The sequence below is a fragment of the Patella vulgata genome, chromosome 2 (genome assembly GCF_932274485.2).
Source record: "Patella vulgata chromosome 2, xgPatVulg1.2, whole genome shotgun sequence".
Lineage (NCBI taxonomy): Eukaryota > Metazoa > Mollusca > Gastropoda > Patellidae > Patella > Patella vulgata.
This window is the reverse complement of record NC_065880.2, coordinates 90349475-90626229: the sequence shown is the minus strand read 5'-3', so window position 1 is coordinate 90626229 and position 276755 is coordinate 90349475. Positions and strand designations below refer to the sequence as shown.

Sequence of the window (276755 nt, the reverse complement as noted above, 5' to 3'; positions counted from 1 at the left end):
CAGATATTTAGTAATTATTCTTGTATTACAGACCGTTTAATTGTAATTGTGTGTTACACATGGGTGCCATTCAAAAGGATATGAAATAATCTTAGGGGCCCCGCGATTCTAGTCAGGCCAAAGGCACCGCTCTGATTAAGGTGGGCTTTGCGTGGGAGGAAACATGCGACAAAAATTTCGACCAATATTACTTGAAGAGATTCAACTTTCACAATATCATAAGGCATTCCAAACACTTCACATAAGAATCAATGCCTTGAAACACAAATTATGCAAGAGCTAAATCTGCCTATTGCAGGAGTTTCTTTAGGCCTGAAACGTTATCTAAATTATTAATTAGACATTAATTAACTTATCCAGACCATAATCAACTCGCTAGCCGTAGATATTTACTGGATTTGAATACGTTTTGTGATGTATTATTTAATGTAATAATGGATAATCAAGGCTTTGTTTATTATCGTACCAACGGTAGTAATGGCGATCGAGGCTACCCTAAAATTGAATTGCTAATATCTCGGTTCAGAGTAAGCAATTTGACTGAAATTTCAGCATATTCTGTTTTCATTACCTATTTTTAATTTGATTAACGTCCTACTGTTGTGCTCCGAACTGGGCTAATCAAGACGGGCATACGCCATACAGTGTGCTATGAGGTAAATACGACCTACTCTTGTATCGAATTCCAACTGTCAAGGGATCTTTTACGTTCACCCCAATATATACACGAGACCTAGGTTTTCCGTCCCATCGAATGACTAAACAGCTGTCCTTGTCAAGCCCTCCGTCCTGCACCACTGACAAGGGGAAACCACACCGGAAAATGCCGATGAACCTTCTCGGCCAACAAACATCCAATCTGTTGTTATAAGCTGTAATCGAAATGGGACGTTGGCGAAATGGGAGGGTACCGGAGCGAACCCGCGACCTCAAGGTTGGTTACAGTGGCTCCCCATTGAAAATAAAATGCTAATACTAATGTTATTTCCTTGATGAATAACCTTAATTTACCCTTCAAAGTCCCCCTCCCCTTTGTTTGTGGACGTGTGTAATGAGTTTGATAATGACTGATTATGTATTTACCACCTGGCCACGGTGATAGATTTATCAATAGGTCAAACTACACCTGGATATTGTAACCTTTGACCTCCCTCATTAACCAACATTAATGTAACGATGGATGGCGATAATCGACTGGGCTAATGAGTCTACGGTCGGTAACTCTCAAATCAAGTATGTTTGGAATCTTGGCTCAAGGAAACTTTTAATTTTATTACAGGCATTACGTATCACGTGATGCACCGTTAACCTGTCTGACCTTTGTGTGAATGTCTGTCTGTCGGTCGTGCCAGTACACGTTCATGGTGTTCATGTCTGTTTTAATCACCCGCCAACTACGTGTTATTGATTCTTGCAGATGTTTTTTTCTTAATTAAAACAGGGAATTTTTTTTTTATCACGTGTCATTTTGAATTATCAGTACGAACTTCAAGGCAAATCAGTGAAACAAGACACAGAGAGAGAAAACCCGATGTCAGCCTTTTCTGAATTGATTCCCCGGTTTTAGATAGTAAAGAGCCACTCAAAGCCTTTAAGAATCAGTTGTCAACCAATCAACCGTGACCGACCGTAGCAACCGATTTGCTACAACAGAAGAAAAACAATAGGAGGCGTTAATCACAAAAGCAGTGGTCGTTTGTTCAAACGTAAGAAACTTGAAATAAAATAAAAAAGAAAAGCGGGTAGCTTCTGTAAATTTCAAGTCGAACGAATGAGGTTGTATGGCCTAATGGTTAGCGCGTGCGCTTTCAATCATAATGTCTGTTATTGAGTCAACTGGCGTGGTTTCAATTCCCCGGTTGTACGTGATGCAAGGAGTAGGGTGTTCTGTGCAGCCTCGCCTCCCACTGCTAAAGACCCCTACGCGCACGCGAATTATTGTAATAAAATTCCGAAATGACCTGTTTTGTGTCATACGACAGTGGAAAACTAGCATTACACGCAGAGAGAGAGAGAGAGAGAGGCGAGAGAGAGAGAGAGGGGGGTGGATTTAATGTCCACTCGACACAATCTAGGACATTTCGGGACTAACATATGTTTCAATTTTTTTTTCAATAATAAGCTTGCGCGTAGGGATCTTTAGCAGTGGGAGGAAACCGGAGGACCCGGAAAAAACCCACGAGGTTGAGGTTGGACAGGCGACCCAACTCCTTGTCACGTACAACCGGGAAATCAAAACCACGCCAGTTGACTCAATGACAGACCTTATGATACAACGCGCACGCACTAACCATTTGACCATCCAACCCCCTTCGATTTCTGAAACACAACCCCATTAAACTAAAACTTTTTCATTCTCATGTAGCTACACCTAGTGACAGATGTCGTGCAAAAGGAAGGGTTTACTTGACTTACTGTTTCTAGAATATCTAATACCACTTCTCATTCGAGGAGTTCACGCAGCTATAACGAGCAACGGGTGTCGTACACAAGGGAGAGTATGCTTAGTGTTCCTGGAACACCTGATATACAACATCTAAGGAGTTGGCATACCTATAACTAGCAACGGGGGTCGTACACAGGGCAGGGTGTATTTAGTATTCCTGAAACACCCGATACAACATTTGAGGAGTTCACATACGAAAGTAATTAATGAAATTTCCTTCCCTCCCTCGATTGTTCCTGGAGTTTTACGTCTACTTCCACAAAGGGTGATATTGTAGACAAGTATTTCCTAAGCAACTTGCCAGAGGAAGCCACAAAATAGGCTTGATCCAGCTTTTTTGTGGTAAGACACAACGAGTTTGTAGGGAAGCACCCAAGCTGAATTTCATCCGAAGGAGAAGCTCTGGGTTCCTCTTTCTGGATCATCTCCCTGGATCACCAGATCTTTTTGTAGTGTCCCTTTAAAAATCTAGCCTATGTCCTTGACGACACGAGACGTGCTAGAATGATTATATGATGGTTGTTATGGTTCAAAGATTAAATAACCATCTTCCGCTAATTTGTCGTCTGCCACAGAAAATGGCGGTTGATGAAGTGCCACAATTGATAGCCTTGACGCTCGTTGTTAAGAGCTAAATCGCTATACTTTGGCACGTAGAAATGGACACAAATGGGTCGCAACGCATATAATAATGTAACGAAATGAAATGAAATGGGGTTTAACGTCCTACTGTTCTGCTCCGAACTGGGCTAATGTAGATAGGCATACGCCACACAGTGTGCGATGAGGGAAACTTTGCCCGGACAGCGGCACTACGGCCTACTCTTCTATCGAATTCCAACTGTCAAGGGATCTTTTATGTGCACGCCAATGTGTACACGGGACCTCGGTTTATTGTCCCATCCGAACGACTAGACAGCTGTCCTTATCAGGTCCTCCGTCCTGCATCACTGACAAGGGGCAATCACGCCGGAAAATCTGGATGAACTTTCTCGGCCAATGCAGGGATGGAACACCCGACCTCCAGGCTAGCGAGCCAGTGTCTTACCCACTTAGCCACCGTGCCCCCTCCCGCCCACCATATAATAATGTAATATGAATGTATATAAACTGATTTATGTCACTCAATCTGATTAAAATACAGATGGATATTTCGTTTCGTTTTTAATACAATGTACTTTGAATGAACTACACTACATGAAGATCTGACCGGTTGTAGCGATAGGTTGCGTCAGAGGTTATACGGGCGGCTTTTGACCCTATGACGCCAGAAATTTGATTAGCCAATCAACATTGATGTTACTAGTGGATTACCCACAGTTCCGTGCAAAACACGCCTAAAGCTCGCCGTAAAACAGACCGTTTCATTGGCTAATTTCCTGTTGGGTATGTTTAGCCCCGTTCATCGAGTCGCTTCATTATAAATGGCACTACTCGAAAGCATTCTGGCACTCGATTCGTGTGCCAATTTTAAAATTTGCATTGTGTTTTAAATATTGGATATCAGAAGCGCATCCTTTCACGGTAAGATAACAACATCAATGTTGATTTAAATTGACCAATAAGCCGCGTTTGCAATGTCGGAGTCATTGGGTTAACGACTTGTCTCCCATTAATGTGTTGCAGCTCACTGATGTACAGAATAGTAGCTGGAAGTTTGAATTTGATGTCAGTACAATAACTCATAAACGTGCCGGGTGTGTTAATTAAATAAGACCTATTTCTTCTGAAAGTTGGGAAGATGAGACTGGTTGGAGAGGTGCGGAGGAGATCAGAGTGGTTGGCGAGGTGATCAGACTGTTAGGGGAAGAGATCGGAACGTTTGGCTAGGAGACCAGACTTGTTGGGAAGGTGGGGAGATGATCAGATTGGGAAGGTCAGATCGGCTTGGGGGAGTTGGTAGTGGGGGGGGGGGGATCAACCCGGAATGGGGCATCAGGCCAGTTAGGATACCCATTTCCATATGGACATCCTATCTATCGGGAATTACCGAATAATTCTAACCCTGACCATTGGGATTTCCTACCTCACAACATAGAAGTTAGGTTCCATTGATTGGAGTTTGTAATTCAAACGGGAAGTTCACGATATTATTTACAAAATGGGACTTTAAAAATGTCTCCTTTCATGGATGACATCCGTGTTTAGATTAAATTTATTTGCCTGCCAGGTAACCACTAAATATAGTCTAGACTTGTTCATTCTAAAATAGTTCTCTAAAAACTGATTCCCGTTCACAAAACACACCAAATTTAAATAAAATATTGTTAATTGTCTAGCCACAGTGAACGATCTGACCATCTCCATCGCTAATTCCCTTTTTACCTTGAAGCAAGTCACTCGACAAACAAACACTAACTTATCAACTGCCCCAATTAACACAGCTAACAACATCTCTCCACCATCATCTTTGCATTCTGATATGACAAATTGAATTAGACTCGATCGATCCAGCCTCTAGGCGTCGAGTAACCAGACAGCAATGCAGCGTGTAATGATAACAAAGAATTAGGTCTGGATAACTATTATAAAAACGGTTTGAGGCGACCGTAAACAAGTTGGCTTACATACACGTACACGAGGTCAACATGCTTCCATTAAATCAAAAGGCACAAACTGAGACCGTTATATGGGGATCAAGGTCGTACGTGGGTCCGAATGTTCTTTAGAAATGGTTCCACTGCTGATGTTTCCAGTAGTGGACCGTCCTAAGGCCTACCTTTCAGCAAGTTTTGTAGTCATTTGACTACAAAAAATGTTACTGGCCTATAACTCCCTTAATTTCCTATTACACTGACCCCAAACTGTACTGTACATAGCTTAACATTTAATAAAACGATTCCCATTGAAATAAAGGTGTGAAACCTTAATGCATAATTATATGATTTGATTAAACCCAAGTGCTATTCGAAATTTCTGTTCATTTTAAAATGGCCACCGAACCAGATTCACGTGATTTTAGGTCACTCGAAAATACAGAAAAACTGTTCGGTAAGATTAGATTAAAATTTCAGTGTTCCACCCATCACTATTTGTAACATAATTATTTATTTCCATGCAAACTGTGTTGATATGTGTTGAAAATTTTGTAATTAAACCTAATTTTATTTCCGCAAAGCCTAGAATAGTGAATCATTTGTAGCTGTTAATAAGAATTATCACGTCTACAAATATTGCAGCTAAAGGTTCCTGAGACCAGGTGCGAGAAATATTGTAACAGTGAGAATCGCTTGCAAGAGGTTCCGAGATCTTGCCTCACAAAACACTCCCAGTGTATATCTATATACTGTAATGACTAAAGACTGGAACTATCCTTGTGGGGTTTTCCGGGTCCTCCGGTTTCCCCCCACTGCTAAAAACCTCTACGCGCAAGCGAGTAATTGAAATAGAATTGAACCATATGTTAGTCCCGAAATGACCTAGTTTGTGTCTAGTGGACGTTAACACCCCCCTCCCTCTCGCTCTCTCTCTCTCAATTAAAGACCCTTAAACAACATGCGAACATTAGTTTTTTTAGGTGCTCCCGAGCCTACCATCCCGGCAGACTCATTGTTAGTCCAACTTTGACGAAGATGTGTCAACGGGGTTATTTCGGCCTTGCGTTGATTGCAAATGCTGTGACAAAGTATTCCATAACGTGTATCATAATTAAGACTATATTTTGTACATGTAAAATATTTATTAAGGTGAAAAGTAATCGAATCCATTGAACTCGTACATGTTTATTGATCTACGATATAGGATATACTGTCCGCTAGCTATATACACGTAATTACAGAGTTAAAGTCTATATTTAAACATACATTATGGAAGATAAGATAAAAGAGAGAGAGAGAGAGAGAGAGAGAGAGAGAGAGAGAGAGAAAGAGAGAGAAAGAGAGAGTTTAACGTCCACTCGACACAAACTAGGTCATTTCGGGACTAACATATGATTTAATTTTATTTCAATAATTCGCTTGCGCGTAGGGGTCTTTAGCAGTGGGAGGAAACCCGAGGACCCGGAGAAAACCCACGAGGTTGGACAGGCGACCCTACTCCTTGTCACGTACAACCGGGGATTCGAAACCATACCAGTTGACTCAATGACAGACTTTATGATAAAGCGTGCACACGCTAACCATTCAGCCATCCAACCCCCCAGATTAGATAAAGAGTTGGCAGTTCTCACTATATTAGTTAAAAACTAGATAATGTAAAGGGAATTTGCTAAAAATGTCAGTCAAATTGATCCACTCTGAACCGAGAATTTAGCAATTGAATACTGTTGCTAGCCTTGATCATCATTACTAGAGTCGATTATCCATTTCATGATTTAATCATGAATGAAAGTTGAGCAGCAAATGGGATCCTAATCCAGTAAATATCTCGGTCTAGCGATGCCATCTAGAGTTGATTATGGTCTGGATAAATTAATTAATGTCTAATTAATAATTTAGATAACATTTCAGGCCTAAAGAAAGACCTGCAATAGTCAGACTTAGCTCTCGCATAATGCATGGTTAATTAATTCCATATCTAGTGACAATGCTCTCTATTAAATAAAATTCGCACGGTCAGCTATACGAAGGTATATAAGACCCTGTGTTTGCTATGAGACTTGGTTAGAGAGATACTTGGTTGGAGAGCAAGGGCGGGTGGAGACGAATGACGAGAAGAGACTCGGAGCGTATGGACTCGCCCGAGTACAGTCGCTGCCTTGGCAGAGAGGCGAAATGGTTGATTTAATATAGTGATGCGCCGTGTAGATGTTATTATTTATGTTCCTGTTCCCGATGTTAATAATTGATATATTGTATTTAAAAATCGGTAGGACGTTAAACCCCATTTAAGAAACTGATATTTTGTTATCACTAAAAGTGTTACAATGGATGGTGGGTAAGTGGGTAAGGCGCTGGCTCGCTAGCCTGGAGGTCGGATGTTCGATCCCTGCATTGGCCGAGAAAGTTCATCCAGATTTTCCGGTGTGGTTTCCCCTTGTCAGTGCTGCAGGACAAATACAGCTGTCTAGTCGTTCGGATAGAACGGAAAACCGAGGTCCCGTGTACACATTGGCAGTTGGAATTCGGGCAAAATTTCCCTCATAGCACACTGTATGGCGTATGCCCGTCTTCATTAGCCCAGGTTAGGAGCAGAACAGTAGGACGTTAAACCCCATTTCATTTCATTTCATTACAATGGATCTGGAGCCGCGGTACTTAATAATCGCGACTAAGTCACGATTCACCAGTTTTAAATAAATTACCACGGCTAATGGTAAACCAGGAACTGCATGGAGGACAGGAATGGTTTCATACCAACCCGTTTTGTTTGTAAAGTATACTTAAGGAAAATCCGCGAGAAATTGTTCTGTTTTACGATTTGTTCTGATGTGAAAATAGGGATGTTTGTAGCGAATTAGCAACTTTTACATCACACTGCGTCAAAATTCAATAAACAATACGTTGCCATGGAAATAATAACAAATTACAGGTGAAATGAGTTATCGCATGTATAAGCACATATTGTTTAAACATACATTATGCAAGAGCTAAATCTACCTATTGCAAGTCTTTCTTAAGGCATGAAATGTTATCTAAATTATTAATTTGACATATGTTAACATGGCAAGATCACAATTAACTTTCGATGCCATCTTCTGTGTACGATTTTCATTAGATATGAATTCGATCTGCTGTTCAACGTCCACTTATGATGAGAGAGAGGGAAATTTTGCCCAGGCAGTGGCATCATGCTATGGCGGAGAGAGAGAGAGAGAGAGAGGGAGAGAGAGAGGTAAATGGGGTTTAATGTCCCCTCGACACAAACCAGGTCATTTTGGGACTAACATATGGTTTAATTTTATTTCAATGATTTGCTTGTGCGTAGGAGTCTTTAACAGTGGGAGGAAACCGGAGGACCCGGAGAAACTCCAAGAGGTTGGACAGGCAGCCTGACTATCCTATTCGTTGCCAGGCACATCTGGGGAATTGAAACCACGTCAGTTGACTTAATGACATCCCCCCCCCCACACACACACCCTAGGTTTAGACAGACAGGTGCAGGAATTGTTGAGTAGAACATATCCATATTGAAAATGGTTTCTTTCTCTGTCAGATGAAAAATGGAGTTAAATGTCCACTACACGCATACTAGTTCATTTCGGGAATAACATATTGTTTAATTTTATTTCAATAATTCGCTTGCGAGTTAGGGTCTTAACGTCCTCGTGTGGACGTTAAAATCTCTCTCTCTCTCTCTCTCTCTCTCTCTCTCCCTCGCTCTCTCTCTCTCCCTCTCTATCTCTCTCTCTCCCTCTCTATCTCTCTCTATCTCCCTCTCTCTCTATCTCTCTCTCTCCCTCTCTATCTCTCTCTCTCTCTCTATCTCTCTCTATCTCCCTCTCTCTCTATCTCTCTCTCTCCCTCTCTATCTCTCTCTCTCTCCCTCTCTATCTATCTCTCTCTCTCTCTCTCTCTATCTCTCTCTCTCCCTCTCTCTCTCTCTCTCTTTCCCTCTCTATCTCTCTCTCCCTCTCTATCTCTCTCTCTCTACCTCTATAACTCTCTCTCTCTCTCTCTCTCTCTCTCTCCCTCTCTATCTATCTATCTCTCTCTCTCTCTCTCTCTCTCTCTCTCTCTCTCTCTCTCTCTCTCTCTCTCTCTCTATCTCTCTCTCTCTCTATCTCTCTCTCCCTCTCTATCTCTCCCTCTCTCATTTACACATGTACGCATAGGTAAATAAACATATAATATTATATTACATATACGTTCAATTCATTAAAACCACATCTCACTAGCTCTCTGTCCCACTCCCCTTCATATTGGAAGAAAAGTGCAACAATTTGCGCACTGATAACGAGGACAATTATGCCCTGACCTCTTCGTTTCCACCTGCATACTCTTCACCGGACTCGTCTTAATCAAACACGGCCTTAACCTTATTCAGTTCTTGTACGTTTGTCTCAGACTGTATCAACGTTGGTCATGATTTATTCTGGATGTTAGAGATGTCAATCTAATGAGCTGAGACGGGATTATCCTGACGTTTATCCTACTTCTGACAATTCCTCGTCACGAGTGAAGTGGGGAAAATCCTTGTCCGATATAGTCTAGGAGCAGGACAATCCTGATATTGTTATTGTAGTTCTGACTACAATATTCCTTTTACAATAACAGATAGATTTACAGACAAAATGACTTCAATATTATCTTAAAGTCACTGAACCCCCTGCAAACTCTAAAAGGAGAGAGAGAGAGAGAAATGAGGTTTAACGTCCACTCGACACAAATTAGGTCATTTCGGGACTAACATATGGTTTAATTTTTTTATTTCAATAATTCGCTTGTGCGTAGGTGTCTTTTAGCAGTGGAAGGAAACCGGAGCACCCGGAGAAAACCCACGAGGTTGGACAGGCGACCCAACTCCTTGTCACGTACAACCGGGGAATCGAAACTCCGCCAGTTGACTCAATGACATACCGTATGATACAGCGCGCGCGTGCTAACCATTGGGTCATCAAACCCCCAAACTCTAAAAGGAAGATCAGTCCAGAATGGTTCAATTCCGTTCAGTAATTACAAAAGTATGACGAATTGGGCAATATATTAGCAACATTCGAGCAGTGGATAATTTGAGTTTATTTTAGCGTGGAGTAAGCCGTAGATAATTTGAGTTTATTTTAGCGTGAAGTAAGCCGTGGATAATTTGAGTTTATTTTAGCGTGAAGTAAGCCGTGGATAATTTGAGTTTATTTTAGCGTGAAGTAAGCAGTGGATAATTTGAGTTTATTTTAGCGTTGAGTAAGCCGTGGATAATTTGAGTTTATTTTAGCTTGGCGTAAGTCGTGGATAATTTGAGTTTACTTTAGCGTGGCGTAAGCCGTGGATAATTTGAGTTTATTTTAGCGTGGAGTAAGTCGTGGATAATTTGAGTTTATTTTAGCGTGGAGTAAGTCGTGGATAATTTGAGTTTATTTTAGCGTGGAGTAAGCCGTAGATAATTTGAGTTTATTTTAGCGTGAAGTATGCCGTGGATAATTTGAGTTTATTTTAACGTGGAGTATGTCGTGGATTATTTCATATTTTCTGATAAATTGCAAATGATGCACAGAGTCTTTAAAACCAAAATTAAAGATGCATTATGTAAGAGTTAAGGATGCATTATTCAAGAGCTAAATCTGCATTTAGCAGGTCTTTCGTTTAGCTTTAAATTTTACATAAACTATTTATTCAACTATAAACTATAATCAACTTTCTAGACCATCGGATGATGGAGATTTAAATGGATTAAAGAACGGTCGCCATTTAAAGATTTAATTTAAAAGTGGAGAATCGTAGCTAAGTCTGAAATAACAAGTAGCGTTATGATAATTAACAATCTATGTCACATCTTGTCAAAACCTCGCTCAGAATAATGTAATTTGAATGAAATTTTCAATATATTCATTTTGTATTATCTATTTTTGAACGACCAGCTTTTTATCTAAATCTTACAAAATGCATCTTTAGGAACAAACTTCAAATATCGAATTTATCGGGGAGGACGGAGTCACGGTGGGTTCTGGTGAGGAGGGTTGGGTACGCTTCCGGTGTTGGCCGGGAATGTTCCATTGATTAGTCTCGGTCACCCAGAACCTCCTAGTCTTCAACATACAGAATATTTTTCTGGATGATAGAGACTATCCATTGAGTCGCTTCACTGATTTTCTACGTTAACCCCAATTACGTACGTAATTTACTTCAAATTCTTGAATCCCAAAATAATACGAGCAATGATTTTACTGGGTAAAATGGTAGACCACAAAATTCAATTTGAGACACACAATTCAATTTCTTCTGAAGAAACGAGATTTTCACCGGTCTCCATCAGCCGATTCCGCCATTATTGTTTAAATCATTTTTATTTATCTTCTGTTAATTTTTTTCCCACTTATTTCTATAGGGACGAAATGTCACGCGCTGATACAATTGAAGTCATCTATGATTAGTTCCCGCCAATTATCATAACTTCCGAACAGAAATATCCGTCTCTGACGTCACGTCATTGACAAAGACTTCATCTTGTGACGTAAAGAGCAAAAACAGGCGAGGGTTATATTGTCGATAGCCTCATACATCAGGTTACATTTTGATATAGTAATAATTGAAGTTAAATGATGATGCCATTGTGACTGGATGATGGAGGGTGATAAAAGGTGATGTATTTCTTGATTATAGAATCGATTTTATAAATCCTGTTCTCTTTTTCTACCTTAGTGTGTCGTCTGCTATTTCCATAAACAACTTCTGATACCAGTCTGGTAGATTGGCGGGATTTATTTTACAGGTTGGCTAATATGATGGCGGGAATTTTATTGCAGGGCTCAAGAAAATTGGCGGGAATTTATTGCCTGTCAATAACAGTTAGAGCGGACGTACAGAATTATCCGTCTGCCTCAATCTAGCCAAACAAGACAAGAGAATATAAGTTTATTGTTCGGGCAGGTTTTAGGCCAAACGTCATTTTTAATATTTGATTAGAAATGATGCCAGACAATTGATTTATCTAAGAGCACATTATCAGGCTTTCTCGGAGATCTGCAATCACAGTCGGTACTGCTTGTAGGTTGGGGTTAACGTCACCTTCCATAAGGTAATATTGTAGACAAGACATTTCCACTATCAACTGAACAGAACAACACCATCTACCAATTAGATGCTTGGAGCGGGTCTTATTGCAGGCTGGTCGGTTGGGAGGGGATCCGGTCGACCAGAGAGAATAGGTCAGTAGGGGAGGAAATCCGGTCGACCAGAGAGGTGATCAGGCCAAATGACGGAGGAACAGACCGAGTGAGGGCAGATCGGGCCGGTAAGGAAGGAGATCTGGTCGGTAGAGGACAGGAGATCAAATCGGTTGTGAGGAGATCAGCTCGGTAAGGGGGAAGATTAGGTCTGTAAGGGAGGAAATCAGGTCGGTAGGGGAGGAGATCTGGCCGGTAAGGGAGCTGATCAGCCAGATCAGGTCGGTAGGGGTGGAGGATATCTGGCCGGTAAGGGAGGAGATTGGTAAGGGAGGGGGTAGGCTCGATAAGGCAGGAAATCAGGTCGTAAGGGAGGTCATTCCATAGGGACAATTAATTTTGTGGGAATTCCGGATTAAGGTTGTGGTTCTAACTCACCCTGAACATAAACTCTCACGTGGAGACTCACCTACGTATAGACTTGAATAATAATTATATTATATGACTCAATGAAAAACAAATTCACGACTTTGATGCACGATTATCCAGTCACATAACTTGGAATTTAAAAACATCAATGCAGAGGCTATGTAGTAAATAAAACGAAATGAATTGGGCTAATGAACAGGGTCGGTTGCAAGAAAAATGCCGGGCCCAGTTCTGGATTAGGGTAAAGGTTAGGACCTGCAGATTTTGTCAAAGTCGCGACATGTAAACAGGGCTAGCGCTAACCCTAACCCTAACCCTAGACAAACCCTAACCCACAATACACACATGACATCATATGTGCACGACCGTCTCCAATTTAGTGTTCTCCGTGGAGGCCGTCGAAAGTCTAAAAAAAAATGAAACAAAATATAGATCTGTATTTTAATCTAATGAAGTCGTGAAAAAATAATTATTATCGAAAAAATGTCAAAAGATGATCAGAAAAAACATAGTTTTAGCTTAATACAGTCTGATTAAAATATGGATCTATATTTCGTTTCGTTTTGTTTTTTTATACTTTCGATGGCCTACACTTTTCTTTGAATGGCATTTAGTAATTGGAACATAATCAAAAACACACTTTTATGGATAACAATTGCTATGGTTTATATCGCTGCGACGTGTCAACAAGGTTTCACAAGTCGTTATCAAGCATATTCACAAATAGATAAAAAAAAATGAGAAAGATATGAATATATATATATACAAACATCAGTGCGAACTATCCAATGGAATGCAAGGAGAGTGAGCATGAGTAGATTATGGTTTCGATATACAGTAGAATCTGCATTAAACAGCCACCCAAGGGAATTTTCACAACTGATGTTTGTATATATATATATTCATATCTTTCTCATTTTATTTATCTATTTGTGTATATATAACGACTTGTGAAACCTTGTTGAAACGTCGCAGTGATATAAACCATAGTAATTGTTATCCATAAAAGTGTGTTTTTGGTGGCCAACACTACATGAAGATCTGGCCGGTTGTAGCGATAGGTCGCGTCAGAGGTCACGCGAGGGGCTTTTCACCCTATGACGTCAGATATTTGATTAACCAATCAGCATTAATGTTACTAGTGTACTTCCCACAGTTCCGTTCAAAACCCGCCTAAAGTTCGCCGCAAAAGACTAATTCCTCACACCATTCAGAACACATCGATGATAACAACTCTTCCAGATCCTAGTGTAGTAAAGACAAGTAAAACGTAATTTTGAACTATAAAAAGCGAAACGAAATATGATCTGTGTTTTAATCAGATAGAGCTTAATCGGTATGATTAATTTTATTCCTAATTTCATACATATTCTCTTAACATGACGTCATAAATTCCATACGGGTGTGAATTTGGCGCCTTTTGATAAATAAACGTTAATCTTATGTAAAAGATTTTCTCTTTATGCGAGTAAATGAATTAGTTAAAACAATAAATTATACTATTATATATATACATACAGTCTTTGACGTGTATGGGGTTTGGTGATATACAAGCGGTGGTTATAGAATTATTGTTTTTCTTGCACCAATATAGTATCATACTTCCGGTCTAACCTACAGGTGGCATCACGTGCTTTATGGACCATAAATCTACTGAAATAGAACGAGACAACGTTGTTTAATTAAAGCTACTGCATGCCTTTTGAGAGACTTTAAATCTATTATGCTAGGTCCCCACTATCACGATTCGTGCTGCGATTGAAATCGTTGTTTTAATCGTGGAATAATCGTGGTGATTCTTTCAGATCTTATCATATATTAAAGTCAGTCGTAGCAATTGTGTTGATAGTATCGAGGGATAACCCTATCATATCGCACGACAGTGCAAACCTAGCATTACAGAGAGAGGGGGAGAGGGGGGTGTAACGTCCACTCGACACAAACAAGCTCATTTGCTTGTGCGTAGGGGTCTTTAGCAGTGGGAGGAAATAGGGGGATCTGGCAAATTCCCACGAGGTTGGACAGCTAGACGACCCTACTCCTTGTCACGTACAAACAGAGAATCGAAACCACACCCCCTTACTTCTTCTAAAATTATGCTTATAATATATAGACGGAAAGATCGAAGAATATTTTCGAAAATAGATTAGTACTACTCATAGATTTAATCTCCGATTTTCTGAACAGTCATATTCTGAAAAGCTGGCCCCGAGTTCACAAAGTATTCTCAGACTTAAGTTAAGAATTTACTCAAAATTGTTTGTCTTATTTTAACTAAAATATAGCCCTTTATAAAACGTTTGTTGTTTTAATGTATCAAATACATCAATAAGAAACTATGTGCAAATTTTTGTGTTTCTGGATCAAAGATATTTCTCATAAACAGTGATTGAAAGTTGGGTAAATTCTTAACTTAAATCTGACAATGCTTTGTGAACTCGGGTCCTGACTAAATTTTAAACTAAGATTTTTATAAACTTTGATTAGCCTAATCATTGAGTTAATCATTGTTCGAGAAAACCATAAAATGTGATATTCTGAAACGGTGACTAAGTTACCCCAAATATTAGTCATCTCAGGTGGGTGGGGGGAGGCGTTGAAGGAAGGATTAAGTGCATGGATATGCCATCATTGTGCATTCAGTTATGCAGTTATGAAATGAGGTTTAACGTCCATCTTATCTGCACCTATCGCCTCCTCTTATATCGAATTCAAACTGCCAGGTGATCTTTTACGTGCATTCCAAAATATACACGGGACCTCGGTTTTTCGTCCCATCCGAACGACTAGACAATTGTCCTTGTCAGGCGCTCCGTCCTGCATCACTGACAAGGGGAAACCACACCGGAAAATCTGGATGAACTTTCTCGGCCAATGCAGGGATCAAATACCCGACCTCCAGGCTAGCGAGCCAGCGTCTTACCCACTTAGCCACGTGATCCCCCTAAAGACAAGTAAAGCGAAATTTTGAACTATAAAAGCGAAACGAAATAAGATCTGTGATTTAATCAGATTGTTATTCACACACACTCTTCGCATACTCAACTTACACTGTCTGTCTATAATCTATACTAATATTTGTGACTGTCGTTTGTCTGTCTGTTTGTCTGTCTGTCTGTCTGTTCGGGGTTTGCGGCTAAACTAGGTCTCCCCCGATTCTGAAATTTGGGGTATAGGGGTAGCTCGGACCGGGAAGTAACATGGGCCAGGTGGCGTTAGTCTACCACTTCCGGTGTCGGGGTTATGACCCCCGAGCGAAGCCGGGCATTCTTCTAGTTATATATATTTTCGATTTACGCCCCCCCCCCCCGCCCCCACAACAAAGTGCAACACATTTTCGAGGCGCAAAGGATGCATGTTCCTTCAGCAACGACCTAGAATTTACAAACATGATATGATGTGCGGAAAAAAGCCCGCGGCCATTCTTTGTTGGTGATTGACGCCCCGTCTCCACCCCCACCCCCATACAAAAAACTCTGGCTACGGACCTGTTCACAATGGTGGATACATGATTTTTCAAAAGGGGTGGGGTGGGTTCAGCCAAACCAAAGTCTCGTCGAGCGTATCGAGGATAGCATATTTGGTGCCACTTTCGAGCGATTATGTAGTGAAAAAAAAACAAAAGGCAAAGTCGACTAGGAATGACATTCGTTGTATTAAAAGAGTTTGTTACATTCTTTGTTGCGGTTTCATATGTTCACACAATATTTCCAGCAAAGAGATGTAAGGTGAAAAACAGCCAAGTTCAAAGCGGAGCGATTGTATTTTAGGTCTTTGAAGCTTGATAATTAAAAATATACTGTTCACGTTTTTATGTAATAAACGATATTATATTTAATATATCTCATGAAACTTTATGTAATTGTCACTCAGTTGTATGTATAAAAATTTCAAAAGCAGTATTTAAACGGCCAATTAAATTCCATCGAAATATGAAATAGACACAATTTATGTTTATATAATGACATGCCAAGTGGGGCGATGCGAACAACTTTATTAAAGATGATAATTACATTTTCATCTTTCAGGTGACCGGCCTACGTCTGGAGTCTTATTTAAAATAGCTAAGTCTCTAACTCAATATCATCCAAAATCTTCAACATTGAAAACACGATTTATTTGTCAAATTAAATCAGCATTTATGTTGTGATTTTACTAGGAAAAGATGGGCTTTTGATATCCAATATTTAAAACAAAATAAACATTTTACCATTGGTACAAGAATCGTGTACCATAATGCGCTTCAGCCCCAGTTGTATCAAGAGATTCGAGGGACGAGGCTAGACACGTTGCACCAAATCAAACGGCGTATGTAGACTGGAATAACCAGACGCTAGAAATTTACACTCGCTTGAGACTGCTGGCTTATTTCGCCGAACATAACTGATTTGAAATTGGAGTAAAAACGGAAACGATTGAATGTAAATCAGTTTATATACATTCATATTACCTTATTATATGCGTTGCGACCCACTTTTGTCAATTTCTAGGTCCCAAATGTTAGCGATTTAGCTCCTTTAAAGGGCCAATCTGGATAATAGTTTGGAGAATAAAACTGCTTAATTTTGTGTTAAAATCCCCTAAAATCCCCTATACGTGTTATCAAACAACTTAAACCCGTCATCCCTCATCTGGAAATGGAGACATGAAATGAAATGAAATGAAATGGGGTTTAACGTCCTACTGTTCTGCTCCTATACTGGGCTAATGAAGACGGGAATACGCCATACAGTGTGCTATGAGGAAAATGTTACCGGGGCAACGGCACTATCGCCTACACTTATATCGAATTCCAACTGCCAAGGGATCTTTTACGTGCATTCCAATGTATACACGGGACCTCGGTTTTTCGTCTCATCCGAATGACTAGACAGCTGTCGGTGTCTGGATAAAACCAGACTTTTATATCGTGTAGCTGCAATGTACCTTTCGTTATCAAGTACAGCACGTGGGGTATGCACTGTATAGATCTTTAAAGGAACGGCGGTAGATTATCAGGTAACCCAACGAAAAAAATTAAATCGAAATCTTAAAAGAGTTACGTATCCGTTAAAACGACTCAATATTTCGAACTGAAATTTTGAGACACGGTAAATACACCATTCCGCTATATTTTGGCGCTTAAATTTCATACGTTCAGTTTTGTTTGTGAGACTGTTAAAATCGGGGATGTTCCCTTTAAATATAAATATTGCAAGTTTACACAAAATTGACAAATAATGATAAATTACACCTTCGCGCCTTCGCGCTTGTGTGAAATGACAGATAACAACTACATGAATTCACTGTTCCAATACTAAAAATTTCGTACTTTGTGAAACTAGTTCGTTTGTCGGAAATGTGACAGATAACAACTACTGAAATTCACTGTCCCAATACTAAAAATGTCTACAATACCAAAAATTTCATAGTCTAATTTATTTGGATGTCTTTTTACACGGACCCTCTTTTTCTCCCTGCTTACACCCTACTGATCCCTTTGAACCCCAGTTGGGAAACACGGTTCTCAAACACAATGTCATGATTTTGTAATCTACTTCCTGTAACTGGTCCCTTTTGTCAATGATAAACAAAAACTCTTTTATCAATGATTATATGAAATCAGTGATTTAAATGTTTGATTTACAATCAAATTTCAAAACTTAATTTTATTCGTTGACAAAGAGAAATTCTAGTCTAAGATTAGCTAATCTGACGTTTGAGAATGCCAAACTTAGTCAAATGCTAATCTCTATTTAGCTAGTCAGGGATTAGACCTAATCACAGATTATTTTAGACACTGTTTGAAAATATGGGCCTAAAAGTCCATCTTTCCTATTAATGATTCCTTCAACATATTATGTCTGAAAACAGGGGGGGGGGGATAACCCAAAAGTTAGCATGTGCGCACTGTATCATAAGGTCTGTCATTGAATCAACTGTCGTGGTTTCGAATCCCCGATCGCGAGGTGACAAGGAGTAGAGTTGCCTGTCCAGCCTCATGGGTTTTCTCCGGGTCTTTCGGTTTCCTCTCACTGCTAACGACCCCTACGCGCAAGATAATTATTGAAATAAAATAACCATGTGTTAGTCTCGAAATGACCTAGTTTGTGTCGAGTGGACGTTAAACACCATCTTAAATCGAATGAAATGAAATTGGGTTTAACGTCCTACTGTTCTGCTCCTACTGATGGGCTACAACGCCAAACATTGTGCTATGAGGAAAAATTTTGCTCGGGCAGCGGCACTATATGGCCTACTCTTATATCGAATTCCAACTGTTAGGGGATTTTTTACGTACACACCAATGTATACACGGGACCTCAGTTTTTCGTCCCATCCAAACGACTAGACAACTGTCGCACAATTTCTTAACTGTTTTGAACAAAGGACACACACACCCATACATACAGACATGCTTTCTTATGGGGGAGGGTTGGATGGCCGAAACGTTAGCTCGTGCGCGCTGTATCATAAGGTCTGTCATTGATTCAACGGGCGTGGTTTCGATTCCCCGGTTGTACGTGACAAGGAGTAGGGTCGTCTGTCCAACCTCGTGGGTTTTCTCCAGGTCCTCCGGTTTCCTACCACTGCTAAAGACCTCTACCCACAAGCGTATTATGGAAATTAAATTAAACCATGTTAGTCCCGAAATAACCTAGTTTGTGTCGAAGGGACGTTAAACCCCATTTATCTCACTCTTTTTATTAACAATTGATTTTTTGATGAAATTTTTTCTGACTTGCACATGATGCATTTTGGAGGCTTTTGTGTATGTGAATAATTAATTTTATTTTATTTGTATTTTATATAGGTATTTCTACATCTCCGGTCAAAAGGCAAAACCTAGTAACTCACTTTTTTCTTATTTTGAGAAAACATACGAAAACGTAATGAATGAATATTAAACCCCAGCTCATTCATTGATTTGACTATTGAGTTATTAGGTTTTGCTGTGGTATACTAGTCAAATGAAGGAAGTTGCTAGGTTGTGTCATGGGTGTAACTGCTTACAAAATCAAAAGATTGGAATATCTAGTACAACAACAGGAAGCACATACCCTAGTAACTACAAATTTGGTCCTAACTCAATTTTGATAAAAAAAAAAGTGAGTTACTAGGTTTTGCCTTTTGACGGGAGACATGGCTCCAGCTATCCAGTTTGTCTCTCATATATATGGACACAGCGCACCAAATATTTCTACGCCGTCACAAAGGCCAAGGCTATTTTTAGTCTTTCTCCCCCTTTCTCTTTTTTCCCCTTTTGCATGGCGATCTTTGTTGACTTTTAGGTGTAGAATTGCAGAAAAGGGTTTGAATATACATTTTCTGCCAGGTTGTGGTGAATGTTTGATTTTAAGACCGAGGGATACAAGAGTTAAGAGGTTGGTTAGGTTTAAATGTAGGGCGGAAAATTGGATGTTTAGTTTTCTTTACTTCTTGCTTGTTTATCACAAGTTTTTCATGATCAACCGTATACGTGCTTTTGGGCAAGATGTTGTCACATGTTGCTCCATCTGTGGTAGAAAGCTTTCTACCCAACGAAAATGTAGGAAAAAGTTAGCTCCAGTCTAAGAGACGAGAATTAACATTAAAGTCAATGGGAAAATCATGTGGCCATATACCAAGTAAATCGTTAGTTAATGAGAGTTGAGCTTGTAATATTGTGTGATAGCTGTTTTTAACCAGACGGTTTTAAGTGATTCAACAGTAGGGGGGTAATTATTTGTTAATAGGTAGAAGATTTATATATCATCTTCTAGCCATTCCTTTCTTCTCCCCTTGCTAGTGATATATCATTTTCTAGCCATTCCTTTCTTCTCCTCTTACTGGTGAGATTTACATATCATCTTCTAGCCATTCCTTTCTTCTCCCCTTACTGGTGAGATTTACATATCATCTTCCAGCCATTCCTTTCTTCTCCCCTTACTAGTGATAAACCATCTTCTATCCATTCCTTTATTCTCCTCTTACTGGTGAGATTTACATATCATCTTCTAGCCATTCCTTTCTTCTCCCCTTACTGGTGAGATTTACATATCATCTTCTAGCCATTCCTTTCTTCTCCCCTTACTAGTGATAAACCATCTTCTATCCATTCCTTTATTCTCCATGCAGATTGTTGTGATGGGAATTTTGCCCGGAGATTTGGCAATAACGCAAGACGTTGAACCCCATTTCATAACATCCTTAATAACGCGATCATCATTTATTATTGATAAATTCTTTATTTTAAAAGCGCGGTAACAAATGCAAAATAAATAGCACAATTAATTCTGAAGTAAAACAAACGGGTTATTATGATTTTTTTTTTAAATATAAAAGAATCAGATGGCTCAGTCAGCATGGAAGGAAAAGCCGTGGTTCACCTTTGTACTCTTAAAGAGCCATTAATTAATTGGCAAGTTCTTTATTTTAAAAGAACTGTACCAAATTCAAAATAAATAGCTTTATTAATTCCCTTGTGAACCAAACTAGTTATTATTGGGTGTTATACAATTTGTCTTGATAAACATCTCATCTTTTGTTTTGTGGAACATGCTAACAGCAATCCGATTAACACAGATCCTATTTCGTTTCGTTTTTTATAGTTCAAAATTTCGTTTTACTTATCTTCACTACACTAGGATCTGGAAGAGTTTTTATATTTGGTTGAAGTGAGGAATTAGCCAATGAAACGGTCTGTTACGGCGACTTCTTGGCGTGCCATGCACGGAACTGTCGGTAAACCACTAGAAAAGTCAACGCTGATCAATGACTGACGTCATAGGGTCAAAAGCCGGTCATCTGACCCCTGCATTCTGAACATCAGAGACACGCTACCTGGATAAAAAAAGCCAGCTACCATTTAATTTTCGTACGTTAGTTACGTACGATGACCCCGGATGCCTCCTTCCACTTCATGTAGTATAGGCCATCGAAAGTATAAAAAAAAGAAACGAAATACAGATCTGTATTATAATCCGATTGTAGCTAAGAGTCGATAGCCACTGTGACGACTATGTTCAACATTGGTTGACCAATATGGTATGGTTTTAACGTTCAGGGCGGCAGAGTACAAATGCCCCCCCCCCTCCCGCGGACCCCTTTTGTAGCCCCGCCACTTTTATCGTTGGGTGCGTTCCATATACGACAGAACTGACTGATGCAGTCATGGTTACCAGACGATTACGATGTTAATGTGATTATATATAAAGATGTTCTCCCTGATAATTAAAATGTGGACAAGAATGTTAATATGATTTGATTTTGTTGGATGTGATGAAGATCTAGTCAATATTAAACAATTAAAGTAGATATATTACTATCTATTCATTTCCACGGTAATCTATCTCATGTTTAATAAACTCGTCGGGTTAAATGGGACGGGAGAGAGGGAGAGGGGGACAATTAACCTGGGACAGTTTGGAATTGAGACGTTCAGATAGCTAACAAACCTTTACTTTATTTGTCTATTTAGCTCAGGGGGATCACGTGGCTAAGTGGGTAAGACACTGGCTCGCTTGCCTGGAGGTCGGGTTTGCGATCCCTGCATTGGCCGAGAAAGTTCATCCAGATTTTACAGCGTGGTTCCCCCTTGTCAGTGATGCAGGACGGAGTGGCTGACAAGGATAGCTGTCTAGTTGTTCGGATGGGACGAAAAACCGAGGTCCCGTGTACACATTGGCGTGCACGTAAAAGATCCCTTGACAGTTGGAATTCGATATAAGAGTAGGCGATAGAGTAGGCGATAGTGCCGCTGTCCGGACAAAATATACCTCCTAGCACACTGTATGGCGTATGCCCGTCTTCATTAGCCCAGTTCGGAGCAGAACAGTAGGACGTTAAACCCTATTTCATTTCATTTCATTTTTTAGCTCAGTGAGTAAGGCACTGGTTCGCTAACCCGGAGGGGGGGGTGTCTTGTGATCGCTCAAGTGTGGGTGCCCTTGTCGGTGGTGCATGTCACGGGGCCTCAAAATTGCCCTCATCACACGCTGCATGGCGTTATATATACTCTTCAAAAAGAAAGATGGGGATATTGAAATGCAGGTTGTGATATGATAAATAGTCATGGACACTTGACATGCTTTGAGAGTATGTTCACAGATGAAGAACTTATCGACCCAACAGAACCACTGAGCTGCACATGCGACATGCAATAGAGCCATACACGTGGGAGGAGTTCATTGTCAAATTTGACACTTCAAGGAAGGGTTGATGAAAACTGGCGCTTGCTGGTTTATCCTATCGGTTCTTGCATACGATTTACTGTTTAGCGTATCTTTGCTTTAGTGTGTTACGTTTAATTTGATCGGGAGACGTGATCGTCGACGTCAACGTCAACCGACAACACTGCAAGAATTGGCCGTGGCACTGCAAGAGGAGTGGGTCAGGTTGCCCCAAATCGTGATTGGACGCTTGATGAGGAGGATGCCACGACGAATTGCTGAATGTCTGAGGATTGGTGGAGCAATTACTCATTATTAAGACAAAAATCAAAAACGTCCATTTTCACTTTTGTCAGTGTATCTCTTTGCGAGTGAATTGGGGCCATCAGATAAGCCGCCCATATGAACTGTTTATGTTCATGTGTAGGCAGTTGACCTGTTATTAACATACACTGGTTACCCCTAATAAAAATAATAGTGCATTCCCCCAGTTTTGTATTGTTTCTGAATATCCCCTACTGTTTTTGAAGAGTATATATATACTTATATGCCCGTCTTCGTAAACCCTTTTGGAGCAGAACAGTATTATGGAAAACCCCATTTCATAGCATTTTCAATCGCAACACCCCGTCCTTGTAACGCACGGTAGACCTCGTCACTGTGAATATCACTCCCTGTTTTCAAGCATTGAAAACGTTGAGAGAATACTCTTAGAAACGTCGCACAAATAAATCAGTAATTGTTCTTCCATAAGTATGGACAAGGAGTAGGGTCGCCTGTCCAACCTGGGTTTTCTCCGGGTCCTCCGGTTTCCTCCCACTGCTAAAGACCCCTATGCGCAAGCGAATTATTGAAATAAAGTTAAACCATATGTTAGTACCGAAATGACCTAGTTTGTGTCGAGTGGAGGTTAAACCCCATCCCCGCCGCCTCTCTCTCTCTCTCTCTTTCTCTCTCTCTCTCTCTCTCTCCATAAGTATGTGTTATTGTTTATTGGTCTATCCAGTTACTAAATGCCTCTAAAAGATTATCACTGATTTAGGTGCACACGAAACTTGGGCTGCGGGTCTACAATTAGCCCTGCTTGAAAGTAGATAGTTCTCTGTGTGTGGAATGCGCTAGGTATTCGTGTTTTAAGTAGTATGACAGGGTAAAGACAACTCTGAAGATAGTAGTAATATTTAACGTGTATATAACAAGCTATATAAACAAACAATAGATGCTATATTCATTAACAAAATCTCTCTCATTCTTTTATAACACAACAGCTGTTCAATCTTCTGAAACTCGATAATCAAGTCTCTAACGTCATGTTCTTTAGATACAAAACACAGAGCGAGAGAGAGAGAGAGAGAGAGAGAGAGAGAAAGAGATGGAGAGAGAGACGGGGTATCCACGGCTCTTTCTCAGTCCACCATGTTGTATTTAATCTACTTGCAAAATTGTGAAGGTTTTGATCTCTTATCTTGTAATCAAAATCAGTAAGCGGCCAAGACAAAACATACACAGAGCAAAACCGGACACGAAGCCAAACCGGACACAGAGCCAAACCAGACACGAAGCCAAACGGGACACAGAGCCAAACCAGACACGAAGCCAAACCGGACACAGAGCCAAACCAGACACGAAGCCAAACCGGACACAGAGCCAAACCAGACACAGAGCCAAACCAGACACAGAGCCAAACCGGACACAGAGCCAAACCAGACACGAAGCCAAACCGGACACAGAGCCAAACCAGACACGAAGCCAAACCGGACACAGAGCCAAACCAGACACAGAGCCAAACCAGACACGAAGCCAAACCGGATAGTCCAATCTGATTAAAACCCAGATCTATATTTCGTTTCGTTTTTTTTATACTTTCGATGGCCTTTACTACATAAAAATCTGACCAGTTGTAGTGGGAGGTCACGTCAGGGGTCATACGCACGGCTTTTGGCCCTATGACGTCAGACATTGATTAATCAATCGCACTTAACGTTCCTAGGCGTTTACGTTCCCTGCACAGCAAGCCAAGAACTCACCGTAACAGACTGTTTCATTGGCTAATTCCTCACATCAACTCGGACGCCTGTTATATAACAACTCTTCCAGATCCTAGTGTTGTAAAGACAAGTAAAATGAAATTTTGAACTATGAAAAACGAAACGAAATAGGATCTGTGTATTAACCAGATTTGGGTAGGTCTACAGCGTTAAATTCCAAGTATGAGCTGCCTTAACCCCCAGTACGGAGTCGACCCCCGGGTACACCCGCCCCCTCCAGGTACAGCAGAGCCTGATACAGAGTCCAACTCCGGATACAGGGGCAACCCTCAATGCGAACCATCCGGATGCCAGCAAAACCGGCTACGAGCCAAACCGTGACATCAATAAGAAAACGACACATGACCGTCGCTAATTTACGAGTTGGGCTGGACTGTTCTCATATGAGCTTGTCGATCATTGCTGCGTCGCCAAGAGAAGGCCATTTCGAAGAACATTTACGTAAAGCCCAAGATGTGTTAATTATAATTCTACACGCAATGATTAAAGGAAGGAAAGGAGAAACCGGATCTTGTTGAAAGATTCAATTATCACTACATTTCTTGAATTAGTATTTTAATAATGAACATTAACGCCTGTTGCTTACTGTAATAAATTTATAATTGGTGAAAATTATAGGTTGACAGTTGATTAACGAGATTTCCAGGTGTCTGTCTTGTGTTACCCAAGTAAATGTCAAGCGTCATAAAGGTGTGATCACATACAAGTTCTATAGTATAGACCCAATCTGCACCATCTACCTCAGTGGTTCTCAGCCTTTTTTTGCCAACGGCACATATTGGAACATATGAAAAAATAGAGGCACACCTGGCTAAATATATACATGAAAAATATTTGAATTTTGCAATATAAAAACATGGCAAGTCATAGACGGCAAACAAACGTAGATACATACTAGTCATAGACACATATAATGGCTCAAATTAAATAAAGAAAAACACAGCTATGAACTTATCAGAAGACACCAGTGAATACTCAATTGGAATAATGTGGTATTACGCATTATCTTAGAGTGCCGTTCAAAATCTCGCGGCACACTGAGGAAGATCTCGCGGCACACTGGTTGAGACAATCTGTTTCACAGAGAATTACGAGTCTAGCGATATATCTCTGTCAAAGATGACTGTCTTAACACGTGCTGTCACAGCACGCGGCGTCAATCATTGGCTGAATGGCGCGTGCATTGTTTACATAAGACGTTACTGCTTCGGAGAAAATGCTGCATTTTTGTCATTTTAATACCCATTTACACTAAATAGGAAATAATTTTTACCTACAAATACGTCAAACGCCTTTATTTATTTTTCCAATACATAAAAAAATGTTTTAGAATTTAATTTGTCGCAGGAAAAAAGTTAATATTTCTGGCTCATTAAGCCGCATCGATGTCATCCTTATCAGTGATTGTAGCGGCCTAGCAAATATTCACTGCGGATCAGTGTCTGGTTGAGAATCACTGATCTACTTCATACTTCGAGAATAGATCTCTGCCCTAAATGGCCGCCATATCCAAAAATGAGTATACTGTTTTGTAATGCGGTTTCACATCTGGAAACAGAATAAAATTAAATACTTCTCAAAATTCTAGAAGTATATTTAGTGTTTTCGACTAAAATCGTCGATTTAGGCCATAAAATGTCGGTCAACTAATTTAGAGTCTGTTGTCAAACAGAGCTAACTGTAGACAGACAGCCTAAGTTTAGTATGGTATGGTATGGACCTGGAACCGAGAGTTACGTTATCGCCGCCATATTGGATTTGTGACGTCATGTCAAAGACTGGAGTCCAAGCAACAAGTGGGCATAGAGGCCTACCAAGTTTAAGACCTTTTTTAGAAGAGCGTTGCACCCAAGATGAATAGCGCATCACGAGGTACTTCTTCATAAAATTAAATAGGGTTTAACGTCCTACTTTTCTGCGTGCACGTAAACAAAACCTTGATTGGCCTTGACAGTTATATAAATTCATTGCTGTCGGGGGAAAATTTCCCTCATATTAGGCCTACATTGTATGCCCGCCCTGAAATTAGCCATGCAGGTGCAAAAAAGTAGTAGGCTACGTTAAACCCCATTTCATTCAATCATTCCATTACAAATTAAAAGCTGTTGCCAGGAAACGAGTTGCCTTTACATCATATATTAGCAGGTGGTTATTAAAGATACTAAACGTTGTTTTGTTTTTACGTAATACTTGAATAAATAGCCTACATCATTCTATAGCCTTTTCGTCTGTTTGGAATTTGACCATAAACAGCGGGGTACGGATCTTGAAGGGAAACCGAGTAAGTCCCAGATAATTAGAATCCCGTCAATAAGACTGATAGAGTTTGTAATGAAATAAAACAAAGCTATTTCTTGGAATGACGCTTAATAATATACTAAATATACAGATTTGACTCTTCCAATATTAAATCAAATTGCCAAAAGTCGTCCATGACATTACACTCAACCAATGACGTAATACGTTAAAATTAATGACGTAGTTCGTTCATGCTTCTTATGATATATGTTGAAATACATACGGTCTCAGACTAACAATTATTTGCCCATTGACTTCAATGTTAAATGGCTGTAACATCACAGGCTGTAGATTTTTCTCAACATTCCGTTGGTTCCAATCTTTATAGGCACAATGGGGACAACATTTGGCAATCTCCTCATCATAATTTTGTAGGGGGTTGACCATTTAGATTTTTTGCTACACGGATTTGAAGTTGACTGGGGTGAAAATCTCACTTCCGACACAATGACTGCTCTGCAGAAAGACACTTTATACCCCCTATCCCTCCGCTGTAATATCATCAGTATTACCCAAAACTGCTATGAAATTGCAAATTTGATCCCTTTTCTCCAATTCTAGACCAAAAAGTCAACCCAAAAATGCAGGAAGAAGGGAGAAAAAAATTAAGGGAAAAATTGTCTGTTTATAACTCGCACTAAATAAAGGGAAATAATTACTAGTCTTAGTCCATACCATATATTGCATACAGAATCTGATAGCCACGAGTAGTTTCGAATTTCATATTGATTGTCTCTTTTTACCACCACACGCAAACACAAGTGTTGGGGTTTAAAGTTTCGTCGCCACGTTTTACTTCCGATGGGGGGGGGGGGGTGCTTGATAGATCATATGGTCTTTTGTTGAGTCAAGTGGCGTGGTTTCGATTCCATGGTCGTACGTGACAGGAAGTAGGGTGGCCTGTCCAATCTCGTGGGTTTTCTCCGGGTACTCCCACAGCTAAAGATCCCTACGGCTACGCGCAAGGGAATAGTGGAAATAAAATTTAACAATATGGTAGTCCTGAAATGACCTAGTTTGTGTCGTGTGGTCATTTAACCCCATTTCCCCCTCTTTCTTTTACTACCGGTTTTTTGGGATTGGCATAAATATGGTGAATTTCATTTGTAAAGTTACGTGCGCATTTCGATTTTGAAGGTGGGGTGGGGGTAGGTGACGTCTCCGTCTACCCTTCTGTAAATTCCGGATATCAACTGTGTAACTCGGATATTCGTCCCATATACATTGTCACCTCCACAGGACCCGCCCTCCATCACTAGTCATATACATTGTCACCTCCACAGGACCCGCCCTCCATCACTAGTCATATACATTGTCACCTCCACAGGACCCGCCCTCCAACACTAGTCATATACATTGTCACCTCCACAGGACCCGCCCTCCAACACTAGTCATATCTAGAGGATTCACTAAAATATTGCGATAAAGCGAAAACTTTTGTACATACTTATATAAACTTCAAAGGAACAATAAAAAATTCATACATAATTGCCCATTTCACTTTTAAAATTTGATATTCATGGGCCTCATAGACAGTTAAGGGCCCTTGGGGGGGGGGGCGGGCACTGGCTGGATCCCGTCTTGTGAGGCCTGCACCTCCACAGTGGGCCCCGGACTTAGAAAATGAGATGGTTCTTCTCGGTTGACGTCGGGTGCACTATCGATCGGATTACAACACAGATCCTATTTCGTTTCGTTTTTATATTTCAAAATTTCGTTTTACTTGTCTTTACTACACTACGATCTGGAAGAGTTGTTATATAACAGAACAGGCGTTCTGGATGACGTTGTTGATTAGCCAATGTAACGGTCTGTTATGGCGAGTTCTTGGCATGCACGGAACTTTGGGTAAACCACTAGAAACGCCACGCCGATTGATTAATCAAATGTCTGACGTCATAGTGTCAAAAGTTGCTCGTATGGCCCCTGACGCGACCCCCATTTCAACTGGCCAGATCTTCATGTAGTAGAGGCCATCGAAAGTACAAAAAAAACGAAACGAAATATAGATCTGTATTTTCATCAGATTGGGTACACTGTCAGATTACGGTTCAGAAAGGTAGTGTTAATTTGGGTTGTTGTAAATATCGAAATATCAGTGCTGGAATTTGGCTACAGAAATCCACAATAACACCCGATATATAAGACCTGGGAAATGGAAACAAAACTTTAGGGTCGGCATTTATGATTCAGATTCATAAAATTATTTGAAAGCAAATTTGGATATTAATAAAAAGTTGTTTTTTTTTCTTTTACTTTCATGGAATCAGCACAGTTGATCGCGGACTTGAAAATAGAGTGCTTATCTATAGTCCTCGGCCTTTCTTCATTATCCCAGTCGGTGCAAAAAAGTAGGGCGTTATACCCCAAGTCATTTCATTTATAGTCCTCCGACCTTTCGTCAAGGACGGACTGATGTTTGTAGCTTATGTTCAAATTTATTTATCTTGTCAATTTATCAAAAACGACTTAAAAATACATTATGTAAGATTTAGATAAAAGGCTGACCGTTCTTGCTATAATAGTTCCAAAATAGATAATGCAAAATGAATACTACTGAAAATTTTATTCAAGTTACTTTATTTTGAGCCAAGTAATCACTGTTTGTAGTTTTGACAAGATGTGTGTATTATCGTAACTACGATACTGGTATATTCGAGTTTTAGCCTCGCTTCTCCATTTTTAAATGAAATCATTAAATGGCCAAACCGTTCTAATCTACTTAAAATCTCGTGCATCCGGTGGCATCTAGTTGTTTATGGTCTTGTCATGTTAATTAATGTATAATTAATAATTTATATAACATTTCAGGCCTATTCCGGAGTAAACCCACGATGTTGAGAAGGCGCACCTATCTCCAAGCCACATACGCTCACATCAGGAATCGAAACCATAGCCGCAAGCCAGAGGTGACCTGCCAGCTAGAGGTCTAAGAGCGGCACTATAGACCACTTGGCCATCCCAAGGCCTTTGCAACAATCATGAGTTAGTTGTATTTTACGTCCACTTCCACCGAGGTGATATCGCAGACAAGCAATTAACAATCGTTTGTGTGTGAGTTAGTTGTATTTTCTTTCTTTCTTGCTAGTGTTTAACGTCCGCTTCCACCGAAGGTGATATCGCAGACAAGTTGTCTTTTTTTTATTTTCATGATCTTAGCGCACGCGCAGGGGTCTTTCGTGTGGGAGGAAACCGGAGTACCCGGAGTAAACCCACGAGGTTGAGAAGGCGCCCCTATCTCACATACGCTCACACCAGGGATCGAAACCACAGCCGCAAGCCAGAGGTGACCGGCCAGCTAGAGGTCGAAGCGTGACACTCTAGACCACTAGGCCATCCCAACCCCCCAGTTGTATTTTACCTCCCTAACCCTATTTATATCTCGTGAGCTAGACGAACTCTGCAGGTGGCCTTAATATTTAGACGTGACGTGGCTCCCCGTCCATTAATTAACATATAACAGTAAAAGATGGCTGCTGATGGCCCCATGCCAGCGTCTAATCTATTACTATGGTAACAGATGAAGTAATTACTGGCCACGTGGTATACCATCAATAGTTTATATCACCATTATGGCGATTGGCTGGAGGGGTTTTAGATGTATCACACTTTTAACATCATTCCGTATTTATCACTAACTATTTTTTAAAATAGGGGAGTTGGGTGGCCGAATGGTTAGCGTGTGCGTGCTGTATCATAAGGTCTGTCATTGAATCAACGTGGTTTCTCCTTGTCAGTGATGCAGGAGGGAGGGTCTGACAAGGACAGCTGTTTAGTCGTTCGGATGGGACGAAAAACCGAGGTCCCATGTACACATTGGCGTGCACGTAAAAGATCCCTTGGCAGTTGGAATTCGATATAAGACTAGGCCATAGTGCCGCTGCCCGGGCAAAAAATTCCCTCATAGCACACTGTATGGCGTATCCCCGTCTTCATTAGCCCAGGTTAGGAGCAGTTCGAATTTTGTTTCCATGGAAACGCTTTTAATAATCAACAATAATTTGCTTTTCAAAACTTTTCATATAGGACCATGCCCGACGCACCGATGAGACCTTTACACATGACCATTTCCAGAACTTACGAAACAGATTTTCCCGTCTTGTTTCCACATGTCAGTCGTGCAGAAAAGTAGGACGTTAAACCCAAATTCATTTCATTTCCATTAGGGGATGCGACGTGAGTTAGGAAGTCGTTAGAACCGATAATTGATGAGAGAGAGAGAGAGAGAGAGAGAGAGAGAGAGAGAGAAAGAGAGAGAGAGAGAGAAAAATGGGGTTTAACGTCTACTCGACACAAACTAGGTCATTTCGGGACTAACATATGGTTTAATTTTATTTCAATAAATCGCTTGCGAGTAGGGGTCTTTAGCAGTGTGAGGAAACCGAATGACCTGGGGAAAACCCACGAGGTTGGACAGGCGACCCTACTCCTTGTCACGTACAACCGGAGATTCGAAACCACGCCAGATGACTCAATGACAGGCTTTATGCCTTTATGATACAGCACGCACGTGCTAACCATTCGGCCATTCAACCCCCCGATAATTGATGAACAAAGAGAGCTGTTCAATAATTGTTGATGTACAATGTACTAATGTCCACTAATAAAGCAGTATGGCGCGTGCTCCTCCGCCGCCTTATTATAATAGACCACATGGAGTGATCATCAAGACCGTGTCTCATCTACGACTTTAACATTAGTTGTTTATCGCAATGAAATGGGGTTTAACGTCCTACTGTTCGCCACCGACTCGGCTAATAAAGACGGATGGATGCCATGCAGTATGCTACGAGGGATATTTTAGCCCGATCTATACTTCTGTTTCGAATTTCAGCTGAATAAGTCCTTTTTGCTTTAAAAATGTGCCCAACCCACATCGGCCGTTCTATTCGCCATCTCTGTCGGCATCATAGGGGAGAAGCGGTTGAAAGATACATTATGGCCGGAGATTCGATAATAGTTAAAAACTAGAAAATGTAAAGGCAATTTGCTGAAAATTTCATTCAAATTGATCCCCTATGAACAGAGAACTAAGCGATTGAAATTTCCGCCTAGACTCGATCATCATTACTAAAGTCAGTACGGTAAACAACATTGTCTCGATTATCCATTTAATCGTTAAGTCGTGAAGGAAAATTATGCAGTAAATCGGCTCATAATTCACTAAAGATCGTAGGCTAGCGATGCCATCTAGAGTTGATTATGGTCTAGATAGGTTAATTAATGTCTAATTAATAATTTAGATTTAGCTCTTGCATAATGTATGTTTAAAGGTGAAGCGCCAGCCTCCGACCCGAAAGTAAAAATCAGAAACATTAGACACCGTTCCTTGCCAGACCATTCGTCCTGCACGACTGACAAAGGAAAACCACATCCGGAAATACCGAGAATCTTTCTCTTCTCGGGTTAAAACTCGGATCTAACACTCGAAGACCAATAGACGGAAACAACGCTGTCCGGGCAGAATTCCCCTCACAGCTCTCTGCTAGGCGTTATATTACGCCCGAGAGCCACGGTGGCTCAGTGAGTAGGACGTTGATTCGCTAACCTGGAGGTCTCGTGCTCGATCCCTGCGTTGGCCGAGAATATTCATCGGGATTTTCCGGCTTTGTTAGCTCTTGTCAATGGTGCAGGACGGGGGGACTGACAAGGGACAACGTATAGCCATTCAGATGGGATGAAAAACCGAGGCCCCATGTACACATTGGTTTGCATGTAAAAGATCCCTTGACAGTTGGAATTCGATACAAGAGTAGGCCATAGTGCCGCTGCTCGGACAAAATTCCCCCCGTGGCACACTGTATGTCGTATGCCCGTCTTCATTAGCCCAGTCGGAGCAGAAAAGTAGGGCGTTAAACCCCATTTAAACATTATATTGTTCCCGCCTTTTTGAGTCCGGTTGGTGCCGTAAAAAAAAGACGTTAAATCCACTTGTTTTTGTTTTTCGCTAGATTTTGACAACGAAAAGCATCGGTTCCACCGTTTATCTATTCCCAATCTGATCAAAATACAGATCTATATTTCGTTTCGTTTTTTTATACTTTCGATGGCCTAAACTACATGAAGATCTGACAAATTGTACTCGAAGGTCGTGTCAGGGGTCGTACGCACGGCTTTTGACCCTATGACGTCAAACAATGATTTAATCAATCGGCGTTGACGTTTCTAGTGGTGTACCCACAGTTCCGTGCATGGCATGCCAAGAACTCGCCGTAACGGACCGTTTCATTGGCTTATCCTTCACTTCAACCAAAACACCGGTAATATAACAACTCTTCTAGATCCAAGTGTTGTAAAGACAAATAAAACGAAATTTTGAACTATAAAAAACGAAACGAAATAGGATCTGTGTTTTAATCAGGTTGAACTATTCCTAAACGTAATGTTCCAAAGTTTTTTTGTTTTTTTGTTGTTTTTTTTTTGTGGGGAGAGGGGGGGGGCACCCCTTTCGCTCTGAGGCCTATCAGGACTGTGTTGTTATCTTAACATGAAAAGATGGGCTTCTGATATCCAATATTTATTTAAAACAAAATGAAAACCTTAAAATTGGCACATGAATCGCGCGCCAGAATGCTTTCGAGTGCCATTTGTAAAGAATCGACTCGATAAACGAGGCTAAACATACCCCTCAGAAGTGAATACTACCAGTGTAGACTGAAATAACCAGACCCCTTTCGCTCTGAGGCCTATCAGGACTGTGTTGTTATCTTACCATGAAAAGATGGGCTTCTGATATCCAATATTTATTTAAAACAAAATGAAAACCTTAAAATTGGCACATGAATCGCGCGCCAGAATGCTTTCGAGTGCCATTTGTAAAGAATCGACTCGATAAACGAGGCTAAACATACCCCTCAGAAGTGAATACTACCAGTGTAGACTGAAATAACCAGACGTCAAAGACTGATTCCATTTGGACTCGTCTTTGCCGTACATAACTGATTTGAAATTACAGTAAAAACAGAAAGGATTGAATGTAAATCAGTTTATATACATTCATATTACATTATTATATGCGTTGCGATCCAATGTCCATTTCTAAGTGCCAAGGCATAGAGATTTAGCTCGAAATTTCATTATTGTAGGGGCCCTTCTAAACGAACGGCCCCGGCAACTGAGTCCCTTAATTTGTCTAGGTTGTGTTTGGGAATCTCTAATTATCTGGGTTTTCTTTCCTGTGGGGGAATTGCGTTTCTCCCTGTCACTACCGATGGACGCCTTGACGCAAAGCCCTGACTGACAGGGAAATCGGTTAGAAATCTGGCAGACGACATCTGAAGCTTATTTGTTGATGTAAACCCTGTTTAATGAATCCGTTTATTACGAGCAACATTTCAATAAATTATAGATCGCCAAATCAACTTATTACAAAATCATCTTAGCACAATAATACCATTGCGCCATCTGGGCTCGATGCTGTCTGCTAAAAATCAATCACGTGATCATTACCATGGGAAAACGCGCGTCAAAACGTGACGGTATTCCCTGACGGCAGACTGGCAGACGATTAGGAAAAGATTTAATCCACTAACTCTCATCGTCTGCTTGGATTTTTTGTTTAGCTTAATAATGATCAGTAGATAATATTGCGCGTGCTTTTAGTGCAGGAAAAGTAGTTGAGCACCGGATTATTAGTAAGGTTTCTCGCGCTGTGAACGCGCTGATCTGATGACGTATTGATTAGTTACTAGAACGAGTTTTATATCCATTCATGTGAGAAGGTGCGCGTGGAGACTATGTATCTGAGTTTTATTCAGGTAGAAAATTACACCAGATGCTTTTTATACGTCTGTTACATCGTGTCTGACAAAAATCTGTATTAAACTACCTGACTTTTATAATGGTCCGTTTGGCCCATTCACTCGACCGTTAGAGTTATTTGATACGGAGAGCAGCATGCCATGCATGTATACTGTGGTGTGTGATGGGCGTATGGCGCGTGCAGAGTTCTATCTACACGTCTGTTGATAGCGCGTTCTGAAGTTCCAATCAGTATAACAGTGTTCGGATGGCAGCGTGAACGGTATGCCAGTATCCCTTAGTACAAGCTACGGAGGTGGAGTTGTGTTTCTTCGATATAGAATTTTTGTTTAAATTCTTCATGTGGAGTATTATTTAGTTTGGGAGTGAAACGCCTGTTTGCAAATCGTGGATATTATTATAAGATGTGTGCGATTTTAATGTCCGTCAAAGGAGGAAGAGTTCAGTAAAAATGGATTATTTTAAAATGTGTATTTTATAAAACAAAACATATCTCTTAATCAGAACATGGCCGAGGAATCGAGCGGGGGGAAAAATTCCTCCATGGTCGGCGAATCGACCTCGGATAATCAAAATGGAAACGAAGGGCCGAACCCTTCTACATCTCCGACAGAATCGAACGAAAAGAAACCCGCGTCCTTGGATGATGCAGAGAAAGGGAAGGTAAAACTAGCATTGGAAGATAAAACGGAAGAACAGACAGATGACGATGAGGAAGAAGAATTACTGTTCCCGGGATTTATGGCCAAAACGTTCTTTTTTATGAAACAATCTCATCCAGTCCGATTACAATTCCTTCGATTGATAACATGGTCATATCCTTTTATAAAAAAAAAATCACAAAAAAAAAATCCACAAATATTAAAATATCTAGTTTTAGTGTTACCTTGTTTTAGTATATAATTGAATTTCAGATTTTAATTGATTACAGGTAAGTCATCATGATTATTTATATATTTAATTTAATATCACGTACTTAATACACATATCATGCACGCCATTTAAAAATTTAAAATATCTTTTATGTGTAGTTACAGAAACATATATTACCCGGTATTTGACGGCAATTATGAGCCTAAATCAAGGCCACTTAATTTATAATATTGATGGTATATAAAATAATATTATTCCCTTTTCGGTATTTTAAACACGTCATCTTACAGCCGATCCGTTAAATTTGTGACATGCACACCATTTTGAAACAATGAGATTGATATCGAAATAATATTACAGTTACGTCATTCTTATTCTAATCACGTGACTTATGATGTTAATTGTGTTGTATATTGATGAATTCCCGAGCAGGTGATAGGGAGCTTGTTTGTTTTGTTTTTTATTAGAGATGTTTACTTCCCTTCTTGAATTTTGTTTATTATAACAGCGGTTATTCTAGATATATTTTTTTTTTGTTATATTTCAAGATATATTTTTTCTTTGAATTTGTTTTTAAAAAATGATTAACTAGGAACTAAATCCCTAAATTCTTTGGGACCTAGAAATTGACACAAAAGGGTCGCAACGCCTATAATAAAGTAATATGGATGTATATAAACTGATTTACTTTCAATCGTTTCTGACTTTACTGTAATTTCTAATCAGTTATGTTCTGCATTGACGAGTCCGAATTGAATCAGTCTTTGGCGCCTGGTTATTCTAGTCTACACTGGTAGTATTCTCTTCTGTGGGGTATGTTTAGCCTTGTTCATCGAGTCGCTTCATTTCAAATGGCACTCGAAAGCATTTTGGCATGAGATTTGTATACCAATGGTAAAATGTTTATTTTGTTTTAAATATTGGATATCAGAAGCCCATCTTTTCACTGTTAGATAACATCATCAATATTGATTTACATTGACCAATAAGTCGTGTTTCCAATGTCGGAGACTTTGGATGACATTGAGTTAAAGATTTGCGTGTTTTAAAGATACATTATGTAAGATTTAGATAAAGAGCTGACCATTCTTGCTATAATTGCTCAAAAAAAGAAAGATAATGCAAAATGAAAATATTTAAATTTTCATTCAAATTACTTCATTCTGAGCCACATTATCACTGTTTGTAGTTTTGACAAGATGTGTGCATTGTGGTAATCAGGGCACCTGTATATTCAAGATTTAGCCTCGCTTTCCCATTTTTAAATGGCGAACCGTTCTAATCTGGTTAAAATCTCGAGTATCCAATGCCATCTAGAGTTGATTATGGTCTTGTTTTGTTGATAAATATCTAATTCATAGTTTATATAACATTTCAAGCCTAAAGAAAGACCTGCAATAGGGAGATTTAGGTCTTGGGTAATGTATGTTTAACGTTCAGTTATTTCAAAAAAGTAAGATATAGTCAATTATTTAGTACATTGTTACATGCTTACATAATAAATGGATAGAAATATTCACTAATTGCTGTTGCTAAATCTAAAGGTCTCATTTTCATTTTTTTAAAACAAAGAATAAAAAAGTCACTTATATAGTATATATGTATTTATCTAGTAACAGGATAGAAATATTCGCTTATTGCTAAATGTTAGAGAATTAATATGTGAAGGTAATTAGATTTAAAAAAATATAGATAACATATCAGTGATGTAGTACATTATTATGTGCTTTCATGTACAGTACATATGTGCTTACCATAATAAATATAAAAATATTCACTAATTGCTAAATGTTTGGAAAATATTTGAAGGTTTTAGGACTAAAAGATACATTATGGAAGATTTAGATAAAGAGCTGGCAGTTCTCACTATAAATAATAGTTAAAAACTAGATAATATAAAGGGAATATGTTGAAAATTTCAGTCAAATTGCTCCACTCTGAATAAAGATATTAGTGTTTTAATTTTAGGCCTAGCCTCGATCATCATTACTAAAGTTGGTTTGATAAAAAACATAGTCTTGATTATCCATTTTTGGATTAAATCATCAAAGAGTGTTGTGCATCAAATCAGATTTAAATCTGGAGAAAATCTGATGCATAAGATGGCATAGAGGGTTGATTATGATCTTTACATGGTAATAAATGTCTAATTAATAGTTTATATCACATTTCAGGCCTAAAGAAAGACCTGCAATAGGAAGATTTAGCTCTTGCATAATGTATGTCTAAATGTTAAGACTTAGGCAATTTTGAAAATAAAACCCAATAATATATGCGATTATGCACATGTAAGAAACGGTCTGTTACATATTCACTCGTTGTTAAACGTACTGAAAATATTAGTAATTTTGAAACGGATGTTGCTAAGATAATAAATGGTTCATTACATATTTATTACATTATAAAATGTTCAGAAAATATTATTAATTTTACAAAAAGAAAAAAAAAATAGTGCTATACATTGTCATTTTATGTGGTTATTATATCACATATGATTCATACACACACACACCTTGTGAAATGAGATTCCAAGCAATACAAAATACTATTACACAATGGTGCTAACTGTATTTCTGTAAATGTAATCATAACACATCGCGCAAACTATTTCTGTCTTGAGCAGTCAATACTCCCTGATTAATTTCATTTTACGCGTATAAAAACCCAGGAGGGCAAAAAAAGAGATATAAATTTGAAATACGGAGACATATCAAGTTGTAAAGTACACAACTATTTCTTGGTTTCGTTCATGCAACGTTTCAATAATTTACAGACATATCTTTGTCAAGTCAGAGTATTGAAACGTTGCATGAACGAAACCAAGAAGACATGAAATAGGCAGATTTAGCTCTTGCATAACATATCTTTAACATTATGTTTTGATTGTTAAACTGTTTTTACTCATGGATGTGCTATAAATGTATGGTTGTTATTCATTATTGATCATTGCTTGATAAAGATACCTGTAAGATTATTGAAACGTTGTATATAATAAACCCAAAAAAGTAAATCCATAATGTTGTGTTTTTTTATATATACCTTTATTTCAAGATACAAGTTATATTGACATCAATCTAGGGTTATTTTTTTTTTTTTTAAATCAAAGGATAAACTTTATATTGTTTTGGAAAGATAGAAACAAATGTCATTTTAATTTTTGAAAAACTAATTAACAGGTGGATATTACCTGTTATTACCTGAAAGGAGAGCTGGAATAAGACACCATTATTTACCTGTTTGGACAATTAACAACATAATTAACATGACATAATTATATGTAATACAAGTTATTGACTGTATTACTAAATACAACTTCAACAAATTATTAATGGCGATTGGATTGATATAATTTTGTGAAGGTCTATTGCACATAGTTTATTATTCAGACAAGCTATATTTAAAGCTGTATTGCACAGTTGGTTATCTAACTATGGTATATTTAAAGCTGTATTGCATAGTTAATTATATAACTGTGGTATATTTAAAAGGTGTATTGCATAGTTAATTATATAACTGTGGTTTATTAAAAGGTGTATTGCATAGTTAATTATATAACTATATTTAAAAGGTGTATTGCATAGTTAATTATATAACTATATTTAAAAGGTGTATTGCATAGTTAATTATATAACTATATTTAAAAGATGTATTGCAGAGTTGATTATCCAACTATGGTATATTTAAAGTGTATTGCATAGTTAATTATATAACTGTGGTATATTTAATGGTGTATTGCACAGTTGATTATATAACTGTGGTATATTTAATGGTGTATTGTACAGTTAATTATCTAACTGTTGTATATTTAAAAGGTGTATTGCACAGTTGATTGGTATATTTAAAAGATGTATTGCACATAGTTGATTATCCAACTATGGTATATTTAAAGATGTATTGCATAGTTGATTATCTAACTGTGGTTTATTTAAAGGTGTATTGCACAGTGATTATCTAACTATGGTATATTTAAAAGGTGTATTGCACAGTTAATTATCTTACTATGGTATATTTAATGGTGTATTGCACTGTTGATTATCTAACTATGGTATATTTAAAAGCTGTATTGCATTGTTAATTATGGAAGGATGATATATTTTATTGAAAGTGTAGGTTATGAGTACAAATATCTAATTAGGTATTTATTTTAAAATTATAGTTTTAGTTAAAGATATGAATATAAAGCGTAAATGTAAGGGTACATATCCTCTACTTGATAAATCTGTGCCAGTGCCATGTTGGATTCTTGTACTGTCCATAAATGAGGCCGGTCTGATACATTATTAATATTTAATGTATCATAATACAAAAATCAATTCCAAAGGATGCTAAATGCAGAGATTCATCTTTCACAATATGGGAGAGAGAGATAGAGAGAGAGAGAGAGAGAGAGAGAGATAGAGAGAGACAGACAGACAGACAGACAGACAGACAGAGATATGATGAAACTGGAGGATCTTGAGAAAACCCACCAGGTTGAACAGACGACCCTACTCCTTGTCACGTACAACCAGGGAATTGAAACCACGCCAGTTGAATCAATGACAGACCTTATGATGCAATGCACACACGCTAACCATTCAGCCATTCAACCCCACAAATATTGTAAAGCATTCAGAATCTCTAAAACAATGGTCTATGCCTTGAATGAATCCATATGATAATGACGATTGCAAAGAATTAAGCTATTTTTGGACAAATATTACTTGAAGAGATTCAACTTTTACAAACACGTTCACATGAGAATCAATGTCTTTAAACATACATTATACAAGAGCTAAATCTGTCTATTGCAGGTCTTTCTTTAGGCCAGAAATGTTATCTAAATTATTAATTAGACATTAATTAACTTATTCAGACCATAATCAACTCTCGATGCCATCGCTAGCCTGCGATATTTACTGGATTAGGATCCGATTTGCTGCTCAACTTTCATTCATGATTTAATCATGAAATGGATAACTGAGACTATGTTTTTTTATTGTACCGACTTTAGTAATGATGATCGAGGCTAGGTCGAAAATGCAATCACTAAAATCTTGGTTCAGAGTGGATCAATTTGACTGAAATTTTCAGCAAATTGCCTTTACATTATCTAGTTTTTAACTATTATAGTGAGAACTGCCAGCTCTTTATCTAATCTCCCATAATGTATCTTTGAATATATCCACCAACAATGTATCTTTAATGTATCTATAGAATAATAATAATAATTGCATAGAAGTATATAACGATGGAATATATTGTAATATCTCATGTATTATTGATATTATTAATAATATGGTAGTTATTGATTGATTGATATAGAGAGGTCTAGACTATTTATAGCGAAAATATTAACTCCATGCAAATCAAAATACTTTGTTGTCATAATTTAATCATGTTTTCCTATTCGGTTTTCATTGTCATGAATCTGTTTCTGTTTGTTAAAGGCTGGCCCCCAGATCTATTGAGTTAATTTCATATTTGTTGTTTAGTTGTTGCAATATCTGTCTGGTAAATCTGGTTTATCTTATCTGCAGGATTGTCTTTTCGGTTTTGTTTTGCATGAAGTGCGGTTCTCTTACAGTTACTATTTAAATAAATACTTAAGCTCAATCTTTTAAAATACAGATTTATATTTTGTTTCATTTTTTTTATACTTTCCATGGCCTTTACTACATAAAGATCTGACCAGTTGTAGTGGAAGGTCGTGTCAGAGGTCATACAAGCCACTTTTGACCCATCACGTCAAACATTTGATTAACCAATCGGCGTTGATTATTTATCTCTATATATAGTCTTGTGGGGGTTGGGTGGCCGAAAGATTAATGCATGCGCGTTAAATCACAAGGTCTGTCATTGAGTCAAGTGGTGTGCATGGTTTCGATTCCCCCCTTGTACGTTACAAGGTGTGAGGTTGCCTGTCCAATCTCATGGGTTTTATCTGGGTCCTCCAGTTTCATCCCACTGCCAAGGACCCCTGCACGCAAGCAAATTATTGAAATAAGATTAAAACATGAGTTAGTCCCGAAATGAACTAGTTTGTGACGAGTGGAAGTTAAACCCCATCTCTCTCTCTCTCTCTCTCTCTCTGGACAGTAGAAACCAAGTAATCATGATTGTGAAAGTAAATTTAAATATCGTAGGAACTGAATGAAAAAAAATTGTCTTGTGAATCCTGCCTAGTAATGGTGGTAATGAAATCGGAAGTAGCAAGATATCTTATACGAAACTGATAACTGTCAAGTGAATCTGCCTAGTTATAATGACGGTTGTGGAAGTAGTTGATGTATAACAGCACATGTTTACAATCTTGTAGGGTATAATTTGTTATTTACATCTTGATGATAAATCTGGCTCTAATTATTATAAATAATAACATCAACTTCTTGTATCTATAGATCAAGATGATGTCATATACATACTGTTATATATTCACTGGTATCAGGTTCTTTCTAGGGTTGTGTGTGCAGGGTTTAGAGTTTCTTTCTATGGTTGTGTGTGCAGGGTGTGGGGTTCTTTTTAGGGTTGTGCATGCAGGGTTATAGGGTTTCTTTCTATGGTTGTGTGTGCAGGGATCATTCTATAGATGGTTGTGTGTGCAGGGTTGAGGTTTCTTTCTATGGTTGTGTGTGCAGGGATTGTTCTATGGTTGTGGGTGCAGGGTTGAGGTTTCTTTCTATGGTTGTGTGTGCAGGGTTGAGGTTTCGTTCTATGATTGTATGTGCAGGGTTGAGTTGTTGTGTTATTGCTGTGTGTGCAGGGTTGAGGTGCAGAGTTGAAGGAGTTCCACTTATTTCAAAGGTCTACTTGCTCTCTTTAAAGAAGCCCGCATCTTTTGATAGGTGGTTCAGCACGACCACCATTTCACCATTTTCTATGACACATCCACAGATAAAACTGACTATAGCAGATGACACATCCACAGATAAAACTGACTATAATATAGAAAGGCACAACAAGTCCATTTTAATTTCATAATCAGTGGCTGGCTTTATCAGATTATCAGATGGCTGGCGATATAGATATAATCACACATGTAATGCACATGCGGAAATACATGTACACATACACACATGGACAGCTGATCGTTAATTTCATCTTAATTATAGCTGACAGCAGTTTATTTCAGTTAGAAAAACTAAAAGGGTATGTACTAGGTAAATTGGGTTGAAATTGTTGATAGGCTGGAAGAGAGAAAGGGCGTTGAAAGTCTTTAGAACATTTGTTTCTCGACATATTGGTTATTTGTTTATAGTCCATTGATAATATACACTATAGCAGGCCGTACATCTGTACCCATCAGCCATTATAACTCTTATCTATTCAAACTCAGGTAAATACATATTGGCTTAATTACATTGTGGGTTCGTGTTGATGTTTGGTAGAAAACGGTTGTCATGTCAGACCATCCTGTTACCTTCCATAGTAAACTGGTAGTATAGCACTTGCAGTTATGATTGTCTACATGCATAGGATAGTAATGGAGTTTAGCATTTTGGGACTAACATATGGTTATATTTACCGTGTGCGCGTTGAATCATAAGGTCTGGAATTGAGTCAACTGGCGTGGTTTCGATTTCCCGGTTGTTCTTGACAAAGAGTAGAGTCGCCTGTCAAACCTCATGGGTTTTCTCCGGGTCCTCCGGTTTCCTCACACTGCTAAAGTCCCCTACGCTCAAGCGAATTATTGAAATAAAATTGAACCAGATGTTAGTCCCGAAATGGACTAGTTTATGTTGAGTGGAGGTTAAACCCCTCTCTCTCTCTCTCTCTGGTAGCACCTAAATCGCAATACATATTATATATTGTGATAGCAGCACTAGCAGACAGGGCCTGTCACAGGTGCCATATATCCAGACATGGCTACACGCTACCGAATATTAGAATATTTTTATTGCAAGGTTATTAAGTATAAGTGTACGGGAGCGTTCTGTTCATTAATTAGACATATTGACTTAATTAGGTTATTTTTAGAGAAAGATTTCAACAAGCCCATGCTGAGATCTCAAGTGAATATAACATGTAAAAGATGCTGATATTTCTTAATAACGAATTAAAAACACATCCTCTCAATAATTTCTTTCATGATTTATGTTTCCTCGTTAAAGAGACTCTTCAAAAAGGTGCATGCTTGCTTGTAGGCAATAGATGTGCTAATGCTAAAGAAGAGATTATTCTTTAATTGAAATCAAATGAAATGGGGTTTAATGTCCTACTGTTCTGCTCCGAACTGGGCTAATGAAGACGGGCATACGCCATACAGTGTGCTATGAGGGAAATTTTGCCCGGACAGCGGCACAACGGCCTACTCTTATATCGAATTCCAACTGTCAAGGGATTTTTTACGTGAATGCCAATGTGTACATGGCACCTCAGTTTTTCGTCCCATCCGAACAACTTAGACCGATGTCCTTGTTAGCCCCTCCATCTGGCATCACTGACAAGGGGTAACCACGCCGGAAAATCTGGATTAACTTGCCCAATGCAGGGATCAAACACCCAACCTCCAGGCTAGCGAGAAAGCGTCTTACCCACATAGCCACTGTGATCCCCAACTTTTTCTTGTCTTTAATCATTCGTCTACCTGATTTGTGTGGCTAATCTTGTGGATTTTTGCAATTTTTTACCTGTCCTTTCCAACTCTAAATGAAATATTACTTTTTGTAGATATGAATTGAAATGGGGTTTAACATCCTACTTTTCCGCTCCAACTGGGAGGGTCGTGAGAAAGAAGCTGGCTCGTTAACCAGAAGGTCTCGAGTTTGCACCAGGTGTTGGCCGAGAAAGTCCCCCATGGCAGAGGTGAAGAACAGAGGCCCTGGAAGGGAAAAACATATTGTCATTCGAACAGGACAAAAAACTTAGGTCCCGTGTACACATTGGCGTGTTCATAAAAGAATCATTAACAAATGAAATTTGAAACAAGAGTAGACCATAGTGCCGCTGTCCTGGCAAATTTCCCTTATACCACACTGTATTGCGTATGCCTGTCTTCATTAGTCTAGTAGGATTTATTAATGTAGAAACTAAAAAAAAACTTCCAGCGAGGAAATGTTTAAACCGAAGAGACTAATAAATTGATAAAAAAAAATGTTCAGATCGAAAGAACTGTCAACGTAAATAACCAGATGAAAGTTGGACGATGATGGGAGAACTGTAGACTTCAGCTCATTAATTATTGACTAAGTAATTAAGGCCATAAGGTGATATCAGCGTAGATATCTTTCCTTTTCTAATCATTTCCATGGTAATCTGTTAATAAATATTTCACATAGAGGTCACATGAAAGGTCCAGCCAGTACGAGAATGTTAAAATTGAAATTGACATAACCAAACGAAACATCTTAAAAATCTTCTGTTCTGGGTAAATAAGTATGCGAAATAGTGAAATGACTAAAAAAAAAAAATGTGTGAAAACTGTAAAAATAACAAGTTTTTGACATTTTACTTAATATGCCGTTCAGACGCGTAAGTTGAACTATGTCGTCAGATCGCAAAGGTGGGGCAAATAAATAAGATACTAGTTTAAATGTAGGTGTCTGAATTACTTATGTCGGAAGTGTGTGTGTGTGTGGGGGGGGGGGGCTATGGTTTTATGCGTGCGATGTCTATCATAAGGTATGACATTGAGTCATCTTGTTTGCTACCACTGCTAAAGATCTCTCTATGTGCTAGCGAATTCTGGAAATAAAAGCTGTTTGTCTTGATCATGACTTGAATCTCACTTTGATGTACTTCTGTTCAGCGAGACCGAGACCTACATGTAAAAAGATTGGATCCCAAAATACTTATATCAGAAACAGTTTAGGAGACTGGAGGACCCTTAGAAAACCCAAGAGGTTAGACAGGCGACCCTACCCCCTGTCACGTACAACCGGGGAATCGAAACCACGTCAGTTGACTCAATGACAGATCTTATAATACAACGTGCACACTCTAACCATTCGGCATACTGTTTCTATACTGACTTTCTCTTTAACATTATAATCGAGTGTTATTGCGTTGTTTTCATGAGTATCTTGAGAAGATATCAAATTCTACTAAACTAAATGTAGATATATTATTACCAGTGTTTTGTTAAATGCCAACTTTTTGTTTTCTTAATTACTTTTTTTTTTTTCTGGCTTGATGAAACTGTTTAACGTGTCGATCAATAAGATATGGGTTGAACTTAATATGGGTATGACTCAACACTGACTTGAATTATATGTGTATTATGCAAGAATTAGATAAGAGTTCTCCGTTCTTGGGGTTTGTTGGATGGCCGAATGATTAGCGTGTGCGCGCTGTATCATAAAGCCCATCATTGAGTCAACTGATGTGGTTTCGAATCCCTGGTTGTATGTGACAAGGAGTAGGGTCGCCTGTCCAACCCCATGGGTTTTCTCGGGGTCCTCTGGTTTCCTCCCACTGTTAAAGACCCCTACGCGCATGCGAATTATTGAAATAAAATTAAACCATATGTTAGTCCCAAAATGACCTAGTTTGTGTCGAGTGGACGCTAAACCCTCTCTCTCTCTCTCTCTCTCTCTCTCTCTCTCTCTCTCTCTGTTCTTGCTATAATAGTTCAAAAGGAATATATTGATAATATTTCAATGAAATTACTTTATACTGAGTGATTGAAGTTTTGAGAAGATAGCCCCGATACGAGTACCATTGCTACGATAATAAACAGAGTCTTGATTATCCATTTTATTGTTAAATTATGATATGGCGTGACTGTTGTTATCCATTAAATATCTCTCTTGAGTCCAACATGCGACCTGACTTGAAATATATGGAGCTACTCGATACTTGACTCGGTAGTCCTCGCGACTCGCGACTTGTACGAACCTAACCTATAATATGCCGTGAATTGCTGACTCATTCATTTGATGAACTGGCGACTTGAATAGGACTCAGGGTTTGTGAAGACATGAGACTGGACGTGCGACAACTTGGGACTTGACTCAGGCTTGTGGTTCTTCAACTTGTTCCCAAGTCTGACCTTCTCAAAGACTTAGGTATAGGGTCCAGTCCTCGGACATTTTTTTAAATTGAAGAAACAGATGAAACAATCTTCTTATTCTGATTATGTAAGGCTGAGCTCGCACAACAAAGTTAACAATGATAATTTCAAATTTCAAAATAATTTAAATTTGAATTTAACTCTTTGATTGGATGCACCTCTGGAATGGATGCCCCTCCACCCCTCTCCCTCTGAATGTCACTGTCTCCAACCATCCTGCAGGTACCACATATACATGTAGAACACCATATATGGAGATCCAACCTTGTGGGTTTTCCTTCCAAGCAATTGACTAAAATCAAATTGAACCATATGTTAGTCCAGAAAGGACCTAGTTTCTGTCGCGTCGACATTAAAAGCCATTTCTCGCTCTCAATCTTCATTCTCGTAATCTTAAACAATGTAATTGCAGACTACCCCCAATTGAATCAGGTGCTTTATATATATATATTGGTTTAAATTTCGCTGCTAGATTTTGTGTTGATGTGAAAAAACATACAGAAACTCTTATGTTATTAAATTACACAAATATTGTAGACTACAAATCTAATTATCATGGATTTTTTTGCCGTCTTGAGTTGAATGATTCATAATGGATGGAGTTTTATAAGAATTTCTTACGTGCTAAAACAGTGCAGTCGTGGTGGTTGCGTGCTAGAAACTTCTATCGGCAAATATCAAATGATTTATTCTGTTTCAATGCTATTGTATTTGTGATTAATCATATTGTACGAGAATATGTTCAAGGAAGTTTCAGAACAAACATATTTCATGGGTATACAGGTCACAATTCTATGAAATACAATAATAATACTGCGCTTATTACTGAGCGACGACGTTTCAACTAGGCTTCTCTTGTCATTATCAAACTCAGTAATAAGCAGTAATTGTATTCCATAGAAATGTCACCTGTATACTCCAGTTCAATTACTAAATGCCATTGAAACAACATATTTCATGAGTTAAGTGAATTTTTAATGACTTATACGAGTTCTATATTGGTCTGATTATTAAGAACAAATTAATGTTGCTAAGTAACGCTTTACAAAATGCAGAAAATAAACAACATAATAATACAAAAATACAATCACACACGACCACAACATGTTTAAAAATTACTCATTTATTGTTGCTAAGTAACGCTTTATAAAATTCAGAAAATAAACAACATAATAATAATAAAATACAATCACACACGACCACAACATGTTTAAAAATTACTCATTTATTGTTGCTAAGTAACGCTTTATAAAATTCAGAAAATAAACAACATAATAATAATAAAATACAATCACACACGACCACAACATGTTTAAAAATTACTCATTTATTGTTGCTAAGTAACGCTTTATAAAATTCAGAAAATAAACAACATAATAATAATAAAATACGATCACACACGACCACAACATGTTTAAAAATTACTCATTTGACTAATCTGATTATAACACAGATCCTATTTCGTTTCGTTTTTTATAGTTCAAAATTTCGTTTTACTTGTCTTTACTACACTAGGACCTGGAAGAGTTGTTATCATTGCCATGTTCTGAATGATGTGAGCTATATATAGCCAATGAAACGGTCTGTTACAGCGAATTTTAAAATTAGGTGTGTTTTGCACGGAACTGTGGGTAATCCACAATAAGTAACATCAATGCTGATTTGTTAATCAAATGTCTGACGTCGTAGAGTCAAAACCCGCTCGTATGACCTTTGACGCGACCTATTGCTACAACTGGTCAGATCTTCATGTAGTGCAGGCCATCGAAAGTATAAAAAAACGAAACGAAATATAGATCTGTATTTTAATCAGATTGTTATTTGAATAGATTTGTTTGTTTGTGGATTTGTTGTAGGAAACTAAATGGTTAAAATTTTTAATTTTAAAATTACTTCAAAATAACCATTATCTAAATTATTAATTCAACATTAATTAACTTATCCAGACCATAATCAACTTTCAATGTCATCGCTAGCCTTCGATATTTACTGGATTGTAATCTGATTATAATCATTTATGATTAAACCAAAAAATGGATAATCGAGACTATGTTTTTTTTTTATCGTACCAACTTTAGTAATGATGGTCGAGGCTAGGCCCAAAATTCAATTGTAAAATTCTCGGTTCAGCAAATTGCCTTTACATTATCTAGTTTTTAACTATTATAGTGAGAACTGCCAGCTCTTTATCTAATCTCCCATAATGTATCTTTAATTAATATCTCGGTTCAGACTGAAAGTTTCAGCATATTCCCTTTACATTATCTAGTTTTTAACTATTACAGTGAGAACTGCCAGTTCTTTGTTTAATCTTCAATAATGTATCTTTAATATGCTCTATCACTATTTCAAAATATAACTTGTGCCCGGCGTGAAAGACCTCTCCCCTCTCAGGATCCCCTAAATTGTGGACCATTCACGGGGCTAGGCTGATGGGCCTCCAGCCCCCCCCCCCCAGTCGTTCCTGCTTGTATACATAGAATATGAACTGTGTGAGATAAAGAGAAATGGGTTTAACATCCACTCGACACAAACTAGGTCATTTCGGGACTAACATATGGTTTAATTTTATTTCAATAATTCGCTTGAGCATAGGTGTCTTTAGCAGTGGGAGGAAACCGGAGGACCCGGAGAAAACCCACGAGGTTGGACAGGCGACCCTACTCCTTGTCACGTACAACTGGGGATTCGAAACCACGGCAGTTGATGAAATGTGTAAGATCACGTGCTTGTGACAACTTCTGACAAATACCACAACACTAATCCTGTCTATTAAATGGCAGTGTTAGTGATTTTGTTGTCCATTTTGATTTTTTTTTGACAAGATTTACAAGACGTCAAATTATTTAGCATTTATAACCTGATAATATAGTCACCATGTAACTTGTTATATTAAAAATTCATAAGATATCCAGCTGTTTCAAGGAGTACAGTAAAGCTCTTAAATATTCGTCTGAGAAGAAAAGTCAATCTATAATCTGGACTGTGATGCGCTGTGAAGGAAAGTCAATATGTGACCGAGCTGTGATAGCAAAATGAATCGGATGTTTCAAGTCTTTTACAATATGAACAAAAATGGTAAAATAAGCTAAAAATATCTTATAACACGAAAGGTAAAAGTTAAAAATTTGACAAATAAAGCCAACTAATTTTTTTAAACATACATTATGCAAGAGTTTAATCTGTCTATTGCAGGTATTTCTTCAGGAAAATGAAATGGAATGGGGTTTAACGTCCTACTGTTTTGTTCCGAATTGGGCTTATGAAGACGGGCATACGCCATACATGTACAGTGTGCTATGAGGGAAATTTTGCCCGGACAGCAGCACTACGGCCTACTCTTGTATCGAATTCCCACTGTCAATGGATCTTTTACGTGCACACCAATGTGTACACGGGACCTCGGTTTTTCGGCCCATCCGAACGACTAAACAGCTGTTCTTGTCAGCCCCTCCAGCCTGCATCACTTGCAAGGGAGAAACACACCGAAAAATCTGGATGAACTTTCTCGGCCAATGGAGGGATCGATCACCCGACTTCCAGGCTAGCGAGCCAGCGCCTTACCCACTTAGCCACCGTGATCCCCTATTTCTTTAAGCCTGAAGTTTTATATAATTAGACATTTATTAACCATAATCAACTCTCGATGCCATCTTATGTGAAGGATTTTCATAGGATTTGAATCCGATTTGCTGCTCAACGCTCATTGATGATTTAATCCAAAGATGGATAATTGAGACTATGTTTTTTTATTGTATCGACGTTAGTATTGATGATTGAGGCTAGGCCTGAAATTCAAGCACTAAATATCTTGGTTCAGAGTGGAGCAATTTGACTGAAATTTTCAGCATATTCCTTTACATTATCTAGTTTTTAACTATTATAGAGAGAACTGCCACCTCTTTATCTAATCTTCCATAATGCCCCTATAATATTTTTGTTGCTATTTGGTCTAATTTTGCCGTCGCAGGTCACATATGTCGGAGAAATAACACATCACTTCACACCTAATAACAGAGACTACCAAACATTTTAGAAACATCAATCTGATAGAGAGAAAGGAAATGCCGTTTAACCATCCTAGTTTTCGACCAGCCAGGCTAATAAACAGGTATACGCTTCATCATCAAATTGCAACTCTTAAAAGTAGGCCACTTGCAATGAGTACACAAGACCTTGGTTCTTTCAATTCGTCTTACATGTATCAGAATGATTGTCCAATTTACAACTGTTTAAATTTCTCAATCACTGAACATTAGAAAACAAACAACCCAATTGATTAATGATGTATAATAAGTAATTTTTGAACAGTGGTCAGGAAATTAAATACTTGTTATATAAATTGAACACTTATTATCAAAATAAATCAGTCAGCTTTAAACTGGTCACAAGTACAAATTAAATGATGTATGGTGATTTTAAACAGCTTTTACAAATTTTTAAAGAAAGATTTGATATTAAAGAATGTGAAAGAAATTAGTGCTAGATACACAAGATTAAATGATACCCAGGTTACAGATACAGTTGTCTCTATATCAATTGATTTGTGTGTGTGTGAGAGAGAGAGAGAGAGAGAGAGAGAGAGAGAGAGAAATGGGGTTTAACGTCCACTTGACACAAACTAGGTCATTTCGGGACTAACATATGGTTTAATTTTATTTACATAATTCGCTTGCGCGTAGGGGTCTTTAGCAGTGGGAGGAAACCGGAGGACACGGAGAAAACCCACGAGGTTGGACAGGCGACCCTACTCCTTGCCACGTACAACCGGGGATTTGAAACCACGCCAGTCGACTCAATGACAGACTTTATGATACAGCGCGCGCACGCTAACCATTCAACCATCCAACCCCCCGAGAGAGAAGAGAGAGAGAGACTCTCTGTTCTGTATTAAAGATGCCTTTTGACGTACAAACTGTGTGATTCGATGATATATTTTGACCAAAATAAATTCAAACTAATTTATCTTTCAAAAGTCTTTTTCAAATTCCTTCTCAGGGAGAGAGAGAGGGAGGGAGGAAGGGTTTAACGTCCACTCAACACAAACTAGGTCATTTTGGTGCTAAAACATCGTTTAATTTTATTTCAATAATTCTCTTGCATGTAGAGGTCTTTAGGAGTGGGAGGAAACCGGAGGTCCTGGAGAAAACCCACGAGGTTGGACAGGTTACCCTACTCCTTGTCACGTACAACCAGGGTTTCAAAACCACACTACCTGACTCAATGACAGACCTCGGGATTCGGCCATAAAAGAACCCTTGGTACCTGGAATTAAAAGAAGGGTATCACTAGGGGGAAGCACCACTACCAGGGCAAAATTCTCCTCCTAAATATGCACACATAGCTGATGAATTAAAAGAATTAAAAAATCAACACATTAATCCCAAAATAACCAAAATATCGTGTTGCTGAGACATTAAAGACCATATCGTATTGTGTATGTCGTTTATATGATAAAATTGCCAGGGGAAATCTCTGGTGGTCATTGTGGACAAATCAATAACAGAAGCTCGATGGAAACTTTTTAAGAATTTACGGTAAAATAGTTTGATGAATAGGCCTTATTGATTAGTTGACTGACAAGTCGTAGACTGCGAATACAACCAATGATTAAAGTTGTTTCAATAGCCTATTATTCCACCATACATGACCTTATTAAGAAGCCATGCGACTCTCTAGTGTTGCTCATTAAATTCTCCTATTTTTCTGTCGTCATCCAATATTTATTTAGTTGCATAAAAACATTTACCTTCCTTGTCTTTTACGATGTGACGTTTCCAGTGTCGTGTTCCATCATAATTATAAATGGTGGAGATTTTAAAACATGCTATCTCTTTGTAGAGGAGAAATTGATTTTTTTTTATACACATTATTTCTTTTTTTAAACTGACAGCTTTGTCAAATTACATAATAAGGTCGATCATTGAGTCAAGGGGGTTTAATTCCCCGCTTGTATGTGATAATGAGTAGGGTCACCTGTCCAACCTCATGGGTTTTCTCCTGGTCCTCCAGTTTCCTCCCAGTGCTAAAGACCCCTACACGTAAGCGAATTATTGAAATAAAATTGAACCATGTGTTAGTCCCGAAATGATCTAATTTGTGTCGAGTGGACATTAAACCCCCTCTCTCTCTCTCTCTCTCTCTCTCTCTCATTAATACATTTTGAGAAGGAATTTGAAACAGACTTTTGAAAGATAAATTAGTTTGAATATATTTTGGTCAAAATATATCATCAAATCACACAGTTTGTACGTCAAAAGGCATCTTTAATACAGAACAGAGAGTTACGCTTTCTTTTAATCAACGCGTAATTATGGGATTTTATCCTTTAGTCATTCGTCAGCGTGATTCGTGATGCAGCTCAAACTAATTACAAATCATAACAAACACGGCCATTTTAAAACTCGTAGCAAATCATGAAGAACATCATTAGACAGAAAGGTACGCCATGGACACACTCAGCAGGACGTTGTCATATTAATTAGTGTTATTGACTAATTGACAGAATCTAATTAGGGAATTGTTTTTCACGGCCAGATTTATTTTGTTTCATTAATCTTGTAAACATGCTACAGGTAACGGAGTAAATAAAATAAAATTTGGGATTAACACTTAATTAAATGACCCAAAGGTTTGACGTCATAATGTAATAAAAACCCACGTCATAATGGTCAATAGTGTTGAAATATTTATATACATTTTTAAGTCATATCATTAAAAAATAAACATAGATAGACCGTTCATGTAAATCGATGAAATAATCTAAATTTAATGCCATTTTCATAAATATGAATTTTATACCAAAAATTAATTTATACATGGCATACACGTTAAAGATCCCTGGGCAGTTGGATTTCGATATAAGAGTAGGCCATAATGCCACTGCCGGGGCAAAATTTCCCTCATAAATATAAAAATTAATTTAGACAGTTCATGCAAAATTCATGTATATAATAGTTATTTTATTTTTTTGTTCGGCTGTTGTATCAATATGTAATGGAGTCACGTTGGCTAAGTGGGTAAGACACTGGCTCGCTAGTCTGGAGGTTGGGTGTTTGATCCCTACATTGGCTGAGAAAGTTCATCCAGATTTTCTGCTGTGGTTTCACCTTGTCGGTGCAGGACGGAGGGCCTGACAAGGACAACAATCTAGTCATTTGGATGGAACGAAAAACCGAGGTCCCGTGTATACATTGGCATGCACGTAAACTATCCCATGGCAGTTGAATTTCGATATAAGAATAGGCCATACTGCCGCTGCCTGGGCAAAATCTCCCTCATAGCTCACTGTATGGCGTATGCCGGTCTTCATTAGCCCAGTCGGAGCAGAACAGTAGGACGTTAAACCCCATTTCATTTCTCTCTCTATATATATACATGTACATGTAGGAATAAACCAGGTATATAGTATATAGCATATATACAAGTCATGCAGTATATAGAGAGGGTGTAACACCTATAATATACTTATAACATACACAGCTGTAATAACCACAGATGTTGAAAGTAAAAAAAAATACCCTCGAAGAATTCCTGTAATTTTTCTCAGTGCTCCTGCTAGATAACGTTAATAAGCCTATCCTATATATACCGGTATATATATATATACATCAGAGTGGTTTAAAGGGAAGGATATATAGTTTTATTCCACGCTATATCAATTTCTATAAAATCTGGATCAACATCTATTCACCATCTGTTAGTCTCAAAATGGTCGAGTTGTACATACCTCTACATCTAGGTACAATAATAATAATAATTTATTTTTATATAGTGTTCTACACATTCGTTTCAGAAACACTTTAAAGGGCCAATCCCGATAATATTTTGGAGAATAAAACTGCTAAATTTTGTGTTAAAATCCCTTAAAACCCTCTACCTTAGGGCGGAGCAACTAACTCAACATATGTGATACGTTTTCAAACAACTTAAACCCGTCAGTCTTTATCTGGAAATGGATACCGGTGTCTCAAACTGTATTATACGATGTCTGGATAAAACCAGACTTTTATTTTATAAAAATAATGTGTCGGTGAAATTTACCTTTCGTTATCAAGTACAGCACATGGGTCATTCATTGTAGAGACCTCTAAAGGAATGGGGGTCAATTGTCAGGTCACGCAACGAAAAAGTTGACCTGAAATCTTAAAAGGGTTATGTGTCCGGATAAGCAATTTTGACGTTCACATCCAAATGAATCAATATTTTGAGCTAAAATTTTGAGACAAGGTAAATACACCATTCCTCTATATTTTGGCGCTTAAATTTCATACGTAATCAGACTTTTATTTTTTAGACTCTGTTCAAATCGGGATAGTCCCTTTAAGTGATAGAAATAATCACAATTAAAGATACCAATATAAAGGATAAAAAAAATAAAATGAAATAAGTTAAAAGATTAAATAGAAATGATGGAAAATAAAATAAGATATAAGTTAAAACATTAAATAAAAATGATAAAAAAATAAAGTAAGATACAAGTTAAAACATGAAAGCCCTACAGTTGTTTTAAGGTACAAAGTAAAAATTTTAGAGTAAAAGTTGCCAGCTGAATAAATAGGTTTTAAGACCAAGCTTATCAGTATAATAGTTAGCTTTACTTAAAGGAGCTAAATCACTAATATTTGGGACGGATATTGACAGAAATGGATCACAATGCATATAATAATGTAATATGTATGTACGACATGTATTTCCAACAATGACGTATCATCAATATTACTTACTAAAAACAATGGTAGCTGTAGCATGTGCCCCTAATTCACGTTTGCCTTTTTATCCTGTCCAATTGTATATAAACTGATATACATTCAATCGTTTCCGTTTTTACTCTAATTTCTAATCAGTTATGTTCGGCGAAATACGCCAGACGTTTCAATCAAATGACAATCTCTAGAGTCTGGTTATTCTAGTCTACATCAATAGTATTTATTGCGTGTGCTCTCAAGATAAGAATATGACGTCACCATTTGACATGGCTTGTGGAATATATCAAATCCCTTGTTACAAACGGTGCTGAAACGCAATCGTGTACCAATTGGAAAATGTTTATTTTATCTTAAAAATATTGGATATCAGAAGCCCATCTTTTCCCAGTAAGATCGCAAGGTCAATGTTGATTCAAATTGACAAATGATGTGTTTTTTCAATATGAAAGACTTTGGATAATATTGAGTTAGAGACTTATCCACTTTAAGAAGGGGGTTGGATAGCTGAATGGCATATTGCACTGCTTTACATCCAAATGTTCATGGTTTCAGTTCCCTGCTTGTCCAACCCCTATGCACAAGTGAATTATTGTGTTGGAGTGGACGTAAGCCTCTCTCTCTCTCCCCCTCTCTCTCTCTCTCTCTCTCTCTCTCTCTCTGTACTTAAAGCTGCATTGTAAGGAATAATGATGGAATGGCCATCACTACAGGTAATTACCTACGTTGCTACTTTGTCTCGTATTCCCTCAATTTTCTTTTGTGTTAAAGAATTAAATCACGTGTAATTGTTATTCGCGAAATGATGATGGATCTGATCAGGTTACCATTTTCTTAGTTCACTTCAAGATGCGGACAAAGAAACCTACAAAAAAGTTAAGAGAGGGATGGGTTGGTGTAGTATCTAGGAAAACTGAAGGGGGCGGGGGTGTACTACTTAGGAAAATTGAAGGGGGTGGGGGTGTAGTACCGAGGAAAGTGACGGAAGGTGTAGTACCTACAAAAAGTGAAGGAAGGGTGTAGTACCGAGGAAAGTGACGGAGGGTGTAGTACCTAGGAAAAGTGAAGGGGGCGGGGATGTAGTACCTGGGAAAAGTGGGACTGGGTTGCTGTTAAAAATTGCTGTTGTGATTTTGAGGCGTGTTGATGTTGAAGAATAGGCCGTAGCACCACTGCCTGGTCAAAATTTCCCTCATCGTTTTCATTAACTCCTTTGGTGCAGAAAAGTAGGACATTAAATCCCATTTCATTTAATTTTATTTCAATTTTCAAAGAATTTATAACAAATGATAAAGTCATATACTAGGTTTTAATTGACATTTAACAAACATCATTTCTATTAACAATAAAACACTAAATTAGATGGGTTACAAATGTTGTTTATTCAGCTTGAGTTGAATATATATAATACTACAGGTAATATCTAGTATTAAATATCCTACTCACCTGTATACAGGTAATGGTTAAGGTATAACGATTCAGGTAAACCCACGGCTATCTCTCTACAAACATCTGTACATTTTAAAGATACATTATATGTAAGATTTAGATAAAGAGCTGACCATTCTTGCTGTAATAGCTCATAAATAGATAATGTAAAATGAAAATGAAAATGAAAATATTGACAATTGCATTCAAATTACTTCATTCTGAGCCATGTTCGCACTAATTGGAGTTTTGACAAGATGTGTGCATAGTGGTAACCAGGGTACTGGTATATTCAAAACTTAGCCTCTCTTTCCCACTTTTAAATGGCGAAACGTTTTAATCTAGTTAAAATCTCAAGTAATCGATGCCGTCGAGAGTTGATTATGGTCTTGTTTTGTTAATTAATGTCTAATTAATAGTTTATATAACATTTCAGGCCTAAAGAAAGACCTGCACAATAGGCAGATTTAGCTCTGGCATAATGTCTGTTTAAATGCTTCTTTTAAACTTTAGGTTATTCACCCTGAAATGTTTGCACTGTAATCCAGGTATCATTTATTCTTGTGTATTTAACACTAATTTCTTTCACATTCATTCAATATCAAATCTTTGTTGAAAAATTCCTAAAAATCATTTAAAATCACCAAAAGTCATCTAATTTGTACTTGTGTCCAGTTCGAGGCTGACCATTCAATTTTGATAATGTGTCTAATTTACAAACATTTAATTTCTTGATCACTGTTAGAAAATAAACAACCCAATCGATTATTGATGTATAATGATTAATTTTTGAACAGTGGTCAGGAAATTGAATACTTGTAAATTGGACACTCATTATCAAAATTAATCAGTCAGCTTTAAACTGGACATAAGTACAAATTAGATGATTTGGGGTGATTTTAAATTCACTGTAAAGTATGCTTGTCTTCAGTAGCCCAGTTGATGCAAAAAACAGAATGTTTAACCCTATTTTATTTCAACGGAGAGTGTCGTCTTCATTAGCTCAGTTATAATGAGAATCAGGATATTAATTAAACCCCATTAATTAAATATAGGCTCGTTAAAAGTATTCGAATATCATAATGTTAATAATTTTTCAAGGCTTTTGGAGTTTCATAAAATCAGTTTCATATCTAGGGAGAAGTGTTGTCTTCATTAACCCAATTGTAGCAGAAAACCAGGATGTAAATTAAAACCCATTAATTAAATATAGGCTCGTTAAAGTATTCGAATATCATAATTTGAATAATATTTCAAGGCTATTGGAGTTTCATAAAATTCAGTTTCATCTCTAGGGAGAGGTGCTGATTAGATGATATTGCTTTAGAATGAAATCATGTGATCACGAATGATTATAGATATCGAACAATGATTCGAGGAATTTATACAATTAAATATTTATACTCTTTCAACATGTCTTTCTATTGTGTATAAACTTACGCTTGTTGATGCATGTAGTGACATTGTAATCGTAAAACTACTGATATTGTATGTAAACCCTTAGACTCCTCCATGCGTCGGTGAACGATTCACAGCCTGTGTACTCAGTTCTTGTAACAGTAGTTATCCTTACCTGCAGCATCTGGATATAATTGGCTCGAAAATGACCACTCGGTTTCACTACATCATCGGTATAAGATGGCAGCTCAGTGAATAAGTACCTATAACCCGGTGAGGTCCCTTGTTCGATCCTGGTGATGGCCGAGATTTTCTGGTGTGTATCTTTAAAATATGTAAATTTATTTCGGAATAACCTGTCCACACTCTTGACAGTATTTTCAAGCAGATGACTATTTTGACAATACCGATATATTATATTCTCAAACTTTTGTATTCAATAAAAAAATAAAGAGTAAAATCTTTTAGATAGAATTCGATAATGCTTCCCTTTTCTCATTCGTGGCTAATTTATATTTTTCGTGAGGAAAGATTTTTTCGACAACGCTAACGATTTCTTGATGTTAAAATAATTGAGGCAACCTGCAAAGTAGAAATAAAAATTACACATAATGAGAGTTTTTTAAATTCAGTTATAAGTTTGAATTGTCAGGGGGGTGTTTTCCGATTGGATTATTGGAATAAAATGCTAGAAATGGTGGCAAGCCGGTGAATATTTTTTTGTTTTTTTTCTAGGAATTATTTGGTTTAAAGGTTTTGTTTTATCAGCGAATATGAATTCACTAGCAAAGAAACCCAGCATTGTATGGATGACTGTCTTGTTTGTTTTGATTTTCGAACATAGTTTCCTCGTCAGTGGTGCAGGAAAGGGGGGCCTGACAAGGACAGCTGTCTAGTTGTTCGGATGGGACGAAAAACCGAGGTCCAGTGTATAGCACACTGTATGGCATATGCCCGTCTTCATTAGCCCAGTTGGAGCAGAACAATAGGATGTTAAACCCCATTTTATTACATTTGTTTTGATTTTGCGTAAAAAATTTGCCCGAAAAATTAGAAGAGTTTTTCTGAAGGTAGTGGGTCGTTCTAGAAATATATGGTGTGTTTTAGATTGTTGACTCTTTCTAGTAACCAGTAACATGTGATGTATACAAGGCAGGGTATGCTTACTCTTTCTAGAACATCTGATATCACTTCTACATGGGAGTAGTAACATGTGATGTACACAAGGCAGGGTATGCTGATATCACTTCTACATGGGAGTACATGTAGTAACATGTGATGTACACGAGGCAGGGTATGCTTACTGTTCAACCTCGTGGGTTTTCTCCAAGTCCTCCAGTTTCCTCCCACGGCTAAAGACCCCTACGCGCAAGCGAATTATTAAAATAAAATTGAACCATGTGTTAGTCCGGAAATGACCTAGTTTGTGTCGAGTGGACGTTAAACCCCTTTTCTCTCTCTCTCTGATCTATAAGGGAATACCAACAATTTTTTTTTGTACACCTTTCATCTTATATAATTAATTACAAATTCTTAATTCTGTCACTCGCATAAGTCTTATGACAGAAGAAAAAACAAATAAATACAGCGAATATTCGTGAAGAATTTGGGAGGTCCATATGTTATAATGAATACTTTGTACCATTAATACAGAAAACAAACTGGTTGAAGAGCAATTTGCATGACTAACTGTTCGTCTGTATTGGGCCAACGTTGTCGTAATTAGTCGGAGATTTATGTATTGAGTCAGGAGAATAACAAACTGAGTAATTACATCAGAAGAAAACTCGACTTGATTTCTGTCTTTAAAGACTCACTAATCGGCATCTGGATGATTTAGACGATATAATCCTCGGCTAAAATCTCCTGAGGTTGGTTATTTAACTCCACTGGACATAGACTAGGTCACTTTGGGACTAACATATGGTTCAATTTTATTTCAATAAGTAGCTTGCACATAGGGATCATTAGCAGTGGGAGGAAACCAAAGGGCTCTGACCCCAATAGGACGTTAAACCTAAACCTAATCAACTAGGACTTTAAACACAGTCCTGACCCCAGTAGGATGTTAAACCCAGCCCTGGCCCCATTAGGACATAAAACCCAACCCTAACCCAGTAGGATGTTAAACCCAGATCTGACACCAGTAGGATGTTAAACACAGCCCTGACCCCAGTAGGACGTTAAATCCAGCCCTGACCCGAGTAGGATGTTAAACCCAGCCCTGACCCGAGTAAGGCGTTAACCCCAGCCTTGTCCTCAGTAGGACATAAAACCCAGCCCTAACCCAGTAGGATGTTAAATCAACCCCAGTAGGACGTTAAATCCAGCAGTAGGACAATACCCAGCCCTGACCCCAGCAGACTGTTAAACCCAGCCCTGACCCAGTAGAATATTAAACCTAGCCCTAATCCCAATCCCATCCCAGATGGTGTAGAAAGGTAGGACAACTTTGTTTCGTTTCATTCTATGTCGTGTTGTCATGACCCATGATTATTTAGTACATGTAGATATTCAAACAATGAAATCAAATTAAATAAACATAGAGGTAACTTCTGTTGTGTTGAATTTCTTTTGAAACAATCGATGGCGTGCGTGTGTTTGTTTTAGTTTACGAGAAACGTGAATTAATGTAGAAGAAACGTTTGAAAATGAACTCTGAGACCACACCCTTAGTGACTCAACTGTTTTGTAGGTAATAAATAATGCTGTATGATTGATTAAAAATATCCACTTGTGTTTCATATCACTTGTGACTGATCATATAAAAAGGGATTTATAGAGGCGGGAGGGAGAGAGAGGGTTTAACATCCATGTCACACAAATTAGGTGATTTCGGGACTAACAATTAAGATATTAAACCCCATTTCTTAGTCACGATTCATGGTCTATAAAACAATGAGATGAATTGGATACCATATTAGTAATGCATGGTTTTTATTATTATGGGATGGGATGAATACGTGAAGAATATGACAACTAAGGAAATTGTAGCCGCACCTTTCGTAGAAATTTCCTATAGCTGTGTCTGCTGCGATAATGAAAGATAATTTGCTAGTAGTCATCATCATCATGATCAGATAACTTTAACTATTTCAATACGAACATGTTTAGGAATGTCGTTATCAATAATTACGCTGAATTTGGCATAAAAGAAATGGTAATCCAGATATGAACGAAAGGTCTTGAGTTCTTATAATTTTTTATTCGATAAAATAATTCATGAAGTTGATAATATCTTTTTTGTACTGCTTTAATGCTTGGATGTTTTTCTTTAGGTCTAACAGTAATATAATATATTAGTAAAATCCCAGTTTCTGTGTTTTGTCAAAGTGACCTCTGGTTACTGCAAATATAGGTCAAAATGACCGGGGGGAGGGGGGGGTGAGAGACCCCCCACCCCCTTTGACCTTAAAAGATGCATTCTTTCAGGAACCTGGCAAACAACCTCCTGCAAAAATTATTGGATCCGCCACTGATATACTTAGTACTACCACCATACTTTAAAATAAAACATTTGAGCAAATCATTTTCTGTTAAAGGGGCATTATGAAAGATTATTAGATAAAGAGCTGGCAGTTCATTTCTGGATTAAATCATCAATGAGCATTGAGCAGCAAATCGGATTCAAATCCAGTGAAAATCTGATACATAAGATGGCATCGAGACTTAATTTAGGTCTTTTCATGTTAATAAATGACTAATTAAAAATTTAGATAACATTTCAGGCCTAAAGAAAGACCTGCAATAGGCAGATTTAGCTCTTGTATATTGTATGTTTAAATTAATGGTGAAGGGATTCCTTTGTGCCTGGATACGGGAAATAAACTGTTTCAACCAGCAGTTGCACCTTGCATGATGAAAGCCACTCACAAAGCTGAGGTGAAAATTAGAGATATGTAAACTACTCCCCTTATATTACAACTAAAATACCACAAATTACTGGAGTAATGAGAACCGATAAAAAATCTGAAGGTTGTTAGATAATGGCTATGTTGTAGATACAGACTTTATCAGAAAATGCACATGCATGGGTGTACAGGTACGTCACGAACACTGAACATGCTCTTTCAATTGGGTTTGTTATCTGGTGTAACGAAGGTTAATCGTGTCGTTGTATAAAAACAGTTAAATGTTGTGGATAAGATACACTAGAAACTTGAAACCTACACATATTTCTTTCTTTATGTTATTATGACATTCTTGTAGGGTTAAATGAGTATTCTCAGGCCTCATGAGAAAGCGGGGGGGGGGGGGGGGGCACCACCCCCAGGGCCCATAAGAGTCTATGGGGCCCATGAATATCAAAGTTCAAATTGAAATGGGCAATTATTTAAAATGGATTTTTTATTGTTCCTTTGTTGGGTTAAATGAATATTCCCAGGTCTCACGAGAAGGGGGTGGGGGTGGGGTGGAGGGGTGCAGTCTGTTGGCCGCACCAGTTCACATAAGAGTCTATGGGGCCCATTCATATCAAAGTTCAAAATTGAAATGACCAAATATGTATGAACTATTTATGAATTTTTTATTTGTAAGTATGTACAAAAGTTTTCGCTTTATTGCAATCTGCTAGTGAAATCATCTAGATATGACTAGTGTTCGAAAGGATAATGAGTAGGGTCGCCTGTCCAACCTCGTGGGTTTTCCCCGGGTTTGTTCGGTTTCCTCCCACTGCTAAAGACCCCTACGCGCAAGCGAAATATTGAAATAAAATTGAACCATATGTTAGTCCCGAAATGATCTAGTTTGTGTTGAGTGGACGTAAAACCCCATTTCTCAGTCTCCCTCCTATTTCTGGACCATAAGGATAATAAATCAGTTTGTCATAAACAAATACCTCGTGGATTTTCTCTGGGTCCTCTGGTTTCCTCCCACTGCTAACGACACATACACATAAACAAATTGTTAAAATAAAATTAAACCATATGTTATTCCCGAAATGACCTAGTCTTAAACCCTATTTGTCTCTCTCTCACTCTATGGACAATATGGATAATAAATATGTTTGTTTAAAACAAATACCAGGACCCTGTAGAATAAAGTCAGTTATTTGAGAAGATAATGAACTTACTGCAGTTGGACAAAGATGGAATAAGATAAATTTGACATGGAGGAAACCTGAAACATTACATGTAATTACAGAGTATAATATGTAGACCGTCTTGAATTAAATAAAATAAATTGAAGTAGAGTTCTGCACTGAACAGTCTTTAATCAAGACGTCAGACGCTGTACAGCGTGTGTTCGGATGGGACAAACAACTGAGGTTCTGTCATATCATAGCACACTGTATGACATACGCCCATCTTTATTAGCCCAGTTGGAGCAGAACAGTAGGACTTTAAACCCCATTTTGTTTTATTTCAGAAAATTTGTCCACTGAAAGCCCGGTTTCTAGGTTCCCTTTTTCGAATTTAAACTATTAAAGGGTTCTTTTACCAACATGTACACTGTACACAGGACAAAAGATTCCTCATTCTGCTCACAGCACACTGAGCGGTGTTGGATGGCCGAATGGTTAGTGCGTTCACGTTGTATCATAAGGTCTTTCATTGAAATAAAATTGAACCATATGTTAGTCCCAAAATGACCTTTTTTGTGACAAGTGGAATTCAAACCCTCTCTCTCTCTATCTCTCTCTCTGTCTCTCTCTCTCTCACATAGCACACTCTCTCCCCCAAAGCATGGGAGGTTGGACGGCTGAATGGTTAGCACATGTGCGCTGTATCATAAAGCCTGTCATTGAGTCAGCTGGCGTGGTTTCGAATCCCTGGTTGTACGTGACAAGGAGTTAGGGTCGCCTGTCTAACCTCGTGGGTTTTCTCTGGGTCCTCCGGTTTCCTCCCACTGCTAAAGACCCCTACGCGCAAGTGAATTATTGAAATAAAATTAAACCATATGTTAGTCCAGAAATGACCTAGTTTGTGTTGAGTGGACTTTAAACCCCATCTCTCTCTCTCTCCCATAGCATAATGGTCGACTGGCGTGGTTTCGAATCCCCGGTTGTACGTGACATGGAGTTAGGGTCGCCTGTCCAACCTCGTGGGTTTTCTCCGGGTCCTCCGGTTTCCTCCCACTGCTAAAGACCCCTACACGCAAGCGAATTATTGAAATAAAATTAAACCATATGTTAGTCCAGAAATGACCTAGTTTGTGTTGAGTGGACTTTAAACCCCATTTCTCTCTCTCTCTCTCTCCCTCATGCCATTGAGTGTTGCTGGACAGAGGCAGTTTCTACATACTTTTCATCGAATTCCAACTGGCAAAGAGAGAGAGAGAGAGACAGAGAGAGGGTTTAAGTGGTCGTACTCCTTGTCAGGTACAACCACGCCAGTTGACTCAATGACAGACCTTATGATGCAACGCGCATGCACTAACCATTAAAATTGAACCATATGTTTGTCCCGAAATGACCTAGTTTGTGTTGAGTGGACTTTAAACCCCATTTCTCTCTCTCTCTCTCTCTCTCTCTCTCTCTTTCTCCGCCATAGCATAATGCCACTGCCTGGGCACAATTTCCCGCATAGCACACTGTATGACGTTTATCCGTCTTCATTAGCCCAGTTGGTACAGACAAGAAGGATGTTAAACCACATTTTATTTGACGGTGGAGGTGTAATCGCTGCTATCCAAGACATATTAACATTAGGAGCGTATATTCATGTCTATAAATATACAATACAGAAGAAAATAGATTTTGTAAAGACATTGTTATTTTTAGAAACGGGGACTGTTTATGGAGAAACTGTCAGATAGATGCAAATTCCACCTGTACTCAAAATAAAATGAAAACAGATTTAATTTGAAGGAGCATGCAGTTATTTTTGAAATGAAAATAAATGGTGTTTAATATCCTAGTTTTCTGGGTTAATGTTGATGAGGCATTTTCCATCCGGTGTGCTATATGCTGGGCTAATGTTGATGGATATTTTCCATCCGGTGTGCTATATTCAGGGCTAATGTTGATGGGTATTTTCCGTACGGTGTGCTATATTCTGGGCTAATGTTGATGGGTATTTTCCGTACGGTGTGCTATATTCCGGGCTAATGTTGATGGGTATTTTCCGTACGGTGTGCTATATTCCGGGCTAATGTTGATGGGCATTTTCCATCCGGTGTGCTATATTCTGGGCTAATGTTGATGGATATTTTCCATCCGGTGTGCTATATTCTGGGCTAATGTTGATGGGTATTTTCCATCCAGTGTGCTATATTCTGCACTGATTGTAACACCTGTACTGGTTATTCGAGTCTTAGCCTTGCTTCCCCATTTTTAGATTAAATCATTAAATGGCTGAACTGTTCTAATCTACTTAATTACATGTATGTAAGATTTAGAAAAAGATCTGGTCACTCTTGCGATAATAGTTCAAAAAATCGATAATGCAAAATTAATATATTTCACAACATTTCCACGAAATATACAGTCGCATGGACCTTTAATTCATAGCAAGAAATAGAATTTATTTTTTTTGTCATTTCAAACATTTTTTAGACTTCCTGATTTAATTATGCAATTAATTTGATATTAAACAAAACATTCCTAGATATAAACTCGTAAAAAAAACGGTTATTTTTTATTTTTAGATTTTAATTTAAATGTCTAGATATAGCACCAACTAGTTATATATAGACGATATATCTGATCCAGGATAACTGCACAGAAAATAACAGACTGAACAATTAAAGAGAGAGAGAGAGAGAGAGAGAGAGATGGGTTTAACGTCCATTCGACACAAACTAGGTCATTTTGGGACTAACATTTGGTTTAATTTTATTTCAATAATTTGCTTGCACGTAGGGGTCTTTAGCAGTGGGAGGAAACTGGAGGGCCCGGAGAAAACACACAAGGTTGGACAGGCGACCCTACTCCTTGTCACGTATAACCATGGAATCGAAACCATGCCAGTTGACTCAATGACAGACCTTATGATACAACGTACACACGCTAACCATTCGGTCATCCAACCTCCTCAATTTGTAATAAGAATCTAGCCGTTGTCCTGTCCAGTGAGATGTATATTGGATATCAAATTAATTACCGTCATGGTGGGTTGTTTTTTTTACTGTCATGTTTGATTATCAGCGTGTGAAATGTGATGAGGTTTTCGTGACACCATGTCATTCTCTCGTTGATCCCTTCAAATCATCACGACAAACGACAGACGGCTCGAGTTGCAGGAAGCTTGAGTAATCAGAAACATTGAGGACCGTTACTGCATGACAGCCGAACACGATATTCTCTAAAACTACATTAATTGGTCATTCCCGACAGAGTTGGCCTAAGTTGTTCGTTAGTGAGATTTGAGGTGTCGTTTAATTGGTCGATGTGTGGCTGCAGATACATAATTTGGTTTAGCTACGAGCTACATACTAATATTATTTACACGTTAAATAGGTTTATATTAATTAATGGAAATAAAATTGGCACAGATTTTATTTTATTAACAGTTTTATGATTTAATTACCATTGGGTTACCATGGTATATTTAAACACAAGAATTACATCTCATTAAAATAGTCTAAATGGATCGTAAGACGCTGGCTCGCTAGCCTGGAGGTCGGGTGTTCGATCCCTGCATTGGCCGAAAAAATTCATCATCTTACATCAAATTTCAACTGCCAAGGGATCTTTTATGTGCATGCCAATGTATACATGGGACCTCAGTTTTTCGTCCCATCCGAACGACTAGACAGCTGTCCTTGTCAGGCCCTCCGTCCTGCACCACTAACAAAGGGAAACCATGCTGGAAAATCTGGATGAACTTTCTCGGCCAACGCAGGGATGGAAAATTCTGATGTTTCTCAGCCTATCTATAACATTAGGCCTATCATTACATAAATGACGTCATTACTATTGTGTATATAAAGGCGACACACGATTTATTAATTGTATTTTTTGAAAAAGGGTCATATCACCAGAAACGTTATGAAGAATAAACTACTTCTTATTGCAACTGGGGGGTTGGATGGCCAAATGGTTAGCGCTATATCATAAGGTCTGTCATTGAGTCAACTTGCAGGGTTTCGATTCCCCGGTTGTACGTGACAAGGAGTAGGGTCGCCTGTCCAACCTTGTGGGTTTTCTCCAGGTCCTCCGGTTTCCTCCCACTGCTAAAGACCTCTACGCGCAAGAGAATTATTTAAATAAAATTGAAGCATGTGTTAGTCCTGAAATGACCTGGTTTGTGTTGAGTGGACGTTAAACCTCCTCTCTCTCTCTATCTCTCTCTCTCTCTCTCTCTCTCTTATTGCAACTTAAAATCTGTTTGTACTACTGTTGAGCAGGGATTTTTATATTTTCATTACATAAATACTAAAGTAAGATTAACTTTTAATAAGTTGCTTGCGAAAAGGGGTCTTTAGCAGTGGGAGAAAACTGTAGAAAATAAACAAGGTAATCCCACTCCTTGTCACATACAAATAGTAGGATTTATAATATTACTGTATCATGGCTATGTATATAATTACAATATATAATCCGTGATCGTGATGGAGTTAGGTAAGAAAACAGCCAGGTAAATGATACAGGTATATTATGTATAGACTCGTGGGATAAATCCACTTTCTTTCATCCGGCCTGTTTACAAGATTACTGTTTGTTTACGTAGGGAGTCAGCTTTGTTTAACTCTTCACTCCATCTTTCTGTATAAACCTCCGTAATTAGCCAATCAAATTCCTCGATTCCAGGTTTATCTGGAGAAAACAGCCCACCACATGGCCCATAAAAATTCCGTTCTGTGTCAGTTTGGCGTGTTGTCATGGTTATTTAAGAAATTTAGCCCAAGGCGTAAGCATACCTGTATCTTGAAACGGAAATTAAAAAACGTAACTTTTACAGAATCAAAAGATGTAATTATCAGTCTCATCAAGAATTATTCAATAGATGTTTTTATGGTATTTAAAGCTGAGTAGTGGCTGTGTGTGTGAGAGAGAGAGAGAGAGAAAGAGAGAGAGAGAGAGAGAGTTAAGTCCACTCAACACAAACTAGGTCATTTCCGGACTAACATTTGTTAGTGCCATTTGTAATTAACAAAGACAACACAATACGGAAGTAATTAGTAATGGCTGATTCCCAAACGAGAAAATAATAATTTAAAAAACATATAGGAAGAAGGGGGGTTGGATGGCTGAACGGTTAGCGTGCGCGCGCTGTATCATAAAGTCTGTCATTGAGTCGACTGGCGTGGTTTCGAATCCCCGGTTGTACGTGACAAGGAGTAGGGTCGCCTGTCCAACCTCGTGGGTTTTCTCCGGGTCCTCCGGTTTCCTCCCACTGCTAAAGACCCCTATGCCCAAGCGAATTATTGAAATAAAATTAAACCATATGTTAGTCCCGAAATGACCTAGTTTGTGTCGAGTGGATGTTAAACCCCATTTCTCTCTCTCTCTGTAGGAAGAAAGTTCATTGGGTTTTTCCGAGGTGATTTCCCCCCTTATCAGTGTCTGTCAGAGAGTCTGTCCAACCTTGTGAGTTTTCTCTGGGCCTCCGGTTACCTCTCACTACTAAAGACCCCCATGCGCAAGCAAATTATTGAAATAAAAATGAACCATATGTTAGTCCCGAAATGACCTGGTTTGTGTTGAGTGGACATTAAACTCCATCTCTCTCTCTCTCTCTCTCTCATTAGCCCAGTTGGTTTAGAAAAGTAGGATATTAAACTCCATTTCATTTCATTTTTTTAAATTTACCTTGCCTTCGGTCTCAATATATTCTTGTACTGGTAGAAAGATTATCTGTCAATCTGTATTGATAAATATCTCAATCAAAGTTCATTTACTTCAGTTTTTGTTTTGTTCTATTTCTAAATAAAAAACACCAAGCAATATATGGCATCGAAAAACAGGATCGATCAATTTTCATTGGGAAAATTTCATATATATATAGATAAAAAAAACATGAAGTAGACTATTAAAATCACGTCTGGATGACAAAAGCCAATCAATTTTCATGAAAGTATCAACTACTGGATGATAGAGACTGATATTATGTTCGGCTGTCAATAGAGGGACATTAACTAACGGGATAATAAAATTACATGGATCATAGCAGCCATCTTGTACATCACCTTAGTAACCATCAAATGTCGGTAAAACCTGAAAAAATCTGACGTAGCTACTAAAACCAATAAAACGGCATCAAAGTGTTTCAAGCCGTCTGCTTTATTTTCTGTTTACGTCTGGACTCGGGTAATTTTAACAAGATTCTGAGATTAGTTGCGGAGTTAAATGACATGATATCACATGTTTGATTATCACCGTTATAGACTTGGATCATACGAATGAATACCAGATTAATTTATAAAAAATACAAATCAATTCTGTTTTTTTTTTGTATTATTGGATTCATATCGATGCAGTTGTGGATCCACCCTCACATGATTTCACATGTTTGATTATCACCGTTATAGACTTGGATCATATGAATGAATACCAGATTAATTTATTGGATTCATATCGATGCAGTTGTGGATCCACCCTCACATGATTTCTCTAAGGAGGGTCTTATTTACCTTCCAGATTCCTAATTTTAACTACCAAATTTCTAATGTTAACTCCTAAATTTCTAATTTAACTCCTAAATTTCTAATTTAACTCCTAAATTTCTAATTTAACTTCTAAATTTCTAATTCTAAATTTCTAATTTAACTCTTAAATTTCTAATTTATCTCTTAAATTTCTAATTTATCTCTTAAATTTCTAATTTAACTCTTAAATTTCTAATTTAACTCACAATTTTTTTAATTTAACTCACAAGCTTCTGATTTAACCCTTTCAATGCTAGACGTAAATCCACTGCCTGTGCTAGACCCTTTTTTGAGGAAAAAAGGGAGGTTGGAACTGAATGCCAAGCAGTACTTATGGAAGCTTTTATGAAAAATCTTTTTGTCTGTTGGGATTTTGATAAAGATATATAAAATGAACAAAAATATCAATAGCAGTCATGAGCAATGCCACGCACGAACACGCGCATCACGTCTCCCGCTGCCATGACCACGTGCGGATTGCAATACCTTGTTTTTACTTTCACTTTCACTTTCATCCCCAAGTCCCATATCATTATCAATATAGTCAGTCAATAGATCTACACGTTCGGGACTCAGGAATTGCCTACGTCTTTTACGATCCAGCAGGCCAGCATTATTATCAACATCAGAATTATTGTCAGAATCTACTGCAGACACAGGGCTATCGTGTTCACATTGGGCTTGTTCGTCATGCACGGGAGACATAGCTAGCCATGGGCGGAACGTCGCGCAACAAATCACACACTTCATAATACCAATCACTGTCCTGACTACTATCATTATCAAGTAACTGGAAACGAATTATGTGTATCACCCGCCTCGAAATTGTCCACGTGTTGGTCAGCAAGACGTCATTCACGACTTCGTCGAGAGTGCATCGTCTACGTTGTCACTATGCACTCCGCCATTTTACGGTTTGCCGCTTTGAAACACGTGGAAATATGTTCTAGTGTATAGAAAATACAATAGATGGCACTTGCAGTTACGGTACTAATTTTATCGAGGGCTTTACTAAGTACACGGTAATACCGGGTACGCGCATTTTACCGACATTTTATAATACCCGGTACTACCGGGTATAAGCAGTGAAAGGGTTAATAAGTCACAAATTTTTGATTTTCTTCTAAATTTATAACATGATTCCTAAATTTCTAATTTGACACAGTAAATACAATTGTACCATATGTTAGTCCTGAAAGGACATAGTTTGTGCCTACTCTCACCTCGAAATTTCTAATCTGACTGCCAAATTTCTAATCTGAATACCAAATTTCTATTTCTAATCTAACCTCCAAATGCCAAATTTCTTATTCTAATCTAACCTTCAAATTTCTAATCTGGCTGCCAAATCTCTAATTCTAATCTGAAAACAAAATTTTTAATTAACTTCCCAGATTCTATATTATCACCATTTCGTGAACAATGATTACAAGAGATTTATTAAAAGTAATAATTTGTAATATATGCTTGAATTATACACTGGATATTTGACTTTCATAATGCAAGTGAACTATTTTTAGAATTAAAAAGCATCCCTTTTGAAATATGTGCTATGCCTCTGACACTCTCCCTAGGCCCCAACCTCTTGCTATGTCCCAGATTACTATGGCTAAAGTTAACGTTGATTTGTATTTTCTGCTTGGTGTAATAGAAAACATGATTAGATTCTATGAGAAAATAATTACGATCGAGCAAATCCTACTCTTTAATTGGTCTAGATGTCTAACGGAAAATTACACAATTCGTCGGGTAATTATTATTGATGACCTCTTTTGGTAACAAATCCTTAACATTAGCCAAAAGGGATGAAGTCGTTAGAAATTAATTATGATCCAATCGTCAATTTTTTTCTTTAAATCTCGGATTCGCCAGGTACAGACTAATGAGGTTTTCCGGTCTAATTACTGCCATTTTCCTTTGATCTCTTAAATTAAAAACATGGACTATGTATCGAGATTAAAATATATAGGATGTTGTGGAGATCTGATGTGCTGGCGTTATTAATGGTAAGTCACCTGTCTAACCCTGTGGGTTTCCTCTTGGTCCCCTGGATTTCGCCCAGTGCTGAAGACATAAGGATGCATCATTTGTTAGTAACTAAATAATGAAAATAACAATATTTATATATTAAACATACATTATGCAAGAGCTAAATCTGCCTATTTCAGGTCTTTCTTTAGGTCTTAAATGTTATATAAATTATTAATTAGACATTTATTAGCTTATCCAGGTCTTTCTTTAGGCTTGGTTATCTAAATTATTAATTAAACATTAATTAACTTACCAAGACCATAATCAACACTTATATATAATCCTGTGATATTTACGGGATTTGAATATGTTTCGTGCTGGATGAAATAACTGTAGAAATGGATAATCAAGACTTTGTTTATTATCGTAATAATGGTAGTAATGACAATCAAGGCTAGCCTAAAATTGAATCACTAATATCTAGCTTCAGAGTGGAGCAATTTGACTGAAATTTTCAGCATATTCTCTTTGCATTAACTATTTTTTAACTATTATAGCGAGAACTGTCAGCTCTTTATCTAATCTTACCTAATGCCCCTTTAAGTGTCACTCATTTTATATCTAATCTGGGTTATGTCAGATTCTAAAGTCAGGCCAAAAACTTGTCCAAAAATCGTAGAAACGTTTATATTTAAAGTCTGTTACTGGTAAAGCCAGACTATCTACAACTCGTTACGATTATCAAGTCTTCTTTATCAAAGACAAAGAAAAATTACAGGAGAACTAATCATTGATTTCAGAAACTAAATTAGACTGTTATTTAGTGTTATGTAATGATCTAAAAATGCCGAGGGCAAAGATACGAAGCTGTCGGTGATATAACAAGACAATCACCGCAAATGATTGCGAATCTCGGTTTATTCCATTTCTTCGGGACAAAACTTTCACAGAACAAAAGTGGTTCAGTAAATGTCACAGTGAATTTGTATCTGACTATATTTTTGTAGCTTCATCCACAAAACAAATAGAATCGTAAAGGTCATACCAATTTCTTCCGTTATTCTCCAGGCTCTCCATAAATAAATAGACACTATCGCAAGGCTTGTTAAAATTAATATTATTTTGTTTTCAATTGCAAAACATAAAAATTTAAAAATGAAATAGGGGTTTAACATCCTACTGTTCTGCTCCGACTGCCATACAGGGTGCTATGAGGGAAATTTGCCTGGACAGAGGCGCTATGGCCTATTCTTATATCGAATTCCAACTGCCAAGGGAATGTTATCATCAATAAAATGACAGCGAATTATTAGTACTTCTTTGAGTGGCATTTCGTAAGTAAAAAGTAACAGAGTGAAAACTATTTACGGAATGATAATTACTGGTTTATGAGCATTGATTGTTCTGACGATAATACTCTCGTCTTTATCGAGCAAATTACTAGTAACCTGGGTATCATTTAATCTTGTGTATCTAGCACTTATTTCTTACACGCTCATTTAATTTCAAATCTTTGCTTAAAAACTTGAAAAAATCATTTAAATTTACAAAAAATCATCTAATTTGTACTTGTGTCCAGTTTAAAGCTGACTGATTAATTTTGATAATGAGTGTCTAATTTACAAGTATTTAATTTCCTGACCACTGTTCAAAAATTAATCATTATACATCAATAATCAATTGGGTTGTTTATTTTTTTAACAGTGATCAAGAAATTAAACACTTGTAAATTGGACACTCATTATCAATATTGAATGGTCAGCTTTTAAACTGGACACAAGTACAAATTAGATGATTTTTGGTGATTTTAAACGATATTTACGAGTTTTTAAGCAAAGATTTGATATTGAATGAACGTGAAAGAAATTAGAGCTAAAAATACTGGACACAAGTACAAATTAGATAATTTTTGGTGATTTTAAATGATTTTTACGAGTTTTTAAGCAAAGATTTGATATTGAATGAACGTGAAAGAAATTAGAGCTAAAAATACTGGACACAAGTACAAATTAGATAATTTTTGGTGATTTTAAACGATTTTTACGAGTTTTTAAACAAAGATTTGATATTGAATGAGCGTCAAAGAAACTAGTGCTAGATACACAAGATTAAATGATATCCGGGGTACAGTGGATACTAGTCCTATATAAAAATAACAGTTAAAAATATTAATTTACATTGGATGTAATTCTATTTTTTTCTCCATTAACGTCCTCTCGTACGAAAATATCATCTGAGAGAAGTGAGTAAATAATGATTTGGCGATTAATTGGGACTCATCTTGGTAGCCATTGCCACATACAACACGGACCATTCATCATCTCTAACTCTTTATTTGTCCAAATCTGACATTCGGCTTATTTCCTATGAATAGATGAGTAATATTGATGGAAAGTCGACTTATAGGGAATTAGAACAAATCGTGACCGCGGCTTAGAAGGAGTTTCGGTCCGTGACGCCATGACAGGTATCGCGACGCTGCTTAGCGATGAAATAATTTATTTGTAGAAGAATTTGGGTCCCTGAGATTTATGGGTTGGTTGACGTCATATTGATTGCGAGAAACAAGACGACTGTTTATTTTAGTATTACGCGAATAGCGACGGCAGATCAACTCCACGTGGTTAAACGGTTTTCCGTTTCTGACTACTGTCATGATTTGATCGTAAGGATTGATGAGGGGGGATTTTAAAGAGTGTGTCTGTCTGGTGATAAGATATTCAGCCAGTCAGTGAAGTGAGAGAGAGAGAGAGAGAGAGAGAGAGAGAGAGGTCGCCTGTCCAACCTTGTGGGTTTCCTCTGGGTCCTCCGGTTTCCTCTCACTGCTAAAGACCTCTATGCACAAGCAAATTATTGAAATAAAATTGCAGCATATGTTAGTCCCGAAATGACCTAGTTTGTGTCGAGTGGACATTAAACCCCATTTCTCTCTCTCTCTTTCTCTTTTTTCATTTCTGCTCAATGTAGAAAAAGTAAGGTGTTTAACCCTAATGTTTTTTTTTTATTGGTCATTAGATTTAAGGCCTTCACAACTGATAAACTACGTAGATTGATAATTTTATACTTCATATATCTGATGATTTATTTTGTAATTCTTTAGATCATAAGGTCTGTCATTGATTAAAGTGGCATGGTTCTGATCCTATGCTTGTAGGGCTGCCTGCCTGCCTGCCTGATGTGTTTTTCTCTCGATCGTCGGGTTTCCTCCCACAGCTAAAGACCCCTACGTTCCAGTGAATGATTTAAATAAACTTGTTAGTCCCGAAATGACCTAGTTTGTGTCATGTGGACATTTTACCCATCCCTCTCTCCCTCTCTCTCTTCCAGTTGGAATTCGATGAAAAGTGTAGAAACTGCCTCTGTCCAGCAACACTCAATGGCATGAGCAGGTCCTCTATGCATCTTCAGTTATCTACTCTTGATTAGCCAAGCAGAATTGGCTTTAATTATAAGATATATTGTTTGATGTCTACTTCATATGTTTTTATGCATATTCGCTTGGCCGATCAATATTATCAGAAACCTCAAAAGCCGACTTTACGCTATCTAGGAATTTATTTTACTTGCGAATTAAAAGAACACACACCAACTATTGACCTTTTTGCGCTAAGGTTGGAGTATCGGTCTGCCGTTTGAAAAGTGTCCTAGATATTTTGTTTCAATCAGTCGGCAGCTCTGGGTTGGACTATCGAAGTTTTGATTTTCCGTTTATAGATTATTTCATGTGAGGAGAGAAAATACGAAAATAAGCCGAATCAGTCAAGTGAATTAAAGTTGTAAATTTGATCAGTTTAAACAAATTAATAAAAAAAACAAGAGAGAGGGAAATGGGGTTTAACGTACACTCGACACAAATTAGTTCATTTTGGGACTAACATATGGTTCTTTTTTATTTCAATAATTTGCTTGTGCGTAGGGGTCTTTAGCAGTGGGAGGAAGTCGGAGGACCTAGAGAAAACCCACAAGGCTGGACAGGTGATCCTACTCCTTGTCACGTACAACTGGGGAATCGAAACCACTACAGTTGACTCAGTGACAGACCTTATGATACAACACGCACATGTTAACCATTCGACCATCCAACCCACCCTAATAAAAACAAGATTTGGACAAAAATGACAGTGAATGTAGGATGAAGGCTGATTGGTATCATGTCGTGATGTCACCCTTCATAACAAGACAGCCTGACAACCTGACATCACGACAACCCGACATCAGGACATTTTAACCTGTCGTAATTAAAAATGTAATGACGCGTAAAAATGAATTTTCTCAGCCAACGCAGGGATCGAACACAGGACTTCCAGGTTTACGAGCCAATGTCTTACTCACTGAGCCACAGTGGATCCCCTCACAATTACCTAATATAGTCTTTACACTATGTGTGTTAAATGTGGAAACATCATGAAATTAAAGGATAGTAAGAATGTTTAATGTCTTATTTTGTTGTTTAAAGATACATTATGTAAGATTTAGATAAAGAGCTAGCCATTCTTGCTATAATAGTTCGAAAATAGATAATGTAAAATGAATAATTTGAACATTTCATTCAAATTACTCTATTGCGAGCGAAGATATTAGCCTTGAAGGCTTGACAAGATGTGTGCAATAATTTCACCTACTGTCTCGCTTCTCCATTTTTAGCATAAATCAAAATATGGCTGAACCATTCTAATCTATTTAATATTGGAGAAATCCGATGCCATCGAGAGTTGATTATGGCCTGGATAAGTTAATTAATGTCTAATTAATAATTTAGATAACATTTCAGGCCTAAAGAAAGACCTGAAATAGACAGATTTAGCTCTTGCATATTGTATGTTTAAACTAATATGGCCGTGTTTAACAATGATTACATCTTATATTGCTGTTTAAACAAATACGGCCATGTTTTAAAACATGTTATAGAAGTTTATTTTGGCAGATCGTACACTCCATTAATACTCGGGTTTGTTTTATGTCATTAAAGTTGATTGTTGTTATTTTGTGAATCATGGCTGCACGCCGCCTTCAGTACTGTAATCTTAGAATGTTGAAATGTTCGTCAGATTTCCACAACCGAGGAATGAGGGTTTGTTGGTTCCATGAGAAAATGTTGTGGTTAACTCTTATTAGAACAACCGATTGATTAGTTTTAATACCACTTGTGTTTAATATCCGAGAGAGAGAGAGATTGTTATTTTGTGAACCTGGCCTTCAGAGCTGTAATCTCAGAATGTTGAAATGTTGGCCAGATTTCCACAACCCAGGAATAAGGGGTTTGTTAGTTGCACTAATATACCACTTTCGTTCACTCTCTTCTCTCACACACTCTCTCTCTCTCTCTCTCTCTCTCTCTTATAAGTTTTGTATATTTTTGGGGCGAGGTAAAATTAACCAAAAAACCTCCATTTTGTTTCCTGTGTTTATTTGCTGTTTTATGCTATATTAAAATCGAGCAGGAAGCCATTAGTTTGTTATTTATCGTTATTTGAAATCCTCTTCCTCAATTTGTTATTAATTGTTATTTGAAATCTTTTTCCTCAGTTTGTTTGTTTATTTCATTTTAAAACCTTTTTTTTACAGTTATTTGCTTATTTCATTGTAAAAGCGGTTGTCTGTTCCCGCTTCCTAAGTTTGTTTGTTTCTTGTTTTTGCGTGAGTAGGCTTGTGATGACTGGAGACTGTTTGTACAGGTAACGTTATCGTAACGTGTATTATTATAGTCTGTGATTTACTCCTAGTTTGTTATTCCGTTACCTGAATTCTCAACACTGTTTGTTCATGATTTACCTGACCCACACCTGGGTTCCTTCTACCTGCTGACCTTTTGACGGGCGGCTGTCAAGGTCACAAGTAACATACATAACACCACAACATCAAGCCAGGTATGCGACGGAGAGGAATTACTTAAATATTATTTTTCATGGCTGAGACGCTGATCAAGATAATATTTTTATAACATTTTAGATTTCTAGATATTAAAATAATCAGCTAATTTTAGTAACGGTACATGAATTATTCAGATAAAGAACGGAAGTTGTCTGTTGTGAGTTATTACGGCTGTTATAAAATGAAATGAAATGGGGTTTAATGCCCAACTGTTCCCCCTTGACTGGGCTAATGAAGATGGACGGCTGTTATGAAATCGCATCTGTCGGATTAAATATCTTGAGACAATTTTTTTATTCTGTTTTATTACTGATGATATTTTCAACAGTGATTTTTCCCCTTACAAGGAACATTGTATCTGAGTCTAGTTTTTCGGATGGTATGGAAAAACCGAGGTCCTCCCACATACTGGTATATTTAGTGCATCAAGTAGAGATATCAGAAGTGCTTCCAATCTGGTTAAAATACAGATCTATATTTCGTTTCGTTTTTTTTATACTTTCGATGGCCTACACTACATGAACATCTGACAAGTTATAGCGATAGGTCACGTCAGGGGTCAAAAGACTGACTTATGACCTTATGATGTCAGACATTTGATTAACCAATCAGCATTGATGTTACTAGTGGATTACCCACAGTTCTGTGCAAAACACGTCTAAAGCTCGCCGTGACAGACCGTTTCATTGGCTTATCCCTAACACCATTCAGAACACAGTTAAATAACAACTCTTCCAGATCCAAGTGTAGTAAAGACAAGTAAAACAAAATTTTGATCTATAAAAACGAAACGAAATAGGATCTGTGTTTTAATCAGATTGAAATGGTTCTAGAGACAGGGGGGTTCGATGGCTGAATGGTTAGCGTGAGCGCGCTGTATCATAAAGTCTGTCATTGAGTCGACTGGCGTGGTTTCGAATCCCCGGTTGTACGTGGCAAGGAGTATGGTCGCTTGTCCAACCTCGTGGGTTTTCTCCGGGTCCTCCAGTTTCCTCCCACTGCTAAAGACTCCTACGCGCAAGCGAATTATGTAAATAAAATTAAACCATATGTTAGTCCCGAAATGACCTAGTTTGTGTCGAGTGGACATTAAACCCCATTTCTCTCTCTCTCTCTCTCTTCTAGAAACAGTAAACATATCAGTATACACCTTGAGAATTTGGATCAGACCCTGAGTTCACAAAGCATTCTCAGACTTAAGTTAAGAATTTACTCAAAATTGTTCGCCTTGTTTTAACTAAAATATAGCCCTTTATAAAACTTTTGTTGTTTTAATGTATCAAATACATCAATAAGAAACTATGTGCAATTTTTTGTGTTTTTTGTATCAAAGATATTTCTCATAAACAGTGATTGAAAGTTGAGTAAATTCTTAACTTAAGTCTGAGAATGCTTTGTGCATGAACTCATAGCCAGGTGTTCTAGAGAGAGTAATACACCTTGAGAAGTGGTATCGGATGTTCTAGAGAGAGTATACACCTTGAGAAGTGGAATTAAGTGTTCAACAGAGAGAGTAATATACCTTGAGAAGTTGTATCAGATGTTTTAGAGAGAGAGTAATACACCCAGAATAAACTCTGTGAAATGACCAGAGCAGACGACAATGATGAAGTAGATAAAAGAGTATATAGTAAAAGACAGTTTAAAAATATATGTAATATATAATCCTAAAACATTACGGAGAGACACATTTCCTTATATATAGAGAGACAAAAATAAATCTTAAGACTGATGTGGGTAAAAGTAGAGAATGTAACCTTAGCGATTGGAAGTTTGACCGAGTGCGTAAAAATAGCCTAACGATTGTCGGCTTAACAACTTGACGAATTATATATCAGTGATCCTGTAAGATAATTCCGGATCAGACGTTAATGGTGCTGCCCTGCTGGGAAATAACACTATCCTGTCATTTTTTTTAAAAGCAAAAGATGAAAGTGTCATGTCTGGTCTGGTTTTGTGCTACTTATTTTCTTCATAACAAAAAGATAAATAGTTTAATTTTTTGTTGGAATATAAAATTTCTTGTTTGTTTGCTAGAGTTTAACGCAGTGATTCTCAACCTAAGTGTGTGCGAAATTTTGAATGGCACACTAATAATAATAATAATAATAATAATAATATCTTTATTAGGGTAAGAAATTAGGCCAGGCCTTTTTACAATTCTGCCCTTGAAACATAAGAAAACAATATAAGAACAACAAAAAGAAAATGTGAAAAACTATGTGATCCTAATTGAGTATTGACTGGTGTCTACTGATAATTTCATATAGCTGTGTTTTTCTTGACTTAGTTTGAGTCATTCTATGTGTCTATGACTAGTCTTTGTCTTCGGTTGTATACCAGGTGACTTGCAATGTTTTTATTTTGCAAAATTCAAAAAAGATTCTTATATATTTAGCCAGGTGTACCACTGTTTTTTCATGTATTCTAAGGTGTGCCATTAGTAAAAAAAGTTGAGAACCACTGGTTTAATGTCTCTTTTCAAAATGGTGATATCGCAGCCGATATAAAATTCTGAAGTTGGGCCTTGAATGTCGGCTTCCAAAATGGTGATATGGCAAATGTTTCCAATTTTAAATTTTGCCTGGTTTTTTTAATGGTTAGAGTTTAACACCTCTTTCCAAACTGGTGATATCGCAGATGATACAAAGTTTTGAAGTTTTGCGTCTGCTTCTAAAATGGTGAAAATGCTGGCAATATTAGATTATGAAATTATGTCCGTTTTTTGTTAAACCAAATTTAAAATACATGTACCATTTTTGCTCATTTTTTTTAGATTTTTTTAAACAATAAATAATTAATAATGATAATAATAATGTATATTTATAATCCATCCATTTACACATGATCAAAGCACAACATTTAAGTAGTCTCTCATCAATTAACAGTCTCATCTTTCAAAATTCTCAACAACCATTTTGTAGAAATTAGCTGACTGGTTTATATTCATTGATAATTAGCTGAAGTATGACGTAACGAGCTGTTTGAAATTAGCGGTTATACAGATCATAGCGTAACAGAATCTTCCCTCACCTGCCAAACATGTCCGTGGAACGTTGCCAGGGTTACACAGATTAATGCTAATGAGGAATAATGAATGAGTTTTCTGGCACCTCCGTTTTACCAAAAACTATAAAAACGCTGATTTAACGATTCTTAAACTTTTTTAATTTAGGTTCAAAATAACGTTTTATTTTTTTAACTGATATTCCATAAAGTTGCTTGATTCCCATGATTGCATTGATCTTAAGCACTGTAGTGGTCATTCAAGTTTTAGCCTCGCTTTTAGATTTTTAAATTAAATCATTAAATGGCCGAAACATTTTAATCTACTTGGTAGATGCATCCGATGGCATCAAGAGTTGATTATGGTCTGGATAAGTTAATAAATGTCTAATTAATAATTTAGATAACATTTCAGGCCTAAAGAAAGACCTGCAATAGGCAGATTTAGCTCTTGCATAATGTATGTTTAATAATTTATATAACATTACCTCTTTTAAAAACTTGAAAATTTAATTGGTTTGACTGTACAACAAAAAAAGATACTTAATAAATTGTTAAAACTTGAATCGTCATATCTTATGATTGTGAATTATCGGGGTTATATATGGACGAATAGATATGATGACGAGTGATGTAACAGGTTGTCTATTGTACTCTGTATGAACCAAGAATCGTGATTATATCTTTCCAATAAAGGATGATGATGTCATTAAGTCAACAATAGACCGATAATGAGAGAGTTATAGCCACATAATCGCTTTTCATTTTCATTCGTTCCATGCTTTTAATATTCATAACTTGTGTATATTATACTGGTCTGTGCAGAACACTAGGGCCTTAAACCCCATATGAAAACATATGCAAATATGCAAGAGAGAGAGAGAGAGAGATAGAGAGAGAGAGAGAGAGAGAGGGAGGGAGGGAGGGAGAGAGAGAGAGAGAGAGAGAGAGAGAGAGAGAGAGAGAGAAAGAGAGAGAGAGAGAGTTTAACTTCCACTCAACTTAAACTCAGTCATTTAGAGATAGAGAGAGAGAGAGAGAGAGAGGGTTTAAAGTCCAACAAATTTAAAGATCATCGGTTATTCACTGATCGACCACCGACCGTGGCCCCCCTTCTCACTGAACAACATATATAAACATCATCCACCGTGGCCCCCCTTCTCACTAACCAATAAATCTAAACATGATCGACCATGGTCCCCTTTCTCACTGAACAACAAATCTAAACATCATCCACCGTGGCCCCCCTTCTCACTAAACAACAAATCTAAACATCATCCATTATTCACCGATCCACCGTGGCTCCCCTTCTCACTAAACAACAAATCTAAACACGATCGACCGTGGCCCCGCTTCTAATCATCATCCATTGATTCATAATGACAACTAAAACAATTTTATAATTTGTTAATTTCGTTTTTGTTTTTTACAGTCTAGATCTAATTTAGCTAACCACAAACAAATTTCTTAATGTAAATAGATTTGTTATTTTTTTGCCTGTTTATTTTATCCACAGTGTTTTATCGAGAAGCAAGCCAAGTATATATTTTAGTTGAAATGGATATTCGTGATTCTCAGTTTCGTTTTTTTTAAAGAATGGCAACACGCAAACCATAATTTAACTTGATTTGTACAGTGTATGTTATATTGCGGGTTAGACATGTTCAAAAATAGAATTTACGACTCGTATTTGCAGTCTTCAAATTGCCAGTTTATAAAAAATTAAGTCATATTCAAAATAGATCAACTATCAAAAACTCTGGCAAATTTTATTTCTGAAATATGAGAAACTCAGGATTTGACATTCCTACCCTTTTAGAATCAGGAATTGTTCTTGTTCTTGCGACAATGCTCTTAAAAAAAAGACTTTGCCAATTTGAGTATTATGGGCACAAATCTTAATGTGCTTGTTCTTTGAAATGAAATGGGGTTTAACGTCCTACTGTTCTGCTCCAACTGGGCTAATCAAGACGGGCATACGCCATACAGGTGCTATGAGGGAAATTTTGCCAGGGCAGTGGCACTATGAACTATCTTATATTGAATTCCAACTGCCAAGGGATCTTTTACGTGCACGCCAATGTATATACAGGACTTCGGTTTTTTTTGTCCAATCCAAAGGACTAGACAGCTGTCCTTGTCATGCCCTCAGTCAGGCACCACTGATGAAGTTTCTTGGCTAATTGCACATTGATTGATGGTATTCGTGGATTTTGGCGTCTGATTGTACGAAAAATCAGGTTTTTAGCTTGTGGACCCTCTAGAGTTCACAAGTTTTATTTGATTTTAAAAACTGTTCAAATTTATTACCGTTACACGCTAATGACAGTGAAAAACAGACCAAATAGCTGCCAATGTAGACATTTAGTGTAAAAGTATGTAATGCCAAGATCGTGAGCCTGCTAGAGGTCACAATATTTTTCTGATTTTGATGAAACTGAAAATATATCCCAAAGATCTTGGTTCTTTCAATATTTGCACATATAAGACCGTAACTTCCTCAATTATGGCCCCGGATTGTACGAAAAATCATGTTTTTAGCTTGTTCATAGTCTGTCTCTTGCAAATTGTGGGCGTGTCTTGCATGGCAACCACTTGTTGAACTTATTGTCAACACAATAATGGACTGGTTATCGAGGAAGTAGCTTGCTATGGCAGCGTCTGAATTCAGACATCTGTATATCATTCAAATGTTATAGTTTTTGCATGATCGTCATACAACCAAACGGGGGGGGGGCGGGGTTGGATGGCCGAATAGTTAGCATGTGCGTGTTGTATCATAAGGCCTGTCATTGAGTCAACTGACGTGGTTTCGATTCCCTGGTTGTACGTGACAAGGAGTAGGGTCGCCTGTCCAACCCCGTAAGTTTTCTCCAGGTCCTCCGGTTTCCTCCCACTGCTAAAGACCCCTACGCGCAAGCGAATTATTGAAATAAAATAAAACCATATGTTAGTCCCGAAATGACCTAATTTGTGTCGAGTGGATGTTAAACCCCATTTCTCTCTCTCTCTCTCTCTCTCTCTCTCTTTCTCTCTCTCTCTCATACAACCAATCAATATTTGTTTTGAAATCTTTTTGAGATTATATTTGATCTCAATAACAGTAACGGACAGGTAAGGCAGGTGCAAGACTATATGTAACTAATTACATATCTCTACAAATTCTACCATTTATATCAAGAAAAACAAATTTAGCTATAAATGCAGTATTTTTTTGTGGCATATTTCTGATCATGAAAATGCTATTTATGTACATGTAGCAGTCGGAGCTAGCAGGTGCTTTGGGGTTTTGAATTATTTAGGTTTATGCTATTCTAGTTTAGTTTTTAGCCGTGGATTTTTCTGTTTAACCCCCTAGTTGTTGGACACACTGAAACCGCCCTTAGAACCGCTTGGTTCTTCAATAACTAATAAGTCTGGAATGGTTCTTCAATCTTTTAATTACTGGATCTTATATCTTACAAATGACAATTCAATACATACGATGTACACTTCCAGCAGAGGGGATGACCGACGTAGCTGCTACTGAGTCGGTTGACCTAATGACTTGCCTATTGATGTACATTAGCCTTGTTATATTCTAACTATAAATGGATAAGCTCAAGTATTGACATCAAAACATATACTATATTAGAGACATAAACATAAATAAACTTTAAGGGATTAATTAATGAATTAGCTTCTACCCTGATTGATAACTCAATATCATCAAAAATCTTCGACATTGAAAACACAAATTATTTGTCAATTCATGATCAAATCAACATTGGTCTTGTGATCTTACAGGGAAAAGATGGGCTTCTGATATCCAATATTCAAGACAAAATAAACATTTTGTCTTTGGTACACGAATCGTGTACCATAATGCGTTTCAGTGCCATTTGGAACAAGGGACTCAAAGAACGAGGCTAGACATATTCCACAAGTCATGTCAAATGGTGACGCTATATTCTTATCTGGAGAGCATGCGCAATAAATACCATCGATTTAGACTGGAATAACCAGATGCTAAAGATTGTCTTCAATTGAGACTTCTGGCATATTTCGCCGAACATAACTGATTAGAAATTACAGTAAAAACAGAAAGGATTGAATGTAAATCAGTTTTTATACATTCATATTACATTATTATATGCGTTGTGACCCATTTGTGTCAATTTCTAGATCCAAAATATTAGCGATTTAGCTCTTTTAAATAGTGTTTAAGTTTCGTCTCACTTTTCTGCACCAACTGGAACAGCGGTGGTTGAACTGGTAATAAGAAGCGTAAAAATTTATATTTGCTCTAGATATCGATGGCGGAGACGGACAGGTGGTATTTTATCAATCTGATATAAAACACAGATCCTATTTCGTTTCGTTTTTTTATAGTTAAAAATTTCGTTTTACTTGTCTTTACTACACTAGGATCTGGAAGAGTTGTTATTTAACAGGCGTTCTAGTTGATGTGAGGACTTAATGAAAACATGACAATGCACTGACTTTTTCTATTTTTTTTCGTTTTCATGAAATGAAATGAAATAGGGTTTAACATCCTACTTTCCTGCTCCAATTGGGCTAATGAAGACGAGCATAATACACCATACAGTGTGCTATGAGGGAGGTTTTGTCCGGGCAGCGGCGCTACTGCCTACTCTTATATCGAATTCCAATTGTTAAGGGTTCTTTTACGTGCACGCCAATGTGTACACGGGACCTCGGTTTAATGTCCCATTCAAAAAACTATACATTTTCCATTATCAGGCCATCCGTCCTTTACAACTGACAAACAGGTTTTACTCACAAAAAACAATGTCAACATCCAACATCGAAAAATATGTTCTGGATAATAATCTATCGATTTATCAAGATCAGTATGTTTTTTAAAACACAGGGTTTGATACGTTTGATACATATGTGGCAAGTGTCTGTCTATACCCATTTCAGCTCTTTATTTTTCTTCATAAACCAAGTTAACAGTTATACATTTCTTAGTCCAGTGTATAAATTCTCTCTCTCTCTCTTTCTCTCTCTCTCTCTCTCCCTGAGACTGCTTATATACCCCTACACCAAGGCGAATTATTGAAATAAAATTGAACCATGTGTTAGTCCCAAAATGATCTAGTTTGTGTCAAGTGAACGTAAAACCCCATCTCTCGCTCTCTCTCTCTTTCTCAGACTGGTATATACCCCTACACCAAGGCGAATTATTGAAATAAAATTGAACCATGTGTTAGTCCCGAAATGATCTAGTTTGTGTGGAGTTGACATAAAACCCCATCTCTCTCTCTCTCTCTCTCTCTCTCTCTCTCTCTCTCTCTTTCTCTCAGACTGGTATATACCCCTACACCAAGGCGAATTATTGAAATAAAATTGAACCATGTGTTAGTCCCGAAATGATCTAGTTTGTGTCAAGTGAACATAAAACCCCATCTCTCTCTCTCTCTCTCTCTCTCTCTCTCTCTCTCTCTCTCTCAGACTGGTATATACCCCTACACCAAGGCGAATTATTTAAATAAAATTGAACCATGTGTTAGTCCCGAAATGATCTAGTTTGTGTTGAGTGGATGTAAAACCCCATCTCTCTCTCTCTCTCCCTCTCTCTCTCTCACTCTCTCTCAGACTGCTTATAAACCCCTACACCCAGGCGAATTATTGATTTAAAATTAAACCATGTGTTAGTCCCGAAATGATCTAGTTTGTGTTGAGTGGATGTAAAACCCCATCTCTCTCTCTCTCTCTCTCTCTCTCTCTCTCTCTCTCTCTCTGTGCATCTTATCTCTATAGATCCACATCATTATGGTTTTTGCTCTACAAATCCACAGAGAGATGAGAGAAGAGAGAGATAGCAACAGGTGCTATATTTTCTGTTTGTTTACTTCTATCGCTCTAGAAACACTGCCACTTTCCCAACACCTTTATCTTACACAGGTAGGCTTCTATGAAACAAGTCAGGTAAAAACCATTCTCAACATTCCTGCCATTCTTGCCATATTTCTGCTGTGGATGAAAGTGTGTTAGTGAGAGTCTGACCCGTGTTTCATTCCTCTCTACTTTGGTTCTCCGTAGCGGTTAAAGTGTAAAAAAATCTTGATTCAGATTGATCTGATCGGGTTACCGTTGTTTTGCCGGAAGGAGGTTAGATTATTGTAATATTTATTTAGCTTATACTTATGCGTGTTAAAATGCCGTCCTTTTTCTTACGATTTGTGAAGTGTAGCACACATTTAGGGATAAATAGGTGCCCCCCCCCCCAATATTTCGACACAGCCCAATATTAAATAAACTATAAACATACTTGTGGAAAACAGCTACTGATATATAATAGCATGAAATGTTGAGAGAATACTCTTCGAAACGTCGCCTAAATAAATCACTAGCTGTTTTCCATAAGTATGTGTTATAGTTGATTTATCTGCCTAGCTACTAAATGCCACTTATGCAAGAACTAAATCTGCCTATTGCAGGCCTTTCTTTAGGCCTGAAATGGTATATAAACTATTTATTAACATGACAAGACCATAATCAAGTCTCGATGGCATCCTATACTCAAGATTTTAACTAGATTAAAACGGTTCACCATTTAATATTTCAATGATTGGCTTGCATATGTAGGAGAAGACCCACAAGATTGGACAAGCGACCCTACTCCTTGTCACATACAAGCGGGGAATAGAAACCACGCCAGTTGACTCAATGACATACCTTATGATCTGAAGCCAACGCTTTAAACCTTTCGCCCACCCAACCCTCCAATATTTAACGGAATGTGAAGTCACATGATTTGATGTAGAAGGTTGTAATTTTATCCATGAACGTCAACAAGTACTTTATTATCCTGTAATATCCTGTCAGAACATAACGCAGTCCGCACTGCACAATCAATAAAATATAAAATTATTTTTGACATCTAATCTCGCAAGTCGTTATTACAACTTTTCATGTTCAAATTCACAATTTATTATACTTTCTTTTAAAACCAACCAACATCAATAATTATTCAAAGGTTCAGTGTTCCATCTAGATCTTGCCCCAGGAAGTACTGTAGGATTTTCCCACGTGTTTTCCCCTTGTCGGTGGTGTAGGCTGGAAGGTGTGGCAAGTGACAGCTGTCTAGTTGTTCGGATGGGACGAAAAACCGAGGTGCCATGTACACATTGACGTGCATGTAAAAGATCCCTTGATAGTTGGAATTCGAAATAAGAGTAGGCCATAGTGCCGCTGTCCGGGCAAAATTTCCCTCATAGCACACTGCATCGCGTATGCCTGTCTTCATCACTCCGGAATAAGCAGAAAAATATGATGTTAACTAACATTAGCAAATGTATCACTTTATTGTTGGAGAAATAAAAGCTATTGCCCAAAAAAAGAGAATCGCTTACATTTCTGGGTAAATATAAAATTTTCCACAATTTGATCCATGCTAGCCTGGATGGTGTGTTCCTTGCTAGATGATATGGTGTATTCCATGCTAGCCTGGATGGTGTATTCCATGCTAGCCTGGATGCTGTAATCCATGCTAGCCTAGGTGGTGTATTCCATGCTAGCCCAGTTGGTGTATTTCATGCTAGACTGGATGCTGTATTCCATGCGAGATGAGATGGTGTATTCCATGCTAGTCCGGATGGTGTATTCCGTGCTAGACCGGATGGTGTATTCCATGCTAGCCTGGATGCTGTATTCCATGCTAGCCTGGAGGATGTATTCCATGCTAGACTGGATGGAGTATTCCATGCTACCCTGGATGGTGTATTCCATGCTAGACGGATGATTTATTCCACGCTAGCCCGGATGGTTTATTCCACGCTAGCCCGGATGGTGGATTCACCACTAGCCCAGTTGTTGTATTCCATGCTAGCCTGGATAGTGTAGAAAAAATATGATATCAAACAACATTTGAATTAATATACATATATTTTATGATGGATGGTGACTTGGAGAGAAGGTGAACAGAGGTCATGTGATTGATAGCGTGAGATTTTCATTATTATTCACATATTCATTGACAGCCAAAAATATATTTTAGAGGCCATACATGTATTTTTATTACAGAACATCATAATCAGTTTCTGTCTTCATTAGCCCAGAGGGGGGTTGGATGGCTGAATGGTTAGCATGTGTGCGTTGTATCATAAGGTCTGTAATTGAGTCAACTCGGTTGTAAGTAAAAAGGAGTAGGGTCGCCAGTCCAACATCATGAGTTTTTGCCGGGTCCCCAGTTTTCACCCACTTTTAAAGATCCCTATGCGTAAGCGAATTATTGAAATTAAAGTGAAGCATATGTTAGTCCCGAAATGACATACTTTGTATCAAGGGGCCACATTTCGTGGAAAATTATCTAATAAATTTTTACTCCAATAATTTTAGTTTTCGTAGATTAAGATGACACCGGTTCTAATTTTTGATTACCTGTCAATCATTTTTTCCTGCTCATTAATTGGTTCTTTTCAAAAAATCTGTCAGATCAAAATCTTTTAAGTTCAAAATTTTTTAAGTTCAAACTTCAAAATTTTAAACGAAAAGCCTGAGGTCCTGGGAATCATTTTTCTCTGCTTACAGATTATTTACTGATTTCTGTGTAAGATTTTGAAATTCAAGCCAAGTACTACACCAGCGTGGCAAGTAAGTTGTTTATATTTTCATCTCGGATCTCAGATATAATCTATTACATATTCGATCTCACCGTGATTGCATCATATATCTCACAAGGTGTCTAGAGTTAATAGAAAAAATAGGAGTAATCCACCCTGCACGCATCTCCACCAACTATTGCGCAGATTTTTTTCACATATTTTGCTTGAAATGAGACGACAAATTGTGGCACTCCCTGAATCTCTACCTATTTATCTAGTAGTGAAAGTAATCCAGTTGATGGTTGGCTCCTCGGCTTACTTCTGGTTCTAATTTACGCGATCTTTCTGATCTTTATCAGTGTGTTTGTATCTGAGGTGAGTTTTGATATTACTTCAATAGATGCTCCCCCACTAGGTAGGAATCCTGAGATACATTGTAAACATCGTGTATGTAAAGAGGTAATGAACATAAATGATATTTTTTATACAAAACACACGACTAATAAACGTACACAGGAAACTATCAATAAATACAAACATTATTGTGGTTCTTTAACATTTCTATAGTGTAATGGAGGATTGGGTGGCCTACACGTACATAGGCCTCGGTAATTTGAAATTAGTTTTTTTAGGAACACCAATTATAATCATATCTAGAGGATTGGCTGGCCTACTATTAGTACATAGACCTAAAAAATTTGAATTTTGTTTTTTGGGGACACCAATTTGACATTAGTTTTTTGAAAACACCAATTTGACATTTGTTTTTTTTAGGTACATGTAACAACATTTATAATTATTGCTATAGGTTTAACAGAGGATTGGTTGGCCTACTATTGGTACATAGACATCAACAATTTGAATTCCTTATTTTTGGGAACACCAATTTGACATTTGTTTTTTGTTTTTGTAACACCAGTTAGAATTATTTCTACAGGGTAAACAAAGGATTTGGTGGCCTATTCGTACATAGGCCTCAACAATTTGAATTTCTTTTTTTGAGGGAACACCAATTTGACATTTGGTTTTTTGGTAACAACAGTTAGAATTATTTCTATAGGGTAATGGAGGATTGGGTGGCTTACTACATACAGACCATACAACAGTTGAATTTTGTTTCTTTGTGAACACCAATTAGAATTGTACTTTTTATTTATTTGCGAAAACAAATAATCCAAAAAACAAGAAGTGTTTGATTGTTCTTCTTAAAGGTTTTTAGTTCCAAATTTTCAAGTTTGAAATTTTAAATAAAATCTAATGTGAAGGCCCCTACTTCTTCCGTCAAAAGGCAAGGCAACACTTAGTAACTCACATTTTTTGTATTTTGAGAAAGCAAAGGAAAACCTAATGAATGAATATTAAACCCCAGCTTATCCATTGATTTAACTATTGAGTTACTAGGTTTTTCTGTGGCATACTATAGGCAAATGAAGGAAGTTGCTATAGGTTGTGTCATTGGTGTAACTGCTTACAAAATCAAAAGATTGGAATATCTAGTACAACAACAGGAAGCCAGACCCTAGTAACTACAAATTTGGTCCTAACTCAATTGATTTAACTATTGAGTTACTAGGTTTTTCTGTGGCATACTATAGGCAAATGAAGGAAGTTGCTAGGTTGTGTCATGGGTGTAACTGCTTACAAAATCAAAAGATTGGAATATCTAGTACAACAACAGGAAGCCAAACCCTAGTAACTACAAATTTGGTCCTAACTCAATTTTGATAAAAAAAAAAAAGAGTGAGTTACTAGGTTTTGACTTTTGACGGGAGATTTCCTGCAATAAGTTTTTACATTTCTTCTACGATGAATCCTGATCGAAGGCTGTAAGTAGAAACGAACCCCAACCAGATGTAAGATCTGGTGTTTCTATACATCAGGTTTCAGTCTCACAACAAACGATTACATTTTGATATACCCTGACCTCTTGACCTAGCACTTAGGATTAAAGACTCACCATCCTGTAACAGAACATGAAAAGCATGTGTAGGATGTCCATGATATTTGGTATAGGTATGCAGGTGTGTCGAGATATTTCCGTGTAGTTGGAACTATTGTACATAATGTATTACAACATACCTGCAGAACTGCCAAGAAAAGTTGGTTTAGTCATCGGATGAGGTTCCGAGTTCTCCACATTCAAGATCCCTTTGCTGCTTGGGCAAAATTCTCCTGACAAATAAAGTTGGTTTAGTCATCGGATGAGGTTCCGAGTTCTCCACATTCAAGATCCCTTAGCAGTAGGAACTGCTGCCAGGACAAAATTCTCCTGCCAAGAAAAGTTGGTTTAGTCATTGGATGAGGTTCCGAGTTCTCCACATTCAAGATCCCTTAGCAGTAGGAACTGCTGCCTGGACAAAATTCTCTTGCCAAGAAAAGTTGATTTTGTCATCAGACGAGGTACCAAGTTCGAATCTCCACATTATATTTTGAATTAGCTGTAGGAACTGCTGCCTGGACAAGATTCTCCTCCTCACATTGTATCATGTTGACAAGAGTTAAATTAGATATTTTATGTTGCCAGAGTCAAATTTTAAAGAACTGCCATACAAGCAAATTAATGTAATATATGCTCTCTCTCTCTCTCTCTCTCTCTCTCTCTCACAGAATGATATAATAAAGTCTAATGACATCAGTGAACCATTTTTTGCAACCAAACTCCTTTTAGCCCAAAATTTTCTGTTTGAAATTTGTATATAAAGGAAGAATTTAATGTAAGTATATTGGCCAGAGACATATCTCAAGCATACTGAGTTACATTTCGACCTTCGACATGACTGGAACAGAAGTACAAGAGTAAGGTGTACCCGCAATCTCTATAGAATGGTTTTAATCTACTAGTCGTTTGAAGTTGAAATTGAGATAGCATTCACAAATGTACATTTACTGAAGAAAATTGAACATCTGCAATTTCCTTTTTACCTTTTTATACGTAGGTGTGAGTGATTTACTCTTTTGTTTAATGATTGCAGGTAAACATGGAAACGGGTACAAATTTGTTTGTAATGTTATGGTGGGGTGGTCCAACCCACAAACTTAACCATCCTCAATCGTTCATCTTTGTCATTAAACAAAGGTGTACTAATGGATTTCTGTATTCATATTGACATTTTAGTCGGAGTCAGAAACCATTGATTAAAACTAAAGCATACGCGGGGCCCACAACAGCGCTCATTACAGCCATTTCATCAAACGGTAACATCTACAATAGATATCCCTCAATACCATTCAACTAACAGATCTTCCAGGTGTTGGAAGTATTTGATGGCGCCATCTGGTTGTCATTGACGACTATGGTATGTGATTACAGCATTCTTTATGTGGTTAGATTCTGTAGAGATTTTTTTTTTATGAAAGAAAGAGTCAGATGGTACCAAAGGATCTCAACCTTCAACATAAAATATTTGTTTAATTGACATCAGTTGTAATGAAGGGGGGGGGGGGTTGGATGGCTGAATGGTTAGCGTGCGCGCGCTGTATCATAAACTCTGTCATTGAGTCGACTGGCGTGGTTTCGAATCCCCGGTTGTACGTGACAAGGAGTAGGGTCGCCTTTCCAACCTTGTGGGTTTTCTCCGGGTCCTCCGGTTTCCTCCCCCTGCTAAAGTACCCTATGCGCAAGCGAATTATGGAAATAAAATTGAACCTTGTGTTAGTCCCGATATGACCTAGTTTGTGGCGAGTGGACGTTAAACCCCATTTCTCTCTCTCTCTCTGTAATGAAGGGTAGGCCTCAAGGCTCCTGATTCACTCATATTTGCCTGTCTTGACTGACTGACGGACTGACTGATATTGACTAGTTGCCATGGAAATAGAATTTGAAAGCAGTATAAATAGATATAATCACATGCCATGAAATAGAATATCAAAACACAATAAATACTATAGAATTTCAAAACACAATATCACAATAAATTACATGCCATAGAAATAGAATTCCAAAACACAATAAATACATATAGTTACTGCCATAGAAATAGAATTGTAAAACACAATAACACAATAAATTACATGCCATAGAAATAGAATTCCAAAACACAATAAATACATATAATTACTGCCATAGAAATAGAATTGTAAAACACAATAACACAATAAATTACATGCCATAGAAATAGAATTCCAAAACACAATAAATACATATAATTACTGCCATAGAAATAGAATTGTAAAACACAATAACACAATAAATTACATACCATAGAAATAGATTTCCAAAGAACATAACTGTAAAACACTATAAATACTGTCCAATTTATAATTGGTGTGTGCAAAAACCAAAATTGGGATATTGCTAAAAATTGTTGTATTCTTTGGAAAAATTATATCTTGCTATGTCAAAAATTAAATGGCTAGCAAAGTAAATAAATTATTTCAAGTAAATAATTGAATTTCTGTTTTAATGATAAGACCTAAAAATAGATTTGTCATTCGAGAATTTCTATGTTATCAACTGGTCTTAATGTATTGTATTGTAAGCACTTTAGAGGCAGCTGTGTTTTATGTGCTCTGTGTAGTTAAATAATGTTCTCTGTTTTTTTGTGTATGTCTTTTTTATGGATTTAATGTATTGTGATTGTTGTAAGTTTTGTTTATGTCTTTTTTATGGATTAATGTGTTGTGATTGTTGTAATTTTATATTAGTCTTACTGTTGTAAAGTGCCCGAGAGCAGCTCACCGAGTTGAATTGTGGGCGCTATATAAATTATTTATTATTATTATTAATGAACATGCAAAAATGCTCCCCCCCCCCGGCCTTCAACATAGGCTATAGTATTCCACTCCATGAAGTAATAAGGTATTACTCAATTGAACTTGAGATAGAAAATGAATACAGTATTCTCTTGACGTGACATCAAACTCCATATGATATTCTGTTTCTCATCCATCCAATTTATTCTCAACAACGTACACAAATATTGATTCCAAATCGAGATATTTTTGTTAATTAGTGAAGGTTGATAATGTTCAGCGAGAATCATAGATTACACGGCATACCTAAAAACGTCTGTGATGATTTGATAAAACATGCCGCTTTTCCAGTGACATTTAGACGATGTCGTCATTAGCTGACGACAGTCAAACCACGAGAGTCATTCCATGCATTCATAACAAAAATATCTGAAAGATTTTGAAATCAATTTTCATTTTCTTCTTCTGTCAGACAACTTTTTTTGAATTGCAAAGAAAAAGAAAAATGCAAGGTTTTTGTTTCGAAATACCAGCTTTAACTAGGAAGTTTGAAATTTATAAAAAAATAAAAACAGTTAATTTGTTTTAATTTATATAAATATTTAACACCTCGTTGGCTCGGATGTCCATTAATCATTTTTCTTATGTTAATTCTTATGGGACGCATTTAGAGTCTTTGAACTAGGTCATTTCGGGACTAACATGTGGTACAAATTTATTTCTATAATTCGCTTGTGCATAGGGGTCTTTAGCAGTGGGAGGAAACCGGAGGACCTGGAGAAAACCCACAAGGTTGGACAGGCGACCCTACTCCTTGCATGTGCGCACGTGCTAACCTTTTGGCCATCCAACCCGAAATGTTAGTCCCGAAATGACCTTGTTTGTGTCGAGTGGATGTTAAACCCCATAGCTCTCTCTCTCTCCCTCGCTCTCTCTCTCCTCACTCTCTCGCTCTCCATATATTGACATATGCTACTGGTCTAATTAACAATAGGATTTATCAATAGTAACCCATAATATCCAATATCCAATGGACCTCAATAAATTATTCTACAGGGAAGAACGTGAATGCCAGGGGACAATTACTAGTTTAAAGATTAATTATTGGTTAATTAATGATCGTCACAACAATATTGCTAGCCAATCACAGCGCTCTTTACAAATGATCACTTGATTTAACTGGAGTGATGTTTGATACGATAGCAAAGTGAAACAGTTGCACATGATTTCACTGGCTGATCCCTTGGGTATCAGCCAATCAATATGTAGCGTTTGGATTTGAATTGAGGAGATGAATCTTTATACGACCACGTTTGCCCGCTGACAACGAAGCGTAAAACTATTTGCTACCAGATTGATTTATTGTTGAATCAGTTTGAATTAGTGAGAAACGCTCCAATTCCCCGAGGAGAGCCAACTTGAAAAATGAAAGCAAGCATGAATGTAAAAATGTGAGTACGGAAAACCCACTGAATACGATTTTTGACGTAATTGAGGAAATTATTGCCTCGTCTATATAAATGAAAAGCCAGGTTTAATGTTTCTCATGCACGATAGATATTACTTTATTAACTTTTATGTAAGTTTGCTTCCTGTCTGTCTTGTTAAATGGCCATTTTCACTGCCCGAATTATTGGAAAAGCATACTTAAAATGGCCTGCCTTCTTTGATTAGAGAAAAATAAAATATTGAAATGCATTAGGGTTAAACACCTTACTTTTTCTACATTGAGCCGGAATGAAAAAAGAGAGAGAGAGAGAGAGAGAGAGAGAGAGAGAGAGAGAGAGATGGGGTTTAACGTCCACTCGACACAAACTAGATCATTTCGGGAATAACATATGGTTCAATTTTATTTCAATAATTCGCTTGCGTGTAAGGTATTTTAGCAGTGGGAGGAAACTGGAGGACCCGGAGAAAACCCACGAGGTTGGACTGGCGAGCCTACTCTTTGTCACGTACAACCAGGGAATCGAAACCACGCCAGTTGACTCAATTACAGACTTATTATTCAATGTACATGTGCTAACCATTCGGCCATCCAACACCCACGGAACTTTAACAGGATCGAACCAGGGATCACCTGGTTCATGAGCTAGCACTATACTCGGGGAGCCACCGTGATTCCCAGAAGAGATAATCTAAGGTCTTGTATATCATATTTAGTCTTCCATTTGTTAGAATATTGCCGTCCGCCACCCGTCCCATTCCCTCCTAGATTTGCCAGCTTTTATTGTGACAGATATTGTTTTTCATGATAATGATATACATATAGCAGAAAGTGAATTGTGCGCGTAACGATGTCAGTTTTGTCGATAACGGGATTGAGAAATTAACGAATGGAACAGTTATGTTACCAGTTGTCCTTTTAAAACCATGGTGATGAACTAATGTTGAAATTTATTCACAGTTTGCATGGTTATTTGTCAGATTCAAGTGTCAGTATTTTGAATTGACATAAATGGACACAGATGTCAACACTTTTTTCAGCATAGCAACATGTCTGTGCATAGCAACATGTCTGTGCATAGCAACAGTCTGTGCATAGCAACAGTCTATGCATACTGACATGCTTCTGCCTAGCTACATGCCCCTGGCATATTTTTCCTGCCTAGCTACATGCCCCTGGTGTTTGTGTTGAAACATAATTCAAGCACAGGGGCGGATCCAGGAATTTTGGAGGGGGTTTGCCAGGTTCCTTGAGACAATGTATCCCTCCCACCCCTCAGCTTGAAATTTTTTGAGAAATACATGGTCTTTATCGTCATTTTGGCCATGCACATTAAGCTTTTTAATCAGAGAAATCCAACATCCTGTTCGGCATCAATTTTTATTATGAATTAACATGATAACATTGTGAATCAATTTTATTGATGCAAAGCATTAATTGTGATATCACTCATGTCTGTATCATTATCTCGCGCTTTGAGTGCCCATCCCTTCGCACCATCTGACGATAAAGGATAAAGCACAATTATGACACTTTTCTCATAAAAAGGGTTGTTTTACAAAAGATTTTATGTAGCTGATCAGGGGGAGGGCCAACCCCCCTTCTGGATCCACCCCTGAAGCAGTATTTTTCAAAAAGTATTCATCAGAATTTAACAAAATGTTGGACCATTATGGCTAGCAACTACACGTATATTTATTATTTATTTTTAACTTCCCTCCCCCTCTGGGAGATTTCTTTCAGTAAATAAATGGTTTTAAGACTCAGAATTAGACACTCTGTCATCTGATGCCACCTGCAGACGTCATCTTATATCATTCAAACGTCCTTCATGACGTTCAAATTTAATAAAAAGAAAGAAAAATATCAGTTCCAACTTGTTCTAGCCTTTGAAAAATGGTTCTTTGCCGTTTAGATTTTTTACATAAAATGTCAAATGTTGGCAAGGAATGACATGAGATAAAAATAGTCACTTATCCAAGTTGATATATACATGATGCTCGGATAAAAACATCTGTTAAAAAATCAGAAAATTATTCAAGACTTTTGTTTGTTTTGTCACATTAACCAGAAAACAAATATTCACGAGAATGTCACTGGCATTTACCAGCCAAGGATCCTATTCAACGCAATATATGAAATATTGGAGAGGGAAATGGGGTTTTAATGTCCACTCGACACAAAGTAGGTCATTTTGGGACTAACACATGGTTCAATTGTATTTCAATAATTTGCTTGCACATAGGGGTCTTTAGCAGTGGTTAGCACGTGCGCTGTGACAAGGAGTAGGTCGTCTTTCCAACCTCATGGGTTTTCTCCAGGTTCTCCTACTGCTAAGGACCCCTACGCGCAAGCTAATCAGTTAAATGAAATAGAACAATATGTTAGCCCCCAAATTACCTAATTTTTGTCGAGTGGACATAAAATCCCATCTCTCTCTCTCCTCCCCCCACCCTCTGGTATGTGTGTCTATCCCAATCCTGGTTTGTGAGTCCCTCCGCCACTGGTGTGTGTCCTTCTCTCCTCCCTCCACTGGTGTGTGTCCTTCTCTCCTCCCTCCACTGGTGTGTGTCCTTCTCTCCCCCCTCCACTGGTGTGTGTCCTTCTCTCCCCCCTCCACTGGTGTGTGTCCCTCTCTCCCCCTCGCCTGGTGTGTGTCCTTCTCTCCCTCCTCCACTGGTGTGTGTCCTCTCCCCTCCACTGGTGTGTGTCCTCTCCCCTCCACTGGTGTGTGTCCTTCCTTCCCCCTCCTCCACTGGTGTGTGTCCTTCTCTCCCCCTCCTCCACTGGTGTGTGTCCCCCTCCCCCCTCCTCCACTGGTGTGTGTCCCCCTCCCCCCTCCTCCACTGGTGTGTGTCCTTCTCTCCCCCTCCTCCACTGGTGTGTGTCCCCCTCCCCCCTCCTCCACTGGTGTGTGTCCCCCCTCCTCCACTGGTGTGTGTTCCCCTCCCCCCTCCTCCACTGGTGTGTGTCCTTCTCTCCCCCCTCCACTGGTGTGTGTCCTTCTCTCCCCCCCCCACTGGTGTGTGTCCTTCTCCCTCCACTGGTGTGTGTCCCCCTCCCCCCTCCACTGGTGTGTGTCCTTCTCTCTCCCCCCCCACTGGTGTGTGTCCTTCTCCCTCCACTGATGTGTGTCCTTCTCTCCTCCTCCACTGGTGTGTGTTCCCCTCCCCCCTCCTCCACTGGTGTGTGTTCCCCTCCCCCCTCCTCCACTGGTGTGTGTCCCCCTCCCCCCTCCTCCACTGGTGGGTGTCCCCCTCCCCCCTCCTCCACTGGTGTGTGTCCTTCTCTCCCCCCTCCTCCACTGGTGTGTGTTCCCCTCCCCCCGCCTCCACTGGTGTGTGTCCCCCTCCCCCCTCCTCCACTGGTGTGTGTCCTTCTCTCCCCCCTCCTCCACTGGTGTGTGTTCCCCTCCCCCCTCCTCCACTGGTGTGTGTCCTTCTCTCCCCTCCTCCACTGGTGTGTGTCCCCCTCCCCCCTCCTCCACTGGTGTGTGTCCTTCTCTCCCCCCTCCTCCACTGGTGTGTGTTCCCCTCCCCCCTCCTCCACTGGTGTGTGTCCCCCTCCCCCTCCTCCACTGGTGTGTTCCCCTCTCCCCTCCTCCACTGGTGTGTCCTCTCCCCCCCCTCCACTGGTGTGTGTCCCCCTCCCCCTTTCCTCCACTGGTGTGTGTCCCCCTCCCCCCTCCTGCACTGGTGTGTGTCCTTCTCTCCCCCTCCACTGGTGTGTGTCCTTCTCTCCCCCCTCCACTGGTGTGTGTCCTTCTCTCCCTCCTCCACTGGTGTGTGTCCTTCTCTCCCCCCACCTCCACTGGTGTGTGTCCTCTCCCCCCCCCTCCACTGGTGTGTGTCCCCCTCCCCCTTTCCTCCACTGGTGTGTGTCCCCCTCCTCCACTGGTGTGTCCCCCTCCCCCCCCTCCACTGGTGTGTGTCCCCCTCTCCCCCCTCCACTGGTGTGTGTCCTTCTCTCCCCCCTCCACTGGTGTGTGTCCTTCTCTCCCCCCTCCACTGGTGTGTGTCCTTCTCTCCCCCCCTCCACTGGTGTGTGTCCTCTCCCCCCTCCACTGGTGTGTGTCCTTCTCTCCCCCCTCCACTGGTGTGTGTCCTTCTCTCCCCCCCTCCACTGGTGTGTGTCCCCCTCCCCCCGCCTCCACTGGTGTGTGTCCTCTCCCCCCGCCTCCACTGGTGTGTGTCCTCTCCCCCCTCCACTGGTGTGTGTCCTTCTCTCCCCCCTCCACTGGTGTGTGTCCTTCTCTCCCCCCCTCCACTGGTGTGTGTCCCCCTCCCCCCGCCTCCACTGGTGTGTGTCCTCTCCCCCCGCCTCCACTGGTGTGTGTCCTCTCCCCCCTCCACTGGTGTGTGTCCTTCTCTCCCCCCCTCCACTGGTGTGTGTCCTTCTCTCCCCCCGCCTCCACTGGTGTGTGTCCTCTCCCCCTCCACTGGTGTGTGTCCTTCTCTCCCCCCCTCCACTGGTGTGTGTCCCCCTCCCCCCGCCTCCACTGGTGTGTGTCCTCTCCCCCCTCCACTGGTGTGTGTCCTTCTCTTCCCCCCTCCTCCACTGGTGTGTGTCCCCCTCCCCCCCTCCACTGGTGTGTGTCCTTCTCTCCCCCTCCACTGGTGTGTGTCCTTCTCTCCCCCCTCCACTGGTGTGTGTCCTTCTCTCCCCCCCTCCACTGGTGTGTGTCCCCCTCCCCCCGCCTCCACTGGTGTGTGTCCTCTCCCCCCTCCACTGGTGTGTGTCCTTCTCTTCCCCCCTCCTCCACTGGTGTGTGTCCCCCTCCCCCCCTCCACTGGTGTGTGTCCTTCTCTCCCCCTCCACTGGTGTGTGTCCCTCTCTCCCCCCTCCACTGGTGTGTGTCCTTCTCTCCCCCCTCCACTGGTGTGTGTCCTTCTCTCCCCTCCACTGGTGTGTGTCCTTCTCTCTCCCCCCTCCACTGGTGTGTGTCCTTCTCTCCCCCTCCTCCACTGGTGTGTGTCCTTCTCTCCCCCCCTCCACTGGTGTGTGTCCTTCTCTCCCCCCTCCACTGGTGTGTGTCCTTCTCTCTCCCCCCTCCACTGGTGTGTGTCCTTCTCTCTCCCCCCTCCACTGGTGTGTGTCCTTCTCTCCCCCCTCCACTGGTGTGTGTCCTTCTCTCCCCTCCACTGGTGTGTGTCCTTCTTTCCCCCCTCCTCCACTGGTGTGTGTCCTTCTCCCCCTTCCTCCACTGGTGTGTGTCCCCCTCCACTGGTGTGTGTCCTTCTCTCCCCCCTCCACTGGTGTGTGTCCTTCTCTCCCCTCCACTGGTGTGTGTCCCTCTCCCCCCCTCCACTGGTGTGTGTGTCTCCCTCTCCATCTCTCTACCTCGCTCTCTCTCTCCCATTTTATTTCATTTACTTGGTAACTGTAGAATATTTCCGGGATTATCCACAGTTGACCGTAGATATGATGAATGGACATTATTCTAGTTTGTTTCTGCAGGAAAAGGTTAATATCTCATTCTTCGTTCGTTGACCCAATTTCTTGCTTGCGGGCATCGCTAGTACTTCATCTCTTTCGGCCAAATGGCTTTGTTGGCGGTCATATTTTTATATTTGGATACAGAAATCATATAGCAAATGAAATAAAGATAATTTAATGAACTGGGACAAAATCATATTATGATCAACTGTGGTCCCCAAGGGTAAAAGAAGCGTGCATTATGGGACTAATAACTAAAATTTAAAGCAGATAATCTTTTCGAGACATTTAGTAACTGGATAGAATAATAAACTTTAACACATACTTATGGAAAACATCTATTAATATATTTAGTAACTGGATAGAATAATAACACAAATCTCAGATATTTAACCCCATCAAATGTTTATTTTACTATTCGAATATTACAAGTCATTTATTCGATTCAAAGAAAATTAATAACCTTTTTTAGTGGACCTTTTTTATGCATCGTTAGGTGATTTGGACGTTTGAAATGGTTTTTATTATAATTTTTTGTTTGGGTGGGGGGGGGGACACCGGAAGGGGATACATTTAGACTATCTTACATATTATTAGTGAGCTTCTACCTAACGGGACGTGTTTTTACGGATGGGACAAAAATTGGTCTCAGACTTCCTGTATTTATCATCTATCAAAAAGGGGGGAATTGACTTACAAACATTCATTATTATAGCCAGTCGCAATTTCTAGTAGACTTGATCAATTAGACCTTTTTTTTGTGTCTGGTGAACATTTTCTTCGCTCCAGGTTAACCAGTCAATTCTGATCAGTTGTTGATTAAGTTTCTGTCTCAAAAAAGAATCGTATCGTATCGCTGAAAAATGAAATATATGTGATTTACTTTAGGAAAGTTGATGAGATTGTTGACAGAGAACAAATATTATTGATACTACGAGGGAAAACTAATGCATGAGATATTCGACTATTCGTTATTATTCGTGGCAGGAATCGGCTTGGATCCGTACCGCGTAATCAATACACCAGACGGTCTTTAGATCTCTACGTTAATAATAACGCCTTGACCGTCATCCTTCTTCTAACAGACGACACAATTCTCAAACAAATCATATTGATAATCATCATAACTCATTCATATATTCTTGTCTGTATCCTTATTCCATCAGGGGGGGGGTTGGGGGGGGGGTGGCCGAATGGTTAGCGTGCTCGCGCTGTATCATAAGGCCTGTCATTGAGTCAACTGGCGTGGTTTCGAATCCCCAGTTGTAAGTGACAAGGACTAGGGTTGCCTGTCCAACCTCGTGGGTTTTCTCCGGGTCCTCCGGTTTCCTCCCACTGCTAAAGACCCCTACGCGCAAGCGAATTATTGAAATAAAATTAAACCATATGTTGGTCCCGAAATGACCTAGTTTGTGTCGAATGGACGTTAAACCCCATTTCTGTCTCTCTCTCCTTTAATGGTGCCATTTGTATTTGTATTTGTGTTTGATTGTGCTCTGTATTTTGCATTTGGTATATAGGAAACTATTGATGTGCTCTGTATTTTGCATTTGGTATATAGGAAACTAATGATAATAAAAATTAACTTATAGAGAGAGAGAGAGAGAGAGAGAGAGAGAGCTTAACATCCACACGACTCAAACCAGATCATTTCAGGACTAACATATGATACAATTTTATTTCAATAATTCGCTTGCGCGTATGGGTCTTTAGCAGTAGGGGGAATCCAGAGGGCCCAGGAGAAAACCCATGAGGTTGGACAGGCAACATGGGTAACAAAGCTAGACTCGAATAGATTTTAAAATATCTTCATAATAACATGTTTATTACAAAAAATTAAATGGTGCGATTTTTAATGTGTATTTGGTGCAATTTTTCTTGTGTATTTGGTGCAATTTTTTCTTGTGTATTTGGTGCAATTTTTCTTGTGTATTTGGTGCAATTTTTTCTTGTGTATTTGGTGCAATTTTTATTGTGTATTTGGTGCCGTATTAAATGACGTTATAGAGGTAAATTCGGTTTCCTCCCCCTGCAACACTGGGTAACGAAGCTGGTAAATAAATACCAGTTGATATTTAATATACGTGACAGGTATACGTACCTGATTACTTATATTACATTTAAAATCCGTCTGCTGAATAAACTAGAATGATTAAACACCGTCTGCTTGTAGTCAGACATTTGCGCATTTACCAAACACAACCCAGGGACGAAAACCTAGGATGTTTTGCACCTCCATATGCAGGTGCGTGCATATTTGATTGCATTTGAGTCGATGTTTAGTAGGTTTAAACGCCCGGTTCTGGCGGGCAGATGGCACTGTATATCCTGTGTTTTGATTATAATTCACGAAACCATTATAAACTTACTGTGTTATTCTTATTACCGGTATCTAGCCATAAGCAAATATATATTTATATAAATATAATCCGCCATATTTTAAACCTACAACATGCCTGTATGTATACCTAGTAAGATACTTTATGGCTGTGCATGAAAATAATGATTTTAATTGTTCCTGACAATATCCAGGAATGTTGCTCTCTTGGCAAAATTCTCTCCCTCACACATGTAACCATGTGGTGTTCAGTTGACAGTTGATAAAAGAGTAGGTAAAAACGCTGCTGTCCTGACAAAATTCTCCTGCTTACATTTGCATAAATGACCATAGAAACAAAAATAATCATATGTTAGTCTCAGATCATCAAAGTATTGGATACACATTCACTCAATCACTCTCTCTCTCTCTCTCTCTGAGTATAAGTAAGCTAAGGTCATTCTCTTCCAGAAACCTCTCCACCTCTCTCTGACTATAAGTGGATCGACTCAGTTGCTCTCACTATCTCTCTCCGAGTATAAGTAAGCTCAAATTATTCTATTCTGGTAACCTCCCTCTCTCACCCCCTCCCTCCCTCTCTGTCTCTCTGAATCCATCTCTCTCTCTCTCCGAATTCATCTATCTCTCCCTCCCCCTCTTTCTCTCTCCCCCTCTCTCCCCCTCTCTCTCCCTGTCTCTCCCCCCTCTCTCTCTCTCCCCCTCTCTCCCCCTCTCTCTCCCTGTCTCTCCCCCTCTCTCTCTCTCCCCTCTCTCCCCCTCTCTCTCTCTCCCTCCTCTCTCTCTCTCTCTCTCTCTCTCTGAGTATAAATGGACTCTATGCTGTAAACACCTACCTGTGTTTATCCAATGCAGTATGGTTACAAGATGAAGTTTTAAAATATTACACCTGGTGAATATACCTGTTTATTTCTGATAATCATCAACAATCTGCCATGTTTTCTCTTCCTGTATGTTATTTATAAATCTGATATTTTGATAAAAATGTGAATATATATTTGTAGACAAAAAGTTAAACATCTCACCTGTCGATTAGGTAGATATCTCACCTTTCTAATATAGGTAGATATAAGTTATACATTTAGTTTATTAAAATGCACTTAATAACCTCACCATTAATTAATCTTAGCAATGGTAGCTCAGTTACCATGGTGCTGACTCACTAACACTAGTCATCACTACATTAGACGCACATTTTTTTTTTCAATTTTTTCGGGAAGGGGTGCGGGTAAAAGTCACGTGCACGAAATGTTGAGTGGTTTAACATGTAGGCTTTAAATCATAAGGTCTGTCATTTTAATCCAGACACTTGTAAGTGACACAGAGTAGGGTTGCTTGCTCAACCTCAGGAGATTTCTTCAGGACCTCTGGTTTCCTCGCACATCCCATGCTAGGCCCGAAATGGCCTAGTTTGTGTGGTGTGGTCATTAAACTCTCTCTCTCTCTCTCCCCCCCTCTGTCTCTCTCTCCCCTCCCCCTCTCTCTCTCTCTCCCTCCCCTCTCTCTCTCCCCCTCCCCTCTCTCTCTCTCTCTCACTCCCCCTCTCTCTCTCCCCCTCTCTCTCCCCCTCCCCTCTCTCTCCCTCTCTCCCTTCTCTCTCTCTCTCTCTCTCTGTAAATAATAAAATAAGAATATGCCAACTTTCTAGCCCAATGGAATCATTCCTCTATAGATAATGACTGAGTTTGGAAGAAGATGTAATTTTCCCAAACAATGGATTCATCATTACTAGATATTTAGCCGTCTGTATTTTAGATATTTCCATTAAAAGAAAAATCTCCCATGGTTCACTTTATTAACGTCTGCTTGTTCAAATTGTTATTTAGCATTACCCACGAGATGTAAATCGTGTCACAAGTCAGACATTTTCTTTCACCCTATCATCCTATTATTGCGATTTGAATATATGTAGTGTATGAGTTCGTAGCTATCATTACTAAAATTATGTCAGTATGTCGTGGTAACGGTTTCTGATCGTCGTTTTAAGGGAGTTGGCGTCCTTAGAAAACTCAATCTGATTAAAACACAGATCCTATTTCATTTCGTTTCGTTTTACTTATTTTTACTACACTAGGATCTGGAAGAGTTGTTATATAACACACGTTCTGGATGATGTCATTTTTTACTAAACTAGGATGTGGAAGAGTTGTTATACAACCAACCCACGTTCTGGTTGATGTGAGGGATTAGCCAATGAAACGGTCTGATGATTAGGCCAGGTTTTTACTACACTAGGATCTGGAAGAGTTGTTATATAACCCATCCAGGTTCTGGTTGATGTGAGGGATTAGCCAATGAAACGGTCTCTTGCAGCAAGTCTTGGCATGAGGTACAGGGAACTGTGGGTAACCCACTAGAAACATCAAAGCTGATTCGTTTATTAAATGTCGGACGTCTAAGGGTCAAAAGCCGCTGTATGACCTCTGACACGACCTTCCTCTGCAACCGGTTAGATTTTTATGTAGTAGAGGCCATCGAAAGTATAAAAAAATGAAATGATATACATAGGTCTGTATTTTAATCAGATTGTTGAAAACTACAATATTGTGAACGTTGAATTTGGTTCGGAGCGAAGGTGGCTAATCTGGAGGTCGGGTGTTCGATCCCTGCTTTGAAGTAAGAAAGTTCTACCAGATTTTCCGGCATGGTTCCCCTTGTCACTGGTACAGAACCGAGGACTTGGCAAGGGACAACGTATAGTCGTAAGGATGGCATGCACGTAAAAGATCCCTTGGCAGTTGGAATTTTATAGTGCCGCTCACCGGGCAAAATTTCCCTCATTGTACACTGTATGGCATATGCCCATCTTCATTAGCCAGGTCAGGAGCAGAACAGTAGGACGTTAAACCCCATTTCATTTCAGAAATGGTTCAGTTTGGTTCATTATTTCAAGAAGCTAAATCTATATGCTTTGGCACCTAGAAATGTACACAAATGGGTCGCAACGCATACAATAATGTAATATGAATGTATATAAACTGATATACATTCAATCGTTTGTGTTTTTACTCTAATTTCTAATCAGTTATGTTCAGCGAAATTTGTCATCCAACCCCCCAAATGTAAACGGCACACATAGACAACTTTCTTAGTGAAATCATCTAAAATAAGTCTGTGTCATTTCAGTGAATATAAACACATATTGATTCACACCATTTCAATGGCTAGGTTTATAACAAAATCTCTCTCCCACCACTAAAAACCCTACATGCAAGCGAATTATTGAAATAAAATTGAACCATATGTTAGTCCTGAAATGACCTGGTTTGTTTTGATTGGACATTAAACTCTCTCTCTCTCTCTCTCTCTCTCTCTCTCCTGTAAAAGAATATAAACAGATGTAACAGCTCCATTCCATCTCCACCAATCCGACTCTCTCTTTTTTCGATAACAGTTATTGCTACAATCAAAATAATCATTTTGCTACTTCTGTACATGAGTTCCGCACATCCTATTAGGTCACCTAATTAGCAGTCAGCAGTCCTACAAAATTAAAAACTATTTATTACTATCTACGGAATACACCACACACTTTTTTTTTGTCATAGATAAATTGACGACGATGACTTGATGAGTTGGAATGCCTTTGCTGAAGTCAATAAAATGCAAATGAGATGAATCCATTGAAAGATCACTGTCTCAGTTTTTATTACCATCTGCTGGAATGCTGTGTAGGTGTGATTCATCTTCATCTAAATATCCGAATCAGATTGGACAGCCGCTGTGGCTCGGTGAATAAGGCATTTGCTCGCTAACTTTAAGGTCACATGTTCAATCCAAATCTGGTTAAAACACAGATCCTATTTCGTTTCGTTTTTATAGTTCAAAATTTTGTTTTACTTGTCTTTACTACACTTGGATCTGGAAGCGTTGTTATTTAACTCGTGTTCTGCTTGAAATGAGGGGTCAGCCAATCAAATGGTCTGTCGAATCGAGCATTTGACTTTTTTGGCGCGGAACTGTGGGTAATCCACTAGTAACATCAATACTGATTGGTTAATCAAATGTCTGACGTCATAGGGTCATAAGTCGGTCTTTTGACCCCTGACGTGACCTATGGCTATAACCTGTCAGATCGTCATGTAGTGTAGGCCATCGAAAGTATAAAAAAACGAAATATAAATCTGTATTTTAATCAGATTGGTTCAATCCTAGGTTCCTGGTGTTGGTTGAGAAAGTTTGACGGGATTATCTAGCTTGTTCAAGTGGCATAGTTTTGATTCCCCACTTCTACGTGACAAGGAGTAGGGTCGTCTGTCCAACCTCGTGGGATTTCTCTGGGTCCTCCGGTTTCCTCCCACTACTAAAGGCCCCTACGCGCAAGCAAATTAATGAAATAAAATTGAACCATATGTTAGTCCCAAATTGACCTATATAACATATACCCGTTTTCATTAACCATATTGTCTGCGATATCACCTCGGTGGAAGCGGACGTTAAATAAAGCCATTTTGGTACATAATTATATCGGACATTAAACCTCATCTCATTCAGTTATTCTGCCTTCAAAATGTATTAAAGTTAAAGATCATATTGATATTAGGACAGCATTTTTTTTCGTGGACTTCCCGCCCACCCGAGAGTGTGCAGGTGTCGACTAGAAGAATAATTTATTAGAAGGAGAGTAATTTGTCCCCTATAAATAATAAATATATAATTATCAACGCTACATTACGCGTTATAGTACCAATATGATAATATTAATACCACACACTAAACTAACTCTATTTGTAAAGCTCATGGGGAATCGAAAGGTACGTTTGGTTAAGATTAATATTTATGGGCAATATGACTTTCTTGCGCTGTCTGATTAGGTGTGGGTTATAGGTGCTACGACATGTTCATGTTGCGAACCTTCTACACTATTACCCTTCCTGACAGTAATCAAGTATCGGCCAGCGAATTAATGACGATACATGTGTTACATTGATGTTCCCCGTGTTAACGCTAACGCAAAGTTTTTTATTTTGCGTCTTTTATTTATAAGAGGTGAGCGAAATCCCACAAGACTCTTAAATTTCTTCGCTCACATACCTCATGTCGCGTTCAGCGGCCATTGTCTATATCTCCCTATTGATTTTTTGTGTTAAAATTCCACAGATGAAGAATACACGAAGTTAAAATGAGCTCCCGAAGGACGTTGTCAAAATCTTTTTCAGAACATTCATTCCAATGCCAACACATGGTGCTAATAGGGATGTTTTAACTTTGATAGGCCCTATTGAAGAATGGCAGCTGATGTATTGATGGTGGCGTGAGGTTATAATATGGTCAAGATAATGAAATGCGTTCATCTAACATGTCGTGTTGCTGCAAATATCATTGAAAATGAAATAAAATGGGGTTTAACGTCCTATTGTTCTGCTCCGACTGGGCTAATGAATTTTTGCCCGGACAGCGGGGCTATGGCCTACTCTTATATGGAATTCCAACTGCCATGGGATCTTTTACGTGCACGTCAATGTGTATACAGGACCTTGGTTTTTTGTACTATCCGAACGACTAGACAGCTGTCCTTGTCAGGCCCTTCATCCTGCACCTCCAGGCCAGCGAGCTAGCGTCTGGTTGTACGTGATAAGGAGTAGGGTCGCCTGTCCAACCTCGTGGGTTTTCTCTGGGTCCTTCAGTTTCCTCTCACTGCTAACGACCCCTACGCGCAAGATAATTGTTGAAATAAAATAACCATGTGTTAGTCTCGAAATGACCTAGTTTGTGTCGAGTGAACGTTAAACTCTCTCTCTCTCTCTCTCTCTCTCTCTCTTTCTCTCTCTTATTTCATTTCATTTCTTAAATACATATTATTCCTGAAATGACCTGGTTTGTTTGGTGTGGAGTTATATCCCCCCCCCTCTCTCTCGCTCTCTCTCTCGCTCTCTCTCTCTCTCTCTCTCTCTCTCTCTCCAGTTCTGGAATAATCCTTGATTAATGTTATGTAACTTTATTATGTGGTGTAGTTGGGAAGACAAATAATAAACACTGCATTTTACAAGCTAACATCATTAGCACACGAAAAGACTTCTGGGTAATTTATTGGCAGAAAACTAACATTTTTAACGATCGGTGAAATAACCCCAAATGAGAGTCATCTAAATGATTTGCTGTTATCAATGAAAAAAAAAATAACGCAGGAAAAAACAAATAGCATTCATGAATTGACGACTTGTGGTAATGAAGGAATTCCTGACTTTGGTTTCACGCTAGCTACAAAATGATGTTTCATTCATCATGGTTGTTTGATCTCCTTTTAGATAAATTTTCTCTTAAAACAGAAAGTACCATGGTATGTCAATTTCCCCACGATTTTTAAATGCGTGACTTCGTTTAAACCAACGTCTAATTTGTTTATTGAACGAAAGAAGCGCGTTTTGTAGAAATTGGCTTTTGTATGTAATCTTTAAAAGAACACGATATTACAAGAAATATAGCCACTTGTAAGGTTTGTTAAATGCGTTTCTGTTTATATAAGAACCCCTTTGTGTAATATGTATTTAAGAAATGAAATGAAATATGGTTTAATGCCCTACTTTTCTCCTCCTTACGGGTTGGATAGCCGAATGGGGTTAGCATGTGTGCGTTGTTTCATAAGGTCTGTCATTGAGTCAACTGGCATGGTTTTGATTCCCTGGGTGTACGTGGCAAGGAGTAGGGGCGCCTGTCCAATCTCGTGGGTTTTCTCCAGGTCCTCTGGTTTCTTCCCACTGTTAAAGACCCCTACGCGCAAGTGAATTATTGAAATAAAATTGAACCATGTGTTAGTCCCGAAATGACCTATTTTGTGTTGAGTGGATGTTAAACCCCACCTCTCTCTCTCTCTCTCTCTGGCAGAGTATTGTTATATGTTTACTTTACAATCCATGTTTTGTGCACAAGATGGCAATGGATAATGGTTGATAGAATCTTCGCTGGTAAAATTGAACGTTAAAAAATACCCCAGGAAGTATATATATCGAAGAAGATGTTAATTATTTATGACAGCGTTGGTAATTTACTCTTGAAATCAACAAATCGTGAAGTGGTCTACTTCAACTTTATTAGAGCGCATGGATCAAAGTCTCGCAGAGAAAGAGCTCACCTTATTTTGGATAATTGTAGGATAACTTTTGGCTTTGAAGTCCTTCATCTTAATTGGGTGTCTAAATTTATCTTTATGAGATATTTTGAGTCTTTAATTCACAGCTTCTGAAACATTTAGAATTTGTTTTTATGGCATGTAGATAAATTTATGAATGAATGAATGAATAATAGGCTGATATTTTTAGGGCCTAGTTTTTTAAATGATAAGATTAAAGGTTTATGGGTATTTTCTTGTAGACTCTGTTACCCAGGCTAGCAATAGATATATCTAGTTTTTGTCATAAATTAGAAAGCACCCATAAAAAGATTTTGCGCAGCACGTATTTACACTGGCTTGTTTAAAAATATTTGTTGAAGATGCCAAATGTTGCACAATTTTGAATTCATCAGATCTTTGTAAATATTGAATGGAATTGAACCTGAACCCCTAACCCTAACCCTAACCCTGACAAGGACATCTGTCTAGTCATTCGGATGGGATGTATACATTGGCATGCACATAAAAGATCTCTTGGCAGTTAGAATTCGATATAAGAGTAGGCCATAGTACTGCTGCCAGGGCAAAATTTCCCTCATAGCACACTGTATGGCGTATGCCCGTCTTCATTAGCCCAGTTCGGAGCAGATTTAAGGGAGATGCTGCCCGTGCAAAATTAGATTTTATATAATCTATCTGATTACATATTAGCCGTGAGAAATTTGATATTTTCCGTAAAATTTAAATGCGGCACTGCTACTTTAATGGCCTAGATGTTGTTGTGTAAATAGATTGTTTATAATGTATATTAGATATAAAACAGGTGCTTGGAGGTTGTTATAGCGATGTAAATAATTAAAGCAACATGGATTATATTTACCTATAAATTATGATAAAATGTGGTGGGGGAGGCAGTGATTTTACACAAGAGATGGAGAGACAGGGTTTAACATCCACACCAAACCAACTAGGTCATTTCGGGACTAACAAATGGTTCAATAAATCGCTTGCACATATGGGTCCTTTGCAGTCTGGGGACCCAGAGAAAACCCATGAGTTGAACAGTAGACCCTATTCCTTGCCATGTTCAAGCGACGAATCGAAATCATGCCAGTAGACCCTATCTACTCCTTGTCACTTCAATGCCAGTTGACTCAATGATAGAGGATGGTTCGATGGCCGAGTAGTTAGCGTGTGCGCATTTTATCATAAGGTTTGTCATTGAGTCACCTGGCGTAGTTTTGATTCCCTGGTTGTAGGTGACGAGGAATAGGGTTACCTGTCCAACCTCGTGGTTTTCTCTAGGTCCTCCCATTTCCTCCGACTGCTAAAGAATTATTGAAATAAAATTGAACCATAAGTTAGTCCCAAAATGACTGAGTTTGTGTAGAGTGAACGTTAACCCTCCCTCTCTCTCTCTCTCTCTCTCTCTCTCTTTTTATGTGCACTCATTAAACCATTTGACCCCACCCCCACACCCCCACCCCAAGCCCAGTAATTTACCGAGATAAAAATGATAAAAATAATTAAACCATCATGGATTCTATTTTCTACTAATGCCTGTTAATCCTAAAGTTTGTATTGAATGTATTTACATGGTTCACCGAGTACAGAAGTTTAGTGATGTACCTATGTAAGATTTTAATTACTTCGCAGGTGAGTTATCACCTGGTAGGCCTACATGTAAATATTGACAACCCCAATTTCCTGTCGCTCATTTTCAAAACGGCCTGAAACTACTGCTCAGTAGATCGCTTAAATCAGAAAACAGTGTATTACTGTCTTGTCTTCAGAGTTTCTCTTTAGTTGTGACTGGACAAATGATCTTGTGTATTTATCACTAATTTCTTTCACATGCATTCAATATCAAATCTTTGTTTAAACACTCGTAAAAATCATTTAAAATCACCAAAAATCATCTAATTTGTACTTGTGTCCAGTTTTATAAAGCTGACCATTCAATTTTGATAATGAATGTCCAATTTACAAGCATTTAATTTCTCAATCACTGTTAAAAAATAAACAACCCAATTGATTATTGAAGTATAATGATTAATTCTTGAACACTGGTCAGGAAATTAAATACTTGGAAATTGAACACTCAATTTTAAAATTAATCGGTCAGCTTTAAACTGGACACAAGTACAAATTAATTGATTTTGGGTGATTTTAAATTCTTTTTATACAAGGATTTGATATTAAACGAATGTGAAAGAAATTGATAGAGCTAAATACACAAGATTAAATGATACCTGGGTTACAGTGTTATTGACCTTATAGCTTTTTGGGGGGGTTGGATGGCTGAATGGTTAGCATGCGCGCGCTGTATCATAAAGTCTGTCATTGAGTCAACTGGCGTGGTTTCGAATCCCCGGTTGTACGTGATAAGGAGTAGGGTCGCCTGTCCAACCTCGTGGGTTTTCTCCAGGTCCTCCGGTTTCCTCTGACTGCTAAAGATCCCTACGCGCAAGCGAATTATGGAAATAAAATTGAACCATATGTTAGTCCCGAAATGACCTACTTTGTGTTGAATGGCCGTTAAACCCCATTTCTCTCTCTCTCTCTCACTAAGCACTAGCACTTTATACCCCCAACCCCCTGCAGTTAGTAAACTGTAAAATGGGAGTTCATTATATTTCTGAAATGGTGCCGGTTATGGGATGCAGGCAATTTGTGGACCTCTGCAGACACAGACCTCTCCTTTTACAAATATTAGATGCATATAGAATCAAGTTTGATTATCATTTTGTCAAATTGCCATAATTAAAATGTCGTCTGTCTGTTCAATGTTTGTGGTGCCCATAGCGAACTTATCTCCGTGGTTACGTTAATTAACAGCAAGTCATGGTTAAGCTGGCCAATAAACTCGAATATGTAATACGATATGGATGACCGTCTGCAGATACTTTCACCAACACTAATCCCATCAATTTTTTCTTCGTCAATTTTCATTTCCCGTGGCATATCTAATATCAACGCATTTGCTAAATTGATTCTCAAATTTCCGTTCTAAAGTTCGGATGAAATGGCTTATGCCGTGGGTTCTGAGGGGCTTAGAATTGCATTTGTAATTAAATAGGCTTCCTCTATCAGTAGAAAAAACTCCAGTTCTCTCAGAAGCAAGTTTTAATGGATACGTACTGAAATGCATGTCTAAAAAATTTGTATTATTTGAAATCTTTTTGGATCCATTTACTTTAGTATTTGTTGTTATATTGCTTGCCATGTCGGTGAGTTGGGTGGTCTAGTGGTTTAACGCGTGCCTGTGAAATCAGGTCTGTTACTGAGTCAAGTGGCGTGGTTTCGATTGCCAGTTTGTACGTGACAAGAGCCTGTGCAACCTCGTGGGTTTTCTCTGCGTGTAGGAGTCTTTAGCAGTGGGAGGAAACCGGAGGACTTGGAGAAAACTCACTAGGTTGGACAGGCGACCCTACTCCTGGTCACGTACAACCGGGGAATCATAACCACGCTAGTTGACTCAATGACAGGCCTTATGATACAGCGCGCATACGCTAACCTTTCGGCCATCCAACCCCCAAGGAGCAGAATGGAAATGCTCAATGAAAATAAAATGAAATGGGGTTTAACGTCCTATTGTTCCACACCAGAGCATTATGCACTGAAAATGATATAGGGTTGAGATATACATCTTGTTGTCTGCGGGGGATCACGTGGCTAAGTGGGTAAGACGCTAGTTCGCTAGCCTGGAGGTCGGGTGTTCGATCCCTGCATTGGCCGAGAAAGTTCATCTCGATTTTCCGGCGTGGTTTCCCTTTGTCAGTGATGCAGGACGGAGGGGCTGACAAGGAAAGCTGTCTAGTCGTTCGGATGGGACGAAAAACCGAGGTCCCGTGTACACATTGGTGTGCACGTAAAAGATCCCTTGGCAGTTGGAATTCGATATAAGAGTAGGCCGTAGTGCCGCTGTCCGGGCAAAATTTCCCTCATAGCACACTGTATGGCGTATGCCCGTCTGCATTAGCCCAGGTTAGGAGCAGAACAGTAGGACGTTAAACCCCATTTCATTTCATTTGTTGTCTGCGATATCACCTCGGTGGAAGCGGACATAAAATAACTCACAGGCAGATATAGAAACTTTTAATATTGTATTTATTGTATGTATGGAAGAAAGAGAGAGAGAGAGAGAGAGAGAGAGAGTTAGACCACCCCTATATGTAGGTTCAAATGTTTGAAATACTACTACCATATTTTGCAGGGTCGTAACTAGCTCTGAGCAATGAGATGAGCGTGAAGTCTTCCTAGGGGTGCTGTAAAATTGACGGATAATGAATATCTATTGTTTTTATGGTGACAATTTATTTACGGCGGGGGGGTGGGGTGATATTTTGTGACAGGCAAATTAATTGAAAAGAGGGAAAACAATAACCTGTAAAATGCTAGAAAGGGGAGATTATCTTTGTGGAGTTAAATCTTCGCTACACAACTGACCATGGTTATATCAACATCATAATGATAACATTAATCTCTCATCTAGCAAATATAACTTTCGGCTTTTGCAGAATTACAATAAAAGTGACTATTTCTGTTACAAGTTAATCCTGCGTCTGCTGCGGTCCGTGTGACCCATGAATGGTACCACTGTCGTCTGCTGTGATTGTTATCAAGCAGTAATCATGAGATCTCGTTGAATAGCTCTTTTCTTCGTACTTCTATAGATATTGGACAACGCTTCATTAAAACACTCTTCGCTTCCTTCATTTGTAGAGAGCTCTGTTGCCTAGTAACAAGCAATGATGTAATATTACTTTCTAATTCCATTCCATAACAGTAAAAACTTGCAAGAAGAACGAAAACCTATAAATCATGATTCCCCAATAATCAACCATTTTATCTGCGTGTTTATTTTGTCTTTGTTTTTTTTTATTTGCCATTTGGTTGTTTTCAAAATGGTTCAGCAAATTTAAAGTATTCCGCACAAGAAAGCCTGGCAAGGGACAACATATAGTTGTTGGGATGGGATGGAAAACCAAGGTCCTGTGTACACTTTTAGGTGCATGTAAAAGATCATTTGGCAGTTGGAATTCGATATAAGAGTAGGCGATAGTGCCGCTGCCTGGGCAAAATTTCCCTCATAGCACACTGTATGGCGTATGCCCGTTTTTTTTAACCCAGTCAGAGCAGAACAAGCTGATTGATTAATTTTGATAATGAATGTCCAATTACAAGTATTTAATTTCCTGACTGCTGTTAAAAATTAATCATTATACATCAATTATCATTTGGGTGTTTATTTTTTATCAGTGATCGAGAAATTAGAGGCTTTTAGATTGGACACTCATTATCAAAATTGAATGGTCAGCTTTAAACTGGACACATGTACAAATTAGATGATTTTGGGTGATTTTAAATGATTTTTATGAATTTTTAAACAAAGATTTGATATTAAACGATCGTGAAAGAAATTAGTGCTAAATACACAAGATTAAATGATACCCAGGTTACAGTGAATAAAACACCACCCGAAGTACATGGGGGTTGGATGGCCGAATGGGTTGCATGTGCGCGCTGTATCATAAGGTCTGTCATTGAGTCAAATGGCGTGGTTTCGATTCCCCGGTTGTACGTGATAAGGAGTAGGGTCACCGGTCCAACCTCGTGAGTTTTCTCCGGGTAGTCCAGTTTCATCCCACATCTAAAGACCCATATGCTCAAGCAAATTATTGAAATAAAATTGAACCATATGTTAGTCCCGAAATGACCTAGTTTGTGTCGAATATATATTGCATTGATGAGGGTCCTTGGCTGGTAAATGCCAGTGAATTTTCTCGGTCAACACGTCGATAGACTGAAGATGTGAATAACCGAAGAATGTATTTAGACAAACTGATGTGACTAACGTTAAAATTGATTATTTTTTTATCTTTACCAACTTTATTACTTGTCATTTATCAATTCTAACAGTTTAGCTATTCAAGTGGGAGAATTAAATTAAAGGAGCTAAATCGCTAATATTTGGGACCTAGAAATTGACCCAAATCAGTTATGTCCAGCGAAATACGGCATGAGTCTCAACAGAATATCAATTTCTAGCGTCTGGTTATTCCAATCTATTGCGCATTCTCTCCAGATAAGATATGGCGTTACCATTTGACATGAAGTGTGGAATATGTCTAGCCTCATTCCTTCTGGTCACTTGTTATTTTGTCTTAAATTTTGGATATCAGAAGCCTACCTTTTCCCGGTAAGATCACAACACCAATGTTGATTTAAATTGACAAATAATTGGTGTTTTTAATGTCGAAGACTCTGGATGATATTGAGTTAGAGACTTGCCTACTTTAACACCATCCTTTTAACAGTTTGAGACGATGAAATGAAATGGGGGTTTAACGTCCTACTGTTCTACTCCGACTAGGCTAATAAAGACGGACATATGACATATATTGTGCTATGAGGGGAATTTTGCCTGGGCAGCTACACTATGCCTAGCCTTATATCGAATTCCAACTGCCAAGGTATCTCTTATGTATATATCGGTTTTTAGTCCAATCGAACGACTAGACAGCTGTCCTTGTCAGGCCCTCTTGCACCACTGATAAGGGGGGAAATCAGGTCAGAAAAACCCAATGAACTTTCTTCCTACATGTTTTTTTAAATTATTATTTTCTCGTTTGGGAATCAGCCATTACTAATTACTTCCGTATTGTGTTATCTTTGTTAAGTACAAATAACACTAACAAATGTTAGTCCGGAAATGACCTAGTTTGTGTCCAGCGGACTTTAACACCATCTCTCTCTCTCTCCCTCCTCTATCTCTCTCCCTCACCATTAAGAGTGGTCAGAAAAACCATCGTAGCACACTGCATGGCGTATGCCCAATTTCATTATCCCAAATGATGCAAATAAGAAGAAAGTCAAACTCCATTTCACTTCATTTCGCGATAAATGCCATTTTTCTATCTTGCCTTATATAGGCCACAATGGTTTTTAGATCCATCTGTAAAAGGAAGCACGATCACCAGTGCTCCTGTATATTTGCGTAACCGATAATGACCAAGATTTTTGCTTGTGTCTAATGTAACGAAACACTTCAACTCATTTCATTCACCAACTCAGAGAATTAGAGAAATGATTGCTTCAGATTTTAATGAATTCTTTCTGTTGTTTTTTTTACCATATCCATCATATCTTAAGATTTGTTTGTTTTTTTTAACATTAGAAATCGATCAATGAACCTCAGAACATCAATGAACTTTCTTCCGTTTGTCATAGTTACGTGTTTGGTTTTTAGTTTATTCCGCACGTTGTGTTTTTTTTCTTGTAGCTGATTAAATCCTATCTCGTATTAACCAGTGTTCAAGTGTCGTATTATTTCTGAGTTAAATTTCAGCTTGGATTGTTTTTGATATTAAAACAACGACTAAGTTTATTGATTGTTGAGCTTTTGGTTGATATGATAAAACGCATACATAAACGGGTGGAAATTTGTTATACAACGATATGAAGAATAATTTGATGTATTGATTTAAATTTATATCTGTGTGAAATAGCTTTATTTAACGTCCCCTTCCACCGAGGTGATATCGCAGTTAACGGTATTCTTTTATATCGTCCCTGAGCATTACCCCAGTTTTCAGGGCGGATGAGGGAGAGGGGATGTGGTGTGTAGAAGTTTGGATTGGACCCCCCAAAAAATGAAATCATGTCTGCAAATTAAGAATGAATACATTTATAGTTAATATTTTTTTATAGAGTCACTGATCAGCATGTAATGAAAAGAGTACCCTAGTTTTCAGGGTGGGAGGAGGAGGAGGGGGGATTTGGTGTAGTTGTTTGGATTAAACCAAAAAGATAAACAAATAAATCAAGTCTACAAAAATAAAAATGAATACACAGCAGATTTACTTCTATTTTCAATTCCACATAACTTTGTTAATACTGAACGGAATTGAACCATATGTTAATTGATATTCAACTTTCACAATAGTTTGCAAGCGATTCAAAATCTCTCGAATGGTAATTAGAGGCTTATTAAAGAAGGGGGGTTGGATGGCCAAATGGTTAGCACGTGGATGATGTATCATAAGGTCTGTCATTGAGTCAACTGGGGTGGTTTCGAATCCCTGGTTGTATGTGACAAGGAGTAGGGTCGCCTGTCAAACGGCATGGGTTTTTTCCGGGTCCTCCGGTTTTCTCCCACTGTTAAAGGCCCCTACTTGCAAGCGAATTATTGAAATAAAATTGAATCTTATATGAGTCCCGAAATGACCTATTTTGTGTCAAGTGGACGTTAAACCCCATTTATCTCTCTCTCTCTTTTTGGCAAAGAAAAATGAAATACAATGAAGACAAATTTGATTTTATTTGAAAGTTATGGTGGTGCTATAAAAGTGAGAATAGATTTTTGGTGAATAAAAAAGTAAAAAAAAATCGTAGAAAAGAAAAGAAATGAGATTGTTGACACGGGAGTCTGTAGTAGAACTCTATTTTATTGCTGGTTTGGCTGACGAAAGTTTGTTTACCCCTGCGTCAATACATGGATTTTCTGATCTCTCTTAATGTCCAGCTCTCCGACCAAATCCAATAAGTATAATGGACTGTTCGGGTTGCGTGAACTACGAGCAATCTATTAAACAGCCCGTCTGTGTATTACTAACAATACCGCTACGAGTTTCCCGGCTTTTACTGACATACTTCGGACACTTTACGTCCAACTCTCGTAATTACTATCAATTATAAACTACTTTTATCGCAAATTACACATATTCAACTTGTCTTTATGGAAAATGGACAGACATTGATAAAATTGAAAATACATTAAGGTACAAATTGGGCTATATCAAATCACAAATGAAATGAGGTTTAACGTTTCACTGTTCTGCTCCTAACCTGGGCTAATGAAGACAGACAGACTCCATACAGTGCATGTGCTATTAGGGAAATTTTGCCTGGACAGCAGCACTACGGCCTACACTTATATCTAATTCCAACTGTCAAGGGATCTTTTACGCGCACGGCTATATGTGTACACGGAACCTTGGTTTTTCGTCCCATTCGAACGACTAGACACCTGTTCTTGTCAGGCCCTCCGTCTTGCATAACTGACAAGGGAGAACCACGCCTGAAAATCTGGATGAACTTTTCTCAGCCAGTGCAGGAATCAAACACCCGCCCTCCAGACTAGCGAGCCAGCGTCTTACTCACTTAGCCACCATGATCCCTTATATCAAATCACATGAGATTGTTAATTAATACAAAGGTATTTACGAACCTAGTGAATTTATATAACTGTCGTAGATAAACTCTTTATTACATACTTACTAAAACATAAATATGTTATATATATCTTTTAATAATAATAACTACACGTCCTTGAGAGATTTATCTTCCCAGCGGCGGATCCAGAGTAGGGATTGGGAGGTCAACCACACTCTGCTCAACTATACATTAAAAAAAATCTTGTATGCGATAAGGGTAAGGTCGTGTGCTTTATCCTTTATCATCAAAGCACAAGATAATGATGTAAACATATATGATATCACAATTAATGCTTTGCATCAATGAAATTAAATCACAATATGATCGTAATAATTCATTATAAAAATTGACATTAAACGGGTGTTGGATTTCTCTCTTTAAAAAGCTCAATGTATCTATATGCCTACGTAATTTAAAGAGAGAGAGAGAGAGAGAAATGGGGTTTAACGTCCACTCGACACAACTAGGTCATTTCGGGACTAACATATGGTTTAATTTTATTTCAATAATTCGCTTGCGCATAGGGGTCTTTAGCAGTGGGAGGAAACCGGAGGACCCGGAGAAAACCCACGAGGTTGGACAGGCGACCCTACTCCTTGTCACGTACAACCAGGGATTCGAAGTAATTTAGAGACAATGATGGCATCATGCATTGTTAACAGGAACAAGGCAAAAACCCCTCCTGCAAAAATTCCTGGATCCGCTCCTGCTTTTAATAATGATAATAATAATATTGTCACTGACAATGAGAGGTTTAATTTTTAATAATAAAAATATAGTTATTAACATTGATAAAATCTCATTTAGAGGTTTATCCAATAAAAACAAGCAAATTAATTAAAAAAAAATCAACACATGAATGAACTTGTTAATTTAAAAAGATATGATAAATTTTATGAGAATTACGATTTGAAACCAGGTTATTTGATGTCAGAGATGTAAAAGTTAATGTATCGAAGAAATAAAATAAAATGGGGTTTAACATCCTACTGTTCTGCTCCGAACTGGGCTAATGAAGACGGGACTAACATATGGTTCAATTTTATTTCAATAATGAGCTTGCACGTAGGAGGAAAACAGAGGACTCAGACAACCGGGAAATCAAAACCATGCCAGTTGACTCAATGACAGATCTTATGATACAATGCGCACATGCTAACCATTCGCCGCCTCCCCCCCAACTTTGTTAAGAATCAATTATAAATGTGTATGATTTTGTCTTCAGTATTTTCAATGAAAACTGCCTTATTCCTCAAACCCTCTCTCCCCACGACGATTCTCGTCGGGTGTTTATTGCGTTTTAGAAATAGCTCATCAATTCTCCCCTATTATTGTATTTGAAGGGGTCTGTTAATCATCCGTTTGACCGTAAATGGCCGTTAATTAAGGGGTGGAGATCCCAGATAATCAGTAAGGTTAATTTTCATGTCCATTGTGATCACTTTCATTAAATCTTCAATTGATCACTGCTGGGATTTACGAGTCAACAAACCGCAGATCTCTAAATAACTGTTAATTTAAACCATGTTTCCGTCAATGCTTTGTTTCTCGTTTTGTTAGGATCCGTTAAATAGACGAGAAGGTGTACAGACCTAAATACCGCAAATATTGCACACAGTTATGTGTGGTTTAATGGTCGAGGGCGAGACATTAAGTATTATATTGAAACATCACGAGGGACATAGGTCCTGAGTTGCTGTTTCAATATATTACGCAGTGTCTTAAGCGTGAGACCATTAAACAACTTAAAATACAGACACTCGCATGTGCTTTGCGATGAAATATGTCACAGGAGTGTAGGAGAAACTAAAATCTATGATAAGTTGTTTTATTTCTTTAAGACTGGGGCCCGAATTCACAAAGTATTCTCAGACTTAAGTTAAGAATTTTCTCAACTTTCAATCACTGTTTATGAGAAATGTCTTTGTTCCAGAAATAGTTTCTTATTGATGTATTTGATACATTCAAACAACAAAAGTTTTATAAAGGGCTATATTTTAGTTAAAATATGGCACACAATTTTGAGTAAATTCTGAAGTCTGAAAATGTTTTATTTCTTTATAAGACCAGAGTCTATTATAAGACCAGAGTCTATTATAAACATCTTGGAGCATGCCACCGTTAATTTTCTTCTTCATTGCGATATCTTGCTTTAATTCCTCAATTCATCACTGCCAGAAATTAGACCTGGGAGTCTAGCTGTAAAGCGAGTGGAGGGGTTAACGTGTCTGAACAGGGGATAAGAAACATTCTTTACGATCAGGTAACTTAAATCTTGATCAACCAGTTTCAAATGTTTCTCGATGATAATGGATCTGTCTTATCGGTCAAACTACTTTATTTCTCTCCGCAAAAAATCAGTCTTCCGTTTTGCAGTATTCACTCTGTTAAGTTGGCGCCACCGTTATCAACGGTACCTCGGAGATTTCCAGACCAGTTTCAAATTCTCGAAGACATTCCAATCTCTGGTGTATATTTTATTGTATCAGATACCTCTCGAGGTACATGTCACGATTCTTCTTCTAAAGGTCGACAGGAGAAAAAAACAACTAGCAGGCGCCATTCCTTCACCTGATTGCACCTAATTGGAACATTTGGACTGATGGCCACACCCGCAGTGATTTACACAAAACGCATGGACATTTATTGTTGATAGCATTCAGAGGAAATAGACGAATAAACTGTTTAGAATATTCTGTCTGTCTGACTGGATGATCATGATTGTTGTGTAGTTTTGTTGTGTAGTTTTGTCAATGTATTTATGTCTGGATGAGCTTTCTAAAAACATCATTATTGTAGAATACTATCAATATGCATTCTCGTATTTATCCATCTGTGGAATCGCAAGCATTAGGGAAATGAAGCAACGTAACCGATGGTTACCAGAATGCACAATATGTTGAACAAATTGTGTTCTGTTATATTGCTGGTCTGTGCAACACATACAGGCAGAATAAGGAGGTCTAATTATACTTCTACTTTCAACTTTTAGAGAGGTTTAATACTTATGAGAGAGAGAGAAGGGAGGGGAGAGAGAGAGATGGGGTTTAACATCCACTCAACACAAATTAGGTCATTTCGGGACTAACACATGGTTCAATTTTATTTCAATAATTCGCTTGTGCGTAGGTGTCTTTAGCAGTGGGAGGAAACCAGTGGACCTGGAGATAACCCACGAGGTTGGACAGGCAACCCTTAATACTTATGACTTGGGGCGTAATATAAGGTTGATGATGACATGACATATATATGACATATAAAAATATTTCAAAAGTACATTCTTATGACTTGATGTGTAGGCTATAGTGACGCTGCCCGGGCAGAATTTCCTTCATAGCACACTGTATGGCATATGTCCGTCTTCATTAGCCCAGCAAAGTAGAGCAGTTGGACGTTAAACCCAATTTCATTTCTTATGACTTGATGAAGTAGTGTAAAAATATGAAATGACGAGTGAAAATGGGTTGGGATATCGCAGCATTTTTAAAGACAAAGTAATGTAAAGTTGAGTCAAGTGGCGTGGTTTCGATTCCTCGATTGTATTTGACAAGGAGTAGGATCATCTGTCCAAGCTTGTGGGGGTTTTCCAGGTCCTCCCATTTCCTACCACTGCTAAAGACCCCTACGCACAAGCGAATTATTGAAATACAATTGAACCATATGTTAGTCCAGAAATAACCTAGTTTGTGTCAAGTGGACATTAAACCCCATTTGGCTCTCTATCTGGAGCAGAGCAGTCAAGTATGTTGATGGATTTTGAAATTTGTTTTTTTCCTAAAGAAGAAACAAAATCCAAATGGATGCGTAGCGTGACCTTATATTGTTGTGGTTTGCCTAGTTACCCAGTTTTGCTTCTACCTTATTTTTAAACAAAATTTAAATAGATGACTTGGCCTTGACAGGTAGTTACCTGTTTTCGATAAATTTTGAAATAGAAATAAATTAATGCAACAAACAAGAAACGATATTGTCAAATTATTTCATATATATACCAGCTTAGCTTTCCACCCAAAATTCTTATATCCAGTTTTATTTCAAAAGGTAAACACTTTTTCTTATCTCACCGTGAAGATAAACGTGTTAAAATAGCAAAGAGCAGACGCCAGTGTTTATAAAATATATTAACATCTTGGTAAATTATATTTATTGAAAGGTCAGTTTTTGTGATGAAAACATGGTTTTTCTGTGAAATAATAATCTTCTCTTTCACGTTTTGTAGAAATCTGTTTTTCTCGTGAAAGAAATCATCTTCTATTTAATAATCAGTTTGTTTTAGAGATATCGCCAGGATTTAAACACAGCTCTTTTAGTTCAGATTTATTGAGGTTAATTCCTGTCAAAATTTATATCATGGGGGGCGCCAAACAAATTTACCGTTTTTTTGTCTAGTCATTCAGATGGGATGAAAAGTCAAGATTCTGTGTAGATATTATAAATTAGTATGTACGTAATTGAACTCTTGGCAGTAGTTATTAGTTGAAAAGTAGGCAGAAACACCACTGTCTGGGCCAAATGTCCGTCATCGCATTCTGCATGTCTGTGTTCATTAGCCATGTTGGTGTAGCGAAGTAGAAAGCTATATCATGAAAGGGAAATGAAATGAAATGGGGTTTAACGTCCTACTGTTTTGCTCCGATTAGGCTTATAAACGAACATACGCCATACAGTGTGCTATGAGGGAAATTGTGCCCAGGCAGTAGCACTATGGCCTATTCTTCTATCGCATTCCAACTGCCAAGGGATCTTTTATGTGCACACCAATGTAAACACAGGAGCTCAGATTTTTGTCCCATTCGAACGACATCACAGCTGTCCTTGTCAGACACCCCGCCCTTGTCAGGCACCCCGTCCTGCACCACTGACAAGGGAAGGGGAAACTTAAGTTTAGAATTTGCACAAATTGTTCGCCTTATTTAAAACTTTTGTAGTTTTAATGTATCAAATACATCAATAAGAAACGATGTGTAAAGTTTTTGTGATTCTGGATCAAAAATATTTCTCATAAACAGTGATTGAATGTTGAGTAGATTCTAAACTTAAAGCTGAGAATATTTTCAGAAAAAACTCAAACCTCACCAACAGCTTATACCAAGAGGAAAATTATCAAGATCCTGTACAACCAAAATATCAAATTTGTTTGGTTTAACATATATTTGCGTATATTTTTCAAAGATTTATTTTTTTTTACCTGTGTGTTTTTGTTATAAGCTGACAGAATAATAAAATAAATCGGGGTGGAGGGTAATTGATCTGTGTCAGTTGTTAGAATTACATCACGCAACGAATGATCGATGATTACTCTTCCAGAAAAACAAAAGAAAAAACAATCAAAATTAGTAGAGAGAGAGAGAAATGGGGTTTAACGTCCACTCGGCACAAACTAGGTCATTTCGGGACTAACATATGGTTTAATTTTATTTACATAATTCGCTTGCGCGTAGGGGTCTTTAGCAGTGGGAGGAAACCGGAGGACTCGGAGGAAACCCACGAGGTTGGACAGGCGACCCTACTCCTTGCCACGTACAACCGGGGATTTGAAACCACGGCAGTCGACTCAACGACAGACTTTATGATACAGCGCGCGCACGCTAACCATTCAGCCATCCACTCCCCCTCCCCCCCAAAATTAGTAACTAAATATATAATGTTGATAAATAGTATAATAAAACAGGGTTCAACTTCCTACTGCGCTAATGTAACTTCCTAACTTGAAATGAAATGAAATGGGGTTTAACATCCTACTGTTTTGCTCGGAACTGGGCTAATGAAGACGGGCATACGCCATACAGCAGTGTGCTATGAAGGAAATTTTACTCAGACAACGGCACTAGGGCCAATTCTTATTTCAAGTTTTTTGATGCAGGATGGGGGGCCTGACAAGGACAGCTGTCTAGTCATTCGGATGATACAAAAAACCGAGGTCCTGTATACACATTGGCATGCACGTAAAAGATCCCTTGACAGGTCGTAGTGCCGGGCAAAACTTGCCTCATAGCACACTGTATGGCGTATGCCCGTCTTCATTAGCCCAGTTCGGAGCAGGACGTTAAACCGTATTTCATTTCATTTCCAGTTTTTCGGCCCATCATTCCTTGCCAGGCTCTCCATCCTACACCACTGACAAGGGGGGAACCATAGGTATATCAGGTACACCACTGACAAGGGGGGAACCATAAGTATATCAGGTACACCACTGACAAGGGAGGAACCATAAGTATATCAGGTACACCACTGACAAGGGGGGAACCATAAGTATATCAGGTACACCACTGACAAGGGAGGAACCATAAGTATATCAGGTACACCACTGACAAGGGAGGAACCATAGGTATATCAGGTACACCACTGACAAGGGAGGAACCATAGGTATATCAGGTACACCACTGACAAGGGAGGAACCATAGGTATATCAGGTACACCACTGACAAGGGAGGAACCATAGGTATATCAGGTACACCACTGACAAGGGAGGAACCATAGGTATAACAGGTACACCAATGATCCAAGGGGGAACCATCAGGTATATCAGGTACACCACTGACATTGGGGAACCATAGGTATAACAGGTACACCACTGACAAGGGGGGAACCATAGGTATATCAGGTACAAAGTTGATAATAATAGGTAATATTTCTATCAATGGACACAGGATATTTGGTTTGAGGGAGCAGGGGGGACTTGAGGGTCCTCCTCTCCGACTGACAAATTTCTTCTGCAACATCACTCCAACCAACTAAAAGGTCAAATTTGCATGTTTCATATAGAAACATGATAATAATTGGATGATTTCAGAGGTGGGGGTGTGGCAGGGTCTGGCGGGTTGGGGGGGGGGGGGTCTAGAACCCCACTTGTGAAAGCCACTCTTGATGCAGGTATCCAGGTACAATAAGAACCAATGTATCTTTTCTGACATGTAATGTTAAACAAATAACGAGGGTACAACATGGCACATCAGGTCACAGAGATTGTGAAATTCTTGGCATAAAAAGATATACAACATTTCTCTTGGGATGTGAACAAATAATTTAATATGGTTACCAAATGAGGAATTGTACGCATGCTGTGTACCTGAACAATTGAAGAGTCCAGGGGAAGAACGATTAAAGTCATAGTTTTGTCTTTTCTAATAAAACGCAAAACAGACTTTTGGACCAGAATGCTTGATGCGAATAGAACGAGTGGGTTTAATTACAACTTCAAAATGATACGAATCATAATTACCAGTACAACAATTGACTTCCATGTTTCAGCCAAATTAAGGTCAAATAAAGGGTACGATGGACGTATTTGTGCGGAAGGCCATTTCAGAAGGGTATTGATTCGATGTGACTCCGATTGTTTCTACCTGAAATTTATTGTTGCACAGAAAGCTTATACAATTTGCTACCAGATGACGCCATTAACTGGGGTTTGTTGAAAAAAGTGACTTAGATTGTTCTTCCCCTGGGCTCTTCAACTATTATCAACATTGTATATGATATACCTGTACATGATATATTACCTGAATATGATACACCTGAATATGATACACGATACACCTGAATATGATATACCTGAATATCAGGTGGTTTCTATTAGAAAATTCATACAGGTCACAATTCTATGGAATACAATTACTGCTTATTACTGAGCGACATTTCAACTAGGCTTCTCTAGTCATTATCAAACAATGATAAAATATAATAACAAGACTATGTATACATGTACACAACAATACTTAGTTAAACATACATTATGCAAGAGCTAAATCTGCCTATTGCAGGTCTTTCTTTAGGACTGAAATGTTTTCTAAATTATTAATTAGACATTATTACCTTATCCAGACCATAATCAACTCTCGATGTCATCGGAATTCTCCTATATTAAATATATTTGAACAGTTCAGCCATATTTTGATTTAAGCTAAAAATGGAGGAGCGAGTCCTAGCTTCGAACAACCAGTACGCAATAGAGTAATTTGAATGAAATTTTCAAATTATTCATTTTACATTATCTATTTTCGAACTATTATAGCAAGAATGGCTAACTTTTTATCTAAATCTTACATAATGTATCTTTAATGCTGACCAACCAGAGATACTCCTTACTGGCATCCCTGCATCCAGTTCAATTACTAAATGCCATTAAAACAATTTAGAAAATTCATATTGTTTTTATCCTTTAGCTGACCCATCCTCCAATCTACTGGATCAACCTGTCAATTCCGAGGGTTGGGTGCCGGACAGGATTTAGATCGTAAGGTCTGTCATTGTGTTAAAAGTGTTGGTGTTTTCGATCTCAGACTTGTTCGTGTCGTGGAGTAGAGTTGCCTGTCTAACCTTGTGGGTTTCTCTGGATCCTTTAGTTTCCGTCCACTACTAAATACACCTCCCCCATGACCGACCGATATTCCACCTCCCCGATGACCCATCTCCATTCCATCTCCCCCATGACCCACCTTCATTCCATCTCCCCCATGACCCATCTCCATTCCATCTCCCTGGTGACCCATCTTCATTCCATCTCCACCATGACCCACCTCCATTACATCTCCCCCATGACCCACCTCCATTCCATCTCCACCATGACCCACCTCCATTCCATCTCCACCATGACCCACCTCTATTCCATCTCAACCATGACCCATCTCTATTCCATCTCCCCCATGACCCACCTTCATTCCATGACCCACCTCCATTCCATCTCCACCATGACCCACCTTCATTACATCTCCACCATGACCCACCTTCATTCCATCTCAACCATGACCCACCTCTATTCCATCTCCCCCATGACCCACCTTCATTCCATGACCCACCTCCATTCCATCGCCCACGATTAAATATATGTAAGAGTTAAATTGAGCAGCCCAACATTAACTGATATGCCAATGTTACGTTAATGTTGTTTTTTCATGTCTGTAAATGTGGATTTATTAGTATTAAGAATGTTCACATTAAAAACCACCAACGTGCTTGTTATAGCCTCCGTTAAAAGATTCTGTATTCAAATCAATTTCCATTACATAAAAAGAAAATCTTTATCAAATACAGTGCTTAAAGATGCATGATCCAAGAGCTAAATCTGCCTAATGTAGATCTTTTGTTTGGCCTCAGCAAATATTATATAAATTATTAATTAGACGTTTATTTACATGTCGGCCCCATCATCAACTATCTAAAACTTCCAATGGCTTTGATTTTCAACAGATTTAAATACGATTGGCAATTGATGATTTAATTTAAAAATGGATAATCAAGACTGTGTTTATTATCATACAAGGGTAGCAGTGACAATTGAGACTACAGAGCCACGATGGCTAAATGGGAAAGACGCTGGCTCGCTAGCCTGGAGGTCGGGTGTTCGATCCCTGCATTGGCCGAGAAAGTTCACTGGATTTTCCGACGGGGGTTTCCCCTTGTCAGTGGTGCAGAATGGAGGGCCTGACAAGGACAGCTGTCTAGTCGTTCGGATGAGACTAAAAACCGAGGTCCCGTGTATACATTGGAATGCACGTAAAAGATCCTTTGGCAGTTGGAATTCGATATAACAGTAGGTGATAGTGCCGCTGCCTGGGCAAAATTTCCCTCATAGCACACTGTATGGGGTATGCCCATCTTCATTAGCCCAGTATAGGAGCAGAACAGTAGGACATTAAACCCCATTTCATTTCATTTCATCGAGACGACACTGTTCTGCAAACAATGATAACTCCGCTCAGAGTGAAGCAATTTGACTGAAATTTTCAAAATATTCCCTTTTCATTATCTATGTTTTAACTAGTATAGCGAGAATTGTCAGCTCTTTATCTGAATCTTCCATAATGCATCTGTAATGGAGAAAAATTTGATTCACTTTTCACTTGAGAAAGGATAATTTGTCAAAGCAGTAAGAAAGAATTGTCTTCATAATGGATTCTGTCTACAGTTGTGTAAATTATCACAGAGATTGATGGATGACAAGTGATATAAACTAGAAATATTGTGGCTATTAACTAGTGTGTGGAGAGAGATATATCTAGTGACATGTTGAAGGGGGAAGCAGTTGGAAGAGAGAGAGAGAGAGAGAGAGAGAGAGAGAGAGAGAGTGTGTTAACAAGTTTACTAAGGTTCACTCATCAGAGAGAGAGAGAGTGAGAGAGTGTGTTAACAAGTTTACTAAGGTCCACTCACCAGAGAGAGAGTGAGAGAGGGTGTTAACAAGTTTAGTAAGGTTCACTCACCAGAGAGAGTGAGAGTGTGAGAGAGTGTTAACAAGTTTAGTAAGGTCCACTCACCAGAGAGAGAGAGTGAGAGAAGGTGTTAACAAGTTTAGTAAGGTTCACTCACCAGAGAGAGAGAGAGTGTGAGAGAGTGTTAACAAGTTTAGTAAGGTCCACTCACCAGAGAGAGAGTGAGAGAGGGTGTTAAAAAGTTTAGTATGGTCCACTCACCAGAGAGAGAGTGAGAAAGGGTGTTAAAAAGTTTAGTATGGTCCACTCACCAGAGAGAGTGAGAGAGAATGTTAACAAGTTTACTAAGGTCCACTCACCAGAGAGAGTGAGAGAGGGTGTTAAAAAGTTTAGTATGGTCCACTCACCAGAGAGAGAGTGAGAGAGGGTGTTAAAAAGTTTAGTAAGGTCAACTCACCAGAGAGAGTGAGAGAGGGTGTTAAAAAGTTTAGTATGGTCCACTCACCAGAGAGAGAGTGAGAGAGGGTGTTAAAAAGTTTAGTATGGTCCACTCACCAGAGAGAGTGAGAGAGAATGTTAACAAGTTTACTAAGGTCCACTCACCAGAGAGAGTGAGAGAGGGTGTTAAAAAGTTTAGTATGGTCCACTCACCAGAGAGAGAGTGAGAGAGGGTGTTAAAAAGTTTAGTATGGTCCACTCACCAGAGAGAGTGAGAGAGAATGTTAACAAGTTTACTAAGGTCCACTCACCAGAGAGAGTGAGAGAGAGTGTTAAAAAGTTTACTAAGGTCCACTCACCAGAGAGAGAGAGAGAGAGAGTGTTAACAAGTTTAGTAAGGTCAACTCACCAGAGAGAGAGAGCGAGAGAGAGTGTTAAAAAGTTTAGTAAGGTCCGCTCACCAGAGAGAGAGAGTGTGTGAGAGAGTGTTAACAAGTTTAGTAAGGTCCACTCACCAGAGAGAGAGTGTTAACAAGTTTAGTAAGGTCCACTCACCAGAGAGAGAAAGAGTGTGAGAGAGTGTTAAAATGTTTAGTAAGGTCCACTCATCAGTGAGAGAGAGTGAGAGAGAGTGTTAAAAAGTTTACTAAGGTCCATTTACCAGAGAGAGAAAGATAGAGAGTTAAGTAATTTCCATTCACCAGAGAAAGGCAGTGTGAGAGAGATGAACACACACTAGATCATTTCGGGACTGACATAATTTGCTTATGTGTATGAAGCAGTGCTAAATACCTCTACGAGCAAGCAAATTATTGAAATAAAATTGAACGGTATGTTAGTCCCGAAATGACCTAGTTTGTGCTGAGTGGACGTTAAACCCCCCCTCTCTCTCTCTCTCTCTCTCTCTCTCTCTCTCTTTCACAATTATCAAGGATGGAAAGTTTCTGAATTGTGGACAACATGTAGTATAATATGATGGTTGTTATTGATTATCATGCGTGTACATACACCATGCGGTCGCCACAAAGAAAATTGATGTTTTCAACAGATTCCTTGTTTTACTTTCAGGTTGCTAGGCGCCTAAGTGCTCCTAATTACTACTGAATGCATCATTCCTTGGTTTTCGAAATTTTTCATAAAGTAGGGATGAGATGAACATGATTTTCTAAAAACACCAGAAATTGGCCGTGATTTATTGTTGTGTAATATGATATAATAACAAAAAAAGTGCCTTCGTGAAATTAAAAAAAACTGCTCTGGTCAGTGAAGCTTTTATGTAAAATGATTTTCTGCAATAGAATTGCATGGGGTTGGATTGCTGAATGGTTAGCCTGCGCCTGGTGTATCATAAAGTCTGCCATTCAAATCTCCGGTTGTACGTGACAAGGAGTAGGGTCGCCTGTCCAACCTCGTGGGTTTTCTCCGGGTCCTCCGGTTTCCTCCCACTGCTAAAGACCCCTACCTAATTAAACCATATGTTAGTCCCGAAATGACCTAGTTTGTGTCGAGTGGACGTTAAACCCCATTTCTCTCTCTCTCTCTGCAATACAATTGCATGGAGTTGGGTGGTCAAAGTGTCTAACACATGCTCTTCAGATCATAAGGTCTGTCATTGAGTAGAGTTGTGTGGTTTTGATTCCCTGCTTTTATGTGACAAGGAATAGGGTCACCTGTCCAACATCGTGGGTTTTCTCCTGGTCCTCAGGTTTCCTCCCACTGCTACAGATCCCTACGCACAAGAAAATTATATGTTAGTCCCGAATTGACCTGGTCTCTCTCTCTCTCTCTCTCTCTCTCTCTCTCTCAAAATATCTCCACTAAAATAAGGTGGTGCTAAATTGTATTGACCGTATAGTGTTTACAGTGGATGCCAAATGTTGACAAATTTTAAATTCAGAATTAGATATTTATACATACTGAATAGAAATGAAATGAAATGGGGTTTAACGTCCTACTGTTCTGCTCCGACTGGGCTAATAAAGACAGACATACGCCATAATGTGCTTTGATGAGTTAAATTTTGCCCAGGCATGGCACTATTGCCTATTCTTATATCAAATTCCAACTGTCAAGGGATCTTTTACATGCACATCAATGTATACACAGGACGTTGGTTTTTCATTTCATCCGAATGAATGGACAGCTCTGCTTGTCAAGCCTGTCTGCCCTGCATCACTGACAGGGTGAAACCATGGCGGAAAAAAAATACTGAATGGAATTGAACCATTTTCTAATTGATATTCAACTTTCAAAATATCGTAGCTTCCCTCAAATAACTCCCAGAGACTTTCACAATATCGTAGTTTGCCAGGGATTAAACATCCCTCAAGTAACTCCCAGAGACCTTCACAATATCGTAGCTTACAAGGGATAAACAAACTCTCAAAAGACAATCACAGACTTTCCTTGATTATCACACCCTAAGGGAAATATGGGCCATTATACGACCCACGCACATCTATAGATCTTGTTCGTTAATTATTCATAATTATTTTACTTTTCTAATTACTGTCATTTTTATATATTAATTCATCTGACACTAATGCCGATGTTTGATCTTTGACCTCTTAATGACCTTGTCACTAAATCTAGCGATGTAATTACGCAGTGTTTATTCATCAAGGATTTTGCGGAGATGTCCTGGAGATGGAGTTCTGATGGAGTTCTTACGTTACAATAAATCTTTGCTGACAGATCCTCGTCTTTCACGATTTCTTACACTGTGATGCGTCGTCTTTGATCGAGATTAAATAAATGTAGGAATAGTTTTAACAATTACCAATGATTGATCTTACTGGCGACTAAATGGTGGTCATATACCAGGAGGAAGAGGACATCTTGTTGACCATATTGAGAGAGAGAGAGAGAGAGAGAGAGAGAGATGAATGGGGTTTGAGGTCCACACTGCACATAATAGGTCATTTCGGGACTAACATGGTTCAATTTTATTTCAATAAGTCGCTTGCATGTAGAGGTCTTTAGCAGTGGGAGGAAACCAGAGAACTCTACTCCTTGTCACGTACAAGCGGGGAATCGAAACCACGCCAGTTGACAGACCTTTTGATACAATGCATACGCATTAACCATTTGGCGGTACAACCTTTGAAAGGGATTCCTGTAGGGCTAAATGACGCACTGGGTATTTAAATGTAGGTTGTCTTGTTAGATAAGAGATGTCTTATGTTGAACAGAAACGGGAAGTAAAAACTGTATATGGATTATAGATTGCTAATCATTAGTTAATTAAAAAGTTCTTTTGATGATGCACATAACAGAATTCTTGGGCGGGTCCAGGAATTTGATCAAATGGGGGACCAGGGAGGTGACAACCTTCACTTTGGCTTGAAGTCTGAGGAATTACACAAAAGTTTTATAAAATCTCTCTCTCTCTCTCTCTCTCTCTCTCGCTCGCGCTCTCTCTCTCTCTCGCTCGCGCTCTCTCTCTCTCACAAAGGTGATATCAGAAATCAAATTGATTGAAACTGGCAGACGTCTGTACTTCGGAAGCTGTGCTGTTTCCCTGGTAATTTTGCTCACTACATGTAAAAGAAGTTCTTTAAATGACATTTTCAATAAAACGAAAACGGCAGAACCTCGCCACTTCATTTCAACTTTTGACAGTTGCAACAGAAAACTTCAACTTCATTAGAGTTCAATTCGACTTTAAACTCCAATTTACGAATAATCATAAAAAAAATAATCTAAGAAATTTTTTTTTCCGCGTTGACCTAATTGCTGCAGGTTCCACTTGGCTATAAATTTCCGCTGGTTAATGTCTATCAAACTGTAGAAACCATTTCGTATAAATATTTCAAGAATTTCTCCGGAAGAAAATCAATGACATGGCTTCTTCATTTAGTTGACTTACTAAATAGAAACATTTTGTTAATACGTGTAAAATTTCTAAGCGTGACATCGAGGTTAATAACGTATATTTATTATTCATTAAGCAATCATCTTTATTATTGATCTCGTTCGGGTCTTCATCCGTGCTTCGGGGAAACGAAGTCGTTCAACAGGATGACATACAGTTGTAACATTGATTTGAACCTTTAGCCAAGCGTCTATATATGGCATTTTAAATTACATTCAAGTGATTTGATTGGTTGTTGGTGAATAACGAACCAATTTGATTGGTTGTTAGAGAATAACGAGAGATAATTATAGATAGTATGACGTAAACTACAATGTTTTGTTTTATTCCGTGGACAATTTTTTACCTGGGGGTTGTGAAGGTGTTTATTATACTTGTAGACTACATTGTCCAGACAAATTACTTACAGGCTACACAACAACGGTTTGTGTATAGACTGTGTTATCCAGTTTAATGATTTGATGACTAGAACAGCCAGTCATTTAAAACAGCTTGTAGTTTACAATATTTTTATAACACAATGCCATTACAGGATTTTTTTGTTTTTGTTTTGGGGGGAGGGGGGTGTGTGGATGGCCAAATGGTTAGCGCAAGCGCGTTGTATCATAAGGTCTGGCATGGTTTCGGTTCCCTGGTTGTAGCTGACAAGGAGTAGGGTCGCCTGTCTAACCCTGTGGTTTTCTCCAGGTCCTCCGGTTTCCTCCCACTGCTAAAGACCCTTATGTGCAAGGGAATAATTGAAATAAAATTTAACCATATATTAGTCCCGAAATGACCTAGTTTGTGTTGAGTGGATGTTAAAACCAGATTTCACTCTCTCTTTCTCTTTAGTTTTATATTTTTCTTTAATGTTGTCAATTTTTGATTTACAATTGAAAACAATTAGGGTGGAAATGGAAGTTGGGGGGCGGGGGGACAAGAGAAGGGGAGCACATCATAGGTGTACCATGGTACAATTTAACCAGTGGACTGGATTTTAGCGATTACATAATAAGGCGCTATCTTTTGACGACATCCTGTCTGCAGAAAGGATGCCAAAGGTCAACAAATGGTCAGTTGAACCACATTTGGACTGCTATTTCTTTTATGTCCAGTAGAAGTTAAACCCCATTTCATTTTATTTTTGCAAAAGATTCAAAATAATGATCAAAGTCTTTAATGAAGTTTATACCTGACGTTTTGACAAGGATATCTGTCGAGTCCTTCGGATGGGACGAAAAACCCGAGGTCCTGTGTACACATGTCTAGTCCTTCTGATGGGATGGAAAACCGGGGTCCCGTGTACACATATCTGTTACAGGTTCCTGACAATGCCTGAGACAGGTGTCTGAGAATGTCTGCGACTGGTTCCTGACAATTTCTGTGACCGGTGCTTTATTTCCAGACTTGTGACTAGAGATTTTTGATGGTAATTCCATTTCTAGTTAATAAAGTACCAATGTTTTTAGTTGATGTCTACTGTTACAGGAATAATAATACTTGCTGACAGCTCCTTCCCTTGTTGATTTCGCTGGGTCGTCACGCTGGACACTAAAATAGAAATTCTATATTTATCGCCTCTTTCTTTTATTAACAACAACTGTTTCATGAAAATTGACTGAAACACATCAAGTCTATTCTGGAGTTTTTTAGTTCTAAATATGGAAACTTGTAAATTATTTTGATCGCACTTGATAGAGAAATCGAGCATTTATGTGATACCGAGACCTAAATTACGAATACTTGCAATTGTGTCAGATTAATTTGTGGTGAATGAAATCTTAATGACATTTTCTCTCCTGCCTCCATACTCCGCGATATTTTATTACGTAAATTACACGTAGTGAAATCAATAAGCCATGCTTAATGTTTTCAGAATTTAGTCAGGTAAATTGGCGGCAATCAAAGAATAATCAGGTAGAGGATATTGCCATGAAAATAAATTTCACATTTAAGTTTTTTTCGCGAATGTAATTGTTCGAAATTTATTTATTTTTCTCCTAGCGTAAATAATAAAGATGGGGTTTTAAGAGTGATTACACTGCAGGGTCGCAATTTCCGTCTTTTCTCTGGACTAAACTTAATAAAGTTTCTGTTTAGAACCTCATATTTACAAATTTACCCAAACGTGAAAGTGGAAAGAGTTGCATGCTAGATGATGTCATGATCTTAGGTCTGTCACTGTCAGTGAGTGACAGGTTAGGATTAAAACAACCAGCAGAAACGCTCTCTCCTTACAGAGAGAGAAAGAGTGTGCTGGGTGTGAGAGAGAGAGAGAGCAGGAGTGTGAGTGAAGGGAGAGAGAGTGTGCTGGGTGTGAGAGAGAGAGAGAGCAGGAGTGTGAGTGAAGGGAGAGAGAGAGTGTGCTGGGTGTGAGAGAGAGAGAGAGCAGGAGTGTGAGTGAAGGGAGAGAGAGAGTGTGCTGGGTGTGAGAGAGAGAGCAGGAGTGTGAGTGAAGGGAGAGAGAGTGTGTGTGCTGGGTGTGAGAGAGAGAGAGAGAGAGCAGGAGTGTGAGTGAAGGGAGAGAGTGTGTGTGCTGGGTGTGAGAGAGAGAGAGAGAGCAGGAGTGTGAGTGAAGGGAGAGAGAGTGTGTGTGCTGGGTGTGAGAGAGAGAGAGAGAGCAAGAGTGTGAGTGAAGGGAGAGAGAGTGTGTGTGCTGGGTGTGAGAGAGAGAGCAGGAGTGTGAGTGAAGGGAGAGAGAGTGTGTGTGCTGGGTGTGAGAGAGAGAGTGTGTGCTGGGTGTGAGAGAGAGAGAGTGTGTGTGCTGGGTGTGAGAGAGAGAGCAGAGGGAATGTGAGTGAAGGGAGAGAGAGTGTGTGTGCTGGGTGTGAGAGAGAGAGAGAGCAGGAATGTGAGTGAAGGGAGAGAGAGTGTGTGCTGGGTGTGAGAGAGAGAGAGAGAGAGCAGGAGTGTGAGTGAAGGGAGAGAGTGTGAGTGTCACTGTTTCAAAATGACTGACAAAAGAAAATGAAAAAGAAAAAACACAATTGCTCATTAAAAATACATAAAACCTCATTTACAGAAAAGAACATGAATTTTATATTAATGGTAATGATATGAATTTCTTTCATTTTATTTTCTCCCATTCTTTTGAGAAAAAAAAAGAGGGTTTGGGTGGCCGAATGGTTTGCGCTTGATCATACGGTCTGTCATTGAGTCAAGTGGCATGGCTTCAACAAGGAGTACCATCACCTGTCCGACCTTGTGCATTTTCTATGAGTCTTCTGGTTGACTCCCATTGCTAAATAAAAAGCATGCAAGCAAATTATTGAAATAAAATTGAACCATATGTTAGTCCTGAAACGACTTAGTTTGTGTCGTGTGGACGTTAACCCCCCCCCACCGCCTCTCTATCTGTCTCTCTCTCCTCTCTCTCTCCCATTTCCCTCTTTCATTTCTAAACTAGAGGAGATTTGAAATAGTATTATGATGTGCCAATTTCCTAGACCAAACCTAAAAAAGGACATTTCTTGAAAGATTTGAACTGTGATATGGAAGTCGCTTATTGCTGCAGACGTCACAAGGGTATATTTATTACACAATTTAAAAGGCTGTCAGTAGATTATCGCGTAAATATTACGTCATATCGCGCTATTTCCGTTCTCTGTCATTTGCCGATAATTAAATTAAGATTGATTTTACGATTTCATTTCCAGTGATAAGAACTCGATAAAGTTGTTGCTTGTTATTCGAGCCCGGGAGAAGGTCACTGGGTTTTTACTGCTTGAAAATAAAGAACGGACACAATGTAATGAGAATATCAATATTTCAGATAACTAGTCGACAGAAATAGATACACTTGTAGCACACCGATTAGCAATCAGCTTATATATAGAGAAAATACATGAAATGTTATGCCTGTTGATCTGGAGAGAGAGAGAGAGAGAGAGTTTAAGGTCCACTCCACACAAACTAGGTCATTTCAGGACTAACATATGGTTCAATTTTATTTCAATAATTCGCTTGTGCATAGCGGTCTTTAGCAGTGGGAGGAAACCAGAGGACCCGGAGAAAACCCACAAGGTTGGACAGGCACATACAACCAGGGAATCGAAACCACGCTAGTTGACTCAATGACAGACCTTATGATACCACCATTCGGCCATCAAACCCCACCAGTACAAAAAGAGCAAGAATGTGTGAATTGAACTCTGTGGACTAGTTTGTGAAGATTCAACTATATGTAGTAAAAAAATGGATTTTATGTTTTATTATATATATTCAATACCTATTGTAATGTACATCGATTGACGATGAATTTTTATCTTTTTGTTTTTATCTTTAAATCAATGTTTTTCAAGAGTTGTCAGATGAGTGGGGTGGTGTTATCATGAGTAAGCAGAATGAAATAAATTGACGAGTCCAGGGGAAGAACGATCTAAGTCACATTTTTGTCTTTTCGCATAAAAACGCAAAACAGACTTTTGGACGAGAATGTATGACGCGAACAGAACAACATCAAAATGATGTTTAATACGAATCATAATTACCAGTACAACTGATTTTAACTTTTCAGGCAAATTAAGGTTAAATAAAGGGTACGATGGACTTGTATTTGTCTGGGAGGCCATTTCAGAAGGACCTTGGTTCAATGGATTGTTCCTTGTTCCACAGAAAGCTTATACAATTTGCTACCAGATGGTGCCAGTAACTGGGGTTCGTTGAAAAAGTGACTTAGATCGTTATGTGTTCTACTTTTCTACATAAACAAGGCTAATGAAGACACGAGGGACCCTTATTTCTACATAAACATGGCTAATGAAGACACTAGGGACCCTCATTTCTACATAAACAAGGCTAATGAAGACTACGAGGGACCCTTATTTCTACATAAATAAGGTTAATGAAGACACAAGGGACCCTCATTTCTACTTAAAATACAGATGTGACGTCATCCTTTGATGTTGGCGTACCACTATTTCCAATAATGTCTGGGCAACTTGCCAATCGTACATTATCTATACTAGATGAAATATTGGACTCGCGTGACGTATTTCATTGAAAAGCACGTGTGGGATAGTGTTTGTATTTTAAGTTGTTTAATGGTCTCGAGCTAAAGACATTGCGTAATATATTGAAACAACACTCGGCTAACGCCTTGTGCAGTATCAATATACTACTTAATGTCATGCTCTCGACCATTAAACCATACATAGACAAGACTAACGGAGACATAGACTACAAGGGAATCTTGTGTTTTGATTTACAACTGTCAAGGGTAGTTTTAAGCACACTGGAAAAAGTGTCTACTTGTAAAAAGAACCCTTGACAATTGGTTTTCGATGATGCCGCCTGGGCAAATTGCCATATTAGCACACTTTTGTACTCTCTTCCTAAAATGGTGCTAAGTGGGTAAAACACTGGATCGCTAGCCTGGAGGTTGCGTGTTCAATCCCTGCATTGGCTGAGAAGGGGCATTAACATTTTCCAACATGGTTTCCCCTTGTCAGTGGTGCACGCTCTGATGTGATTTGATATAGGGGATCATTGTGGCTAAGTGGGTAAGATGCTGGCTCGCTAGTCTGGAGGTTGGGTGTTTGATGTCTGCATTGACTGAGACAGTTCATCCAGATTTTCCGGCATGGTTCAGGACAGCTGTCTATAGTCGTTCGGATGGGACGAAAAACCAAGGACCCGTGTACACATTGGCATCCACGTAAAAGGACTCTTGACAGTTGGAATTCGAGAAAGCCATAGGGCCGCTGCCAAGGCAAAATTTCCCCCATAACATACTGTATGGCGTATGCCCGTCTTCATTAGCCCAGTCGAAGCAGAACAGTAGGACATTAAACCCTATTTCATTTTATTTCTTTAAACACACAGATTACATAATTAGATACATATACATATCTTCTGTAACCCATCCCATAATTATCAATAGGTCCTAGGGGTCATCAACTGACCTTTATTTGACATTTTATAACGAGAATGTTAACGAGATAGAAAGATAAACAGAGTTACCTACCTTTCATATCTTTAAATAAATCGTGGTCTTTTTTTCACCAGGTGAAGAACTGGTACATAAAAGTAAATAATTCAGATAAAATAAGCCAGGTTTGAAAGAGTTGTTAAAGGGCAAAGAAAGAATTAAAACCGTTCGACTTTCAGGGAACGTAGCTCCTCGATGTGTGTTCTCTAAGTATCAGAAATGAATACAGGTTTTTGGAATGGATCTTCAAAACTTTATTTCAGGAGCACATAATTAATAGCAACAATTTAACAACTTATAATTTCCTATATATCAGACCTCCAACTAGTATATAGGTTCCCTTAGCTGGTCTCTCCAACTAATGAATCATCTTACATACATTTGTCTATTTATACAAATTAATTACTTAGAAAGTGTTGACATAAAAATATAATTATTGAAGGATTAAGGCTCAAAGCATTTAAAACAATAGTTAGAAGAAACTTAACAGATCAACCACTTTAGTTGCCAGCTTGTCATAGAGAGAGAGAGAGAGAAATGGGGTTTAACGTCCACTCGACACAAACTAGGTCATTTCGGGACTAACATATGGCTTAATTTTATTTACATAATTCGCTTGCGCGTAGGGGTCTTTAGCAGTGTGAGGAAACCGGAGGCCCCAGAGAAAACCCACGAGGTTGGACAGGCGACCCTACTCCTTGCCATGTACAACCGAGGATTCGAAACCATGCCACGACAGACTTTATGATACAGCGTGCGCACGCTAACCATTCAGCCATCCAACCCCCCGCAAGCTTGTCATAATTTGACTGACAGGTTAATTGCTATCTGCCTCTAATGACTAACCAAGCATTAATGAATATTAAAATATAGATTTGAAATTTAAAACAGAATTTAAAAAATAATTATAAAATAACATATGACCTAGACATTGGTCATAGAATACTAGGATTTAACATCTAGATTTTGCTATACTAGTTCCAAAATAGATAATGCAAAATGAATATACTGAAAATTTCATTAAAATTACTTTATTCTGAGTGACTTATAACTGTTTGTAGTTTTGACAATTAGTATGCATTGATTGTTTATTATTGTAACCATGGTACTAGTATATTCAAGACTTAAACTAACTTCTCCATTTTTGAATTAAATCATTTAATTGGCGAACTGTTCTAATCTTCTTCAAATTGAAGCCATCTGATGACTTAGAGAGTTGATTATGGTCTTGTTATGTTAATTAATGTCTAATTTATAATTTATATAACATTTGAGGCCTAAAGAAAAACCTGCCATTGGCTGAATTAGCTCTTGAATAATGCATGTTTATCCATATTTTGATTTAAGCTAAAAATGGAGGAGCGAGACTTAGCTTCAAACAACCAGTACGGTGGTTGAAAAATGAAAATATTGCACACATCTTGTCAAACCTTCAAAGGCTAATATCTTCAATCGCAATAGAGTAATTTGAATAAAATTTTCAAATTATTCATTTTACATTATCTATTTTTGGACCATTATATCAAGAATGGTTAGCTCTTTATCTAAATCTTAATGTATCTTTAATTCATAGATGCAAACGAGGTACATATATAAAGATAAACACGAGACAGACCACACATGTTTGTTACCTGCTTTGTCATTGGTTAATTTGTCTTGTTTTCATCCTCTAATATAAATTGTTATGTTATGCAATAGGCAGGTTGATGCCTGAGGTCACGGTATACAGATCTTGAAAGGGTCTTGTGAAGCTGTTTTTGCAAGAAGTAATATTTGTTATAAAACAATATTTTTATTGGCAGGGCGTTTGTAGCGTTTAATCGGTGGAGTGTTTATAGAGATATCAGGAACGATGTTGAATATATATCCTTCTATTGACATTGTTTAACGTAATTTATACAAATGCTGCATTGAATAATTATAAAGATATTAAAGTAGCTAAGTCTCTAACTCAATATCATCAAAAATCTTCGACATTGAAAACACGATTTATTTGTGGCTTTAAATCAACATTGATGTTGTGATCTTACCGGGAAAAGATGGCCTTTTGATATCCAATATTTAAGACAAAATAAACATTTTACAATTGGTACACGAATCGTGTACTATAATGCGTTTCAGCGCTATTTGTAATAAGGGACTCGAAAAACGAGACTAGGCATATTCCACCAGTCATGTCAAACGATGACGCTATATTCTTATCTGGAAAGCATGCCCAATAAATACTATCGGCGTAGGTTATATCGGGACTAACATATGGTTCAATTTTATTTCATTAATTCACACAGAATTTCCCCTTGTAGCACACTGCATGCATGATGTGTGTTCGTAATCATTAGTACAGTAGGTGTGGAAAAAAATAGGACGATATCCATTTCATTTCATTTAATTGATATGTCATGTTTTGGCGACACAAAGCCACAGAGATGCTGCTGCTGCACCGCTGCTCCCAGGCCGAATTTCCCTCATAGCACACTTCTTGGTATATGCCCGTCTTCATTTCACCTTCTTGATGCAGAAAACTATAGGGCATTAAAACCTATTGGTATATGCCCGTCTTCATTACACCTTCTTGATGCAGAAAACTATAGGGCATTAAAACCTATTTCATTTAATCGATATGTCGCTTTTCCGACAACACGATGCCAGAGAAACACCACTGTCCAAGCAGAATTATCATCATAGCACACTTCATGTCCGTCGTCTTTAACCCACTTTTTACTGAAAAATGAAAGTTCAATCTCATTTCATTTAATTGATATGTCGGGTTTTGCCAAGACATCATGGGTCTGGTATTTACTGATGCGTAAAATAAAAATTAGAAGTGGGAGGGGCTGTCACTTTCTGATATGTTAAATTAATTTGACATGACATGCAGGTAAAGATTTACTGTAGACAGACAGTCCGTTTACGCTGAAAATAGAAACACCAAGTCTATTAAAGTATTCCGTATGTACGAAACAAGTGGATATTGCCTTCCGTTAATTTCTTTACAACAGCCCACTTCAAAACTAATATTGGCACATTTCTCATCCATAAATCACATTTGTTTCAAAGCCGATTCTCTCCAAATCCCCTGACTCAACCATGAGCTTAATTTAATTTTGATTTTATTGCATTTGGATCTGTGCACATTGTCGCCGTCTAGATCAGAAAATGGTTGTTTTTTTTATCGTGTCAGAAGCCCATGAGAATTAATATAAATGTTATATATGTTATGTTATATCAGATGATAAAAATGATGGGTATACATGTTACAACAATCTCTTTAGGGTTATAGTATAAAGTTCCTAACAGGTGCCCCTTAATCTCATTGGTTGTCAAGATGATTGGCACAAGGTGACAGTTATAGTAAGTGAAATGGACAAGATAGATTAACTAATCTGTTTCTAACAATAAAATACTTGCTCCACAAACTAGTAAACTGATTGTTAGTAGTGCCTTGCTTTTCTCAACATTGCGAACAAAATAATTGTAATGTGTAAACTTTAATACGAACGAGAAACTCGCGTGTTTAATATGGATGACTTTTCGCCAAATGCAATTCTCTCAATTCTGTTTTCTAACATAAATAATGAAATGAAATGGGGTTTAACGTCCTACTGTTCTGCTCCGACCTGGGCTATTGAAGACGGGCATACGCCATACAGTGTGCCCAGACACCGGCACTACGGCCTACTCTTATATCGAATTCCAACTGTCAAGGGATCTTTCACGTGCACGTCAATGTGTACACAGGACCTCCGTTTTTCATCCCATCCAAATGACTAGACAGCTGTCCATGCCAGGCCCTCCGTTCTGCATCACTGACAAGGCGTCTTACCCACTTAGCCACCATGACCCCCTAACATACATAAGGTATTTATTTGTTCTGCTAAAATCAGTGACAGACTGTATGATACAGCGCGTATGTGATAACCTAATCGGCCATCCACCCCCCCCCCCACCACACAAAACAATATTTTAATTTGTCATCTAGTCAAACATGACACTCCTTCAAAACGATACAATAGTAGATGGTGATCAATAAGATTAGCCTATATACTGCTAATCATGTAAGTACATTTCGGGCTCTGGGGCCTTATTCACGAAATTTTAAATAAGATAAAATCAAAATTTTAGTTATTTGAATGGATAATACTAGATTGATTTTAGTGCTTAGCCAATAAAAACTGAACTATTTACTAAAATTTGGATTTTATCTTTAGTTAAGATTTCGTGAATCAGGGCCCTAAGCCCCCCCCCCCCCCCCCCCCCCCCGCCACCAATAGTATATTTCAGTTAAATTTTCGAGCTTCCCCTATGTTATTGGCCCTTTGAAACCACCACAGGTCACTCACCCTTCAGACTGACAATGTTGGTAATACCTATTTCAATGCCGATGTAGCATTAATATAGTGTTATTGTGCCCTTGTATACACACAGAAAGCAGGTAAAGCCACAACACCTGTTTTAAATGAGAACAATTTTCATTAATCAATGGTTTATTTACATACCGAAGTAAAATAAATAGTATTTAATTAAGTCAAGCCGTATGTTAATTAAGACCATATGTTTACAGGGTATTATTATAATTACCAGTATTGATTTATATTAATAATAACAACATTCTTGTTATCCTAATATACTACGTGTGGTGGAGATACTTAAATTATACAAGATTTCTATCTCTGCTAAAATAAATAACAGTTTTTACTTATTAGTGAATTAGAACGAAGCAATTATATAATGTCTACTCAAAAAACAATTTTGGAATGTGGTTTATCTCGTCGTCAACACAGTACTTTTGGTTATTTCTTGAGACGAACATATAGTAATGTCCAAAAGAAAGTATACACTGTGCATTTTGTGCTGCATCAACCAAAGTCGTTTTTCCATGGAATACGGTATTTGGGTAGAATGTCAATTTGTTTCACATTTTTATTTTGCTTAGAAATGTTGAGTTTGGACGCAAAAGACAAACTCAGTAATGCTTTATCAAATGTTTTTAATCTAAACAAAACTTAGTCATACCTTTAGTGTGTATACTTTCTTTTGGACATCAGTATAGTATTCTTTTATTTCTGTGGTTAGATGAAGATCAGAGCTGATGAAATGGAACTTGGTTGAATGTCACTTCAAGATTACAGTTTTTAGTTGTAAATGAAGTGGAATGGCGGTTAATTAAATCCGTTGAAAATCAAGAGCATCTGATGATGTAGAGAGTTGATTATGGTCTTGTTTAAACATGCATTATGCAAGAGCAAAATCTGCTTATTACAAGTCTTTCTTTAGGCCTGAAATGTTATCTAAATTATCAATTAGACATTAATTAACTTATCCAGACCATAATAAACTCTCGGTGTCAAGGCTAGCCTTCGATGTTGGCTGGATTAGATTCCTATATGCCGCTAACGGCCATTGATAATTAAATAAAAAAAAGTGGATAATCGAGACTATGCTGTTTATATTAATGATTTTAGTAATGATGACCGAGAATATGCAAAAAAGTAACCCGCTTCTTTCTCGGCTCATAGTGGATCAATTAGACTGAAATTTTCAGCAAATTACCTTTACACTATCTAGTTTTTAACTATTATAGCGAGAACTGCCATCTCTTTATCTTATCTCCCATAATGTATCTTTAATAAATGTCTAATAATTAATATAACATTTAAAGCCTAAAGAAAGATCTGCAATAGGCAGATTTAGCTCTTGAATAATGCCTCTTTCTAACTTAAGTCTGTGAAAAAGGGGCCTGGAACAGATCACATGATCATCGAAAAAAAAAATAACCATGTGTTAGTCTTAAAATAACAAATGTATTGCGTTGACCAGATGTTAAACTCTATTTTTCTGTTCTGTTCTTCCCGAGAATTTGTGAGTTTGTTTTTAATTAAGTAAGTCAACTTCCTGTAACAACCAGTTCATTTATTTGATTAGATTATCAAGTCTTGTGGTTTATTAGAGTATTGCTTGTATTGATTTGGTTGGAGTAGACTAGGTCATTATGTTATTTGGTACATTAATGAATGTTACCCTAGAGAGTCGGACATTACGGCTAAGTAATAACACTAAAAGTATATTAATAAATTTCTGGATGGCCATTACGTTTCAACATGTGGCTGACAAAGAGAAATGTGGTTTAACGTACCCCCGACACAGAATAGGTTATTTCGGAACAAACATGGTTCAGTATTATTTTAATAAAAGGGGTCTTTATATTAGCAGTGAGAGGGGTTGGATGGTCAAATGGTTAGCCCATGCGCGTTATTTTATAAGGTCTGTCATTGAGTCAACCTGCGTGGTTTCGATTCTCTGGTTGTACGTGACAAGGAGTAGGGTCGCCTGTCCAACCTTGTGGGTTTTCTCTGGTCCTCCGGTTTTCTCCCCCTACGAGCAAGCAAATTATTGAAATAAAATTGAGCCATATGTTAGTCCCGAAATGACCTAGTTTGTGTTAAGTGGACCTTAAACCCCATCTCTCTCTCTCTCTCTCTCTCTCTCTCTCTCTCATATTAGCAGTGGGAGGAAACCGGAGGACGCGGAGAATTCCCATGATGTAGTGTAGTACAGACGACCCTATAAGCTGGGAATCGAAAACATTTCAGGGAATCGAAAACGATGTCACTTGACTCAGTCACATATCTTATGATTAAACCGCTCTCTCTCTCTCTCTCTCTCTCTCATATAAGCAGTGGGAGGAAACCGGGTGACCCATAGAAAACCCATGATGTAGTGTAGGACAGACGACGCTATAAACTGGGAATCGAAAACAATTCAGGGAATTGAAAGTCACGTCCCTTGACTCAGTGACATATTTTATGATTTAACATGACCCTACAAGTTGCAAATGAAAACCGTGCCTCTTGACTTTAAACATGGCTGACTGTTAGAGTAATATCGGCTGGAAGTGTGTTCGTTCGTCACTGACTAAATGTCATCTTATCATCGTAACCACAAAGCCGCAAATTGAACATGTGCGTTCTCGATAGCATCGATTTTTGAAAACTATGTCAGACATTTCAGGTAATCATGACAGTTTCTATGTATTGATTTTAAAATACCATGGGAACGTAAAAAAAATTCACAAAGCAAGATGCATTAAGTTGTAGCTGACTAAATGTCAGTCGCTAATGAAGCAGTTTGGACTATTGTGTCAGACATGTTGGAAATGAAATGTAATGGGGTTTAATGTGCTACTGTTATGCCCTGAACTGGGCTAATGAAGACGGGCATACGCCATACAGTGTGCTATGAGAAAAATTTTGCCTGGGCAAGCGGCGTTACGGCCTACTCTTATATCGAATTCCAACTGCCAAGAGTTCTTTTACATGCATTCCAATGTATACACGGACATTGGTTTTTGGTCCCATCTTAACGACTAGACAGCTGTCTTTGTCAGGCATTCTTTCTGCACCACTGACAAGGGGAACCACCGCGGAAAATTCTGATTAAGAGATGTTTGACAGATATCTATGAAAACAATCGTGTACCCGTTGTGATTGTAACATGCATAATGGTGTATCTTGCGTTTTGATTGGTTAAGTAGACACTGTCGATTGGACAATAACACCCCTCTGTTTTAGTAATTTCTTTTAAAATGCTAAACTAGTATGTTACAAGTTGATAAACACTTTCAGTTTCGGATTTAGACATGTCCTGAGATAATTAGGATCCAAGACGTGTTATGTCGCGGGTTCTAATGTAAAATTATTGCATATATAACACCCCTCTAAATGCCAAACAGAAAGTGTTTATCTCCTAAATGGTACCGCTTTTAACAGAAGATATCAATGAAAACACTGACAAAAGTATGTATATACCCTTTATGAATTGGTGGGGTTGGATGGCCGAATGGTTAGCACGTGCGTGCTGTATCATAAAGCCTGTCATTGAGTCAACTGGCATGGTTTCGAATCTCCGGTTGTATGTGACAAGGAGTAGGGTCGCCTGTCCAACCTCGTGGGTTTTCTCCGGGTCCTCCGGTTTCCTCCCACTGCTAAAGACCCCTACGCGCAACGAACTATTGAAATAAAAATTTTAAAAAAAACATATGTTAGTCCCGAAATGACCTAGTTTGTGTCGAGTGGACGTTAAACTCCATTTCTCTCTCTCTCTTTATGAATTAGACCCCATCCCACTCTCTCTCTCTCTCTCTCCCTCTCTCCCTCTCTCTCTCTCTCGCTCTCTCTCTCTCAAAACCATTTGACCAACCAGCCCTGCTCACCAAAGACCGAATATGTTTTTTCTTTCCCAAAACAATGGATACCACTTGACAAAGTTTACGTGGGTATTGATTTTATTCTAGCGAATATCAACAAACTATTAGTTATAATCTGGTAGTTAGGTATCATTCTCGTCATGTAGAAATTCTCTGATTTTGAGTCTTCTGATGTCTGGAGGTGTAAATTTACCATATTTAGTATTTCAATATTGCATGGCTTGTTAATTGTTATAGACTGAATATCAATATCCATAGCCTATTATTAAATGTAATATACTTAACAACATACCATCTACAGAGATGAGATATTTTTAGACATATTAATTCTTTTAAAGAGCCTACAGCTCGAAAAAAAAAAAGAAGAAAGATGTTTAAGGTCCTACTTTCTGCGATTGGGCATGCAGTGTGCTATGAGAGCAACCGTTTTATTTGTCTGGATATGTGTGCGAAGTGGAAAAGGGGGGTTGGATGGCCGAATGGTTAGGGCGTGTGGTAAGGTCTGTCATTAAGTCAACTGGTGTGGTTTTAAGTCTGCAATTGTACGTGACAAGGAGTAGGTTTTCTCCAGGTCCTCTGGTTTCCTCCCACTGCTAAAGACCCCTACACACAAGTTAATGTTTGAAATAAAATTGAACCATATGTTAATTCCGAAATGAGCTAGTTTGTGTCGAGTGCACATTAAACCCCATTTCTCTCTCCCTATCTCTCTCTCTCCCTCTCTCTCCATTTCTTCCCTCTCAACATGCCCTGTCCTTTTCTCTCTCATCCCTCTCCCAATCTCTCTCTCAGGTCATCTCTTCCTCAAGATATCTCCATCTTTCTCTCTCTCGCTCTCTCTGGTTTGGGTTAATGTGGTGAATTCTAGAAGCCTCCCACATCACATTTCCGCAGACCGGCAATCATCTAAATCCAGATAAACCCAAAATTCATTTCATTTCAATCTCATAAAACCCTATGACATTTCATTCCATTTTATAACCCCTTAATAACCCCGCCCTTAATCTAACGAAACAGCGGGAGTCACAGTTAGTTCTATCAACAATATTACTTCCACTGGTTTGTATTTACTCCTCGGTCTGGCTCCGAGCCAAACCTGCTGTAATGAATGTCAGAGCATGATAAAGTACAAGAGGTTTTTTTTTTTTGTTATTTTTGCGGGGTTTTGTTTTTTATTTGCTGATCCATCTGTCAGATTCATGATGAAAAATATTTCTGGTATGACGTTAAAAAAATATACGAAGTAGATTGATTGTGGGAATTAGCTAATTACGTACTTTAGGTATTTTCTTTTTTTATGAATGAAACGCCGGCAGTTGTGTCGCTATAGGTTTTAAGAATGAAATATCTCCGTGCTTTTTTTTCTGCAGCTCGCGTTGGCTGCCGATGTATGAATAATAAGTTTTATCTGGATGGTAGAACATGCTATGCGTAACATCTGAAATCATATACAGAATTTCTAGTTTGTGGAAGATATGCCAAAAAACTATATGTAGGTAATAATATTGTTGTTGTTATGGAAATGCCAATCAAACAGAAAAGAGAAGCTCAGGGACTCACTAAGTAGGCGTAAAAGTTCCTCAGGATGTTGCAGTCAGTGTCCCCTTTGTCAGTGGTGCAGACCAAGAATCTTGTAAGAAAAAGCACCTGGCTGACAGTTGTAACTTAAAATGAGAAAAGGCTGTAGCTGTCCGGGAAACTGAAATGAAATGGGGTTTAACGTCCTACTGTTCTGCTCCGACTGGACTAATGAAGACGGGCATACATCATCAGTGTGCTATGAGGGAAATTTTGCCAGGACAGTGGCACTACGGCCTACTCTTATATCAAATTCAAACTGCCAAGGGATCTTTTACGTGCACGCCAATGTGTAAACTGGATCTCAGGTTGTTTTTTTATCCCTTCCGAACAACTATACATTATTTCTTGCCAGGCCCTCGGTCCAACACCACTAAGAAGGAGAAACCACGCTGGAAAATCCTGATAAACTTTCATGACAACGCATGGATCGAACACAGAACCTCACTGTGATGTCCGGGAAAATTTACCTCACATGTATGTCTTCATTAGTCCGGTTTGTACAGTCGGCCAACGCAGAGATCGAACATGGGACCTCCAGGTTAGCGAGCCAATGTCTTGTGCTGTGAGGGAAAATTTACCTCATATGTACGTCAGAATAAAGAGATGATAAACTCAATATCAATTCGTTTTATTTCATTTCCTCTTAGAAGATGATTTTTCATATTTCTTCATTATTTTTCATATTTCTTCGAGATACCATTTCAGCCAGAAAGATTCCATTCCCCAAAAATATATTTTGTCTGAAAGTTGTTTTATTTGTGTTATTACCAGGTTAGTAGCCTACAGAAAAGTGAAGACATGATGAGTTAGTTGTATTTTACGTCCGCTTCCACCGAGGTGATATCGCAGACAAGAAAGTGAAGACAAAGCCCCATTTCATTTTATTTAATTTCCTTCTAGAATAACGTTTTGATAGTCTTTCTTCGAGATCGCTTACTATCAGCACTGCATCTTGCAGCTAGAAAGTATTTATTCCAAAAACAACTAAAAATAAATCTGAAAGTTGTTAAAAGATTTCTGTTGATTTTATTATACCTGCAATTAATACCTGTAGTTGTTAACGACAGGTAAATAACATGTAAATGACAGGTTTAGATATTTACCATGACTAGTAGATTAGTTCATCAGGGGAGAGCAGACAAGTTGGCTGTCAACATTTATCTCTCAACAGCATCTTCAGTGAGATTGAAATGTTTGTTTTAAATTGAGGTGGTTGGTGGCCGAATGGTTAACGCTTGTGCATTGTTTCATAAGGTCTGTCATTGAGTCAATTGGTGTGGTTTTGATTCCTCGGTTGTACGTGACAAGGAATAGAGTCGTCCGTCCAACCCCGTGTGTTTTCTCCGAGTCCTCCGGTTTCCTCCCACTGCTAAAGACCCCTACGCACAAGCGAATTATTGAAATAAAAAAAATTGAACCATGTTAGTCCCGAAATGACCCAGTTTGTGTGGTGGACCATATACCAAATCTCTCTCTCTCTCTCTCTCTCTCACCAGGAATGGCGCCTTGTCATCCGGATTGGATGAATAAACAAAGTCACATGTACACATTCGTGTGAACCTAAAAAAATCCTTGACAGTTGGAATTTGCTACAAAGTAAACAGAAATGACGCTTTCTGGTCTAAACTTTCATCATAGCATACACTGTATGGTACATGACAGTCTTCATTAGCCGACTTGTTGCAGAAAAGTAGGACGTTAAAAAACATTTCTTTTAATCATGTTACAATAAACCTAAAACCCCTTCAGTAACATATTCTGGTCTAAACTTCCATCGTAGCATACACTGCATTGTGTATGACCGTCTTCATTAGCCGACTTGTAGCAGAAAAGTAGGAAGTTAAACTCCATTTCTTTTAGTCATGTTACAACAACAAACCTAAAACCCTTCGTTGATAACATATTGTTATCAATCTATTTAAAAACTACTGCCGTGTTTCAAGTGATTTTATGCATTAATCATGTGTACTTTCCCAAAATAAATTCATTTGATCTCAAAATCTGTCAAACTATACCATCAAGAGATATCAGAACGGGGGAAAAAAAATCTGCAGCAGCAATTATTAGAACTGTTCTGTAATAAAAGGTTGACAACCGCCCCGCAGGTGGAAAATGGTGATTCTGTAATCAGCACGTATATCCCAGAAATCAATTTTAGACACTGGAGAAATCAATGGTTGAAACGGGTTGCGAGGTGGATAACACGAAGTACTCGATATGGCTCTGTGTATTTATCTCACAGAATCAGTAATGCCATCTCATGCACGGAGATTTTCTGTAAATAAAAACCATAAACAATATTGTTAAAAGGGGAATGGTGATGAAATATGATACAAGTTGTGGATGGACTGCTTTCATCTTCCATTATCAAATGAGAGAGAGAGAGAGAGAGAGTCGGGGTTTAAAGTCTACTTGACACAGACTAGGTCATTTCGGGACTAACATATGGATTAATTTGAATAATGCGTGTAGGGATATTTAGCAGTGGGAGTAAACCGGAGGACTCGAAGAAAACCCATGAGGTTGGACAGGCAGGCCTACTCCTTGTCACATACAACCAACAAATCGAAATCACACTAGTTGACTGTTACACAGCTTATGATACAACACAAACACGCTCACCATTCGGACCCCCCCCCCCTCAAATGGAGTTTACTTTTCTCTACCCTGCAGTGCGCTATGAGGGGGAATTTGACATTGAAAAAGGGGTTTAACATGTAACGTCCCATTTTCAGCACCAACAAAGCTAAAGCCACAGATTGACTAACATTTGTTTGCGTCTAACAAAACACAAAACGAAGAATGTTCAAAAGAGATCAATGTTACATGATTGACCCAAACATCGCGTGGTCACAAAGTGTCCATTTCTGTACCATGTGATCGTTGGTGAAATAATGATTGGATGTTTGTATAAAATGTTTCGCTCTTTGTTGCAATTCTACGCACAGTGGTATGCCAAGGAATCTTTAACATGCGCACATAGTACCATGGATTTTTGCCTACTATTCTTAAAATTCCAACTGCAAAGGAATCTTTAACGTGCGCACATAGTACCATGAATTTTTGTCTAATATTTGTCTGGAATGTTAAGGGTTCGATTTTTGGCATGACTAAAAAAGAAACTAGGGAGTTTTGAAGCCATGTCCCTACTTGTTAGGGGTAACCCCTGCAGGACGGACAATTAATATCATGCCTAGTCCTTCGGTTGGTACAAACAGACCAGATTTATCTATGTACGTAAAAAAGAAACTGACTGTTGTAATTCAATGAAGAGTATGCAAATTTCTCCTCTCTTGTGGCCACTGAAAAAAAAACACCACCTTATTTTAGTGTCACAATAACCAAAGGATGATGTTGTCCAGAACTTTAACGCCATTTCTTTCTCATATTGCTATATGTTACTTCAAATAACTATGTTTTTTTAGTGCTTCACGGCTTCCTGTAGCCATCATTTGTTTGAAAAGAGAAGTTTTGAGGTTTATATTGTTTGAAGAGAGAAGTTTTGTGGTTTTGTTTTAAATGTAGGAAAAAAAACACAGTTTAATTCTCATATGTTGTTTCAATGGCATTAAATAATTGAACTGGAATATACAGGTCACAATTCTATGGAATACAATTACTGCTTATTACTAAGAGACGTTTCAACTAGGTTGCTCTGGTTGATCCGCATTAACCAAGTAGTTTTTATACATGTTTATATTGTCTTGTTATATTTTAATATTTTATCATTGCTTGATAATGACTAGAGAAGCTTAGTACATCCGTAAATTATTTATAAAAAAATTAAATATCACAGTTAGTTAGATAATATACACAGAAATTGTTTTAATTACATTTAGACTAGACTAAAGCCTAGTAGAAACATCGCTCAGTAATAAGCATTAATTATATGTGACCTGTATATTCTCATATTTTATAGATGTTTTAGATGAAAGATTATTTTAATTGCATTTAGACTATAGGTTTGATAATGACTAGAAAAGCCTAGTGGAAACGACGCTCAGTTACAAGCAATAATTGTATTACATAGAATTGTGATCTGTATATTCTCATATTATATAGATGTTTTAGATGAATAATTATTCCAACGTCTTGCAGCATTACGTGGAATCGGGCAATCAATAAGGACAGTCCGTCTTGTTTGATTTTAGAATATTAAAAAGGGTTTTATTGGTAGAAGATCGTAGGTTTTGAATAAAGCTTCATCCGTTATTTCATGGTAACAGATGGTGATGGAATAAAGGGGATAGATGCCGATGTTGACAAATTTTCAATTCCTCGTATATTTTTATGGGAGTATGCAAGGGATCCCTTAATCTTGCAATCTGATTAAAATACAGATCTATATTTTGTTTTTGTTTTTTTATACTTTCGACAATTAGAAAAAAATAATAAAGAAGTTATTAGTTCCTTAGTCTGAGCATGGGGTGGGGTGGATGGCCAAATAGATAGCATGCACATGTTCTATCATAAGGTCTTTCATTAAGTCAAGTCGCATGGTTTCGATTCCCAGGTTGGACGTGACAAGGCGTGGTGTTGTCTCTCCAATCTAGTGGGTTTTCTCCGGGTCCACTGGTTTCCTTCCACTGCGAAAGATCCCTATGTGCAAGCAGATTACTGAAAAAAAAATTGAACCATATGTTTGTGTCGAGTAGATGTTAAATTCTCCCTCTCTCTCTCTCTCTGTCTGTCTGTCTGTCTCTCTCTCTCTCCGTGAAACGATTACCATGAATAAACAAAGGTTATTGATTGGCTGAGACTAGGTCACATGAGGTGAACTCTATCATCATGTCTGTCATCTACTTTCCATAGTTTGAATTCACCGAGTTCCTTCCTAATGATTCTACGAGAAATAATCACATGTCTTATTTCTGTTAATACAGAAAACAATTGTCGGAGTTTTTTTTTTTACCTCTTACAGAGAAGAACACATAGATTTAGATTCCGCGCTTCTGTCAGCACAAAGACCGTTTATCAATTATCGCCCAAGGGCGTTTAACGAAAACCATTATTAAAACGCTACATAACAAGAAAAAAAAACAAGCCAGTCTTTTAACAAGAATTCTTATATTGATGCTATCAGTTTTTATCAGTTATCTAGAGCGTCTGGATGATGTTGATTCTTCCTATTGTATAATAACTCAATGAATTTGGACTGGTTGATCTCACCTTGTGATGAAAGGAAAGAAAAGGGAATGAAGCGCAACGTCTTGTCAACACAGAGCCTGAGTCATTTTGAGACTAAGATGCGGTAATTTTATATAAAAAGGATGAGAGAGAGAAATGTGGTTTAACGTCCATTCGACACAAACTAGGTCATTTCGGGACTAACATATGGTCTTTAGCATTGGGAGGAAACCGGAGGACCCGGAGAAAACCTACGAGGTTGGACAGGCGACCCTACTCCTTGTCACGTACAACCGGGAATTCGAAACCACGCCAGTCGACTCAATGACAGACTTTATGATACAGCGCGCGCACGCTAACCATTCAGCCACCCAACGCCCCATATAAGGATGAAGGTTAATGTCTCATTAGTTATTTTGAGACTAAAATGTGGTTATTTTATATACGGATGAAGGTTAATCATTTTGAAACTAACATATAGTTAATTTTTTCTTTGGTCACATTTTTTATCAAAATTTCTGATTGTTGCTTTGGCTGAAATTTTGAATAATCGGGCTGTCAACAGTGATTTGTTTCACATTATCTGGAATCGATTATTAAATTTCATCATCTACTTCACCCATCTTATTCCCAATCTCAAATTTACAGGGGGGTTGGATGGTTGAATGGTTAGCATGTGCGCACTGTATCATATGGTCTGTCATGGAGTTAACTGGCATGGTTTCGATTCCCCGGTTGTACGTGACAAGGAGTAGGGTCACCTGTCCAACCTCATGGGTTTTCTCTGGGTCCTCCGGTTTTCTTACACTGTTAAAGACCTCTACACGCAAACGAATTATTGAAATAAAATTGAACCATATATTAGTCCCGAAATGATCTAGTTTGTGTCACGTATATATACGTTAAACCCCATCTCTCTCTCTCTCTCTCTCTCTCTCAAATTTACAGGTTGTATAGAAACAGACGATAAATAATTATTTTATCCTGTAAATAAGCGGCGGAGGCTAGGGCAGTAGGGTCCAATCCCCCCGCCCACACACACACACACACCCACACACACACACAGAAGTTCTTGAAGATCAAAGGTTCAAATCATGTGGCTATGTATTATTATGTGTATGACTTCGGACAGATGTGAACTAAAGTTCAATTTATGAAAATAAATCAGAGTACCAATCACGTCTGGTCTAGCTCAGTGTTTCTTATAAAAATATCTTCATGTCACATGTCTGGTTGGCGGCAAACAATATCTGATCATTACTAAAACAACTATACTGTTGCCACGATAAGAATTGACGCACGTCTACCACGCTAAGTTATCTTCCCTTGATAGGTCTGCGTTAAATGTCAGATCAATTATCACAGGGGATTTATCTTACTGGTTATCAAAGACTCTTGCCATCAAAATAATCACCGTAATAATCATAGAATATAATCGTAAAAATAGAGATCGGAGATAAGGGGTTTTGTCGTTTGGTTGAGAGAAGCTAGCAGACGTTAGGAACATATTGAAGATACATCATCATGTGATAGACAAAGATATGAAGGTTAAAGTACCAATATTTTTATCAATTTAGAGAGAGAGAGAGAGAGAGATGGGGTTTAGGTCCACTCGACACAAACTAGGTCATTTTGGAACTAACGCATGGTTCAATTTTATTTCAATAATTCGCTTGCGTGTAGGGGTCTTTAGCAGTGTGAGGAAACCGGAGGACCCGGAGAAAACCCACAAGGTTGGACATGCGACCCTACCCCTTGTCACGTACAACCAGGGATTCGAAAGAATATCAATTTATAAGATATATTATTATCTTACAAATCTTATAAACCTCCAGTGGGGGGGGGGGGCGAATGGTTAGCATGTGCACATTGTATCTTAAGGTCTGTCATTGAGTCTATAGGTGTGGTGTCGATTCCCCACTTGTAAGTGACAAGGAGTACAACCTCATGTTGTTTTTTTTAGATAAATAACTCATAACTCATGGTCTATTTTAATGTATTTTGTTGCATATATGTTTCTATGTTTCAGCTTATGATGTATGGGACTAAATGAGGCTGAATGATTAAGACAATTACTCATAACTCATGGCCTTTTTTAATGTATTTTGTTGTGTATATGTTTCTATGTTTCAGCCTGGTGTATAGGACTATGAGGCTGAATGATTGAGACTAATAACTCATAATTCAAGGCCTATTTTAATGGCTTTTATTGTGAATATACATATATTGAATGTTTCTATGTTTCAGCCTATGATGTATAGGACTTTATGAGGCTGAATGATTGAGACTAATAACTAATGGCCTATTTTAATGTATTTTATTATATTATTTTATAATATGATATATGGGACTATGAGGCTGAATGATTGAGACTAATAACTAATGGCCTATTTTAATGTATTTTATTATATTATTTTATAACTATATGGGACTATGAGTCTGAATGATTGAGACTCATAATTCAGGGCCTATATTTTAATGTATTTTATAATATGAATATAATGTAATATATGTTTATATATACAAAAACTGTGCATTATTTACCTTAACTCACTTTATACATGGTTTGAACGAGCGAGTATGATGGTCATCTTATTAAACTGTATAACCCTGGGAATGTATCAACCATGTAATGACCAGGTCTGCTCCACCAACAGATGTCGTGTTCTCGAAGCCTTCGACCATTTCATATTTGCTTTTTTTGCCGTTGAGATGGTGATCAAAATGATGGCGATGGGTATATTTGGAAAGGACGCTTATCTCGGAGATTCCTGGAATAAATTAGATTGTTTTATAGTGATAGCAGGGTAAGCGGACAATTTATTTTATTCGTATTTGATTCGTTCTCGTTCTGTGAGCTGTTCCAGAAGACATGAGGGTAAAATAATCACCAATTCTCCCTTGAAGGTTAAACCATTAACACTGGGGCTGTCTGACACCGAGGGGGGTGGGGGTAGATGGCCGAATGGTTAGCACGTGCGCACTTTATCATAAAGCCTGTCATTGAGTCAACTGGCGTGGTTTCGAATCCCCAGTTGTACGTGACAAGGAGTAGGGTCACCTGTCCAACCTCGTGGGTTTTCTCCGGGTCCTCCGGTTTCCTCCCACTGCTAAAGACCCCTACGTGCAAGCGAATTATTGAAATAAAATTAAACCATATGTTAGTCCCGAAATGACCTAGTTTGTGTTGAGTGGACGTATAACCCCATTTCTCTCTCTCTCTCTCTCTCTGTCTGACACCGCCTGCAACATGAGGGTAAGAAAATCTCGGATTCTGCCTTGAAGGTTAACCATTTAGCACTTGGGCTGCTTGAATAGCCTATGTGGTGCTGGCAAGAATTGGCATATATACAACCCTCAATGAAAAGTTGTTTACATATTTCGGTTCGTGTGAGGCAGTCTTTAGAGTGATAGTTTTGGGTGGTTTTTTGAACATGCAGGTATAAAATATATTACTTTTCTTCAAGGAACCGGGGTTAGGGTTATTGTTGGACAATCAAATAATAATTGATATTTAAATAAACAGCACTTAATGATATTAATGATTAACTGGCAGATTTGAAAAGGGCACCAAATTTTCTGAAAGCAAATTACCCCAGGCATCATAATGGAGAGAAATTTTTGAATAGAATCCATAATTAGAACAGTCAAATTAAATCACAGATCCTATTTCGTTTCGTTTTTTATAGTTCAAAAGGATCTGGAAGAGTTGTTATCTAACAGGCGTTCTAGTTGATGTGAGGGATTAGCCAATGAAATGGTCTGTTATGGCGAGTTCTTGGCGTGCTCTGCACGGAACTGTGGGTAAACCACTAGAAACGTCAATGCTAATTGATTAATCAATGTCTGACGTCAAAGGGTCAAAAGCCACTTGTATGACCCATAACACAACCTCCCACTACAACTGATCAGATCTTCATGTAGTGTAGGCCGTCAAAAGTAAAAATAAAAACGAAACGAATAAAGATCTGTATTTTAATCTGACTGTGATTAGAACTTCATGTCAGATATTGTTGAATGGTGCCGTTACTAATCCGGGGACCAAACTAGAACCTGTTACTTAATCTTCCTCTCAAACGGAGAATTTTATAATCTGCTGGATTGATCTAGGGACTGTTCTAACGAGTTAAGCCTGAATAAAGTTAGGGACCATTGAACATCAACTCCTTCTGGGACAGTTCAGATTTGTAGAAATGTTATATAAAAGTTTTATAAAAGATGTTTGAAGGTCTACTAAGAATTTACCAAGAGAAACGAAATTAAAATATTAGGTAGTGTAGTTTTTTGCGTTAGATTGAAATAGTTGTCATGACAACTGCTTAACTTTTGTTGCTTATTTACTTTTATTTTCCTGTTTCTGTGTAATAGTTTTATTAAACGCTATAATGTGTATGTCTTTTAGTTTCCGTTTGATTTAACTCCTAGATATTTATCATAGTGTTTTGTTTCATGTTTGTATCACAAAATTTTAATTTAGTGTCTTGGTTTTGATTTTTATATTGATTTTCACAAGCTTCAGATCAGCATCATTAGTGAAATAACATTTTTTAGATCTAGTAGGCTAACTATAAAATTAGTGGTTTTATAGTTTAAAAATATTTCAATCTGATTAAAATACAAATCTATATTTCGTTTCGTTTAAAATACAAATCTATATTTCGTTTCATTTTTTTATACTTTCGATGGCCTCTACTACATAAAGGTCTGACCAGTTGTAGTGGGAGGTTGCGTTAGGGGTTATACGAGTGCATTTGGACCCTATGACATCAGACTTTTGATTAAACAATCAGGGTTGATGTTTCTAGTGGAATACCCATAGTTCCGTGCATCGCACACCAAGAACTCTTGCAACAGATCATTTCATTAGCTAATCCCTCACATCAACCAGAACGCGGGCTATATAAGAACTCTTTCAGATCCTAGTGTACTAAAGACAAGTAAAACGAAATTTTGAACTATGAAAAAAGAAACAAAAATGTATCTGTGTTTTGTTTGCGATATCACCTCGGTGGAATTGGCCGTAAAATACAACAAACTCACACGGAACTGTTTCTTTTAATCAGATTGATAATATTTAATGTCTCTGTTTGTTTTTTACATTTTTCGGAAAAGGTCAAATTTTCCCTGACTTAATTAATCCCTGATTTAATGAATCCCCAACAAAATGAACTGGAATTATAATTCTTAAACATTTGATTAGGAAACCCAAATGAGAATATAAACACTAAGTAATCTTCTAGCTTGGATTTAATCAGATTATAAAGTCATCCATCTAACAGATTCCAGCGAAACTCGTAGGAGGCTTTTGATGACTACATCCTATATCGTCGGGGGGGTGGGGGGTCACCTTGGCTAAGTGGGTAAGACGCTGGCACGCTAGCCTGGAGGTTGGGTGTTCCATCCCTGCATTGACCGAGAAAGTTCACCGAGATTCCCCCTTGTCAGTGATGCAGGAAGGAGGGCCTGACAAGGACAGCTGTCTAGTCGTTCAGATGGGACGAAAAACCAAGGTCCCGTGTACACATTGGCGTGCGCGTAAAAGATCTCTTGGCAGTTGGAATTTGATATAAGAGTAGGCCGTAGCGCCGCTGCCCTGGTAAAATTCCCCTCATAGCACACTGTATTGCACATGCCCGTCTTCATTAGTCCAGGTTAGGAGCAGAACAATAGGACATTAAACCCTATTTCATTTCATTTCATTTTAAAAAGTTAATTGTATTTAGGACACTGTAATGTTTGATGAAAGATATATGACACAATATCAGCCTAGGGTCGACTGCATTACACCTGTTAGTACAGAGAGTAAGACATTGACCCCCGCCCCCTATCCCCCCCCCCCCCATTTCATTTCTTACGCAATATTTCTTACAAAATAATTGACGTCTGCTCAAATATGAAACACAACATAAAAATATCGTAATAATAACTGTTATTTTAATTTTTGTACGATTATGCCATAGGCCGAAAAAAATTTAGTTTCTATGTTTTGTTACGTCAAACCATGTTGGGTTTTTTTTGCTGTAAATGTAGGGCCCTTGTTCTGATTAGATTCAGATGTCAATGACGTTTCGTTCTTTTTTTATTTTTTGTTGCGCAACGTTTTGTCGTCTGTCATATTTTTGTAATCTTATTGACTAATCAAATTGTGTGTATAATTGGTGTAGAGGTCGTAGTTTTATGGTGCATTATGGGAATGTTTAAATCCAATTGCGTAATAAGATTAGATCTGATTGGTTGATATTCAAAGAAATAAAACGAAATGAAATGAAATGAAATGGAGTTTAACGTCCTACTGTTCTGCTCCTAACCTGGGCTAATGAAGACGGGCATACGCCATACAGTGTGCTATGAGGGAAATTTTGCCCGGACAGCGGCACTACGGCCTACTCTTATATCGAATTCCAACTGCCAAGGGATCTTTTACGTGCATGCCAATGTGTACACAGGACCTCGGTTTTTCGTACCATCCGAACGACTAGACAGCTTTCCTTGTCAGCCCCTCCGTCCTGCATCACTGACAAGGGAGAACCACGCCGGAAAATCTGGATGAACTTTCTCGGCCAATGCAGGGATCGAACACCCGACCTCCAGGCTAGCGAGCCAGCGTCTTACCCACTTAGCCACGTGATCCCCAAGAAATAAAACAGGGTTTAACATCATACTTATCGGCACCAATCTGGATAACGAAGACTTTCGTACACCATGCTATGTGCTGTAAGTAACATTTTGCCCAAACAGTGGATCAGCAGTCTACTCTTATCCCGATTTTCAACTGTCGGGGGATCTTAAAAATGCTGCCAATGAAAAGTTTGACGTTAATCCCCATTTCATTTCATTTCATTCCATTTTTTTTTGGAAAAATATTTATATATGTTTTAACTTGAATCTGAAAAAATGTCTCTGAAAGGAAGTAGAACAATCGTTTGATTGTAAAAATTTGATTGGAATTAGTTGACCCTAGCTGTTTTAGTTGACCCCCTACAAGATAAATGACCGTTTTATTTAAATTTCTGTATTAATTGTATGTATGTATAATGTCTAGTACAATGATTCTGTTTGTATGATAGGAGGCTCATCACCTATAGCTCGTTTTTATATCCAGTATATTTAACTAGGGGGTTGGGGGGGATGGGGGACGAAGGGAATGGGGATTGATATACATGGATCCCAACTAACCTGTTAAGACTTGGTACCTATAAGGCAAGGGGGTGGGTTGAAGTGTGGGAAGGGGCCGGAATACATGGTTCCCGCTACGACGTTCGCCTATAAGGCAGGAGGGTGGGTTGAGGTGGGGGAAGGAGCCGGAATACATGGTCCCCGCTACGAGGCTCACCTATAAGGCAGTAGGGTGGGTAGGGGAAGGGGCCGGTATACATGGATCCTACTAGGACGTTCACCTGTAAGGCAGGGGAGTGGTGGTTGGGTGGCCACTCGACAGAAACTAGGTCATTTCGGGACTAACATATGGTTCAATTTTATTTCCTTAATTCGCTTGCGCGTAGGTGTCTTTAGCAGTGGAAGGAAACCGGAGGCCCCAGAGAAAACCCATGAGGTTGGAGTGGTGGGGTGGGGGTAGGGGTCGGTATACATGGAATCCAACAGTTTGACTATGATTTATATTAACCCTTTATCACATGGTACCTGTAAATATTGACTGCCGCCCCAGTTCCTGGAAATTCTTTACAGAATATTCATGTGTTTAGAACTTTGCTTTTCTCTCTAGACTGCCTCAAACCACCGGAGTCACAAACTGACTGATTTTAGTTCATATTTGATGTCTCCTTCCACGGTAGTGATATCGCACAGACAAGACTCACAGAAATTGTTTACGGTCCTTGAACAGCTGTTCGTTAACCTGGAGGCTGCGCGTTCAACCATGGTGTTTGCCCAGAAAGTTCTTCAGGATTATCTGGCATGGTTCCCCCTTGTCAGTCGTGCAGGACGGAGGGCTTGACAAGGACAGCTGTCTAGTTGTTGGGATGGGACGGAAAACTGAGGTCCGGTTTACACATTGGCGTGCACGAAAAAGATTCCTTGGCAGTTGGAATTTGATGTGTAAGAGTAGGCTGTAGCGTCGCTGCCCATGCAAAATTCCCCTCATAGCACACCCGTCTTCATTAGCCCAGTCGGAGCAGACTACTAGGACATTAAACCCCATTTCATTTCATTTCAAACAGCTGTTGAGGTGACCACAGGGTCGGTTTGCTTTGCTACAGTCTACTTTTATTTAAAATTCCAACTGTCAAGCATTCTTTTACATGCGTGCCAATGAGTACACAGGAACTCAGATTTTCCTCCCAACAAAACGACTATACCACTGATGAACTTTCTCTGCCAAAACCAGGATCAAGCAAGGGATCTCTAGGTTAACGAGTCAACGTCTTATGCACTGAGCCACTGTTGGTTCCAGGTGTATTATAGTGAAACCCTTGTATAGTAAAGTAGATCTAAATACAGTGTAATTTGTCGACCTTAAACTCTTGTCCGATTGAGCATATTCCTGATTGGACGTTTTCGAATGTTTGGAGAATAGCGTAGGACATGTCCGGAATATACGGGCGAAATCCCAACACTGCCTTAAAGCTCTTTCCCTACTCTATATAGTTTTGTTTCTGTTTTTCATGTTCTGTGGAATCGTTTTAAAATATTCCATTGCTTAATTTTGTATTTCTTGTAGATTTTTCTCTAATTTTGTCACTGTTTTTTTAGTTTATTTTCGTTGTTGCTTATTTATGTGTTGTGTACAAACATGTAATATTTGTCTATTTTCAAAAAAAAAACTTTTTGTTTAATTTTATATTATGTAAGTTTATACACCACACACCTTCGAACTAAACAAGAACTAGGCAATTCGTTATTTTGAGAAAAAAAATATTTGTCAATATTTTTATTTTCTGAAATGAATTCAAAGTAATTTTGTATGAAGTGTATTTTGTATACGTGATTTGTTTTGCTGGTTATTCATATTTCCTATCAACGTTTTGTCACTGTATTATACAATCCATATGTTAGAAATAAGATGGTGAAGGCTGTAACCTCTGTTTACAAGCTTACTAAAAACAGGATTCAAGTTCACAAAATATTTTCAGACTTCAGTTAAGAATTTAATCAAAATTGTTTGTCTTATTTTAACTAAAATATAGCCCTTTATAAAACTTTGGTTGTTTTAATGTATCAAATACATCAATAAGAAACTTTGTGTTTCTGGATCAAAGATATTTCTCATAAACAGTGATTGAAAGTTGAGTAAATTCTTAATTAAGTCTGAGAATGTTTTGTGAACTCCAGGACCAGTTCCTTAGATGGATTAAAGAGCATCTGTCATACATTCATTTTGGCATCACCAACATGCAAAGAAGGCATAACAACTGTCTGGAGATCACTCAATATTGTCTCCCTCTCACTCTTCCTAGCTCATTGTCTGTCTCCCGCTCCCTCTCTGTCTCAACCTCTGTCTTTATCTCTGCTTTTCTTTTGCTGTCACCCCCCTCTCTCTCTCTCTCAGCTTGTCTGTCTGCCTGTCTCTCACTCTGTCTGCCTGTTTCTCACTCTCTCGCTGTCTGTCTCTCACTCTGTCTGCCTGTTTCTCACTCTCTCGCTGTCTGTCTCTCACTCTGTCTGCCTGTTTCTCACTCTCTCGCTGTCTGTCTGTCTCTGTCTGCCTGTTTCTCACTCTCTCACTGTCTGTCTGTCTCTGTCTATCTTGCTCTATCTTTGTCTCTCCCTCTCTCTCCCTCTGTCTGCCTGTCTCTGTCTACCAGTCTCTCCCTCTCTCTCCCTCTATCTCTCTCTATCTCTCCCTGTCTGTCGCTTCCTCTCTCCCCACCCCATCACTTGCTGTCTGTCTCTTCCTCTCTGTCTCTCCCTCCCCCACCTCTGCCCCCTGTCTCTATTTCTTCCCCCTATCTCATTGACTGTCTCCCCCCCTCTCTCTTTAGCTGTTTCTCTGTCAGGTTCAAATTTTAATCTAGAAGAATATGGGCTTGTGACTAGAAGGTGTTAGGTTAGATTGCTGATCTTTGACTAATGTTCGTAAATGCTTGTAAACAAGAGAATTACGTCCGAGTTTGTCACTGTCTTATTGTAATAAACATTGTCAATGATGGTGAAACATGATGTGTAGCTCTTTATAATCGTGTTTTGACCGTTGTTCAGTTCTTGTGTTTAAACATCAAGCTCAGAGAAATGTCATCGTTTTGTAATGCCCTCGTATTTACGTCCCTAAAACTGTACAAGATTTTCAGAGTTTGTCATAATATATTACAGAATGCTTAGGCATTTTCGTGGTATCGGTTTTTTATATATAAATGAATAAACACTCGGGTCTCAATTTTAGAAAGGAAAGCTTTTGAGATGACCTAGTGCCCTTGAAGAAACCAGAAGTAAAATATTTGATGTGTTTTCAAGAACAAGAAATGAAATTGCTGTGGCCTAACTATCCTTCTGCGGAAGATGGTTAAAAGCATCTTATTTCAAATCAAGCATGCATGGATATCAAATATTGTTAATTCCATGTTAAAATTGTTCAATTAATGACCATCTGTAGGAATGTGGTCTCCCGAACATTTGAAATAACAGTCTCTAAAAATGATGCAAGTAGATAGACTGCTATGTTTGTTTGGTCACTGCAGACTCTCTTGTCACATGAAATTCTTACCTTTTAAGCGATGAAGAGGGGTTGGATGGCTGAATGGTTAGCATGTGCGCGCTGTACCATAAAGTCTGTCATTGAGTCAACTGACGTGGTTTCGAATCCCCAGTTGTATGTGACAAGGAGTATGGTCGCCTGTCCTACCTCGTGGGTTTTCTCCGGGTCCTCCGGTTTCCTCCCACTGCTAAAGACCCCTATGTGCAAGCGAATTATTGAAATAAAATTAAACCATATGTTAGTCCCGAAATGACCAAGTTTGTGTAGAGTGGACGTTAAACCCCATTTCTCTCTCTCTCTCTTTAAGCGATGAATTACTTCATACACTGTAACAATCTTGTATATCTAGTACTTATTTCTTTCACATTCATTTAAAAATCTGTAAAAATCACCCAAAATCATCTAATTTGTATTTGTGTCCAGTTTAAAGCTGAGTGATTAATTTTGATAATGAGTGTCCAATTTGCACGTATTTAATTCCCTGACCACCCTTCTAAAATTAATCATTAAGAGTGATCAAAGAAATGAAATGCTTGTAAATTGGACACTCATTATCATAATTGAATCAGTCCGCTTTAAACTGGACACAAGTACAAATTAGATGATTTTTGGTGATTTTAAAAGATTTTTACAAATTTTTCAACACAGATTTGATAGTAAACAAATGTGAAAGAAATTAATACTAGATATACAAGATTACATAATACCCTGGTTACAGTGTATGAAGTAATTCATTGCTTAATATGCAAGGATTCCATTTGACAAGATAGACTGCAGATAGCTATAGTCCTCAAATAGTTCGACTGTGGCTAAGTGGGTAAGACGCTCACTAGGCTGGAGGTTGGATGTTCGATCCCTGCATTGGCCGAGAAATTTCAACAAGATTTTTCTGGCGTGGTTCCCCCTTGTCAGTGATGCAGGAAAGAGGGCTTGACAAGGACAGCTGTCTAGTCATTCGGATGGAACAAAAAACCAAGGTCCTGTGTACACATTGGCGTGCACGTAAAAGATCACTTTACAGCTGGAATTTGATATACGAGTAGGCTGTAGTGCCGCTGTCCGGGCAAAATTTCCTTCATGGCATACTGTATGGCATATGCCCATCTTCATTAGCCCAGTTCGGAGCAGAAGAGTAGGACGTTAAAACACATTTCATTTCAAATAGTTTGAAGCCGAAGTGAGAGGGTCGTCTTAAACCGAGAACCATAATGGTTTAGTGACGAAGATGGTGGCTCACGAACCAGATGGTCCTTAGTTTGATTAAGGTGGTGACCATAAAAGTGCCTCGTGAATTTCCATTATGGTTTCCCTTTTTAGCAGTGCAGGATAGGATGAAAAACCAATGATCTATATGGTGGGTGGGAGGCCGATTGTTTAACGCGTGCGTGTTGCATCATAAGGTCTGTCAGTGAGTGGTTTTGATTCCCTGCTTGTACGTGACAAGGAATAGGGTCACCTGTTCAACTTCATGGGTTTTCTCGGGCCCTCCGGTTTCCTCCCACTGCTAAAAAAACCCTACGTGCAAGCAAATTATTGAAATAAAATTGAACCATATGTTAGTCCCAAAATGACCTAGTTTGTGTCGAGTGGACGTTAAACCCCATTTCTCTCTCTCTCCTCATTTCCTTTCCGCTTGAACCCGAAATTCAGTAAATTTTGAATAGTTTATTTGTTAGTGGCTGATGACATTTTTCGAGCTTTGTTTTTGTTTTGTGTTAAAATGTCATTTATATTCAGTTCGGCTTTGGGAACGAAAATACAAATTTGAAATAAGATTTTTAATTTGAGCCTGTCGGGATTGATGCAAGAGCATTTATTAATTACTTAACAGCGCTTAATTAACAACACTTACGACTGAATATTAATTTAGTGTTCGATTGATATTTTTCTGTTGCAAAGACATGATCTACTAACATTAGAATTGCGTAAAAAAATTTAGCCCGCTTAATTAATAATTAAATCAGTAGTTGAATGGTTTTGTTTCACGAAACGTTTTTTTTGACAAATTTGAAATAACTCTTTTAATTTTAATACATATTTTCTAGAAGTTTTTTTTGTTTTATTTAATTTGTTAGTTTTAAAGTTGATTTTTTATTTTCATTTTTTCCCTCCCCGTTTATCTAGAATTGCGGAATACATACTATACAAGTAAGATTCAACCTGCCTAATTCTTGTGGTTCAGAATTCACAAGTGTTCTATCAACACGGCTCACGAAAAACACACCATAAACCATGCGGGAATTTTCCACAAAAAAAACCTCAACCAATTCAAATAATTAGTCGCAAATTATACGTTTTTTTAAATGAATAATTTTGGCTTTATTTATAATTGAATTTCGTAATTACATTTACTGAACGGTTCTGAAAATTATCGGAAAATGGACTTTTATTGAGGAAAATTCACCCCTGGAGTTTTCTTGCATGTTATGCTAGCACAAGTTTCTGCATGCTGTGTTTCTATGGCAACTGTTACTAATGTAAATTTCTGTTCAAATGATCGTTTTAACAATAGACGTCAACCATGAAATGATTATAGAAATATTCGTAATAGATAGAATTATGATTTTCTTTTCATAACCATGGTAACAGTCTGTATTATTTTTTATTTATTTTATAATAATTTTATAATTCCCATATACATATATTATAGTTTCATTAACATGTAGAATAATTTAGGTTTTGAAACCCAATATTTTTATAACTGATTATCATCATTATTATTAATTAATTAATTAATTAATGTATCAATATTAATTCTTGTTAAACGAGAAAGATTTGATATTAACGATGCTCATTATGCCTACAGTACATCTTCTTTTCAAGTATCTTTAAGCTTCTATTTGATTTTTCAAATAAATTCTGTGAGTTATATGATTTTAATTTACTTCATTTTTTTACTAATAAACAATTTTTGGGCTTCTGGATTGTTTGCTTGCATGATGGTGTGTATATGTTATTGACTATATTTATATATATAGATGTCCGTATGGTGAAAGTGCTGTATTGCATGTCTTTTTTGCTGTTTTTTCTGGAGTGATTGTCATTGAATTATTTGATTCTTATAATTGATATACTGTAACTAGTAGAGGAGTAGGTGGTGGACTGCCTTGGATGACAGTTTTCATCTACTGCAACTGCTCCCCTGAGCTATATCTTTGATAGTATCCCCAGTGACATCATTCCGTTAAATCAACTGTTGTCAGTGGAGTTGAACAGATGAAACCACTGGGGATACTGAGCATGGCCCTGAGCACATTTTTCAAAAATACCGGTGCCTTTTCAACAATTGCATAACATGTTATAGTTCTCCTGTGTGATCAAATTTAAAAACGTGTTTGTTTTATTGCCATGAAAGAACTTTCTCGACTCATTTAAAAAAAATGATATAAAAATGTATAGAGAAGGGCTGGCGTTTGTGTCATGTTAATCGGTCATAGGGTAGGGGATTGGAAGGCCCAATGGTTAGCATGCGAGCGCTGTATCATTAGGTCAACTGGTCTGGTTTTAATTCCCCGGTTGTACATGACAAGGAGTAGTGTCGCCTATCCAACCTTGCGGGTTTTCTCTGTGTTCTCCAGTTTCCTCCCACTGCTAAAGACCCCTACGTGTAAGCGAATTGTTGAAATAAAATTGAACCATGTGTTAGTCCCGAAATGACCTAGTTTGTGTCGAGTGGACGTTACAGTCATAGTCCAGCTAAAGTTAAACATACATTATGCAAGAGATAAATCTGCCTATTGCAGGTCTTTCTTTAGGACTGAAATGTTATATAAACTATTAATTAGATATTAATTAACAGGACAGGACCGTGATAAACTCTTGATGCCATCTTATGCGTCAGATTTTCACTGGATTTGAATCCGATCTGCTGTCCAACACTCATTGATGATTGAATCTAAAAATGGATAATTGAGACTATGTTGTTTTATCATATCGACTTTAGTAATGATGATTGAGGCTAGGCCTAGAATTTCAATTGTTAATATCTTGGTTCAGAGTGGAGCAATTTGACTGAAATTTTCTGCATATTCCCTTTACATTATCTAGTTTTTAACTATTAAAATGAGAACCGCCAGCTCTTTATCTAACTTTCCATAATGCCATTTTAAGTTTGTCAAGTTATAAAAAAAACTTTTTTCAGTCAGTGGGGGTGAGGGTAGCGTCTGCTGTGATGTAGGATATTGTCATCACTTTATAAAAAAATAAAATATTTCATCTATGAATGAGGAAGGATATTTTTCAACTTTGGTGTGAGGAAGCAAATTTTCTCACTTAGTCAGGGGTGCAAGGAGTTCTAACTTGCAGGGGGATCACGGGGCTAAGTGGGTAAGACGCTGGCTCGCTAGCCTGGAAGGCGGGTGTTCGATCCCTGTATTGGCCGAGAAAGTTCATCCAGATTTTCCGGCATGGTTTCCCCTTGTCAGTGATGCAGGACGGATGGCCTGACAAGGACAGCTGTGTAGTCGTTCGGATGGGACGAAAAACCGAGGTCCTGTGTACACATTGGCGTGCACGTAAAAAGATCCCTTGTCAGTTGGACTTTGATATAAGAGTAGGCCTTAGTGCCGCTGCCCGGGCAAAATTTCCCTCATAGCACACTGTATGGCATATGTCCGTCTTCATTAGCCCAGGTTAGGAGCAGAACAGTAGGATGTTAAACCCCATTTCATTTCATTTCTAACTTGCAGGTCTGGAAATAAAATATCAGACACCATGATGGTACCCAATTGCCAAAATTTTAGCCTTAGGTTTTAAAATCTCTGTGGGCAAAACATAGGTTGGTTGGAGCATCATGCATTTCATCCAGCTGCCATTTTGAAAAACTGATTGATTTGCATTTCTTTGTAAAACTGTCTAAAGTTTTATAGCTTTAGGGGGGGTTGGATGGCTGAATGGTTAGCGTGCGCGCGCTGTGTCATAAAGTCTATCATTGAGTCGACTGGCGTGGTTTCGAATCCCCGGTTGTATGTGACAAGGAGTAGGGTTAGGGTTGCCTGTCCAACCTCGTGGGTTTTCACCGGGTCCAACCTGGTGGGTTTCTCCGGGTCCTCCGGTTTTCTCCCACTGCTAAAGCGTATTATTGAAATAAAATTAAACCATATGTTAGTCCCGAAATGACCTAGTTTGTGTTGAGTGGACGTTAAACCCCATCTCTCTCTCTCTCTCTCTCTCTCTCTCGTTATAGCTTTAGTTTTAAAATCCTTTGTCGTTTGGCTGAATCGTTTTGAAAAACTGACTATTGCGTGCTACTAGAATGGTTCTGGTTCACATACTAAGATAAATTTAGGAAAACTATTTTAAGTACGGTAACTTTAATATGAAGAACAGACTACACTCACATGGCAAGATGACCCAAAAACAGAACCAAAATTTGTTCATGGATTTATGCGAATGTGAATTATTTAGAAGGTAATTTGATTATTCCGGGGAAATTGCTTGCACTAAAAATACCTGTCTGCGTTGAAGTAGTCAGAAAAGGGGAAAAAATAGTTCTTCCCTCTGATCACGGCCAAGTAGTTGATTATGGAATTAAGTTGATGGATTATTAGCAGACGTGAAAAAGAATGAAAATTATATTTCTTCTCGATTTAATTAACGAGTAATTCATCTTGACTGGACAAAATTAGAAAAATGTAGTAGAATTTGGATTTAATGTACAACGAACACGTTTCCGTAAAGTTCCATGACCAGACTTGCTTAATGTTGGTTTCATTGATTTTCGGCGGTCAACAAAAGAAGCTTATTGATTGGTCGTTTCTATACCACAGACACTACGCAATGGGAGGCAATCTACTTTGATAAGAAGCGTGGACCATTTTCCATTTCAACCCTCTAGACATTCTGCAATTTATCTCTTTACAAATTACAGAACGTTTTTTTTTTTTACAGGAATCAAAATATAAATTAGAATTTTCCAAAGATTGAATTTTAAAGTCAAAATACCAGATAACATCAGTATGGGGGGTGATAATATTAATATTGGGGTCTTTCAGTGGTGCCCAGGACCAACTCCTTGCTAGTATGACCCCGAATACTGAAGTATAGGGCCAACTCCTTGACACCCTGAAGACTCAATTTTAGGAGTCAACTTCTTGATAGTATGACCTCGAAGACTCAAGTGTAGGGGCCAACTTCTTGATAGTATAACCCCGACCAAAATCTCAAGTATAGGGGCCAACTCCTTGATAGTATGGCCCCCGAAGTCCCAACTATAGGGGCCATCTCCTTGAGTGTATCACCCTGAAGTCTCAAGTATAGGGCCAAATAGTATGACCTCGAAGACTCAAGTGTAGGAGCCAACTCCTTGATAGTATGACCCGGACCGAAGTCTCAAGTATAGGGGCCAACTCCTTGATAGTATGACCTCGAAGACTCAAGGATAGGACCAACTCCTTCATAGTATGACACCGAAGCCTCAAGTATAGAGTCAACTCCTTGATAGTTTGCCCCAAAGACTCAAGTATAGGTGCCAACTCCTTGATGACCCCCGAAGTCCCAACTAGAGGGACCATCTCCTTGATAGTATCATCCTGAAGTCTCAAGTATAGGGCCAACTCTTTGATAACATGACCCTGAAGAATCAAGTATAGGGGCCAACTCCTTGATAGTATGACCCCAAAGACCCCAAAGAATAAAATAAACCCCATTTCGCTCCTCGCTCTCTTGCTAAAGTCACCTACGAAACCCCATCTCTCTCTCTCTCCTCTCACTCTCTATCTCTCTCTTTGTTAAGGATGTCTATGTAAAAATCAATATTATTAGGTTTTCTACAGGCCAATGACAATGATTGAATATGAAAGATGAGCAAACTATATTTTCATTTCTAAAATTTCTCATCAATTTGTTTTTAATTTAGCCAAATGCTGTGCAAATAAAAAAAGCTTTGATAGTGGTACAAAAAATCCAGTGAAGCATGGGTATCTGTTCTTGCAAATTCACAGTTACCTCTTGTCTGACTGGGATAATGCTATATTCCCACTATCACTTGTGGTTTCAATCGTGGAGTATGCTATGTTCCCACTATCACTTGTGGTTTCAATCGTGGAGTATGCTATGTTCCCACTATCACTTGTGGTTTCAATCGTGGAGTAATCGTGATCATCCTATCAGGTCTTATTATATATTGAGGTCAGTTGTAGCAATCGCGTTGATCATATCGAAACGGATCCGAGCGTATATACACCTAGTAGATCGTGGACTCAATAAGGACAATCCCATCGTAACGCATCGCACGACAGTTGGACACAAGCATTACGTAAAGAACAAACAACTTTTATACACAGCCATACCCTGATTATTGAACATGCAACTGTGTGCTGGTCACAGAGATTGAACTATCTGATCACTGTACTGTTTCCCTCCCCCTGCTGTGACCTTGACACGATGAATTCGATATGAAACAGACAGGTTAACTGATGTTTACATGTGGTTAATTAAAGCCGGCATCATGGTTAGGTCTGGAAAATATCATTTAATATAATACGACATCTCTGATCATACCCTTAGGTCGTAATTCAACAACAAAAACAGGTTTATTCTAAATCGATACAAGAGACGATTAAAGACAGAGGATAAGCTGGGTTTAATGTTCACTTAACACAAACTAGGTCAATACGGGACTAACATATGGTATAAGTTTACTTTGTAGGTGACTTTAGCAAGAGAGAGAAAGAAAGAAATGGGGTTGAACACAAACTAGGTCATTTTGTGATTAACATGGTTCAATTTTATTTTAATAATTCGCTTGCACATAGGGGTGGCTGAATGTTTTGCACGTGGTATCATAAGGTCTGTCATTGGGTCAACTGGTGTGGTTTCGATTCCCCAGGTATACGTGACAAGGATTAGGGTCTTCTGTCCACCCTTGAGGGGTTTTCTCCGGGTCCTCTGTTTTTCCTCCCACCGCTAAAGACCCATACGCGCGACTGAATTATTAAAATAATTGAACCAGATGTTAGTCCTGAAATGACCTAGTTTGTGTCGAGTGGAATTAAACCCCATTTCTGCCTCCCCCTCTCTCTCTCTCTCTCTCTCTCTCTCTCTCTCTCTCTCCAATAAGGTTTCTCTAAAGGAAAAAAAAGAAAAAAAAAACTTCAATAAATAAACAATGATTAATTAAATCAAGACACATGTAACATCACAATCCTGTTGTCCATACCCAGGAAATTGTTTTTGAAAGAAAAAACCAAAACAACAATCAATAATCAATATTGATTGATATAATGAGATCATCAGATGATGATAAACAAATTAATCTTTTTGATAAGCAAATCAATGTTATTGATAAACTATTGTCATTCTCTGGAAAACGGACTCGTATACTTGTCGGTCAACTTGAAAGAATGAACGATGAAGCCTCTCATTTTAAAACAGAGTACAAAACATATCGCATTAGTTTCAATGCCCATTTATATCACCATTCTTAAAGATACATTATGGGAGATTAGATAATGAGTTGGCAGTTCTCGCTATAATAGTTAAAAACTAGATAATGTAAAGGCAATTTGCTGAAAATGTCAGTCAAATTGATCCACTATGAACCGAGAAATAAGCGACCGAAAGTTCCACATAGCCTCGGTCATCATTACTATAAAGTCGGTACGACAAAAATCATAGTCTCGATTATCCATTTAATCGTTAAATCAAGAAGGAAAGTTATGCAGCAAATCGGATCATAATCCAACAATTATCGCAGGCTAGCAATGACATTGAGAGTTGATTATGGTCTGGATAAGTTAATTAATGTCTAATTAATAGTTTATATAACATTTCAATCCTAAAGAAAGACCTGCAATAGGCAGATTTAGCTCTTGCATAATGTATGTTTAAGTGGTGGCAGCAATAAGTAATTAGAAAATTAATTTATGTCGTTTTCATTTGAGGCTACCCATATCGAAGCTCTGTAAGCCAATTTTCCCATTTTCTGATTGATGCTAAGATAACATTTATTTCTATTGGTTGCATGTCTTCAAATTGCGTATTTCACAGGGCATTTCCGTCAAATCCAGGTGCAGCCACTGTTCCTTCAGTTCGCATTAGTTCATTACACGAGAGTATTTCTAGTCTTTTGTAAGAAAAATAGTTATCCTTGTAAGACCATTGTGGAATAACTACCCCTTTGGGAAAGTTCAGCGTGCAATTTTAGCTACCCTTGGAAAGATTAGCATGCAATAACGACCCTTGGAAAGTTCAGTGTGCAAAAAGTACCTATGGAAAGATCAGTATGCAAAAAGTACCCTTGGAAAGACCAGTGTGCATTAAGTACCCCTTGGAAAGACCAGTGTACCCTTGGAAAAAGTCAGTGTGCAATAACTACCCTTGGAAAGTTCAGTGTGCAATTAGTACCCTTGGCAAGATCAGTGTGCAAGTTGTACCCTTGGCAAGATCAGCGTGCAATTAGTACCCTTGGAAAGTTCAGTGTGCAATAACTACCCTTTCAAAAATTTAAGCGTGCAATAACTACCCTGATTTGAAAAGACCAGTGTGCAATAAATACGCCCATGGGAAATATCACTCTGCAATAACTACCCTATGGACTGATCAGTGTGCAATAACTACCCCCTTAGAAAAGATCAGTACCCCCTTGGAAAGATCAGTACCCTCTTGGAAAAGATCAGTGTTGCAATAACTACCCCTTGGAAAAGATCAGTGTTGCAATAACTACCCCTTGGAAAAGATCAGTGTGCAATAACTACTGACTTGGAAAAGATAGTGTGCAATAACTACCCCTTTAGAAAAGATCAGTGCGCAATAACTACCCCGATTCGAAAAGAACAGTGTGCAATAACTATCCCGTTGGGAATGATCAGTGCGCAATAACTACCCCGATTCGAAAAGATCGGTGTGCAATAACTATCCTATTGGGAATGATCGGCGTGCAATAACTACCCCCTTGGGAATGATCAGTAACTGATTGTATTTAACAAGATAACAGAATATTACATACTGTATAGATTTAAATAAATAATTGATTGTATTAAACAAGATATTATAGATATAAATAAATAATTGATTGTATTAAACAAGATATTATAGATATAAATAAATAATTGATTGTATTAAACAAGATATTATAGATATAAATAAGTAATTGATTGTATTAAACATATAAATATGTAATTGATTTAATTAGTTGATAAATAATGTTAATAGATAACAGCTCTGTCTGGTATTATTGAGCTACACCCCCACAGCCACAGTGGCTAAGTGGATAAGACATTGGTTCGCTAGTCTGGAGGTCGCGTGTTCGATCCCTGCATTGACCAATAAAGTTCATCAGGATTTTTTGGTGTGGTTTCCTCTTGTCGGTGGTGAAGGACGGAGGGCCTGACAAGGACAGCTGTCTAGTTGTTTGGATGGGAAGAAAAACAAAGGCAGTTGGAATTCGATAGAAGACTAGGCCATATAGTGCCGCTGCCTGGGCAAAATTTCCCTCATGGCACACTGTATGGCGTATACCTGTCTTCATTAGCCCAGTCGGAGCAGAACAGTAGGATGGTAAACCCCATTTCATTTCACGTCGGTCCTTGTTCCTCACTCTTTTAAGTGAAATGATATTGGACCAATGTTGGGATTTCAAAATTTTTCTTGTTGGACATTTTTACTGAAAATAAAGGGCCATAACTCTCATAGTTATTTAAGTAAGCCGCATCAGACCACAATTAAATATGGAATATGTATGTATTCTATAATTTCCTGGTTCTGGTTATCAATGCATAGATAAAACGGGGTTTGTGGTATTTGATGCTGCAGAAAATTTTGTATTTTTTCTTAATGCTGCTTTATTTCAGAGTGTTACACAGAATTCTACACATAGTAAAAACAAAAATGGCTATGCATGATGCATGATTTTATTCTTTTGGTTGGAATGAATTAGCTTTTGCATGTGCTTTGCATGACGACATTGAAGTACCATAATTGATGATAAATAATGTAAAATTTATTTGTTGATAACGGGCTTGTTATTGTTTTTATTACAGAGCAGTCGAATATGGAATTGATACAGAAAATCTTAGCATATCAGCCATTCGAACTATCAGAGTTTTGCGACCTCTCAGAGCCATTAATCGAATTCCAAGTAAGTATCACTGTAACCTGCTGGGTATCATTTAATCTTGTGTCTAGTTTAAAGCTGACTGTTTAATTTTGATAAAGCGTGTCCAATTTACAAGCATTTAATTTGTACTTGTGTCCAGTTTAAAGCTGACCATTCAATTAATTCAAGCATTTAATTTCCTGACCACTGTTCAAAAATAAACTATTATGCGTCAATAATCGATTGGGTTGTTTGTTTTTGAACAGTGATCGATTGGGTTGTTTGTTTTTGAACAGTGATCGAGAAATTAAATGCTTGTAAATTGGACATTCCTTATCAAAATTGAATGGTCAGCTTTAGACTGGACACAAGTACAAATTAGATCAATTTTGTTGATTTTAAAAGATTTTTATTAATTTTTCAACACAGACTTGATATTAAATGAATGTGAAAGAAATTAGAACTAAATACACAAGATTAAATGGTATCTGGGTTACAGTGTATAGTGTTTAGTTTTAGGTTTTTCATGAGAGAGAGAGAGAGAAATGGGGTTTAACGGCCACTCGACACAAACTAGGTCATTTCGGGGCTAACATATGGTTTAATTTTATTTCAATAATTCGCTTGCGCGTAGGGGTCTTTAGCAGTGGGAGGAAACCGGAGGACCCGGAGAAAACCCACAAGGTTGGACAGGCGACCCTACTCCTTGTCACGTACAACCGGGGATTCGAAACCACGCCAGTTGATGCAATGACAGACTTAATGATACAGCGCGCACGTGCTAACCATTCAGCCATCCAACCCCCCAGGTTTTTCATGAAGTTGTGGGGAGCCACAGTGGTTAAGTGGATAAGATGCTGGCTCACTAGCCTGGAGGTCACGTTAATCAGGATTTTCCAACATGATTTCCCCTTGGTGCAGAATGGATGGGACAAAAAACAGAGGTCCTGTGTATACATTGGCATGCATTTAAAATATCCCCTGGCAGTTGGAATTCAATATAAGAGTAGACCATAGTGCAGCTGCCTGGGTAAAATTTCTTTCGTGGCATGCTGCAATCGTATGCCTGTCTCCATTAGCCCAGTTGGAGCAGAACAGTAGGATGTTAAACCCCAGTAGGAGAGGGTTTCAATCCTGGTATATATTGCTCAGGATTGTCTAAGGTAGTTACTGTTTGTGATTGGTGCAGGATTGAAGGCTTAGCTTGGAAAAGGAATAGTCATGAGATGAAATGAAATGAAATGGGGTTTAAAGTCCTACTGTTCTGCTTTGACCTAGGCTAATGAAGACGGCCATACACCATACAGTGTGATATGAGGGAAATTTTACCCGGACAGCGGCGATACACAGCGGCGATAATCTTATTTAGAATTCCAATGGGGAGCCACGGTGGCTAGGTGGTTAAGACGCTGGCTCACTAGCCTGGAGGTCAGGTGTTCGATCCCTGCATTGGCCGAGAAATTTCATCCTGATTTTCCGACGTCGTTTCTCCTTGTCAGTGGTGCAGAACGGAGGGCCTGACAGCTGTCTAGTCCTTCGGATGAGATGAAAAAACCGAGGTCCCGTGTATACATGAGAATGCACGTAAAAGATCCCTTGGCAGTTGAAATTCGATATAAGAGTAGGCGAAAGTGCCGCTGCCCGGGCAAAATTTCCCTCATAGCACACTGTATGGCGTATGCCCGTCTTCATTAGCCCAGTATAGGTGCAGAACAGTAGGATGTTAAACCCCATTTCATTTCATTTCATTTTGAATTCCAATGTGTCCCATCCAAACGACTATACGTTGTCCCTTTCCAGACCCTCCATCCTGCACCACTGACAAGGGAGAGCCATGTCGGAAAATCCTGATGAGCTTTCTCGGCCAACGCAGGAATTTAACATGGGAATTCCAGGTTATCGAATCAACATCCTACCCACTGAGCCACCATGACTCCCAAAAGGTAGCACATTAAACCCCATTTCTTACTTAATATAGCTACTCTTCATTTGCTTATAGGGGAGTTGGATGGCCGAATGGTTAGCACGCGCGCGCTGTATCCTACGGTCAGTCATTTCGATTCCCCAGTTGTACTTGGCAAGGAGTAGGGTCGCCTGTCCAACCTCGTGGGTTTTCTCCGGGTCCTCCGGTTTCCTCCCACTGCTAAAGACCCCTACGCGCAACCGAATTATTGAAATAAAATTGAACCATGTGTTAGTCCCTAAATGACCTAGTCTGTGTCGAGTGGATGTTAAACCCCATTTCTCTCTCTCTCTCTCTCTCATTTGCTTATATGGATGGATGGATGCCTGTATAATAGGGCCCCTGAAATATTTTGACCAAGGGCTCCACAAAATCATCATCTGGCCGATTATGCCTGTACCCTAATGTTGCTAATCTCAATAAATATATTAAATGTTCCAAGATTCATCTTCATGTTCTTCACAAAATTATCTGTACCACTGAAATCAATATTTCCAGAGTTTTGAAATGTATTAAAATATTGTTTAGATTAATGTATTAAAATATTGTTATATTTTATATTCCAGGTATGCGTATATTAGTTATGTTATTATTAGATACACTACCTATGTTAGGAAACGTGCTTCTTCTGTGTTTTTTTGTGTTTTTTATATTTGGGATAATTGGAGTACAGTTATGGGCTGGTGTATTACGGAACAGGTGCTTTATAGATATCAGTGATAATATATCTTATATGTAAGTAATTTATTTATAAATATATTCACCAGTATTTCAAATATAACACGATGTTATATGTAAGTAATTTATTTATTTATAAAAAAAATCACCGATATTTCAATATAACGCAATGTTATGTGTAAGTACCGGTAGTTTACAGGGGCGGATCCAGGAATTTTTGCAGGAGGGGGTTTGCCAGGTTCCTGAGACAATGTACCCCCCCCCTCCCACATGGTCTCTATCATCATTTTGGCGTATATACATACACATTGAGATTTTTAAACAGAGAAATTCAACACCTCGTTTGACTTCAATTTTTATTATGAATTAATACAATGACATTGTGATTCAATTTCATGGATGCAAAGCATTAATTGTGATATCACATAATGTCTATATCATTATCTCGTGCTTTGAGTGCCCATCCTGTCCCACATCTGACGATAAAGGATAAAGCACACGACCGAGAAACTTTTTTCATAAAAAGTGTTGATTTACAATTTTTTTTATGTAGCTGAGCAGGGGGGGGGGGGGGGCGGGGTTGACCAGATCCGCCCCTGGATTATTTATTGATAAAAAAACAAACACTGATATTTCAATTTAACACGATGTTATGTGTAAGTAATTTATTTTTTTTTTTTAAATTTATTATTATTATTATTATTTATTATTTAAAAAAAATAAACACTGGTATTTCAATAGAAATAACACGATGTTATGTGTAAGTAATTTATTTTTTTTTTTTTTTAAAATTTATTATTATTATTATTTATTATTTAAAAAAAATAAACACCGGTATTTCAAAATAATACGATGTCATGTTTAAGTAGTTTATTTATTTATAAAAATATTCACCGGTATTTTGATATAACACAATATGTTATAAAAATAAACGCCAATATTTCAATATAACTCAATGTTATGTGTTAGTAGTTTGTTTATTTATAAAAAAAAATCACCGGTATTTCAATATTACAAGATGTTACGTATATAAGATAAGATGAGGTTTTATTGTCTCGCAACGCCCAGTTCAGGCTGCTCTCCCATTTCAGATGGCATACAGTTCATACACATGACATATTAGTGTATAAAATAATATATATAAATATAAGTTCATGAAACATAAAATATTACGGGGCTTCACTATTACATTGATGTCCTGTATACAAGTTGGCGTGCACGTTAAAGAACCATTGGCAGTGCACGAAAACGCCACTATCAAGCTCAATACTATCCATAATATTTAAAATTAAAAACACAAATTAAAATTCAATATGCGATTTAGTAATGTTACTGTACAACGCCAAAATTGTTTCAGAAGAAGGGTCCCGTTTTAAAGGAGCTAAATCTCTAACTCAATATTTTCCATAAATATTCGAAATTAAAAACATGAATTAGAATACAATATTGGTCCATGTCAATCAATATTGATGTTGTTGTGTTCATGTGAAAATATCCAATATTTATTACACATTGAACTTTTTGAAATATGTTCATGACGTTGTCATGTACTCTATGATTTAAGTTTTATGGCCGTCATACTGATTTGATTTGTAAATACAACATGTCTCTCTCAGCTATTATTCTAGATATATTTAATTGACGTGTATACTATCTCCCTGATTATGTCTACTACATCGTTAACACTGTTCATCACGTGCATTTTGCATACTGATAGTCCATTAGCCAATCATGCTATTTTACCGAGATTTCGTCTAATAGTTTGAATGCGGTCATGGTGGGTGTGGCGCCAGGCAGGGTAAGCTTATTCTTCTGGACACCGGTTACTACTGTTTGTCGTGTATTTTGTACACAGTGAACAGTCCATTTGCTGATTACACTATTTTGCCTATACCGTTTTTTTTTTAGGACTTTGAATTTTGTCTAATGGTTTGGATTGTTCGTACTTGGTTTTATTTTATTTTTATTACAATATTTATTGAAATCTTTGTTTTAAGAATCTGTTATTTTTGTTGTTTTCAGGGGTGAATTACCGACATACTTCCAGCCAATTAAAGGGGATTATATTTGTAGTAAAGACAGTGAATCAGGAATACGAACTTGTAAAGATTTACCGTTATTTATTTATGAGGGAAGAATGTGTAATGATACCGCTCAACCATTTAGTAATAATACGCCAACTCCCTATTCTTGTGTGAATTGGAACCAATATTATACAAAGTGTGATGCTGGGGATCGGAATCCCTTCCTTGGTGCGATTTCTTTTGATAATATAGGATTTGCGTGGGTAGCCATTTTTCAAGTAAGTTCATTTATTCATTTTATATATAGTTCCAGTTTTAGGGGGTGGGTAGGGGGGAAGAGAGAGAGACAATTCAAAAAAGTAATTGAATGTCACTAGATAAGAGAAAACGAGAAAAGGAGAAATAGTCCGTACATTCCCTTGTTTTTATTCATTCTATACATAAAACAAAACATGGTAATGTACAGACTTTTTCTATTTTTTTTGTTTTATCTTATCTTGTGACATTCAATTATTTTTTTGGAATTGTCAGACATCCTCCCATAGTCTTATCTTCGAAGGAATTATTAGTGAGCAGAAATTTGCCCAGATATCTGTTATCACTCATCACTTCAGTCAGTTATATAGAATGATAACTTGTGTTTTCCTTTTGTGTTCATCACTTTTGTTTCTTGAAAGCTTCACAATGCATCTATCGTAGCAATGATCTCTGTGTTAAAATGATATTTGGAACGTGTTACACCAGTTCTATCACATATGTGATAATGACTGACACCACATTGATATGGTTATGAGCACATTTTACAAATGTCACACCTTTTCGACACTTTTGAAATAAATCCCAACTACAGTATTTTGGGTAGGGGAGAGAGTAGGTGTATGTGTGTATCAGTTGAGCTTGAAAGGATTATTTGGATAAGCAGACTAGGTTATTCTAGTGTGGGGTTTTCTGGCGAAGTTTTTCCTTGTCAGTGGTGCAGGACGGAGGGCCTGACAAGGACAGCTGTCTGGTCGTTCGGATGGGTCCTGTATACATTGGAATGCACGTAAAAGATCCCTTGGCAGTTTGAATTTGATATAAGAGTAGGCTATAGTGCCGCTGCCTGGGAAAAATTTCCCTCATAAGCACACTGTATGACGTAAGCCCATCTTCATTAGCCCAGTCGGAGTAGAAAAGTAGGATGTTAAACCCGATTTGTGTATCGAACATGTGACCTCTAGGCTAGCGAGTCAAGCATTTTACTCAATTAGCCACCATGGCTCCCCCCAAGGGTGATAAATTGTGGGTTAACCCAGGCCCGTAGCCAGCTCGCTAGCTTCGGAGGGTCAGTGAAGTTTTTAGGGGGGGCACACCCGGCACAGTCTACGGTAGGTATTTTAATTAGAGCTATGGTCGGCAAATTTTTTTTTTTGGGGGGGGGGGCACATTGTCCCCCCTTGCTCCCCTCTGGCTATGGGCCAGGGTTAACCTGTTCGTATTATATTTGTAGTTTTATATTGCAGATTAACCTGTTCGTATTATAATATTTAGTATTTTTTATATTTTAGGTAATCAGTTTAGAAAGTTGGGTAAATATAATGTATTATGTACAAGATGCTCATTCTTTCTGGGATTGGGCGTATTTTGTAGCACTTATAGTCGTAAGTTCTTTTACTATTATTTTACATTCTAATGGCCATATTGCCCAAATAGTGTTTATAATGCCTAGATAGTAGATATATTTTCCAGATAGTGGTTATATTGCCCAGATAGTAGCCATATTCCCCAGACAATAGCCATATTGCCCAGATAGTAGCCATATTCTCCAGACAGTCACCATATTCCCCAGGTTCATTTTAATTCAGCCTCTGTTGATCTGTTTCTATTTGAATTTGAAACCAGTCCGTAATTCTCCACTGATGTTTAATCTCAGATTAAAAACTATTGCAAACTCAGGAAAATAGGCATATTTAGTTATGGAAGCTAATGAAAAAAATATCTAATTAATCATACCTTTTATTTTCAGATCGGCTCATTTTTTATGATAAATCTGTGTTTAGTTGTTATAGCAACACAGTTTTCTGAAACAAAAAAACGAGAAACGGAGAGAATGTTACAAGAGAGGAAAAGATATCAGTCGACCAGTACGATCGCCAGTAATTCAGAACCAGGCGGGTGTTACACAGAAATTTTAAAACTTCTTGTTCATATATTCAGGAAAGCAAAACGCAAATTCTTGAGTCGATATTGCCAAAGTCAAGCCAAAAGACAGCGAAAAATCAATCCAGAAAAAGCGATATCCCTGCGTCGTAAGCGCCATCGCAAAAAAGGTATACCAACAGTTTATCTCAATCAACATACAAATTATCACCATCATCATTTAAACATAGTGACGCCAGATCTATGTATTCACCGCGCTGACGGAAGTCCCATGGCACCACGAGCCAGCCCAGAAGTCTCAGATGTTGATCCTCTCTCATCACCAAGACGACCTAATTTCTTGATGCTGCCTAGCAACAACAATAGCTTAAACCCTTCCTCAGAATCTTTGAACACGTGTGGAGGCGGGGGACTTGATGTAATGACTCCGACATTCTACAAATCACGACAACACTCGCCCAATCACCTTTCTCCTCACATGGGGTTAAGTCGCACTCCTTCGATTAACAGTCGAACCAGCGTTAAGAATTTAGTTTCGTTGCCGGAAGTTTTAGCTGCACAAGGTGCTAAGAATGCTGCACTGGCTGCCTCTAATTTATTACTGAATGCCGATACACAGCCCTCAAAACTGCAATCCCTAGCTGATAAAGGTAAGTTATTTCCCTTGCCTCAATTACCTCCCTTGCTTGAGTTACCTCCCTTTTAAACCCAAATTCCTTTTATTCAGGTTAGCTTGACTACCACACCAAAATTTAAAGTTGTTAGAATTTAAAATCTGACTTTCAAAATGAAAGCCTATGAACGTTATTTGAAGGGTTTTTAATCTCTCATTATAATAGGGGATTTGATGGTCAAATGGTTAGCGCGTGTGCGTTTTATCACAAGGTCTGTCATTGAGTCAACTGGCGTGGTTTCGATTCCCTAGTTGTACTTGATAAGGAGTAGGGTCACCTGTCCAACCTCGTGGGTTTTCTCCGGGTCCTCTGGTTTCCTCCCACAGTGAAAGACCCCTACGCGCAAGCAAATTATTGAAATAATTTGAACCACATGTTAGTCCCGAAATGGCCTAGTTTGTGTCGAATGGACGTTAAACCCCATTTCTCTCTCTTTAAAGCAGATTAAGATTCAATATTTTAAAAACTCTGATTTTCAAGCTGACCTGGATAAACTTTCCCCCCGTGTCCCTTGTAATTTTGACCCTTTGCTCTGCTTTCTGTAGAAAACAAACAACTGAAGTCATTTAACATGTAAGTGGATATTGAAAATTTTATGAGAGGGGAAAAATTACCTAATGGGTATGGCCAGAATTAAAGGAACATACATTAATTTTTAAGTCCCGCGGATGCAGCCACTGGACTATCTAACATATATTTATCGTCCACTTACTTGTAATAAATGACTTCAATTTCCCTGTCACAAACCTTGATAAAGAAAACGTGAGCTCAGTAAATAAACGAAGGCCTAATGTTTCTAGAAAAACATCAGGTTCCTTTAAATACCTAGAACATGCGGCTTCTGAAATCCAAGTTCAAACTGTCTCTTTACTAGGGGGTGAGTGTCCTGTTCAACGAAGGGTTTGTTTAGTCTTTCTAGAACATCTGATGCCACTTATGTGGTAGGTGAATCGCCCTCGATCACCCACTAGGGGCCGGGTATCATTCAGATTTGATGAAAAAAGGAAAGAAACTGAGCTTACCATCTATAATCTAAAACACATATACAGTTAATAGATTGCCATGCAGAAAGTGTTAAATACCATCAAGATTCATCAAATAACGCCCAGTTTGTGCTACCGTTTAGTTTAAGAAACACCATTTAGTTTTGACATCGGTCATCTAGTTTAGTTTTGATATTGGTCATCCAGTTTATGATCATTTAGTTTCATAAACTAGACAACCGATGTCAAACTAAACGGTAGCACAAACTGAGCGGTTTTTGATGAATCTTGATGGTATTTAACACTTTCTGCATGGCAATCTATTAACTGAATATGTGTATTAGATTATAGATGGTAAGCTCAGTTTCTTTCCTTTTTTCATCAAATCTGAATGATACCCGGTCCCTAGTGACCGTTTTCACCAGTTATATCTTACCAGTTCTATAGCTGTTTATCAAGGTTTATGATCAAAAGACCACCTTGTAACACTTCATAACACAGTGAAGGCATTTTTATTTCTTAATTCTTTTTTTTTGTAACAACATTCCTTAAATTCCTGTTTTTAAATTAATAAAAACTCCTGTGTAGTGTTTCCAATGAAGCCTAAAAAAATCGGATAATTTTTATTTTTGACAATATGGTGATTAGCTCAGTGGAATCGTGGCAACACGGAACAACTAATTAATGATTTAACTGTGTTCTGAACTGTTCTTTATTTACAAAGAGGTCCTTAAAGGGAAATAATCCACTTATTTCTATATTTTACTGATAGATAGATAATGATGATGGCTGCTCGGATGAACTTTTAAAAACATTTTATGTGCCTTAATGGAGGGGGTCGGGGGTTGGTTGGTGGATTGATTAGCGCATGCGCCTTGCATCATAAGGTCTGTCATACCATCAAGTGGCACTGATTTTCTGCTTGTGGGTTTTCTATGAGTCCCCTGGTTTAATCCCACAGCTATAGACTGTGGGTTTTCTCCGGTTTCCTCCCACTGCTACAGCTCCTTACGCACAAGCGAATAATTGAAATAAAGTTGAACCATATGTTAGTCCTGAAATGACCTAGTTTGTGTCTAGTAGATGCTAAACCCCATTTCTCTCTCTCTCTCTCTCTCTCTCTCTCTCTCCACAGCAGCAGCGGCCCCTATAACCTTCTCTATATCCAATTGTGACGAGAACTACCAGTTAAATACACAACGAGATCTGTGTTCTTCGTCTTATCTAGACAGACTATAACAATACCCGCTTTAATGGGGGACACCTAAAATATTTCTGAATGTTACTCTGAGTATCTGTCATCATTATCTAGACAGACTATAACATTACATGCTTTAATTGGGGACACCTAAAATATTAATCCAAATATCCATCATCATTATCTAGCGTTCATTAGAATATAGAAACGGAGGAGCCATTGCCTTTAAATAATTAAAAAGGCTTTTTCTTCAATAATAAGGGCCTATTTCTCCACTCCTTAGAAGTATGTGTAGCATAAGCAAATTATAGCAGAATACTTTAGGAATTAGAAGAAAGTACAATGCATATTACCAAATAAATTCTTATTGTCAAAATTAAATTTCGGATAATTTAACGAAAAACGTCCAAGTTTCAATTCTTGATTTTGATTTATCTCAATAAATGAAGTGAAATAGTATTGAAATGAATATGAGTTAATTTATGACATTGGTTTTATTTTTTTGATAAATAGCTAATTTAAAAGGATATTGAATTGATAAACTGTTAATTTTAAAGGATATTGAATTTTGTTATCGATAATTTTAAAGGAAATTGAACTCATTAATTGAATCAATAAATGGGTAATTTTAAACAAATATGAATTTATTACATAGAATATGTCAGAGATATATTTAGATTGTCGTACTATATATATATATATAGATGCTTTTTATTTGTATATTATTCACCTCTATTAGTTGGCACTCAGCATGTACATTTATAATTAGGGCTGGTTAATCACTGCTTGCAGTAGATGCTTACACTGAGTCACATCACCATATTATAGCTCATCACAGTTTTTAAAGTTGTCTCCCCTTTGAAATGTGTTTTAAACTGACTGACAGCATTGAGAAAACGGGGGTGGAGTTTGGCTGATAAACATGATTAAGTAATATTTACCCATTCAGTTTCTTTTTTTTAATTCTCTACTTTGCCAAGAGAGTATTGACTTATAAATTGCGTATAAATGGGGGATAACTCTTGGGTGGGGGGGAGCAGGATTTGCTTACCAACAATCTAAGAAAACTTGCCAAAAGTTACATGAAATGAAACATACTTTTCGATATTCCTTTGAGAATTCTATTAATATAATTTTCTTGCTGTATTTGTAAATCTAGGTGGAGACTACTCATGAACAAGAGGAGATAATCTATTTACGGTCACCATATCATGGATGATCAATGTAATTTCACTGAATGGGAGAGTGGAGTAACGGGGGGAAAAAACGTAGACATTCTGGTGCCCTTTATAGCCCCTTAGACCATCCTAAATTCATTGTGAAAGGGTCATTTTCCGTTCAAATAGCCAAAGTTTTAGTAATTGATTCGTTGATAATTGGAATAGTTATATTAAGGATTTTAGGGGGGCAGGTAGAAACCTCTTGATCCATCCTTTCGAAATCCTTTGATCTGGTAAAGATAAACGAAATTGCAAGTGAAGAATTATTTGAATCATTTGTTTTGCATTCCAAGGGAGACAACTACAAAAAAACTGTTATGCTTTGTAGAATTTAAATGAAACACCCTGTGCAGTTAAAGCGCCAAATGAATTGCTACTAAGATGTTGCCATGGAAATTTCAGTCCTAGTTAATCAAGGAGTTATTTAATCAAACGAAATCCGATTTTTTTGCTTCCATATGCTACTACACTTCATCATTCTTCTCCATCATTTTCGTCATTTTCTTTCTTCTGTTTTGTCATTCCTAATTAATATGTCAACCATTTGTTAAATCGTTTGTGTTTGTGTGTTGTTTTTTTTTTCTAAATGTGACTTTAATTTTTAAGTAACAGTCACTTTAAGTCAATAAATTTATAACAGAAATTCAATCTAATTAAAAGACAGATCCTATTTCGTTTCGTTTTTATAGTTCAAAATTTCATTTTACTGGTCTTTACTACACTAGGATCTGGAAGAGTTGTTATCATTGACGTTTTTCTGAATGGTGTGGGGAATTAGCCAATGAAATGGTCTGTTACGGCGAGATTTAGGCGTTTTTTTGCACGGAACTGTGGGTAATCCATTAGTAACATCAATGCTGATTGGTTAATCAAATATCTAATGTCATAGGGTCAAAAGTTGCTCGTATGACCTCTGACGCGACCTATCCCTACAACCGGTCAGATCTTCATGTAGTGTAGGCCATAGAAAGTATAAAAAAACGGAACGAAATATAGATCTGTACTTTAATCAGATTGAACATAAATTATAAAATTTGGATGAAGATTAATGGTTTCTTCTTGTCATTTGATCCCAGATTTGTTTCCTTACGAGCAAATGGGGTTAGGTGGCTAAATGGTTAATGCATGCACATTGCATCATAAAGTCTGTCATTGAGTCAAGTGGCGTGGTTTTGATTCCTCGCTGGTATGTGGCAAGGAGTAGGGTTGCCTGTTCAACATTGTGGGTTTTCTCTGGGTTCTTTCGTTTCTTGCCACTGCTAAAGACGGTAAGCGAAGTATTTCAGTAAAATTGAACCATATGTTAGTCCCGAAATGACATAGTGTGTGCCGAGTGGTCATTAAACTCTCTCTCTCTTTCTTTCTCTCTCTCTCTCTCTCTGTAATATTTTCTAGAACAACTGATACCACTCATAGTGGGGAGAGAGAAACTAAGTCATTTCGAGACTAAGATATGGTTCAATTTTATTTCAATAATTTGTTTGTGCATAGGGTGTTAAGCAGTGGTAGGAAATGGGAGGACCTGGAGAATACCTACAAGGTTGGAGGTTGGACAGACGACCCTAATCCTTGTCACGTACAAGTGTGGGATTGAAAACCTGTCACTTGACTTAATAACGTACCTTATGATCACTAGACCCCTGCTTTCATTATAGATGATATCTGGTGATAGGCTTGAAGAGACTGTTGTATGTGACTGTTTTCATTCTGTTAATCGTTTGTCTGTTAACATCTTTTCATTTTCCCGGGCTGCATTTAACATCGGTCGTAACTAATCTAGCCATGGACCCCTTTTATTGTATTCATTTAATCATATTTCACCAATGTATATATCATTCATATCTGATACATGAACATCAGTCAATCATCATGTAGAGTTACCTACTCTTGGTTACTACATCAGGCATCTATCGTGTTCTAATTAACAGGGCTTTCATTTCAGAATTTTGCCTGGTGGTCAATTTGTGACCAACAAGATATCTTTGCCAAAGAATATGATAAATTTAGCTAAGTGGCTAAGTGGGTAGGACGCTGGCTCGCGAGTCTGGAGGTCGCTTGTTCGATCCCTCTATTGGCCGAGAAAGTTCATCAGGTTATTCCCCTTCTAAGTGTTGCAGGACAGATGGACTGACAACGACAGCTGTCTAGTCGTTTGGATGGGACGAAAAAACAAAGTTCCATGTATACATTGGCGTGCACATAAAAGATCCCTTGGCAGTTGGAATTTTATATAAGAATAAGAGTAGGCCGTAGTGCCGCTGCCCAGGCAAAATTTCACTCATAGCACACTTCAGAGCAGAACAGTAGGACGTTTTTGTGTTTTATGGGAAATTTCTCTGAAATTTTGACTGACAGGTAAATTGACTGACAGGTAAGTTCTCCAGCTGGTCAATTTCACTGTCAGTCAGGCAGTCAAGACCAGCAAATATTACTGGAACGAGAGCCCTGGTTTCTACTAAAAGCACCAAACATTAAGCCTAGCTCACAAACTGCCGTATGTGCTACAACGGGCAGTCTTAAGGAGGGGGGGTTCTTGCGGCTGGTCGGCGGCCTACTAAACCCTTGTTAAAACAAGTACGGTGGTTAGTGAACTAGGCTTCAGAAAGATAAAAAGAAAAATTTATTTGAATCCCGAATCATTATTCATAGAAATCTAAGCTAGAATATTTTAAAGATGAAAGCTTTTCATTGGCTATGAGATGTAATAATGGCTCTTGACCAATGAAAAATTTGCATCATGAAAATAGTTAAATTTTAGATGTTCATGAATAACAGGTACTTTTTAGTAGAATCGAAAAAAAAAATGTCTTTCGAATCTTTGTAGTTCATATTCATCATCTCATTTGGCATAATCACGACCCTTGACCCCGCATAGTGAATCTTGTTACTTCAGGTTTGTTTGCAGATACGCTATTGGTCGATCATATTGTGGCGGAAAATAAACGGGTTTCCATGACGCATCAGTTGTCCCGCACTCACAGCGATTGCGAGACCACTAATAGTCATTCGGAATGTGAATATACTGATAGTGATAAAGATTACGATTCCGATTCCGACTATGACTGGAAAGAGGAGAAAAAGAAGAAAAAACATTGTCTTTGTGGTAATGGTAATTATTTTCTTCTCCCTGTTTAGTTTCCGTTGTTTCTAACATGGGAGTTTTTGTTCTCTTCGTGGGTAAATTTTTATTTTATCTTTTTCTTGTTTTTTTTAAAAAGAAATTTGTTTCAAAGTAAAAATATAAAGAAGTTATTGTGGATGTAAAAAAAAAAAAAAAAAAAATTAGGAAAAGAGAATGTCTTAATTACAAATCACCAAAGTAACTTTTAATTTTATGAAAGGGTTTTTGAATAACTTTCTAGCTTTTAATTGGTAATGCTCATGAATTTGCTGGGAGGTAGAATTCAGGGAATGGAAGCTTCTGTATAATCATTAGAATTGGGTAGGGGTGGGGTTTTTGGGTGTCGGCATGTCTCAGTTTAAAAATAAGACTGAGAACATCAAACTTTGAAACAATTTTCCTTTAAGTAGTTTCAGTGACATGTTTATTGTTAAACGTGGGTTGTGGAGTTTTTGATGGGATTAAATCTGTTCACAATAAACAATGACACATGTCACCGAAAAATGTTGTTGTATAATATATTGTAAAGACATCTGCGTGCCCGTAAAAGAACCCTTGATGATTGTCATTTCTGCAGTACACTTTCAGTTGAAATGATGCTGAGTGCGCTTGCAGTAAAACATTGAATTTCTGCAGTACACTTTCAGTTGAAATGAAGCTGAGAGCGCTTGCAGTAAAACAGTGAATTACTGCTAGTAAAACGGTGAATAACTGCAAGCGCACACTTTCAGTTTTATGTTAGCAAGGCTGATTCTCAACTGAACTTGACCAAACCTTAGATTAACAGCAGAGTTGCTGAAATGCTTTTTCTAATCAGCTATTAACTATCAATGTTGTTATAATATTGTTACCACAAACTAGTTGACTTTAGGGATTAATCTTTAAATCAGAATTCTCGTTTCAAATCATTACTCTAGCCTATCTGCTAAAACAATCAAATCTATATATTTTATTTCTTTTACAAAAACTATGAAATATCTGCTCTTATTACAAAAAAAAGTATCAAAATTCTGCTCTTTTACAAAAAAGTATGAAAATTTTTCACTTTTACAAAAATGTATGAAAATTCTTCACTTTTGTAAAAAAAAGTATGAAAATTCTTGACTTTTACAAAAAAGTATGAAAATTCTTCACTTTTACAAAAAAAGTATCAAAATTCTTCATTTTTACAAAGAAAGTATCAAAATTCTTAAGAAATAGCCTACGTTATAGTTTTTTTTTACAAATTCATTTATCATACTTGAGCAAAATTCCTTGGTTTGAGATTATGGGCAAAATTTCCAGCTTAAGTATACGAAAAACTCCTGGCAAACTTCCCTTTAAAGGCATTTGATATAACAGAACGAGAACTCTGTTTTATTTGTTGAACTGTTAAATGTTCCTTAGAATTGTAACTTAACATCATAATTTTGTCAACTAAATAGTTACTATAGAAACTTTTCCCCATGTAACAATAAGGCCGTATACTAGAGGTCACTATAATGTTTTGTTCAGCATTGGCGATGACTGGATTCAGAGACCAAGGCTGCTGACATATATTAGAAATTTTCATGAAAATACTGAAAAAAGACAAATCTACGATATAGAAAAATGGTAGGCACCACAGGATTTAAGCCTGAATACGTGACAAGGAGTAGGGTCGCCTGTCCAATCTCATGGGTTTTCTCCGGGTCCTCCGGTTTCCTCCCACTGCTAAAGACCCCTACGCGCAAGCGAATTATTGAAATAAAATTTTTAAAAAACATATGTTAGTCCCGAAATGACCTAGTTTGTGTCGAGTGAGCGTTAAACCCCATTTCTCTCTCTCTCTTGTTGCAACAAGATGAGAGTTACTTCCCTTTGCAACCTTTCTTTTTATTTCACAATTTGTTAATACAAAAAGCACAGTCATCAAGGGCAGATAATATCAATATGTGTCTCCCCCATGGTTGAACCTTGAACCCAGGGATTAGTGGAGTGGACTGGAATCAGACCACTGGGAATGCCGAGAATGGTTAGAAAGATGTTGACAATTCCCATAAATTATACCATTTTATTCAACATAAATATTATCCTTGAGTGGCATTTAGTGACTGAGCACATTAAAAAACACAACACAATTTATATGGAATACAATCACTGGTTTATACACATATAGCACTTGATAACAATAAGAGATATAACGATACAAGAATACTTGTTGACACGTCATGCTATATGTGTATAAACCAGTGATTGTATTTCATATAAATTGTGTTGTGTTTTTTAACATATACATTTATTGATTTCTCTATTTAATTGATCTTGAATGATATTTGCCTCAGCTGATCATCATTTTCCCCCCATTATTTCAGTGAAACTACAGTGGATACAGGATAAAACGAAACAGTTTGTTGAGAGTCAGGTGTTTCAACGTGGTATATTGATCTGTATATTATTAAATACACTCAGTATGGGAATTGAATATCATGATCAGGTAGCTAGATATACTAACAAATAATTATAACATCAAATATTTTACAAATATTCAAATATTTTACAAATATTCAAATATTTTACAAATATTCAAATATTTTACAAATATTCAAATATTTTACAAATATTCAAATATTTTACAAATATTCAAATATTTTACAAATATTCAAATGCTGTATAATTTGCAAATATTCATGAATATTTAAATGATGTATAATTTGCATATGTTCATGAATATTCAAATGTTGTATAATTTGCATATATTCATGAATATTCAAATGATGTATGATTTGCAAATATTCATGAATATTTAAATGATGTATAATTTGCAAATATTCATGAATATTTAAATGGTGTATAATTTGCATATTTTCATGAATATTCAAATAATGCATAATTCTGTAAATATTCAAATACACGATTATTCAAATAATATATCATTTGCATATATTTTATTAAAATATGTAATGAATATATTCAAATATGCTATGAATATGTTCAAATATGTTATGAAATATTCAAATATTTTACAAATATTCAAATGCTGTATAATTTGCAAATATTCATGAATATTTAAATGATGTATAATTTGCATATGTTCATGAATATTCAAATGATGTATAATTTGCATATATTCATGAATATTCAAATGATGTATAATTTGCAAATATTCATGAATATTTAAATGATGTATAATTTGCAAATATTCATGAATATTTAAATGGTGTATAATTTGCATATTTTCATGAATATTCAAATAATGCATAATTCTGTAAATATTCAAATACACGATTATTCAAATAATATATCATTTGCATATATTTTATTAAAATATGTAATGAATATATTCAAATATGCTATGAATATGTTCAAATATGTTATGAATATATTTAAATATGCTATGAATATATTCAAATATGCTATGAATATATTCAAATATGCTTTGAATATATTCAAATATGCTTTGAATATATTCAAATAAGTTATGGATATTTAAATATGTTATGAATAGTTCAATGATGTATAATTTTCATACAATTTATGAAATTGTTATGAATTTTCTAATATGTTATGAATATTCAAATGATATATAATTTTTAATAAATTTTATGAAAATATTTTTTTTTTTCGACAGCCTCAAGGATTGACGGAAGCTCTAGAATATAGCAACATTGTCTTCTGTTTTCTTTTTGCTCTTGAAATGACGCTCAAGGCTACGGCTTATGGATTATTTGGTTATATTAGTGATGGATTTAATGTCTTTGATGGATTTATTGTTATTCTCAGGTAAACAAATAGACTTTCTGGATTATCTCCCCTGTATCACATGTTTGTGCATATAAAGGTGGTAGGGAGGGGAAGGGGGCTTGACTTCTCTCAATCCCTCGAATCATTCAAGTGGAAAACTGAATGCACAAACTGAATTAGTAATATCTCAACCAACCATAATAGGTGAAACATATTCTCGGTGTTTTAATATTGTCACGATTCTAATACAAAAACTACATATATTATCAGGACTGACAGAGCTGTGACAAGACTGAATTATGTGTCACTTAATTGCAGTTCTGGCAGTTAGGAACTTTGCAAATTGAAGAGAGAGAGAAAGAGAGAGAGAAATGGGGTTTAACGTCACTCAACACAAACTAGGTCATTTTCGGGACTAACATATGGTTTAATTTTATTTTAATAATTCGCTTGCGCGTAGGGGTCTTTGGCAGTGGGAGGAAACCGGAGGACCCGGAGAAAACCCACGAGGTCGGACCCTACTCCTTGTCACGTACAACAGGGGAATCGAAACCACGCCAGTTGACTCAATGACAAACCGTATTATACAGCGTGCGCGTGCTAACCATTCGGCCATCCAACCCCCCAAACGAAGCCAATTGCAAATTGAAGGGAAGATACTTGATTAAAAGTTCCTGAATTGATCTCTCTCAACAGACACAATCACTCAAAGGAAAAAGATGATTTTTGGTTAGAAAGCCGACTAAATCATACCAGCTGAAACATATTCTTTATGGTTAATTACATTTAATTCTACTCACACTCCCTCTTAGCACACTGTATGGCGTATGCCCGTCTTCATTAGCCCTGTCGGAAATGAAATGAAATGGGGTTTAACGTCCTACTGTTTTGCTCTGAACTGGGCAATTAAATGCAGATGGGCATACACCATACAGTGTGCTATTAGGGAAATTTTGCCCGGACAGCGGCACTACGGCCTACTCTTATATATCAAATTCCAACGAAGCAGAACAGTAAGATGTTAAACCCTGTTTAATTTCATTTCATGTCAGCTTATCTCTACTCATTTTTTGTTTGTTTTGTTTTTCAGTATAATAGAACTTGCTCAGGGTGGAGCCAGTGGTTTATCAGTGTTACGTACATTCCGATTGTTGCGAATTATAAAACTTGTTCGTTTCATGCCAGCGCTGAGACGTCAGTTAATCGTCATGCTTCGTACCATGGATAATGTTGCAACATTTTTTGGTCTTCTCATATTATTTATGTTTATCTTCAGGTAAGAATTCAATTTTTATAATTTTGATTATACAAAGATTTTGATATACTCAATAATATTTACTCAATTATACAAAGATTTGAATATGCTTAATACTACAAAGATTTAAATATATTTCATTATACAAAGATTATAATATGCTCAATAATACAAAGATTTTAATTATACTTGATTATACAAAGATATGAATATGCTCGATTATACAAAGATTTGAATATGCTCGATAACACAAAGATTTGAATATGCTCGATTATACAAATATTTTTATATTCTTGATGTTGGTCCTCCTCTGAGAGTAGTTAGGGTGTCAGTGGTGGTTTGTGATGCCTATAACGTTCAGTTCATTAGTAAAAACCTCACTGAAGCAATCGACCAAAAGCTCAAATTTTGTATGATGTTATTTAAGGGGGCCCGGTCCCTAAGGTCCCCAATTGGATCCTGTACCAATACTTGATAATACTAAGATTCTTAAAAATTCTCAATAATACAATTCTCAATAATTGTCAGTTTATTTCTTGTTTTAACCTTGAATGATAAGTATGATATTAAATACTGAAATTTAAGCTATTATTTCCATTTTATGATTGAGAGATAATATTCTTTGCTCCAGTTTATGATTTTGATATAATAATTTTTTATATAATAATGTTTTATATAATAATTTATGATGAACAATTTATTTATGATGAACAATTATTGATATTAATATAATGATTGATGATATTAATATAACGATTGATGATATTAATATAACGATTGATTATATTGATATAACGATTGGTGATATTAATATAACGATTGATGATATTGATATAATGATTAAGGATATTAATATAACGAGTGGTGATTTTAATATAATGATTGATGATATTAATATAACGATTGATGATATTAATATAACAATTGATGATATTAATATAACGATTGATGATATTAATATAACGATTGATTATATTGATATAATGATTGATTATATTGATATAATGATTGATGATATTGATATAACGATTGATGATATTAATATAACGATTGATGATATTGATATAACGATTGGTGATATTGATATAATGATTGATTATATTGATATAACAATTATTGATATTAATATAACTATTGATGATATTGATATAATGATTTATTACATAACAATTTATATTACATGTATAATGATTTATGATATTATTCCCAAATTAATGACAGGGCATGCCCCTAAAATACCAAGCTAATTGATACAGGGCATGTCCCTAAAATATCAAGTTTCATTGATACAGGGCATGCCCCTAAAATACCAAGTTAATTGATACCAGGGCATGCCCCCAAAATACCAAGCTAATTGATACAGGGGAATTCCTTACTCTCTTCATCAAAAACGGCCCCTTTTTCATTGGGCCCCCTTCCACAACCTACTGATAAAAACTTATAAATACTCATCATCTAATAATTATTCTATTTCCTGTTAACAGCATTCTGGGAATGAACCTGTTCGGATGCAAATTTTGTAAGATGGTCAAAGGGGTCCAAAAATGTGATCGTAAAAATTTTGACTCTTTACTTTGGGCCTTGATCACAGTCTTTCAGGTATTAAACATGAAGAAGGACCTCCGCATATACCCATATATATATATATATATATATATATATCTATAATGAACCTTTGTCGTTTGATAGTTAGATGACGTGTTAACCCCTCGTTTATTCCTAACCTTTAGCTATTGTAAACCTGTTATCACTGTGTGATATAGATAATAATCCCTGTAGTTATTAATAGTGTGATACTAACTAGTTCATATAATCACATCTAATAATCACATATCACATCCAGAATCACATATATAAAATAATTTGCTGTGACCACTTATGGTAATCTAGTACAATAATCACATCCAATAATCACATTTGGTAATAATCACATCCAATAATCACATTTGGTAATAATCACATTTGGTAATAATCAAATCCAATAATCACATTTCGTAATCACATCCAATAATCACATATCATATCCAGTAATCACATAATGTATAATCATGCGATGTGATCACATTATTTACGATCACATTGCAATTTCATATCCCATTTAGTAATCACACATTATTTTGACATCAAATAATCACAGAATATTCATAATCACGTCACATACAATATTGTGATCACAATTTCTATCTATGATAACATGGGATGTTCATGTGATACTGTTTATGCAAGACAGCAATGACTTAAACATTACATTTCATAATTTATGTTCTTAGCAGGAGGGTTGGATGGCCGAATGGTTAGCGTGTGCACGTTGCATCATAAAGTCTGTCATTGAGTCAACTGGTGTGGTTTTGATTCCCCGGTTGTACATGACAAGGAGTAGGGTCGCCTGTCCAACCTAGTGTGTTTTTCTCCGAGTCCTCTGGTTTCATCCCACTGCTAAAGACCTCTACAAATGAATTATTGAAATAAAATTGAACCATATGTAAGTCCCAAAAAGACCTAGTTTGTGTCAAAGGGATGTTAAACCCCATTTCTCTCTCTCTCATTCGCTCATATACCGACATGCTCCTAGTTTGGGTCGAGTGGACGTTAAACCCCATCTCTCTCTCTCTCTCTCTCTTTCTTTCTTTCTCTCACATTCTTAGAAAAAACCAACAAAATATACACTGCAAATATGAATTCCCCAACATTTCAAAACTTTGAGCTTATTTAAAAATGAGAAATTCATAATATCACTTAAGTCATTGTTTGTTTCATTTTACTTGATCGTTAGCAAATCGACAGCATATACATTTCAAACATAAATTCCTCCAATATTCTAAATATTGGGTTCATTAATATCATCAATTCATTGTTTTTCTCTTTTGTTAACCTTTCAAAATATGCCTTAAAGGGACAATAACACTCTTGCTGGCTTGAAAGCTCCAGAAAATAAATAATATCTCTATCTAAGTACTAGATGTTTAAGTGTCCTACCTGTTGTGTAAATTATCCATTACATCCTATTTTACTTGTCCAGAGGGTTCGAAAATATTTTTAAATCGAAGTTTCATTTGAAAAGGTTTACGTTATACGTTTCAAACCATTATGTTGAATTTTTCAAAATCTTTAAATAAGGTATGTTAAGATGAAATTTGTATCATCAATTAATTGAAATATTGTAAAATAGTATAATTTGTTGACCAGAATAAAGATTGGGACATATTATTCAGTTACAACAAGAGTGGTATTGAGCCTTAATCAAGAAAAATAGATCAGTTGTTCTCTTCTGTGGTCTTTAGTGTAGTGTCTCCTTGTATGGGGGCGGGGCAGATGAACAATAATTTATTTGGAATATCTTCATTGGGGATTCAAAGGGTTGTATGGGGATGGGGCGTAGATAACCAATAATTTATTTGGAATATCTTCATTGGGGATTCAAAGGGTTGTATGGGGATGGGGCGTAGATAACCAATAATTTATTTGGAATATCTTCGGTGGGGATTCAAAGGGTTGTATTTGGCATATTATTCTAAATTTACTTTTTTAGAAAATCTTTCTTATGAAACATGCTTTTCTTGCGATGTCATAGATCTTGTTGAAAATGCTGTACATAGGTCGTTCTTAAAAATAATATTAATATTAAGAGCGAAAATATCCCATTTCCTTGAAAATCAAAACTTCACATGCAAACCCGAATATAGTAATAGCAGCAAATATTCAATAATATACCCAAATTAAAGATAGGGCATTTCGGGCATGCCCCTAAAATACCGCGCTATTTGATACAGGGTATGCCCCAAAAATACCCTGCTAAATTTTACAGGGAATTCTTCACTCTTTTCATCAAAAACGGCCCCTTTTCCATAAGATGGAAGAACACATTCTGATTGATATTGTATAAAGGATATTTGTAGCTTATTAATTCTCAAGGTGGGGTTGGGTGGACAAATGATTCACGTGTGGGCGTTGCATCATAAGATCTGTCATTGGCATGGTTTTGATTCCTACTTGTATGTGACAAGGAGTAGGGTCATCTGTCAAACCTCTTGAGTACTCTGGTTTCCTCACAGTGCTAAAGACCCCTATGAAAAAGCAAATAAATGAAATAAGATTGAAACATATGTTAGTCCCGTTATGACCTAGCTTGTGTCGAGTGGATGTTAAACTCTCTCTGTCTCTCTCTATCTCTCTGTCGTTCTCTCTCTCTCCTTTGATTTGAATGGAAATTTATGACAAGGGGGTCCCTACAATCATATTGACCAAGGGGTGGGTATAATCAAAGTGACCAAGGGGTCCCTACATTCAAATTGACCAAGGGGAGACAACTGATTGATTTCTCTTTCTGTAATATATTGTAGTCAAACTGTAGTCTATTAGCTAAGTTTTATTTCTGTTTTGTTTATTCCTCTCGATAATTGTTGCCGCATGCAGTATCTTAGGGATGAGCTTGTTTGGAGGAAGGTTTTGTGAGCAACCAGACGGAACCCCATGTTCGTGTGAAGACTTGAAAAATTCTTCCATCATTTGCATTTGCGATCGTGCAAATTTTGATTCATTGTTGTGGTCTCTAGTCACGGTTTTCCAGGTAACAAAATATATTCTCCTTGGGAATGAATTTATTCGATTCTTCATAACTGGATGATACGTACTGCAATGTTTCATAGTTTTTTTTGGTGTCTTGGTGTTTGGATTAAAAGTACATGTATACAATCAACAGTGAAAGCGAACTACACATGTTGCACCCGACACGCATGTCCAAATAACGGTCCGTGTTAAATAATAAAACAAAAGTAAAGTGTTATACAAACATTCTATAGGCCTATCAGTTGTAGCCCACACGCATGTCCAAATATTGGTCCGCATTAAATAATAAAACAAAAGTAAAGTGTTATATAAACATTCTATGGGCCTATCAATTTGATTAAACTATGCTTGTAGAACCCGACACGTCCAAATATCGATCCTCATTAAATAACACACAGGTAATGTTTCATACAAACAGCTGATTAATCAGATTCTGTCGGCCTATCGACTTAATTAAACTATGCTTAGTAGAACCCCACGTCTAAATATCGGTCCGCTATGTAAGGACTCATACAAACTGTTGATAAATCAGATTGCTATTTATCTGTAGGCCTGATTAAAGTAGTCAAATCATTAATTTTGTAACGACTGGTATATAAGATTGGAATATAGGCCGTTGTTGGAATTTGGCGGACAGACTTTTAAAAAATTAAATCAACTGATATTTATAATTATGATCAATTCTGTGAAATTAAAAAAAAAAATATGACATCACTTTTCTAAAGAAAATTGTAGTCTCTGTTGTCATGTGTACATGTACTTAACAAATTGTTTCCTATTTGTATGTTTACCAATAAGTGGATTATCTCCCTTGTTTTCCAATAAATGGGTTATCTCCCCTTTTTTATAACTAATAATGATAAAAAAAAAAATTAAGGACAGCTTTTAGATGTTTTGTTAAATGTGATACCAAATTGTCGATGTTTTTTTTTAAAAAACGAGTATATATATCAATGTGAATTAGTTACATAAAGGGAGATAATTTAGTTATTGTGATTGTTCTACCCTTGTTGATATTGTAAGCATTTAACCAATAAATGTTCTAAATAAAATTTCCATTACTCTTATGGATGGCATTAATTAATCTTTTTTATTGGTCAACTTTTTTTAAGTAAATTTAAATTTCTTTTTTTAATGGTTGAATATAAACTGAAGATAAGATTGACTTCCATAAAGAATTAATAATATCTAAGTTTTTCAGAATTTATTTTTTTAATTGAATTGTGTTTATTTGTTTTCTTGATATTTGCGTGAACTTTTTTTTTTATGATTATAAATTTTTATTTTACTTCACCTAAATATTTTTTAGGATTCTGCTTGAAGTCTAATTTTATTTTCCCTTCTTTACACCCTGCTATTTTTGGTTGATTTTTTTTTGTTTTTAACAATTTTTATCATACCAAAATTTACTTAATTAATTGTTTTACTTTTGAATGCTATAATTGTTTTCAAAATTGATCAATATTTTTTTTTTTATTATAAGTTTTTATGTTTTAAGTTATTAGTTTAAAGCAAATTAATGCAATCACAAATTTTATTGGTGTCAGGAAGCACATGTTTTTTTATTTAAATGACGATGTTTTATTTTCAAGCAATTAAAGCAATTTAATTCTTTGAATTGTAATAAGAAAAAAAATATATAATTGATATTATTTATTCAGAATTTTTATTTATTCAAAATCATTTGAATTCTATAAATATAAAATTTATCTTAATTCCTTTTATTACATAAATATATTTTTATACCAGTAATCAGTTTAATTTTTCAAATCAAAGAAAACAACAGAATTTATTTTCTTTAAAGATGCATTATGTAAGATTTAGATAAAGAGCTGGTCGTTCTTGCTATAATGGTTCAAATATAGATAATGTAAAATGAATATATTGAAAATTTCATTCAAATTACTTTATTCTGAGGGAAGTTTTGGGTGTTGGAAGATTTAGGGCAGATTGTTTATAATCTTAGCAACGTTACTTGTTAATCGAAACTCAGCTTCGCTTCTCCATTTTTTGATTTAATCATAAAATGGCGATTGTATTTCAATCTGTTTAAATCTTCATCGTCTGCTGATCTAGAGAGTTGATTATAGGCTTGTCATGTGAATAAATGTCTAAATAATAACTTATATAACATTTGAAGCCAAAATAAAATCTGCAATAGACTGACATAGCTCTTACATAATGCATTTTTAAACGCAAAAAGTAAATTTGTACATGTAGTTCTGTAGGCTTCATGAATTCCACAAATAAATAAACAGTGTTACTAGGTATTCTGAAAAATTTAGATAATTTCTATTTTTATTGTAGGTATTAACACAAGAAGATTGGAATACCGTTTTATATAATGGCATGTCAAAAACTTCACCATGGGCTTCGCTGTATTTTATCGCATTAATGACGTTTGGAAATTACGTACTCTTCAACTTACTGGTGGCCATTTTAGTTGAAGGATTTGCCACAGACGTAAGTTCGTTGTTTCTGTTTTAAACTTGTATAGAAGGGTTTGGGTGCCCGAATGGTCTAGTGCATGCACTTAAGATCATAGGGCCTGTCGTTGAGTCAGGTGGTGTGGTTTCGTTTCCCTGCTTGTACATGACAAGGAATAGGGTGGCCTGTCCGACTGCCATGGGTTTTCACCGGGTCTTCCGGTTTCCTCCCACAGCTAAAGACCCCTGTGTGCAAGCAGATTATTGAAATAAAATTGAACCATGTGTTAGTCCCAAAATGACCTAGTTTGTGTTGATTAGATGTTAAACCCTCTCTCTCTCTCTCTCTCTCTCTCTCTCTCTCTCTCTTTTGAACTATAAAACAAAACGAAACAAAATAGGATCTGTGTTTTAATTAGATTGGTTCATAGCATGTTGGTTATTTTTGATACAAGGTCACAATTCTATTATGGCGAGTTCATTCTTCATCGCATGCTCATTATTTTTCTAGGATGAGGAGAAAAAGAAAGAAAAAGCAAAGGAAAAGGAGGAATTAGAGAAGGAAGAGAAAGAAAAACAAAGATTAGCCGAGAATAATAATATAGATGATCTACAAAAATTAAATTCTAGTGATCTCGATGTTAAAAATAATCAAGAAAAGGGTATGTAAAACGTCATTTAAATTTAACCTTATTATTATGCAGGGCCTGGTCACAAAGGGCGAGGGGGAGTTGTGGTGGCTCTGTGAGTAAGAGGTTGGGTCACTAACCTAGAGGTACCGTGTTCGATCCCTGTGTTGGCTGGGAAAGTTAATCGGGATTCTCTTGTCAGTTGTGTAGAGAACCTGGAAATAAACACCTGGGAAGGGACAACGTATCGTCGTTCAGATGGGATGAAAAACTGATGTCCCATATGTATACATTGGCATGCACGTAAAAGATCCCCTGGCAGTTTGAATTCCATAAAAGAGTAGGCCATATCGCCACTTTCTGGGCACAATTTTCCTCATAGCACAATGTATATCGTATGCCCGTCTTCATTAGCCTAGTCAGAGCAGAACAGTAGGCCTAGATTGAGCACGATTATCGGATCCAAAGGACTAACTGTGACATGGTTGATGTCCTCACCCTATAAAAATGAAAGGAAATGGGAGTTTAACATCACTGTGACTCCAAATAATAAGAGACACCGTGTGCTGGTCACCATTGAATTATTTTAGTCTCAAAATGGCCGATGTGTTTTGGTTAACGAGATGTTAAACCCATTCCTTGGAACCTTTCGAATGCTTGTAATTTTGAGAATTATTTTCTGTTTCAGAAAAGAAAATGTTAGCTCTTCCTCCTTCTGTAGCTGTTACCAAAGAAGAAAATACAGGTCAAGTTGTCGCGGTAACGGTTGCCGAGGGTCCTCTTAATCCACCAATCATCACTCATACAGCAGCTACACCCATGGCAACACCACAAGGATCACCCAATGAAAGTGCAGTAAAAGATATCAATAATAAATTAGCTGTAAGCGTTAATAGAACAATAAAACGCAGCTCGCTATCTGTAGATTCTGATAGATCTCCGGTATGGCTTTTATTAACCTTTAGATTATAGTTCCTTTTTATTTTATTCAACGCAATTAATAATCTTACACTTGCCCTTATTTTATTCATCGCAATTAATAATGCCATACTGGCCCTTATTTTATTTATCGCAATTAATAATGTTACACTGGCCCTTTATTTTATTTAACCCAATTAATAATGTTGCACTGGACCTTTAATTTATTTAACCTATTTAATAATGCCACAGTGGCCCTTTATTTGATTTAACCTAATTAACACTGGCCCTTTATTTTATTTAACCCAATTAATAATGTTACACTGGCCCTTTATTTTATTTAACCCAATTAATAATGTTGCACTGGACCTTTAATTTATTTAACCTATTTAATAATGCCACAGTGGCCCTTTATTTGATTTTACCTAATTAACAGGGGCCCTTTATTTTATTTAACCCAATTAATGATGTTACACTGGCCCTTATTTTATTTAACCCAACTGATAATGTCACACTCACACTGGCCCTTTATATTTTTTAACCCAATTAATAATGTCACACTGGCCCTTTATTTGATTTAACCCAATTGATAATGCCACGCTGGCTACTTTATTTTATTCATCGCAAATAATAATGTTACACTGGCCCTTTTTTTTCATTTAACCCAATTAATAATGTTACGCTTGCCCTTTACTTGATTTAACCCAATTAATAGTGTTACACTGGCCCTTTATTTATTTAACCCAATTAATAATGTTTCGCTTTATTTATTTTATTTATCGTAATTGATAATGTTACACCGGTTCCCTTTATTTTATTTAACCCAATAAATACTTTCTGAGGGGATATTTGGAACCTTTAGTTCTTGGTTATCTTGGTTCAAGATTGCAACATTTGGTTCATGGTACCTTTTATATTTGTTCTTGTTTTCTTTAGGTTATTTCACACAATAATTAATGATGTCATTCGATTTGAAGATGGCAAATTTGATTCCTTTCTCTTATTTATCACAATTAATAAGGTCAAACTTTCCCATTTGAAGATGGCAAACTTTTAATTATTAGTTCCAGAGACGTTATCAAACAGTTTTTACTAATCATCCTATTTACTAATAGTTGAGGTGATCTGAGAGAGAGAAATGGGGTTTAACATCCACTCGACTCAAACTAGGTCATTTCCGGACTAACATATGGTTCAATTCTTTATTTCAATAATTTGCTTGTGTGTAGGGGTCTTTAGCAGTGGGAGGAAATCGGAGGACCCAGAGAAAACCCATGAGGTTGGACAGACGACCTTACTCCTTATCATGTACGACCTGGGAATCGAAACCACACCAGTTGTTGACTTAATGATAGGCCTTATGATAAAACATGCACATGCTAACCATTCGGCCATACCTATTCAAACCATTTGCTTCCTGTTTCTTAGTTAACTACAAGGAGTAGGGTCATCTGTCCAACGCCGTGGGTTTTCTCTGGGTCCTCCAGTTTACTCTCACTGCTAAAGACCCCTACGTGCTTGCGAATTAATGAAATAAAATTGAACCATATGTTAGTCCTGAAATGATCTAGTTTGTGTTGAGTGGACATTAAACCCCATCTCTCTCTCTCTTTCTTAGTTAACTAGACTCAAGTGATAATTGATTGGTTTGGCCTTCGGATCATTTGCTGATAAAATATTGATTAGTAGAAGCTGTTTGTTTAATCGCACCTGGTGTTAGTCTGACAGCCATGTTGTCATGGAATGATATTTATTCTACAACTGCATCTTGTTTGAAACCTAGATATATCACATATTTTACTTTCAGTATTTAAATAGATGTTCTTTAGCACTAAAATTACCCCATAGATAGATATTGCTGCCACATGACTCTTTCTAGAACCAGGGTCCTGTTTCTTGAAATCTTAACTAAAGATAAAATTCAATTTTAGTAGATACGTCAATTTTGATTGGCTAAGCACTAAAATCAAGCTGATATTATCCAATCAAATTACTAAAATTTGGATTTTATCTTAGTTAAAGTTTCGTGAAACAGGCCCCTGTACTAATAGTTACAAGATGTGTAACATCTCAATCAGATTAAAACACAGATCTGATTTCGTTTCGTTTTTTATAGTTCAAAATTTCGTTTTACTTGTCTTTACTACACTAGGATCTGGAGGAGTGTTTTGCACGGAACTGTGGGTAATCCACTATAACATCAATGCTGATTGATTAATCAAAAGTCGCTCGTATGACCTCTGACTCGACCTATCGCTACAACTGGTCAGATCTTTATGTAGTGTAGGCCATCGAAAGTATAAAAAAAACAAAACGAAATATAGATCTGTATTTTAAGTTAGGGGAGTTAGATGGCCGAATGGTTAACACATGCGCTTTGTATCATAAGGTCTGTCATTGAGTCAACTGCCTTGGTTTCGGTTCCACGCTTGTACGTGACAAGGAGTAGGGTCACCTGTCAAACCTCATGGGTTTTCACGGCGAGATCAAAGCATGACATCACATCTGTATTTTAACGTCGTCTAATTACAGCTATTGAATTAATAGCTCATCATGATTTATGTCATATTTTTAACCTCTGTGTTTCTTTTTTTTCGTAGACAAGCCTTAGTTTTCGGGGCTCTCCAAGGCCTTCACCAAGGCTGCGTCGTACGTCCAGTCGAGGGAGTCAGCGTGGTAGTAGTTGGCGTTTGAAGAGTCGAAAACGTGATGGTGATAAAACAAGCCTCGTTGTCGATAGCCAATCAGATTCATATGATGATGTAGATGATGATGTATTTTTAACTAGTCCCAATTCCCAGTCCCCTACTTACAGCGCTGGTACGCCAAGAACCCCCAATAACCATAGGTAAGTAATTTTACCTTTATTCTCACCTCCCAGGTAGTTTCACATGGGTTCCATTCACTCAGATTCCGATATGCCCCCTTCCCAGGTAGTTTTACAGTGTTTCCATTCGCTTGGATACTGACAGAAAACACAAAATGAATTCCAAATTTGAAACTCTGACATCACTACTGTAATTTCTCAGGTTTGAGTCCTGGTGCGGGCCAAGAAGAAGCATGAAGATTTCTGAAACCCGACTCTCACTTTTCAGGGGTCAGCGTCTGGAGGGCTAACAAGGAAAGTGCCTTGTCATTAGGATGGGACAGAAAAACAAGGTCTAGTCATTTATGTAATAAAGATCCCTTGGCAGAAAGGTGGAAATACCACTGTCTCAGCGAAATTCTCCCCCTGCACACGTAATCATTGACATGTAAAAATGGCTGAGGAAATTATGCTGAGGTGACGTTTCCATGGCTGACTCATTTACGTCACGAAGTTTAAGGCCTTGTAGGCCTATCTTATAATTGTAAATTTTGGGATATTAAACTTTTTTCAAGTTTAAGTTCGCTAGACTGACATTTTATGTCTTGTAGGCCTATATGATGGTTGAATCGTTTTACGCGTACGCTTTAGAGCATAAGGTCTGAAATGGATTCAAGTGGTGTGGTTTCAATTCTAATAACCATTATTACATGCAAGCGAATTATTGAAATAAAACTTTACCAGAGAATATGTAGCCATATTGTGCATATAATTCATAATAATAATAATGTATGAATTCATGCTTCTGTTTTTGCTGTTAATTCACAACTATTTTTGATTTGTGTCTTTTTGTATGCATGAACAGATTTTTAAATTTTTTCTTCTGTTTAAATGTACAAAGTTTTATATCGCGATCTTTCAGCTATGAATGTATGTGAGTTAGTTGTATTTTACGTCCGCTTCCAACGAGAGTGATATCGTATACCAGCCGCTATGAATTCTCATTATCTCTTTTATACGGTTTTATAGTAAATTTTTCATCTTTTTTCTCTACGCAGTTTTTCTGTTACGTATGTCTTCAGGTATTATGATTTAACCAATTAAATTGCATGTAACATGATTGATGATTGGTTGATATTAGTTTGGGTTGATGTGTGTAGCTGTCTCATTGGTCAGGACTTTCACTTTATAATGTTGCCAATCAGTCAGTTTAAAACGTGCAAGCTATTTTAACTGCAAAATATGAAAATTTTGAATTTTATCCCATCACATTAAAGCTATAAATTTAACCGTATTTGTTGTATTCTAAAGCTCACTGGAAAAGATTCATAAATTTTTTAAATAATGCAAGGAATTATATCAACTTATCCTTTCCTTAAGTGTAACACTATCCCGAATGTCAATGTTACCTGCCACAAGTAAATTTCAACCGGTAGATTCCATCAATAAACAAGCTGTGACATCATTTTAGTTCTGCTGCCCATAGAAATATAGGCTAGAATATGAGCTTTTTTATTGGTGGAAAGTTATGACTACTCACGGAGAACCGCGGAAATTGCAAACGTTCAAATTTACCTGTGGCAGGTAACATTGACAATCGGGAAGGTGTTATATTTATGGAAAGGATATGTTGACATAATTACTTGAAGTATACGAAAAAAATTATGAAGCTTTTCCGGTGACCTTTAAGGATAATTTTATGACATGTAAAATGATTGACAGCCTGTCAATTTCACAGTCAGTCAGGTCAAGATTGGTAAATATAAGTGAAATGAGAGCTCTATTGGTGATATATGTATGTTTGTGTGTAGTGGTTGATATTGGTTTTGGGCTGATATCAGTGTTGTTGACATTTGTATTAGTGTGTATTAGGGAAGTATCCAAGTGTGATTTTGTGTATTTGTCATGTATCCATATGTTGTTTTTGTGTATTAGTGAAGTATCCAAATAAATGTTGTTTATTGTGTATTAGTGAAGTATCCAAATGTTGTTTTGTGTGTGGTTAGCGCGTGTGCATTGTATCATAAGTTTGTGTTGAGTGGCTGTTAAACCTCATTTCTCTCTCTCTCTGTTTAAGTAAGACAAAGAGATTGATATTTTTAAAATTCCTTTATTCCAATTTTATTGAATATCATAGGTCATAACAGGATATAGTTCATAATCAAAACAATCTTTAAAGTTACAATTTCATATTTTCTAAGAAAGTCAAAACATAATTATTTCTATGTCTTTTGCTTAATAGGTTGTCAACTCACTATTATACGATCATAGGTGTCATTCTCACACTTAAAACTCATGGATACCATCTATTTAAGGCTTTATTTTAATAAATTTTAAAAATATAACTAAAAAATATGAAATTGCAACTTTAACTGTAAATGTTGTGTGTCCTTGTTATGTGATTTGTAAATTTTGTGTTGTAAAACTGATAATAGTTTCCCAAAGTCCATTCTCGCTATCCCCAGTGGTATCATTGAACCTACGCTCTGCTGATAAAAACTTACTTCATGTTCCTACAGTAAAAACTAAAACTGGTGAACAGGCTTTTGTTTACGCCTCCGCTATACTATGTTGCTGTTTTTAAAAAAAATCTTAAAACCAAACTTTTTAAACGTGCTTTTAAACTATGAACATGTCGACTTTTTAATGTTTTAGAACTATTTGTTTTACATTGTATTTATTTTAATTATGAAGAGCGCCGCGGAGCAGCTGTTAGCTGGAGCACTCAGTGCTATACAAATTGATTATTATTATTATTGTTATTATTCTGTTCTACTCCACTATACCCTGGGTTCATCCATGTGGTATTCACATATTCAAATTATCTACCCTTGATCGTAGCTTGATCTACGAACCAATCAAAAAACAGTTTACAAACCAATCTCAGTTTTTATGCCAGTTCTTATGTATTTAAAGATATTTTGATTGGTCAATAAAAATAGCACAATCATCAAGGGCAGATAATTTGAATATGTGTCTGCCCATGGATGAACCCAGGGTATAGTGGAGTAGAACGGAATGAGACCACTGGGGATACGGAGGATGTCCAATCTCATGTAGAAAAAATGATAGCGGTCTTCACAAATATAAATTTAAGGGTGTTAAACTTTGTCAACTAAATGTGAAAGGAGCTAAAGGGTTAACTGGGAGAGTCAATATTTCATGTTTCTCGACAATTTAATCCAACTTTTTCCAAAAAATAAAATACAACCTTATCATTTTTTGTTTTCACATTTATATTTATTTTCATATTTCCAATAAAAACAGTTTATTCTTATTTACTCATTTCAAAAGATTAATTTTTACATTTTTTGTCTTTCACCAACATCACATTTTTAAGTTTACCTCTAAGTGCAAGCGAATTATCGAAATAAAATTGAACCATGTGTTAGTCCGGAAATGACCAAGTATGTGTCGAGTGGATGTTAAACCCCATTTCTCTCTCCCTCTCTCTTATTAAGAACACTGTTTGTCTGGATTGCAAATTCTTGTGGTTTACGTTATCCAACTATTACTTTAAAACTAATTAAATACTGACTTCTAAGTAGGTTTAAAGATACATTATTCAAAAGCGAAATCTGCCTATTACAGGTCTTTCTTTAGGCCTTAAATGTTATATTAATTAATAATTAGACATTTATTAACAAAATAAGACCATAATCAACTCTTGATGTCATTGGATGGCTCCGATTTTAAGTAGATTAGAATGGTTCGTCCATTGAATGACTTAATTTAAAAATGGAGAAATGAGGCTAAGTCTCGAATATACCAGTACCGTGGTTACGATAATTTAAGAACAGTAGTTCAAATTGTTATATTCTGACTAAAGTCATAAAAAAAAAATATATTTAGATTATTTAGAACCCATCTTAAATAAATGTTGATGATCGGTGAATTTAGGAAATTGCCATACGATGATGTAATCTAGGTATAAACACAAACGGTCACTTGTCTTTATGTTTGCGTCACTTTGTCATCGTTGATGAGCGACTAAAGTGCTGCTTCATGGACCAGGATGTCCTTGTTTCTATACCAGTGTTGGACGAGAAATTTACTCTGGGATTTTCCACCGTGGTTCCCCCTTGTCAGTGAGGTAGGATAGAGATCCTGGCAAGGAAAGATGTCTAAATGTTCGGATGGGACAAAAAAAATGTGGCCCCATTAAAGATTCCTTGACAGTTTGGAATTGAAATAGGCTTTAACCCCCGCTTTCCAGACAAATTATATCTCATAGAAAAGTAAGCCTTTAATCTCCATTTCTTTTGATTTCATTTTATTAACATGATTATAATTTTATTATTTCAGTCGAGATTGTAACGGTCATCCCCCTTTGAATAATCAACGAACTTTAAGTCCCCAAAACTCCATAAAAGGAAATGCACCACAAACACTCACGCCAAAAAATTCCATCAAGTCAAATCACAGCTGGAGTCGCAATAATTCGGTGACGAGTAACCGAAGTGGGTGCAACTCCTTTGAACTTAGTCGTCAAAATTCTTTCACAAGTCATCGAACTTTAACCTCTGTAGGAAGCGGAGCATCAAAAGAAGAATTCAAACCAAATAATTTAAATGATCCACCCAGTGGTTCCGAGAGTCCAGCTGATGAGCCTGATCCTGATGCCATGGATGAAACAGTAAGTTTTCCTTCCTGTCTTTTGGGGGGGTTGGATGGCCGAATGGTTAGCGCGTTGTATCATTAGGTCTGTCATTGAGTCAATTGGTGTGGTATCTATTCTTCGGTTGTACGTGACAAGGAGTCAGGTCGCCTGCCCAACCTCATGGGTTTTCTCTGGGTCCGCCGGTTTCAGCCCACTGCTAAAAGACCTCTACACGCAAGCGAATTATTGAAATAAAATTGAACCATGTGTTAGTCCCGAAATGACCTAGTTTGTGTTGAGTGGATGTTAAACCCCATTTCTCTCTCTCTCTCTTCCTGTCTTGGGTGGTCGATGGGTATAGTGGTCTAATGCATGTGCTTTAGATCATTAGGTCTGTTATTAATTCAAGTAGCATAGTTTCAATCCTTAGCCTGTACCTGACAAGGAGTGGGTTTCCTCCCACTGATAAACGAGCCCTACACGCAAATAAATTATTTTAAATAAAATTTACCATATGTTAGTCCCAAAATAACATATTTTGTATTGAGCAGACATTAAGCTATACTGCTGTGTATGTCCGATTGAGAGTTACAGAATTTACATTTTCTTGATTACATGGTAAAAAAGACGGTATAATTTATCTATTTTCATGGTGAAACTTTCATTCGTAACCACAGTAATTTTAGCGTTAGGGTTAGGGATGGGGTAACCCTAATAGAGATTACCCAGTCATGGTTAGGGTTGGGATAATGCTTATAAAGATTAGCCTATGGTTAGGGTAATCCTAAATACTGTATTTATGAGGTTACTGTATTTATGAGGCAGTCCTAAATTTATATTTTGCAGTATTGATTATTTTTGTTTTGCTTGTTTAGGACTGGAACTGTTCTTGGTGTCCAGAACCAACCGGTTGTTTTAAAACTCGTCATGAATATTCACTTTATCTAATGTCACATAATCACAGGTGAGTCATTTAAATAATTGTCTGTACAGTCTCTGTCTAACCTTGGGACTTTTCCCAAGGTCCTTCAGTTTCCCCCCCCCCCCCACCCCCCACCCCCCCAACTACTAAAGAACCCTTTACATAATAGAATTATTGATATAATTTGCATCAAGTGGATGTTAAACCCCATTTCTCATTTTGATATTCACTGTAGCTGTTGTCCTTTAGGAGGGGTATTACAGAACATCTGGTGTCCCATATGAGGGGTATTTCAGAACATGTGATGTCACATAGGAGGGGTATTCCAGAACACCCGATGTCCCATAGAAGGGGTATTCCAGAAACACCTGATATCCCATAGGAGGGGTATTCCAGAACGCCTGATATCCCGTCTCATTCAGCAAACAGAGCTAATCAAAGCTGTTTTATCTTCTGTAAAAAATACAAATGTGACGTCATCATTTAATGTTAGCGTATAATTATTTCAATAGTTCACTCATTTTGCCAATCCGACATTATTCATACAAGATGGCGGTCATAGAAATGCAGGATAATGTAATCAGTATGTATTTTATGCAAGATGGCGGTCACATGATGATTTCATAGAAATACGAGATAATGTAATCAGTATGGTGTTAATTAATATATTTTCTTAAATAATTTTATTTCCAGATTACGGCGACTGTGTCATTATTTCATATCGCGACCATGGTTTGACAATGGTATTTTGTTTTTTATTGCTTTAAACTGCATCACGTTGGCCATGGAGAGACCAGATATTCCACCAGATAGTGTGGTAAGTTTTCAAAACTAGAGTAATTAATTCATATAAATACATGCAACACTGTAAGCCGGTTGTGTTGTTTTAGCGATTTAGAAATATACGATTTCTTTATTACATTAATTTAATCCAATTATCTGTTTATGAAATTGAATGCTCTGTATAATTAGTGTTATTTAATCCTAGTAAATAATAATATAATGATCTAACTATAACAGCAATGTTGTATTGACACTATCTGATTAAAACACAGATCTATATTTCGTTTCATTTTTTTATACTTTCGATGGCCTAAGATCTGACCAGTTGTAGTGGCAGGTTGCGTCAGCAGTCATACGAGCGGCTTTTGACCCTATGACGTCAGACATTGATTAATCAACCAGCGTTGTCCTTTCTAGTGGTTTACCCACAATTCCGTGCATCGCACGCCAAGAATTCGTCGTAACAGACTATTTCATTGGCTAATCCCTCACATTAAAGAGAATGCAGGTTATATAACAACTCTTCCAGATCCTAGTGTAGTAAAGACAAATGTAACGAAATTTTGAACTGTTAAAAACGAAACGAAATAGGATATATAACAGTGTAGTCGATAGGCACTAACATCAGTGAAGTCTCGCTAGTAATTAAACAGACTGTAGTCTAAATGTCTATAAGACATCAACATCAGTGTTGTGTTAAAGCCCCTGTGTCCCTAGCAACAAAAGCACAGTGTGAGCTTTCTCAATATCACTGAAAACTGCCATTTTATTGTTTCACAAATTGTTTTGACTCTGGATTCTTATTTCATTCTTATTGACTGGTCCGGAGTAGAATTCAGTGAAAATAATCAGCTTTCAAATTTATAAATCTGGTTAATTTTAAATATTAAATATGCACCTTTAAAAATTACGTATTTTTTTGATTAAACATACATTATGCAAGAGCTAAATCTGCCTATTGCAGGTCTTTCTTTAGGCTTGAAATGTTATCTAAACTATTAATTAGACATTAATTAACTTATCCAGACCATAATCAACTCTAGATGGCATTGCTAGCCTGCGATCTTAAGTGAATTGTGAGCCGATTTACTGCATAACTTTCCTTCTCCATTAAACGATTAAATGGATATTCAAGACTATGCTGTTTATCGTACTGACTTTAGTAATGATGACCGAGGCTATGCAGAAATTACATTCGCTTAGTTCTCGGTTCATAGTGGATCAATTTGAATGAAATTTTCAGCAAATTGCCTTTACGTTATCTAGTTTTTAATTATTATAGTGAGAACCGCCAACTCGTTATCGAATCTCCCATAATGTATCTTTAAATAAGAAAAACCAAATAACCTCAGCCGGCAATATTTTTATGATTCATTTAAGAGCTTTGAGCTGAACTCATTTCAGTTTTAATTGCTTTATTTTATGTTTTGGACCAGGAACCACTCCCTGAACGCTACTCACCTTCTTCTTCCTTGGGGGTGACATGGAACTGGGCATGCTTGTTCCTTGTACAATTGGCGGGGGGGGGGGGGAGGGGTGGACTGCCGAATTGTTAGTGCGTGTGCGTTGTATCATAAGGTCTGTCATTGAGTCAACTGGCATGGTTTCGATTCCCCGGTTGTACGTGACAAGGAGGAGGGTCATCTGTCCAACCTTGTGGGTTTTCTCCGGGTCATCCGGTTTCCTCCCACTGCCAAATACCCCTGCACGCAACTGAATTATTGAAATAAAATTGAACCATGTGTTAGTCCCGAAATCACCTAGTGTGTGTCGAGTGGACCTTTAACCCTCTCTCTCTCTCTCTCTTTCTCTCTATCTTTCTCTCTATCTATCTCTCATGCCGTGCTTGTTACTGGTCCATAGTAGGTTCGTAATTATTTGCGTAAAAATCATCGACTCTGTCACTTATTATTTAAATGTTGTTTGTTTTTGTGAGTATTACGTATGATATTATTTCAGATGGCTTACGAGGTAATTTTAACATTAGAAAGAGATAGGTGATGTTATAATGATTGTGTGAACTGTTTACTTTGAGTTGTTTGAAACTTTAGATTTTAGTTCATTTTTTAATTTTAAAAGCATTTTTTATTCTGTACCAAAAAATTGTGTGGTTTTGTCTGGTTTGAATTCACTTTTATAATTTACACAAAAAGCAAAATGTGTGTGATGTTAAATGAAGGCTAATTATAATTATATATTCTTTATTAGCTATCAGACGTACGTCTGCCTTTCATGGTTACATATATAAAAGTCATGATCTACAGATACACAAGGACCGAGGCGTCCTCTCACTGCACGTGCGCTATGCGAATCTAATTAATATTCATGAGTCTGACATGTGACAACGTAAATGAACTCTGGATGGCGTACACAGCGCGTTATGATGGTGCTTGACACTCACAGTCATATAATTGGTTTAATTTAAATATCTATCCTGCTGTCCAGTGGAAGCATATTTAACATTTTACGAAGCCACAGCGACTCGGTAAATGTGGTGCTGATGGAATAACCAGGAGATTCCTGAGTTCGAACCTGATATTGGAAATCCGGGAGTTCCCCCGCCCACCCCTATCCTTGGCTTGCGCAGAGAATACTTTTTTCCCTTCTTCTTTCATGGAAATAATGCCCCTTTGGCTCACTCCACTGTAATCATATATTGTCTCAAGCTTCTGATCAAATTCGCGGGTAGTTTCCCCCTGACCTAATGACATCGTCTCCACCTTGGACACCCCCCCCCCCCCCCCTGCTTAAAATCACTGGTGTCCTCATAAAACTGTCTTCCCTTTCAATACTCATGTAACCATACAAATAAAAAGTCCATAATATGTTAGTCTGAAAATGATCAGAATATTGAGTTGACGTGACGATACTTCTTCGAAAAAAAAAAACAACCCAATATCTTATTCATCAAATATCGAAATAGTGGTAGGGAGAGAGGCAAGGCCTGTATTCACTCACTCTCCCTAGGCATGGTCTTTACATACTGTTAATAAGCATGATTATTGAACCCGGTTTCAATTGGTTAATGAATAAATTGTTTGCTTGAGCTTTCAAGTTTGCCATTCTTGAACGGATATTAAGATTTATTAAGTTTATAAAGATTAAATGTAAAAAATGATCGAACACCTTGTAAATGCTGTTGAATCCCTGGGGTAGATTAGTTTGAATTTAAAGTCTTGTTTGATCTGTGTGGAATCATGTTCCTGAAGCAACGACTGCGTGTTTTACAACAACTGGACTTTACAATTCCCGAAATTATAGCTATGTTATGTACACACATGTGGACAACAGCGTCTAATCAGAGGTTGTGACATAGCGACCTCAACGGAAACCTTGACATTGAACGAACTTTGAACTTTGCAACTCAATTATCACAGGTAGACATTTTACTTTGAAAGCGCGAGACTTGGTATTAGCGATGATCGAGGAATCTGATAGGCTCCTAAGCTGTGTGAATCCCCAATCGAAATCAGTACCGAAAAATGCAGGGTATTACGTGAAAGCCTTGATAAGATGTACGTAGTTAAAGCGAGATCAAGCCTTCTATTGAAGATGGTGTAGAAGATGGGAGCCACGATGATGAAAGGGGTTCGATCCTGGTGCTGGCTGAGAAAGTTCCATTGTGTTTTCCCCCTGTTAGATGTGTTGGATGGAGGGTCAGGCAAGCAACAGGGTCTAGTCAGTCGGATGGGATAACCAACCGAGGTCACATGTACACATTGGCGTGTACGTAAAAGAAACTTTGACAGTTGGAATGCAATTGCTGCCTGGGCTAAATGTCCCTCATAGCACACTGTATGGAGTGGGTTAGCCTGGTAGGAGCAGTACAACGTTCAAAATTCAATTTCAATCCTTCATTCAATGTTTTGAATATGTTACGGGTTGTATGTTTCAAATACAAACAATACCATAATAGCCTTCAATAAGATATAGTTGTCAAACAATGAATTTACCATTTTTTTAAAAAAAAAATTTAATATTTTTTTTTCTTTTGTGTTATTTTCTATTTTCGTTGATTAAAAAAAACTAATAAAATGTTGTTTTATTTTTTGTTTCAGGAGCGCCAATTTCTTACCTATGCCAATTATATTTTTACAACAATATTTTCTGCCGAGATGATAGTAAAGGTATATTCATTAACTTATACCTGTATGTGTAGTCCCCACTTGTATATGACAAGAAGTAGGGTTGTATGTCCAACCTTGTGGGTTTTTTCCAGGTTCTCTGGTTTCCTCCCACTGCTAAAGATTCCTACGTGCAAGCGAATTATTGAAATAAAATTGAACTATATGTCAGTCCCGAAATGATTAATTTTGTGTCGATATGTTGAATGATCGAATGTGTATTCTTTAAATCGAAAGATCTGTCATTGAGTCAAGTGGCAAGGTTTTGATCCCACACTCGTATGTAACAAGGAGTAGAGTTGCCTGCCGAAACTCTTCACTCAAAATGAAAATATACCAACAACAAGCTAGAGAATCCATGAATTTATATTGTATATTCCAGGTTATAGCTTAAGGTGTATTATAATATTGTAAATTACATGTGTATTATAGGCTACTATGTATTACATGTGTATTATACTGTATATTATATGTGTGTTATATTGTAACATGTGTATTGTATTATATATTACTTGTGTATACGCATGTGTTATATATTAAATGTGTAATGTATTGTATATTACGTGTGTTATATTGCATATTATATGTGTGCTATATTGTATATTACATGTGTATTATACTCTATATTAACGTGTATATTACATATGTATTATACTGTATATTACATGTGTGTTATATTGTATATTACATGTGTGTTATATTGTATATTACATGTGTATTATATTGTATATTACATGTGTATAACATTGTATATTACATGTGTATTATATTGTACAATACATGTGTAATGTATTGTATATTACATGTGTAATGTATTGTATATTACATGTGTCATGTATTGTATATTACATGTGTCATGTATTGTATATTACATGTGTCATGTATTGTATATTACATGTGTATTATATATCAAACAAGTGTATTAAATTATATTGTATATTACAGGTGTACTATATTGTATGTTACATGTGTATTGTATTGTATATTACATGTGTAATGTATTGTATATTACATATGTATTATATTGTATATTACATGTGTATTGTATATCAAACGTGTATTTTATTATATTGTATATTACAGGTGTTATAGTGTATTATGTTGTATATTACAGGTAATAGCTAAAGGTGTTATAGTAGGAAAACATGCATATTTAAAGAGTGGATGGAATGTGATGGATGGTTTCCTTGTTGTTATCTCCCTTGTTGATATAATTATCTCCCTTAGTGCCTCAAGTTCTCCACGTATCTTTGGTATTCTGCGGGTGTTCAGACTGCTCCGAACATTACGACCCCTGAGGTACGTATCTGTTAATAAAACACAACTATCCCTCAGATAAACTGACCCTGATCATGTATTTATCGGTAAATATTTAATTATCCTCGGCCAGGTCTAAAATCTATTCGAGTTGATTAGTTACATTTAATTAAACATATATTATGCAGGAGCTAAATTAAATCTGCCTATTGCAGGTCTTTCTTTAGGCCTGAAATGTTATGTGAATTATTAATTAAAAATTAATTAACACATCCAGACCATAATCAACTCTAAGTGCCATCTCTAGCCTGCGATATTTACTGATTTAACGTTAAAATGGATAATCAAGACTTTGTTTTTTATCCTACCAACTTTAGTAATGATGATCGAGGCTAGCCTAAAATTCAAAAGCTAATATCCTGGTTCAGAGTGGAGCAATTTGACTGAAATTTTTAGCATATTCTCTTTACGTTATCTATTGTTAAACTATTATTGCGAAAACTGTCAACTGTTTATCTAATTTCCCATAATGCCCTTTTAATAAATGAAATTAATTTTGTTTTCTTGTATTTTTAGAGTTATAAGTCGAGCACCAGGATTAAAATTAGTTGTACAGACACTTTTATCATCATTACGTCCAATTGGAAACATTGTTTTAATTTGCTGCACATTCTTCATTATTTTTGGTATCCTAGGAGTACAGGTCAGTATTTCTCCATTTTTTTTTTTTTTTTTTTTTATAGTCAGATATCACTGTAACCCAAGTATAATTTAATCTTGTGTATCTAGCACTAATTTCTTTCACATTCATTCAATATCAAATCTTTGTTTAAAATCATCCAAAATCATCTAATTCCTACTTGTGTTAAGTGGGCCTTAAACTCTCTCTCTCTCTCTCTCTCTCTCTCTCTCTTTCAGTCTTGAAATTACATAGTTTGAGTTTTGAGTGGGCGTTAAACTCTCTCTCTCCCCCTCTCTCTCTCTCTCCTGAAATTACATAGTTTGTGTCTTGAGTGGGCGTTAAACTCACCATCTTTTTTTTTACAGTTATTTAAGGGATCTTTCTTCTACTGCAAAGGACCAAGTGCACTTCATATACAGAATAAAACCCAGTGTCTAGCTGACAAGAGCAACATGTGGATTAATCAAAAATATAATTTTGATAATTTGGGTCAGGCGTTGATGTCATTATTTGTATTGGCATCTAAAGATGGATGGGTCAGTATCATGTATACAGGATTAGATGCTGTCGGTGTAGATCAACAGGTGAGGTTTCAGTTATTGATATTTTATTTAAAAAATGGGTGGAGCAAATTATTGAATTAATGTAATAGCATATGTGGAGGGTAGGTGCTCTGATGATGTAGATCGTAAGGTCTGTTATTGAGCCAAATGGCTGGGGGGTTGGATTGCAGAATGATTAACGCGTGTGTATCATAAGGTCTGTCATTGAGTCAACTGGCGGGGTTTCGATTCCCCAGTCATACGTGACAAGGAGTAGGGTTGCCTGTTCAACCTTGTGGGTGGGTCCCTCCAGTTTCCTTTCACTGCTATAGACCGATAATGAAAAGTGGGGAGAGGGGGATGGCCGAATGGTTAATGCATGTGTGCTGTATCATAAGGTCTGTCATTGAGTCAACTGGCGGGGTTTCGATTCCCCAGTCATACGTGACAAGGAGTAGGGTTGCCTGTTCAACCTTGTGGGTGGGTCCCTCCAGTTTCCTTTCACTGCTATAGACCGATAATGAAAAGTGGGGAGAGGGGGATGGCCGAATGGTTAATGCATGTGTGCTGTATCATAAGGTCTGTCATTGAGTCAACTGGCTGGGTTTCCTGTCAAACCTCGTGGGTTTTCTCCGGGTCCTCTGGTTTCCTCCCACTGCTAAAGACCTCTACACGCAAGCAAATTATGGAAATAAAATTGAACCATATCTTAGTTCCAAAATGACCTAGTTTGTGTCAAGTGGACATTAAACCCCATCTCTTGAGCCAAATGGCAAGGGTTCAATCCAGAGCAGTAAGGTCGTCAGCTTAACGGCATATTTTTTGTGCTGTCCTGCAGTTTCCTAATCATTGCTCCAGTTGGCATGAAGTAGTGACTAGTGTAAATCATGCACAATACAGGATATGCTTACTCTTTCTAGAACAACTGATAACACTGCTACATGTATGTAGTAACATGAGATGTACATATGTGGCAGGGTATGCTTACCTTTCCTAGAACACCTGATACAACTTCTCAATTCTCATAAACAAACTAATGACATGGTGACATACTAGAGGCAGGGTATGCTTTCTAGAACACTTAATGACAGGGTGTCATACTAGAGGCAGGGTATGCTTACTGTTTCTAGAACACACAATACTACTTAATAACAGAGTGTCATACTAGAGGCAGGGTATGCTTGATCTTTCTAGAACATACGATACCAGATTATTGTAGTATTTTTTACATTTTAACATTGTTTGATGTCTGCTTCCATTTCAGCCACAGGAGAATTACAGCGAGTGGCGCCTCCTTTATTTCATCTCCTTTCTCTTATTGGTTGGTTTCTTCGTCTTAAACATGTTCGTCGGGGTCGTCGTAGAAAATTTCCACAAATGTCGAGAAACCCAAGAAATGGAAGAAAGAGCTCAAAGATTTGCCAAACGGCAAGAAAAGTTAGAAAAGAAACGCAAGAGTGAGGGAGTTTCTACAACTAGCACTGGTTTGTAATCATACTGAGTCTGGCTTGATAAACAGGACTACATTAATGTCTTGAACACCAGGGTGCAATTGAAGTGTTGCTTCACTTGATATGATGTTTATAGTAATCTGCTGAAGGCATTCGTTGTGCATTAAGTGGATATAGCTGTAGAATTTTGCATGACATTAAACGGAAAATGCAAAAATTGAAATTATTAAACTCAAACCATAGCTTAAAATATAAATTTGATCATCAATTTGTAGATTTTTTTTTTTTTTAGAAAGATTGAAATTATTATGATTATTATTTGTGTTTACTTGAGAGATTAAATTAGGTTTCTGTTGCATGTTGATTAAGAAAGAAATATGTGGCTGGCCACAGCAAATTGAGTCGGAATGTGCGCGATCCAATAATGAGATAAAGACAAAATATATTGGCGTTTTTTAGACTAATAATCACCTGATAAACAGTTATTACATTTGAAATAATAAGAGATTGGATTAGGTTTCTGTTGCATGTTTTTTAATTAAGAGAAAAACAATTTGGAGGTTTTCAGAATTAATTTATTTTGGATGAGTGTTATTGCATGAAATTGGAAACATTAGATACCGTACAGTCATATTCTATATACTTTGTGCCACTCTCTATTATCGGCTTTACCCTTCCGTCCAACATCATCAGACGATCATCAGTGCAGAGCCAAATCAATTTAACATTAAGTTCTTTGTGATATGGGGAGGGGGGGGAAGAGGGTGGCTGAATGGTTAAAGCGTGCGTGTTGCATCTTAAGGTCTGTCATTGAGTTAAGTTTCGATTCCCCATTTGTATGTGACAAGAAGTAGGGTCACCTGTCCAACCTTGTGGGTTTTCTCCGGGGCCTTCCGGTTGTCTCCCACTGCTAAAGCAAATTAATGAAATAAAATTGAACCATGTGTTAGTCCCGAAATGACCTAGTTTGTGTTGAGAGGACGTTAAACTCTCTCTCTCTCTCTTTGACTCTCTCTACTGTAAAAGGTGGCCATAATATTGTAGTAGGTGGCCATATTCTAGAAGGTGGTCCTAATGTGGTATAGAAATGATCTGAGAAATGTTTATAGTCATATGTGTTAGACAATAATTCCCAATAAGTAGTTTAGTTCTGTAGTTCTAGTAGCTTTAGGTTGTGTATACTGGAAATTTGGTTATCAAAATATGTGGAGGTTAGGCCAGTTCCTGAGTTCACAAAGCAGCATTCAAAGACTTAAATTACGAATTTATTCAAAAATTTTCGCCTTATTTTAACTGAAATATAACTCTTTTGTTGTTTTAATGTATCAAATACATCAATAAGAAACTTTGTGTAAAGTTTTGTGTTTCTTGATCAAAGATATTTCTCATAAACAGTGATTGAAAGTTGCGTGAGAATACATTGTGCACTCCGGAGCAGAATGTCCTGAATTCTAATTCTCCCAGATGACAAACCTACAGACAACACACACTACACATGGACAATACTAGTTATAAATTAAGTGAATTGATTCAGGGACCAGTCGTAAATTGCCACTACACTGTACTTGTGATATGGGCTTCACACAATCTAAAATCAAACTCACAACAATTAAGAAATTGAAAAGATATGGCTGAATCCAGATACATTAAATTTTTTCTGAATGAAAAAAAAAGCATGTATTGTCGCTAGGGATTGCGTTAGTTAATTTTGAGCATTTGGTGTGATAGCCTTGCATTTTGTTTTTATTATTTTTGCTTGGAGTATGATTTTTGTTTTTGTTATTTTATTTTCTTTATTTACGATTTTTTTCCTTTTTTTCTATGGAGAGAAAATACAATCGGATAAAAATTAGACTACACTCCTGTCTTATCTTCTGGCATGGTTTCCCCTTGTCAGTGGTGCAGGATGGAGGGCCTGACAAGGACAACTGTCTAGTCATGCGGATAGGACGAGAAACTGAGGGTTGGTTGGCCGAATGGTCTAATATAAGAGCTTAAGATCATAAGGTCTGTTGTCATTGAGTCAAACGACGTGATTTCAATTCTCACAAGTAGTCGGTTCACCTGCTTAACCTTGTGGGTTTTCTCCGGGTCCCCTTGTTTCCTCCTAGCATATTATTGAAATATATTTTATCATAGGTTAGTCCTAAAATGACCTAGCTCGTATCGAATAGAGTCCCGTGTATACATTGGCATGCATGTAAAAGATCCCTTGGCAGTTGGAATTTGATATTAAAGTAGGCCATAGGGCCGCTGCCTGGGCAAAATTTCCCTCATAGCACACTGTATGGCGTATGCCCGTCTTCATTAGCAGAACAGTAGGGCGTTAAACCCCATTTCATTTCAGTAAAGAAATAAATATGGCCCTGTACAGCTTCTGTAAAATTATTTTATTGTTTTGTCTTTCTTTGTTTTCTTTTTTGTTCGTCCCCATGATATCATATTTTTACCTATACTTTCTGTTTAATTAAACCATTGTACTTGACCTTTAAACTTTAACCTTGACCTTTAAACTTTAACCTTGACCTTTAAACTTTAACCTCATGTGACCTATATGTTACATCCTTATATAGATATATATTGACGTGTTTGTACCATTATATTTGTACATGATGTCACTTCCTGCATGTACAGCTCCATCTATATATATTATCTATTTATTACTGTTATTCTGGTATGGTTGGAGCCACGGTGGCTAAGTGAGTAAGACGCTGGCTCGCTAATCTGAGGTCGCGGGTTCGATCACTGTGTTGGCCGAGAAATTTAATCAGGATTTTCAGGACATTAAACCCCATTTCATTTTGGGTTGTTTTTTTACCATCTTGGCCTGTCTGCGGCACTACATACCTACCTCCTTTGTGACCAGCTAGGGAACACAAGTCTGAGATATCACCCTGGGAGGAACGCCAACATAATAGAAGTTAATTCTTTTTTTTATTTAGCTTTTTTCTTTTCTTTTCTTTTTTTTTTATAAAATAATGAAATCAAACACATTTAATAAAAAAAAAATCCATTATTATTAATTCTTTTGACAAGAACATTTTTGATCGCTTTTGCTGTCAATCAAACCAAGGTCATGACTGTTATAACACCCATGATTTTGTTGCCATGGTAACTTATAAGTTAAAAAGGAAAATATTGTTGCAACAGTTTACAAATTTATGAAAGATATTTGATTTCAACAGCATCAATGTTGGATTAAAAACAGAATTCTTTCTTCGTACATGCTGGTAGATTTTCCAATTTTATGAAAGATAATTCACTTGCAACAGCAACAGTATGTAATCATTGGATTAAATTTTTCTTTGTAAAAGAATCTATTTAAATATTTAAGAATCCCCATGCAAAAGCAGTAGAATCAGCATCGTAACGTTTTGGGTATCGATACCCTTTATCAAATTATTACCAGTGTGTCCAGTCTTAGCTACTCTTATAAGGGAGTGTTGCAGTTCCTCTTCTCGTATTCAAGAATCTATTTAGTTGAATCTGATGCACGCTTTTTGATATATAATTAGTGGTCTTTATCCTTCTATAAATACATATAATTAGTTGTCTGTATCCTATATAATTGATTTTCTATACAATCTTGTAGTTGTTGTTGTATATTGAGTTACCAAGTCAACAATATTTCGTATTCAAGAATCTATTTAGTTGAATCTGTTGCACGCTTTTTGATATATAATTAGTGGTCTTGATCCTTCTATAATTACATATAATTAGTGGTCTGTATCCTATATAATTGATTTTCTATACAATCTTGTAGTTGTTGTTGTATATTGAGTTACAAAGTCAACAATATTTCGTATTCAAGAATCTATTTAGTTGAATCTGTTGCACGCTTCTTGGTATTATATATAATTAGTGGTCTGTATCCATCTATAATCTATCTTCTATACAATCTTGTAGTTGTTGTAGATGTGGTATAATGAGATATCAAGTCAACAATATTTCTTATATATATATATATATATATCTATGTCTATATATTACTTACTTTAGCAGCAGAATCATCACATGCTTAGCATGGCCAACATCAGTGGTACTTTTATAAAAACAAGTGCCAGACTCAGTATGGTTCAAATTATTGTTGTATGTTTGTTCGTACATTTGTTTCTATGTCATGTCTAATGTGTGCCTACATGCTAACTTGTCTAGATGTCAACTCTTCTAAAAGTCTACTGGATAATAGAATCTATCAATTTGATAATAAGGGCAATCTTTTCCATAATAAAGTCTATAATAACTTGATAATAAGGACTATCAACTTGATAATAAGTCTGTCAGCTCGATAATAGAGTCCATTAACTAGATAATAAAGTCTATCAACTTGATAATAAAGTCTGTCAACCTGATAATAAAGTCTATCAACTTGATAATAAAGTCTGTCAGCTCGATAATAAAATCTCTCAACCTGATAATAACGTCTGTCAGCTCGATAATAAAGTCTGTCAGCTCGATAATAAAATCTGTCAACCTGATAATAAAGTCTGTCAGCTCGATAATAAAGTTTGTCAACCTGATAATAAAGTCTGTCAACTCGATAGTAAAGTCTATCAACTCGATAATAAAGTCAGTCAACGTGATAATAAATTCTATCAACGCGATAATAAAGTCTGTCAATTCGATAATAAAGTCTGTCAATTCGAAAATAAAGTCTGTCAACTCGATAACAAAGTCTATCAACTTGATAATAAAGTCTATCAGTTTATCTACACATCACCAACAGCATCGCAGATCCTTTCCATTGTTAATTCACTATTTATAACTATATGCTGCTGCTGGCATCGCGTAAGACAGTGTAAACTTACTATATGAGTAGATTAACCCTTTGACTCTGAGGCCTTAAAAGTTGCTCTCTTTTTGTTTATCTCACAAGTTTGATCTTATGTTGTCAATCGTACCAGAAATCAAGAGACTCAAGTCCAATCACCGGTATGTTGATATATTTCCGATTAAGAAGACTTTTGTCATTGTCTAACAGATCTTTTGTACTTTACAGCAGAGTTTTCACTTTAAAATTCTGACTTTTTTGGTTTGGGGGGGGGGGGGGTCAAGTTTTTAATGCCCCTAAAACTCAGTAAATAGAATTGATATCTTCAAGATGAGTTGCCATGTGAACGAGTTAAGGTGTATATTTCTATGTATAAAGATTCACTATAATATATATCTGTCACCATGTTGATGTATCACACATATTCATCATACAGTCTTTTGTATATCATATATCTGTATGTCCATATACTTGTATATATATATATATGTCATGTTTTGTATGTCCATATACTTGTATGTCTATATATTTTGTATGTCATACATCTGTATGTTATAATCTGTATGTCATATAATCTGTATGTCATATATTTTGTATGTCATATAATCTGTATGCCATATATTTTGTATGTCATATAATCTGTATGCCATATATTTTGTATGTCATATATCTGTATGTCCATATAATCTGTATGTCATATAATCTGTACGCCATATAATATATAATCTGTATGTCATATTTTTTGTATGGCATATAATCTGTATGCCATATAATCTGTATGTCATATTTTTGTATGTCATATAATCTGTATGTCATATATTCTGTATGTCCATATATTTTGTATGCCATATAATCTGTATGTCATAGTTTTGTATGTGATATATTATATCACATCCTGTATTCATCTATATCATATATTTATCTATGTCCTATAACCACCAGTCATTATACCTTGTTATATCACATGTATCTCCTACTGGTCAGTATAATGCAGAGATGGGATTTCGCCCCTATATTCCAGACATGTCCGACGCTTTATTCTAAACGTCCTAAATTGTCCGACCAGGAATCTGCCTAATCGGACATCAAGATATGGTGAATAATATTCAAAATTCCAAAATTAATATATTTTACTGAGTGTATAACTACCACTCAACCCGATTATCGTTGATAATACGCTGGATTGATTAGGTAATTAAGTGATCAACGTATTTATCGTGTTATACCGTCTATACACCTACCTTGATTAACTACTTAATCTGCCTTGATTGACCGACTTATACTATAATGTCATGAGTAACATCCTGGCCAGTAAAACGTCATATTTCATTATGTTTAAATACAATTTAATAACGGCCACTTTTTAACACCACCTGTTCATGGAATTACTGACAGTTTTTATGGAATGATGAACACTATTGCAAAGTAATGAGTTAGTGATATTATTAGTAAAAGGCTGCTGTTACATTGTGAACAGAATTAAATTTACAGTGATGTATAAACTGTGTTATAACTGCTATCTGATAAAAAAACAGATCCTATTTCGTTTCGTTTTTGATAGTTCAAAATTTTAGTTGTCTACACTATATCTAGGATCTTGAAGAATTGTTAAATAACCTGGGTTCTGATTGATATGGGGGGTTGGATGGCCGAATGGTTAGCATTGAGTCAACTGGCGTGGTTTCGAATCCCTGGTTGTACGTGACAAGGAGTAGGGTCACCTGTCCAATCTCGTGGGTTTTCTCCGGGTCCCCCGGTTTCCTCCCACTGCTGAAGACCCCTACGCGCAAGCGAATTATTGAAATAAAATTAAACCATATGTTAGTCCCGAAATGACCTAGTTTGTGTCGAGTGGACGTTAAACCCCATTTCTCTCTCTCTCTCTCTGATTGATATGAGGGATTTGTCAATCAAATGGTCTATTGGGTCCAGTTCTTGGCATGCAGGTAGCGGAACTGTGGGTAGACATGTGCAGCAATAGAAAACAAATCCAAGCAAAAGATGTATTTTTGGATAGCCACTTGGAACATTGATGCTGATTGGTTGTTACATAACCTGCGTTCTGGATGATGCGAGAGGTTAGCCAATGAAACGGTCTGTTACGGCGAGTTTTTGGCTTATGTTCCACGGAGCTGTGCATAACCCACTAGAAACATCAACGCTGATTGGTTAATCAAATGTCTGACGTCATAAGGTCAAAAGATGCTTGTATAACCCCTGACACGATCTTCCACTACAACCGATCAGATCTTCATGTAGTGGAGGCCATCAAAAGTATAAAAAACGAAACGAAAAATAGATCTCTGTATTTTAATCAGATTATGATAACGTTATGTCCATGTTGGTATACTGTGATATACGTGTTGTAAATGTTTATAATATCACTATGTTCATATTACATAACATGCTTATTATCGTCTTCCGTCGTCTCCTGGTTTCCATTTCGGAAACTTGGGTACTCCTTGAAATTTCAAATTAGCCAATTTGATTAGAAGATGATGATTATGTTAAAAATTTGTAGGGAGTGAATATGATCAGATACAGGATTATTCTACTATCATTCAGGTGGGTGGGGGGGGGTTGGATGGCCGAATGGTTAGCACGTGCACGCTGTATCATAAGGTATGTCATTGAGTTGACTGGCGTGGTTTCGACTTCCCGGTTGTAGGGTCGCCTGTCCAACCTCGTGGGTTTTCTCCGGGTCCTCCGGTTTCCTCCCACTGCTAAGGACCCCTATGCGCAAGCGAATTGTTGAAATAAAATTAAACCATGTGTTAGTCCCGAAATGACCTAGTTTGTGTCGAGTGGACATTAAACCCCATTTCTCTCTTTCTCTCAACTATCATTCCTATTTTTGTAAAGCCTATTCAAAAATGTTCTTATTTTCTGTCTGCCTAAACATGTATGTGCCATTCAGAAGAATTTTACCTGTATTGTGGACAAGCTAACTAAATTTTACCATTTTGAATAGAATTCAAACTAACTAACTCTAGATGGCTATTCCGTTTAAAATTACCTAGAAGGGTGGGAACATCATTTTTTACAAATCCTCACATTAGCTTGATAACGTTGAGAGAATACTCTTTGAAATTGTCGCCAAAATAAATAAGTAGCTTTTATTCCTTAAATATGTGTTCTAGTTTATAGGTCTGTCCAGTTACTAAATGCCTCTAAAAGATGATTAGATCCCCAAATGTATAATTTGCGACTGTGAGCAGCCCTTTTGTTGGCATTCCAGGGCTATAAAAAGATATTAATAATTACCAGTAGAATTTATTTCCAAAATTCCGTCTTCATTAGCCCATTTGGTGCAAAACAGTAGGACGTTAAACCCCATTTCATTTCAGTTTTTTAAAATCTGCACGCAAAACATGCAGGGCATTCATCAAAACGCGCTTCATGAATAGAAACCTATTTTTCTGGACCCTGTCAACCACAGTATCATTACCAAAAGTGGCAATCTCCCCAACCTCCCGCCCCCTAACCAACCAAACCAAACCTATCTGTGATTTTAAATTGAATAGCCCTTAGAATGAATTAATTGGACCTAAATATTACTCCACAGTTGTCAGTCAGTGTTCAAGTGTACTATTTAATAACGTAATAATTTTATTTTTTCTTCTGTCAATTTTAGGATTACGGGAACCGCCATATTGGTCAGAGTATTCCAAGTGTCGTTTGTTAATTCACACTGTAATTAATAGTAAATATTTTGACCTTGCCATTGCTGGGGTTATTGGTCTCAATGTCATCTCCATGGCGATGGAATATTATATGATGCCAGCAGTAAGTATTGAAAATATTTTTTTTTCTTTTGCAATATCTGGTTGTATGTGACAAGGAGTAGGGTCATCCGTCCAACCTTGTGTGTTTTCTCCGGGTCCTCCGATTTCCTCTCACTGCTAAAGACCCCTAAGCGCTAGTAAATTATTGAAATGAAATTGAACCATAGGTTAGTCCAGAATGGCCTAGTTTGTGTTGAGTGGACGTTAAACTCTCTCTCCCTCTCTCTCTCTCTCTCTCTCTCACTCTCTCTCTCTTTTTCTCTCTCTTTTTCTCTCTCAGACTGGATGTACATGTATTAATAGATATTTGTTTATCGTTTCAGGAGTTAAAGTTTGCTCTCAAGATTTTTAATTATTTTTTTACCAGTGTTTTTATTCTTGAAGCTGCTATGAAAATTGTAGCCCTTGGTTTCATCAGATATATTAAAGACAGGTTAGTTACATCAACAGAGTTGGATTATTCAGACTCTTGGTTTTATAAAGACGTGTTAGTCATGAACATGAATAGCGGGAATTGAGGAGTGGCCGAATGGTCCACCGCCTGCACTTTAGATCATTAGGTCTCTCATTGAGTAAAGTGTTGTGGTTTTGACCCAAAGCTGGTAGGTGACGATGGCATGTTTTCGATTCCAGACTTGTATGTGACAAAATGTTGCGTCGCCCGCCCAATCTCATGGTTTTCCCCGGCTCCTCCGATTTCCTCCTTCTGGTAAAAGACCCCTTAGTGTAAGCGAATTATTGAAATATGATTGTACGATATGTAAGTTCCGAAATAACATTCTTGGCAATTAGCTTTCGGTTTTTGTAAATACCAGATTGAAAGATAGTTAGTTGAGGTCATGCCATCAATTACGGATCAATCATCTATGCAAGTCATGAGTTCAAAGGAAATGAAACAAAATTGCCACGCAATGTGCTATGAGTTCTATTTAACTCTCACAGTGATGTCCTATTCTGAATTCAATTTCCAGACCTATACAATATGTTAAATATTAACCAGTAAAAATAGCCGACTGGCTAAATTTTAAAACAGTAACCCTAGAACTTCCACTCGCTGCTAAAGAACCTGGTGGGCTTACCAGTTAAAGATACATTATATAAGATTTAGATAAAGAGCTAACCATTCTTGCTATTATAGCTCAAAAATAGATAATGTAAAATGAAAATATTGAAAATTTCATTCAATTACTTCATTCTGAGCCAAGTTATCACTGTTTTTTATTTTTGACAAGATGTGTGCATTGTGGTAACCAGGGTACTGGTATATTTGAGTCTTAGCCTGGCTTTCCAGTTTTAAAATTAAATTTTAAAATGGTGAACCATTCTAATCTAGTTAAAATCTTGAGTATCCGATGCCATTGAGAGTTGATTATGGAAATGAAATGAAATGAAATGGGGTTTAACGTCCTACTCTTCTGCACCTAACCTGGGCTAATTGAAGACGGGCATACGCCATACAGTGTGCTATGAGGGAAATTTTGCCCGGGCAGCGGCGCTACGGCCTACTCTTATATCAAATTCCAACTGCCAAGGGATCTTTTACGTGCACGCCAAAGTGTACACGGGACCTCGGTTTTTCGTCCTATCCGAACGACTAGGCAGCTGCCCTTGTTAGGCCCTCCGTCCTGCATCACTGACAAGGGGAAACCACGCCGGAAAATCGAGATGAACTTTCTCGGCCAATGCAGGGATCGAACACCCGACCTCCAGGCTAGCAGTTGATAATGGTCTTGGTTAGTTAATAAATGCCTAATTAATAATTTAGACAAGATTTAAAGTCTAAAGAAAGACCTGCAATAGGCATATTTAGCTCTTGCATAATGTATGTTTAATGAAATAACTGGCAAAGGGAAACCACTCCGAACCTCCTGAGCCACAATGGTTCCTGGCCCAGAAATGAAGAGTACATGTTAAACTCAATTTTTCCCTTGTTTGTATTTCAGATGGAACCAGTTAGATATATTAATAGTAATATTATCCATCGTGGGAATTATACTAGAAGAAATGGAGACCAACGTTATACCAATTAATCCAACCATTATACGGGTGATGAGAGTTCTTAGAATAGCCAGAGGTAAGCTATTCTAACAATTAAACATACCTGTATTCGTGGAATGACACTACCGCTAAAAATTATAAGGCTGTGTTAAGTTTTATCAAAATTTCTGTTCACCCTGACACACCACAGCATCTGTATAAACAAACCTAGCATGGCTACCCAATCTGTAGAAACCATATAATAAATCTGTCAATGTTTCTGTTTCAGTTTTAAAATTATTAAAGATGGCGAAGGGTATACGAGCATTATTAGATACGGTTATACAAGCGTTACCACAAGTTGGTAATCTGGGTCTTCTTTTCTTCTTGTTATTCTTCATCTTCGCAGCACTAGGCGTCGAGCTATTTGGTAGACTAGGTAAGTAACGTTACTCCAGTGATATTCACCAGGGCTCAACACTATATTAATGAAATAAAATGGGGGTCTAACAACTTTGATGTTGGGTGCATTGACTACACAAGGACAATTCCTGGGCCCTGTTTCTCGAAATCTTAACTAAAGATAAAATCCAAATTTTACTAGATACTCCAATCTTGATTGGCTAAGCACTTAAATTAGACTAATATTATCCAATCAAATTACTAAAATTTGGATTTTATCATAGTTAAAATTTCGTGAAATTGGCCCCTGGCAACCTATCTTATCTCATAATAATCAGGAATTGATATTATTTGCCTCCCCCTTTCAATTGAAAGATATAGACTATCATATTGACCCATTCTGTATTCCATATATGGTACATTCTGATAACAAACACTGATTTTCACTGTAACAATGCATATAATTTATTCATTTATATGCTGTCTACATCTACAGCACTTTACAAAGCTTGGATTTTGTATTTCTTTAAAAATAGAGTTTAAAAATAGGGTTAAAAATAAAGTTTAAAAATAGAGTTTAAAAGTTTTAAAAAAATCTAAAAATAGGGTTTAAAAATGGAGTTAAAAATAGGCTTAAAAAGAGAGTTTAAAAATTGGGTTTAAAATAGAGTTTAAGAATAGAGTTAAAAATAGGGCTTAAAAATAGGGTTTAAAAATTGGAGTTAAAAATAGGCTTAAAAAGAGAGTTTACAAATTGGGTTTAAAATAGAGACTAAAAATAGAGTTTAAAAATAGGGTTTAGAATAAAGTTTAAAAATAGAGTTTAAAAGTTTTAAAAAAATCTAAAAATAGTGTTTAAAAATACGGTTTAAAAATGGAGTTAAAAAGAGAGTTTAAAAATTGGGTTTAAAATAGAGACTAAAAATAGAGTTTAAAAATAGGTTTTAAAATAAAGTGTATAAATAGAGGGGCAATGACATCATCTCTACCAATTTGAATTGTGAGGTCATATCAAAAATCGTTTCCAGCAATTAATGTGCAGTGGTCCAAGAATGTCAAATTTCATGCTGATCATGATTATATATATCAGCAAATACAACTCTACACATTATAAAACAATATTTTTATATTTCAGAATGTTCTCAGAAACATCCTTGTGAAGGACTGGGGGAGCATGCCCATTTCCGTGATTTTGGAATGGCTTTTTTAACATTGTTCCGTGTGGCCACTGGTGATAATTGGAATGGTATAATGAAGGTAAATATATGTTATATATCAATTGAAATATCGTTTTTACGGGAGAGCATTGTAATTCTGTTTTGTGAGGGTGGCGTGGGGGCCATATTCATGCAGTTAGAAAACTGAAGGATGAGAATGACAGAGAGAGATGGGTCCTCCAGTTTCCTCCCACTGCTAAAGATACCCTACGCGCATGCAAATTATAGAAATAAAATTGAACCATATGTTAGTCCCGAAATGACCTAGTTTGTGTTAAGTGGATGTTAACCCGTTAAGTGTGTAGGGCGTTATATAACGTCCTGGACAACTGCCACTCACCATGTGTAGGACGTAATATAACACCCTGGAGGTATTTTCCTCAACCTATTCTTCGAACATACGATCGCAGCATGTGTAGGACGTTATATTACGTCTGGTCGAGAAAATCTAATTGAAGGGAGACAACTCTATTTACCGTTAGTTTTAATATGGTTTAAGACTACTATAGTTTGTATTCAGGAATAAAAAGGTCCAAAAATGATGTTTTTCGTCAAATTAATTACACAATAGGGAGTAGTTAACGTTTTAAAAACTACACAGTTAACGGGTTAAACCCTATTTCTCTCTCTCTCTCACTAAGTGTTCTAGTATTATGACTCCATCCTTCAGTGGAAATATATTTTATTCTTGTTTAACTTATTAATTTTCTATTTCTCTAGGATACCCTGCGTGAAGATTGTGATCCCAGTGACGATTGTTTAGTTAATTGTTGTGTCAGCCCGATTATCTCCCCTGTCTATTTTGTTGTGTTCGTCCTCATGGCTCAGTTTGTACTCGTCAACGTTGTTGTAGCAGTCTTAATGAAACATCTGGAGGTAAGGAAAGCCATTTTATATTTTATTTTGGAAATACTAATATTTTCAAGAAGATTTTGCATCGTCAATTTGCAATTTTGCACAGAATTGGATGAATCCGTTCATATTATATATATATATAGTACATTTAGATTAAGTACCTCACACTATGGACAGGCTGACAATCTGCTTGGAACCAGGGTCGATTCATTTTAATTTTATTCATGTTCAGATGTACTACAACTTTTTTTTTTTTTAAATTTGTTTTGGTAGAGAATTTATTTTAAAGAGAGCTTCCCAAATTCTTTTTAAATTTAAAGGCCTAAATAGTCGTATCTTATATATCAATATAACTACACAGATTCTGAATTATACTACCGTGCTTTCTCTTTCTTCACGAATGTCGACATCATTGATTCTACCCTGGATCGGTACCAGCAGTATTTGTGATTAAATGTCAGTCTGTCCGTGAAATTCACCATTCTGAGAACATAGCTCCAACTGACTTGCTGCCTGAAACATGCTCGGAACAATTTGTATAGTTTAAGGCATTTTTTGTCAAACACCAAATCAAGTTATAAATTGAAAATGGGAGGTTGGATGGCCGAATGGTTAGCACGTATGCGCTGTATCATAAGGTCTGTCATTGAGTCAACTGGCATGGTTTGGATTCCCCGGTTGTACATGACAAGGAGTAGGGTCGCCTGTCCAATCTCGTGGGTTTTCTCAGGGTTCTCAGGTTTCCTCCCACTGCTAAAGACCCCTACGCGAAAGCTAATTATAGAAATAAAATTGAACAATATGTTAGTCCCAAAATGACCTAGCTTGTGTCGAGTGGACGTTAAACCCCATCTCTCTCTCTCTCTCTCTCTCTCTCTCTCTTGAGAACCATTTACATGTCCTACCCATGTCTCTTTCAATATTTACCTATGACTAAGTGAGTGAGATTATAAAATAACCAGTCTGAATCCAATTCAGGGGCAAATAATGACTTTGTTTCCAACCGTTCGTATTATCAATATTCACTCGGCAAACCTCGGCAGATTCCTTTACTCTACATCTAGCCTAGGCTGTATGACAGTAAGTGATATGTACCTAAACCTATACAATTGCAATGCGGTACAGGTTTACTTCTTAGGAAAACTTGCCGCTTTTAAAAAGAAGTTATCAAAATTGCGTCGTTCGAATTTGAAGTGTGTGTAGAATTTTCAGTGCAAAGTTGTCCTTGTTTGAAGAAAATCGGATAAACTTGAAAGAAAAACAGCTTGAGACCTCGAAATATTTGTATGATAAAACATTCTTCAAAGGCGTCATCATTGGCAACGCGGTTGGTAATCTGGGAACTTGAAAGAAGTTCCGATGTGGGACTTCGTCATACAGCCGAGGCTAGATGTAGGGTACTGGAATCTGCTGAGGTTTGCCGAGTGTATCAGTATTGTTTCAAGACGTGTTATTTGCCCCTGAATAGGATTCAGACCAGTTAATTTATAATCTTGCTCATCAGTTTAATATTAAAATAGATTTTCCCCGTTACCATAACATAACAAGTGATTTGGTGTATGATTAGAAATGTCTTGAATCAGATATTATTCAAGAATATCTGATGGATTGTTGGTGATGGATTTTAATGAAGTTTGCTTGATATTAACACAGATATTATTGTTGTTGAAATTAGGTGTTTGTCATAAATCGGAAACATTCCATTCTTCTCCCAGCAGCAATCATCATCTGTTACCTTCCTCAACCCGAACTTTAGGGGCTGGCGGCTGGGGGCGTGATGGAGTGATGTGATGGAGTGATATGATCAAGTCACAAACCCGAAGCATTCCAGTCATCTCCCAGCAGCAAATATCATCTGTTGCCTTCCCCAACCCATTTCTTTAGGGGCTGGTAGCTGAGGGCTAATCGTTGATCATAAAGTCTGTCATTGAGTCAAGTGGTGTGGTTCGATTCCCTGGTTGTACGTGACAAGGAGTAGGGTCGCCTGTCCAACCTTGTAGGTTTTCTCCTGGTCCTCTGGTTTCCTTCCACTGTGAAAGACCCCTAAGCGCTAGCAATTTATTGAAATAAAATTGAACAATATGTTAGCCCCGATATGACCTAGTTTGTGTCAAGTAGACATTAACCCACATTTTTCTCTCTCTCTGTTATTTGAGTCAAGTGGCTTGGTTTTCGTGACAGACCTTATGATACAACGTGCATGCGCTAACCATTCGACCATCCACCCTTCTGACCATAGAAGTTTCAAATCCGGAAATGTTCTGATTTTTGACAAACACCTCTATCCAATTCTTTTGTTCAGCATCTAGTAGAGAGAGATGATCAACAATAATATTATCTCTGATTTTAATTGGTGTTGATGATATTTAATTACCAGCCAGCATATATCTTCATACATGTTACATGAATTTTTGAAATTTCACTTTCGAGTATTATTATTTTGAATTTGATTTTTTTGATTTTTTTTTTAATGATGAAATGAATTAAGAATATTTCCTCTTTAGTTTCTGGTAAAATTGAGATAAACTTTTAAGCATCTTTAAAGCCGAGATATGATGGATTGAAAATTTTTCAGCATTTAGTATCCTGTGCAAATGAAATGATAAATTGGACTAAGATGAGTCCAACATGGCCGCTGCATATTGGGGTTATACCAACCCTGACCCTAACTTGCTGGCATCATTTTTCTGATCCAGCAGCTATACAGATTTATCGGCCTATCCAACCTCTGCCGTTCCACCTCTATTTTTCCTTTTTAGACGGGAAAAGGGTATATCCAAGTTCAGTCTTCTAAAAAGAGTTAGGGTTAGTGTTGGTATTCCCCAAATAGACTCATTAATATGCGGCGGCCATGTTGGGTCCAAATTATCATTGGCTGATTTAAAATGGATACAGTCAATAGTCAGTGCCGCCTATAATCTTTGCTAAAATCTTTTGATCGACCTCTTTTTGATCATGTTGAATCCAAAATTTTCTATGGTTTTCTTGATTAAAGATACATTATGTAAGATTTATAGCCATTCTTGCTATAATAGTTCGAAAATAGATAATTTAAAATGAATAATTTGAAAATTTCATTCAAATTACTCTATTGCTAGCGAAGATATTAGCCCCTAAAGGTTTGACAAGACGTGTGCAGAAATTTCAACTACCGTACTTGTTGTTCGAAGCTAAGTCTTGCTCCTCCATTTTTAGCTTAAATCAAAATATTGTTGAACTGTTCTAATCTATTTAATATCAGAGAAATCTGATGCCATCGAGAGTTGAGTATGGCCTGGATAGGTTAATTAATGTATAATTAATAATTTAGATAACATTTCAGGCCGAAAGAAAGACCTGGAATAGGCAGATTTAACTCTTGAATAATGTATGTTTAAATGTTACATAATGAATTTGAGGAAATTTTAGCGTGGGTTAAATTTCCTTTTTTCTGAGAAAAAAAAAATAGCGCACAGTGACTATAAATAATGTGAAATAAAATGCGCTGATGCTTGAAGTTATCTCAATCGTACTTTAACCTACAAACAAGTAGAACAGCAATGATTTCTCCCTGATGATTTAAACCCCTCCCCACCTTCGTTATTTATCAGCCGTTGTTTCTGCTGCACCTTTTTCTCTATTTAAAGTCGGCCATCTTTAACTCAGTTGAAACTTAAATACTTTCAAATTCTGTGGTGAATTTTCCATGGGTTCCAATTCAACAAGAGTCTTTATTTCAGTTGGGGTTTTCCCATTCAGATCCAGTGGCGTTAAAATGTTCAATTGAAGTACTGGGATCTAGGCCTACTCTAGGGTTCCACCATTTTGAGGCCTACTGACTACACCTAAGGGGGTTAAAATCAGATCCCACAGAGGGAAATATCACAGATAAAAACCCTGTTATAGAAATGAAATGAAATGAGGTTTAACGTCCTACTGTTCTGTTCCTATACTGGTCTAATGAAGACGGACATACGCCATACAGTGTGATATGAGGGAAATTTTATCCGGGCAGCGGCACCATGGCCTACTCTTATATCAATTTTCCAACTTCCAAGGGATCTTTTACATTCATGCCAATGTATATACATGACCTTGGTTTTTCATACCATCCGAATGACTAAACAGGCTCTCCGTCTTGCACCACTGACAAGGGGAAACCACAAAGGAAAATCCTGATGAACTTTATCTGTCAATGCAAGGATCGAACATATGTTATAGAGAGACCCATATATATTATATATTAGGACTTCACTATAACACTGAAGCTGGTATCCATTGACTACAGGGAGTCGTGGTGGCTCGGTGGGTAGGACGCTGGCTCGCTAACCAGGAAGTGAAATAACCCTTGACAGTTGGAATTCGAAATAAAGGTGGGCTGTAGTGCCTCTCTGTCTGCACAAAATTTCTCTCATAGCACACTGTATGGTGTATGCTCGTCTTCATTAGCTCAGTCACAGCAGAACAGTAGGACGTTAAACCCTATTTCATTTTTACTGACTATACTTGTGTAACAGAGAGATCCCTATACGCAATAACACTGATTGGATTCACCCTTGATAAATGCTTTATATTGGAACTCCACATCTCCCTAATATTCACTTGAGTTAGAGATGGTCCGTCTTTTCTATCTCCGATCTACATTTTCTCAAAGTTAGTTTTAGATGAAGTAATTTTCAACAATTTGATAATTCCGTAGTTCTCTTCAGTTGTAGTATTACTCACACAACAGTGATGAGTTGTTTTTATTACCTTGTGTTCCATCATTTATATATTTATTTTACATTTATTACTTTAAGCAAAATAAAATACATTTTGACAAATTAAATAATATTTTAAGATGAAACTGATAAGAATCTTCCTTTTGTTCATTCATAGGTCAATCTGATTATAATACAGATCTATATTTCGTTACGATTTTTTATACTTTCGTTAACCTACACTACATGAAGATCTGACCAGTCTTACTGAAAGGTCGTTTCAGGGGTCGTACGAGTGGCTTTTGACTTTATGATGTCAAACATTGGTTAATCAATCAACGTTGACGCTTCTAGTGGTTTACCCACAGTTCTGTGCAAGGCACGCCAAGAAATCGCCATAACAGACCGTTTCATTGGCTCATTCCTCACATCAATTAGAACGCCTGTTATATAACAACTCTTCCAGATCCTAGTGTAGTAAAGACAAGTAAAACAAAATTTTGAACTATAAAAAACCAAACGAAATAGGATCTGTGTTTTAGTCAGATTGATTCGTGGAGCTTGATGTTCTCTGTCCCAGACTAAAGCATCGTCCAGGAAAGTCCATCCTATAAACACGTGGTGGGTTGGATGGCCGAATAACGTGCGCGCTGTATCATGAAGTCTGTCAACTGGTGGGGTTTCAATTCCCCGGTTGTACGTCACAAGGAGTAGGGTCGCCTGTCCAACCTCGTGGGTTTTCTCCGGTTCCTCCAGTTTCCTCCAACTGCTAAAGACCCCTACGCACAAGCGAATTATGAAAATAAAATTGAACCATATTTTAGTCCCGAAATGACCTAGTTTGTTTAGAGTGGACGTTAAATTCCATTTCTCTCTCTCTCTATAAACATGTGATCGGTGATGTGGGAATTTTTTGATGTCATGCTAGATTAGGTGCTTAGTCGTATGATATGGAAAGGTTTTGATATCTCCATATTGGAAATTATATCTCAATATTACGATAGCTAATTTCAGAAAAAAATGACTATGATGTCGTTTCGCTTTACGGGTTCTATTGAGGGGGTTGTGGTAAACAAGCAATAAGGACACAGGATTTTCGACCAGAACATTCCGGCTGGGCAGGAGCCAGGGAGTGGCAATCCAGACAGAATTTCCTTCATAGCACACTGCGCGATATGTGCCCACTTTTCAGCCAGTTGGTAAAGAAAAGTAGGATGTTAAAACCCATTTCATTTCAATCTGGGACGAGAAATATCGTGAAATTTTAGAAAAAGACATTAATAATGCCCTACCCTAGTGACAGGTCATAGATTCAATGCCACACAGGTTGGTGAAGATGTTAAAAGCCATTTCATATGAAACTGGGACATGAAATATCATGAAATTTTAGCAAAATGCTCCACTCTAGTGATATATCGTACAAACTATTATGGACAACACCACACAGATTCTGTGTCTGGCAATAAATTTTTCTTAGAATAAAACAAAAAAAATTGTCAAAATGTATTTTGATTGACTTTCCTTGATGTTATATGATCTAATATTTTATTTCTATCGAAAAATCGTTTTTCCTTTTTATGACAAGAAAAACAATCACACATAAAAATGTGACTTTTTGAATTTAATGAGAAGTGTTGTAGAAAGAGTAAGCACGCCCTGCCACTCACATGACACCAGTCAAAAATTGGTTTAAAATATATCTGTAAATATTGGTATTAATATAACATCAAGTAATCAAGCTGATTTGAATTACAGAAATTAGTTTTCTATTCAACAGTATAGTGACCTGGTCTCTTGGTTTTCAGGAGATATTTCCCCTCACAACATTTTCCTAAATAATGGCTTATAACTCAGCTTTACAAGGGCGCCCAATGGCTAATAACTCAGTTTTGCAAGAGAGCCCAATGTATAATGGCTGATAACTCAGTTTTGCAAGAGAGCCCAAATATATAATGGCTGATAACTCGGTTTTACAAGAGAGCCCAATATACAATGGCTTATAACTCAGATTTACCAGAGAGCCCAATATATAATGATTACTCAGTTTTACAAGAGAGCCCAATATATAATGATTACTCGGTTTTACAAGAGAGGCCAATATATAATGATTACTCGGTTTTGCAAGAGAGCCCAATCTATAATGGCTTATAACTCGACTTTTCCAGAGAGCCCAATATATCATGACTGATAACTCGGCTTTACAAGAGAGCCCAATATATAATGATTAATCAGTTTTACAAGAGAGCTCAATATATAATGATTACTCGGTTTTACAAGAGAGCCCAATATATAATGGCTGATAACTCGATTTTACAAGAGAGCCCAATATATAATCAAAATAAAACGGTAAAATAGTTCGAGTTTATTTAAAATCCTGATCACGAGTGGATATTTTGAAAATAAATTTTGTATTGGATACGAGGCAAAATATTGATATAAAAAATATAAATTTAAAGATGAGTAAACTAATTTGAATTTTACCAAAATAAACCAATTTCTTAAATAAAGGCACAGACACCTGCTAAATTTTTATTATTGCAATTATTGACCCCCCCCCCCCCCAAAAAAAAAAAAAAATTAAATAAAAAAAATGTGGGTGATGACATAATAGGCCCACACTAAGTTCATTTCATTTGTGTGGTTTCGATTCCCTGCTTGTATGTGACAAAGATTAGGGTCTCCTGTCCAACATCGTGGGTTTTCTCTGGGTCCTCCAGTTTCCTCTACTGCTAAAGACCCCTATTGCACCATATGTTAGTCCCGGAATTATCAAGTTTGTGTCAAGTGGACGTTAAACCCCATCTCTCTCTCTCTCTCTCTCTCTCTCTCTATCTCTCATTTGTATTTCATCAATAAAATATAAATTTGTGAATAAATAAACAAACAAACTCCTGATAAATTTTTATTAATACTGTTGTGAAAGAAAACTAATGGCTGTATTTTTAAATGAGCTTACTCCATGTTGATTTGTTTTTGTTTTGTTGACACTACATCACCAGCATACTAACCTATATTATGTCTTGTACGCACATGCGTGCGCGCGTGTGTGTGTGTGTGAATATATATATATATCTATGTGTGTGTGTGTGTGTGAGCTTCTCTAACATGCATGTCTGCAACCACAGGAAACGTACAAATACAAAGAACTCGATGATGAAGTCGAAGAAGAATTACGTCTTGAGATGGAAGCCATCAGAGCTGCCGCTAAAATTGAGGCTATTGAATTGAAGGTAAAACACACTCTTTGTGAGCATGCCCAGTACGTAATTGTCTTGATGTGTGTGTTGCGATAAACGCAAATTTTGATGTGCATTTTACGAAAATTAAAAACCTGCACTTGCAACAAAAATCTGACAAAGCAACCAACCTTGCACTCTCACTGGGATTTTCCCATCACTTTTCACTTGAAAACTCACTTTGTATGTTTTTTTCCTCCCTTGGCACACTAAGGGGAGATAATCATTAAATGGAGTAATCTCCCTTGACACATTAAAGGGAGACAATCTGGTATTGTTACTGTGATATTTATATGTGTGTGATGTTCATGTGTTGCTTTTACTAACCAAATATATAAATTTATATCTATATACAATCTCGGATACTGATGGAACACATTATATAACTTTAATTAAGGATATTAAAATTCTAAGTAGGTCCTGAATATTGAAATATAAACCTCCAAAAACCAAGAACTTTACTTTGCTGAAAATATCCCAATGCTTTTAATCTTTCCATTTTTTCATTGACCTCATTTTCTTGATTCTTATCCCATGTAATATTCTCATTCCCCTATTCCTGTATTCCTATTTAAAACCCCTTTTTATTATTGCTTACAGTAAATCATATTTAAGATTTGTTAATCTACATAAGGGTTTAGATTGTACTTTTGGTTTTATTTATTTATTTTTTTTTTAGGAAGGTATTCTCATAATTTTTTATATTGTATATGTGGATAATGACTTCTTTTTTTTATATGCTTATTTAAAACAGAATTTTGTTATTTGTTTTGTTATGGAAATTGTCAATATTTATATATTGCAAAATCTAAAACAAACGAAATGAGACTATTGTTGTTTTTATGATGTGTGAGAATTATTTAAATATATTATGTCAAAGTTGAATTATCCCAAGCTAGTTCAGATTCAGACTTTTACAAGATATCTGGAAATATACACGAGACTTTTCTGGAATACAATTACAGTTTATTATCAAGAGATGTTTCAACTAGGCGTCTCTAGTTTTAATTTAGCAAATGATAAACACTATAGGATCCTTGATAAAGACTATAGGATCCGTGATAAGACTATAGGATCCTTGATAAAGACTTTGTAGGATCCTTGATAAAGACTATAGGATCATTGATAAAGGCTATAGGATCCTTGATAAAGACTTTGTAGGATCCTTGATAAAGACTATAGGATCCTTGATAAAGACTTTGTAGGATCCTTGATAAAGACTATAGGATCATTGATAAAGGCTATAGGATCCTTGATAAAGACTATAGGATCCTTGATAAAGGCTATTGGATCCGTGATACAGAGAACAATATATTTTAAATTACAAAATGTGTCAATAGTATGGTAACAACTGTAGAATCATAGTTGAAACTTATCATGAGCTTGACACAGACTAGAAGATTCGAATTGAAACATCGCTTAGTAGTAAAGAGTGATTGTATTTCATAGAATTATGTTCTGTATATTTTGATATGTTACGAAGACAATAAACTATAGCCCTGTACTGGTATACGAGACTGTAGTGAATTATAGGTAATCGTAATCGTCGAATATAAAAAGATCGTAAGGTCTGTTAAATCAATACTGGATATGGGTTCAAAACCAGGCCTTGAGTTCACAAAGTATTCTCAGACTTAAGTTAAGAATTTACTCAAAATGTTTCACCTTATTTTAACTAAAATATAGCTCTTTATAAAACTTTCATTGTTTTCATGTATCAAATACATCAATTCAGAAACTATGTGCAAAGTTTTGTGATTCTGAATCAAAGATATCTCTCATAAACAGTAATTGAAAACTGAGTTATTTCTTAACTTATGTCTGAGAATGCTTTGTGAAACCAGGGCTAGGCTAAAATATGGTGGGGGTACATTGCCATGGAAGCCTATAAAACTTGACGAGAAAAGGGGAAAGTTTCCCTACTAATATAATTAACCTATTATATATTCTGTATTTTATTAATTTAGTTAGTTTATTTTTTTTTAAATTGTGGAAAAAAGGGCCCCACCCATTCCCCTGTCCCCTTGTCCACTCTTCCTTCTGAACAGGTAAGTAGTAATAGTTCAGATACACTTTAAATGTGTAATTGAACAAGTTGGCTTGTTTTAATTTTACAACTGATAACAACTTAGACCCCTTGCACCCAGAGAGATGATTCGACTAGTTAAAGGGAAATATGAATAATAATATGTCCATTTATAAAGCGCTATATCCACAAAACGTGTTCCTGGTGCATCAAAACTTCACTTACTCAAGTATAGGATATGATTTAATATTTCCTGTTTTATCATTGGCCCAGTTCGGGGCAAAAAAGTAGGACGTTAAACCCCATTTCATTTCATTTTATTTATATCCCATAGACCCAGATTAGTGAATCGAATAACAAAGGGACACTTAGGATATGGTTGAAAATTTCTTGTTTTATATCCCATAGACCCAGAGTAGTGAATCGAATAACAAAGGGACACTTAGGATATGATTTAAGATTTTCTGTTTCATATCCCATAGACCCAGAGTAGTGAATCGAATAACAAAGGGACACTTAGGATATGATATAAGATTTTCTGTTTTATATCCCATAGACCCAGAGTAGTGAATCAACTGACGAAGGGAAGCCTAGGATATCATTTAAGATTTCCTGTTTCAATTTCATGTTAATTATTAAACGAGTATGATACAGATACGATAATTTATTTGATTAATCTTTGTTAGGAGTCGAATCGTATTAATGAAGAAGACATGGCCTTTGAAGCGGCATTAGCTGAGGCAGCAGAGGAAATCAGAAAAGAACGAGAAGATGAAGCCAAACTTGAAAAAGTAAAAGAACAAAAGAGAAAAGAAGCAGCTGAAAGAAAGGTGAGTTGATGTTGATCACACAGGGGCTAGCACTGATTACACTGTGGTTGACTATATAGGGGGTTACACTAAAGCACTCATTACACAGGAGCTTGACTATTGTGTTCACTAGACAGGGGCTCGATTACACAGGGGCTTGACTATAGTGTTCATTACACAGGGACTCGATTACACATGGACCTGTCTGAGTAAAATGTTGCCTTATGTTGATTTGATTTTTAAATGGTAAAGGCAGTTGGGGCTGCAACACACTGGGTTATCAACTAGAATGTTCCATTTCATTTCATTTCTGATTTCCAATGCATGATGAATAATTTTATTATTTTGATGAGCCTGTCCAAACTCTTTGGTTTTCTCCGGGTTCTCTGATTTCCTCCCACTGCTAAAGACCCCTACGTGCAAGCGAATTATTGAAATAAAATTGAACAATATGTTAGTCTCGAAATGACCTAGTTTGTGTCGAGTGGACGTTAAACCCCATTTCTTTCTCTCTCTTTTATTTTGATGTATTTTACAGGCAAGAGGAGAAGATACAGAAGATGATGATGATGATGGTGATGGTGATGATGAGAATGATGGTGGTGGTGATGGGGATGTCGATGAAGAAGAAGGAAATACGATTAAGACTGGGTTACAGCTAACCCTACCAAGTTTTACGTTCAGTATTCGACCTCCTAGTGAAGAACCCAATCATCTGCATAATCCAAAAAGTGACGGATCGCGACGTAGCTCATCACACAGCGAATCATCCAGACGCAATAGTGATGCATCTAAACGTAAGTTTATCACTTCTTACCAAGAAAACTAATTTAATTGATTTGATGTTATATCAATCTGATTATACAGATCTATATTTCGTTTCGGTTTTTTATATTTTCGATGGCCTACACTACATGAAGATCTGACAAGTTATAGCGATAGGTCACGTCAGGTGTCAAAAGACCGACTTATGACCCTATGACGTCAGACATTTGATTAACCAATCAGCATTGATGTTACTAGTGGATTACCCAGAGTTCCGTGAAAAACACGCCGTTTCAACACGATTGCTACGACTGACCACAATATATGATAAGACCTGATAGGATCACCACAATTACTCCACTTTTTAAACCACGATTTTAATTGTTGCATGAATCGTGATAGTGGGAACCTGGGATGATAAATCCAGGCCAATCAAAGCACTTTTATCGTCAGTGAACAAGCGCACAGTCTCACTAACCAGGAGAACTTGGGTTTAATCTTGATGGTGGTTGAGAAAGTTCCTTAAAGATACATTAATTAAGAGTTTAATAATACCCCCGTCAGACCGAAGTGGCGTCATTACTGCGCTGCTACGGCGACGGAAAATGGTCTCCGAGCGTGTCAAGATCGTCATTAGCGTGTTAAAAGCGTGATGGAAATGCCAGATATTGTGCTGTGGTCTCCATGGTCGCCAATGATCGCCGAGTCACAGCGCTTGTTTTGAGCTGCGATCTGACCTGGAAAGCTGTTTTTCAAGTTTGTAATTTTTTGGGACATTTTCTCGCGTTGTGTTCACGTTTGCCGGCGACCTTGTGCATTTTCTGGTCGCAGTACGGTCGCAGCAACGCAATAGTTGGTCTTTCGTGATATAACAGTTCATTTCCTTCTGATGCACCAGGGGAGATAACTCCTAACTATTGAGTCCCCCTTTAACTACTCATCTTTCGCTTATTTTCCTTAAAGATAGATACATTAGTTAAAAGTTTAATAAAGAGTTGGCCCTTCTTGATATAACAGTTCACAAATAGATGATAAAAAAGAACATATTAAAATATCAGTCAAATTAATTTACTCTGAACGCAATTATCACTGTTAGAAGTTTGGACCAAAAATAGGCATCAACTGTCTCCACAGCGTCTCTGTGGGGTTTTCCGGGTACTATGGTTCCCTCCCACTACTAAATATGCGTGCACGTTGCATCATATGATCTGTCATTGAGTCAAGTGGATGGTTTGTATGTGAGAAGGAGTAGGGTCGCCTGTTGAACCTTGTAGGTTTTCTCCAGGTTCACCACCCCAACACACAAGCAAATTATTGAAATAAATAAATTGCTAGTCCTGAAATGACCTAGTTTGTGTTGAGTGGACGTTAAACCCCACTTCTCTCTCTCCCTTCCCCCAGTTCTCCCTTTCCAACCGTTTTCAGTAGGAAACATTGACGACGGGACAGATATGCTACTGTCGTGTCAAAATTCTCCAATCGTTTATCAATCATGTGTATTTTATTTCCAGGTAATTGTCATGTGTCACCAGCCAGAATAGCCATTACAATCGAAAACACAGACTCTGCAACCAATTTTTCACAGAGTGACAGTGCTCTAACATTATCCTCACCAGTCAAATCTCCACCACCTCCTTCTTCGTCTCATCCACCATTATCATCACCTTCAAATTCATCCCGGCCACGATCTGCTTGCCGTAAACCTCTTGTAAAACAGACTAACATAGATGTGGGATCTCCGGAACAACTCCATAAAAGTGTTCCATCCGTCTGGCAAACCGTCGATGACGAGACAGAGGGCGAGGATATAAACACTGCAAAAAAATCTCAAAATATTTTTAAATCTCATCCATCGTTAAAATTGTCATGTGAGTCCTCTCCACAGAATTGTGAAGTTGAACATATTCCACCTCGAGAACGATTACGTAGAAAACTATTACGCAGTCGTAGCAGTGGTGCTAAATATAGCCGTTTCCGTGATAAATATATTAATCGAGCGCGTTCCAGTACGGATACTACCAGTGCCGGAAGTGACTCTCGGAGTAAAAATTCGCGATCCCAGGAAAATATGAAACTTCATCAAAGTAGTGGGGAAACGACATCGGACATCGATGACTCCTTAACAAACGATTGGTCGGCTGAAGAAGCCGTTTGTGATTTGGAGGTGAAAAAAATTACAGGTGAGGATAATGACGATGACGATGATGTAAAACCTACGTTAATTTCCTACGCGTCGGAGGAACATCCGTTGGTCTCGTCAAATTCAAGCTCAAACTGTGTCACATCCGATTCTTTGGAAGATTCTTCGTTACTTCCGAGTAATATCGGAGAAGAGATAAATTCATTCTTTCATACCAGTGCCAAACTACCCTCGCTCACCAATTCTTCCACGACAACCGCAAATCTTATCTTGTGTAAGCCAGGTATAGAGAACTCGAGTTTTGAACTTGGTGAAGGCGCGGAAGAGAGTCCTGATGCTCAGTGTTCCGGGGATTCTCAAACAAGTAAATCAGATTCTCCAAATATTCCAAAACATTTTGAAGTGAATGCAATATCACAGACATCAAATCGGTGTTTGAATCACACCGACTCTGAAACGGAACAGACGAACTATGATCAACATGAGTATGTCTGACCCAGCCAGTCGTATGCTCTGTTGCTGTGTACATATTTCCGTTCTACAAAATGTGTTACGTATATTGTGATTGGTCAAAAAGTCGAACCTTCACAGCCTATCAAAAAAACTTGTCACAAAAAAAAAATTGAATTTTCAAAAATAAATGTGTACATGTTTGAGAGGATAATCATATAATGTGATGATGAACTGAACACAGCTAATCAAACGCTGTGTTACATATTTGTTAATGTTTTAAACTTTGAGATGTGTTATGTGATTGGATACGAGGCAAATCTTATTATAATCACGGATATATTTATAGCAAGTGTTTGATTTACTGTGATGCACCGAATTTAAAGTTTTTTAAAATTATTTATTTGTAATATAATATGATATTGTATGATATTGTTTTTAGCAAAGATGCCGCTTGAGTGCTGATATTTACCTGTTTCTCATTTTGTGTGAATTGTGACAGTTTCTGATATTTTGATGACATTACTATTAATCATACTGATTACATACTGATATTTTGATGACATTACTATTAATCATACTGATTACATACTGATTACAATATTTGATAAAAACAGTTTCTATTTACATACCGATTACATACTGATTACAATATGGATTACATACTGATTACAATATTTGATAATCACAGTTTCTGATTACATACAGATTACATACTGATTACAATATTTGATAAAAACAGTCCCCGATTACAATATTTTATAATAACATTACTATTAATCATACTGATTACATATTTATTACAATATTTGATAATCACAATCTCTGATTACAGTATTTTATAATAACCTTACTATTATTCATACTGATTACCATATTTGATAATCCCAGTCTCTGATTACAGTATTTTATAATAACAATCAGATTACATACTGATAACAATATAACAACATGATTACATTATAATATTTTATAATCATGGTCTGATTACATACCGATAACAGTCAGATTACATTACAATATTTTACAGTCTCGGTCTGATTACATACTGATTGCAATAGTTTATAACTGTGGTCTCTGATTACATACAGATTACAATATTTTATAATCACTTTCTGATTACATATCGATTCCATACTGGGTATGACCTTTTTTTAATCATGATCTGATTACATATTGATTACATAATGATTACAATTTTAAAAATCAATCATTGTATCTGATTACATATTAATTTCAATATTGTATGTTTGTTGAATTCACGTTAACAAAAATTTAAATCATGTCAATTTTTAAGAAAGGAAAACCATTGTCTGATTACATGAATATAAAAATGGTCAGTTACTAAAATTGTGATTCAATTGCATTTAATAAATGAACATGGTTTACTTGCATGAATAATAGACATGATCACATTATGATAACATTCTGAAAACGTTGATTACATTCGGTTAAAAATCGTGATTACATTCGAGTAAAATTGTGATTACATCCCATAAAAATTAATATTACATTCAGTTAAAATCATGATTACATTATGCTTGGCATGATTACATCAGTTAAAGTTACAATTAAATACAATTCAAATCATGATTACATTCAGCTAGTCATGATTATTTTCAGTTCAAATCATGCTTTCAATAATTGTTTGAGGTAAAATTATGATTTTAGAGGTGACTGAATAATTAAAAAAAAGTTTACAATAACAGAAAGAAAATAAAGAAGGATAATGAAAGGACACAAGTTAAGTTATTGAAAGGATACAAGTAAAGAAAAAAATGTAAGGACCAAAAACAATTAAAATGACTGATTATTAATTATAATAATAACAAACAAACACTAATAAACTGTTTTACTAGGAGTGCCTGTATTAATTAAATTAGTTTTGATTTTAAATTTTACTAGTATAATCAAATGCAGGGGCGGATCAAGGATTTTCAGAAGCGGGGGGAGGCTGCTGCCCCCACTTGGTAGTGCGAAGCCCGGCCCTCGGTCGGCGGACTGACGGGCAATCAACCAAATCACCAACCAGCTCGTTTCGTGGAGAAAGTTACGACGGTGATCACTACCATTTTTAAGTATTTTTGTTCTCCTTTCCCACAAATTTTTCGCCACCACAAAAAATAGGGGTGCACTCCCCCTTGGATTCGCGCCTGAAATGTATGGTATCTCTGAATGATTGTTATATTAAAACGAATTTCTTAGACAAGAAATGACTATTTTATATAGACTTGAGATAAAATGATGTTTTCATTGTTGTGAATGTGATTTGTAAATTGATAGAATTTTTTTGCCCTTGGCATTTAAAGTACGAAATATTTATAGACTATCTCCAAAATTTAGTCCCGTATTGTTTGATAACATAAAAATCGATAGATCTCCTTGTTTGAGGCAAACCATGTAGATTAAAGATACATTATGCGAGATAAGATACAGAGCTGGCAGTTCTCGCTATAATAGTTAAAAACTAGATAATGTAAAGGCAATTTGCTGAAAATTTCAGTCAAATTGATACACTCGCTATAATAGTTAAAAACTAGATAATGTAAAGGCAATTTGCTGAAAATTTCAGTCAAATTGATCCACTCTGAACCGAGAATTGAGCGATTTAATTTTTGGCCTAGCCTCGATCATCATTACTAAAGTCGATACGTTAAAAAATTTGGCCTCGATTATCCATTTTTTTATTTGATCATCAATGAGCGTTGAGCAGCAGCTCGGGTTATAGTCCAGTAAATATCACATGCTAGCGATGTCATCGAGAGTTGATTATGGTCTGGATAAGTAATTAATGTCTAATTAATAATTTAGATAACATTTTAAGCCTAAAGAAAAACCTGCAATTGGCAGATTTAGCTCTTGCATAATGTATGTTTAATTAGTAGTTTTGATTTATTTTGTGCAAATCAAAAGATTTTAAAATATATTTAAAATTTGGGTAATGTTGTGTTATATTCTTTGAAACAAATATCTTGCTTATCTGAATTGATCGGTTTTCAAAATTTTGAAGTGGAATTCCTGGTGTTGGCCAATCGGATGAAAACACAGATCATATTTCGTTTCGTTTTTTATAGTTCAAAAATTGGTGTTACTTGTCTTTATACTACACTAGGATCTGGAAGAGTTGTTATCATTGACGTGTTCTGGATGGTGTTGGGGATTAGCCAATGAAATGGTCTGTTACGGCGAGGTTTAGGCGTGTTTTGCACGGAAATGTGGGTAATCCCTTAGAAACATCAATGCTGATTGGTTAATCAAATGTCTGACGTCATAGGGTCAAAAGCCGCTTGTATTACCTCTGACACGATCTCCCACTACAACTGGTCAGACCTTCATGTAGTGTAGGCCATCGAAAGTATAAATAAAAACGAAGCGAAAAATAGATCTGTATTTTAATCAGATTTGGGGTGTTGGCAAACCACAAATAAAAATCGAAATAAAAATAATATCGCATTTTTCTTTCAATGAAATATTAACAGGACAATTATAATTATTAAATCATAAAAAAAGCCTGTTGAACATGACGGGATGATAGATGATTGTGAATGTACTTGTAAATAGTTTCAAGTTATTATGTATGAATGCCAGTTTAAAGAGGAAAATGTATCACAAATAATGTCTTTCATCTGTTTGAATGGGTAACATGTTAGATTATCTCCCCTTTGTTGATTAGTTATCAATTGAGAGCCAATTTGATTATGAGATGTCTATATGCCCACCTGCGAAATACTTTGTTTGGGCCTCGCACTTATTTTTTTGTGGGGCCTAAGTCGGGTCCTGGTTTGTCACCTGTAATCCCACGTCAAAAGAACGTTTTTTTCTAAAAGGAGAACCGACTGCTCGCATTGTTGGTGCGACAATGTTGCTTCTTTTGTTATTAACAAGTGAAGGCTCCAGATAGTTGTATTGTAGGCACTATAGCGTTGTACTCGTAAGTCTGGGCACTTGTGTTCAAAGTGAAAATCCCAGACGCTTGTATTGTAGACACTACAACGTTGTAGTTGTAAGTCTGGGCACTTGTGTTCAAAGTGAAAATCCGAGACGCTTGTATTGTAGGCACTACAACGTTGTAGTTGTTAGTCTGGGAACTTGTGTTCAAAGTGAAAACCCCAGACGCTTGTATTGTAGGCACTATAGTCGTAAGTCTGGGCACTTGTGTTCAAAGTGAAAACCCAGATGCTTGTATTGTAGGCACTATAGTCGTATGTCTGGGCACTTGTGTTCAAAATGAAGACCCCAGACGCTTGTATTGTAGGCACTATAGTCGTAAGTCAGGACACTTGTGTTCAAAGTGAAGACCCCAGACGCTTGTATTGTAGGCACTACAACGTTGTAGTCGTAAGTCTTGGCACTTGTGTTCAAGGGGTTACTGTGAGTTCTTGTTAACACTTTGTGACAAACAGGCAATGTATATTTTATAAATATACATAAAAAATATCGCTTAAAACTACTTGAGACCTCCCTGAAATCTTGAATCAGAATGTGAGCTGTTAAGTTCTCAGACTGGACTCTTTGATTACATTACAGGCTGTCATGAGATGGCTGGACTAATGTCACGGGCTGTTAGAGCTGATACCACAGTCACGGTTAATGCCACAGACCAACAGGGCTGATGCCACAGACCAACAGGGCTGATGCCACAAAATGTTTGGAGTAATATCACAGCTGTCAGGTCTTATGTTAAAGGCTACCAGGACTGATGCTACATGCCATCAGCGTATATGTCACAGCTAGTTAGGACTGGTGTCATAAGATTTTATGATTTGCGACACACGGTGTCCGAGTCTGTGTCTATGGCTGATGCCACAAGATGTTCGGACTAATATCACAGCTGTCAGGTCTTATGTTAAAGGCTACCAGGACTGATTTGCGACACACGGTGTCCGAGTCTGACACAGGGTTTTAGGGAGGGATGAATGAAATAGTGGACATGCAGTGGGATATTTGACACATCAAAATCAATTTGATTATTTGTCATTGTTTATGTGTTGGAATGTTGAATGATCGTTATCTAGGTACACTTGGTGTTATATCTTTAATGAACATAAAACTCTGAATTATTAAGGTGTTGTAATTTATTCAAATTTCAAATTATAATCCACTTCTGTCATTAATTTAGATATCATTATATTTAGATATCATTATACTGACGGGCAATCAACCAAATCACCAACCAGCTCGTTTCGTGGAGAAAGTTACGACGGTGATCACTACCATTTTTAAGTATTTTTGTTCTCCTTTCCCACAAATTTTTCGCCACCACAAAAAATAGGGGTGCACTCCCCCTTGGATTCGCGCCTGAAATGTATGGTATCTCTGAATGATTGTTATATTAAAACGAATTTCTTAGACAAGAAATGACTATTTTATATAGACTTGAGATAAAATGATGTTTTCATTGTTGTGAATGTGATTTGTAAATTGATAGAATTTTTTTGCCCTTGGCATTTAAAGTACGAAATATTTATAGACTATCTCCAAAATTTAGTCCCGTATTGTTTGATAACATAAAAATCGATAGATCTCCTTGTTTGAGGCAAACCATGTAGATTAAAGATACATTATGCGAGATAAGATACAGAGCTGGCAGTTCTCGCTATAATAGTTAAAAACTAGATAATGTAAAGGCAATTTGCTGAAAATTTCAGTCAAATTGATACACTCGCTATAATAGTTAAAAACTAGATAATGTAAAGGCAATTTGCTGAAAATTTCAGTCAAATTGATCCACTCTGAACCGAGAATTGAGCGATTTAATTTTTGGCCTAGCCTCGATCATCATTACTAAAGTCGATACGTTAAAAAATTTGGCCTCGATTATCCATTTTTTTATTTGATCATCAATGAGCGTTGAGCAGCAGCTCGGGTTATAGTCCAGTAAATATCACATGCTAGCGATGTCATCGAGAGTTGATTATGGTCTGGATAAGTAATTAATGTCTAATTAATAATTTAGATAACATTTTAAGCCTAAAGAAAAACCTGCAATTGGCAGATTTAGCTCTTGCATAATGTATGTTTAATTAGTAGTTTTGATTTATTTTGTGCAAATCAAAAGATTTTAAAATATATTTAAAATTTGGGTAATGTTGTGTTATATTCTTTGAAACAAATATCTTGCTTATCTGAATTGATCGGTTTTCAAAATTTTGAAGTGGAATTCCTGGTGTTGGCCAATCGGATGAAAACACAGATCATATTTCGTTTCGTTTTTTATAGTTCAAAAATTGGTGTTACTTGTCTTTATACTACACTAGGATCTGGAAGAGTTGTTATCATTGACGTGTTCTGGATGGTGTTGGGGATTAGCCAATGAAATGGTCTGTTACGGCGAGGTTTAGGCGTGTTTTGCACGGAAATGTGGGTAATCCCTTAGAAACATCAATGCTGATTGGTTAATCAAATGTCTGACGTCATAGGGTCAAAAGCCGCTTGTATTACCTCTGACACGATCTCCCACTACAACTGGTCAGACCTTCATGTAGTGTAGGCCATCGAAAGTATAAATAAAAACGAAGCGAAAAATAGATCTGTATTTTAATCAGATTTGGGGTGTTGGCAAACCACAAATAAAAATCGAAATAAAAATAATATCGCATTTTTCTTTCAATGAAATATTAACAGGACAATTATAATTATTAAATCATAAAAAAAGCCTGTTGAACATGACGGGATGATAGATGATTGTGAATGTACTTGTAAATAGTTTCAAGTTATTATGTATGAATGCCAGTTTAAAGAGGAAAATGTATCACAAATAATGTCTTTCATCTGTTTGAATGGGTAACATGTTAGATTATCTCCCCTTTGTTGATTAGTTATCAATTGAGAGCCAATTTGATTATGAGATGTCTATATGCCCACCTGCGAAATACTTTGTTTGGGCCTCGCACTTATTTTTTTGTGGGGCCTAAGTCGGGTCCTGGTTTGTCACCTGTAATCCCACGTCAAAAGAACGTTTTTTTCTAAAAGGAGAACCGACTGCTCGCATTGTTGGTGCGACAATGTTGCTTCTTTTGTTATTAACAAGTGAAGGCTCCAGATAGTTGTATTGTAGGCACTATAGCGTTGTACTCGTAAGTCTGGGCACTTGTGTTCAAAGTGAAAATCCCAGACGCTTGTATTGTAGACACTACAACGTTGTAGTTGTAAGTCTGGGCACTTGTGTTCAAAGTGAAAATCCGAGACGCTTGTATTGTAGGCACTACAACGTTGTAGTTGTTAGTCTGGGAACTTGTGTTCAAAGTGAAAACCCCAGACGCTTGTATTGTAGGCACTATAGTCGTAAGTCTGGGCACTTGTGTTCAAAGTGAAAACCCAGATGCTTGTATTGTAGGCACTATAGTCGTATGTCTGGGCACTTGTGTTCAAAATGAAGACCCCAGACGCTTGTATTGTAGGCACTATAGTCGTAAGTCAGGACACTTGTGTTCAAAGTGAAGACCCCAGACGCTTGTATTGTAGGCACTACAACGTTGTAGTCGTAAGTCTTGGCACTTGTGTTCAAGGGGTTACTGTGAGTTCTTGTTAACACTTTGTGACAAACAGGCAATGTATATTTTATAAATATACATAAAAAATATCGCTTAAAACTACTTGAGACCTCCCTGAAATCTTGAATCAGAATGTGAGCTGTTAAGTTCTCAGACTGGACTCTTTGATTACATTACAGGCTGTCATGAGATGGCTGGACTAATGTCACGGGCTGTTAGAGCTGATACCACAGTCACGGTTAATGCCACAGACCAACAGGGCTGATGCCACAGACCAACAGGGCTGATGCCACAAAATGTTTGGAGTAATATCACAGCTGTCAGGTCTTATGTTAAAGGCTACCAGGACTGATGCTACATGCCATCAGCGTATATGTCACAGCTAGTTAGGACTGGTGTCATAAGATTTTATGATTTGCGACACACGGTGTCCGAGTCTGTGTCTATGGCTGATGCCACAAGATGTTCGGACTAATATCACAGCTGTCAGGTCTTATGTTAAAGGCTACCAGGACTGATTTGCGACACACGGTGTCCGAGTCTGACACAGGGTTTTAGGGAGGGATGAATGAAATAGTGGACATGCAGTGGGATATTTGACACATCAAAATCAATTTGATTATTTGTCATTGTTTATGTGTTGGAATGTTGAATGATCGTTATCTAGGTACACTTGGTGTTATATCTTTAATGAACATAAAACTCTGAATTATTAAGGTGTTGTAATTTATTCAAATTTCAAATTATAATCCACTTCTGTCATTAATTTAGATATCATTATATTTTGTAAATGAGTTTAAATGATGAAGATATAAACTTAACTCTTTGTTATATTAATGCATATTGGAATCAAAGCCCTGTTCTACGATACACAGCGTACCAGTAGTCTCCATGGGAACCAAAATATACGGTTTGAAACTAATTGTATACTTGTTAAATACTTCCATTTTCTATTTAATGTTTCCTACCTAAATACACCTCAGACTATATGTGTGAAAGTTGAAATCAGAGAATTAATCAAGTTTAACTTTATGACTTACCAGGGTTGGCTCATGTGAATGAATTACTAGGGTTTAATATGTTAATGAGTTACTAGGGTATAGGATGAAAATCGCTCACTAGGGTTGAGTCATGTGCATGGCTTACTATTGTTTAACATGAGAATGACTTATCAGGGTTTAATATGTAAATGACTTATCAGGTTTAAACATAGAAATGACTTTCTAGGTTTTAACATTTCAATGGCTTGCTGGGTTTGGGTAATGTGAGTCACTTGCTAGGGTTTAACATGTCAATGACTTATCAGGGTTTAACATTTAAATGACTTATCAGGATTAAACACTGTGGATGACTTATCAGGGTTGGGTTAGGTGAACATCTTGCTGAGGCAAGTCAAAGGTGGTTTAAATGGGTGAAATTATCAGGGTTTAGGGATGTAGATGACCTTTCAGGGTTGGTTCATTTAAAATTACGGATGGGCCAAATGGATGATTTACCAGGGAACTGATTTGGATGTCTTAGTTACTTGGGTTGGTCACGTGGATAACTTTATAAGGTTAAACGACGTGAATGACTCACAATTGAGCTTCACCAAAGTACCCTGCTTACTACTTAATTAATTCTCTGCTGTATGTGACATGTGTATAAATATATATACTGGATGTGAGTACGATGTATTACAAGCCTTATATGCACCTTTTATCCTTCCACTGTGTATTATAACTTATAACCCACACTTTATACTATTGCATACACTACAAACCCTTTCAACTTTAATATCAATCTTGACAAACAAGTCTACCATGGTAGACCTGTGTGTCCAGTCTGACGTAATTAGTTATTTACCGGTACCCACTTCATGTGGTTCTACTCATCAACGTCATTTATTATTAATGCGATATATAATTAGTGATATATTAAATTAAAAAATAATGTGATTAAAACTTCGTTATTTATTTAAAATCAGAAACGAACGTAAACCAATTTATGTAAATAATATGAATAGCCATAAATATATTGTCCATATTATTTCAGATATTTTTGTGCCTCCAAATTGCTTGATTTAATTGTATGGACTATGATGTCTGCCAAAATATCTGAAGGTGGCATTTACAGAATTGTCTGATTATGCCATTTTGTCCCATATAATATTCCATACAGCCAAGTCCGCTGCATTTGAGATTGTACAAAAATGACTTTAAAATACCCTTACTATTTATTTTGACTTGGTTATTTAGTAACATGATTAGTTGTTATTGACTCTGTGATTTTATTGTCCTGAACCTCACAACTCTAACATTATGTATCTTAAAGTGCAATATTTATATGTAAATTATATAATTTATTTATATTCAAATTTAAACATATCAAGACAGGTATAGGCTATACAAAAGTTAATATTTATGTCCAATATTTAACATATTTGAAATTTAATGAAGAATTTGTTGAACATTGAATTATTTTGGTTAAAATTTGACCTCAATCTGATTAAAACACAGACCCTATTTCGTTTTATTTATCATTTTTTTTTTGGGGGGGGGGGGTTGATGGCCGAATGGTTAGCACGTGTGCGCTGTATCATAAGGCCTGTCATTGAGTCAACTGGCGTGGTTTCGAATCCCCGGTTGCACGTAACAAGGAGTTGGGTCGCCTGTCCAACCTCGTGGGTTTTCTCCGGGTTCTCCGGTTTCCTCCCACTGCTTAAGACCCCTACGCGCCAGCGAATTATTGAAATAAAATTAAACTATATGTTAGTCCCGAAATGACCTAGTCGAGTGGAAGTTAAACCCCATTTCTTTCTTTCTTTCTTTGTTTTATTTTTTGTGGTCAAAATTTCGTTTTAAAGCTTAATGGACATCATCGGAAAGGAAATATAGATCTGTCTTTTAATCAGATTGCTTCAATCTATTTGGTTATTTTAAAAATCATACGGGCCCAGATTTCACAAAGCATTCTCAGGCTTAAGTTAAGAATTTACTCAAAATTGTTTGTTTTATTTTAACTAAAATATAGCCCTTTATAAAACTTTTGTTATTTTAATGTATCAAATTCATCAATAAGAAACACCATGTGCAAAGTTTTGTGTATCTGGATCAAAGATATTTCTCATAAACAGTGATTGAAAGTTGAGTAAATTCTTAACTTAATGAGAAATATCTTTGATGGTAGAAAGTTCGCAAAACATTATCAGACTTAAGTTAAGAATTTACTCAACTTTCAATCACTGTTTATGAGAAATATCTTTGATCCAGATACACAAAACTTTGCACATATAGTTTCTTATTGATGTATTTGATACATTAAAATAACAAAAGTTTTATAAAGGGCTATATTTTAGTTAAAATAAAACGAAACAATTTTGAATAAATTCTTAACTTAAGCCTGAGAATGCTTTGTAAACTTGGGGCCAGACCCCAGATTTAGCCCATTTTTTGAAACAACTGATTTTGGTAATTTTCAACAGTCGACAAAAAGTACAATTCTCACTCGATTGAATTGGGCTTGATTTTGTAGTAAATGACGAATCCGACACTTTAGTTTACCTACATCAAAGATTTATCTATGTATTTATTTATCTATTTATTTATTTCAATTCGTGCAATATGTCAATTACTGGTCTCAAATTTAATTTTAGTAAATTTGATTTAATTTTTATTTATTAATCTAAAGGAGAAAAGGACCAGATGGTTCAAAAACTAAAAACATTATTGTGCTTTAAATTTACTTATATATTAATCCTTATAAAAATGTGATAGATTTTTGTGCAATTTTAACTAAATCTTTGTGATATTTTCATCATGATAATTTGTAAAAATCGAGTCGAACATTTGGATAAACACAGCGTGTGGCACATTGCCTGTATGCTTGAGCCAATATGTACTTCAAAGAAGAAAGAAATAGAGTTAAGGCGATTATCATTTAGGAACATCCATATTGAATTCCGGGTAATATTAATACCATATGTACCGCTAATAAAGTGGTAATTTTTCCATAAATATCCGAATTTTTGCTTTTTTGGCGGTTATGATATAAAACATAATTTTCGGATATTTAAATTGACTAACATAAACATCACGTGATACAAAGATGACGATATAATTATAACAGATTTGTTTTCTCACAACTTGTTTTGTTTGGGGTTTTTTTCTCTCGAATACCAATACGGTTGATTTGTAGTATTTCAAAGATAATTAACCCCTCTTTTTTGTATCTCCAACACGCACAATATGTAAATATTCGATTATAATAAACCAAAAGTTACCGTTAAGATACAAGTCCCCTGAAAAAAATTACATTTGCGCGAATTTTATAATCAAAGATGACTTTTTGTATATTCCTGTTGCCTGGTTACACGCTTATGTAAAATGGTAACATGCGCGCGATAATAATCTAGAATATTTATATAATATGTATGTATAGTTTATCCCGCTTATTTTTAGTTCGTATCCATCGGTTCCGGAGAATAAAAAGATTATTGCGATTGGTTTCTGGACATACGTGAGTTACTGACCGGAAGTAGTCACATTTTACCAGTCCTTGTCAAGATTTCAAACATTAAGAAAGCTGGTCGCTAAGTAACCGTTCATCTCACTCTACACTAAAATTCTTCAAATTAATTCTTATCATTCTCCATCACATCGTGAACGTACGATAAAATCCACACCCCATTTTAAATCGATTTCTGCCAAATGCACTTACTTTTCATGTTATAAAATTTAAACCAATTTACGTTTATAACTTTAAACACACACACACATCACGTGATTACAAGCGGTCTGTAAATTGTATAAATATTTGTCTTGTATTTTGTACATTATAAGTCGTGTATTGAACAGTCACACTTTCGGTAAAGTCGTAATTTATTGAAAGCCTCAGATCGAAATTTAGGAATTTTGAATCTAAAGCAAACTACATTTTTGTGAAAAGTTTAAATCTAGCAAAAGAATACCTGGCCAGAAATTGTTAAATTCTGTTTTTAAAAAGATATGACGAATTGAAACTTTAACAACATTCAGCCTCTTCTGTAGAGAAATGGAATGAAATGGGGTTTAACGCCCTACTCCTCTCTGCACAGGGGATACGAATAGGGTATCTTCAAAAGCCAGCGACAGCTCACTCGGCAAACCTCGGCAGATTCCGGTACCCTACATCTAGGAATTTTGGAATCTGCTGAAGTATGCCGAATGAGCGACAGCTGTAATATTTGCTCAAATATTTTCACAGAACTCTACGGTTGATATTTTAATTTTGATTTCTTAATTAAATATTACATAATCAAATTGAATATATCCGTGTACGGATGAAGCTGTGAAAAATTAGATATTATTTGGAAAATACAAATGAGGATAAGTGACGTCATTTGAAATCGGTGACGTACGACTTTATTTAAAACAGTGGCGCTGTATACACGATTCATACTGTACAACATAGAACCAAATATATGTACATTATACAAAGTATATTTTATGGTGTGCTATATAACACGTGATACAATTGTGTCAGTTTATGGTGTGCTATATAACCCGGTTTATGGAGTGCTCATAAACAGTGGTACATATCTTTCGGTTTACCGTGTGCTCTAGAAATCACTATATATACCGGTTTTTGGTGTGCTCTATAAATAGTTATACATATATATATCGGTTTATGGTGTACTCTATAAACTGTCATATATTCGGTTTATGGCTTGCTCTATAAATCTCACTATATTCGGTTTATGGTGTGCTCTAGAAATCGTCATATATTCGGTTTATGGTGTGCACTATAAATCGCGATATATTCGGTGTTTTGGTGTGCGCTCTATAAACCGCCATATATTCGGTTTATGGTGTGCTCTATAAATTGCACTATATTCGGTTTATGGCGTGCTCTATAGATCGTCATACGTGTAGATATATCGGTTTATGGTGTGCTGTATATATCGTCATATATTCGGTATATGGTGTGCTCTATAAATTGTCATACATCGGTGTGCGCTATAAATCACGGTTTATAGCATGCTCTTGGAATGGTTGTATTTCGCACACCATAAACCGTTGTAGGATATATTACACACCATACACACCATAAACCGTTGAATATTGTACATCATAAACCGTTACATATTGTAAACCGTTACATATTGTACATCATAAACCGTTACATATTGTCCACCATAAACGGTTAAATATTGTACAAACATTACACATATATTCTAGTAGATATTATTATAAAAACACAATTTGTAGTATAGTGTACATTTTTTGAAAATTTGTAAATTATACAAAATAAAATGTATATTTAAAAACAAACACAAATATTATGTAAATTGTATATTGTGAATACATTGACATTGTAAATAATATGAACATCATCACTTTTAACTTGTACGTTTGTATTTTTCTGTCAGCATATTGAGTTTATCTTACCTGTTATCAACAGGTGAAATTATTGATCACGTGACACCTGTTACTGTGCAGGTAACAGGCGTCATTTGTTTTAAATCTGTAATATTATGAGCGAGAGAGAGAGATACATTTTTATATGACAAAATTAATAAAAAGTGGATTGAAAAAAAAAAGAATTTTGTTCTTTTTTTGTTAATAAAAAAAACACTTTTTTTGGCTCACTAAGCAGGAGGAAACGGATTCGATCTCAATGTTTTCTGCCTCATTTCCCCGTTGGCACTGATGCAAGCGGAGGGTCCTGTATGGAACAGTGTCTAGTCGTTCGGATGGGACGAAAATCGACAAGCACACGTCGGCGTGCACGTTAACCCCCAGCCCGATTAAAGCCACCTCTGATTTACCCTGAAACCTTTTGATGAGCCTCTGTATCATATGATTGAATCCATGCTGGGAGATTATCCACCGTTGTTATTTTGATTGTGTTTTCTTAATTAAATGTTAAATAAAAATAAAATCATGTTATGGGATACATTATGGGAGGGGGACATCTCACTGTGCCCCCTGCTATTGTTCTCATGGGGGGATTAATCAAGCAAGGGGGTCATCAAATACAATGGTGTTAAAAGTATAGTCTGTTTTTTTAAACTACTAGGTTTAAACTAATTAACAACTTTATTCACAATAAATTTCATAAAAGTAACAACAAATACATGTATCAAACATAAATCATAACCCTACTAAATGTGATATGGCGTCAGTATATTCAATTGCACTTTTTACTCCATTTAACAGTTTGATTTTTAGATCATTAATAGATTATTCTACTCTTTTATATTTTCGTCTTTTAGGGGGCAATGGTCCCCCGGTATCCAACTATTGTATTTTCAGTAAAAGTCTGCTGGTGCTATTGGGTTTCGTATTTTTTACTCTGTACTTATACCCCAAATTAACTAAATTTTGACCTTCTTGAGAATTAGGAATAAACCCTATGCGAACTTGAGCCATTTTAAAAGATATAATGTAATTGGGGGTGACAACTATCCTTATATAATGATAGTGAGTTTCTAATCATATATTTGATTGATTTATGAGTACTGTCTGAATGAAAGGTAGGTGAATAATATTTAAGATACTCGTTAACCAATGACACGTGAACTTAACTTATATATTTTAATCATTAAAATAATTAAATTTTAACTAGATGAACAGTACTAAAAGGGATACAGTCTATAATCCTTTGTTTACTTAAATTTTCACACCACTACCCTATAACACCAGTTGATTGGGGGGCACAGTGAGATTAAACCTATGGGAGATTCGACAACGAGTTGGCAGTTCTCACTATAATAGTTAAAAACTAGATAATGTAAAGGCAATTTGCTGAAAATTTCATTCAAATTGATTCACTATGAACCGAGAACTACGCGATTGAAATTTCCGCCTAGCCTCCATCATCATTACTAAAGTCAGTACCATAAACATCATAGTCTGGATTATCCATTTAATCGTTAAATCGTGAAGGAACGCTATACAGTAAATCGGCTCATAATCCACTAAAGATCGCAGGCTAGCAGCGATGCCATCTAGAGTTGATTATGGTCTGGATAGGTTAATTAATGTCTAATTAAAAATTTAGATAACATTTCAGGCCTAAAGAAAGACCTGAAATAGGCAGATAATTACCTCTTGTATAATGTATGTTTAATTAACGTGAATTATATAACTTGTGAAAAATTCGATATTCCGAAAAAACTTTTAAGATAGACTCGGGGGGGGGGGACATTTGGCTCATAAATGGTGATTTGGGGTGAGGGTAAGGTCCAGCGCGGCGCGAATCCCCGCACTATTTTGAAAAATATAATCGATTTCGTGCATTCTGAGGTATAGGTATGAATCTCAGTCAGTCCTTCTTAAAAATAAACAGTTATTTAAAAAAAGGCTATACGAGAAATCTTTAGCCAAAAGTCGACTGAGTTACGAACCCCAATGTCATAATTTATAATTTTATGATTTTATGATTTTATTTATTGTTGTATATTTTTGTGCCAAAACTCCCCCTTTCACTGTTGATGCAATGTCCCTAGTGAGATATTCAGGTAGGGGCCCCATTCAAGTTTCATCTGGCCACGATTTTATAGGCCTATAGGTACGTATAATAGATGATCAAAACGAAATGGATTCGGGTTTAACGTCCTACTGTTCTGCACCCAATGGGGTAATGAAGACGGACATACGCCATACAGTGTGCTATGAGGGGAATTGTGCCCGGACAGCGGCACTACGACCTACTCTTATATCGAATTCCAACCTCCAAGGGGTCTTTTATGTGCACGCCAATGTATACACGGGCCCTTGGTTTTTCGTCCCATCCGAACGACTAGACAGCTGTCCTTGTCAGACCCTCCGTCCTTCATCACTGACAAGGGGGGACCACGCCGGAAAATCCGGATGAACTTTCTTGGCCAATGCAAGGACCGAACACCCGGCCTCCAGGCTAGCGAGCCAACGCCTTACCCACTTAGCCACCGTGGCTCCTATGGTAAAACAGATGCAGGTTATTGTATATATATATATAGCGTGTATTTATATCAGCCACGGTGGTTATAGTCTTACCCCTGTATTAACGTATTTATAGAAAGTGATGAGCACCGCTAATAGAACTTCCTGTTTATTACAGATAACATGCCGCAAGGCTAAATCTATTTGCTAAGGCCAGCTCAATTTTTGTCAGTGTCGCTGTAAATAAGGTAACATCTCGTGACTTGTGAAGAAAAATTGAACTGGCCTTATGCACTAAACCATGCCGCTAGGGAAATTCTATTGGATTTGACGTTCCACTGCCACATGGCTTTTATCTCGTTTTAAATTATTACATAGATGGTCATGGGGTCGGGGATGGGGTTGGAGTGGAATGGGAGTGGGTTTAACCTCGATAGTACTCACTCAACAGAGAGAGAGAGAGGGGCAGAGAGAGAGAGAAGAGAGAGAGAGAGAGAGAGATGGGGTTTAACGCCCACTCGACACACACCAGGTCATTTCGGGACTAATATATGGTTCAATTTTATTTCAATAATTCGCTTACGCGTAGGGGTTTACCAGTGGGAGGAAACCGGAGGACCCGGAGAAAACCGATGAAGTTGGACAGACAACCCTACTTCTTATCACGTAAAACCGGGGAATCTAAACCACGCCAGCTGACTCATTGACAGAACTTATGATACAACGCACACGCACTAACCATTCACCCCCCTCCCCCCACGCACGAATTGTACATGTAGTATATATGAATATACTACGGCGCTACAGCCTACTCTTATATCAAATTCCAACTGCCAAGGGATCTTTTACGTGCACGCCAATGTGTACACGGAACCTCGGTTTTTCGTCCCATCCGAACGACTAGACAGCTGTCCTTGTCAGGCCCTCCATCCTGCATCACTGACAAAGGGAAACCACGCCGGAAAATCTGGGTGAACTTTCTCGGCCAATGCAGGGATCGAACACCCGATCTCAAGGCTAGCGAGCCAGCGTCTTAAGCACTTAGCCACGTTATCCCCCGTGTATATATGAATATACTATGGTGTATATTACAGGAATATACTATGGTGTATATATAAAAGTCTATTATAGTTTATTTCGCTGTTTCCTGGTTCAGCAATCGGCTACAGAATCAACTACCAGACACACACACACAGTTACTATGTAAACTACTTTCTTTAAAGATCTGGTCGTACTCGGGAAACACCCGGTGCCATCTCCCGAGACCTCCCTACTACATTAGAATATGAGAACCGCCATACGCGTGGGCGTACGGGGCTATTTGATTTTTGGCTAGGAGAGAGAGAGAGAGAGAGAGAGAGGGGGTGGGGTGGGGTGGGGAGTGCAGCTAGTCAATACAGACTACGTCGTTTGGGGAGTGTTTTATTTCAGTAATTCGGTCAAGAGTGATTAGAAATATAAACCAGACCATGAAGCGGTACAATCTCAATCCCAGAGATAAAACTTTACCCTTGGTTGATCTCTGGTAAAACTCGCCGACCATTAATCAGCGTGAAATCGGTTCATAAGCTCCGCCCCCAGTGGCTACTGATTGGCAGGATTTGTTATGAAATGCTGCAGATTTCCCGACAATTAGGCATCGATTCATTCCATGAGTTACGAATTAATGATCCTTTGAACCTTTTCCACGTCTTGCCATCAAAAATTATTTCGAAAATAGTCGATTTGATGATTTACCGGGAACTATCTTTTGGGCACAATTTGAGTGATTCGGTTAAATACGTGTAATTTCTGAAGAAATGCGAGTTTGTGCGACCGACGGAAGAATACATCTCGTGACTTTTAAAATGGCCGGTGAGTTTTCTCAGAGATAAACAAAGGGTAAACGTATCTCTGAGATCAGATTGGAAGCGCTAATCACAATAATCTTGCTTCCTGTCGTTTCATTGAGACTTTAACTATGGTGGAATGACTTGACAGCGTATCTTTAAATTATCAGCCAACCGTCGAAAGATGTTACACATGTTCCGTTCGATTTTATATGGTTGAATTGAACAAACACAAATACACCTCTTCTGTTATTGATATCAAACCCTCTTCTCACTACACATAATCAATGGTCGAGGCGGACTCGACATTTTAACTGAACCGAGGGTAGAACAGGGTCGGATTAAAAGATGCCCTTCCGACATTGCTTGACAACTTATTTCATTAGTGTGTGTGTGTGGGTGGGGTGGATGGCCGAATGGTTAGCACGTGCGCGCTGCGCTGTATCATACGGTCTGTCATTGAGTCAACCTCGTGGGTTTTCTCCGGGTCCTCCGGTTTCCTCCCACTGCTAAAGACCCCTATGCGCAAGCGAATTTTTGAAAAAAAATTAAACCATGTGTTAGTCCCGAAATGACCTAGTTTGTGTCGAGTGGACGTTAAACCCAATCTCTCTCTCTCTAGCTGAAAATAGTTGTCATGAAACCTGAATATTACCTAGAGGTGGCATGCACGTGCATGCTTGTCTAAAAGTGCGTGATGTGTCATTCTAGCATATATCGTCGACTTGAAGTTTAACAATGGATCACTTTATCTGCCGTGAACCAAATTGATAGGTCTGTTATAAATCCGAGTGTTCGAATGGGACTAAAAACCGAGACCCCGTGTATACATTGGCGTGCATGTAAAACATTCCTTGAAAGTTGGAATTCGATATAAGAGTAGGCCATAGCGCCGCTGCCGGGGTAAAATTAACCCCCATAGTACACAGTACGGCGTATGCCCGTTTTCATTAGCCCAGTAGGAGCAGAACAGTAGGACGTTAAACCCATTTCATTTCATATAAATCCGACTGAATCCAGGTCGGGTGACTATCTAGTGTTGGTATTTTAATTTCTTTTTAAAATCAAATGTTAAATTATTAATCTGAGTATATAATAGCTTGGATTAAGTCGTAAGAAATGTGATTTATTTTCCGAAAAATGCAAATCACGCATTGTTATTTTAACTAAATGTTACCAACTCCTTAAAACGTCTAAAAGTTAAAAAAAAACACGGTCCCTTCTAAACAAAATTCACGATACGCTCCTGCTCGACCCATATAAACCTCTTCAGGTATTGACGTTATAGAAACACTGTCGGAAGAACCAGAAGTCTTCAGATTGAAACCAACTAGTCTGTCCGCTGCCTTGATATATTATAGACCATTAACTCACGATACCACGTGTACTGGAACTTCAAAACACGCCTAAGTCCTGGGAAATCAAAAGCTTTTGGTTAATTACGTTCTTAACTGTTCTGGTGTAAATAGTTTTGATTTGGCATGAACCGTCTCATCATTACTCTGTTCATCTGGATGTGTTCTGTTTTAAAACATAGACGTAAAAACGTTGATATTTTTAGACGCTTTGTTTTATAATCTTATACTGGACATCGTGCGTTTTTTAAACGTACACCGGACATAGCTAGCTATTTGAACTGCCCAAAGGAAGTGAGAGGTGGTATGAAGTGTTCTAAATTTGTCTGGAGGACGACACACGTAGATAAATAAATGCCAATGTGCTGGTAACAGACAACATTTTGTCTGCGATAACACTTCGGTGGACGCGGACGTTAAATCAAGCTAGTTCACAGAAAGGACAGTGGCGTGATATACTGAATTCGGATCTCAGAAACTATAGCTATTTGTGAAAATTTGTTATTTAAGAATGTCATATATTCTTTTTAATATATCTTTAGGGAACACTTTTATGGATTAATTCCCGTTGAATATATAGAAATCGTGAATATGTGGTTGCTTTGTTTTATGTGATGCTATTCAATTTATTCCCTGTATTTTTGGATTATGTGTTCCTGAAATCATACCCGAAAGGTGAAGCACAGACCAACTGGGTAAAATCATTCTGTACAAGGTAAGTAAAAAATAAAGAAGGAAGCCACATTTCTCAATTGTTACGCCTCATTTCGGAGCCACGGTGGCTAAGCGAGTAAGATGCTGGCTCGCTATCCTGGAAGTAGCGGGTTCGATCCCGGTGTTGACCGAGAAAGTCCATTGGGATTTTCCGACGTGGTTTCCCCATGTCAGTGGTGCAGGATGGAGAGTCTGACAAGGACAGCTGTCTAGTCATTCGGATCATATCAAAAACCGAGGTCCCATATATACATCGACGTGCACGTAAAAGATCCCTAGGCAGTTAGAATTCGATTTAAGAGTAGGTCACAGGGCCGCTGCCCGGGCAAAATTTCCCTCATAGCACACTGTATGGAGCAGAACAGTAGGACGTTAATTCCCATTTCATTACATGGTGATAAATCTACAATTGGCTTTATTCAGTTTGATTTTTAGATAATTGAAATCTAGCGGCATCCGACCGCGTCGTATACATTTAATCAATTGATCGACATCTGTTGTCATTATTATGATCATTGTTAGTACTCTCTCTCTCTCTCTCTACTAAATCTATTTGTTAAGGCCAGCTCAATTTTTGTCAAGTCATTGAGATTTAAATAAGGTTAGGACACGTGATTGTTGGCGATATTATAGGTTAAGGTTAGCGTAAGCATTGGGGCTAGGTCCAGGGTAAGGGTTAGTTTTGGGATTAGCGCTAGCCCTGTTTACATCTCGTGACCTATGACGAAAAATTGAGCTGGCCTTATCATTTAGCACTAACCGTCTCTCTCTGTGTCTTATTATATTATCATTATTATTATTATGGATTTATATAGCGCCACTTCCACGGTACTGTGCCCCAGCGCGCTTTACACTAAAGAGACAAAAGCAAACATGAATATAGATAAACATAAAAGGATATACTGGTAAGGTACAGCATACAATAGGAAATTTAGAACTCATAAAACATCACCTACATAAACAAGCATGTCAAATAAATAACATTATTAAAACACAAGGAAGATAAAGAATATAATATAAGTATATCAGCTATATACGTTATATTGTAACATCGTTTGGTGTATTTAAAATAAAATTATTGAAATGCTTCGATAAAAAGATGCGTTTTGAGACGTGTTTTAAATGTAGACAAGGAAGGTAAATCACGGACCCTCGGGGGGTGGGGGGAGGGGGCGGCGGGTATCCTATTCAACAAGTAAGGATCCTGGAAGGCAAAAGACCGTTTACCATTGTTCACAAGTCGAACAGGACTTTTAATTAGGAGTATATAATTCTAATAGGTTGCTCAAGGTGCCACGTGATTAAGACATTTAAAAGTTAATAAAAGTATTTTGAAACGGATTCTAAAGCGAATAGGTAGCCAGTGTAAATGGTATAAAACCGGAGTAATATGGTCATAAAAACTGGTTCTACTTATAAGTGAAATGAAATGAAATTGGGTTTAATGTTCTACTACGAACTGGGCTAATGAAGACGGGTCCTATGAGGGAAATTTCGTGCGGACAGCGGCACTACGGCCCACTCTTATATCGAATTCCAACTGTCAAGGGATCTTTTACGTGCAAGCCAATGTGTACGCGGGTCCTCCGTTTTTCGTCCCATCCGATCGACTAGACATCTGTTCTTGTCAAGCCCTCCGTCCTGCTTCACTGACCATAGTGGACCACGCCGGAAAATTTGGATGAACTTTCTCCGCCAGTGCAAGGATCAAACACCCGACCTCCAGACTAACGAGCCAGCGTCTCACCCACTTAGCTACCGTGACCCCCCTCTACTTATAAGTCTGGCAGCACCTTTTGAAGTTTGTCTATCAATCTGCTGGGAAGGCCAATTAAAAGAGAGTTACAGTTATCAAGTCTAGAAGTGGCCATTGAACGAATTAAAATCTTCGTGTCTTCCTCAGAAATATTTTGACGTATACAACTAATGATTCTGACATGAAAATAACATGATTTACAAATATACTTGACTTGTTGTTTCATGGACATCTTAAAATCAATAATACACCTATATTGCGAGGAGAAAGAGAAGGAGTGATGCAGGACGGAGGGCCTGACAAGGACAGCTGTCTAGTCGTTCGGATGGAACGAAAAACCGAGGTCCCGTGTACACATTGGCGTGCACGTAAAAGTTCCCTTGGCAGTTGCAATTCGATATAAGAGTAGGCCGTAGCGCCGCTGCCCGGGCAAAATTTCCCTCATAGCACAGTGTATGGCGTATGCCCGTCTTTATTAGCCCAGTATAGGAGCAGAACAGTAGGAAGTTAAACCCCATTTCATTTCATTTCAGAAAGAGAAGGATATACATTATATTTAGCCGTCTGTCTGTCTGTCTGTCTGCCTCTGTCTCTGTCTGTCTGCCTCTGTCGTCTATTTGTAAGTGTAGGGGGACTGCACCACACATAATTTACACAAAACAAATCTACGGACAAAACACAATACGCAGAAATCACAAACAAACGTACATAAAGGATTTAAGTGAATGAATCCGCTCTATATCTATGTTACTGTCTATCTGTCTCTGTCTCTGTTTCTTTGTCACTGTCTATCTGTCTCAGCCTCTCTGTCTCTCTGCCTCTATCTTACTGTCTATCTGTCTCTGTCGCTGTCTCTATTATACTGTCTATCTGTCTCTGTCGCTGTCTCTATTATACTGTCTATCTGTCTCTGTCGCCCTATCTCTGTCTCTATGTTACTGTCTATCTGTCTCTGTCGCTGTCTCTATTATACTGTCTATCTGTCTCTGTCGCTGTCTCTATTATACTGTCTATCTGTCTCTGTCGCTGTCTCTATTATACTGTCTATCTGTCTCTATGTCACGGTCTATCCATGTATGTCTCCCTCTAAGAAAACAGAACCCAAATATCAACGGTATAGCCTCTCTCGGCATGGATTCAGTCGGGGTATAAAGAGGCCCATTAAAATAGTAATTGAAATAATAATCTTTCTCTCTCTTCCTCTCCCCCCCTCTCTCTCCCTCTCTCTCTCTCTCTCTGCTGTCTCTGTGTTAATGGGTTGTACGTGATAATCTATAACAGCAGAAAGCGGTGCCTGGAGAATTGGTTCATTACATCATGTGTCATGGCCCACACTGTCGCTATAAATAAAGTTAGAAGAAATAAATCTATTTTAGTTCCAGTAATTTAATATAAAATCCTCTACAGTAACAAGATAATGATGGGAATCGTGTCATAATTCAACACTGTACTCTATACTAATTACAGTAAACATGCAACGCGGTCGTGTAGTACTTAAACAAGAAACGAGGGAACACGTTTTTCTGACTTTCGAGGACAAAAAAAGATAGTTTATCCCCTCCCTCCCGCACTCATTTAGTGGGGTCACTTGGTGAATAAAAGCTACTTTTCTGAGGGGGTTGGGATGGCCGAATGGTTAGCGTGTTCGCGTTATATCATAAGGTCTGTCACTGAATCAATTGGCGTGGTTTTGATTCCCCCGGTTGTACGTAACAAGAAGTATGGTCGCCTCTCCAACCTCGTGAGTTTTCTCCGGGTCCTCCGGTTTATTCCCACGATACCCCCCCCCCCGTCCCCCCCTCTCTCTCTCTCTCTCTAATAGGCGGCTTTTAGAACGTGTTCCTCAGATTATAGGGGATTTAAGAAATGTTTTCCTCAGATTGTAATGGGGGGGGGGGGGTAAGAAATGTTTTCCTCAGATTATAGGGGCTTTTAGAATGTGTTCCCCAGTTTATAGGGACTTTTAGAATGTGTCCGTGAGATTATAGGGACTTTTAGAACGTGTCCGTGAGATTATAGGGACTTTTAGATTGTGTAACTCAATGTTGTACTGCTAAACGTTGCCGTTTTGTCCTTACATCTGTAATTTAACTGATGTCTCCAATGTATGATTTAATTTAATCCGCTTCATTACAAGGACCACATTTACATATAAATTATGATTGTGTTTTTTTTATAGATGACTTTAATTATAAATAGTGAACATAATCTTCTTATTAATATCTGATATTCTATATATATGTCTAGCTGGTTAGTTAATATCGTCACTTAATGCAGGCTGAGTTTTACTGCAACAAGAAAAAGGTCAGCTTGTAAGCTAATTACTTCATGTACTGTACTCTTTTGTCCTGGGGTGGGTGAGTACTAGCACGAAGAGAGAGAGAGAGAGAGAGAGAGGGAGAGAGAGGGGGGGAGCGAGAGTTTAACGGTCCTTCTGGTCTGCTTCGACTTGGCTAATGAGAGAGAGAGAGAGAGCGAGAGGGAGAGAGAGAGAGAGAAGAGAGGGGGAGGGAGGGGGAGAGAGAGAGAAATTAAATAAAATGGAGTTTAACGTCCTTCTGTTCTGCTTCGACTGGGCTAATAAGAGAGAGATGGGGTTTAACGTCCACTCGACACAAACTAGGTCATTTCGGAACTAACACATGGCTCAATTTTATTCCAATAAACAGCTTGCGCGTAGGGGTCTTTAGCAATGGGATGAAACCGGGGGATCCTATTCCTTGTCACGTACAACCGGGAAATCGAAACCACGCCAGTTGACTCAGTGACAGACCTTATGATACAGCGCGCATGTGCTAACCATTCGGCAATCCAAACCCCAGAGACATCGGGAGAGGTGTGAAATGAAATGAAATGGGGTTTAACGTCCTACTGTTCTACTCCGACTGTGCTAATGAAGATGGACATACAGTGTGCTATGAGGGGAATTTTGCCCGGATAGCGGCGCTACGGTCTACTTTTGTATCGAACCCCAATTGTCATTAAAAGTCTTTGTTCATACGTCCATGGGCGTCACACATGGGGGGTCCGGGGGGTCCGACCCCCCCCCCCCCCAAATTTCCATAGTAGGCCCTAACTCCTATTTATTTACAACAATTATTAGGATTAATTAAGATTCTATCTGTATAAAACATGTACATATCCCAATATGGTTTACATTGCTAAAATAAAACACAGAGAGAATCATCCTGGTAACATGTGTCAAGTGAAAAGTAACTGTGGTCCATAAAATTGTGTCTATTTAGCCTGTCAGTAATATTTTGTTAATTTTTTTCTGCCATGATAATCACATGTAGGGACCCAAAAACATTATCGCCTAAGCCAAATATTTATCGCCCGCTCAGCCAGCCACGTAACCATAATGCTTTGTTTATATTTTTAGGGGTTTTAAAAAAGGGTTAGGGTTAGGGGTTAGGGTTGCGGCCCCCCCCCCCATATATATTTCACGGCTACGCCTCTGCATACGTCCACACCAATGTGTAAAGAGAACTCGGGTCTTTTGTCCCATTTGAAAAGCTAGACACTGTTACTTGTCAAGCTCACCGTCCTGCACCACTGGTAAGACGAATCCACGCCGGACAATCCGAGGAACTTTCTTGGCCTAACACTTTAAGAAAGAAACTTTTCTGCACCAACCTGGCATATGAGAGAGAGAGAGGAGAGAGAGAGAAAGAGAGAGAGAGAGAGAAAGAGAGAGAGAGAGGGGACGGAGGAAGAGAGAGAGAGAGAGAGAGAGAGAGAGAGAGGGGGCGGAGGAAACAGTTCAACACTCAATCATTCGTTTTTTATCGATCGGCGAAGAAATGTCTCTTTTTAAGTAGATGTAGTCCCCTTATCTACACGGGAATAATAATAGAAATTGTGCAGGAGACAGAGTATGCGTAGAACACCTGGTAACTTTTCTCATCCATACATACATCGCAACAGGATTGTACATGAGGCAGGGTATGCGTACTATTTCTAGAATACTCGATACCACTTCTATTTCTAGAAAATTTGATACCACTAATAATATATACAGGAATAACAACAGGAGTTGTACACGAGGCAGGGTACGCGCACTCTTTCTAGAACACCTTATACCATTTCTTCCTTAACTCAGAAGTTGACATATAGACAACCGATAGCAAATTATTATGACCCATCTCTCTTCTTCTTCTTTTACGATGTGGTCTGTCCTTGTCAGTGATGCAGGACGTAGGGCCTGAAAAAGAGAGCTGTCTAGTCGTTCGGATGGGACGGAAAACCGAGGTCCCGCGTATACATTGGCATGCACGTAAAAGATCCCTTGGCAGTTGGAAATGTATATAAGAGTAGGCCACAATGCCGCTACCCGGGTAAAATTGCCCTAACAGGACACTGTATGTCATATACCCGTCTTCATTAGCCCAGTCGGAGCAGAACAGGGGGGCGTTAAACCCCATTTCATTTCATTTCTTCTTCTTCTCCCTGTCGTTTTTAACGTCCGCTTTCACCTAGGGCGATATCACATGACAAATAACCCTCTCTAATCTACGTATTTATATACCCCATGCAGCCATTAAGGTCTGATCTAGTGAAGCTATTACCTGTTTTAAGAACATGTCTGGTACTAATCGTAAAGGGTATTGATTGATGGTAGTAAAGGCCGACATCCTCCTTCACAGAGATATGTGGTGTAACACGCGGTGGAACTGCACAGGGAATAATTCAATGGAATATAGTTACGTTTAATTACAGAGCGATGTGTCAGCTAGGATTCGAGATGAAACGAATAGTTTGCTTGATAACAATTTAGGGTCACTTGCTTGATAAGGACTAGGGAATTCAAGTCGAAAAGTATCTCTTGCTTGATAACGCTTGCAGGACCACTGTCGAAACGTATCTCTTGCTTAATAACGCTTGCAGGATCATTGTCGAAACGTATCTCTTGCTTAATAACGCTTGCAGGATCATTGTCGAAACGTATCTTATTTTTGATAACGTTTGTACGATCATCGTCGAAACATTTTACTGTATATGCTTGATAACGTTTGTAGGATCGTCGTCGAAACATGTTACTGTATATGCTTGATAACGTTTGTAGGGTCATTGTCGAAACGTAACTTTTGCTTGATAACGACTGTAGGATCATCGTCGAAACGCATCTCTTGCTTGATAACGACTAGAGAATCCTAGTCGAAACGTATCATTTGCTTTATCAAGAATAAAAAATCCGGGTGAACATATTGGGGCAGGATTCGGGCGATTGTTGATCCAGGCGATCGAGGGAATTTACTGATTTTTCTAGAATACAGGTGTTCAGATAAGTAACCAAGTTCTTGTTGTAATTCTGCATTGTTACGAATTGTAAAAGGAAACGGGAACGATTTCTAAACTCAAAATGTACCATTTATTAGCTGAGGTTGTGGGGCACATTGACAGTGGAGGGAATGTCAAGACGCTGCGTACACGTTGGCGTGCACTTAAGACAACCCACGACAGTTGCAATTCGACTGGGTAGCATTGTTCCCATAGGACACTGCATGGCGCATGCCCGTCGTCAGTAGCCCGGTCGGTGCAGAGACGTTAGACATTAAACCCTATTTCATTTCAATCCCCTTTTGTGTTGAATGTGAGTTACGCACAACTGTTCGTTCTCTGAAAATTAACAGTAATCACAAACTTCGGTTTAATAAATTGGCTTATCAAACGACATGTCAGATACTAAAATTAAAAAAGGAAATCTGTAATTGTAGAAATGCAGTGTGTCTATTGTCAAACACCGGAAGTGGCTGGGGTGTATCGATTATTGCCGATTGCCAATATTATATTAGTATGCGCTCGCCACACTGATCCGCAGTGAATATTCGTTTGGCCGCTACAATCACTGATAAGGATGACATCGATGCGACTTAATGACTACAAAATATTAATCTTTTTTTTTCGACAAATTAAATTCTTAAACATTTTTTTTTAGTATTAGAAAAATAAATAAAGGTGTTTGAAGTATATCTTGATAAAAAATATTCCATAATTAGCGTAAATAGGTACAGAAAATAGTACGCGGAGGCGTAAAATGGGTAAAACGATATAATTCTGCCCGTACCAGTTCATATTACTACGTTCGATGGAAAAAACGCACGTGTGACCATCAATTTGACGTTTTTTTCTGTTTGTTTACTCTGAATTCTTTCAGAAGTACATTTTTTACCGTCTAATCTGATTGACCTGCTCGTGTTTGTTTACAAGCCACAGAAGTAATCTTTTTTGGCGTTATCGATGCCATCTTGCTTTGTTGGTAAACATTGTGATGTGACGTCACCCTTAGAACTACAGCGGTCTGACCTTTTAAAGGTCAGTCATCTTGGACAGAGATAAAAGACGGATGTCGCATTAGGTCTGTAAAACAGATTGTGCGCTCGCATGCTGTACTAATATCTGCTGTGGCTAAATCTATTTGTTAAGGCCAGCTCATTTTGTGTCAAGGTCGCTGGGATGTAAATAAGGTTAGGACACGTAGTTGTTGGCGATATTTTAAGTTAGAGTTAGGTTAAGCATTGGGGCTAGGTTCAGGGTTGGGATAAGCGCTAGCCCTGTTTACATCTCGTGACCTATGATGAAAATTTGAGCTGGCCTTATCATTTAGCACTAACCGTCAAACACGGGAAATTACCGGAATGTATCGAGAAATACCGATAGAGAAATAACAA

The 276755-nt window shown here is 37.4% G+C and overlaps 2 protein-coding genes across 2 annotated transcripts; both read left to right on the top strand.

Annotated features, from left to right (window-relative positions):
- Window positions 1-35327: 35327 nt before the first annotated feature.
- On the top strand, window positions 35328-190570 carry LOC126810191 (voltage-dependent T-type calcium channel subunit alpha-1G-like). The gene is made up of 9 exons (XM_056099101.1): window positions 35328-35624; window positions 157156-157401; window positions 167367-167390; window positions 176222-176319; window positions 178807-178975; window positions 180941-181220; window positions 182490-182582; window positions 182948-183731; window positions 190050-190570. Exons 1-9 carry the CDS (start codon window positions 35353-35355, stop codon window positions 190289-190291), a joined length of 2208 nt encoding a protein of 735 aa, XP_055955076.1. The 5' UTR covers window positions 35328-35352; the 3' UTR covers window positions 190292-190570.
- Window positions 190571-206408: 15838 nt separating this feature from the next.
- Window positions 206409-220981, top strand: LOC126812427 (voltage-dependent T-type calcium channel subunit alpha-1H). The gene is made up of 9 exons (XM_050538820.2): window positions 206409-206621; window positions 210885-211215; window positions 212055-212143; window positions 212795-212918; window positions 216943-217011; window positions 218123-218307; window positions 218842-218968; window positions 219313-219531; window positions 220754-220981. Exons 2-9 carry the CDS (start codon window positions 211204-211206, stop codon window positions 220979-220981), a joined length of 1053 nt encoding a protein of 350 aa, XP_050394777.1. The 5' UTR covers window positions 206409-206621; window positions 210885-211203.
- The last annotated feature ends 55774 nt before the right edge of the window (window positions 220982-276755 follow it).

Excerpts from the sequence above, each read along its gene's own strand:
- LOC126810191 (XM_056099101.1), top strand. The coding sequence starts at position 35,353 with ATGGTCGGCGAATCGACCTCGGATAATCAAAATGGAAACGAAGGGCCG. Across the intron at positions 178,976-180,940 it reads AGTGATAATATATCTTATAT|GGGTGAATTACCGACATACT; the intron begins GTAAGTAATTTA and ends TGTTGTTTTCAG. Across the intron at positions 182,583-182,947 it reads ATTTTGTAGCACTTATAGTC|ATCGGCTCATTTTTTATGAT; the intron begins GTAAGTTCTTTT and ends TTTTATTTTCAG.
- LOC126812427 (XM_050538820.2), top strand. Across the intron at positions 212,919-216,942 it reads ATATTCCACCAGATAGTGTG|GAGCGCCAATTTCTTACCTA; the intron begins GTAAGTTTTCAA and ends TTTTTGTTTCAG. Across the intron at positions 218,308-218,841 it reads CGAACATTACGACCCCTGAG|AGTTATAAGTCGAGCACCAG; the intron begins GTACGTATCTGT and ends TTGTATTTTTAG.